Below are 288,358 nucleotides of genomic sequence, written 5' to 3'. Positions count from 1 at the left end.
TGTGTGTGTGTGTGTGTGTGGTTACATGCAGTCTTTTCTCCCAATTTACTCCCTCTGGAATGTGAACCTCTTAAGAGAATTGTTCTTTATTGCATATGCTATTGTTAAAAATCTGCATGTTTCCAGGGATGGCGGAGCACACCTGTGATCCCAGAGGCTCTAGAGGCTGAGACAGGAGGATCACAAGTTCAAAGCCAGCCTCAGCAACTTAGCAAGGCCTAAGCAATTTAGTGAGACCCTGTCTCAAAATAAAAAAGAAATAAGAAAGGTTTGGGGATGTGTCAGTGGTTGAGTGGCCCTGGGTTCAATCCCAGTACAAAATTTAAAAAAAAATCTGCATATTGGTAAAAATCCTAGAGGACAAGTTGTCACTAATATGGGTGTTGGCAATTTCTGTCACAAGGAAAAAAAATGTCACTGTTGATTTCAGCATCCTCTGACAATGGTGGGTTGGCATGGCCCTCTGCATTCACACCAGTCTTGGAGCAGTTTGATGCACACCATCAGAGAAGCCGTGTAAGTGCTGAGCGCCGACAAGAGTTGGTTGGGTGTGGCCAATGGCAGGAATGATCCTAAGGAAAATGGGATGGGGAAAGAACACTGTGTCTCTTGGAGCAAAAGAACCAGCATTCAGAATATAAATGAGACAATCCCTAGGGAAGCCCAGAATCTTTCTCCAAGTGATGAGGCCCCCAGAGTAGGATTCATGACTGTTTTACTCACAGCTATGACTCATAGGTATGAGTAGCTCAACAGAGGCTTGTTGAATCTATATGAAAAGTTTGAGAATGACTAAAAGTTTAAAAGAAGGAAAAAGTAGAGACCCAGGAATATTAACTTAGGATTATTGAAATCCTGTTTTTATCCTTCAACAGATTTGGCTAGGGCCTTGTCTTCATCCATTTTCTGTGGCTTTAGCAAAATAGCTGAGACTGAGTAGCTTATAAAGAAAAAGAGATTTACCTTGGCTCATGGTGCTGGAGGCTGGGAAGTCCAACAGCACGAATGCAGCATCTTTTTAACGTCCAGCAGGGCCTTGTATTGCTTTATATCATGGAAGAAGTTGAAAGGATAGGTGGGTGCATTCAGAAGGGGCTAAAGGAGCTGTGGGCTTGCTTTGTGAGAGCCTGTTCTTATAGTAATAATCCAGTCCCATGAAAGGGAGAAGTGTTTCACTATCGTCAGCATCCACAGATTCCTACAAGAAAGGCATGCATCCAAACTCTTCCCAAGCCCCACCTCCCAACACTGCCACACGGAGGAACTGAGGTTCCAACACAGGAACTTTGGGGGAACACTCTCACACCAAAGCAGGCATATAGGTACACAAGGAGTATACCTACACAACATCCTATGTAACGTCTCTCCCCTAGTGAAACTATGAATTGTGCGACTCACAACCTGGTGCTACCGTTTGTGGATCTGCCTTCACAACTCAGATTTAGGGGTCCTCGCCCATGAAACCAAGAGTTCTTGAAATCATGTTTTTCTTCCTTTTTCTGCTATTGCCATCCCTGGGTTTTGCTGGCAGTGAAATGGGAATACCCAACCCCCTTTCTTTAAACACAGAAATATTCTGGTGTTCACTGGGTTAGTAGCTGATTCATACCACAGGAAATCTGGGAATCGTAGATAGGACCAGATGGTTAATTCTCAACTCTCTCAAATTAACTCCTTTCCCTTTTCTACTATTCCATCTTCTACTATTTATTGTCAACTCTGTGCCAAGCACTGTGTCCCATATTGGGACTATGATGATGAAAGATATGTCATTTGTTTTAAATTTTTTTTTTTTTGCTAAGCAAAAGCAAAACACTAAACCAGGATGCTTGGGGAAAAAAAAAACAAATTATTGTTTAGCTTAGATTCTGAAATTTCTATCTTCTGTTAGCCTGTGTGTGTCTGCAGCTGGAGACTGGTATGTGAATAAGAGTTGTGAATGTAAAGGGAATAAGATCCCCTAAAGAGGGTCCCCTCTAGAAGCTGGATCAAAAAGACTATGATTCATTCAATCGAGAAGCTGGACTTCTGAAGAGCTATGAAAGTGCTTTTGAGATTTGTCTATTACCATTCAAAACTTGGTATGTGTTATGCCACATAAGTGTTATGCAATGAGTTGAAAATGAATACCACATTGAAATATGTCATAACAGTGCCTTGTACCACTGAGCTCTACCTCTGTGAGTAGAGGTTACCCAAAAGACCACATTGCGTGGTCGAGAGCCCACAGACTAGACTGTACGTACAACTAGGTTGAGTTTTTCTGCTATTTTCACAACTTGCTATTCAAAGCACTGCTTGTGTCGGCTGGGGCTGCCATACTTCCTTGATTTATTTCCCATGTTTGCTTTTTATGTTTTTTTTTTTTTTTACTATTTATAGCATGCTATTTTTTAAAATGGTAATTTGCGTTCAAGGTGGCACCTCCATTGGGGTATTTTGGAGGACACGATATTTTTAATTCTAAATTACAGTAACCATGATGTTGATCCAGCATGCTTTTGACAGCTTTCCAGAGCTATGGAATCCTGGGCCAGTTTTTACCATTTTGTCTTAGAGATGGCTGAATCAACCATTTTCCAAACCAAAATTAAGCTGAGCATCTATAAGATACGAGATGAAGTTAAAGCCCTGGAAGTATATGAGAAAATCCAGAGGGTGTCATTGTTCAAGATTTAGTTCAAAAGATACCCACCTGCAGGCCTTGGAAATGGCTGCTGTTTCAAGTTTCATTTTCTTCTGAGAGACTCAGAGCCTCACGTTGGGCCTGCGCCATATGAAACAGGTCCAGAGCTCCTGCATTCCACTGTCTTCATCAGTGTAACAAAACTATTTCTAGAGGATCCGCTTATTGGAGCATGGCTATAAGTCTCCAGCTACACAGACCCTGAGTAGGCAGCGGTGAAGCCTTCAAAGACACTTGAGACTATTTTTTTCGTAAATAGTTTAGAGTTAAATAACCATGATTTACAGTTAGTTACATAGAAACATTTAGGCAATAATGTTCATTTATGTTTTCATCCTATAATATTCGATATGTGTTCAATGAATTATAGAAAAGTCTAACTTACCAGAACCACTCTCTTAATACTGTCTCTGTGTTTGCAGTATCATTTCCATATAATTTCCATGCTATGAGTATTTGAAATTTCCTGGAGCGTGTGGGGTGGAGGTCATTGTACATGGTTTCCTGAGTCCCATTTAATATTGTACAATGACCTCAATCTAACATGTTCTCAAGGAATTGCTGAACTTTCTGCTTATGATATCCTCAATCTGCTTACAAATATTTTCCTAAGTGCTGGACTGATTGGAGATACATGTGCAGTGGCACAAAAGAGTTGAGAATATGCAGAATTTAGGATTCTTTCTATTGTAAAACCCTATTACTGCTGCATTCAAAAGACAGATATGTCAACCTAGAGGTAAAGCCATATCAGTTGGCAAACCTTGGGTCAAAAATATACGCCTTTGAATAGCATGATTTTCTCACTCAAAACATAATGCAGGGGCAGGGGCTATAGCTCAGTGGGAGAGTGCCTGCCTAGCAGGTGTGAGGCTCTGGGTTTGATCCTCAGCACCACATAAAAATAAATAAAGGTATTGTGTCCCATCTACCAACTAAAAAAAATATTTTAAAAAAACATAATGTAGCTTCACTTTGTATCCTTTTCAATGATTTACATAGCTTTCCATTATAGGTATGTACCATAATTTATTTCAACGAGTCCAATTAATTGACTTTTGGGTTGTTTCCCTTTTTGTAATTTGTAAATATGAAATAATTAATATCCATGGAAACATTCTTATTTGAACAAACATTTCTATAGAATAAATTCCTAGAAGATGAATTTTTCTTCCAGAGAAATGTGCATTTAAGCTATGATAGGTGTTGCTAAAAATTACTTGTTTCTACATTCTTGCCAACTCTCACAGCATTTTTAATATTTGCCCATTTAATGTGCCAAAAATCATCTTTTTGTTTTAGTTTTTTTTCATTTGGTCATTAAAAAGTTGAATTTTTTAATACATTTACTAGTCACTTTTATTTCTTCATTCAAAAACTATCTTTCATGCCAGATATAGTGGCGCATGCCTGTAATCCCAGCGGCTCTGGAGGCTGAGGCAGGAGGTTCGCAAGTTCAAAGCCAGCCTCAGCAAAAGTGAGGTGCTAAGCAACTCAGTGAGACCCTATCTCTAAATAAAATACAAAACAGGGCTGGGGATGGGGCTCACTGTTTGAGTGCCCCTGAGTTCAATCTCTGGAATCCCCTCTCACCCCTAAAAAAATAAAAGAAAAAAAAAACTATTCATGAATTTGTTTCATAATTCTATTGGATTGCTTTAATCTCATTGTTGGACATGTCATAGAAAAATCTTATCACGTATGCTGTAATAATTTTTATGCTGATCAAATATTGATTACAATGAAGCCTTTTTCTGTTATACTCTATTATTAAAGTCACCTGCATTAAGAGACACAAATATCTTCTGTAGAGGAACAGGATTCATGAGATATCTATATGTCTCTCTATATGTACTATAATTTCTTTTAACCAGTCCCATTAATTGACACTTGGAGATTATATAAGTAAATATATATCCATCATGGGTTTATTAGATTATTTTATAGGATCAGAAACTACATAGTTCCACAGTGGCTGTCTCTGTCTGCAAGCTAAATTGCTGGAGGAACCTGTAGCTGCTCAATCTAAAAAGCCGGAGCCTCAGAAGGATTGAGACCGATGTCGCAGCCCCGGTCTGGGACTGAAGGCCTGGAAACTGCATGGAGAATTTCTGACTAGAGTTTGCTTAGGAACAATGAAGGTGCTGGAGTCTGATGTCCTCAGGCGACTGCAGCCCACAATCCAAGCACCTGCTCAGGAATAATGGAGCTTGCATTTGCTACAGCTTCCTCCTCCTCCTTCTCCTTTTATCCATTCCAGCCGTCAGACTATAGGACTGTGCCACCCACGTTCAGCCACCTTCAGGGCACTCAGTTTGCTGTCCCACATGCCCATCATTTCTGGAAACACCCCACTGACACACCCAGAGGTCTCTTAATCATAGCCATCTCTTAATCCAATCAAGCTGACAATCCAGATTAACCATCACAAATCTACCCTTTATCAATTTGGTACTCAAACATATCTCTTTAGATCATAGTTACTCGCCAAATAAACACAATAACAAGGTCATAATTAGACATTACATGATATGACTATCTTTCGTACAGCCCAAACCATACTAATTCCTTCCCTAGAATGGGAGACAAAGTTTTTTGAGGGATGCTTAGTCTTCTGAACTCCCACAACTTAAATGTAGATTTAACATCACTTTAAGTACTGACGTTAAGTCAATCAATATTTTGCTACACGATAAAGGAGAGAGAGAGAAAAGTAAGCAAACATATGTACTTATTACATGTGCATATATGCATAAACATATTCCTAATGTATTCCTACTAAACATATCCTAATACTCATGGCAATTAAAACCCTCATTTCAAAATAGACATTATTATTGCTGTATGTATATATGTGACTGCATGACCAATGTGATTCTGCAACCTGTTCACTCAGAAAAATGAGAAATTATACCCCATCTGATTCAAATGTATGATATGTCAAGATCATTGTACTGCCATGTGTATCTAATTAAAACAAATAAAAAATTTAAAAAATTTAAAAAATCCTCATTTCAATAACTAGTCATGTGCCCATGGTCATTATTTATGACTACCTGCTTGCACGACCCATTCTATATTCCTCCTGCCTTCACCAAACACTTCAGCAGGTCTTGGTTCTTTACCTGGAGGAGAGATCCAGACCCTCATTCCTAAAGGGTCTGAGACATTTGTCAACATGCCTGGATGGGGTTGTTGTCGTTTCCCATTGACCTTAATAACAGGACATGGTAATACCAAGAGACACCCCAAGGGATCTCCTACGCTGCAGGTGTATCCTTCCTTACCTCCATTGTGGAGTAATAGTCCAAGCTCCCCTTGGTAATCTGCATCCCACATTAACTCCATCCTTAGCCTATTGACTCAGAGGCATGAGGACCTAAGGAGCCCAATGTGGCCAGAGAGAGTCTTAAATTTCAATCCAATAGAAATCATTGATGTGCCTCCTGGTAGAAGCTTTCCCCACTCTGGAGCTAAGACTTCTAAGCCAGCAGAACATAAGGTGGTGGAAACAGGAAGCAAACATTTTGCTACTGGGTCACTAGAGGTAATGGTGAGTGTTACCATTCCTGTTTCCACCCCTTGATTCTCAGGCTCATGAACCCTACCTGTAGAAGAAATGATAGAGCAGATGCTAACTCAGTTCCTCTGGAGATGGTGGCTAAGGCAGGCATTCTCCAAGTCCACTGGTGGTAGTGTGGGCAGAAGCATTACAGGCAGGCAAGGCAAATCCATACCCAGAATAACGTTTATTCCAGTTAAGGACAAACTGCTGCCCCTCTCACAGTGCAAATGGTCCAATATAGACAACCTGCCACCAGGAGTTGCTGGCTAGTCTCCCAGGGAATGACGCCATATCGGGGAAAATTTATCAAATATATTTATTTTAACATCATTATCAAAAAGAAGCAACATATATCGCCTAAATAAAGAGCAACAAATGTAAAGAACATTTTTGTTAAGTGTGCAAGACTGTACAAAGCTACGGAAATATCCATAAAGATAAAACATTCAATTTTTCCAGAAGATTCTTTTTATTCTTTTTAGTTATACAAGACAATAGAATCCATTTTGACATAATTATAAAAACATGGATATATCTTGTTCTAATTTAGTTCCCAATACTTCTCCTTCCCCTCCCCTCCCCCATCCCCTGTTTCCTTCCCTCTACTGATCTTTCTGCCTTTTTCCCATAGTTTTTTATTATTATTATTTTTTGTGGATGTGCACGATGGTGAGATTCACTGTGGTATATCCATATAGGTACATAGTAAAGTTAAGTCAGATTCATTCCACTGTCTGCTTTTCCCTTCTCCCCTCCCTTACCTCCATTCTCCTTTGTCTACTCGATTGAACTTCTATTCTTTTTTTAAATCCACCCTCTCCCATATTGTGGGTTTGCATACACATATTAGGGAAAACATTTGACGTTTGGTCTTTGAGATGGCTTATTTCACTTAGCATGACAGTCTCCACATCCATCCATTTACCAGCAAATGTCATAAAGTCATTCTTCTTTCTGGCTGAGTAATAATACCTTGTGTATATATACCACATTTTCTTTATCCATTCATCTGTTGAAGATTCTTGAAGACTAGATATTCTTGGAGGCCAAAAAAGTCTTGTACCACTAAAGAAGACACTTTGGTCATGATAGAAAGACCTGTATATAGTGGCTTAAAGCACAGCATTGTAAACCCCAGCAATGGTGGCACAAGTTGCAGATGGGACATGGGTCTTTCAGACAATCATCATTCATCAGGCATGTGACCCACTCTCGCAGACCATCCACTTTCTCATCTGTAAAACTCACATAATTATATCTAACCTCTGGCATTACTGTGATTATTAAATGATAGTTGATATACATACATGACATATGTTCAACAAACACTCCCGTTCCCAACTCTACAAGTTATCTCATTAGAAAATCCCACCTGGACCTACTCCATTATGATATGAACATTTAAAATGTAAAATCCAAAGTCAAACGATATAAAGATTCAGCTTTTTCCGGGAAACACTCTATTGCTGAAATTTCTCACTCACAGGTAAATCAAGATTTCTATAAGGAAGCGGAAACTATGTTCTCACAGTCTCTGTGCATTTTGGATATTTAACATTATTGTTGAAAATGATGTTTACCAGGGAAAGGGCATGCTACATCACAAGTATTCAAGCAAAATCAGGGTTCTGGCCAAGGCCCAGAAAATGGATCAGGAAGCTTTTGTGGACTTGACCTCCTTACAGGTCTCCCTGTGCAAAGAGGATCTCAAATATTTGGAGGTAGTAATTTCTCAGGGGTTAAAAAAGGGACCTGTGATTAAACGTGTTCATAGTTTGTATTCTTGGTATCATGTGATGAAAATGCACTTGAGCTTTGCTGTCTGTCTCCCCAAACACCACAACTTCTGTTCAATCAGGAGGAAAGCACTGGGCTTTTTAATGTTTTTCATCCCAATTGAGAGACTCTACACAGTAACTGACCCATTTTTCTCAAAAGTTGAGGATCAATTGTACACTAAGAAAAATCTAATGAACTGTCACAACCCACAGGAGCTCCGAAACATAAAATGGCTGGGTTTGGCCGCCCACACTTGAAATTCCAGCAGCTGAGGAGGCGGAGGCAGGAGGATCCCAAGTTCAAAGCTAGACTCGGCCACTTAGCAAGGCCCTAAACAACTTAGTGAGACCCTGTGTCAAAATAAAAAATAAAAAGGGCTGGGCATGTGGCTCAGTGGTTAAGTGCCCCTGGGTTCAATCTCTAGTACCAAAAACAACAACAACAAAATGCACAATGACAACATGTGATGTGGCTTCCTGTATGGGATCCAGGAGCAGAAACAAGGCAGTGAACACAAACGAGGAATCTGCACAAGTGTGGGCTGTAGCTAATGTTGGTGTCCACTGTTGACTCATTTATTGGAATAAATGAAGTAGATCAATGTTTGGTGTCAAGAACTGGAAAAATGGGGTATATGGGAAAACTCTTTGTGATGCTTTCACAATTTTTCTTCAAACATAAAACTATTCTAAAATTTAAAGTTGTTTTTTAAAAAAATAAAAACAAAAGCGACTCCTTCACTCACAGTCTATTGTATTTCCACTTCCTACCCCAGAAAAACGAAAAAAAAAAAAAATTAAAACTTCTCCAACGTGCCTAGGAAAATAATATGCTTTCAAGAAGGTGAAAAGCCCCACCTCGAAGCTGACATTCAATTTTCTCAGGATGTGTCTCAGATCTCTTCTCCCCATCTGGGTTGTCCGCTGCTTGTTGGGCTGTTGTCAATTCAAGTTACTAGGAAATGTTCAAAAAATACTTACTGATGGGTGGACGGGTGTGATGATTAGGTCTTTGCTAAGCGAATTCTCAATTCGGGCCCTATTAGAGTCCTTGTCATAAAGTGACCTTATTCTACAAGAAGCCAGTCTGCAGACAAAGCTCTGGGGACAGTGCAGGGGGGCAGCCTGCTCCTGCCCACACAGCCAGCCTTGTGTTGAGAGTACCATGGCAGCCCCGGCTCTGCTGGCTCACAGACTCTGGTTGGGTATTACATGGTCTTAAGCAGAACCAACGCAGGCAGAAACCACAGATCCAACATTTAAAAACAAACAAACAAAACCCCCTTAGCCAGATAACATGCTGGGAGCCTGCCGCATTTTATTTAAATTAATGAACCAAAGTATTTATCCGACTGAATAATTGGCTAATGTAAATTTTATATTCAAATGAATGCACATTCCAAGCCAATTTGGCTTGCATTCCATCTAAAGACCCCAGGGTACTGTGTTATTTGTACAGTATGTGAAATAGAGATATATCCCGTTCATATCTCGTGTGTGAGTGTGTGTGCATGTGTGTGTGTGTGTGTGTGTGTGAGACATAGAGAGCACATACTGTAGGATGTGTATGTGTGTACACGTGTTTTGGTATGATATTGGTTACTAACACGGTTGAGCTAGAGGAAGAAAAAGGTGAAATATCTTATATTTAGTGATTTTTTTAAAAACACTTTTAAATGAAATTGTTGCTTAAGGTTTTTCTTTTATGTTGATAATGAAAAATGGTGGGGGTGACAAATGAGTCCTGACTTTTCAGGTCCCCAGGATGGTAACAGAAGGAGCCCAGCAGGTCTGCCCACTCCTGTTGTTAATTAAAGTATTTTCACGTTCTCCAGGGTGTAATGCACCCCGGGCGCTGAGCCCCAGAGAGACTTGTGCAGTCTAATGATCACACATTTAAATAAACTCAGTTGGGGACCATTGGGGAAAAGAATAGATCCCTTCCCCACCTCATTAGGGCTGCCATGCTCTGCAGATGTCTGCCATGCACTGGCTCCATTTCTTATGAATAATGAACACTCTCAGGCTCCCAGTTGCTGGTGGCTGTAGGTAAGGTGGACAGCTCCTCGCCCAGCTGAGACCTGCATTGAGCAGGGAGTGCCATTCACAGTTCAGAGTTGGCTTTCTTGCATTCACCAAGTAGGTCTTGCCAAAACAGATTTCCTCGGATTAGTTACACCCCTTTGTCTGGACTACACTGAGATTCTCATTTGTCAGCACTGTTAACAAATTTGTCTGTGTAGGAAAGGTGGAGGGATTTCCAGAGCTGAATTTGAGATGTCAGAGATTGAATGTGCCTGTACCAACATCAGCGAGAGCATGAAACACACAGCATATATTTTAAATAGTCAACATCCTTCCAAACCGTGCATCTAAATTGTATAAATCTCCTGAATACTTGGAATTTCACTTGAGAGAAAGCAGGGGAAATTTTACTACAGAAGTATATAGAAGTATACAGTTTTTTTAAAAAGGTGGGAATTAAGAGGACATAAACATAAATAATACCAAGATTTTGACATTTGGAGATGTTGGTAGAAGATTTGGTATCCTATTTCAGTTATGAGAACACAATACAATATACATCAGCAAGACTGAACAACCTACATTTTATTGCACATTGTATTTCCCAAAGTGATATGGTATATGCCAACCACAATTGATCCTTCCAACAGCCTATATGAAAGATAAAGTCACTTGTTTTTCTAGATGTGTCACTTGGAGCATGTTCCATAACCTGCCTGGACTTCCATTTCCCCATCTGAAAAGTTGGGGTAAGACAGGCAGGGGCAGTGTTGTTGTTGTTGTTGTTGTTGTTGTTGTTTTGGAAGTTTCAATGGGCTTAAGAAGGGCTTAGAATAGTGTACCCAGGAATAAGGTATATGTGTATCTGTCAATTGAATCCAAGATATTCAGAAACATGAATGTACACATTATATATATGTTACATATGTAAATAGATATAGACTTTATACATGCAATAGTCTCTCTCATTACACTAGGTCATGGGTTTCAAGTATATATATATATATATATATATATATATATATATATATGTACACATATATATATATATATATACACACATATGTAATGTCTAGTATGTATAATATGTACATTAAAGTATATATTTTTAATATAATTACATTAAACAAAATACATTAATTGAAATATATTTTCCATACTAACTGATCTGTCTTATATTGCATTAAACAATATACTACATTTAGACACTCATAAGGGTCTGTTTTTAAGTGACATCCAGAAGCCAGGGTAAGAGGGGAGAGTCCTGCATCCTTCAGGTCTTTGGGCTCCCTAACTGCCCCCACGAAGACGCACTTCTAAGCCCAGGAGGCAGGGCAGAGAGGAGGAAAGCAGCTTCAGAGCCACTGTCCTTTCCTGCAGCTCAGGGCAGGTGCACCTGCTCCAGCCAGCGCGGCCGCCTCCTCCCAGGCTAGCTGGCCCTGGTGGGACTTGGGATGCCTGCTCCGGGTGCACGCAGGCTGTCCTCCTCTCTGGGTAAAGGAGCGGGTTCCACAGCCCCGACGAGGGCTCTGCTCCTGCCCAGGTGCAGGGACCCCTTCATCACTGAAAAGCCCAGCCTGCCCCCACCTCTTGCCAGACATGAGTTCACGCTGCAGTTCACGTGTGAGAAAGAGGTGTCCACAGATTCTCCCTGCTGCCAGGGCTTACTGTGCCTGGGAGGGGTGTGTGTGTGTTCGTGTGTGGTGGAGGGACCTGTGTGCGATGCATGGTGTGGTGTGTGTAGCGGCCGTGGTGTGTGGGGCACACGTGTGGTATGTGAGGGTGGCATATGTGCATGGCAAGTCCAGTGTAAAACGGGCATATGTGGGGCGTATGTGTGTTTCCTTTGTAGGAATTCCGGTGCTTTTCTTATTTGCCTGCACTTGGCCTTGCCTGATGAGGTTTGAGTTTTTAAAGGCACCTCCCACGTTCCTCTTAAGCACCAGGTGGGATCTGGAGGACATTGCCCCATTGTCTCCTGTTGGGAAGTTCCCCGCCCCCACCCCAGCAGACTTTGGAGTGTTTGTCTGCGTCTGTCCTAATGCTGGCTCTGCACAGTGGCCCAGGGGTGGGTTAGAACAGCAGTCAGGACTCTCTCAAAGCAAATAGGACCCACAGTCAAGAGCTCTGCTGGGAGCTATCAGAGCAATTGCAAGGCCCTGAGTGTCCTGCACGTTGTAGCAGCAGAACTGAACCCCTGCCTCCCCACAGAAGGCCTCAGCAGCTGGGGTTGTCCTAAATGGAAGGAAATGGCTTCCTCTGCAACCTGGAGAAAAGCTCCTCCTGTCAATCAGTGACAGCAGAAGCAAGGTGAGCTCTTCCTTCTTAAAGGCAGGAAAAGCTTGCTCCAGGAGAGCTGGTGAGGACAGTTCTGAGCCTGTCATTTAAGTGCCGAGCATTGACTGATTTAAATTGAAACACGATCTGAGGATTGGAGTGGGCTCTCAGCTGCAGCCTCGTGTGACGGACGCTGCCAACTCACGGGTACATCCACACAGACGTGGAGCATTCTCAGGTGGCCCACCCTCTGCCCTCTGGAGGTCCCCAAGTCTCCCTGCTCCCTGCCACCTCCCTGGAAGTTGAGCCAGAACCATTCCTCCCTGTCCCCTTCTTTCACAAGTGGGTGGCGTCACCCCCATCTGACGTGGGGACCTTGCACCCCTTCCTCTTGTGAGCACCACTTCAGGGATTCTCTTTGTAGGGTTCTCACTTCTTGTCAGGGACTTGATCGGGTTGAAAACACACGCTGACAGCATTTGGGAAAATCCCCTGGGCTACAGCCACCTCTGCACCCGTTTCCTTAGGACAGATGGTATTTTGTGACAGCTGCCAGATTTACCAAGACCTTCAGAGTCTCAGGAAAGCTTCAAGGAACAGCACAAAGCTTACCAGAAGAGGGGCCGTGTCACAAGTTTCAGTTCTCTTTTCATTTAACTGCAGATCCTTCAATTGGGTGCTGCGTGTCCCTCCTGTGCCCCGTCGATTTCTATCCACATGCTCTTAGAGGAAGGGTTTTGAAAAATTTCAAGAACGTTGTCTTACTGGGAGTCATTTCCCTTGTCATGTTGACTGTACATTTCCACTTTGGCTACTTGATATGCTGTGCTCAAAATGCATGCTAGTAGGTTTTTATTATTTATCATTTTTTTTATTTCTGGCATGAATGCATCTCTTTTTCTCCGTTTTTTTCCTCCAAATAAAAATCATTCCAAAGCATCCTCCAGTTTGCCTCTTGCCTGTGTCACATACTGTTAGAAATGACCATCTTTTCTTACTCTGTCCATTGATTCTTCCTGAACAGACTCCAACTTAGAACCTTGGTAGACCATGTGTCCGTCTTGGTATTGCGTTGCTATAACAAAATATGTGGAAACTGGGAACTTCATGAAGGTAAGATGATTGTTCAGCTCACAGTTCTGAAAGATGGCAGCATTTACTTCTGGTGGAGACCTCATAGTGAAGAGCTTGTGTGAGAGAGAAGTCATTTGTTGGAGATGAAGAACAAGACTGGGGAGGGGCCAGTAAGCCTCTGACATTGTCTCTTTTCCCTTAAGCTACATACGATAAGGTCAGCTGTGGACAACGGCCCTCAGGCTCTACTTCGTGTGTCATCATGGCCAAGTGGAGTCTTTTCACAAGTGTCTGAGTGGGGCCCACCCTGTGTGAGCCGAGATCTCACAAGCACTGGCAGTTGATAGTAAAAACTCCACCTCCAGTGTCATTTTGACTTGAGAATTGGGGAAGCCATTTGGAATCACATGTGAGGCTAGTAGGTAGAGGAAACCATTAACGGTGAGATAAATGAAGGTAGAGGTGAAGGAGGTTATGTGGCTCCTGAGAGTCAGAATGAGGGGTATCAATCCCAGATGTTTCTATTCTAGTCCAAGTGAGTCCAGGGTGTTTTGTTCTCATTTATGTGTTGATCCACAGTATCCTCAATATAGGTTTTCCTCTTAGGTGTGGTTCTTATGCTTTTACAACAAAGTTTTCAAGAACATGTCATACTTGTATTTTAGTATCTATTCTTCCCCTCATCTAAAAAGCCCTAATTTTTAACCAGTCCACTATCCAGCTCACAGATTGAATTTAGTATTTTTTTTCCCCTGTAGCTGCCAGTGGTCAGCGGACTGTACTAGTTTAACAAAGACTTTCTTTTATATGACCACATTACAAATATTAAAGTCAGGCCATTGACGTGGAGACAATTCTAATCTGCGGACCTTATTCCTGTTTTGACAACGGTCCCCGAAGAGTTCTTTATAATGAAAGTCCCAAATGCTACATGATTGCACTCAGTTTTCTTTCTTTTTAGTCTCTTCTGAAGGCTGAAATGATTCCATCTTTGCTTGATTTTTATGACCTTGACATTTTTGAAGGACAGGCTAGATATTCTGCAGAACGTCCTTCCCTTTGGGTTTTTTCATGTTTCCCCACAATAAGAACCAGGCTGTGCCCTTGGGGCAGCGATGTGAGAGCAATGTCATGTTTTGTGCAGTGCCACGGGGGCCAGCTCGGGTTGGTTTGCCCCCGTTTGCCAGACTTGCCCAGTTAAGGAACTAAATGCCAGTTTTTCCTGCCGCATGGCTACTTTTTCCCCAGTTTCATTCTTTTAGAACGACTGTTATTGGGGGCTTCTCTGGGCGGCTGTTCCTTACTGAGACGGACGGCTAATAAAGAAAGGATGGTGCAGATTTCGCTGGCTCTCTGAGGTTTTCCTGGTTCATCGTGATGGAGCTGCGGCTCTCATTTAAAGACCTTGATGACTTCAATAGTCCCTTTCAATGTTGTGACGGCGGAAAAAAGGAATCAAGGGGCAGACAGACCCTTGCCACAAAGCTGCTTATTTTTACATAAAACACCCTGAACTGGGTACTAAGTTAAAGCCACACAGATGCATAGAAATAGAAGAGGATACGTCCATAGCCAGATGATCCAAATTAGGAACCTAGACTGTCTTCACTTCTTTAGTGTCTTTGACTATCAAGGAGGCTCTTGATGCAAGATTAGCTGGTGGGTGCAGAAAGAGTTGAGGGTTAATACGATGCTCAGTAATGACATAAGGTTCTTAAAACTCTATTCCAGCTCTCTGGAAGCTCTGGGTCTTTTAAAACCTAAATCCCTTGAAGGTAAAAGAACTTTATTAAATCTCTCTACTCCTAAATAAATAAATAAATAAAATGGGTGACTCTTGTGATGAGAATGGACAGATCCCACACAGGCAGTTGTTTTCGTTTTTCAAGTTGTCATCAAAGTCGGAGTGGAGAAGGAGGCAAATACACGGCTCCATTTCTAATCCATCAGGTCTGCCGCCTGTGGTTAGGCCTGGGCTCCAATGATGAAATACTTAGGGCCGTTCTGTTCCGCAGACCTGTTCCAGGTCCACACTGGGTACAGCCTTTTGTAGCTTTTTTTCAGCATTTTCAGGCTGCCCAATTGTCGGAAGATGATGAGAGGTTAAGAAGTTCAGTAAACATGCCAATTCAGGCAATTTCATAAGCCTAACCGAGGCCAGTACAAAGAGTCCATTGTCAGAAACAATAGGCTGTTGTAATCCATGTGGAGCAAGAACCAGGCAAGAACACTGATTATTAAACTACCACCGTGTCACCGTGAGGGGAGTTTTGAATCATTTTTGAGAATGCATCTACTCACCAATGTCAAAATTATTTCCCTGAAATGTTCTTGCAAAATTTATATAGACTTTTGATCGGCGTCTTTCAAAAAAGCGTGTTAAGTTGCCCAACATTAAAATCATCTCTTTATCGTCTTTTCAACATCAAAACCATTTTTAAAAAGGATGATTGGATACCACTCACATGGACTGCAGAAGCAAGCAGGGGTTTGCATCCTCGTATCAAAGAAAGTAGACTTCAAGCCAAAGTTAATCAAAAGGGATACAGATGGACATTGCTTACTGATTAAGGGAACCATACACCAGCAAGACATAACAACCATAAGTATATATGCCCCAAACAATGGTGCAGCTATGTTCATCCAACAAACTCTTCTCAAGTTCAAATTGACCACAACACAATAATCTTGGGTGACTTTAACACCTCTCTCACCACTAGATAGATCTTCTGAACAAAAGTTGAATAAAGAAACTATATGTCAATCAATAACTTAGAATTAACTGACATATATAGAATATTTCAACCTGTATCAAGCGGATACACTTTCTTCTCAGCAGCACATGGATCCTTCTCTAAAATAGACCATATAATATGCCACAAAGCAACTCATATGCTGCTGGTGGGACTGCAAGTTGGTGCAGCCAATATGGAAAGCAGTATGGAGATTCCTTGGAAATCTGGGAATGGAACCACCATTTGACCCAATTATCCCTCTCCTCAGTCTACACCCAAAGGACTTTAAAACAGCATACTACAAGGACACACCCACATCGATGTTTATAGGAGAACAATTCACAATAGCTAAACCTGGATGCCCTTCAGTAGATGAATGGATTTAAAAAAGTGTCATATTTACACAATGGAATATTACTCAGCAATAAAAGAGAATAAAATCATGGCATTTGTAGGTAAATAGATGGTGTTGGAGAAGATAATGCTAAGTGAAGTTAGCCAATACCCGCCCCCAAAACAAATGCTGAATGTTTCTCTAATATAAGGAGCCTGATTCGTAGTGGGGTAGGGAGGGGAAACGTGGGAGAAATAGATGAATTCTAGATAGGGAAGAGGGGTGGGAGGGAAAGGGAGGGGGAAGGGGGTTAGCCAGGATGGTGGAATGTGATAGACATCATTATCCAAAGTACATGTATAGAGACACGAATTGGTGTCAACATAACTTTATATACAGCCAGAGATATGAAAAATTGTGCTGTAAGGGTGTAATAAAAATTGTAATGCATTCTGCTGTTCTTTATTTTTTAAAAAAATCAATAAAAAAGAAAATCTAGAGATATAAGAAAGTAAATAATAAATGTAAAATATAGGGGAAAAAATCAACTGAATAATTATCTGAATAAAAAAACTTGAAATGATCACTTATAAGAAGTGTCCAGAAATCAGCCTACATTGTGTAACTAATAACCAATCCAGCTTGTAAAGAGAAATGAAAATTTATGACAAGAATATACGCTATGAAATCCTGATGAATAAACCTAATAATAAATCATTCTCAAAAAGTATAAAACTAGCCAGGCATAGTGGCATACGTCTCAGACGCCAGCTACTCAGGAGGCTGAGGCAGGAGGACTGCAAGTTTGAGGCCAGCTTCAGCAACTTAGCTAGACCCTATCTCAAAATTAGAAGGGGCAGTTGGGAGGGGCTGCAGATGGAGCTCAGTGAGAAATAAGTTTTTCTCTCTGATCCTGCACTTTCAGTATCTATCCCGGTCAGGTCAGGGGATACCTTATGATGCAACTTTAAACACCCAACTCATAATGGATACTCAACAAGTACTGGTTATGTAGAGGTATTAATTTCACTTTAGAAGTGTGTATCCAAAAATTTATTAAAAAAATCTCTAATACTGAACTCATGAGCCCCAGTTTTTATGGATGAGAGGGGAGAAACCCCAACCAATTCAATTTGGGCTGCAGAGATCCAAATTAAACTCCATATATTTTGAGTGGATTTTCAGTGGATTTGCAGTTTCACCCTCTCCCTTCATCTTCCTCTCTTCCCAAGGATGAGGCTTATTCATCCTCTGGGTTTCAGAGAATTCCCTCCTCTGTGATCATGGGGCCATTTTGCAGGCCTCCCTGACTTGTGTGATCCCCGTGGGTCTCTGGTCATTGGTACCATCTCTCAGCTGCATCCCATAGGACACTCGTTCTGCTTAAGTCTGCATTTTTCTGTCCTCTCCTCTCCTCTTCTCTCCATCTCCATGTGGTTGATGGGGGGCCACCATGCTGAGTGAGTCTTTATTTTAAGTGGGGCCCAGGAAAAGAGAATGAGAAAGGGCATCTGACCTCTAGTCTCGGGAGGAAGGGCTTGTTCTCCACCTCTGGTCTGGCCTCTTCTGCACACTTGTTTCTCCTATCACAGGAGTGACACTCTTTAAAGGACAATCCCAGGGTGTGGTCCTAGGGAACAAGCCATAGGTCACTCACTCTGCTTCCAATCTCAGCCTCAGGACAATGATGTCAAAGTAAGTTTTTAAGGTTGATCTCTTAACCAGCTTTGGTTCCCCAGGATAGAAAATCCAACCCAAGCTTTCGCCGTGCAGGTGTATGTTTTCATAGATTGTTCTTGGTTTTCTGAGTGACAAAAGGCTCTGGAAATTTCCATCCTGACCATTTCTGCACTGGCATGTGAAAGACAACCCACAAGCCCACAGGGTCCATGTTGTGACAGAGGATTCCTTGTTTAGTTAGATACGGAAGCAGAGATCTGTTTTGAACCTCAGTTTCTAGGTACAGAAATCTAGGGTCCTCTTTCTGTGATGTATAAACTTTCTTTGGTTCTAAATATCGCAATCCGATTTTGGCATGAAATGGAGCAATGACTAGATGATAATATTCTAGATCATCTTCTACAACCGTCAAGTTCAGCAGTTTTAATTTTACCAGTTCCTAGTGTAGTGATTCCTGGAGGAGTAAATTCTTCACCTTGGAGATGCTGCATGCTTCCTTCCACTGATGAACAGAACTTCAGAAAGAAGCCAAACCACCAAACTTCCAGCAAAATTAAGGGCAGTTTTTAATTAGAATTCTTGAATATTGTTTGTCAGCCAGTGACTTGTGAATTGTGAGCAGATATTGTCTATTGGGACATTCTCGCTTGTTGTAACTGGAAACTGGAGACAAACCGGTCATGACTTCTAATTGTGGTCATCTTTTGGAGAACTGCGGAATACTGCTTTATCTTGAGTCATGCTTGTCATCTTTAAAATATGTTACTCCAGACTTTTAGGTACAACGAATGATGAAAACTTCAGAATCCTATTTCCCAATTGTCCTTTCTCTTGTAAAATTACTTCATCCTGAAATCTCCCATCAGGGAACCAGGGCAAATGTGTGAAGAACTAGCAAGAGTTGGTCACGTCTATGCTGGTCTGATCATATATTTCATTTTGTAAAAAAAAAAAAAAAAAAACATGCTGGATCTACTACTTATGATCCTCCACTCCATGTTACAAAGAACAATTTTCTTGAAAGCTGTGCATTTTTGTGATATATGAAGTAATGAATAATGTAGTTTCAGTAACTGGAGATTTTTCTTGAAGGTCCAATTTGGTTTGGCTGAGAAGTACAACTTATCTAAGTACTTTGTCATCCAAAATCCAGCAATTGATGATCTTGTTTACAGAGTTTAAGTACCTACCCAATAATTGAGAAAGTGGTGGACGTTATCCATTATTTATTATCCAACCAATTTCCCAACTCTACTTTAGAAAAAGAAAGATCGGTCAGAAACTAGTATTATTGTTATGGTTTGGATATGAAGTGTCCCCCAAAAGCTCCTGTGTTCATGCAGAAATAGTTGGAGGTGAAATGATTGGATGATGAGAGCCGGAACCTAATCGGCCCATCCTAGTTTGCATGGACTAACTGGGTGTTGATTGTAGCAGGTTGGACATGGTTGAAGGAGGTGGTCAGTGGAGATGGTGCCTCTGAAAGGGGGCATCTTCCCGGAAGCCCCTTCCCTGGTCCCTCTTTGGGACCATGAGCAGAGCAACTTCCCTTCACCATGACCTTGGAGCATGATGCTGCTCCTCACTTCAGGCCCAGAGCAATGGAACCTGCTGGCCATGGGTCGAACCTCTGAAACCGTGAACCTAAAATAAACTTTTCTTCCTCTAAGTTGTTCTTGTAAGATATTTGGTTCACAGTGAAAAAAAGCAGATTCACAATTATGATAATTATCGTCATCATCATCATCATCATCATCCTTATTTGAGGAAGGAATCTCAATGAACCAAAGATCCTTGTAAACTTCAATTTTGGCCCCTCTAATCAGTTTGCTTTTAAGATGCAATATATTCTTTCAGCTTTCTAATTCAGAAGAAGTGGCTGACTAATATCAGGATCTTCACGTGCTTCTAAGAAGCCATTTAAAAGAGAGTTTAGGAATTTCTTGTAATAGAGGAGGAGATCCCGTGAGAGGATAACAAATGATAAAATAACAATGGCCTGATTTCCTTGGAGAACAGCTAAAAGCAGCAACTGGAAAAGAGTCGGTCCTTAGAAGAAGGAAATGACAAGAGGTGAGTTTGCTGGTTTTGACAGCTTCTCACCAAAGGGCAGACGGATCCCAGCCAGGGACCTACAGGACATCGGCACCCAGATAGGAACAAGCCATGGTGTTACTGAAGACCCAGAAGACAGAGTTTAGGACTACCACAGCCACTGGAAAATAAGAGGGAAATGTTGCACAGATTCTAAAATTCTGCAAATAAAATCTGCCCAAATTTTTGTCTGATCTTGAAAGTGTGTATGCATGACGTAAACTGCAAAACTCCAAAGATAACAAAAATTCTAACTCATGCTATGCAATTAGTTTAGTCTGCAGAAAAGACCTAATTGAGTCTTTGAGGGTGAACTGACTGTTCAACAAATCAACGTATTTGAAGGAACAATAACAGAATCCGTGGTCTCTATGTTTTACTCAGCTTTTTCGCTGCTATGACTAAAGGATCTGATGAGAACAATTTTAGAGGGAAAGTATATTTGAAGGCTCACAGTTTCGGAAGTCTTAGTCCATAGAAGGCTGGCTCCATTTCTCGGGATTCTTGGTGATGAGGATGAACTTCCTGGCGAAGTGTGTGGCTGAGGGAAGCAGCTCACACCATGGTGATCAAGAAGCAGAGAGAGAGACTCCACTCTCCAGATACAAATATATACATCAAAGCCACGCCCTACTTCCCACCTCCAGCCACACCCCACCACTTCAGTTACCACTCAGTTAATCCCTACCAAGGAATTAATTCCATCACTAGGTTAAGACTCTTACAACCCAATCATTTCTCCTCTGAACCTTCTTACATTGTCTCACAGGTGAGCTTTTGGGGGACATCTCACATCCAAACGATAACACTCTACAGGTCATCATCCATCATATCCAATAAATAATGTAGTATGACTCTACCTATAAAGACACAGGCAAACATGAGCCATAATCAAGGGAGAACAAATAAATGGAGATGAGCTCTGAAATGATTTGGTTATTAAACTTACCCAGTCAAGTATTTAAAAGCATTTAGTACCTCCATGCTCATGAATACAGAACAGTCATTGCGAATGAACATGCAGGAAATCTCACCTGGGAGAAACAGGGTATAAAAAGGAAACCAATGGGAATTCCATAACAAGAATTTAAATAAGTAAATGAATAAAATCTCTGAAATAATAAATTCACTATGGGTTTAAGAGAGAACTGGAGATGAGTGGAAACAGGTCAACAGAAGTTATTCAGTCTTAAGAATAGAGTCAAAAATGATCTGGATAAAAATTAACTATGCCTTGCTGGAAAAATATCCACAATCTTAGCATGAAAGGAAAGAGAGGGTGGGCAGAGAAAATATTTGAAAAAATAAAGAGACCAAATATGTCCCAAATTTGGTAAAAAAAACATTAAGTGTGCAACTATGTTCCATACTGAACCATATTTTGTCCCTACCTATGAAAATTAAAATGTGGATCAGAACTCCAATTTGACAAACTAGGTTTCTTTCTTTCTTTTTTTTTTTTTAAAAAAAGATGCTATTTTGATTACCAGATGTTGTTTTATTTGGGTAACCAGGCAAAATATCAGCAATTCTTAAAAACTCAATATATAAAATTCAAAACAGATGTTAGTAAACAATTAGCAGAATCTAAAAAAAAAAAAAGCAAAAGAGACAAAAGCAGTTAACAGCAAGAAGAAACTGGTGTGCTGGTGTTATTGAACCATGCTGGTTTGTAGGATGTGTCACAATTTATCAGCTTACCTTTCAATTTATTCTCAAAGAACCACATTATAGCAAAATTAAGTCAACTGGAGAGGTTATTTTAATAGTGAACTTCCACAGTACCTAAAATATATTCAGAATTTGAAAGATAGAAAGGACTTTTAGAGGTCAATGATATTGATAAGGACATTCAGCCTAATGAAAGTTTCCTCATTGTATTAAACCTTTTTTATTACTATAATAAGGCAGGTTACTTTATAAAGAAAAGATTTATTTTGGTTTGTGATTTTAGAGATACAAAGGCAGGGGCCACATCCAGTGATAGCTTTGCTGGGAGAGTCCCAAGATGATTCAGGATATCACATGACAAAAGAGAGTGTGCGTGTGTTTGGGGGTGTGTTTTCTGCTCTCTGTCTCTCTTCTTGTAAATCCATCAGGATTCAGTCTTGGGGTCTCCACCCTGATGACCTCATCCAATCCTAATCAGCTCCATGTCTTACACCATCATCAGAATAAGCTTCTGACCTTCAACACACGCAAGCCTCATCCAAGCCACATCAGAAGCCAAAAGCCAAAAACATCCCAATTCTGTTTCCTATCAACTGGCCTCAGGAATATCAATTAATCTAATCTTTCCTTGCCGCACCACGGCTGGCTGGGCAGAAGAGCAGGAGGGTGACGAACAACTTGTGTACATTGATACAGCAGGAGTGGGAGCCGTTTATTGTAGGACAGGAGGGGTATATGTACATTCCACACAGCTTATCCTAATTAACATAAACTAGATACAGCAGTCAACCAATAAGGAATCTCCACACTTAATGGCTCGCTGGCGCCACCTCACAAACCACTCCCCCTGGCAAAATGCCAGGCGCCATCCTGACTTGTTTACAGACTCTAACATTTCCTCACCTGGGAAACAGTTTTTGTAGTTGTTGTTCTTTTTGTTTTGATAACAGGGATTGAACACAGGGGCACTTAACCTCTGAGCAACACCCTCAGCCCATTTTTATTTTATTTTTTTTTGAGACAGGGTCTCACTAGGTTGCTCAGCACCTAACTAAGTTGCTGAGGCTGACCTTGAATTTGCAGTCCTCCTGCCTCAGCCTCCTGAATTGCTGGGATCACAGGCACGTGCCACCATTCCTGGCTTGGGAAATAGTTTTGTAGGAGAACTAAATGTGGAATTTGGGACCTGCCACAGCATTGGACCCACGGCACAGGTCCGTGCCCATCCCTAGTGATCTGAGCAAGGCCACAGTGCTCTTTAGATGTGGGTCTACCCCCACTGGGCATGCGTCTTGTCGTTTAGTGTTCTTTTCAATATTCCTCAGCCTCAAGAGCTTCCTGCCTTACTTTGTTCCCAGAGAACTCAAATTGGGTACACTCCTTTTTCTTTGGAATCCCGAAGTAATCCCCGAAGAAATTGCCAAATCCAACCCGAGGCTACATTTTAATTATAATATGAAAGCATTATGGTACCCATCCTCCTTACCTCCCCTAATGATCAGAAAAGGAAGTTGTGAGCTCAACAGTGCCTTCAGTGGGAATTACATCAAGAAGTGGTGAAAAAGAACCAGAACTTCTACGCTCTCCCTTACCAGCCTCATGACTCGGCAGAGGCCTTCATCTGGCTGAGCCCAGGTTTTCTCAGCTAAAAAGATGGAGAGGAGATCCGGCCCTAAGTCGCTCACAAAATCGTTTTTTTGACAAATGAAATCATACATGCAAAGGGGTCTGTAGATGACAAAAGGAAAAGGAAATGTGATATTCTCTCTCTCTCTCTCCCCTCACCTCCCTCCTACCCTCTGTGCTGGGGATGGGACTCAAGCTCCACACAGGCCAGGCCAGCGTTCGACCACTGACCTGCATCCCCAGCCCTCAGTTTTTGAAAGTTTTTTGAAGAGTTCGCCGCACAAATCAAATAGTGATTACTCTTGAAACTCAATTGGTCTGCGGTGTGCTTCTTTAATGTGGGCCACCTCGGCATCTTTGATTTATCTGATAATAGACCCTAAGTGTGATGCCAGGTGTTCCTTTGTCCCCACATCCTGGGAAGCATGTTGGAAAATGTCAGAGGTGACCACTGGACAGACACCTGATCTAACAAAGCTCCTGGTAGCTAAGACTTAGAAAGCAGATGGTTTTAACTATTTAGCTATTCATTTGTAAGTCAGTTGGTGAAAACCCAATGTGTTCAATTGCAAAAGTCTGTGTTAATACACAATACTTTCTAAATTAATATTTACACATTCTTAATAACCATCTAAACTCATAACTATAAAAATAAAGTGATATTTAATTCAATTAAGATTTGCTATGGAATATCTTCCTCTCTTAAATAAAATGTGTGCTTGAGCAAGTTAATTTCCTTATTTGTTTGCAAAGTACAGATAAGTGTCCATCTTATTATGTTTTTTATAAGTGATTTAATTCCCAAAGTAAAAACAAAATGAAGGTGGAAGTCAAAGGACAGATTTATGACATCACATCCATCCAAATTGATATCCATTCTCTCTCTAGATTAATTTTGTTTTTATATGTCCTCTTTATTTAGCCATCTCCAGGTGAAATTCAAATCTGTCACCTTCCTTGGGAAAACCCACATCAAATAAGACGTATTTACTCTTTCCACCTGTTGGGGTGGAGAGTTTGCTATAAGTTCCCATGTCTGGTCTCAGCTCTCTTGTTGTTATAAGAAGATAAGAAAAGACCTGGCCCAGCTTGTACCCATGGCATAGAATCTTATGGTGATGATCAAGCAGTTTATTGGTGGATTTTTAGAGAATGTGGTTAGAATATGCTTTCATATGCTATAAATAGAAGCACAAGTGTACGCTAACACTCAGTCCACTGCTCTGTCTGCATTGGGCAAGCACCTCGGGCTTGGGTCTTATCCTATTTGGAGTTAGACTCTCTCTGTCTCCATAAAAATGCACAAATATACAAGATTTTTTTTATCATATTCATGGATCCACCAGAAAGCAATTGACATCAGAATAAGAAACCCTGAAGAGTAAAGAAGTCAATAACTTCTCCTATTTTTTTAAAAGGCCCTTTGTGTTCTCTTAAGGCACACATGCAGTGCATGAAAGAGTGATGTACATTCACAGCAGATGGGTGGGTGCTTGTCCAAGACCCGGGGTCCCCAGTGGATCCCCAGTGGGTTCAGGGCAGGTATGTTATCATTCATTATTCTGTGGAGGACAGAAGCAGGACCAAGGCTCTGTGTGTGTGTGTAGGGTAGCATCTATAATCCCTCTCACCTTTTTCTTTCCTCATTTAATCTTGGGAAAGGACAGATTTCTTGAGGCATTTTGGATAAGATCAAAGAGGGGTGACCTTGTTTGGTTTATCTGTCTTGTAGATGCTCCACTCTGAGGAATCTGAAAGGCCTGAGACCTCCTCCTTCTTAGCAGGTTGAGGACGTGCCTTGCTAGTCTTGGAGGAAGCCCTGGAGAGAGTCCTGGAGGGAATCCTGGAGGGAGCCCGGAACATCACCCAGGACCTGCTGGTGCTCACCTGGGATGGAGCTGGGCTGTGGGAGGTAGCCAGAGGACAGGAAAGACCGAAGGGTGTGTGGGGAAACCGGCAGAGGGGTGAAGAGGAAGCCCAAAGTGGCTTCTTCATGGACTACATGGTAACTTGAAAGGAATGGCAAGAAAAAACAAATCTTTTGCAACATGAACTTTGTAAATAGGTGATAATCATTATAGTAAAAAAGTTTTCTTTCAAGTAATGAACTGAAGTAGCATACTACTCCAACACGGCAATGATTGGTGAAAGCTTGGCCACTCTGGTTTCTTTCACCTCCTGTTCCTTCCTCTTTCTTGAGGAAGACTGGCCTTCCTTGGGATGAATGTGGGCTTCCTCCATGAGGAAGGTCTAGTTGGGAAAAGAAGTTCGGCTGAACTCCTTTGCAGACCTGTAACCAGTCTCTGGGTCACATTTTCAGTTGCACCGGACTAGAAAACACTAAATTAGTTAAACTAAACACTGAGAATTTGGGATGTGCAGACAAGTCTAGATGGGAATCTAGGATCTGACGCTTTGCTGGTGGAGAGCTCCTAGGGAAATGGCTTCATTTTTCAGTTCATATAACCAGTGGAGATGACTGTGGTAGCATCTCTTCTGGTGGAGAAGATTTAAAAAATTCCCACAGTGTTCTTTAGCAAGTAGTAAGCACTCAATAAATGTTAATTGACAATGTTTCTTCTTATTTATTTATTGCATATTATTCAATGTCTACTCTTTTTATCTTGGGTGATTACTTTTTACTAGGCCCTGTGATAATTGTTGGAGATATGAAGAGGAGTGAAATGCGTTTCCTGTACATAATGACCTCTTAGCTGAAACTTTTTTCCACTTTAGAGATTCTAGATGAAGTGGACACATTGAGGTCAATCGCTCTTATGACTTCCTCCTCAGCATGCAGAGCCAGTGCAGACAGAAGATTAACATGCATGAATACTTCAAGTACAATGAAATGGAAATTTAAATGGCTTTCGCTGGAGGAACCAGGAAACACCAAATCCAACTGCCTGCAGCAATGGGAAATGTACCGGTTCATGTAACTGGAAGTCCAGAGCAGGGTGGGCCTCAGCACTGAGGCTGAGGGATCCATTGGCTTTATCTCCGGAGGGTTGGGGAGATCATGATAACATTTCTGATTTCACGTTTTATACTTAACCCGGTCCAGAGAGATAAATCAGCGTTGCTTCCAGAAGTTTTCAGACTAAAACAAGAATGAACCCTCCCAGACCCCTTGATTTTGGGATCCCTCTTTCTCTTTCTTTCTTTCTTTCTTTCTTTCTTTCTTTCTTTCTTTCTTTCTTTCTTTCTTTCTTTCTTTCTTTCTTTCTTTCTCTTTTTTCTTTTTTTTTAAATTTTGTACCAGGGTTTGAACCACTGAGCCACATCTTTGTAGTATCTTATTTAGAGACAGGGTCCTGCTGAGTTCCTGAGGGCCTCACTAAGTTGCCGAGGCTGACTTTGAACTTGCAATCCTCTTGCCTCAGCCTCCTGAGCCACTGGGATTACGAACATGAGCCACCGCACCTGGCTAGTGTCCCTGCCTTAAGTCACATGCTCACTTCTGAACCAACAACCTGCAAAGCAGATGGATGACCCTCCCTGCTCTCTGGGATCCTCAAGGGAAGGATCCTGAATGAGAAAATGATCTTGTTCCCAACAGACGTTATGAGAAAACGACAACAAGACCCTTCAGGAGTTCCTGGAGGAAAGAATTGCCATACTAAATGTCAGACTTTGCAAAACTCTTACAGAGGGCCCATTCCTGTGGCTTAGTTTATAGAAAAGAAATTGAAGGCAAAAAAAAAAAAATAATAATGGAGTTTCCCCAGGTTGCAGAGCTGAATGTGGCAGAGTTGTAACCCTGGCTTAGATATCAGTATCTCAAATCTATTGTGCTCTCCATACCAGTCTCTTTTGTTTTCCATCCTAACTAATAAAAAGCAAAAACAAACCATATAATTCTGATAGTTTTCCCATCATTTGGGGACTGCAGCAGCTGGCGGGTACCAAACTCCTACTGAGGAGAAAGGTAAGTGCACTTTATTTGATATAACTTGTTTACAAGACCCCTCGGTTGCTTCTGAGGATATAGATTGCATTTCAGCATTCTGCTCCTGAGTAGTCATTGCAGTTGTTCTGTCCTTTATCAATAAAATTTTTAAAAGGGCATCCAACGGTTGGAAAAACAACTCTAGCACTTGGGGAGCAAAACTGTATTAATGTGCGGTGACTGTTGTCTTGTATCATAACCTTTCTAGATTTATTGCAAATGGATTCTTTGGATTTTTATGGTTTATTTGTAGAATATAATTATTAGGAAGAAGTTTGTATGTGTGTGTGTGTGTGTGTGTGTGTGTGTGTGTGTGTGTTGTGTGTGTGAAACTTTCGCTTAATGCAACATTTCGTGTTTGAAATGGAACTCAGGATCTTTTTTATTTTTATTTTTTTTTGGTACCAGGGATTGAACCCAGGAATGCTTAACCACTGAGCCACATCCCCAGCCCTTTTTATTTTTTATTTAGAGACAGGGTCTCACTAAGTTGCTTAGGGCCTTGTTCAGTTGCTAAGCCTGACTCTCAAGCTGCTGGGATTATAGGCATGGGCCACCATCCTCAGAGGACAACTCTTAATCTGGTGATTAATACAGAAGTCTTTATGCTTAATTATTCTAAAAATAGCCAGTAGCAGGAAAAAAAATCATATACATTTAGTGAAGTTTTTTTTTTTGTGTGTGTGTGTGTGTGGGCATGGGGGTCCAAATACCTGAAACATTTTCTGGAATGAAAAGATCCCTGTGGGAAGTCTCAGTGACATTCTGTCACAGGCCAGCAACTTGATCTTTGATGTCAAATCTTTGACGTATGAAGACAGTCACCGGGTCAGTAAGCCAAGCATTTTCAGCTGGCCTGTCACCACCAGGTCCCTTTCATTCTATAATATGTTCAAGTGGGATTCTAGTGTTCCATGAGAAGACACAGGGAAACCCAAAAAAACCTTTAGGATGCACAATCCCGTTCACTCTGTTTCTCAAATGCCCACTAAGAGACTTCAGTCGCCATTGAGAAATAATTCTGATGTTTAAATAATGCTTTGAGCTGGTGCTTGTTTATGCCACAGCACCTAAACTTCCCTTTCTTATCCACTGAGTCTTTTCCAGTGGGTATTGTACCATTTCTAAATATTTGATGAAAGCACCTAAGTGGATTATCCCTCCACACTCCAGTGGCTTGTGGACTGACTCCCAGCTGGAGGTGTCTCTGTCCTAAGAATATCAAAACCCGTGACCTTTGGGATGTCAACTTGTTTCTCCATCTGTGGCCAATGTGGATGTGAGAAGCTGGGCTGGTGCTAGCTGGCCGCGCATCCCCTCCTTTGGAGTGTTGATAAGTTGATTCTTGTATAGGGAGTTTCTGTGGCTATTTTTCATACATATCCCTCTCTGAAGCCAGCTCAGAATTTAGGGTGACGTTATAAAACTGAAGATCTGTGCTTTGTTCCCATCTCCTCTTTTTATCATATGGCTTCTCTTAGTATCCTCTAATATTCTAATCCTTTAACTCCTGTCCCAAATGAAATGATCTACATTTTTCCAGCTAAGGAATATTAATTTGAGTACAATGCTACACCTTGAAAAAAAACAGCATTAAGGAAAATGTGTTTTAATTTGTTGCAATTTTGTCACTTTGGGCATACGAAAGACTGGATCATTGTGACCTATTTTAACAACAATCTATGAAATAATGTTGCACTCTTGCCTTCGAAGATTGATTTACATAATTATTTCTGAGCCTTTTATTATTGAATGACTAGATGGGAAGTTTGTAGAATATAGTCCTTATTGTCTCCATATTATTATTTCTTATAATTATGATTATTCCCTGGTTGGGGTATATAACACCCACAACAACAGTTTTATTTTGTTTCATTTAAAATCTTTTAAAATTCTGCTTCTTTCCCGGGTTACTTCTTGTCATACATGCAAAGATGGATGCTTGCCGGTGAAGCCCCAGTGTTCTTGGTCCCAACCATGTGTGCATGTAGTTCCTTTGTCTTTGAATCTGGATTTTGGTTTCTGATCCGAGTCTTTCCCTTCACCTCCATGCCTAATGCCAAGCTTGAAGGTAACCACCCAGATTGCAACCCCAATCTTAGTGAAGCATGTCAGGCTCTGAAAGTCACACACAGGTAGAAATTGTGTTGACCCATCTTGTTTTCCCCTTAATTATAAACTACTTGAGGCCTGAGATTGGGTTTTGCCCAAAGAACAGAATCTACTCCAGTTTAATACAAATGTGGATCAAAACTTGCCAGCAGTGTGAATTGATGGCCCAGGCATAAGAGCCCCTCACAGATGTGTTTTATTTGGCTAGAAGTCTGTTTTAGAAAACTCTGAGTGTGTTCAGACAGGGCATGCAGACTCTGGGTATGAATTTCTGCCACGCCAGTTGCATTAAATTACCTGTTGGGCTTACATGTATTTCAAATTGAGATTCTGAAGCTTGTTTTTGGCCATCCACCATCCAGTCATGTTAGCTTTACCCCATTCCATCTTTCTTAGAAAAGTTATCTTTCCATTTTCTTTCTTTTTCTGTGTGTCTGTGTGCATGTGTACGCACATGTGCATATGTACGTATGTATTTTGATTCAAGCCATTAAGCACCTTGCAAATGTCAGGCATGCACTCTGCAATTTTTCCATTCTTCCTGACCCGAAGTGTTTTGGGTGCTATGATGTCATCCCTTCTTATGTACTTGACCTTATTTTATTCTTGGCAACACCACAAAGGCCAACACCCTTGACCGAATACAATGACCTCTGTACCATCCCGCACATTGTGAGCAGTTCTAACTCCCTAAACGTTGCAAGCATGATGAGTTTCTATTTAAGGCCCCAGTGAATGTGATTCCAGGAGGATTTAGAGTGACCAACTGCAGCCCTGTGTGGCATACATGTTCTTCCCAGGCTTTTAAAGAACAGTGCAAGATTTACTTCTTGCACGTGGATTATTTTGAGGTTTTAATAGAAGTAAGTTTGGTTACAGATGGTTAAAAAGACAAGATGTTTTAAACTGGACACGTGGGTATTGCATTCTCACCTAAAAGGCTGAGATAGTCCGGAGCTGGAATGGGAACTCCAACTCATTCTGATTTGCTTCTTCATTCGATGCCCATAAGATTATGCTTTTGTGATCCACATGATTGTTGAGCTGCAGTCATCATGTTTACATTTCAGCCTGCAGGAAGGAAAATAGGGCAAGAAAAAACACATCCACAGCCTTTCAGGACTCACACCAGAAACTTCACATATACACATCTCCATGTATACCCTTCCCCCACAGTTCAGACAGCTGGCCACAAGTAACTGCAAGAGAACTTAGAAAATAAGATTCTCCTTGCAGACAAGTACTAAGCTAAAAACTGGAAGTTAAAATTGTAGAAAAAAAAGGGAGATTGGATTTGAGGAAAAGCTAACAATCTCTAATGTCAAGGTAAACAGAAGAATTATTTCAACAACCTAATCTTTTAATCTTTTGTGCTAAAAATATAAATGCCTATGCCCAAACAGAACCCAACACATTGGAAACCAAAGATGAAAAAGTCCTGGTTCCCAGATGTATTATTTACACCGATAATATCTATTGAAAATAATATAAACACTTGCTTTAGACTTTTAATACTAAAATATGTTCCACTGAGTGCTTACGGTCATCTTAGGTTAGTGAACTCATCTAATGTGTGATGGATTTACTTGTTGAATCTTTCCATGAGAAATGAATATAGGTATGGAAAATAAATAATTCCCCAAAAAACAGTTGAGAAGGGATGTCCCAGCATGTGACCTTCGCTTAAGGGATGGAAGTAAGTGCTCAGGGCTCACAGGGCCTCTGGGAAGCCACACCAAGAAGATTTTCAGAGAGTGAGAGAAGCTGGGATAAAGGTGCAGCCCTGAAAGGTTACGTGCCATCATGAGCTTGTCAGGAATCCTGAAGGAAGGACAGCTCTGATCCAGATGCGAGTTGGCAGCCCAATTCCATGACCGGAGCAGCTGAAGACAGATGGCAAGAAGAAGGGGCAGCACTGCAAAGCCTGCCTGTGCTGCCTGGGGAGAGCCGCAGGGAGGCCTTCCTCAGCACTTGCCAGGGCAGAGGTGACCTCTCTCAGTGGCTTGGGAGCTGCAGGCCTTTAGGATGGAAGTTTGGCAAAAAGAACCTCATCGGCAGAGCCTCACTTTCCCTAAACCAGCAGATGAACAGATGCCTGCCACTGCATCCATCCAACAGGAACCCGTGGGGCTTGGAGGCCTTGGCAGAGAGGACCCGATTGTCCTTCCAGAGGAGGTCAAGGAGAGGCCCGTGACTCTTAGTCCTTGATGCCTCCCAAGGAGACCTGGTGTCTCCATACAAGCCCTGGCTTTCACCCTAAAAGCAGCAAAGCAGTTCCAGGAGCAGGCTTTACTCAGGGGCAAATTGACCCACATCTCCTCCAGAAGAAGTTTGCTCATCATTGATTTGAGAGTGACAGAGTCAGAGAAAAATATAGATGGGCTCCTGAGAACACAAGAAAAATCCAAAGATGGGTACTCAAACATCATCAGTTAAGTGGACTGAGGCTACAAGCCCACATATCCAGAAAACAACAACAACAAAAAACTAAACAAAAAAAAAAATAAATGAAGGCAGGATGACATCAAGACAAACCCTCCAAATCTAGAAATGAGAGAAAAGCTGATATGTTGTCCTTGCCCCTTATTCTCAGTTATGCTTTCCACATTTTTTTTGGTTATCTGGGGTTAACCATAATCCAAAAACGCTAAATGGAAAATTCTACAAATAAACAATCCCTAAGTCTTAAGTGAGTGTTCTTCTGAGTAGCACAAAGAAATCTCCCAATGTCCTGCTCCATCTTGCCTGGGACATGAGTCATCCCTTTGCCCAGTGTATCCACGTTGTATACGCTACCTTCTCATTAGTCTCTTACTATCTGCCTTAGTGCAAGTAATCTTTATTTTACTTAACAATGGTCCCACAATGCAATGCTGTGATCTTTTCAGAGTATGTGGTTATAATTATACTATTTTATTACTAGTTATTGTTGTTAAGTCTCTTACTATACCTAAGTGATAAAGTAAACCTTATCATAGGTACGTCTGTAAAGGAAAAACATAATATATAAGGTTCAGTATTATTCTTAATTTCAGACATTCTTGGGAAGCTTTAGAGCACATTTCCCTCATATAAGGTTAGACTATTATATATAAATGGACATAGCTAGATCATATATAAAAACAGAACTCTGGCCCACAATCAACAACAACCTGCCCACAGATCAAACCTATTACCTATGTAGCCATCCAGGAAGCCAGAATGTAATCTTTAGGTCAAAGTTTTGAGGATTCAGACTGTTATGGGTCTTAACAACCCAGGAAACCAAACAAAAACTATGTAATAATTAGTCTAAAATGGCTAAGATTACTTAATAACTAACAACTTCCTCAAATTGTATCTCTACTTCTAATTTAGGATCAACCAGAGAAAAATGAACACACCCTTCATCAGTCCCAGTAGATGCCCTTCTCCTAATTAGCTGTCTCTAGCTTCCTGGTAGCAACAGTCTCCAATCCCAGCATATCTACCACCAGCCAGCCTTTTTATCCACCATAAAGATTCCCCTCTGCCTGCCTGGGAGTCTCTGCCAAAATGCTAGCAACAGTGGCTGACTCTCTTGCCATAGCAAGCTCTGAATAAATACATTGCTTGTTCTCATTTGATTGGTCTTCATTTATTCTGCAGAAGCTATGTTCCTGGTAAAAGTAATCCCAAAGCTCTAAGTGCAAACTCTCCATTATTTATCACCTTTATTCTCTTTTTCCAGAAAGCCTCTTCCTTTTTCCCTCCACTACTCCACATCATGTCCTTTTTCCCAAATCCTGCCACTTCCAAAACCCTATACCAGAGAGTAGTAACTAATCTGGTATATTCAGTTCACTGTGCCCCCATCATCTGCAGAACACTGTTGGAATTTGATATCCCTAGAGTGCTGAAATATTTTGTCTTGTAATACTGGTTGTCTTGTTCCCTAATCTGAATGTGTTTCAGTGTCTTCCCACAAAATCCTGGAAATTTCTTTAGCAGCGTCTCACAGCATCGCTACTCAAAGTGGGTTCGTGGACCCAGCATCAGTATCCCCTTGAGAATTTTTAGAAATGCAAATTAATTGGGTCCTGGCTCAGACCTCTCTGAGCAGATCTCCAGTGATCTCCATGCACACACACTGCAGTCTGGGAGCCACCACCCTCTAGCCTCTGGCACCGCTTCTGAGTCCTAGGAAGTATTCAATGAGTATTTGCAGACTAGAATTGATTGCTTCCCTTTGAATGAACCAAAGCTTCAAATAGCAGCACTGCCTTTCGTCTTCAAGGACTGAGCAAACAAAACTGAATGAACATTTCTTTGGCCTGAGAATATAGAGTGGGAAACACATTGAAAAGTCGCTCCTCCCTACCCATTCAGTCTTCACACACTTAAGAGCCTTCGAGGAACATTCTTATGGTCTGGGAAGAGTGAGTTACATACTAGCAAGTTCACAGACTTCATGACTCTGTGGAAGATGCCTACTAGATGAGAAGTCTTGCAGAATGAAATAAGCTAATGACTATGGAAGGGGCTGATTCTGAGCCAGGAGCTGCATCAAAAGCCAGGCACTCGTGTGACTGAAGAAGTCCCCGGTATCTTAGAGCCAAAGGAGTATCTCCAACACAAATCCAAGGTAATGTATGTTCTCATGTGAACCAGTCAGAAAAACAAAATACTGCCTGAACCAGTCTTTTCCTTTCTCCCCCCAAAAAAGCAATATATGCAAAACACGGACTCTGTTGACAGTTGGGACCAATTGGAGGAGTCAAGAATATACAGTTGTATTTGGGGGGGATTCTTGCATATGATCTGTGCAGAGTCTGTAGTTGCAATCGCTATTGAAGGAAATCAGCTGCACTATGCAGATTGTTCAAACCACAGTGAATTCACTTTAAGGAAGTAAGGCCAGATGCCAGATGACTGAATTTTTTTTCTTCTTCTTCTTCTTATTTTTCTGAAAACATGTGAAGTTGGCAAGGAAAAGGACATCTGAAATTGGTAAAAGAGATGGCAGCACTGGCCTTCCACGAATGGAAAATCCCAGCAATCAGCAACTCTGCAAGCCCCATTACAGTAATTTCTGCATAGTCCATGGGGCCCATCAATAATAGAGGCTGCAAAGAGGGTTCTGGAAAAGAGAGTGAGAGGCACTCACTGGCTTCCCTAAAGTATCCAGAACCAATCTGAATCCAAATCCAGGCTGCAGTTACTGAGTAAGTGAGGCAACACTCCTTTGGCCAGCAGGCCTCATTTCATACATAACCTTTTAAAAAGCACATTTCATACAAACAGCAGGCTTCATTTCCAACAGGCCTAGCTTCTGCTGCACAGATTCCAAACACTCCCTAAAAAAATCAAACTAAAATTAGAAGAAGAACCTAAGATTTGTTATTGGCAGTGCTCTGAATGTAATGCCCCTGATGTGAAATACAGTTCATAAAACATAAAGAAAAGCAAATATATTTAGTCCAATAATACCTCCATCTCCCTTCTAAAGGAAAAACATGATTAAAATTCTGCGCCAAGATGTGAGCCTGCCTGCAGACGGCAAGGCTGGTAAATACATTAATGCCACCTTAAAATGTGAGTCTTATCAGGGAACCATCTCAGCAATTAGACACGACAGTGCAGAATAAAGAACTAAAAGCCAATTATGGGTCCCCTGGGCCCTAGAGAAATTTCATAAAAAATTAATGCTGAGTGAAATAGAAACCATCTGAACCACAGCTGGCGGACACGTGGGATGCACTTTGATCGCCAAGGCCCAGCAACAAAGAGCATTTTCCGTTATCGTCTGTTGGGCTGGAAAGTTCTTCTGCCTTATTTCCTGCTTGTGCTGAAAGGCATTTTTAGATTAAAGAAGTGGTTGGAAAGCGAGGGCTGCCATGAAGAGGACAGTTAGCTGTCGTACATAGAATGAATGAGCGGTTCTAATGTGCTCTGGGTGACTAAGGTGGTCCAGGGGACATGAGCAAATTTCCATGAGGCCAAGCCATCAGAAAGCACTGTTGATGGCAGAAATATCGAGGATGGGAAGTCCAGGGTGCATGGTACATGGTACTCTTCCCCTTTACTGCTAAGCTTAGGAGCTGAATGTAAACCAGAAAGCACAACCTCTCTCTTCCTCCCCACTGAATCCCCCAAAGCTTCTAACAGAGTTCCTGACCCCCTTCAAAGATCCAATAATAATTATTCTACCAACAGATGAGAGAGTATCAACAGCAGGGCTGGCCTCCACCAGGTCCAGGCTGGCCGTCTCAGTTCATGGCTCCCATTCACTACATTTAAGAAGAACTCACGGCTGAGAGGATGTGGATAAATCCAATACTCTAGGAGCAACATGAGGCCATCTCCAGAGAGACCTACAAAAGTGTAGATTTGAAGGGAAATTTGCATTAAAATCGGGATGGTGGCTTAGTGAAGTTATATTTTAGCTGAGGCATTGGACTTTATTTGATTTAAAAACAAAACTTTATTTTCAATCCCACAACTGCTGTGTGATTATAAGCAAGTCCTTTTACCTCTCCAATCCTCATGCATTAGTCAGCTTTTCATCACTGTGACAAAATATCTAAGATGAGCAATTTAAAAAGAGGAAAGATTTACTTTGGTTTATAGCTTCAGAGGCTTCAGTACATGGCCAGTTTGTCCTATTGCTTTGAGTCTGATGTATGTAAGGCAGCACATCATGGCAAGAAGCTCATGGTGGAAGAAAGCTATTCACCTTGTGGCAGCCAGAAAACAGAGAGAGGAGGGGCTGGGTCCCAATACTCCCTTCAAGGGCACGCCCCCATGACCTAACTTCCTCCCATTAGGCCACGCCTCCTAAAGATTCTACCAGCTCCCTGTGGCACCACAGACTAGAGACCAAGCCTTTAGCATATGGACCTTGGGAGATACTCAAGACCCAAACCATAATACTTCAGTTTCCTCATTTGTGTAGTAGAGATACTGTAGAGGGTTGTTGTAAGGATTAAAGAGCAGTCATGAAAGTACTTTGTACAGCAAAAGTACTGTGCAATTATAACGAATTAATGTTATACAATAGATCACAACTGGGTTTTTGGAACTAATTCCAAGTTGAAGAATAAAAGAAAGTACAGTTTTATAAGTGAAAATACTAGTAAAACAAAGGCTAAAAATCAAACTAAAATACTTCTTATTTCTGTACCTTCATCTAGGCTGTTCAAGTCTATGATACCCATTGTACATACAGGTAGCGCTTGGTATCTGTAGGTGAAATCCACATCTGCTGATTTCACCAAATATTTTCAGTATTTGGAAAAACATTGTGTCTGTACTTTTTATTTTTTTCTTTTTGTTATTCCCCAAACAATACAGAATAAAAGTTATTTACATAACATTTGCATGGTATTACCAGTAATCTAGAGTTAAAGGATTTAGGAGAATGTACAAAAGTTTCATATAAATAAATACTAGATCATTTTGTACAAGAGATTTGAGCACCCATGGATCTTGGTATGGAGGGTGCTGGAATCAATCCTCCACTGATATCAAGATCTCTCTCTCTCTATATATATATATATATATATGTGTGTGTGTGTGTGTGTGTGTGTGTGTGTGTGTGTACATATATATATATATATTTCTGACTTATGTACCTTTCTGTACATATATATGTTGTATTTACTTATAAACACATAAAATATATACACTTCATATGCATGTAAATATATATCTTATAGAGTTTGTGATACAAGAATTGTTATCTAAATGAAAATTAAAACATACGCTCTAATACTGTAAATCGATACAGACTTTTAAAATTTAGTGCTATATAAAGTTATATAAACTAGCGCTGAAAAGGCTCTGAAAGAAATCATGCCAAGTTGACTCCCAAGTTGATTTAATTTTCTGGGTTTGGCTAATCTATGACATATTTATTTTTCTTTTCCTGCAGTGCTTCTCTCTCTCCAGTTCAGATTTTGCCTTAAGATTACAGGTTTACGAAGTTGAAACAATGCAAGTGGAGACAGGAGAGTTTGATGAAAGTGACTCCAGGTACTGAACAGATTCACACAATTCAAGGATACCAGTTCTGCACCCGTATCTGCACTGTAGCTCAAGCTCTGAAGAACGCTTTTGCAGAAATGTCTCCATAAATGTCCCCAAATCAGGGAGGACATTGGTTAGCAAGAAATGTCTCCATAAATGTCCCCAAATCAGGGAGGACATTGATTAGTTATAATGGGTTCCCAGGTCTGGTTGAACCTGACTTTGACCTACTCCGGGCTTAAAACGTGGTTGATCTGATGGACCAAAATCAACAACATAAGCAACCCAAAGAAGGATGGAGAAGAGAAACTCGAGAATTGGGACTGCAGGGGCAAATGATCAGTATTTAGGCAGGTGGGCAAGATGGGGCACACCTCACTTAACTAAAGATGACTATGTATGACTAAATCATTTTTCAGAGAATAAATCATGATTTATGCTTGTAATTATGTGATGCTCCCTTTTATGTGGTTTCCATTCTGTGAAACCCAAGTTTAAAGTGAGTGACTGACTTTGCAAGGTAAAAGATGAAACAAAAAGCAACACTCCATCCCTAACTCATGAAAGCCCTTACTTCGTGTTTTCGGTCAGCAACTCATCTTGCTTTTACTGATGCGAGACATTGCCCTGGCTTTAATTTACCTATTAACAAAATATATTTCTGCACATGTGTTATATGCAAGATGATGTCTCTATAAAAGGTATTTGTTATGGGAGCAAAACATAAAACATCTTGGAATGTATGAAATCATATAAACAGACTTGTTGACTAAATTCCAAAGGATTGGCTTTTCATATATTTTACCCTTCTGGATTCTAGGCCTGAAGGATAAATAGCATTTCTTACTCACCACACCATCCACCAGCAGTAGGTATTAGCTAGCAATTTATTTATTTATTTATTTAATTTTCATGTCTCAGTTATCTATTGCTGTGTAACAAAAGACCTCAAAGCTTAGTGGATTCAGGTAACAGACATTTGATTCTATTGCTCACAGTTTTATGATTTTGGTAGGGCTCACCCTGGCAGTTTGCATCTGCTCCATGTACTATCAGCTGTAGACCCTTGACTGGGGCCAGGGTGTCCAAGATGGAGTAAATACAACTTACCCGCCCTGCAAGTCTGAGGCAACGGCTGACCTTGAGTCAGGAAGGAAGTTGGGACAATGGAGCTCCTCTTTCTCTGCCTGTTTTATTGGAGTCTCTACCTCTCCACGTGCACTCTATACACAGTCCCTCCACATGTCACTGGATCCACAAGTGCAGAGAGACTTCTTCATGTTGACTTAAATGCAGTAAATGGAAACAGAGAAGAGCTCATGCAGCTTAGGGTGAGACCTGGCATAATGTCACTTCCATTGCTCTTCATCGCTGCCAGAGGGGACCACATAAGGGTGAGAACATGGGAGGCAGGCATGCATAGTTGAGTAATATTTAGAGACCAGCTAAAATGTAGAGTGAACGCATGACCAACATCATTGAAGAATCCTTCAGGTTCAAAGGAGAGTGTTTCAGGACAAGTGAAAGAAATTACTGCATAAGCCATGCAGTTATATAGAGAGAATGTTTGGCTCTAGGAGTTTGCAAACATGGTGAAAATAGAGAAAGACCTGGGCTCAGATCAATTTCACTTCCCTAAAGCAGGATGTCACTTAGCTAAGCTTATAAAACATTGTTGTTTCAGATCCCCAAACAAGAAGTTTAATGAATTTTATGACCAAAAGAGAATTTGAATAATCAAGGACAATGGATTATAACACACCATGATTGTTAGAGGATTCCTTTTTGGAATTGGTGCCAGACCCCATAGAATACAAGAGAAGGATGGGCCACTTAATATCATATCTTATATTCTTGGGCACCTGTGCTGTTTGTTTTTTAAATTGACATAGTAGACTCTTCTAGGAAAGTCACTAAACTTGAACTTACTAATATATGTATAATAACTATTTTATAAAAGTAAAAAATGTATTGTGGGAAACATTTCAGTGGATCATGATATACATCCCTAGTGTTATAGCTCAGATTAGGGGTCCCCCAAAAGCTCATGGGTGAGACTACGCAAGAAAGTCTAGAGGGGAAGTGATTGGATTAGGAGAGTCTTAACCTAACCAGTACATTAACCCTCTGTTAGGGTTAACTGGGTGGTAACTGTAGGCAGGTAGGGTGTGGCTGGAGGAGGTGGGTCCCTGGGGGCATGCCTTTGGGGTTTATATTTTGAACTTGTTGAGCAAAGCTCTTTCTCTTCTTCCTGGGTGCAGCTGCTTTCTTCCACCATGATGTTCTGTCTCACTTTGAGCCCTGAGTAATGGAGTCGGCCATCAATGGACTGAGAGCTATAAAATCGTGAGCCCCCAAATAAAGTTTTTCTCCTCTATTCATTCGTCAGGTCTTTTGATCACAGCAATGGAAGGCAGACTAACATATACCGTATAGTCAGATGCGAGGGGAGAGATCACTAATAAGAAACCTTCACAGAGGAGCTCTGGACAGTTATCAGAAACTTCACTGCAGAACTTGCCAGTTGAGCATCCAAGAATAGAGAACTGGCCTCATCCTTTGGCTGTGTCTTAGTGCCCACATGTGATTATGCAATCGCCTGTGGCACGCTTTGGAAATTCATAGATCATCATCCAGAAGTTGTGCTGTCAGAACATCAAGTCCCTTTAATTTCCGGACCAGCCTTATGACAAGCCTCCTCTTCCAGTTTCTACATTTCATTGTTTGTCTCTGCTCTTGCTCCCTCAAGAAAAGGCCCACAGAGCTGGCGCTGGTGCCTCCCTTCCACAGCAAGAGGGTGGAGTTGTGGGGCCACAACCCAGAGCCCCAGGGCCCTTGGGCAAGGGCCTGTCATAAACTGGGGTATCCTCCACCTGTTTCCATAGGTCTCGGAAGAGTTTAGTGAGATGCCCAGGCAAGTTGCCCAGGAAGCCTACCTGGATGGGGACTTCCAAGGAAAACTGCAGCCATGCAAAAACTGCTCCAGTCTCTTGGCAGCTTATTTACGATCTTTCTTGGGCCTGCTCCCCTGACAACTTCACTATGAAGCTTCAAAATGGAAGATTTCGCATTTGTTTCCATTAGAAATGCCCCCATGTGCACCTGTACATATACAACTGCAACCTGCCAGTTATAAATCTAACCCCCCACAGAGAAGCTTGAATTGCAAATGAAAATTCCAAAGGACTCTGGGCTGAATAGTACTATGATAGGTGATGATTATGATATCCTCACCTCCCCCCAAATACTATCTGAAACGATCAAAAGTTAAATAGCCACTCCTCTAATAATGAGAAAATACAGACGATAATAATTATTAGAAGTGATAACATTTGTCATGAAAGAGTTGAAGCTGTTCAGTGCACAGCCACTACCACTGATGGTGATTAGTTAGAGTTGCTTCACGCCAGGGGTCACGTGTGTGGTTTTTTAGCTGCTTTCTTCTTTGATCTTCATAAGTCTGTGCACTAGATGCTATTGCAATCATCATTTCACAGGTGAGGTCAGGTAATGTGCTCCAGGGCAAATGGGTAGCACGTGAGGAAGCTTGGTTTCTAACTTCACCTGTCATATTACCCTTGGGGCCACTGCAAAACTGCTATTGCTCTTGTGCACACACAGGCGTGCACACAAAGCCTGTTAGCACACCGATCATTAGAGTGAAGCAAGCATTGCTTGTAGAGCAACCCCATTATCTGATGTCAGTTGTGTTTTGCAATTGCACTACTTTTTTTTTTTTTTTTGTACCTGGGGTTGAACCCAGGGGCTCTTAACAACTAAGCTACATCCTCGTATCCTCAGCCCTTTTTATTGTACTTTGAGACAGGTTCTCACTAAATTACTAAGGTCGTTGCTAAGTTGCTGGCTGGCCTGGAACTTGTGATCCACCTGCCTCAGCCTCCTGGGTCTCTGGGATTACAGGTGTACACCACCACACCCGTCCTCAATTGCACTGCTCTTAATTAATACATTTATTATAAATTTGTGTAATTATTGTCAGGTTTTATTTTTATTGATCATTTTGTTCATACATGTTGTTGTGTTATCCTTTTAATTGATTTTTTTTTTTCCGTAACGTTTGGTTACCACTCATGCTTTTTCCACTGCAAGGTGAGAAACTCTTGCTTCATTTCAGCGGTCAAGAGAGAATGCAGAAGAAGAAATGGAATTGAATAAAATCCATCAGCCTTTGACCATGGGACTGTCATATGCTGATGAGGCTGGTTATGACCTCCTAAGGCAATCTTTAACATTTGGCGTAGAGATCACTTCCCTTCAACTTTGGAAGGTCTTTATCTGTAAAAGGTCCAGTTTTTATTGGCCTTGGTCATGTTTTGTAAAGTCTTTCCAGGCTTAAGAATCTCTTCGAGTCTTGTTAAATTCCACCAGGATTCTGGAGGAGAGAGGAACCTACAGGGAAGGTGTTCTAGAGCCGGACCTGCGTAGAACTGAGCTCCCACGGCTAAGACACTACCCTGGTGCTCTTCAGTCCTCCCCTTGCCACTGCACACTCCTCATACGCATTACACACCCACTCATATGTGAACACACAGACACATGCAGGTAATATATGGAAGCACACACCCAACACCCTTACACAAAAATCCTTAGCCACATACATAGTCACTCATGCAGATGTACACACCTCACACACAGACTTACAGACCCATGGACACAGCTGGGTGCACACACACTCACATGTTATTTGATGGGTACAGTTTCATTTTTGTGAGATGAAAACATTATGGAGATCCATTGCACCATCATGTGAATATCCTTCATGCTACTGAATTACACACTTCTAAACATGGCTAAATGGTAAATCCTATATGCATTTTATCACAATTAAAAATAATTTGTAAAATACAGAGATATTCACGATAGTGTGAGTGCATTGATGAAACCTTTGATCCTGAAGGAGGGGATCCTGCATCCTTAAGGAGGGGATCCTGCATCTGTCCTGTTGGATGGCCCTGCCCTAGGACAGGCAGCCCTGCAGCCTCTGCTCCAAGGAAAGGTAGGTTAAGGCTGATTTTCAATCACTGGCACAAAAGAGACATGCCTAGGGTAGCTGAAGTAATGACAAAACATCTGCCCTCAGGAACTGTTGCGAATGTGGATTTACATCTGTACTAGGAGAAGAAGAAGGAAAAGATAATGGAGGAAGCAGAAAATATGACAAGAATTATCCTCTTTCAGACCCAAGCCGTATTTCAGTGGCAGGTTCAACGGTACTTTATAAATTCTTTTGTGGGGCTTTAAATGTCATCGTCAGCCTTTGTCTGAACTCTCCTGTGGCCTCTAGAGAGGTGAGAGGACACAGAGGGCCCCTCACCTGCACTGACAGCTCACTGCTCTGCTGTGGCTAGAACATGGTGATAAACTCTTCACCCAACCTTGTTCCCGGCCTCTCCCCATGACATCTCCTCCTCAAGTGGAAACTTTCCCTCCAACTCCTCCAGTGTCAAGAGCAGTGGAGGAGAAAGGCCCTCCCAAGAGATGGATGTGATCATTCATGGTGGAGGGTCGGGCCTCTTTAGACAAGACCAGTGATTATTTATACCCACTCACCTCCCTCTGAAACGACATTTATAACCAACAAAGTCCTGTTCAGCAGGAAAAAAAAAAAAAAACACAGTAGCATCCAGACATGACTGGGTTCTTTGTTTGTTTGTTCGAGATGTGAAATTTTGCATGGAAATCAAATAGACTTTGCTGGAACATTCATTGCCTGAGCAAATACAGTCTGCTTCCTGGGTATTGCCAAGTGGGAGAAAGACGATGGTTTATCTAGACAGAAGAGTCTCAGTACCATAGAAATGAAAACGTGGAATTAAAGGGTGGCTTTAAGGGAGCCTGGCTTATCTCCCTTGCTCTTCTCTTGCATCTTCTGTTAGTGTCCGATGCCCAGAGCTTGCTACCTGTGTCTGATGGGAGCCAGGATCCCTCGGTGATGTGTTTGGGCCTTCTTGTCCCTGGGGCAGGTGATGAGATGGAAATTGCAGCTGTCTTCAAGTTTCAGCCCATAGGCCATTGGGGTTGTGAACCCTTCTATTGCAGAGGAATGAGAAGGTGTGACAGGGCTCTTGCTGGCTGAGCAGAGCAAATGGCCTCGGAAGTCCCATGGCAGCTGGCAAGGCTGGGAAACTGGGGGCAGAGCTGAATCACCCCACTGACCTTACTGGAGTTTCCTCTTGCTCCAGGCCATCATTGAGGTCTTGACAGCAATGTCCTTAAGGGACGGCGAAGGGTGGCCCTATCCGGATGAAAGCCCACTGTCCTTTGTGCAGGCCAGAAACTCAAGGACATAACCGTCCCTTAAGGACATTGCTGTTTGCTTGAGAGCTCGGCTCTGTATTAGAGGGAGGGGTGCAGAAGAGTTGCCATAGCAAACCAGAAATGGACCCCCCGAGAGAGGCCTGCTGGCAAGGTGGGTTGGCCTTTGCCTGGCATCTAGAACTTGGATTTCAGGAATCTTCCTTCCATTTCCTAATTGACAAGTGTGACTCCCTGTGCCCATATTCTGCAAAAACAAAAAAAGCAAACAAACAAAAAACACTAGGGTTGTTCATCCCAAATGCCTGCTTCACTTTGGGGAGCCTGGAATTTGGATATGAGCGAGGTGGAAGGTGTCCATGTGAAGAGCATCCAAGAAAACCCTGGATATGGAGTCTCTTTGGAGCTCCCCTGGTCGACAGCATCACACATGGGTGGTCACATGTCATTAACGGGAGTGAAGTGTATCCTGTGGGGCTGGCCTGGGAGAACACCCTTGTTCAAGCTTCTGCTTCCTGTCTGCCTTGCCCATTGCTGGGTTTGATTTGTGTTTTTGTTATAATAAATCATAGTTACGAAGATGACGGAGGCTGGTGTGTCCTACTAGCAAATCACAGGGTCATCTTGGGGACTCCCAACAGGGAAGGGTTGTGCTACCTTTGAAGACTGTTTCCTAGACCCTGTCAACTGATTTCAACCAAGTTCAGCAAGTGGGAGCCCATGGAGGGACAGTGGAAGAAAAGGATCACATTAAGACAGAGTTTCCCTCCCTCTTGATCTCAGACTGTGTTTCTGGTAATAACTGAATCTCAGGCTCCCACCAGACAGGTCCCCAGGGATCCAGCTCCAGCCACGGAACCTCAGCCCTTGCACCACGGTGCCAATTCCTCTCTGCTGTTGCTAACTGCTGAGTTGACTCGACATCTTCTGTCTGGCTTTTTGTCTCTCCTATCATCTGGGTAACCAATTCTGTTTTTAAATAGAAAATATTTGATGAAGGTTTGGATTTGAGGATTTGAGAGACCATTAAATTGTCTCTTTTAAAAAAATACCCAACGTGGTTTTTGTTTTCCTGACCTGACCACACCTGCTGAATTTCTTAAAAACCTTCACTATGCCACTCCCACGCCAAGCAAGGGGCATTCAGAGGTGGAAAACATTGTTCCATACATGGGAACCTCGGAGTCGTGAACACAGACTGCTTCTGAAGAAGTCACAAACTTCAAGTTTCATCAGAAACCTCTGGTATGACTTCTAAGCCACGGGACCATGAGGCAATGCTCTGTAAGAGCATGCTAACACCATGTGCGAGGACTTGGAGCCTCTGACACTCTTTCATTAACTCTGTCTATCAAGCACAAGGAAGTACATTGCATTCAGAGCACTACTGGCTTGGTGGCTTGAAGGTGTGAGAAAGCTAACCAATGTGTGAACATGCTCACCCAATCATCATTAAGTGACAAGCCTGTCCTGAATGCACAGCTCTACCAGGGTTGGAATCAGTATAACTTCACCTGAAAGGTACGAGTATGGCCATTCTCCCCCAAACTCCACCTGGTCAGGGTGCCTAGAATCCTGGACTCCTAGGCTTAATGTTTGGCAAGAGAACTATCAGAGATGACGAGGGTCCTTCTAAGCATATAGAAAGGATGGGCTTTGGGTAGTTAGGTGGTCAGCAGCCTCTCTCTGGGAACTCTGATTGGAGTACCCACCCTCTTGTCATCTAGTAGGGGTACACTTAAGAAAACCGAAAATGACCCTATAGCATGAGGAGAACTACAATGAGACAAGCTCCTTACAGGACATCTGAGCAATTTAGGCCATGATCTGGGAGGGTAAATAAGAAATGATCGTGCAGCAAGAGGGGAAGAGGTAAGAGGAGCATTTCTGGCAGGATGCACGACTTAAGAAGCTCAATGTGGCTGGAGCAGGGTGCAGGTGGGGCCAAGGAATGTTAGCCAACTTTTCCTCCCAGTACCCAAAATACCTGAATAGAACAACTCAGAGGGGAAAAAAAACAACTTTATTTGGGGATCATGCTTTCAGAGGTCTCAGTCTATGGTCAGGGACACCATTGTTCTGGGCCCAAGTTGAGGCCAAACATCATGGCGGAAGGGCATGGTAGACAAGCACTGCTCTGCTCATGGCAGCCAGGAAGCAGAGAAAGATAGGTGCCAGGGACAAAATATAAACCCCAAAGTCACACCCCCCAATGGCCTTCTTCCTCCAGCCACACGCTACCTGCCTACAGTCACCAACCAATTAGTGCATTGGAATTACCAAGCCATCAAATGGACCAATCCACTGATCAGGCCACAGCTCTCATGATCTAATCATTGCCCTTCCTGCACCAACACAGGGACTTTTGGGGAACAGGCATGTCTAAACTATAACGGGGAGTGGGGTAGAACAGCAAGACAGTGTGAAGAAGACAGAGCTGGAAAGCAAAGCAGGGTCTAGCTTGCACAGAGCCTTGTCAGTCGATGTTTGGAATTCATCTCCAAAGCAAAGTTAGGTAGCCACGGAAGAGCTTTAGGCAAAGAACTTGATTTTAGATTTGAGTCCTGCAAAGCTCATTCTGATTGCTTTCTGACTGCATTGTGGAGAATGGACTAGAAAGGGGTAAACGGATCAATTCAAGAGGTATTCAAGAGGTAGAATAGAAAATATTTGATGAAGGATTGGATGTAAGGCTTGAGGAGGAGAAGAAAGAAGTGTCAAGAATGAACCACGCGACTAACTTGGCAACTGTATGCAAAGGACATTCGTTGAGGTAGGGAACTCCTGAGGTGGACCAGGTCTTTAGGGAAGACAGCCCATCTTATTTTAGAGGTGATGAGTATGAGCTGTCACTTGGATATGCCAAGTGAAGGTGACCAGAAGGCAGGGAGGGAGGGGAGACTGTGGCTCTGGCTAGAGATCTGGATTTGAAAAATGTTGTGAGATTGATGGGAATTGAAAACCATCGGTTATGGAGATGAGTAAAGGAAATGAGTTATACTAGAAGAAACAGCAGGGTGCGATGTTCTAGTGGCCAAGGGGGTGGCTCTTCAAGGACAGAATGGATGCTATAGTTCAGTGCTTCCAGAAGATTAAGTGAATAGGAACCAAATCCTGCTCTTTGGTTGGAGAATAGACGGTTGGAGACTGCCGTGATTGGAATGTGGTTTGATCCCTCCAAAATGTGTGTTGACATCTGGTCCTCCATGTTAAGGTGCCAACAGGTGGGGGATCTTTAAGAGGTGATTGGGTTATTAAGGGGATTCATGCAGCTCCAGGGGAATGCTCACTTATATAGTGAGGCCACTCCCCATGTTTCCTCTTTTTTGACCATGTCCATTTTTCCTTCTGCTTTTCTGCACATGAAGACACATGCTCAAGCTGCTCACTGGATGCTGAGAAGATGCAAGTGACGTGTTTTTGGATGTTTAGAACCATAAGCAGAATGAACCTCCTTTCTTTACCAATTATCCAGTCTCTGGGATTTCGTTATAGGAACAAAATGGACTAAAACTGTTTCAGATAGAAGCCAGATGGCAGAAGCTCAGTGATAGAGGGGAGAAAAGGAAATGAAGGATTGGTGGGGGATCATGAGTTGAGCAAAGGGTTTTAAACATATTGAAGAGATTTGAATTGAAATTTTGTCAATGCTGATGAGCAGCAGCTGTGAGAGAACAGAAGGAAGGACGGGTAAGAAGTGCAGCAAAGTCCTGTCAAGAAGGTAAAATGGAACCGAGTGAAGGGGACCCAGAGCACTTACTTTGGACAACAAGGGTGGAGGAGGGACCTTTCCCAGTTTAGCAACAGGAAGAAAAAGAAAAAGGAGGAAACTTTACATAAATTCACTGACAAGTTCATAGATTTGGTAGAAAAGAAAGTGGGAGCATTTCTAACCAAAGACATCTATATTTTTTTTCTATGGCAGGTTCAGATATTTGAGGATAGCAAAGAAGATGGAATTAGCCACAGCTGACATAAGAGTATTTAGAAATAACAAAGGCTGGGGGGGGGGAGGAAAAAAATGGAAATTTTAGGAGAAAATTTTTCTTTTTAATTTTTTTCTTTTTTTATTTAAATATGACAGCAGAATGCATCACAGTTCTTATTACATATATAGAGCACATTTTTTCATATCTCTGGGTGTACACATAGAATATTCACACCAATTTCTCTCTGATTTTTGAAGATACATCAGTATGGCTTTCAGGGAGAAAACAAAGTGTCACTTTCTAATTTGTGGGGCGCTCTCCAAGGCAATTTACTCATCCTGGGGCTGGGCATCGCTGTCCTGCAGGAAGTCTTGTGGTTAGGCGGTGGCTGTGGCTCCCCAGATGATTCAAGAACGCAGCCTTATTTGCACAAGAGGGACACATTGCTTTGCTTCATGCATGGTCACAGCTGCCTGTGTGACCTGTCTGTGAGAGGGCAGACCCTCCCTCCTGCCAAGCCACATCAGCCAAAGTGGCCTTGCAAAAACATTCCTTTGTGAAAGACCCTTCCAGCCCATCTGACCAAAGAGGAGGGGAGGGGACCGCCTGTCACTCCAGCAGCCAAGGGAAGAGGGGGGGGGGAGGACGGGGGGGGGCGGGGGGGGAGCAGCAGAACTGGGGATGGGGATGGTGAGGGATGGGAGCAAGAGGGGTGCTCGGGGCTGGGGGCGGGGGGGAAAGGGGGCGCATGCCAGATGAACAGGGCAGGATTGCAGAAGTAAAGGGGAAGTCCTCTAAGCTCCTCTGCTAGCTCCAGCTTTCAAGAAGGGGGAGGAGAAAACCGGAGGAGGGTGGGAGCTGTTGGAAAGTTATTTAAGAGCCAACTTTCTGGTCCTTTTGCCTCCGTCCTTTTGAGGAAGTCCCCAAGAGGCACAGAGCAAGCCTACGCTAGGGCACTTCCTTGGGGAGCTCACACGCAGGTAAGCCGCAGCCCTGCACCCTGGGACCCTGAGTCAGCTGTCCCCTGTGCCTGGCTCTCTGGTGAGGGGGCTGCAGAGGCAGCTCCATTCCTCCAGCCCCAGCTCTTGGCCCCTTAGCTTCGCAAGACCCAGCTTGGCTCTAGAGTGGGACACCTCTTAGGGACTCCACGAAGCCATCCTGAAAGCACTGCTTGCTGAGGCCCATGAATAGGGGAGTTGGGGGTGGTCCCCAAGGGACAGGCACCTCTCCTCAGGGAGGCGAAGTATGCAGTAGGGGACAGGAAAGCTAGCACCAGGTAGGAATGTCTACTTGCCTGCAAAGGAGCAGGTTCTCCCATTCCAACTCCTGCCCATCAGCTTCCCAGTACCAATGCAAGGGTTGAACTTGAACCACCCCCTTCCCCAGACCCACCCAGAATGGCCTTGGGGTATCCCAATTCTCTGCTTTTTTGGTTTTGGAATGTGGGTTGAATCCTGGGTGCTTAACCACAGAGTCACATCCTCAGCACTTTTTTTAAAATATTCATTTTTGGTGTAGATAGACATAACACCATGCCTTTATTTTTATGTGGTGCTGAGGATCGAACCCGGGTCCCACCTGTGCGAGGTGAGCGCTCTACCGCTGAGCCACAATCCCAGCCCCCCCAGCACTTTTTATATTTTATTTTGAGATAGCATCTTACTGAGTTGCTTAGGGCCTCGATAAGTTGCTGAGGCTGGCTTTGAACTTGCGAGTCCTCCTGCCTCAGCCTCCCCAGTTGCTGGGATTACAGGTGTGTGCCACCCGCCCGGCCAGTTCTCTGCTTTAACTGCTCCCTCTCCTGATATTCTGTGGCACTGCAGCATCCTGTCCTACTCCAAACCTGCCTCCAAACCTGCCCCTGGAGTGGTCCAGCCCTTATCTTTGCTATTTTTCAGCAGGGGACTGCTTTGTCCTGCTTTCTTTCCATCATTAAACCTGTTTGTCTCTCCCGGCTCCCTCCCTCCCCTCAGCCCCTCAGGGACTGTGCGTAAATCTGTTTAGAGACATTATGGATACCTATTTGGACCTTATCCTTCCAAACACTCCTGTCTCCTTCCAAGACCAAATACCTTGGCAAACGGCTCGGTCCTCAGCCTCTTGCTCTATTGCTCCACGTTTCCCAGACTAATCTAATTGACTCTGTCATGGCAGGGCCTCATCTCTTGAGGGTGTGCCTGGTTTGTGAAAACAGCCAAGTTGCCAGGAGTGATGACAGGGTGATCCAGGTGATTAAGGTCCAGAAACAAAGTCCCCTTCATTTGGTCAGTTGGTCAACAAGTGCTTATTGGTGGCTGAGCTAAGGTGTGTGGTGTTTAGGTTGGCTGTTTGCCTGCACAGAGTCCAAATTGCCTGTGGGCCTCCTTCCCACCACCGAACCTCTCCATCTCCTCACTTGTTTCCAAAGCACTTCCACCCACCCTAACACACCAACTGATTGATTTAAAATTCTGGGTGCGGCCTCTCCCTAATCCTACTGCCCTATAATCTCCCAGGGCAGAAATTCTGTTCTGTTCTCTGACATGTCTATCCCAAGTACCGAGAACACAGTCTGGCTCCTAGCAGGCCCTCAATCAACATTGATGATTGAATTAAACTGCAAATGGGAATGCTTTGGGAGAAAACACTTACCTGGAAACAGTTGTATGAATTTATTTTTAAAAGTGACTTAGGGGACTGGGGTTGTGGCTCAGTGGTAGAGGACTTGCCTGGCATTTGTGAGGCCCTGGGTTCGATCCTCAGCACCACATAAAAATAAAACAAAGATACTGTGTCCATCTACAACCAAAAATCAAAACGTGTCTTAGGTCTTATAAATACATATGAAGTGGGCATAGGTACATGCTTAGGTCAGTCCATGTTTCTTACAAAGATGTTGCCTTCCGGGATTTGGGGGAAGAGAAAACCCTGCTCTCTAAGATGTTTAAAATTTTTCATTCCCTCCCATCAACCCACTTTCCCCAGTTTTCCATATGTTTTGATGAACAAATCTCCCCCCAAAATCCTTGGGGACTGCACTCCATCATTAGGTTAATCCTCACTGCCACTTGTGAGTTTTTATTTATGTGAAACTCAGAATGTGTTGCTCGGGTGCTGTCACACGCCGATATGTCTGTTTCTCTATTTTGGAATCCTTTTGGAATCCTTGTCTCAGGTGGAACTCATTTCACACTCCCTTTCCCGTGCTCTCCTCCTCTTCTCCCAAGGATCTTGCAAATCTGAGAATGTCAGACACTTCCAGAACCACCTTTGGGGGCAGGAGAGCAATCCCACCCAACAACTCCAATGCAGCAGAAGACGACCTCCCCACAGAGGAGCTGCAGGGCCTGGTGCCCCGGGGTGTCAACCTGCAAGGTAGGAATAAGCCATTGCATCCAGGCAGAGCCTCGGCTGGCCTCTCTGCCCCCGTGGATGCTACATAAGCATCCTCTGTCTCGGCTGAGCTCCAAGAAAGGATGCCCCTGCCGGTATCTGCAAGAAAGGACTCCCAAATCCTCTTCCGAGTGGGAAAAGCACCAGAGACCCAGCTCCTATACCCAGTTCTGCCACTTATTGACCTTGTAATCCCAGGGAAGACTCTTTGTCTTTCCACTTTCCAAATACATTTCCTCCACAAAACAAAGGTGCTGAATGAATGCACCTTTGAGCAACCTCTACACTTTTGAGAATGCTCTCTAGCTGGAAGATTCCACTTCCAAAATATTGTGTCTGTTTTTTGATTGTCTGGCTTGCACCTCCTTCCATCTCCCTCCTCCCTCCTCCATCCATTGCTGTGAATTTCAGAGCTGGCGAGAGGTGCCAGATTCTGACAGTAATAGAGATGGAAGCCCTCTATTTGTCTCTAGATCAGCCAGGGGAGCAGGCAAGGCAAGCTGTTTCCCCTGCCTCTTGCCTCCCCCTGATCCCATGGGAGCTGCTCTGGGTATGGCAGCCACCAGCTGACCTTCTCTCAGCCCTGTCAACTGTGACGGGCCCAGGTGCCAGAGCTGGCTTGGTGATGGGGGTGCCATTCCCTTGGGCCACTGCAGGGATGTTCAGACTCATGTCCCTGAATGGCATCTAGCTGAGAGCTCTTTTTACAGAAGCATTTATGCACCCAAATCCAATTTTTCTCTTTAGGGTTCTCTGTGTTGCATCTCGTTGGGGGAGAAACACCTTCTTGCTGGGGTTGGTGAGCACAGTCACTCTGTGGCTGTTTGTGTGAAAACCCAGGTGGAGGCAGAGCTCTGGGTAGCAGAGAGAAAGGATGGCATTGGTTACTTACAAATCTACCATGTCAGAGAAATTTTCAGACCTTGCAGACAGGTTGGGTTCTGCCACTATTACGTTTAGACAATTTGATATCAAACTGTGTAAACAGAGAGGTATTCAGCAGGTACCTTCCAGATTTGGGGTAGAGGCTCACAAAACACAAGGACATCTTCAATTGAACACAGAGGACAGTTTTGGAAGGAGCAAGATGAACTCATTTGAAACTAACTCTCCAAACTAGGGCCACACTCTAAAACCTCACTAATAGAACCACAGAGCTGAGTTGGGAAAGGACATGTTAATCAGTTTATCTCAACCCCTGTGACAGAGGTAGTTTGGAAACAGATCCAAAGCAAGCAGTTCACGCCTTCACTGCCCAGACCAGAAGTCTTTTTTTTCTTTTTAAGAACTGAAACAAAATTGGAAAGCAGACATCCAACTATCAAGGAGGTCACCTTGGAGAATTCCATTCTCTAGCAAAATTCCGCTCTGGCAGAAAAGACACTGGGCACCTAGACTCTAGAAGAAGTGGGTAGTAGGAGCAGAAAGAGCAAGGGGCACCATCATCCTTACAAGAATGGGTGAGGAGAAATGGAATCCTCCCACAGAAAGTGCAGGGGAGCAAAGAGCTCTGTTGTGCAGGGGGCAGAGCACCGAGATTCCAGTCCCAGGACCCAGGGCAAGTCATCTTGTGCTGTGGTCTCAGTTTACCCATCAGCAAAACAAAAGTAACACCTTATAGACTGTCCTGAGGATCAGATGGATAGTGTCTGTAGTAGGTCTAACCTATAGCACATGATTAATAAATATCTATTGATTTGGAGCATGTAAATAATCATACCCCTACAAGATCAGAATAACAAGTATCCAGTGATCCTACAGGAAATATACAACACTTTGTAAATCTGAAGTCAGAACAAAATGTTGCCAATAAGGCATCAAAACTGTCAGAGAACATGTTCAGGTCAGGTAATTAAAAAAAAATCAGACATAACTGGTTTTGTTTGTTTGTGTTGGGAGGTAGGGGTAACAGAGAGGTTGACTCAATTATTTTGAAAAAAATATATATATTTGGCATTATTTACTTGGCAGTCATATGCCCGCAACCCAAGTGACACCCTGGGATAGTTATAGAGATCCTGACACAAGGACATGAAAGTCCAGTGACTGCAGAATGATTTGAATGAATGAACAGTCACTTGCAAATCGAATGACCCATCACCCCTACCATCATAATAATCTTATTTTTAATGACAAGTTCCAGACTTCAAAAACATGCATTCATTTAATATTTTTACACAGGTGAGCTAGTCACTGATGCTGTGGAGGACATGCAGTTGATTCCTCTGAGCCTAGGATTCATAGCTGTCAAGTCCCAAATGAGGAGGACAGAAAACAATATCAGTATACAAAAAATCTGAACAAGGAGGTGACTCTGTACGTTTCAGATTTATGTTTGATTGTCCAAAAAGCAGATTTCTGACACTAAATATATCAAGTTATCTCCAAGTTATACCTGTTAAGAGACTAATGCTAGGAAGGCAAAATCATTTCTTCTGTTTTGTTTGTTTGATGCCATCTTATTGCAGTTCACCCAGTAGCCACTAGTGGCCTCCAAGAGCACTCTTCACTCCCTGGTCACCTATCAGGATGTCTTTGGCTCTGGAACACAAAGCCCTAAACCAAACACTACCTTCTCCTTCTCCTTCCCTTCCCCCTCTAGCCCTCCCCTCCCCCCTCCTCCTCCTCCCCCTCCTCCTGCTCCTTTTCTCCTCCCCCTCCTCCTCCTCCTCCTCCTCCTCCTCCTCCTCCTCCTCCTCCTCCTCCTCCTCCTCCTCCTCCTCCTCCTTTTAATTTTAATGATGGCTCTTCCCTTTCCTAAGCTGCTATGGAGGAACTGAAGCTCAGAGAGGAAAAAAGAGGAAAATGTCAACTTTGTCCTTTGGATGAATCCTGTAACAATATATCCTGACCATCACTGCATATGATGTATGTAATATACACCGATGTGTACAATGCCCTTCTCTCATGGCTGTGAATATTTGGTTAGAAATTATTGTTTTAGAGTGGCAAAAACCGTAGTTTTAGCTACTTGGGAAGTTGAGGCAAGAGGATTACTTAAGACCAGGAGTTCAAGGTTGACCTGGGCAAAATGGCAATATCCTACTCCTAAAAGGTGTGGGGAGGATTTTAGTAAAGCAAAATCTTTATCAAAATGTTTGGACTCACATAAACTTCCTCCCATACACATCATAACATCTAGGAAAAACTGAAATATTTGAAGTAAAGATGGGATCTCAGAGGTGGGACTAGCCAGTCAGTGGATATCTGATCTGACATCCTCAAATTGTTTTAGGGATTCTTTTTTGTTGTTGTTTGGTATTGGGGGTTGAACCTAGGGGTGCTTTATCACAGAGTCATATCTGTTCCTTTTTATTTATTTATTTTGAGACATGGTCTCACTAAGTTGCTTAGGACCTCACTAAGTTGCTGAGGTTTGCCTTGAACTTGTGATCCTCCTGCCTCAACCTCCAGAGTCATTGGGCAGGAAAAGTACTGTGAGAATCTCCTCAGATTGTTTGGATTTACATTAATTTTTACTAGACTATTCTGTGTAGTCAGTTGGTGTTGAGATATATATATCTGTAAAGCCTTTTTGGTGTCAAATTATGTGTGGCTGGAAATGTGTTCCAGGAGATCACCTTATTCTTGGGCTCGTTCGACTCTGTGTTATTAGCAACAGGTGATCATTTGCAGCAGTAATTCACATATTTATTTGCATTGAAATCAAATAAGAAAGCGAACCTAGTTTTGCAAAAAAAATGTAGGTCTAGTAATTTTCAGGCCAATGGACCTTTTGTTTTTCTGAGAATCTTCTCCCTCCCATCACTGTCAGAACCAAATCAACCAACTAACCAGTTAACAATCAACCTCTACTTGATGGGAGTAAACTCTGGATTCAAGGTTACTGAAGGAATAAAAGAAGCATTCTATATGTGATTAAGAAATTAGTGCAGTTCAGCCTTTCACTCAGTTTGTCAAAAACATTCACTGGTTGTCACATATGTGCCAGGAGCAGCTCCAGGCTCTCTCCAGGGACACAAAAATGACTAAGTCAGTCCCAAGCCTCCAGTCTAATAGATGGAGAGCTCTCAGTCTAATAGATGAAATAAACAAGAAAAGATCGTTGCCATCCAGTGCAATAACTAAGTGAGATTTATGAAAATACCTGTGAAATAATCAAAAGGGATGTCGTGTGGTGTGGCAGAGCAAGGGAGAGGGTGAGAAAGGCTGCGTATGACAGATCTCTGAACTGGGTCTTAGAAGATGAATCAGAATGTTCCAGATAGACAGGTGCATGGAAGGGCCTCTTCAGCAGAGGGAATAGCATAGGCCAAGTAGTGAGGAGTGACTAGGGGAGTAAGAGAGAAGCCTGAGAAATGGCAGGGATCTCACTAAACAAGGCATTGAAGACCCTTCCTTTGATCCTTGCAGATTCTGAATAGCAAGATTACATTTTATAAAGGTAACTGTAATGCTGGGGAGAAAATAGGGAGAAAGAGGTACTCCAGGCTACAGGAGAGGGATTCTAGCCCCTTGAGAAGGTGTGAGCCCCATTTCTCTTGATCTATCTCCTTCTAAGAAGTTGATCATTTCTTCAACATTTTAAGGTACTGGGGATTAAACCCAAGGGTGCTTTATCACAGAGTCACATCCCCATTCCTTTTTATTTATTTATTTATTTATTTTTATTTTGAGACATGGTCACACTAAGTTGCTTGGTCTATCTCCTTCTAGGAAGTTGAAGGGCCTCTTAATAGCAACTGTTTTAAAAATTAATTGCTGAAGAAGAAAATGTCTAAAATGACTCTAAATAGGATAGTCTAAAATTTCACACATCCCAAAGAAATGCAAGAGACCTTTTTCCTATTGTTCTCTCCACCACCGACAGACCTACTTCGTGAAGAGCGTTTATGCCTACGGGTTAGTAACAACATTACCAAAGATTGCATGGAGAATTCTGCTCACCAGGGAATTCCTAGAATATGAACCTAAACATTTTACTTATTTCAAGATTCCATCTGTGACAGGTACAATCATTCTCAGAAGGATATTTTTACAACCCAGGGAGAATATAATCCATTTTTTTTCATATTAGAGAAAGAGTAGGACAGAGAGGCAACTGGTTCTTGAGGAGAAATTTTTTTTTTTCCTTCCACAGCCCATTTTCTGATGTGTTTGGAATTAGGCTAAATTGTGTTAGGTAGACTTTTTGAAAGCTGTCACTTTGAGAGAACAAGCTGCCAACTTTCCAGCAGTAATATCTCTTAAAAAAAAATGGGACTTAGCACTAAGCTGATCCATTTTGTCAGGAACTGGGCTTGGACAGGGAGATGCAAAATCATTTCCTGTTTGTGGGGAATGAGCCTGAAGGACAAGAAAGCTCTTTCAATCTAAGTTATGTCTTGTTCAGCCAATAAACAAAGCGAAAATCAACAGGCCCTTAACAAATGTCCACTGAATACCCATGACCTAGGAAGGGGCCCAAGTAGACCAAAGAGAAAACAGAATGCACTGTGACATCTTTATATCTATGGTCATATTTTATGACAACTATTGGGAGAGTCCTTGTTATGGTCAGGTAATTAAAAGAACCAAATACTGTTCTTGGCTTGTTCTATGGGTGGCTATTCATGAGCAATGCAAGAGATGTTCTTTAATCAGTGATATTGGGGCCCTCAACCTCTTACTCTCATACTTGGAAGAAGCCCTAGTATTATGGTTTGGTGTGTTTTGTCCACCAAGAGTTCTTGTATTGGAGGCTTCATCCACAGTGTGGTGATGTGGGAGGTGGTGGGACCTTTAAAAGGTGGGGCCTAGTGGGAGGCCTTTAGGTCATTGGGAACACTGCCCTCATAAGCCATTAAGGTAGTTCTTGGTGACCCCGAAGTCAGTTCTCAGGGAAGGAAATTTTATAAAAGCTTGAGCCTGACCTCTGAATCACTCTCTGGCTTCCTTTCCTGCCTGATGATGTGACTCTCCCTCTTCCACTCATCCCACCATTTTGATGCCATTTGCCATGAGGTGATACAGCCATGGGGCCCTCACCCCTGACAGCACCACATGGTCTGGGCTTTTATCCTCCCAAACTGTGAGCTTAATTTCCTTTTTTTTTTTTTAAATAAGCACTTCTTTTGTTTATATGTGCCCTGTTTTAAGTATTTCTTCATAAGCTAAAATTATAAGACAATTCTCTTCTTATTTTAAGACATCATTTAAGGAAAAAACATAATCATGAATTATTCTTGGGTGAGCCTATTTAAGTGATGAGAAATAATCTCTAAATATTTTGAATATTCATCCCTATCAACAAAATTTTTAGTGTATTCCAGTAATGAAAAACAGACTAATACAACTAACAGACCCATTGACTTATTAGTACATTACACTGAAGTGAGGTCAATGCAGCTGCCATTTCCTTCTCTACAGTATACACCATCCTGTGAGCCTTCCATATATTCTATACATTTGCAGACTAGAACATTATTTCTTTAAACCTCTGACCTCTTAGCATAGCTTTTAGTCTTCCATATCTCAGCCAAGTTTTACTTTAAGTCTTTTTTCCCCCAAGTTTCAATCTTTAAATGACTTATTGGAATAATATTGCAATAGAAAATGAAAATATCACTTAGAAAATACATTTTGGAAAATTCCATTCCTAGACAAAAGCATAACAATACAGACTACAATATTTTTAAAATAAACTCTCTAAATGTTTTTCATTATGAAAAACACTGTAACCCCATAGATTTTCTTTTAGCTTAGGCTTTATGTACTCATAGGAATTCATTAGCATTTTTTTTTACTTACCCTTTGTTATAATCAGTATGAAGACACAGGCATTTTTATTCCAACATGTAACAAAGTTTCTTATCTGGAGGCCTTGTGTTACAAAGTCTCCTATAACTGTCTCCAATGATATGCATGGATATCCCAGAAACTTGCAAATTTTGAGGATGAAATTGTCTGAGAAATGATATGTAAAGAACTATTATGACTAAGCCTACGGTGAATGGAATAATCCATTTTAAAGTGAATAATCAGTTCTAAGCTCCAAATTTTCAGGTCCTACATTGGCTTAAGTGAAAGGAACCATATTTGCTGTGGGCTTTTTGCACATTTCCCCAGGCATGCTGACTAGACGACTGAGACATGGTCCAGCCTCAAAGGGCTTACAGCCCCATGAGTGATACCATTTGTATAAAGGTGATACCAAGTTGTTAATGGTAATGTGTATATTATTTTTCTTATACCAGTGATACTTAACCACTGAGCCACATCTCCAGCCCTTTTTTTCTATTTTATTTAGAGATAAAGTTTCTTTAAGTTTCTAAGTGTCTCACTAAGTTGCTGAAGCTGGCTTTGAACTCCTGATCCTCCTGTCTCAGTCTCCAGAGCCACTGGTATCATAGGCAAGTGCCACCATGTCCAGCTAATTTGTACGTTTTTTTTTTTTAAAGAGAAATGTATCAGGAGGAATATATTCTAAGAATGGAGAGGAGAAAAGGATTTTATCCATCAGCAGAAATTCAGGAAAGGAAAAAAATGCAAGTGTGTCTTCTCAGAAGACAGGGAAAAGGTCATGGGTTTGGTAAGGCTGAAAGAAAGTTTCTAGAAAGCTTTCCAGTGTGCATTTTTTACTGGAGTGACTTTGCATTGCTCAGATCCAGACTTTTCACCAGTCCTCTGAGAGACCTGCCTTCTTAACTCATAGACTCCAAGAATCTGCCCAAATGCTCAGGGCTATTATCATTCTTCATTATTATCAGTTGCTGAGCGTTTACCATCTGCTAGAGTTAGAGATACGGAACTCAACACATTTTCTTATTTAATCCCTATACCAAGTCTATTTTGCCAAAGAGGAAACTAAGGCTCAGGAAGTTTGTATGACTTGTCCAAGGTCATAAAGACTAAAGTAAGTAGCAGAGCTGGGATTTGAGTCCAGATATTCTGGGTCCAAATCACAGGCTCCTATCCATTGTGCTATTATAACTTTCATAATAATAACAATAATAACAACAATGACAGTAATAAGAAACATTTATGGAGAATTTACTAGGTAGCATGCACTCCAGGAGGTAGGTACTTCATTCTTATATTAAAAGTAGGAAAACGGTAGCTCAGAGAGAATAAATAACTTTCCTGAGGTTGTATAATTAGTAAGTAGAGAAGCATCTCCCAAAGCATATTCTGCACAACACTGATCTTCAAAGGAAAAATTGTCCATGGGTCATTTAAGTATGGAAACCATTGCTCTTTGGCAGCTTTGCAGAGCACATCAGCATATTCAAGTCTCCTGTGACTGCTGTGGCAAAGAGTCCTGATTAACTTTGGGTAGGCCAGCATTTTCCAAATCAGTTTAATCAGGGAAACTGAGCCTTCCAATACCAACCGATATCCCACAGAACTAGCACATCACTCTACAAGGATAGATTGACTTTAACTAGACTCACCAGCCATTAACCAGGTTCAGCAGCCTGGGAGAGAAAACTGAAAAGCCATGTTTTCTTTTGCAATGGAAATTAGGCTGATGAGCACTAGATACTAAAGAAATACTTAAATCTTCCACTTCAACTTAATTTTTTTCTATTGGCAGAGCTGCTTGGGAGGATAAGGCATCTGCTAATATGCTCCTTTTCAGGGACACTTGATGATGGGGGGGAGGGTAGGAATCCAGGAGGCAAGTCCTGTGAATGCTCTAGGATCACGTCATTCATTGCCAGCAGGTGGACCAAACTCACCGCCCTCCTAGCTAGCCTCTAGCACTGACACCATCCAAACCCTGGGGACTTCCAGAAGCGGTTTAAATTTATATTTGTAAACATAAATGTTTGCAAAGTCCAAACCCCTTGACGTGGCCTACAAGCCTGGCAGGAGCTGGCTCCTGGATGCTGTTCCACTACAGCCCCTCCTACTACACCCACCAACCAATCTTCTTTCAGTTTCTTCAGGATCCACACCTTGGTCTTTGCACATGCTCTTTTCTCTGCTTGAAGCATTGTTCTAGGTTTTCCTTTCCACGTGGATTGTTTACTCCTCTTTTGACCACTGTTTATCTTATTTCCTCCAGAAAATCCCCTAGTCTGGTTAAGGGCTCCTACCAAAAAAAAAAAAAAAAACCCACCCAGTATTCTATACATCCTTTAAAAGGCATAGTTATCCCACTGTATCGTAATCATCTGATCATGTTTTAGTATCTGCCACTATGTGTGTGCTTAGCTTGTAGTTATTAAGCAATGGCCTTGTCAATATTTATATCCACCACTTGGATGGCATCATAAAATGGCACATTGTAGAAATCCTGGAGGGCAGGAAGATAGAATCTTAAATGTATTGAATGCACAGTTAGGGTATAAAACTACTTTAAGAGCAATAAGCCAATTCAATAAAAAGGAATTTACTATGAATCTACATAAGACCTCAAAATTGAGCTTAAAAGAAGAAAACAATTGCATAAACAAATATGGCCCAAAGCAACACATATTAGTGGTGTGTAGGGATCTGAATTGGCATTTAACTCAATATTCAGGGAAAGGATATTAGAAAACATTTTCAAGGGTCTTGCTTCATCAGATCCTTGATATAGATCTACAGTAAGGTGTGTCTAAGATACTAATGATACCTCGAACTGAATTAATAGAAATACACTATTCATTTATTTATTTGGTACTGAAGATTGAACCCAGGGACACTTAACCACTGTGCCACATCCTCAGCCTTTCTTATTTTTTCATTTTGAGTTAGGGTCTTGCTAAGTTGCTTAGAACCTCACTAGGTTGCTGAGGCTGCTCTTGAACTTTCCAATTCTCCTGCTTCGGACTCCAGAGTCGCTGGGATTATAGGGGTGCACCACTGCACTTGGCAAACTGCACTATTTATTTTGAAAGATGTAGTGATTCTCATTGTAGTTTATTTAAAAAAAAAAAAAACCACAGCCAGACTAATGTGCTCAGTTCCAGGGAAAAAACCTCCAGAGAGGAATCGACAAAGTGAAATATATTACAAAACAGAATGATAGGTAGAAGTTCTGAAAATAATTTCATACAGAACAGCTGAAGAAATGGAGACTCAGAGGAGGCCTAAGAGAAGTCTCTAAATACCTGACAAGTGCCAGATGAAATGAATAGGGGACTTCCTCTATATTTATCCCAAAATCAGAACCAGGATCAACAACCAGAAAAATTATAGGGAGGCAGATGTCCATTTATCTCAAAAGAATTTTTAGAATCATTAGACTTGTTCAAAAATTAACTGTTTGGCCTGTGAGAGAGTTTTCTGCTCACTCAGAGGCTGGGAGCTCAGGTTCTAGGACTTTCATGAAGATGGTTCATGCAGTGTGCAGTAGGTTGACCAGATGGTCCAGAAGGTGCCTCTGTGAAGTTGTGATACTCATAGACCTCTTCCGTGGGTAAAGATGAGTGAGGAATTTATTAAATCTATTCCTGAGGACTTAGATTTGGAGGTATTTTTAAAAAAAAGTATTTAAAAGCACTGTGCTAAAAAAAGAAGACCAGAGGAGTTGGTCACTGAACTCATTTTCACCTGGGACATCCATGTTCCTCCAGCTCCTTCTTAAGGCTGGTTGAACTCTGGGGATTGTGACCTTAATAAAGTCAGAAAACTTAGGAGAAGGCAGATTGGATAATAAAGGTCTAGAAAATTAAACATAACAGAAAGAAAGTTCCCTTCCGGGGACCATATACTATAACAGCTTCTGAGATGAGGCAAAAATAAAACAGCATTCTGCATTTTCTGCTGTAATGCGCTACCCAGAGTAACCCATGGAGCACCACGCCACCTGAATGGCTCTGTCAGAGCTCATGTTCCACAAGCAACTGTACACCTAGGAGCCCACCATGTGCCAGACATAGTGCCAGGCCCATGTGTCACGTATCACTACATCTTCATAGAAGTTCTCAAAGGTTTAGTATGCTAATTTTAAAAAGGTGATTGGCTTATGGCTGCCAGGAGGCAGGGAGGTTGGGAGGGAAAGTTTGAAGAGCCAGGGACATAATATAGTCCCCCAGGACATGCCTCTAGCCACCTGCTTCCTCCAGTCATGCCCCATCTACCTACAGTTTACCACCCATCATTTCTTTCAGCCATCAGTGGCTTAATTCATCAAATGGATTAATCCATTTTTGATTTCAGAACCTTAATCATTGGCTATAAGCCCACCTCTGCACCTTGCTGCATTGGGGATCATGCTTTCAACGTATGAGCTTTTCAGGGGACATTTCAAATGCAACCTATAACAAACAGAGCCCAGCTTCCTAGTTTTAACTATGAGGGAAAAAAAGGGACCCAAGGGGACCAGGAATTCTGCACAAGATAAAATATAAAAGCAAAGATGCCTTTGGAGCACTGCAGAGAGATGCCTTAGCATGTGTATAAGCTCAGAAGCTGTGCTCTCAGAGAGTAGCATGTTTACAGCCACAAGGGAGAATTGTGTAGCAGGCAGAATTAGGGACAGAGGTGGGGGCAGAAAGCCAGGGGAAGCCCACCAACCTTGTCCCCCCAGTGACCCTGTAGAATGTCAAGTGCACATACAGAAGTCAGCCTCCAGAGTCAGTCTTCTAAACGACGGCATAGACAAGTAGTTAGCATTACTTTCCCATGAAGCGATCATTTGCAGAAGAGAATGGTAAAGGACAAGAGGGGAGCAAACCTCTATTCACGATTATTATGTGTTAGACTCTGCTAACTCCTTTCATGTGTCATTTCATGTCATCTCATGTCACTTTCACAGAGATGTCAGCTCCTGTATCATGCTTCTGAAAAGAATGTTGGTATCCTCATTTTATGATGAGGAAACGAGTTTAAGTGATGGAGAGAAAATTAGATGACTAGTAAACATGGAACTGACATATATACTACTGATTCCCAAAGACAGGAGCATCCTGGAAGTTTTGACATCAAACAGACCGGGGTTTGACTTCCAGATGGGTCATGAGGCAATGAAAGGCTGGTTCTTGCTGTGTAAATGGAAGCAATCACACTTACCACATGGAGATGTCATTTTCCTGTCTCCAGACCTGTTCCCTCTCTTCCCTGCCTTTGAGGGACCAGGTCTACTTTTAGAATTACACAAGGATGGGGCTTTTGACCTTTCCTGTGGGAAGAGGAGAATTTTGGATTAATGGCCAACTTTGTCCTTAGAAGGTCCCTTTGAGGCTTTGTCAGATTCAATTCTCCCCTTTTGAAAGATAGGAAAATTGAAGTGGCTGTGTCACATAGCGAGGCACAGTCATGACGGGAAGAGGCTAACATAACACAAACCAGCATGAGACTGAGAATCTGAAGACTTGAACTCTGGCCCTCGCCTCTCTGTGTCTAGATCTATTAGAGAAGCATCCTTCTCTCCCAAAGTGAGTGTCCTGTGATCTCAAATGAGACCAGGGATAGAAAAAGCTTTAACAGATTCTCTTCCAAAGCAAGAATATCATGAGAGGCTGACTCTCAAATTGGCTCCACGTCCCCTCCCTGTGCAGAGTTTCATTCAACAGAACTGCTTTCCTTCTTTATTGGGGGGAAAAAAAAATCTTGGTTTTTTGAGATTGTATTGCAACCACAGTTACTTAACGGTGTCCTCTGCTTGTTTTCTCTGTAGAATTCCTGAATGTCACAGCCGTTCACCTGTTCAAGGAGAGATGGGATTCCAACAAGATCGATCACCACACTGACAAGTACGACAATGACAAGTTGATTGTCCGTCGAGGACAGTCTTTCTATGTCCAGATTGACTTCAATCGTCCCTACGATCCCAGGAGGGATTTATTCAGGGTGGAATATGTCATTGGTGAGTACTATGTGCAAGACCTACTCATGATACCATGATTGAATTGCAGAGAAAGGTGGATATTGCATGATTTCCTTGCATCCTATTTAACAATGGTTGGTACTGAGATTACATCCAGCCTCTGGATGGGTCATTTCTAAGATGGGTCTACATCATGCCTTACATCCACAATTTGAGCCTACACTGGTAAAAAATCTAGTATAAATAAAAGTAAAATTGGTTGGCATAAAATGTTAATTAACTAAAATATTTTTCTCCAAACAAATAGGTTTTGGCATCGTATAGTCATGATGTTTTATTGACCACCATGTTGGATCTTGTGTGCTGAAACTATTTGACAATCTTAGCACATGATCTCCACATATGCATTTCCCAAAGTGTGTTCTGAGCTAATCTCATGGGTTGGTCCATGAAAATAGATGATCCAGCAAAGTTCACTAAACACTCCGTGTTCAGAATCTCCTCTTGAAAGATTGACAATGCACATTAGCATCAAAGGTTCTGGGAAGTAAGGTTTAACTTTGTTTGGTCCAGTGACTTTCAAATTAATTTGATCATGGCGTCCTTTTATTAAGTTATACCTACTAACATTTGACACATTTTGGTAAACATTTCTCTAGGAATTTACAAAACAATCATAGAAACATGTGCACAGAAAAGTAAGGGTGGCTTAGTAGAAGGAAATCTGTCAATCATCCCTCATGTGAATTAAGGGACAAACTTAGGCAATCAATCAATAGTGCCTGAAAGACACATGGTAAAATTCAGCAGGCATTTGTACACAAAGCTTAAGAAAAGTAAAAGTAGAAGTTCTTCAATCATAATAAAGATTGTTTACCTCCAAACAAAATTTAAGTGGAAAAATTTTAACAAATTTAATTCTAATCACAAATTAGAAAACCCTATCGCTACCCTTTTTGATTAAAGCCTTGCTTCAAAAATTTTAGAAAATGAAAAATATAGAAGTATCTGCTATAAACACTGAAAAATAAGAGGAAAAAGTTCACATTTTGCTAAAATTATGATTATGTAAGTGGAAAACCCAAAATATTCAAGGCAGAAAAGTGCAGTATTTATAAAACCTGGCAAATGGCTAGACAGAAGATAAATGCATAGAAATCAACAGCTTTTACCTTTGTCTTAATTTCTGATAGAAACAAATTTTTTATTTCTAAATGTCTAATAGAAATTAGAAAAACATATTTCATACATGATAGTGACCAAAAGTTTAAAAAGTCAACCAAATTTTATAAAGCAAGATTCAAAATGTATATACAGCATCTATTAAATTTTAATGAAAGACATAAGAAATCAATGAAAAGTCAAACATGTTCTTGGATGGGAAGTTTCACAATATATTTTTTAAAACTCTCCCAAGGTGTTAGGCAAAGGGTATAAAATTTCAGTTCAGAGAACAAGTTTTATGATCTATATTACACAGAATGGTGGACTAGTTAAAAATAATGTATTATATATTTCAGAACTGCTAAAAAAGTAGTCTTTAGACAGGTGAGTGGCACACACCTGTAACCCAGTGGCTCGGGAGACTAAGGCAAGAGGATCTCGTTCAAAGCCAGCCTTAGCAAAAGTGAGATGCTAAGCAACTCAGTGAGACCCTGTCTCTAAATAAAATACAAAATAGGGCTGGGGATGTAGCTCAGTGGTCAAGTGTCTCTGAGTTCAATTCCAAATACCAATAAAAAAGAGTAGACTTTAAATGCTCATACCGTAAATGGTAAGTAGGTAAGGTGATGGATATGCTGAATAGCTTGATTTAGTAATTGCATGATGTACATAATATCACATTGTACTTCATATATATATGTATATATAATTATTATTTATTAATTTGTTAAAGTCTTCCAGTTAGAATCCCAATGGAGTTTTAAGGGCCTTCTGTTTTTTTATTTTGCTTTTCTTTTGGACTTCAATAAGACAGTCTTAAAGTTTATTTAAAAGAATAATTACCTGACAAATTCCAACAACAAACTACACAAAAATTAAGAAGATACTCTATTACTTATATCAGAAGCAGATATTGAGTCATACTATTGGTTCATACTAGGAAATCCACAAGTATATTTTAGTATATATGAGAAGTTAGAGATTTCATGGAGTAAGAGATGTATATGGGGTTTTTTATTTGTTTTCTGTTTGTTTGTTTTTTTAATAAAAGAAACCAGAAACTCTGGCTCTCTAATTAAAAAAAATGAAAAATTGATTCTCATGCCATATGCAGTAATAAATATCATATTGCATAAATATTGGTGTAAAACAAAAAAAATTACAAGAAGATTTGTAAGAAAATTGCACAGATTAAACTAAGTTTGTGAACACTGAAAATTTAGAAAACAAAAATTGTGTAAACATATCAAACTATCACAAATGGCCATGTATATGACCAAATGACCCAAAACAAAATTATTATCAAAAATATCCCAAATGGAATAAATAGACAGGAAAGACCTTGAAAATCATTCAAAGCATAGATTACAGATAAATGGTTAACATAGTAAAAAAATAAGCTCTTACAGATTGACAATGTACAAATCAACAATAGAGATGTATACAAAGAATGTAATCAACAAAAGAGAAACCCCCCAATAGCCTGTTATCATAGGAAAACACACTCAAATACACTAATAGACTGAAGAAGCAGATATCTCCCAGACTGGCAAAAATTTGGAAAAATGTTAATATCTTTTTTTTTTTCCTTAGCACTTTTTGTATTTTATTTAGAGACAGGCTCTCACCAAGTTGCTTAGGGCCTTGCTGAGTTGCTGAGGATGGCCTTGAATTGTGATTCTCTTGCCTCAACTCCCTAGCTGCTGGGATTACAGGCATGAGTCAGTGTACCCAGCGGGAAAGTGTTCATATCTTTTGCTGATATGCATGCAGAGAAAAACATGCATTGCTGATATAAATGTGCAATTTTGTAATGTTTTCTGAAAGCAATTTAGCAATGTCTACTAATAGTAAAAATACATATAGCCTTTGACCTAGCAATTCCAATCTTAGGCATTAATACTAAAGATACTTAAAATCCAGTTTATAAAGTTAGGTATTACCAACTATAACATTGTTTATAGTGACAAAAAAATTAGTATTTCAATCATGGAATGGCTGAATATATTGTGATATGTTCACATAACGGATAGCTAGTTTTAAAAAAGATCTAATGAAATCTATGCCGATGACTTCAAGAAAGGTAATGAGTTAGAAAAATGTATAGAGGAGTATATGAATATTTTCTATGATTTTAACTGTACAGTTAGTCATCCATAATATGTGCAGGATATGCTCCAAGAGCTTCAGCAAGATACCCTAAACCACAGATAGAACTGAAACCTATACATATTATATTTTGCTACACATATGTACTTACAATAAAGTCTTACTTATAAATTATGCACAATAAGAGATAAACAACATAATTATAATAAAACAGAATAATTATAGCAATAGAGTATAACCAATGTTATGTAAATATGGTCCTTTCTTTCTCACTCTCAAAAAATATCTTCCTCTGCTCTTTACCTTTCTTGTGATGACATGAGATGATAACAAAGCCGCCATGATGCGATGGGGTGAGGTGGATGGCGTAGACCTTGGTTCCTAGCACCAGGCAGCTGCCTTAGGCTTGCTGGAATGCGACCACTGTGGCACCATGACAGGCATGTGATCACTGAGATGGTGACTAGTGACTGAGGGCCAGGTAATGTCTATATTGTGAGTTTTTGCTGGACAAAATGTTGATTCACTTCCTTCATGGGAAGGAGAAGAAAGACACCAGATTCATCGCACTATGGAGAATGGTGCATGTTATAAATTACTTATGACAATTTTTAAATTGTTTATTCCCCAAATTTTTCATTTAATATTTTTAAACTGTGATTGAAATTGTGTAAAATGAAACTGCAGATAAGAGGGGACTACTGTATTGAGCACAGATCTGTCCACTATTGTGAGTATAAAAGAGAACCAGAAAGACCCAGTTAGGTGCTGACTGGGCTTCTTGTGGGGGTACATCCAAAATAAGGGGGAAAAAGCAAAGCAGGGGTAGGAACTAGCAATAAAAAGAGGAATAAAGCAAACATGAGATGATCACATGTGTGAAAACATATTGATGTACATGAGAATATATATGAATATGTGTTTAGGTATATATGTGTATGTGTGTGTGTGTGTATAAATTAAACTAAAAATAAACAAATGATCTCAGACCCCCAATTACTTGAGAAACACAGTTTGTACTTAGCATTTACAAGTGCAAAATGGTGTATAAATGTGGGAAAAGCCATTGGTTGAAACCAGAATAGAAGTGGAAAGGGGAGAAAGATACAGATAAACAACATCCACATGGTGATTGGGGTCCTGAATAGAATTGTCTGTTACGCTCATTGTGGGATGAGAGGAGGGAGAGCTGCATTATGATGCCCCGTATGTTAAGTGAACTAAAATAACCACAAATTTAATCGTATTTGGGGCATAGACTATTATGGTTCATATACATTTTAAGGAAGGACGATTGAGTTGAGTTCCTAGGAGAGGAAGATGGAGGAGGGGATTGGTGTGCAGAAAGCTCACTGGAGCACGCTCTCAGAATCGACCTCTGTGAGGCAGGAGGGATCAGGGCTGGACCAGAGAGAGCTGGAGAACCAGGCGACCAGGGCCTCCATGGGCGGGATCCAGGTGCACTCTAGAGCTGGGTGGGGTCTTCAGGGTTGTCCCATCCAGGCAGAAGCGCGGGTCCCATCTACCAAGGCACAGGTGGTGGTGAGTTTCTAGTCAACCCGCAGGAGGGCACTGGAACCTCAGTGCGGGTGGTTCCCTGCCACTCAGGGCAGACCGTTAAGAGCTCCTCAGTGAATGGGCACCGTCTCGGGAAACAACAGGAGAGGTCTGAGACCCATACCACAGCATCCCCACAGTGAACATTTGAAGTCCCTTATTTAAGAGAAAAAAAAAAAAGTGGTATTGCTTTCATTACTTCAGCAAAAAAGGAGAGAAAGCATGGGTAATCTTACTTGTAAAATGAACATGTACGTATCTTTTTTAAACCGACTTGCATTTAAAACCCTTCTCAGAGCCTTTAACATCTGCTCTCAGAGTTAATCTGTACTCCAGGATACATGGCCATTAAAGGTATTGTTACATTGTGTGTGTGTGTGGGGGGGTTCTATTTCCAAATTTATTGTAGACACAAGAAAAGGAAAGTGGCAGAATTCCACATTGTGCTACTTAGTGTTTGAGAAATCAAGCGCACTTTTAGAAGGAATTAAAAGACGGGTGATGGGGATTTGTCTTGGCGGGTGTCTTTCTGCACATCTTGTCATCAGGAAGCTACAGAAGGGTCTCAGCTTCTCTGTTGCACTAGTGCTAAGACGGGGGACAGGGGATGAGCATTCTTGAGCCCTCGGTGGGGCTAAGAAACAATTCTCCTAACATGCTGTACTTGTATAAATAGGAGAGAATAAAGCTCTGGAAATTAGATTTTAAGCATAATGCTGCACTGAGAACAGACAAGTATTGAATGTGAACTGGAAATGAATTTAAATGCAAAAGTTTTTATATATCCAGGTGCACCCACAGCATTGGGAAATCTAGAATGTGAACAGACTGCTTTAAAAAACACACACACACACAACAGAAAAGACATTACTTTTGTTTAGTTTAAAAAAAAGTATATATATTCATCATACATACATACTTACATATAAATTATGCATTTTCATATGTATATTCATATATAATGAATAGGCAAATCTTTTTAACTATTTCTTATAGAGTGTTTAACACAATTGGATGTCATCAATAAAGATCCAGCCATTATTATATAAACATACACCTAAGTTCTAAATACTTGCACTGAATTACTTCCACTTTGAATTGCTAATGTTGCATTGTTTCCCTGTGACTTTATATAAGGTCAACTGGGATGTGTTGATACTTGGGGTTGCTATCCTCACAACCTAGGTCACAGGATATATTCATAAGTGACTCTGCCTTCTATGCTCCTTCCTTTCTTCCTTAATATTTAAGTAAATAAAATTTTAATATAAAAGTATTCTTTGTGGTACCAAGGATTGATTCCAAGTAATTTATTACATTAAGGAAGATGGCCCCAGATTACTCCAGGTGTGCTGGGTTCTCCAAGTAGAGAAAGTGAGCAGGAGAGTTAGGGCATTCGTTCCACTAGGGATTTATGATCTCGTTATTCATCAGCACAGCTCTCTCCTAGAATTAGGTGAGAAGTGTTAATGAATTCAAAGAGGTGGGTGTGGCTGGAATATGTGCTCCTAGCCTTTTCTCTCTTCCCACCTCTGAGCCTGCAGCCCCGACAAATCATGAAAGGCTTGGAGAGAGTGTTAATTATAGGTTTGCTAACCTGGCGCTGGAGCTGTGAAAGGTAGGAACAGCTTGTGGTGTTAATTTGCTGTGACTTCAACATGGACCCCCTACTTCTCTAATACCCAACTGTGGAAGAAAGCAGGAAAGAATTCTTTGCCGTTTCCTTCTCAGCTCTCCCAAGGCCAGAGAGGTTGCTTGACCTAGTCAGCCCTCCCAGGTAACCACACGGTCTGTGAGCAAGTTTCCTTCTTCCTGGTGCCTGTCAATCACAGAAGCCGCGAAGGTGTCAAAGTCAGGATTTCAGAGGTTCCTTTGACTTTTTCCTCGGTTCCGCAATGGCCCCCCATAGCTGCATGCTTCATATTTCTACTTATAGCAGAAAGAAAAGGGGAAGGATGGCAACCGTCAGACCTGCCCCCACTATCAGGAAAATAAAAGCCTTTCCAGAAGTTTCCGGGAAGCCGTACACAGTTCATTGGCCACACTTATCTGTAAGGGAAGCTGTGAAAGTATTTCCTGTGCCCAGGCTCTTCAGAGGAGAGGGTCTAGGGAGGATGGATGGTGGTAGACACCAAGAAGACACGCTGGACATCCCACCCATGTCTGCCACCCAGGTGCAGCCTTCTTGAGGGGGTGGCTCATGGTCCAGGCGTCACAGGCCCAAGCACATCTAGGGCCAGGCCAACCGCACCAACCCTGCATCATTCACACCATCGATCATCCAAATATCATCACCGACGCTTCGTTAATTTCATGCAATTCTCTTTTTTGCATTATAATTCTTAATACAACATATATACCACAAATTTTCATGTCTCTGTTTGTCTATAAGGTAGGTTGGCCCCAAATTCAAATCTTCACTCATGTATTTAGTATAATGATGTCCATCCCCTTCCACCATCCTTGCTGGTCCCCTTCCCCCTCCCTTTCCCTCCCACCCCTCTTCCCTATCTAGAATTCATCCAACCTTCTCAATTCTTGAGTAGCATTTATCAAAAACAAGCTGCCATGTCAGAGTCAGTTGTAAGGATGGGGAGGACATAAAGGATTCTTAATCAAGAGGGCCTGTTCCAGCCCACGTTATGGGTTAGGAATAAAAACTAGAGGAGAGATGCTCAGAGAAAGGGGGAGAGCCTGGGTCAGGGCTGTGCTTGTAGGAATGGAGAAGAGTGATGGGATTTGAGAATTAATTAAGAGGCAGAACCAATGGAAACTTGTAATTGTATGAGAGGTGAAAGGGACGAAATAGTCACTCCCAGGTCCCAGGTCGGTGGCTGATTGGGCTCTGAGGACAGATTCCAAATGAGATAAAGAATGCAGGCTGTTTGGGAGTAAAAAGGTGCCTGTGGGAGGTGATCATAGTGATAATGTCTCCCACTGATAATGTGCAAAGGCGTTTCCCACCTAATTCTTCCAGCGGCTTTTTTGGGTATTTGGGTGATTGTCATCATTTTTCAGATGACATTAAAGTTGGAATGAATAAATAACTGACCCCCAGATCCTAACCTGCAAAGTTCTGGGATTGCTATTCAAACTCACATCTGTGAGTGAGCCTCTCCTGAACACAGCGCATGGGTTCTCCAAGGCAGCACTAGGGATCGGAATGCGAGTCAACGGATGCGATTCTACTTGAACCTGGTGCATTTGAGGCACGGAGGGCATTCAACATGCCCAAGAGACAGTATGAGTCTGGAGTGCAGAGCAGTAGTTGGTGTTGGGTAGATGGAGATGGAGAAATTATATACATATAATGGGCACGCTCACTCGGAAATCGAGAAGGAAGCGGATTAAGACTCAAATTCTAGGGAAAAACAAGGAGTCAGCCCAGGAACTGGAGTCCCTGAGGGAGCCAAAGACCAAATGATTAAATAAGGAGAAGGCAGACAGGCAAAACCAGTGGACTAAATCTAAGAGAGCTTGGCAATTTGCAGAGGAAAGAGATAGGGACCTTACAGAGACTTCAGCAGTTAGGGGACTTGGGTTACCTGGTGAGAAGCTAAATTTCAATGATCTGAAAGTCAATGAGATGTGAAAAGTAGATGCAGCCGATGTGGACTGATCTTCAGGAAATTTGAAGGAAAAAGAAAACATTGGCTGGTAGCTAGAGAATAATGCAGGTTGGAAGAGGGGTGTTTTCATTCAGGCATTTGTTTTAGGATTGCAGGGACTTGAATGTATATATAGGCAGAGGAGAAGGAACCAGTCAAAAAAAGAATCATAGAGACTCAGGAGAAACATTGGATGATTGAAGGAGAGTGTTGGAGGAGGTAGAAGCATAGAGTGCTCTAGCATGGGTGAGGTCTGCACCAGATAAAAGAACCCCTTCCCCTCTCAGGGTATTGACAAAGAGGTGAGATTGTGAATGTTTTAGGTAGAGAGATACAGGACAGCATCATGCCTGTTGACTTTAAGTTATTTAAAGCTGTAAGAGGTAAGCAGTTGTTTCAGGAGCCAAGGGGGAGTAAAGACATTCTTATATCAGTGTATTTGTCTGTTTTCTGTTGCTATAACAAAATACCTGAGGCTTGGTAATTTATAAGGAAAATAAGTTTATTTAGCTCACTGTTTTGAAGGCTGTGAAAGTCCAAGATCCATTAATCTCATTGGTTCAGCCTCCCAGGGAAGAACTCATTGATTACATCACCACATGGCAGATGACATCACAGTGGGAGCATATACAAGAGGGAGAGATACAGGAAGCCAGAAACATCAAGCTTTTTCTTTTTGTCATAACCCTTTCTCACAGGAACTAACTCACTCTGCAAGACCAGCATTAATGCCTACTGAGGGAGATGCCCCTAAGGACCTCAAAACTTCTCAGAGGGCCACAGCTCTTAACCAATTCTGCAACCTCCCCATACTGCCATACTGGGGACCAAGCTTTGGGGACACACCCAAATTCTAGCAGCCTGAAAGCCAAATATTTGAAGATGATGTCTCCCCATGGATTTTTGTTTCAAAAAGTCCAGATAAAATTATCATACTGATGTGTGATTTTCACATACATGTAACATAGCTTCTCTGTTGAGAAATTTCTTGCCCCCAAATCACACAGCTGGTATCCTGGAGAGAAACCTGTCTTAAACTGCTCTCTCTACCATTTTATGCTGTCTTTTGCTGAAAGAACAACACATCGCTGTTCATCCTTTTGAAGGAAGGCTTCTGTAGAGTATCGTTCCAAATTTTCGCTCCTGCATCGACGACCCCGTTCATTTTTAAGCATTACTGTGAAGTTGCTAATAATGGCATCTAAGAAACGAGGACAGGGTTTCCCAGAGTGCTTTCCTTGTGGGCACCCGGCATGGCAGAGGCTCCGTGGGAAAAGGAGGACTTTCATGGTCAAACACGTCTGGCTCATGCTGTGTTTTGTGTCTCTCCTCAGAGTCCCAACACGTGTACTCACGGCTCTGAGCAGGTACACAGTCAAAATGGATCGTGGGCAGCCCAACACTTACCAAAATTGTTGTAGTACAAATGGTCTCTTACCACATTTTCATTTAAATAAGGCCCTTCAATTAAATGCAGAACCCACCCCAGGGATTGCTGGAGTACCTGTCATTTACCTTTATATTATAAATACCAAAGATGCGGGTGGTGAACTTGGAGTGGATTTACACTCTGTGTGTTATGGTAACTTGATATAATGTCCATGGTTGGTTGTTTTTTTTTTTCTTTTTGACAATTTATATTTCCTGCCCACATGACAATAAGTCTATCGATAATTTGGCATTCGTATTCTGTAACTTTTCAAAAGTGATTTTTTAAAGATTCGTTCTAAATAGTTACACGTGGCAGTAGGATGCATTTTGACACATCGTGCATAAATGGAGTAGAACTTTTCATTCTGGTTGTACATGATGTAGAGTTACACTGGGTGTATAATCATATATGTGCACAGGGTAATAAAGCCCCATTCACATTCCCCCTCCCCACCCTTCACTCCCCTCTGCCTGATCCAAAGTGCCTCTCTTCTTCCAAGCCGTCCCCCTCATTGTGACTTAGCATCTGCATATCAAGAGACATCACTGGGCCTTTGGTTCTTCGGGATTGGCTTATTTTGCTTAGCATGATATTCTCCAGCTCCGTCCATTTACTAGCAAACATTATGATTTCATTCTTCACAAAAGTGATATTTTAAGTCTCCCTTTTGATGCTTGAAAATTTGTTTTCCATATTTTTATTTGACTTTTTTTTAAACTATAAAGTCCTTTGCCTTTCCTTTTGAGTGTGCTTATTGATCTCATCGAGTGCCTGCCCGTGCAGGGCCCCCGTGTTGGGATTAGAGTGGGGGTCAGACGTGTTTGGTCCCCTGCTGCAGGGGGCACGTGTGGAGGGGGTGGCAAGTGGCGGAGAGTGGGTTCCTCGCCAGCTTCTTGGGCAACGTGCCTGGGGGCACGCTGGAGAGAGTGGCTGACTGGAGGGATTCCCCAGGAAGCACTGTGTGAGTTGGGTTTCAAAAGACCAGGAGACCCTCAGGGTTATACAAAACTACATACAAGAGGAAGTGAGGGGAAAGGGGAAAATAATACAAGGGGGAGGAATGAATTACAGTAGAGGGGGTAGAGAGAGAAGAGGGGAGGGGAGGGGAGGGGAGGGGGGATAGTAGAGGATAGGAAAGGCAGCAGAATACAACAGACACGAGCATGGCAATATGTAAATCAATGGAAGGGTAACTGATGTGATTCTGCAATCTGTATACGGGGTAAAAATGGGAGTTCATAACCCACTTGAATCAAAGTGTGAAATATGATATATCAAGAACTGTGTAATGTTTTGAACAACCAACAATAAAAAAAATAAAAATAAATTTAAAAAAAAAGACAAGGAGGAGCCGACCAAACACATATACTCCAGGAGAAAAAAAAAATAAAAGAGAAAGAAAAGTTCCGTGGAGAATGAAAACCTGGAAACACCTAGATGGCTTTGACTTGATTGGAAGTCCAGCTGTTCCTCCATAAATCACCTCTACAGAGGAGCTGGGAGAGGAGTGTCAGGAAGGTTGGGTTTCCCCCCTTCTGGATAGCTGGGGTAAATGCAGTGAAGGTAAATCAGAAGGCTGAGACTGTTGTCAAGGCCATTAGTAGGAGACTTGGGGAAAACCCCCCTAATAGGATACACACGGCTGTCTAACTTTTTTCTTTTTTTTTTCCCCTCAAAGGAATCTCTATTCATGCTATAACGAGAAGTAGTGAAATAGGGGTCTTTTTCCCCCTTCACATAACACAGTAAGACTCACCTGAATAAAGTAATTTGCTGTGTTTCAAGGAATAAGCGTGTTTCCCGGGCCTGGCCCTCTCCCATCTGAGGCTGCTTTCAGGGACAACTCTCATTGGCCAGTCAGGCTGAGAGCAGCAGAGCAGCAGAGAGAGATTCAGACTCAGGCAGATGCGGGTCAGAATCCAGGCTCCATCCTTGAGAGTCACAAGAGAATTTGTTCCACCCTCTAAGTCACTGTTTCCTTGTCTAAAGATAGAATTGTGATACTTAGTTCCAGCAGCCATGCCATGGTTCAGATGAGTGTCCCCTAAGGTCCAGCTGTTGAAGGTGCAATGACCGAGATGGTGCTACTGGGAGGTGGTGGAACCTTTGGGGGGGGGGGCTCATGGGAGTTCTTTAGGTCATTGGTAGTGTGACCTTCAAGGGGATTATGGGACCCCAGTCTCTTCTTCTTTTTCTCTCCTCCCCCCTCTCCTCCTCCCCCTTCCCTCCTTCTCCCTCCTCCTTTCCTTCCCCTCTTTGATTTGCCTTCACTTTGGCTCCTCCTCTGTCTCCAGGCCTCTGTCTCAGGATGACCTCTCTGGCTTGTGAGGTTGCATGAGCCTGGCTCCTTAGCACCTACGTAATTGAAACGAATCTACCAGAAAGTCTGGAGCTGAACTCAGGCCTGGCGCAAGGTGGGCCCTCGGAGACGTTCCACAGAAATTCTGAGAAATCCCAGGCCTGTGACAGGTGGGGGGGAGACACTTAATGAAAACTCATGTGCAGCCTTGCTCTTCAGTCTCCAGTTGGAAAAGAGACCCTGTGAAAGTGGAATTAAAATACACTCGAGTCAGAATGAAGGCGGACTCCTTACTCAGCGTCTGTGCCCTCTGGTTTCTCCTTGAGCCCTGGCCAGGACTGATGAGGGAACAACCGCAGCTCTTTGAACTGCGTAGTGATGGTTGCTTGCTAATAAGATGACCCAATTACCAGCCTTATTTTAAAGAGTGCAACTGTATAGGAGAGCTAAATCTTGACCGTATTCCTCAAGGAAGTATAACCTACATAAAGTGCGACGGCCACTGCGGCCAGACAGGTAGTAGATGACCACAGGTGACTATAAACAGCTGGATCTCTCTTCTCTGCCTCTCAGCCCCTGTTAAAATCTTGTCTCTTCTCAGAATTTCTGATCCTCTCCATCTCTGTCTCTGATTCTCTCTTGGTCTCTTTCTCTCTTTCATGCAAACATCCAAACTATCCCAAGCTTGTGTATGGTTAGAGGAGTAACAAGAGTCACCCTAGGGAGGTGGGCATAACTGGTCTTGGCCAGTGCTTCTTCAGCCTCCAGGAGGCTGGGGAGGGACCCCTAGAGGTTGCCCTTCTCCGGCTGAACCCTGGATGGGCCATTTGGATGCTTTCTTGGGCATGGTGGGGAGTCTGGCTATGCTTTCCTCGGTTTCTCAGTTGCATTTCTTTCCTGTTGAGGAACCTTTATAGCATCTCATCCAGTTCAACGAATTCCTGATGCAGAAATCAGCTACCCACAGGGAGCTCCAAAGGATGTCCATCCACAAGACACTAATTTTAAAAAGTAACTAAGTAAACATGAGAAAGATCCATAGAATAGAGGGAAGGGAACTGGGGAGGGAGGAGGAGAGGGAAAGGGAAAGTGCTGGGAATTAGAGCAGATTATATTCTATGCTTTTATAATTATATCAAAACAAATCCTAAGGTTATGTATAACTAAAAAGATCCAATAAAAAATCATGGGAGGTATTATTAATTTTTCTCCTGCTCAATAGAAGAAAAAAGAGGAATTTAAGACTCCATCTCTGTCCTACTTTGATTTAAATTTAATTATTTATTTTTAATTGACAGACACTGATTGCTAATGTTTAGGGTGCTGAGATAGTTCAGTGCATGGATGCATTGTGCATCTCAAACACATATCATTTCTTGGTGATGAGAACATTTAAAGTCCTCTCTTCTGACTCTTCTGAATGACACAGTACAGTACTGTTAACTATGAGCCTTCCATGCAATGGGACACCAGAAGTGTCTCTCCTGCCTAGCTGCATCTTTGTACTCACTAGCCAATATCCCTGTCCCTTCCCCCACATCGCCAGTCTCTGGTAAACCCCCTTCTAGAATTCGATGGGCTTAGCTTTCTTAGATTCCACATATAAGTGAAATCACACATGCTTTGACTTTCTATGCCTGGCTTATTTCACCTAAATTTATGATCTCCAACTCCACCCATGTTTCCATAAACGACAGGATGTCATTTTTATAGCTGAATAGTCATCTGTTGTATCTGGGTACCATTTTCTTTCTCCATTCATCTGCTCCCTTGGTTACTGTGAATAGTGGTGAAACGAACACACAGGTACCGATGACTTTTTGACAAACTGATTTCACACTTTCTGAGTGTATACCCAGGAGTCCATCCCTGTCTTTAAAGAGTTTACTACAAATGATATAAATAAGAGGAATTCTCTAAATCATCAACAAATGCAACCACTGACATTATGAACGCTACACGGATATAATTCTCTACCAGAAATGTATGATGCAGGCAGGCAGGAATTACTCCAGAGACTCAGGAGGGAGGGGACAGTCCCAGACAGGTAGGTCCTGGGATGAAACTTAAAGAGTTGAGAGCTTTCCAAGGGGGAATAGGAAGTGTGTACCCTCCAGGCTTGGAGGAGGGTATTCTTGGAAGTCCAAGAACCTATCATTTTGCTGCAGCACACAAGCTTCTAATGAAAAAGAAATCCTTTGTTGAATTAAGTTTTCTGGCTGTATTGGGGGCTCCGGCACTACTCACTTTTGAGGCAATAAGAGTTGTAAAGAGTTTGCAGTGATGAGGGAGGCCCATCGGGGCAAGTTTATGATGAATGTGCTCCTTTATGAAATCAGTCTGTAGTAGTTGCTTGATTAGTGAATCTTCTCACCATGGTGTCGAAATGTCTGGGGCTCATGTTTCCTGCTTAGGTAAAACAGGAGGTGTGCTATCTGCATTCTCCATACAATAGATCGTTATCCTTCCCAACAGTCCATTCCATCATGCCAGACTCAGATGCAAGCCCTGAAAAATCTATCTGTTATCAAGATCAGAATCTCATTAACATAATCAAATGCAATTAAGTGGCCACTGGTTTCCAAGAACAGTTTAAAAGCAGCTCAAAACTTTAAATAAGTCTCTGCAAATGTGGGAGCCCAAGAGAGACTTGAATGATCTCCACCCCTCTGTATTTGTTCACTGAATACACCAGCAGGGGAGGATCCCGAAGGGGAGGATCCAGAAGGGAGAGGCTGATAGTCCATGCTGTCCTGCTAATTTAGAGTTGATCAGAATCTCACACTTTGAATTGTGAAACCAAATATCCTTTAAAAAGATAAAGGGTTCTGGGGATGAATGTATAGAATGATAATAAGACAGATCTTCATAAAAACAAACTCATTCATTTTGAACATCATGGTCATCAATCATAGGTTGAACACCTGTTGCCACTTCTCAATCTACAGTCAGGCAGTGAGGCAGCTCTCTGCAAGATGAGACATAAAAGGTTGCTCGGGAACCGCCTGTTAAGTTCCTCCATTGTAGTTATAGCTTTGAATGGAGGCATAACATTGGAGGTTTCTTAATAAAATGAAAATGCTCCATGCAGACAGGTGATATTTTCCAACCTACTCCAAGGGTAAGTTTTGGAGCATGGATGGAAAGCACAGGGAGCCAGCCATGGAGAGAGGGAAGAGAGATGGTCCTGTGAGTCAATGGTGGTGGAATGAAGTTGTTGAGCATTAAGTTGTAATCAAGGCAAAAAGGAGAAGCTGAAGAAGGAGGAGAAGTGCCTGGGAGTAACTGCCCACCAGGTAGTCAGGACTGGCTGCTCCAACAAACATGTGCTTTTAAATGCTTTGCTATGTGCATCTGCTCATTGGTTATCAAAGCATGGTGCATTTCCTGAAAACACATAATCATACCTGTTAGGACTGAAAGGAAAATACCTGTCACTTTGCCTGACCCACTTACAAGTCAGAAAGCTATCGGCATCCAAGAGGGGATTTGATAAATTCTTGCACAAGTTCAGCCCAAGGCCTGATGGAGCTCAGTGGATCCCAAGTAGAAACTAATTGGAAGGAACATGGGAAATCAGGCATAGGGTGGGACTGCCTATAGTAAACCATGGATATATGGTCATCAAATCAAAGCTGAGGCAAGATGAAGGAGCTAGAGGAATGTGGTGGGGCGGGAGAAATCTCATGGTGTTAAACAGGTTGGGATACATGTTCAAAGATGGCATCAAAAGTTGATGAGGCAAGGCATCAGGAGCCAAGAGCATGATTGTTTTGGGTGAGCACTGATAAGGTTGTGGAAGTACAGACAGAATGGTGGGACATTCAACATAGGTCCAGTCTAGCAGAGGTAAAACTATTCAAGGTGAGGCAAAGTGAGGGGAAGTAGACTCAGCTGCAGGAAATGGACCAAACAGGCTCAGAGCTGGAAGGTAGCTTCAGCGAGCTATCTGGGGCAGAGTGGGGGTGAGGGTCCTTATCACCTCCTCACTGCCAGGGCCAGGGATCCTGAGCTTCCTGGGGACTAAGCAGAGGCAGCTCCCTCTGCAGTGAAGAGCTGAGTCTCCCTTCAAGTCCGTTTGGATCCATCCAGGGTTTTGCTCCAGTACATCATAACCACTCAGGGTTCTGGGTGGACTAGCTGGATACTCGATCAGATCACCTGGGGGAAAATAAGGACTCACCAATGTGGGCACTAGCAGAACTTAGAGCAAGGAGGGAATCCATAGGCCAAAGACACAACTGTGGCTCAGCCAGTAGAAAACCCAGGTCTTGACCTCTTCTAGTTACAGGAAATACTTATAACTTCACTTGAGTATCAGGAAACAGAGGTGCTGATCTTGCAAGTATACCAAGAATCTCATGCTGCCTGCTAAGTGGCTCATAAACCACTTCACCTGGACCAGCCTTCCTTAGCAGCACCTTGTCACTAAATGTCTCCACGCCTCACCCTATAAAAACAGTCTTTTGACAACTCATTCCAAGAGACCTGGTCTCAGCTGACAGCCAATGGCACAAGTCTACACATTCTTTCTTGCTAAAAGTTGTTGTAATATCCAAGAAGGCTAATTGCACTAGCTTTCACTTCCGTGCTTACACTTTGTAGGAGACAATGCCTTAACATCCTAAAGGAATTAACTGCCATAGTAGAATCCTGTTCATGGAGTAACATTTGAAAAAACACTGGGCTCCTTCCTTCATTTCACAGTCCATGGACCAGCCTTCTTCCAAGACCTTTCTAGAACCCAGGTCCCATATCCAGCCGGGAATACTAGAACCAAGCAGTAATCAGGATCTGAATTCCTCTGATCCCTTATCAAGTAAAGAGGTGAGATTTGAGAAATTCACTTAAAATCTAGTTCAGGCAGAGAAATCTGAACTTTCCACCTCATTCCTTAAAGAGAAGAGAGATGAGACGTTGTTATGGACTAAATGTTGACACACCCTCTGAACTCCTCTATTTGCACCCTCACCCCTGCTATGATGGTATTTGGAGGTGGGGCCTCTAGGATTTACGTATGTCATGAGGTGGAGCCCTCATGAATGGGGTTAGTGCACTTCTAGAAAGAGGAAGGGACCAGAGCTCTATGGATCTCTCCCTGCCATGTGAGGACCTAGAGAGAAGGCACCATCCATACACCAGAAAGCAGATCCCTACCAGCAACCAAATCCTCCAGCACCTTGATCTTGGACATGCCAGCTTCCAGAACTGTGAGAAAGGAATGTCTTTAGTTTAAACCACCCAGTCTTTAGTATTTCGTTATAGTAGCCCAAGCTGACTAAGGCAGGTATCAAGGAACGAAAATCTTTGGAACATAACATTTCCTGCAGTCTGGTAGCTAAATGGAGCATGTTCAACGCTTACACATGTGGGTCTGCGGAGAAACACATGGGCTGAATTTCTGGGGTGAGAGGACATTCATCTTCATAATGCTATCAACTCTTCCAAAAAGGGAATTGCACTTTCTGTTTGCATTTACAAGAACGAATGCTATTCCAAGTCTTGCTTCCTTGTCTGGGGAAAATACAAAGGCAAAACACGGTTCTCTCTCAACCTCATAACTTAATTTTGAGATACTCCACATCTCAAAATTAAGATGACAGGTTACCTATAGGTTCAGAAAATTGGGCTTGGGGTAGACCAGAGCCTTTAGTAATCTGAAGCAATTAATTTCACAAAAAGAGACTAAAAGATGTTTCAATAACAAAAGCAACAGACATAAAGGAGTGGGGACAGCTAGGATGGCATTTCCATCAAACAACTTTTTATTTGTGCAACATACTTCTAAGTGATAGGGAATGACATACTGGCTCCATTATTTCTTTTCCATCATTTCCATCTTTTCTAACTTTCATATTTGTGAAACAAATTGCTTTAAACATGTCAAAGACACTTGAGTGGAGTGTTAGCCAAATTTTAAAAATAAAGATGATTCATAAAGACAGCACTGGTGTTTATAGCCATCAAGATAAAATTTCAGGCGGAAAAAAAAAATCACAGTCCTGATTATTTAGGGTGCGAGTATAAGGTCATCATCTCTGGAAGTTAGAAAGAAATATCTTTTTTTTTTGCTCTCTGCCTTATTTCCCCTAGATTTATTGAAGATCCTGGCCTTGGGGGAACTCATTCATACCCGTTTGAATGATTTACTAAGTAACCGACCACTTGAGTATTGATTTCTGCATCCTCTGGGCTGTTTGCATTATCATGCCACAGGTTGAGCACCTCAGCGACATCCGGGTCCCCACCAGATAGTCTCTGATCTCATCAAGTCGATGCTGCTGCTGATTCTTTTTTGTTTTGTTTTGTTTTGGTAGCAGGGATTGAACCCAGGGGTGCTGACCACGGAGCCACATGCCCAGCTCTTTTTTTTTTTTCTATTTTTATTTAGGGACAGGGACTCAGTGAGTTGCTTAAGTCCTCAGTAAGTTGCTGAGGCTGGCAAACCGATGCTTCTTGTAGGAAGGGCTACCTCATGCTCCTGTTTGGAGCTGCATGTTGCCTAGCACAGGGCAACTGAGAGGGCATCCCTTCAACATATTCTTGTGAAGAATTGAGATTGATGCTCCAAATAGAGTTCGAAAACTGTTAATCATCTTTTTTTTTTTATTGGTGCATTTTAATTACACAGAATAACCACTTCCATTGTGGCATATTCACACTCATCTTAAGAAAATTAAAGACCTATATCAATGATGGTTGGGGAAATGAGGACATGAATATGCAGGATAATTGTGGAGGACACACTCACACACACACACACACACACGCTCTTAATTGTTTGCTTAGAGCACTTATATATTTACTTAAAATTTTTGTTTCTAATTTTGAAATATACTTTAAGTAAACTTACAAGAACAATACAAAGAACTTCTACTTCTATTCCAGAGCCATTAGAGTCTTCAACCTTATGTCGCATCACCCCTGAATTCTTCAGTGTGCATTTCCTATAAGCAAAGACATTCTCCTTTATAGCTATGAAAATTAGGGCATTAACATTGATACTTTACGACCATGTCATCTTCAGAACCCATTCAAGTTTCACCAATTGTTTCAATAATGTCTTTTATAGCCACAGAGTCAAGTCCAGGATCACATATTCCATTTAGTCCTCGTGTCTGGCGTCTCGTCTCTTCAGTTCCCTTCAGTTCAGAACCGTTTTATTGTCTTTCTTTGACTTTCATGATTCCACTCCTCTGAAGTTGCAAAGGAGGAATTTTGTAGAATGCCCCTCAATTGGGGCTTTACCCTCATGGTTCACATTTCCTCATGATAAAAATCAGATCGCATCTTTCACAGGAATATCACAGAAGTCTTTGCAAGGCATCTGTCTTCATCCATTTTCTGTTGCTATAAACAAATACCTGAAGCTGGGAAATTTATGAGAAAATAAGTTTTTTTTTTTTTTTTTGGCTTGCAGTTCTGAAGGCTGGGAGGTTTAAGATTGGGCAGTTGTGTCTGGTGAGACCCTTTCTGCTGGTGAAATCTCGGCAGATTCCTGAGTCAGTACAAAGTGTCACATAGCAAGAGGGCAGGTGTACAGGAGATAGAGAAAACGGGCTTTTATACAGACTCTCCCTTGAGATAATCCATTAAACAACTAATTCATGACCGGATCAATTTATTCATGAGGGCAAAGTCCCTCACATCCTCTAATCACACCTTAAAGATCTCATTTTGTCCCACCTCATAACATCTCCCAGGGAGGGTTACATTTCAACATGGGTTTTGTTAGGGTCATTCAAACCATAGCAGCATGCTACTGGGTGGTACATATTTTTTTTATCCTATTATTGATGGTGTAAACTTTGATCATTGGGTTATTGTGACACCACAGTTTGGGCACCATTGGAGATTTTTAAATTAGCATGGAAGATGTTGATTGGGGAACATCAGCCCCAGGGGAAGGAAGCAGAACAGGGTGAGAGACAAGTCAGATCACAATGCAGTCACAATGGAACCTGAGCTGACCCCATCTGGACCTGTGTACCTATGTGGCTCTTTAGAGATCTCCTGTGGTGGGGACAAGGGGACTGGGCTTTGTATGCCAGTATTGGTCAGGTATTCTAGGGGACCTGAACTAGACTGAGCTGTGACCCTGGATGAGGTCATTTTCTTCAGCTAAAGAAAAATTGGCCCACCAAGGACCCTTTTCTGTCACCACCCCCAACTACTGGGGATAAGTCCCTGACATTCCTGAAGCAGGGTCTGGGAATCACATCACAGATTATTCTGTTAGGATTATTCACTGCTAAGTTTGTAGCTAATAAATACTTTACAGGAAGATCCTCGGGAGTAGGAAGCTATTCCATTCATCATTGAAGTCCGTATTGATAGAATGTTTGATTGATTAGTGTCAGTAGGAACTCCTGATTTTCTCTTTTTACTTAAAAGGGCTACTTAAATCTGTTATTATCATTAATTAAGTGGATGTTCAAACAGTCCTAGATTCTGCCAGTTAGAAATTCTTCCAACTGGCTTGATTTCCTTACTTCTTTACTTCCTGGCACATGAAGAGGGTTCAGGCTCATTTTTTTATTTTCCCTGCTTCAATCCTGGGCACAACCATTTCTCCAAGGGGCTCTGCTTCCTGTCAATCGAACACAAGATTTAGAAACCAGGATCTGGGGCCCAGGTGGACTCCTGGCTGTTTTTGTAGTATCTCCCATTGAAGCCAGGCCACCATTTTATTTTTACCCCTATGTCATACCTAGGGCAACCTCTGACCTCTGACCCCCCGACCTCCCTAATGGTTTCCATTCCCAAGGCTTCTTCTAATGCACACCTGAGAAGACTTGAGTGAACACGAATATAGGGACAATAATATCAGATAACATTTACTGGGTTTCCACAAAGGGTCCTGAGTGTGATTTTGTGTTTGTGTTAGTTTTTTTATTTGCTGCTGTAACAAATCATCACAATCTTAGGGACTCAAAGAACAAAACTATATTATTTTGACGTAAGGTGGAGTGATATGTAAAGGTACAAGTCAGTGGAATTTTCATGCTGATTCCTGGGTAGTCCTGGTATTCCTGACCTGGCACTGGACCTGGCATATGGAAGAGTCTTAGAAGGAGTCAGGGCCCAGATAATGTGAAGCGAAGGGCAGACTTCTTCTCTACATTTTAGGCGATGAATAGAATTCCACTACGGCAGTTTATTACTTGATGACATTAAGGCATTATTTCCTACAAAGTATAAACCTGGAGGTGAGGATAAATACAACTCGTCTTCTCAGATATTAACATTTTTAGCAAGAATGAATTATTAGACTCTTGTCATTAGCTGTTAGCTCGGCATTCATGAGTTGCCAAGTGACTGTTTTATGGGGAAAAATATGGAGATGTTTGTGATCAGGAACTTCCAGAGAGGGCTGGCCCGAATGAGTCCCAAAGGCAGGATCCTTCAGGCACCCAGAGGACAGTGTGAAACTCTAGGACACGTTCAAAGCGCTTTAGAGTTTAAGAGCAGTGTGGATCAAAAATAAAAATAAAGCAAGGAAAGAAAAAAAAACGATTCATCAAAGAACGTTTACTAGAGTTTCATTTATAAATGTGAAAATCTGGATCGATCTCAGTCGGTCACAATAGTATTTTGGACAAATTTCCCTCCCTGGACACTTTACCAAAGGAGTGGGACTTGAGTGTCATTCTTGGAAGGCCAGATTGCTCCCTTCCACGGACATGCAAATAGGTACTCGGCAGTGACCTTTGTTAAAGAAGACCTTGGGCAAAACCAAAGGGAACAAGTGACCAGAGAAAATGAGGGGGGTTGGAGAACAACCCACGGCCCTGAGAGACAATGAGGGGGACGGTGGGCTCCCTCAGGGCATCCTTAGGCAAGGCTCCACTGGTCCAGCAGCTTGGGATGCTGTCCCTGTACATCCTGGTGTTCAGCTTCCTTCATGGTCTCTTGCTTATGTCCCCTCCACTTCCCCTCCCCCTCCCCTCCACTTCCCCTCCCCCTCCCCTCCCCCTCCCCCTCCCTTCCACTTCCCCTCCCCCTCCCCCTCCCTTCCACTTCCCCTCCCCCTCCCCCTCCTCCTCCCCCTCCCCCTCCCCTCCACTTCCCCTCCCCCTCCCCCTCCCCTTCCCTCCACTTCCCCTCCCCTCCCCTCCCCTCCCCCTTCCCTTCCCTCCCCTCCCCCTTCCTTTCCCTCCCCCTTCCCTTCCCTCCCCTCCCCTCCCCTCCCCTCCCCCTCCCCCTCCCCTCCCCCTCCCCTCCCCCTCCCCTCCCCCTCCCCCTCTCCCTCCCCTCCCCCTCCCCCTCCCCCTCCCCTCCCCCTCCCCCTCTCCCTCCCCTCCCCCTCCCCCTCTCCCTCCCCTCCCCCTTCCCTTCCCTCCCCTCCTCTTCCCTTCCCTTCCCTCCCCCTCCCCTCCCCCTCCCCCTCCCCTCCCCCTCTCCTCCCCTCCCCCTCCCCCTCCCCTCCCCTTCCCTCAGGGCTGGCTGTGGTTACCATAAAGAGGACTCCCCCTCCTCCCCGCAGTGCAGTCTGCAGCCCTCTGACCCTGTCCTTGGCCCCCTCTCTGCCCCTCCATTTCCTTCCTGCAGACCCGGTGCAATCTCATTGGGCCGCTGAAGGCTTCTCAATGCTCTGAGGGGCCCCATTTCCAGGTCTCCCAAGGACACAGCCCAAACCCCTTTGTAGGGGGTCAAGGTCCCTGTGGCTCTTACCTGCCCCCGGGGGCCACTTCTCCTGCCACAGCTACCCCAGTTGCTCGGTATTACCTTTATGACCACGATGTCACCTTGTCCCCACCTTGTCCCCACCTTCTCCTCCTCTAGGATGATATCCCAAAATAGTTTCTCTGATGCGGTTTCTCAGCCTCCCACAGACACCAGCGCCCTCTTCCTTTTCTGGGTCTCCGTGGTGTTCCCTGAGGCTCGCAGTCCCAGCCAAAGCCTGGCGCGGTGTGCACGCATTTTAACGTGTGTTTAGTTGACGGAGCGCCACGGTCTAACTTCACAGGGAGGAGAGGTTCTCAGGAAGACCTTCTCCTCTGGATTCCATCTCATGCCCTTTCCTTCCCCTCCTGGGCCAGGGTTTTCCCATATCCAGGTCATTGCCTTGGTCAGCTGGCTGGATTGTGTTTAAAGCTGGGCATCAAATGATCAGCATCAAGAGGAAGCTCTATCATGCTTTTTTTTTTTTTTCTGTGCTGGCTCCACACATATTTTACAAAATTACACGTTACTTAAAAAAAAAAAAAAAGGTTTTGACTGACTTAGGAAACATTGAAAGAAAAGCAAAATAAATTAAACTAAGCAAAACACGTTAAACAGTATTTGGCTTCTAAGATATGGAATTAGTGTAGGTGCCCATCAACGGATAAATAGACACAGGAAAAAACAGAACATGAAAGCAACGAAGTATTATTCAGCCATAAAAAAGAATAAAATGTTGTCAGGTATAGTAAAATGGATGGAGTTGGAGGACATAATGTTAAGCAAAACTGCTGGGCACAGAAAAACAAGTTCTGCTTGTTCTCTTTCATATTTGGAATTTAAAAAAATCAGCCTGAAATTAGCATAGTGATTACTAGAGAATGGGAAGGGGACTAGGGGTAGCTGGTGGGGGCAGGCAAGGATGAAGGAAGGGTGGATGGATGTTGTCCACACATGTTGAGTGCATGTATGGAAATACCACATAGAATCCCATTTATATGCATAATTAATACATGCTAACCAAATAGGAGTTCTTAGCTTCAACTTACCAAACATTTATTGAACACCTACTATGTTCTAAGCATCATCCAAGCCACTGGGTGTGCAAAATGAAACAAAACCCGGTCCCTCTCCTCAAGAAACTGCCCCATCCTTCTCCAGTTTTCTGGAGCCAGAATAAACAGCCAGGAAGGCTTCTCCCTTTAGGAAACATCAGGAAACATATATGCACAGTTTCCCCATAGGATGGTGTGGAATGGGAGGGGCGGGTTCCTGAGCCTTCATGAGATGACTTGTTTGGGGACATTTGCGTTTCTGTTAGTTGTTATCATCAATGACTTCTGGGTATTTCTAGTAGCTTCTTTTTCTAGGGGTGTTGTTTTGTTTTTATAGTTGGCAATCTGGTGTCTCTAAAAGCTACCCAGAGACATATTCAGTCCTGGTCCCCGCACACCCCATCCCCTCCTAAGAATTTTTGCTACTACATAGCCCACTTGCCTTTACGAGGCTACTGTGCTCACGCTTCCAGCCCTGTGGCATGCATCACACTGTCACCGAGGTACTGGAAGGGCCCGTTTGGAAATAGATTGATTATTTTGAACACGCTAGGTGCATCTTGGGAAAAACAAACGCATCAAGCGGAAAAATGAATTAACATCGTGAAATTTACCTTCCCACCTGGAGACATGATTTATCCCTGTGTTCCTTGGAGACGATGCACTTACGAGGATGCTCTATTAAAGGGCATCTGCCATTAGGATCAGAGCTCAGCTCAGAACATGTTTACGTACAAATGGAAAACAAGCCCTGGAGAAAAAAGTTGAGAGTGAGGAATTTTTGTTTCTGGCGAAGGGTTTGGAACGGACCATTGGTTTGCTGTGCAAGCATCTCAACCCAGAGGTGGTAAGGTCTCTGTGATGTTCTTAATGGGGCTTGACATTTACAGAGCTCAGCTGATATTTATTGGGCATCTACTCAGTGCAAAGAAACATGACGTTCTATGAGATCTGTGCAGATATATAAGAATAGGTATTTAGATCAGTTTAATAGGGAAATTATTGGAGGAATAACTAAGGAGAAAAGTTTTTGCTTGGCCTTTTCTGTTAATTAATTAAGACTTACAAGGCCAAAATTTTACTATTATCAAGTGTAACAGAACAGACTTACAGCTGACATGCCCGAGAGATGGGACAAATGTGTGTGTCCTGAGTTACCAATTTCTTTCTTGCAGGAACAGGTGATTGCCAGGTGAGTCTTCCCTGTTGCTGGTACCTACCCCTCCTTGATACTGAGTGGAACATCCTCCATGTTCTTCCAGGTTCTGGTAACAAGCAAGCTGTTGGGAGCAGTGCTATTCACAGCAATCTCCAGCCGCTCTGACCATACCATGTGCTAATCAGTGACCTTCCCAAGACTGCCTGCCTGGGTACTAATCCTCACCTAGGACATTGTGTTTTTAACATAAGCTAGTCCAAGGTGACAAAATAATTCATTTAAAAAAATAATAAATTCCTCCAGTGGGTTCTACCTACACAGAACTTCCCAGGTAGGGGGTCTCTAGACTGTGAAGTAAATGGTTGAAAGTAAATATCCCAAGGTTTATATAGGTATTTGGGCTGTAGATAGGTCTCTCTTATCTACCCCCTGAATGACCCTAATATGAAGAAGTCTCCATAAAGATCAAGCCCAGCTAGCCACAATTGGAAAAGAACTACATCTTATAAAATGAAATATTCTTATCCCCTTCCTCCAGTACCAGGTTGGGGGATTAAGGTGGACGCCCTCTCTATTCTGATTTAAATGCCAGTAGAGTGAATCTCTCACTAAAGGGACAAAAGAGGCATCCAAATACAGGGTATGGTTCAAGCAAAATTTGCCTTCAAAAGGTAGTCTTACAAATTCAATCCAGCGCTTGCACTAAGAGCATATGTTGACCTGTAGATCACTTGAGGAGAGGGCAGCAATTGTAAATAAGTGTGAAATAACGCAGTCGGTAATTACCATCTCTTTTCATGTGTAGGAGCCCAGTTGCAAAGACGATATCTTTAGAAAAAGAGTGAGAATCCTTTCTGGGACATTATATTTTCTGCTTCTCTTTTTCTTGCTCTGATTTTTCTTTTAATACCAAAGTTGTGCAATTTGAAGGGGGGGGGAGGTTTCTCCAGGCATTATTTACTTTTAGCCAACACATACACTAGGTGGCCTGTGGAGGGCCCGTGCTCCCCATTCCGATGGGCCCAGATTAGCTGATGGGCAGCCAGGGATGTTGACGGATGAGAGTTCCAAGTGAGGCCTGGTCGTGATCTCGAAAACACGCTAGCTCCTGGGGGTGAGAAGGGCTGTTTAGTGAAATGAAATACTACTCTGTCACAACTTTCTCGCGCACAACTCAATCATGGAAAATTCTTTCCCAGTGCCTGGCGGCCCTGAAATCATTACACTCAGAATTAAACACGGTGTGATGGATCCCCCAACAAGACCCCGAGGTGCTATTGACGTGTCGGATCTCACATTAATAATCAGCTTTTCCAAGCAGGGAATATAAGAAGTCCTGCAAATACAGGTTCTTTTTTTTTTTTCTTTCCTTTTGGATTTCATAGAGATATTCTGGATTTGCTTCCATATGCTGATCATGGCCCTGTGGTCCCACCATCGTGACAGGGCGGCTCAACCTTCCCCCTCTGTCCTCCTTCAGTGACTGACATTAGAAATTTCCAATTCGCATCTGCCTTGGCCTGGAGACCCTCACACAAGTTGTCCTCTGCAGATCCATTTTCTCATCGTCCAAACACTTACCACTGCCGTACTTCTGACTCCATTCACCCCACTGAGAATCTTCACACTGTCCTTTGTCTTATACTTCTTATACTTATACTTCTTCAGATTTATAGTTTGTTTTTTTCTGGTGCCTTCCTTTGTCTTTGTTTCCTTTCCCATATCCTCCACCTGACCCCGTGAAGGCAGACTGTGTTTCAATCCCTGTCTCCACCTTTGCCCAATTATGTGACACCGTGCACGTGACACCCTTGCTGAGCCTCGGTTTTCCATCTATAAAATTGCCCCCACTGAGTTTGTATAGGGACCTCAAGAAGGGACCCTCCATTCTCATCAATCTCAGCACTAACAAGAATTTTTAGGGTCTCGGGGTTGAGCATTTTAGCTGTGAATAGTAAAATCAATAAGGATTGCTCCTTAGAAGTCTCTGAGATGGTGAGGAATTTAACCAGCAGACTGGAAGAACCCTAAATGCTGTCTTAATAATGGTGCAGGTCTTTGTTATTAGCTTGGTAATATATTCTCTTTAGAAAGAAAAAAAATAGATTTTGGTATTTTCTCTTTAGGCCCAAGTTTTAGACAGTGGGTATCTATAATAAATCATCCTTTAAATAAATAAAATATAATATCCTCTAAGGCAGAGGTGGAAAAACTTTCACTGTAAGGTTCAGATAGTAAATATTTTAGGTGTTGCGGACCATATGTCCTCTGTCACAATTACTTGACTCTGCTATTGTAGCACAACACTGTGTTCTAATAAAACTGTATTTGTTACACCCATACAGCACAATTTTTCATATGTCTGATTGTATATAAAGTATGTTGACACCAATTCGTGTCTTCATACATGTACTTTGGATAATGATGTCTATCACATTCCACCATCCTTGCTAATAAGAATTGTAATACATTCTGCGGTCATTTATTTAAAAAAAAACAATAAAAAAAAGAAATTCACAAAAAAACTCTTTATTAACTTGGATAAAAATAATAAAAGGAAATTTATTGGGAAAAAAACACTTTATTTGTACAAATAGGTAGCAAGCTAGAAAATGGTCTCTGGGTCATAGTTTGCTGAGCTGTCCTCCAAGGAATGACTGATGATTAAGGTGATCATGGATGACTCAAAAAATAGAAATTACAAATGGATGGCAGGTTCCAGGTGACTCTTCCATGGTGGTTCTGGAATAACTAAGCCTTATTTAGAAAATAGTAAAATACATTACCTTATTAAATTCTCTTTCTCTCTTTTCTTTCTTTCATTCATTCTTTTTGTTGTTGTTGTTCTTTTCTTTTTTCTCTCCTATAAAAGTTCTTCTAACGTAGAAACCAGTAACTCAAGATTTTATGTATTTATTTATGTATTTATCTATGTATTCATTCATTTATTTATTGGGGGAGAGCCTTGGGGATTTAACCCAGGGACTCTTTCTCACTGAGCCACATGCCTAACCCTTTTTCTTTCTTTTTTATTTTGAGACAGGGTATCACTAAGTTGCTTAGGGCCTCACTGAGTTGCTGAGGCTGGCCTTGAACTTGCAATCCTCCCACCTCAGCTTCCTGAGTTGCTGGATTTACAGGCATGTGTGACCACGCCCAGCTCAACTCAAGATTTTTAAATCTGTGATAAACTGGGCTTTTAAAGTAGATTTTGTTCTCCAGTCTATTGATAGTCAACGCACCCATTCTGGCTTCCCACTTCTGCTGCAGAGAAAGGATGAGTGAGAGGAATCAGAAAGTCTAAAAGAAATGGGGAAGGAGCAATAATGTCCCTGTATTAGGTGCCTCCCATCACAATTATCACCATTTCCATCTTACAGAATGGATGAAGTTTTAGTTGACAGAGGAAGGATGCTTTGACCAATGTCACATCTAGTGTTAGAGGGTTGAAAATTGCTTTCCTACTGGTCACAATCCTTGTCTCAACAAGAGGGACCAGTTTTCCCAGAGACACACATTTCTTCAGTCTCAGAGCCAGAGTGGAAAACATGACTTTTCCTCCTCCTGCCTGTGCTTTCCAGTACCTGCTGAATTTAAAACACAAACACTCGATGTTCCTGGTCAGCACCTACTGTAGACCAGACATAAAGCTTTCATCATGAAATTTATTTTGTCTTTCCTTTTCCAGAAGTAAACTGCAATCCATCAAGGAATAAGAAGTTCAGACAATTAGGTGATTTGCCCCAAATTGCACTCAGAGTTAACTGTGGAACCAGAATTTGACATGGTTCTCACCAACTCCAAAGCATTTTCAACACAAATGACTTTCATAGAGCTTAGTATTTAAACTCCCAGACCCTCAAGCCAGACAGTCTGTGTTCCAATGTGAGCTCCACTGTATACCAACTGCATCATCTGGAACAACTTTTTTTTTTTTTAATAATTCCTTGTTTTGGTTTCCTGATTTGTCAAATTAGGATGGTGATAATTGAATCCTTCTCATAGTTTGTTATAAGGAATACAGAGGAGACAGGGACATAATAAACACCACAAGCATTGTTTTCTTCTCTCTCTCTCTCTGTGGACTATAAGTTCTCATGGGACTGTTGGTCTGTTTTGCTTGTGTTATATCCTTAGAACTTAGAATGATGTCTAGCACATAATAGAAAATATTGCTGCATAAATGAAAAATGTTCAAGCTAGTCTTTTAGTGGTGTTATAACTGGATTCAATGCCAGTAAGAGTAGACACGACTCTGTTTTTATTTTCCTGTGTTTTGGGTTCTTTTTAAAAATGTTTTGGCATAATTTGGATTTTATAGGTGAAATTTAGTGTGTCTTTTAAGTCATACTTCAACATGTAATCTAGGCTGAGCATCTTTTTTATATTTTTTAACTTGTTCTTATTAGTTTTACATGATAGTAGGATGTATTTTAACATATTATACATATATGGAGTTCAACTTTAACATAAAATTCCAAAATCCAAAGTGCTCCAAAATCCAAAATTCTCCAAACCTATTTAAGATCTCTCATGACACCACACGTAGAAAATTTTACACCACAAAACTTTGTTGTATGCAAAAAAAATCTTTTAAATATTGTGCAGAATTGCCTTCAGTCTATATGTACGCAGTAGGTAGAAAACATACATGAGTTTCATGCTAGACTTGGTCCTATCTCTGACATATCTTAGTGTATATGCAAAATTAACAACAACAATTAAAAAAAACCTGGTCAGAAGCATTAAAGATAAAGGATAATCAAACTGCACAGGAAACCAGTGACTGTATCAGTTCTTTCAATATTCTTACCCAACGTGAATGTTAGGATGGAGAAGCAGCTCAGGTTTGGGCACATCTCAAGTACAAAGAGTATTTTCAGATACAGTCTTCTAGTTCTTTGCTATTCTCAAAGGTAGTTTTACACCTCCTTTCATTTTGTTGTTTTTTTTTTATAAAAATCTGTGATTACTAGATTTTATATTTTAAAGTTGATTTTCACTCAACTTGTGTCATTTTTTTTTTAATACGGTACACTCCAAATCCAAACCAGTATGTAGTGGCATCAGCTGCTGGGAGCACTGCAGTAATTGAATTATGGGTCCCATTGATCTGACCAGATTGCCTGGACTGTCTGCACTTCAACGGGGAGCGGTGGGGGGGGGCGGGAGGGGGGCTCCAGGGAGCTGCAAGCTCTCTGGGGAAAAGATCAACCACATCCCTGAGTCTGAGCAAACACAAAGAGAAAGGCTCAACAGGAAAAGGGTGGACACAGTTGCCCTTGGAATAAACATGCTCTGGCCCGTGGGTTTCTGCAGGGACTTCTAGAGGCTGAGTCCTATTTATCCCCAAGAGCCCTACTTGGCCCCTGTGGCACCGTAGCAAAAAATCATGATTAAGTCTCATCAGATTTATGATGGGTATATATGATATTCATTCTGAATGGATGGTGATTAACTGCTACCCCTAACACCTAGCAAAGCACTGGGGTTATCATGTTTCTCCCTGGTTTGTACTGTATAAATCATTATTGTCATTAAAATGAAGCAGGCTTATAGAATTGCACTGTAGTAACTTATAGGCCCACCTCCTCCTAAGAATGCTTTTCCTGTGACAATATGCCACCAAAGGATCTTTTAAAGACCTCCATAGTGGAAGAGACTAAAATGAAGCATTATTTATTTGAGGAGTGCTTTGTAGGTTTTATGTAACACTATTGAAGTGCGTAAGTTTTGCTCTTGAAGTTTCTGCTTACAACCAAAATAATTTGCAGACTTATCTTATTTGTATCTCTTTTCAAGGGGAATGAATCTATTACATTTTGAAAAGGTGTATTAATGAAAGCCTTGTTGCAGTTTAAAATAGCAATGGATTTGATCATTCCTGCAAATTAGACTGTAAATGAAACTATAAATTAACGAGACAAAGAATGCTGTTAGGTTGACTTTGTAGACACAGTTCAGAAAACCACTGATAAAATTTAGCTTTAAGATTAAGACCACAAGGGCCGGGTTGCAGCACAGTCATAGGGCGCTTGCCTAGTACTCTCAGCACCATGTAAAAATAAATAAAATAGAGGTCCATCGACAACTAAAAATAATGTTCTTAAAAACCTTTCTTTAAAAAACAAAGATTAAGACCATGAAATAAGACCATGATAATAAAGAAAAATAACACTTACCTTGAGATAGCTTATATATGAAACATGATGAGCCTGGAAATATGGTGAAATGACCTGATGCTTAATCTTTTATTGAAATAACAAGTGCTTGTTGTGTTTGAGAAATTAATTATGTGCAAAGCATTCACATTGTTCTATTATTTTGCCTTTCTAGGGGATGGGTACTATTATTGTCCTTATTTACTGGTGAACATGAATAGAAGAAAGTGGGGGTTTATAATGGTCAATTAATTTTCCAGAAGTTGCAAGGGTAAGATGTAGTCAAGCCAAGATTGAAACCCAGGACACTTACCAGAAGTCTGAAATCTTAACCATTGCCTATGATGTCAGCCTAAATTATTAATGGGATTGGAAACCAATATATAAAAATAAATATAAAAATGGTTACATATGGGCACCCTACCAGCATATTCCTATGATAGGAAATATCATAACAAAGAAATCGTACTCAGAATCAACAAAAGTAATTTGCTTTAAGAGTCCCCCAAAATAGAATTGTGTATTAACAGTACTTCTATCTAATAGACAATTGCAACGTTTTAGAGGGTAGAATTTTAGGGAACTGATAATACCGAAGTCCCCTATCACTTTTGATTTTGCATCCAAATTGGTGTTTCTACAACTAGTTTGAATTCACTCTCTGACCACTGTGATAGTTGGAGTAGAACTTGACCCCTTCCCCGCCAAAACTCAGGTAAAATTTCATCCCCACTGTGAGATATTAAAGGGTGGAAACCTAATCTGACTATGTTCTTAGAGGGGGGCCTCTGGGCAGCAATTAGGATTAGAGAAGATCATGGAGGTTGAGGTCCCCATGATGGAATACTGGTGACTTTATAAGAAGGGAAAGAGAGACCAGGACACATGTAGGGTTTGTGTCTCGCTACATGGTTTCTGAGCTGTCTCAGGTCTCTGCCAGTCAGAAGGGCCTTGACCTTAAACCAGAATAGCCACTAGCCACACTAAACCTCTTTTCTTTATAAGTCAGCTAGTCGGTGGTATTGTATTATTAAGCAACAGAAAATTGACTAAGATACCAAAAAGAGTCTTTTTAAGTCTTTCTGTCCTTTTTTTTTAAATAAAATAAATATGAACTTCAAAGAAATTAAGAAAACTATTATTGTTAGAGGTCAGACAGATGAGGACGGGGGAGAATATAAGGTTAAGAGAAGAATTCTATAAAATGGGCTCACGGGGCTGACCCCCACATGCTTTCTTTTTCAAGAAGCAATTTACCTGCAGCCCTGCCTAAGTGGACAGGACAGGTCGCATTCCTCAGCAAACTCCCTGTTAACTTCAGGAGAAATCCAGGTCCAAGATAATGTCGAGGGGAGGAACACAGGAGACTTTCATGACCAGACCCTGAAACTCTGAGAGGTCAGGATAATTCCTCCAATCAGAAAATCAATAAGAATGCATGGTTAAGAATCCAAATAGAACTGGCCGGCATGGGCCAAGGGGACACAGAATCACCATGGCAGTGGGACTTGAAAGTCTGATGTCATCTTGCTGTCAGTCGAAAGTCAAGAGGTGGACTTGGGCAAGACTCTCTGGAAACTTCTTTGGGATCCCCAATAAAACTCGAGTGCCAGAGAGGCACATGGTCCCTCTCCTCTCCAAGAGGACCCAGTCTCTCCCTTGGGGAGGTCCATTTCCCTTTGCCTTCCATAGACTCATTCCTCTGACTCTGAGCAACTTGTCTGAAATCTTTCTGACTGGATCACAGGAATCAGGGTTTGAAGGGAGCCTCAGTTCCTTGTAGGTCCCCAGCTCCAAGCTTGTTGATAGAAAACATGAAATTTAAACCCGAGCTTTAGGATTTCAAGTCCTAATGGAGTATTTCCCCCTTTGGGCCCCTGAGTGAGAACAAAATGGTTTGTGAACTCTGCTCACACTCACAGGTCCTTCTGCTCCTTCTCACAGGTCGCTACCCTCAGGAGAACAAGGGGACGTACATCCCAGTGCCGGTCGTGCCCGAGCTGCAGAAGGGAAAGTGGGGGGCCAAGGTCATCATGAACGAGGACAGGTCTGTCCGGCTGTCCATCCAGTCCTCCCCCGAGTGCATCGTGGGTAAATTCCGCATGTACGTGGCCATCTGGACCCCCTATGGCATACTCCGAACCCGCCGAAACCCGGAGACAGACACGTATATTCTCTTCAATCCTTGGTGTGAAGGTAAGGGGCAAAGGTTTTTTTTTTTTTTTCTCATTAAAAAAAAGAAAAAAGTCACATGTTTCCAATCATCGTCTTTGGAGACTTAGCAGGATTATTCTACATACACTGTTGTTGTTCATGATTGAAAGAGAAAGATACTAAATTTGTTCTCCGTGTTTGTGAGAATGAAAGCTGTCTATGGAAAGGTATTGCTGCTAACACATTTATTCTAAGAATTAACTGAAGATTGCTTAATGTTGCGAGTTTGCTGTGGAACAATATGTTGATGATACAACCTACATGGCTGCTGTATGCTATTTCTGTAAACTCAATGGCTTATTCAGCTTGACTTTCAAAAGCAGAAGAATCCATGACTTTGTCTTCAAAACACAGAATGAAAGTCAACCATGTCCATAGTGCCATTAACTTCTTCATCTCCCTAATTCAACCACAGAAAGCCTCGAGGATCCCACAGACTTGTTTAGATGCCTGGTGGGTGCACATTTTGCAAATCTGTACCTCGTAGGTACAAACATGTGGTTGTATTTGAATACACTTCTACTCAGTCTCTAATGCTATTTTGATTCTTCCTTTCTATCTACTGCAGAAACTTAACCTAGTTACATTCAAATAAATTCAGTCAAATTCAGCAAGTTCTCTGTCAATTCAATTTAAAAACCATGTCACACCCAGGATACTCTCCCCTACCCCATCTCTGCCCTCCCATGCCTCCCCGCTGTTCCCACACTTCCTGTGGAGCTGACAGAGGCAAATGCCACATGAAGGGGAGGGTCAACTTTTAAATCTTCAGCAACAAGGAAATGAAGCATAAAAACTGAGAGCAGGAGTCATTTTATATCATCCTGCATTGGGCTCCAATACTTTCCAAAAAGAAGGGATATTATTGTTGATTTTTTTAAAAAATCAATTTTATTTGTTCCTTTAAGATATGAATGACAGTAGAATGTATTTTGGCAATTGTACACACACATGGAGCATAACTTATTCTAATTAGGATCCCATTCTTGTGGTTCTACATAATGTGGAGTAACCCTGGTTGTGCATTCAAATACAAGGCTGGGAAAGTTATGTCCGATTAATTCTACTGTCCGTCCTATTCCCCTCCCACCTCTCTTCCCTTAGTTCCCCTCTGTCTAATCCAATGGACTTCTTCTATTCTCCCCCTCCACAACTTCCCTTGTTGTGGGTTTAGCTTCCACATATCAGAACATTCAGCCTTTGGTTTGGGGGATTGGCTTATTTCACTTAGCATGATATTCTCCTTGTTTAAGAAAGCTTCATTTGTATCAGGGTTGAACTGAATTTGGTATAGATTAGTGGACAAAAATGTTTTCTGCTCATGTAGAACATAAATCCAATCCTACTGCCCTTTGAATGAGCTGGTCTGGTAGTGTTGGAAGATGGCATTGAGCTAATCCTATTCCCCCTGTTCCCACCCTCCTCATCTCCTACCCAGCACTCCAGACTGATATTCAAAGTTGATGCTAACTACATATATTAACTGGGCCATGTGACGTTCAAAGGTGAATGCTGCAGTCCGGCTGCAGCAAAATAACCGGAGGGGGCGGTGTGGTGACGAATAACTTGTGAACGTTGATACAGCAGGAGTGGAAGCCATTTATTGTAGGACAACAGAGCTATTTATACATTTTGCACAGCTTATCTTAATTATCATAAACTAGATACATCAGTCAACCAATAAGGAATCTCCACACTTAATGGCTCGCTTTTGTTACTTCTCAAACCACTCCCTCTGGCATTTTGCCAGGCACCATCCAGACTTGTTTATGAACTCTAACATTCCCCTGGCAAAATACCAGGTGTTATTTTGACTTGTTTACAGACCTTAACAGGTGAACTTCTATTTTTATTAATGACAGGAACCAGGTACAAAGCATTTTGCAAATGATTGGTGCTAATGACACAGATGGGAAGTCAAATTATGTGAATCTGGGGAGAAGAACCAGACAGTGTATTGGGGAGTGATCTGTATCTAGCAAGGAAACATAGATAAAGGAAGAACTGAGAAATGGTATCAAGCCCTTGGAAAGACCAGCATTCAGGAGTCCAGGAGAGGAATTGGCAAAGACGGGAAGAGACTGAGGTGGAGGAATATGTAAGAAGCAACCTTTCCAAGAAAATTATATTTTCCCTAGGTTCAATCCCTGATCAAAAACAAACAAACAAACAAACAAAAACAAACAAACAAAAAACATTTACCTTGACCTTGACCTTCAGTCATCTCCATGGTCAGCAGCTTCCAGAAATTTTCTGCTCAGAAAGTTGCATAGACCCAGAAGTAAAGATGCGTATACCATGGAAGGACCTCCCTTGATATGTCTGTGCAGAGAAAGAATTGGAGGAAGGTGAGACTTCTACCAAAGAGACCAATTTGGAAGCTGTGGTCCAAGACCAATGTGGCCTATTGATAGACAGGACTACAGTGGTGGCTGTGGAGGTGAGAAGTCCCGTTTGGACTTAGAACAGAAATTACAGAGGAATTAAAGATGAAAGGTAAAGACAGATGAGTTGATAATAACTTTAGGTGTCTGGTTTGGCCAACTGATTTGACGAGAGTGCCATTTTCAGAGCCAGAAAGACTGGAGGAAACGGAGGGAATAATGGCTGAGCTAGTCGTGTCAACATGGACACCCTCAAGATCAAGTATAACCCCACACCAACTCAGTATCATAGACAATTAGAGTCAAGGCAGAGAAGTCAGAAAAGGAGGTTGAGAAGGAGCAGTCGGTGGGATAGAAGAACGTCCAAAGACCACAGAACAGATACGTGGACTGATTGAAGAAGACGGTGATTAACTGTCAAATGAGGCTGTTGGGTTGAATTGCATAAGAAAAGAAAGTGGTCATATTGTGTGGAAATATGGGCATACTGGCAATCTTGAAAGGGCCATTTTACTGAAGCCAGGGGACAGACACCAGGGAGATGGGCATGGATTGCAGCATAAATGGAAGTGAGAAAGAAGTGATGGCAGGCATCACCAACTCCTTCCAGAGGCCTTCTGCAGAGCCTCGGTGTTGAGGTGAAGGTCAAAGAAGAGTGTTGTAGACAGGAGAGAGAGAGTGTGACTTTATGGTGGTGGAGTTTGCTGCCCAGAGGGGGACAGTGGCTCACAGCCTGCAAGTTGGGATCACCTGGAGAGCTTTAAGACCTCCTTCTGCCTCAGTCCTCCTGCCCCAGGCTGACATAAGGGCATGACTGGTCTGGAGCACAGCCTGGGCTTCTGCGATTTTCAAAAAACTCTTCCAGGGATGGTTGAGGTCAAGGTTGAAAAGCCAGGCTTTCAGAAGTGAGCTCCTGGCATGCATGGCATTCAGGAACAGGTGAAGAGGTGGCCCCTCCACCCTTCCTGAAGGAAGGGTCACAGGAGGAGACGGTAAAGATTCTCTAGATTCAGTGGAGGGAGACTGAGATAGTTGCCATTTTGTGATTCTCTTTCTCTCAGTGATGGGTAGAGCAAAGTCATTTGTTGAGAACAAGCAGCAAAGAGGAGCTCAGGAGGCTTGATGGAGAAGACAGAGTAGAAGATGAGCTTATGACAGAAGCACAGCAGGTGGCCTCCCTGCTCTCCAGAACACAGGGAAAAGAGACACAATCCCCTTCATTCCTTGGCCTGTGGAAGTCTAAATATTTCTGCAAATTCCTGGGTTATATCTGTCTCTGGAGCTATCTCTGTCTCTAGGAATTCTTTCACCCCACTGCTGACCCCAAATAAGATACTCAACCCTTCTTCAATATCAATGTCATTGGCAACAATCAAACCATCACACAAAAGACCCATGAATGTCTAGACCTTAACTGCAGTTGGACATAATTGTAAGAACTGGAAGGATTTTTTTCAGTGATTCTCAAAGCCAGAGGACATCCGAATTACCTGTAGGATTTGCTAAGACAGATTCCCTTGCAGCACCCTTAGATTGAATAGGTCTGGGGACAGGCCTGAGAATTTGCCTTTCCAACCAGTTTCCTCAGGCTACTAGAACCCCACTTAGAGAACTGTTGATTTACATAATAATCACAAAATAATCATGACAAAACACAGGAGAGTACAATTTACTCTCCTTAAAATCCAATACCTCTTCTTCAACCTAATCCTGATCTCTCTCAACCTTACCACCTCTTCTCTCTCCCACTATTGATGATGTTCCTTATTCTCCAAACTCCTCTCTGATTCTCTCTCAGGAGTGATGCAAAAGGGCTCATTTTTAAATATTATTAATTTTGTATTCCATCAATAATCATGCTTTTGGGAACTTCACACTTTTAGACAATTCCCTCCAGAAAAAGTCTGGTGCCCAGCTTTTAAGGAGGAATCTTTTAATCTCCTTATCTTAATATACGCTGATATCTCTCAAGGAATATTTATGAAGTGAGAGAAAGAATTCATCTTTTTTTCACTGTCTGTGTGAATTTCCAGCCTAGCACCCAAGGCATAACCCAAAAGAGAAGGACTATATATATGATGATCCCCACTAACACAGCCAAACACACAACTGCCCAGGAATCACCATGTTTTCTACTTGTGTAGATTAATGCATAACAAGGGCCCCATTGAGTAGCTGGAAAGTAGTTTGAAGGAGGAGTGGGGCCTTTGCCCAAGTGGAACATATAAAGAAGAAAGGGGAGCAGTGCTCAGAAGTTTTCAACAGAGAGTCAGGAGGAGCAAGATGCTGGTGAGGTCCAAGTGGCAGCGGACCCTGGGTTGAAAGTCACACCAGCACGGACAGCACTTAGAGAATGTTCAGCCCATTCCTGGGGGCCCTTCAGCCTGCTTTGCATTCATAGGCAATTTGTCCTCCTTAATCACCAAATCATTAGTGGAGATCAATAGCAATACCACCCTGGTGAGGACAGAGCGGATGCAGGGACAATTATCGCTTAGTCTTTAAGTTAATAGTGCTAACCAGGCTTGGGGTACGCTCCATGAGGGGGCCACAAAGGCAGCAGGAGTGAGTTGGGGTGTTTATTGTGAATTCATCTTGTTCTTCTGAGCAAGTGGGAACTCTGAATTATTGAATGTGTTTCACCCTTTCAATGTCAAGTGTTTCCGTTTGCTAGTCTGGAATTACTGCTGGAGTGAGTTCTGCAGGGTGTGGATTTCTGGTGGCTTTGCCTGGCTCTCTAGAGGGGTCCTGGGTTATGTTTGGTTGGGTATCAGTTATCTTTGTGGGGTCTTCCTTCTCTTGCAACTTGATCCCTCCACTTCCTTCCCCATCATTTACCTCCTTCGACGTTTTATTCCTAGTATTTAACACAGTCCCTGGCACACACTAGATGTTCAACAAATACGTGCTGCATTGATTCAGTAGTTCCAAGTTCATACATTTCGTGTTCCCCCTACCCCATCCCTCACACATCAGTGGTTAATCTCAGTCCTCGCCATCTTGAAAAAGAGTCAAAAACCTATGGCGTGTTTAGGGAAGTATATTTGTAGGTGACGTGTAGGTGGATTTCTCTGTTAGCATCTAACACCCAGTTAGCATCTAGTGTTTCTAACTGGTTGATTCAGGGTCATTTCTGCATTTTCTTTTAAACAAAGAAATCAATTTTGTCCAATGTGATAAAATGTAAATAAGTTTCCAATATCTTGAAAGCTTTTAATAGACAGTAAAGAAATATGGCCAGCTTGCATTTTGTTATCAAATTCATCCTTAGGCTCTTTGATTTGTAATTATATAGGGTCTATTAGACTCCAGGACAGAATAATTTGCCAGGACTTGTATTCTCAGAGGAAGAATGACCTCTGATGGCGACCCTTGAGTCCAGACCAGAATTCATACCCTCAAACTGGGGTCACTGATCCATCAATCCAAATATTGATGGTGTGTCTCCCCCAGGGCCCGGACAGCACAATTACCCATGCAAAGTACAACAGTATTCCTTATTCATTCACAAATATTAAGAGTCAAGACTTCATATAGCACTAGGGATATGGCAGTGAAAAAGACAGGCACAATTTTTACCCTAACGGAGCTGCTAACAAGGATTTTACAAGTGAGCTACATAAAAATCTAATTACAATTGTAAAAGGTACTAAAATAAGTCGGGACATAACAAGAACATAAAACAGGGGCCTCTGACCTAGTTGGGGAGCAGGGAAAAAACAATTGGTGTACCTTCCTCAGCCTCTAGAACAAAGCATGTGAACAATAATAATCAAATAGTTATTTTACTGAACTTTAATGAATTTTCAAAAAAGCTTATGTAAAACTTTTAATCCTTTATTTACTCAAGAATTCTGTTTAATAAAACGATTTAAACAGTAGTCTCCTCTTATCCATAGTTTTGAATGCTGAGGTTTCAGTTTCTCAAGGTTAGCTGTGGTCCACAAGTATTAAATGGAATATTTCAGAAATAAACAATTCCATAAGTTTTAAGTTTCGTGCCATTATGAGCAGTGTGATGAAATTCCACACTAACCAGTTCCATGCTGCCCTGGACATGAATCATTACTCTGTGCAGAGTATCCACGCTATATATGTTACCCACCTTTGGTTACTTAATAGTACCTCAGTTATCAATAGAGTGTCATTGTATTGTAGTGCTTGTGTTAAAGTCACCTTTATTTTATATAATAATGGTCCTAAAGTACAAAGAGTAATGATGCAAAGGAGGTACCAGGGCATAAAGCATGGACAGACAGGCTAACTCTGGTACTATGTGGTAATGCTGCAGGACACACAGGAGAAAGAAAACATAGTATGGGGATAGGGGTTGGGTGCTATCCAAGGTTTCAGGCCTCCACTGAGGGTCTTGAAACATATCATCCGCTATGGAAAAGAGAGGAATGCTGAGTCACTTAGAGGCTCATTCATCCTCTTTCTACCAGGTGAGTGTCATCCAGTGTGGCACTGTAATCACCTCAAGGGACCCCAGAGAGCTCACAGTAAATGTTCTTGACAGAGGCATAAACGTGACCCCCAGAATCAAAGTACAAAGCTATTGACAAGATGCTTCTGGAAGGAGGAGGATTGGAAGGGTCTAATGCAGAATCACCTTCATCTACTAATTCATGTGGCTTACCATTCTTTCAATGTGGGAGTTTTTATTCTCTTCAAAGCATGCTCATAGTTGGTCTTCTTAGCTTGTGTGTTTTGGAAAACACAACCCTTAACTCATTCAGCCTTGTACATGGATAGCATGGAGTTGGTGCATAATAAATGTTTGCAGAACTGGATTGATAACCACCCACTACAAGAGGCCAGGAGTGGATCGGTGGGCTCATATTTCAAGAAAGAAAACAGGCTCAGTAATGTCACATAAACTTCTCAAGGTCATACAGAAAAGTAGGAAACAAACTGGTACATAAACTTGGGTATCCCGACTTCATCAGAGCAAGCTCTTTTGGTTTTTAAACAAAAGTCATTGATATCTGGCCTTGTGCAGGAAAAAGAAATAAGAAGCATAGGGCTCGTTGAGCAAATTCTCTGAGGATCTGTCCGTGTTAGAAAGTCCTGCCCTTAAATAAATAAATAAATAAAAACAAATGAAAACCAGGTTGATAGCTATAAGATCAAAAAATAATTTCCTCTGAAAAAAAAAAAAGAAAAGAAATTAAAGCATGCCAGCAAGGGCACAGGCTCCCTTAGAGAGTATGTGCTAAGTAAAGAAGTTCTGACATTTTCTTTGTAAAATTGCTTCATGAATAATAGTCTGCCTTCTGAAGATATCTAAACTAAAAAGTCCTTAACCAGCAAAACTGCCAAATGAGCACCCCTCGAAGAAACTTCTCCATTGGGCACACTCTATCACATCACGCCACATGCTTGCAAGGCATGCAGGGGTGCTCAGCTGCTGGGGAACTGCTTGCTTGTGATTTGTGGACTCATCACACCCTGGAGCTGATTGGGGACAAAGGCAAGGGCTCTGGAGTATCCCCATGTCAGGAAAGTGGTGGCTTTGGAAACTTCTAGAACAAAACGCAATTAGACTCTGGAAATGCCATTCCTCCTTAATGGGCCCCAGTGTTTCCCAGCCCCGGGCAGACAGGAAGTTATTCCTGATGTGCCTGAAACACTCACAGCCTGCTGGAAGTTGCCACCCCTTCCGATTTACATGGAGATGGTGACACCAACCTGGAGTCACATTTGCTCTGCAGATGAAACCACTCCCTCCAGGAGTGATTCCAGGCTCCCAGCATAGGTCTCCCTCCCCTCTTCCTTTGATGTCACCTGGCGTTTACACAAGGGGGAGGCAAGTCCTAGAGATGCCCCATCCCCTCCCCACTTCACTAGAAGACACCACCGTAGGCCTTCAAAGAGGCCAAACCATTATTCCTGGTGAAAGATTGGAGACAGAACCCAGCGCTGACGGAAGCTGCCAGTCTCTCAGAAATGCCCTGCGTGATGGCCTCCCTGGCACCACAGGTTGATCCCAGAGCTCCTGTTTGACAGGGGTGAGCCTAACGATGTCAGAAACAGGGCTTGCTTTAACTTTCAAAGAGCTTGTAAATAGCAAAAGGAATTTCTCAGCCCAGGCCATGATGAACGGCCCCGCCTTCTCCCAAAGAGGCCCTGCAGATACTAAAATCAATAGGCTCCACCTTCATCTTTACGTGTTTGTTACAAATTCTTATTTCTCTAGGTGGGGAAGCCGCTGGTCATTTCCAAGGGTGCCTGAAATCAGCCTTAGCAGTGAGTCCTAAAATTTTGCAGCTCACAATTTTCTTTCTTTCTTTCTCTCTCTCTCTCTCTCTCTCTTTTTTTCTTTTAACTACCCCACTATTCCCACCAGAGGAGCAGTAAAATAAATGAGATCATCATTCTTTTACTACTTGCCTCGCGCAAATTGTTGGTCACCCTGGAACGGGGTTATTTACAAGGCACTTTGAAGGTCTGCTCTGGTGGAAGTGTCGCTCTGGGGAAGTAGATGGAGATGCTGTGTCTCCTTTGATGGAGCCATGTGTCACCTGTTTTCCTCTTGAATTTTGTTGTGGTGATGATGGTCCTTTGCCAAATGTTAACTTAGAAACCAAAATTTGTCATGATCCATGGTGATTCCACTTCCATTCTGTGATTATCTAATCTAAAATTCTCCACTCAAGTGTTTGAGAAGTGAAGTTCCCAGACCCCACACTTGTGCACAAGCAAACACACACACACACACACACACACACGCACGCACGCATGCACGCACGCTCCTACACACACCTACCATGAGTAGACCAAACTGTTGGGTTTCTAGAACCAACAGTTTTCCTGTTAGTGGAATCCTCCACTTTACTAAGTGGGAAACCAGTTGTCCTTGGAGCAACGACCTAACCTGAAACCAACCCAGAATTTTAAAACAAACAAAAACAACACCAAAAAAGCCAACACCAAAATCTCCAGAGGCAAACGTTTTTCTATTTTTATTAGCCTTTCAAACTCAGGGACTTTTTTATTTTTTGGAGTTTCCATAGTGATGTACAAAAAAAAAAATTTTTTTTTTCACCTGGCTCTGGACAGCTATATTTTAAAGTGACAGATCTGAATAAAAACAGGGGAAGGAAAGCACTGCTTTCCACCTTCAATCTTATTTTAAAACCATACATAAATTTAAAATTAAAATTGAGGCTTCCCATTTGGCTTCCTTGCCTCGTTGAGGATTCATGATTATGCCTGCTCGGTTTGAGCTAAGATTTAATTCAGCTGCTGGAAGGAAAGGGGTGGCTGAGCATGGAACCACACACCTCTTCCTATTCATACTTTGCAAATTTATGACTTCCCATCAATAATAACCCAAAGCCCAAAAGTAAATCCTTCATTTTCTTGGACTTCTCTCTCAGTCTCTAAGCACCTGACACCATCTCCATCTCTCAATCTGGTAGCAAACATTTGCTGGTTTCCTACCATGCACCTGATACTGTTGCTACCGTTGTGCTGGGTGCTAGGGACACAGTAAACTGGTTCCAGCTAACCATCAAATCCTGGCTTCACCTCTCACTAGCAGTATGGCCTTAAGAAAATCTCTCAACTCATCTCTGCCTCTCCCCTCATCTATAAAGTGGGGATGAAATAATACTCTTCTCATAGGAACATCACATCACAAGTGAGGTCATTTATTTTCAGACAGCATGTCAGAAGTTCTAGCACATAGTGAAGACCAGCTACAGGCTTGTTTGATAAATAATGATAAAACAACCATCTCCATGCAGTAGGATGAGAATTACCCTCAACATCCTTCTGATGCTAAGAGAACAAGGCTTAATTTGGCCTGTGCTGAAGAAAGTCCAGAGAGACTTAAGGAAGGAGGAAAAGTTATGATGATACGATGATATTTATAAGCAAATTCGTAAAAAAAAGAGCATAGCCCTAGTGCTTTTCAAGAAAAATGAATCCATAAGAGTTGGACTTGTTTACCTCTTATTAAAAGACTGATTCACTTAAATGCAAACGCATTTATAAAATAACTTTCTAAAATAACACTTTCTAATAATAAAAGAGTAATTAGAAACAATGAAAGCATAAAAAGAACTCGGAGGCACCGACTGTTTCAGTCAGCTTTCAATTACTATTTAAAAAATACCTAAGATCATCACTTTAAAAAGAAAAAAGGTCTATTTGGATCAATTTCAGAGATTTTAATCCATGATCCCTGGGCCCTGTTGCTTTGGACCTGTGGTGGCACCGTAAATCATGGTGGGAGCCCATGGTAGAGAAAACTGTTCACGTGGTGGTGGCCAGGAAGCAGAGAGACAGGAAGAGGCTGAGGACCCAATGTCCCCTTCAAGGGCACACCCCTGTGACCTAACTTCCTTCCACCAGGCCCCATATCTTAAAGGTCCCACCCTTTTCCCCATAGCACCATGCTGGGGACCAACTCTTTAACATGTGGGCTTTAGGGGGACATGTAAGGTCCCAAGTATAGCACCAACTATAAGCATTTTGGTGTATTTCCATCTATTGAGTGTATTCTTGAATGGTTTTCATTTTAAATGGACAATTAAATACATTGTCCTTTTTAAATATATACACATTGGGCTGGGGATATGGCTCAAACGGTAGCTCACTCGCCTGGCGTGCGTGCGGCCCGGGTTCGATCCTCAGCACCACATACCAACAAAGATGTTGTGTCTGCTGAGAACTGAAAAATAAATATTAAAAAAAATTCTCTCTCTCTCTCTCTCTCTCTCCTCTCTCACTCTCTCTTTAAAAAAAAAAAATATATATATATATATATATATATATATATATATATATATACACATGTAGACAGATATATGGTAAAAAGCTAAATTCCCACTTTTACCAACCTTCCAATCCTAGAGAATTCCAAGGAAAAGCCAACTTTGTACACATGTTCCAGATACCTTGCTACAATGTCACATATCTGTGTTCATGTATACACCTGTAATGTTTGGATTTTTAACTGCTGACAGGATTTGGTTATTCTTGTTGCCCCGTGATTTCTCATACAATATGTCTTGGAAAGTTTTCTTTTTTAATACATATATATTCTTTTGAATGACTGCTCAGGATGGTTGTATAATAACTGATTTAGCCTTGTATTGAAAACAAGATTTTCAGTGGTTGAGACTTTATTTACCACCATTTATTTACAGCCATTTCACCATAGCATGCCCTGCTCTATTGAGTATTATAGGCATTTCCTACAAATGTGCTTTCAATAAAGTAGATAGTTAGAAATACCATTGCTTGGTCAAAGGGAATTCACATTTTAAATTTGCATAGATACTGCCAAGTTGCCCTTTTAAAAGTCTTTACTACTTTAGAATACGATCACAATATATAAAGTATCCATTGCTTCACACACTCATTGGTATTAGGTGTTACCATTTGTTTTGATATTTGCCAACAGGGTGAGAAATCATGGTTATTTTGTAGCAATTTTAGTTTGTAGATCCATAATTATTAGTGTAGTGAATATCTTTTCATATATTTATTGAGGCTGTGTTTCTGTACCTCTTCTTCTCTGGTACATGTCACCATAATACCCAATTTGAAAAAAAAGCAGAAAATCAGTGTACAGTGATAAGCATTATATTTGGGGGAACCTCGAGTTGAGCTACTCAGGACAGCTTGACTGTCGACTCTGCTTCATTCAGATGAGAGACTCTACCTCTTCTCTCTGCACACCTACAGAGGTGACCACCATCCTTGGACCACGGGCTTGCCAGGGTATGTTTTTCTCATGGTGACAGTAGATTGTAAAAACACCTGCTCAGCTAGCAAGTACATGCAATCCCTGCACTTATCACTTCTACTAATGCCACATTAGCCATCGTAAGCCCAAACCAAGGGGGGCAGAACTGCTAGTTATATGGCAAAGGCCATCAACATAGAAATGTATAATTCAGGGCCAAAAGCCCAATTTACCACTGGGAAAGTCCCCAGATTTTCTTCATTTTTTACCATTTTACTTTTTAAATATTTTTCCACATTGTTTCCTTCAGATAAACTTTTGAATTAAAATGCAGAGTTCTAAAACAGTCAGAGTGCCAATGTAAAGTGGGTTTACATTGACCATGTAGACTAATCTGGGTAGAATTTATATGTTTGTAATATTGAATCTTCACCCAATTAGAAACTTTTTGGATGTTTTCATTTACACTGATTATGCTCTTTGGCAAAATTCGTATTTATTACAAAAAAAAAAAAATTCCAAACAAACTCAAAAGTAGAAAAACAGTAGAATGTGTACTCATTTATAAATCTCCCAGAATCAGCAATTATTAGGATTTTGCCACATTTGCTTTGTCTATCCTTTTTCCTTTAACTTTGTTTTAGTATTTTCAAGCAAATCCAAGTCCTCATGTTATTTTACCCCTAAGTATTTTATCACATATCTTTTTGAAAATATGCATTTGTGTATGTATGTAGTTATGTGTATGTTTGTATGACCATGAGTATTATATAAGTGTGTATATTACACATGTACATGCATTCATGATATGTCTGTACACACATACATACACTGTCAGGCACACACTATAGCATTTTGATCAATGACAAATCCATGTACAACAGTGATCACTCAAGATTGTACTATAGACTGACATCTTGGCCATCTTAGTTTGTGTACATACACTTTATGATGCTTGCACATAATGAAATTGGCTAATGAGGCATCTCTTAGAATGCATCCCCTGCATTAAGGGATGTGCTGCCGTATAATTATTACAGCCAATAAAATCAACAAGCGTCCTTTAGTTTTATTTAATGACCAGTTCTTAATCAGATTTCTCCCGTGTGTAATGAATTACTTTTTACAGTTTCTTCGTTCAAATCAAGGCCTATAAATTAAACCTGGTTGCTATGTCTCTTAAATCCTTTCTTCTAGAGCAACCTTCTTCATCAGCCCACCCCAACCCCCCACCACATACACCATGAACTCCCTGGAACTGGGCCATGTCTCATGTACAACTGCACCTATTCTGAATTTTGCTGATTCTGTCTGCTGGCATCATGAACTATGTCTGTCTAACCCTTGTGACATTTTTGGCTAAGCAGTTAGATCTAGAGACCAGATCAGATTCAGCACCAAATATTTGGGAGGTGGGGAGAGCAAAACTTCTTCATAAGTGACACTTACCAGGGCACTTACCCAATCAAGAGACACATATGTCCAGATTTATCCACAGGGTCAGGTTTGATTAGTCTCATTTTACCATGGTGAAGTTCTCTTTTTGACAGATGGTTTCAGTTTGTTATTTTATTAGAAATTGTGAAATGGTGACATTCTAACTACCATTCCTTCTGCGAATTTATTAGCATCCATTCTTGGTCACCTTGGGTAAAATTCATATGCCCTCTCTGATTTTCAGTTTTCTAATGAAGAGTTGATTCCTAGCACTCTGCAAAGGTGACCAATGCATTTTTATTTATTTTTTCTTTTCTTTTTTTTAATTAGATGACAATACAATGACAATACAATGATCTTGACATATCATACATTTGAATCAAATGGGGTATAATTCCTCATTTTTCTGAGTGTACAGGTTGCAGAATCCCATTGGTTATACAGACATGTATATAATACAGCAAGACTAGGGTCTATTTTATTCTTCTGCCCTTCCTATCCCCCCTTCCCCTCCCGTCCCCTCCCATCACTTGCCAATGCATTTTTAAATGATTACAAATATTAAAATGGTGAAATGCTTAACATGTCCTAATCCTTTGCAATGACTATTATTTTGGGTATGTGAATTTTTCCATCCCTTGCAAGTAAGAGCTTCTTTAAGTTGGGTTCTGACTCCTTTATCACGACCCTAGAATCCCTTGCTTATGTCAGAAAGAAAGGTTTCGGGAGAGGCTCCCATACTTCCTGACCCAGGCCTGTCAACCTATAGTGAGTGATTCTCTTAAGGAGCCCAGGTACCTATGAGTTGAGAGATGTCCCCAGCCTGTGGCACTGCTGGGAGGCCATGAACTTTAGGAGGTGAGGCCTAGTGGAGGGGGGGGGTGTCCTTGAAAGAGATATTGGGATCCCAGCCCTTTCTTGCATTTCTTTTTTTTCTGCTTCCTGCTATCAGGTGAGCAGCTTCTTCTCCCTATGTGCCCCCACCATGATGTAAGGCGCTTCCACAGACCCCAAAACAATGGAGCCAGCCGACCATGGACCAGAACCTCCATGAGCCCAAATAAACTTTTTCTCCTCAGGAGCTATCATCTCAGCCATTCTGTCCAGTTAACAGAAAGCTGGCTAGCACACACCTCCAGACTGCGGCGATGATGGAGAGAGAGTCATGCATCTGTTATTTTGACCAAATGATCTCTAGGGGTTTTTCTTATTCTTTTTTTTTTTTTACATAATTGAACATATGTAATTTGTGTTTGTCATGTAACTTCCTCTTTGTTACATACGCCTTGAAGCATTATTTAATGTTCTTCCACAGTATATTTTAAGGGCTTTACTGTTATTCCATTGTGTGGAAAAATTTGTAGTCTTTTCAGAAGTTTTCCTCATTTTCTTCACTTTAAGTACTACTTTGGCAAACAAACTCAATATCTGTTCGATGCATCTCCGACTTATTTCCATTTGATCGACAGATTCAAACTCTAGACCAAAGACGATGGTAATTTCAAACCAGTGACATGATTTCTGAGTTGCTTTTTCAAGTATTGTGCCAATGACAATGCTGACAAACTAATAATACTCAACACTAGATAAAGTGTGTCAATTCAACACACTTCATCTGGTATTGAGTATTATTAGTTTAAATCCTTCCCTCTTTATATACATATATTTAGACACATTATAAAAATATATACCTATACATAAAATATTTATTTTATTGTTTTATTAGCTTGCAGTTCTTGTGTTTGTACTTAGTTGAACTTTTTTTGTATGTTTATTTCCCTCTCACATTTCCTCTTCTGTGAATGGGCTGTCCTTTATATACATTCTTTTATACAGTGTATGATTATCTTATCAATTTGAAATTCTTTACACTTAAGGAAAATTTACTAACATGTGCTAGAACTGCAAATAGTTCCCTATTTTGTGATATTCTTTACATTTTACTTAATCTGAAATTCATAAGTTTTACATTTACACTAAATAAAATGCATTGATCGTTTCCTTTGTGATTTTTTTTTTCATTACTTTCGTTTGGGTAAAACTTTCTCATCTCAATGGTCAAATATTCACATTTATTTTATTTTAGGTTTCCTATGCTTTCACTTTTCAAATTCATATTTGCAGTTTATTTTAATGCACATAAAATGTGCTATTCTCTAACAGCCAATTTTCCCAAGTGAATTTAATGAATACTCTAGCCATTCTCTTTGATATTTCCTTTATTGCATATTAGAGTCATGCAAAGATATGTGTGTATAGTCATATCTATTTCTGGGATATTTATTTTGATCTATTTATCCACTTTATATGAATTGGTTAAAGTATAGTAGCTTTATTGTACATTCCAACATAGGACAAGCCCTTGAACATCTCATTGTAAGGGAAACCTAACATCATCCTTCAAAACATTTCAAAATGGCACTTGCAGACCTCATGGGACCTAAGAGGGATTCTGTTGCCACAACAAGCATTTTAAACCCATTTGGCTAAGTTGACTATTTTGTGATAGTCACAAAAGTTAAACCACTACAGTGAAAGAATAAAAATACTAAAAAAAAAATACATAAGGAATCTTTCTTTCTCTGGGTGTTCAATTCCATCTGGTAAGTAACTATGTGCATATAAAAGTTCAATGCCCTTAGATATACTCTCATGCTATTTTCTTTTAAAAATAAAAGTGTTCTTTCATGCATGTACTTAGAGATATTGACCTCAGACTCTGTGTCAGTAGTCACTTCTGTACGTGTGTCTCTGGCCAGATGTATTTGGAAGTGAAGCTATAGTTTCAGGTTTGGGGTCCTCAGCCTAGACAGAGATTGCCATTAGTGGCTTTCTGCCTCTGGATCACCACCAGGCCAGCTATTTCTAGGCAGCATATTTCACCCTTTAAAAAACTGAGTGGTGGATGGGACACTCTTGTTATATAACTCTGGAATCTTCTGGAAAGTTAAAACAGCTTTGGGAGGAATGAACTATCAATATACACAAAAACACAGTTGGATCTCAAAGTAATGAAAAAGTGGGGGGAAAAGTCCATACTGTGTGATTCTATTTATATAAAATCTAGGAAGTTTACAGAGACAGAAATATAATTAATGATTCCCTAGTGCTGGGATGAGGGTAGGGAGAGGCAAGAGGAAACTTTGGGGGTGATGGATGTGTTTATTAACTTGATTGTGAAATTGTATGCCTTAAATGTGTGCAGTTTATTGGACAGTAAAATGCACAGTTATCTCTGGGATCTGCAGGGGATGAGTTGCAGGAAACTTCCCCAGGAAAACAAAATTCATGAATACACAAGTCCTTCTATTAAATGGTGTAGTATTTGCATAGATCCTAAGCACACCCCTCCCAGCATACTTTAAATCATCTCTAGATTACTCATAGTGCCTCATACAAAATAAATGCTCTGTAAATAGTTGTATTGTTTAAGGAATCATGATAAGAAAAAAAGTATGCATGTTCAGTACAGACACAATTTCTTCCCAGATATTTTCAATCCATGATTGGTTGAATCTGCAGATTCAGAAACCAAGGAGATGAAGGGTCCACTGTATGTGGTGTGTGTATGTGTGCACACTTGCAAAAAAAAAAAAGAAAGAAAGAAAAAACAGGCAAAGGTAGCAAAAGACAGGAGAGGAAGAAGTTACAAGAAGGTGCAGGAGAGTAGAAAAGACAAGGAAATACCCAAGGATATGGTGTTAGCCTCAGTATAGCCCAGAATGGGAGTCAAAGTCTATTGGACTTAGCAGAGCTTCTCAGACCTCACTGTGCACAAGGTGCTAGGGAACTTGCTCACAGGCAGATTCTGCCTCAGTGGGGCTGTGAGAGGCCTGAGATTCTGCATTTCTCACAAGCTCCAGACAATGCTGCTTCTGGTCTTTTGACCATTCCTTGAACCTTGGGGATCTAGAGCATTCTGTTCAATTTGGCCTCATGAAAATCACTGGGGGGTTAAAAAACAAAATGATAAAATCCTCATGCCCTCAATCTCATCCCACTTCAGACATTCTGATCTGTTTAATCATCTAAAGTTCAGTCTGGGGAATCAAGACTATTTAAATATCTCCAGATGGTTCTAATGTGCAGCCCAAGGTGTGTGAACCACTATATTTTATATGTATATAGCAAACCAGGAGGACAGAACCCCCAAAAGGTAATAGAGCTAGCAGATGAGCTAAGTCAGTTCAGTATAACAAATCACTCCTGCAGTCAGAGCCAAGGTGGACTCTTTCCAAATATGCAAATGTACCTGAGTATGATTTATACCCACACAGTCATACCGTTGTTAAAGACGCTCGTCTGTATACACACCAGGCCTGGGAATAAGTACCACACTAATGACTAAGTAGGTAGGTGGGGACCAAGGCCTTCCTGTGACCATACCCACCAGGAAGCAAAGGCCATGACCTGAACTAAGCTGACCAGGGCACACACACCTACCAACACATCCACAAGGATTTTTTATGATAAGGAGACCACTTATGGCCTCCCTCCTCCACCAACCCGATGGACCACAAACCAGGCGTGACAATCAAGACTGCTGTCTTCTGATGTGTCCCATATATATTTTTTTTAAATCTCCTTCCATTCAGCTAGTTTTCTATTGATGCTAATAGGTTGGAAATTCTTTTCTGATCTGCCTTACAGATTGGTATCTGCATAATAGAATTCTGCTTCTGAAACTACTGATGCACCAGAATCCTAAAATATTTAATGAGACTTGTCAATTTAATTGTGCTGCTTGGAACCTACCGAGAGAGAGAGAGAGAGACAGAAAGAGAGTTTGTTAGCATTTTGCTGACAAATGTCATCATCTCCAGACTGATTTCTGCTACTGATTATTTTCACTATGGTTAAAAATATTGGGAAATGAGATGTGCTTAGTGAAACAATGGGCATTTTTTCTTCATTAGGTATTACATTGCAGTTTGGTAACAAAATCAACTTGGAAGTATTTGAAAGCAGTATGGTTTGGTAATGGTCCTTGTGTTCAATTTCTGATGCAGAGGATGCTGTCTATCTGGACAATGAGAAAGAAAGAGAAGAATACGTCCTGAATGACATCGGGGTCATTTTTTACGGAGACTTCAATGACATCAAGAGTAGAAGCTGGAGCTATGGTCAGGTGAGCCGCTTAAAATTTGTCATTGTCAAGGGCGTTTTTAGTTAATATATTTTTTTGTCACATACATTACTGCAGGGTGCCATACATCGATATTAGACAGGTACAATTTCCTGCTTTTCAGGATCTAAGACTCCAAGACAGAAGGCATTGGAGTAGAGACTTATAAAGACAACTGCATAATTTATCAGCTGAAACCACATATCTTCCTCTGATGACAAATGTTACAGAGATCAGAGATTCTGTGGATGTCATGGCTCCAATTGAGAAATACTTTGGCATCTTAGTATAATGAAATCTCATTAAGTCAACCTAGAATGGATTGAAAACCTCATTTTCTTATTTTTTTTAAAAAAAGGTGTTTTGATAACAATGCAAAGAACACCGCAAGGTGTGTGTCTGACTAAAAGAAAAACTTTAAAAAATTATTAGTCTGAGATGCCACTAATTAAAAAAGAGTCTTAGCATTTTTATCAAGGAAGGGCCACTGGACTTTTACATAGACACATGTTATCAGCTGCAACCTCAAGTTACTGTCTAGATATAAAATAGCAAATGGTATTTCCTTAAGATATTCAAGAATTCAAACTTTCAATTTGGTGTCTTTAACAATGGTGCAGATGAATAATATTTTCCACATTTCCATACATGAATGCCCCGTCTATGATTCAAAATGCTTTTTTTTTTTTTGTTAGCACTACAAGGAAAGGTGAATGTATAATTTCTCAGAGATTCCTGGCTGAGATGACTGTAACTGTGCATTATTTTTCTGAGTATCCAGAAAACCTTGGAATCTCAGAGATTCCACAGAACCTGACTTCAACAAGTCACATGACACATTCATAACTTCTGGTGCCTCACTTTGACCTCCAAATGGGATTTCCATATGTCTTTCACCCTCAGCCCCAGGCTGACCATTGGGACTCATGTCATGAACTCTTATTGCCACCAGCCAGCTTTGTGACAAGCTTCACCCTAACTCCTGAGAATGCTCTATCTAGTGTTCAGGCTTGCCCACCTATGTTTCTGATATCCTGCCGAGCTATGATTTATGTTTGCTTGCCTTGTTTTTAGATTCTTTCCTGGCTCCCCAGTTAAAAGCCCTCTCCTTCCTCAGAGACATCGCCTTTGACTACTGTCTGTTGTCCAGTGCCTTTATGTTAGATCCCCATTTTCTAGCCGTAAGGTGATGTCTTAGTCTGTTTTCTGTTGCTATAACAGAATACCTGAGGCTGAGACTTTATAAAGGAAAAAAAAAATCTATTTAGCTCATGGTTTTGGAACCTGAGAGTCCCAGGTTGGAAAGCTCCATCTGTTCAGCCTCTGGAAGGTCCCCCTAGGCTGTATCACAAGATGATGGAGAAACAAAAAGAACTAGCCATGTACAGAAGGGTCCAAGCACATGGCGTGGGCTTGCTTTATAACCTGTTCTCACAAAAACTAACTCACTTGTGAGGCCGTTTATGGCCCTAACTTGATTCTCTTCAGATAGCTAATGGGGGGAAAGTTATCAAGGTAAGTAGAAAGGAAAATAAGGAGTCAGGGTCAGGGTGCTCCGAGCCAGCATGCCTTCAGGTAGGCACCCTTGATCTCAGGCCCTATGGCTACCATCATTCAAAAGAGACCATTAGTTTAAGTCTTTCAGCCAAAATAATCAGCCATACCCGTTGCTTGCAGAGACCCAGGGAATAGTGAACTCTGTAAATAGTTCTTTAACTCAAGAGCCGCTAGCATGTTCACAAACACAACGGAGATGTGTGGCTTACGAGAACCAGAATAATGAGTTATTTATTTATTTATATATCTGAAAAACTGGTGGAAATACAGATTACTGCACCCAGTGCATCAGTTTGAGGTACCCCCCAGAGTTGACATTCTAACCAGATTTAGTACAGAAGGAGTTGGTAATGAGCCCGAAAGATGGTGGTCTCTGTCACCAGTACTCAGGTCGGTGACATGCAAGGTTCCCGTATTTAAAGTCGTCTCCTCTCGCTGTGTCCTACAGTGTAGGCAGAGACTCCCCATCTGGCCAGCTTATTATTATTTGGCCTTTATTCCTCTCAAAGACAATGCTGGTGTCCCTGTGGCCAGCATTCCTTCTAAGGAAGCTGAATTGGCTCGTGGGCTCTGCCCACGATAATGCTGTCTACCTGCTCTGAGCCTAGGATATTATCTAAGTGAAACTCCCTTGGCCCTGAGGTCATCAAAGGGGTACCGCAGAGGACAATTGCTGTGTGCAGCCTCCTTCTATTGGGGGTGCAAGCTAAGTGGGCCTGAGGACCTTTCTGTGACACACCCTAGAGCCACTTATTTTCAAGACACACAAGAACTCGTGCTACTTCCCAGGTCGAAAGACTTCCGAGTGACTCTGCCAATCAGTCCTTCCCTCACCTGCAGTCATATCTTGGATAGATCTTTTAAATTAACTTGTACAATTTTTTCAAAGAATTTCGAGTCAGCTCACGACCCTTGGACACATCTGCTCTCTAGCAGTTCTTTTGTATTCCTAGCATCCTTTGATGTTCCTCTGTACGTCACTGAAGAAATTTTTTATACAGAACTTCTTTCTTCCACTTTAGCAGTTCATACTAAACATTCTGGGAGATCACTGTGTAGAAAATACACATTTTTTTAGGCACTAAGTTGTGATTTTATTTATTTTTATTTTCTCGTAGAGACTTTTTTTTTAATCTCAGAGATTGAACCTGGGGGTGCTTAACCACTGAGTCACATTCATTCCTAGCCCTTTTTTATTTTTTTATTTTTAAGACAAGGTCTTGCTAAGTTACTTAGAGCCTCACTACATACGTAGCTGAGGCTGGCCTCAAACTTGCAATCCTCCTGCCTTAGCCTCCGGAGTCTCCAGAATACAGAAACTATCTTGTTTTAAGAGTGGTTATTAAGTAGCTTCTCATTTCCCCCCCCCAAAAAATAGTTTGAAGATGGCATCCTTGATGCTTGTTTGTACGTGATGGACAGAGCACAAATGGACCTCTCTGGTAGAGGGAATCCCATCAAAGTCAGCCGCGTTGGATCTGCAATGGTAAGCAACGTCTATTGATGGCTGAAAACTACCACGTGCACCACTTGCCTCAGCATCGTTGTTGGTTCATTAAAAGCTGTTGAAATAGCAACTCACACTTAATAGACTTTTATTTGTGACACTCTGACTGACGACACCCTGCATAGCTCTTGACTTCTCTGAGCTTGTCATGTGCTGTAAAACAAAAATTTTATCTCAATACTGTATGTTTCTTGGGCTTCAGTCAAATGCTGATGGATATCATCCTATTGCACAGTTATCCTTAAGAACCTCTTGCCTGGCAACTAAGAACTGACTTAAAAAAATACATCAATGACTAATCAAAGGGTCGATCAATCAAGGAGAACAAAGATGTACAAGACCCAGATTTTCTCCACATTTACACTGGTGTGAAGAATAAACAATAAATAGCTCTATGGAATTCTAGCCTCTATAGCTGTGATATCTCACCAGAGAGCTTTATTGCTTATGAAGTGGGTATCAATTCTGCCCAGTCATCTAATAAGGTAGGTGCAATAGGTATTCCCATGCCATTTTAAGGAAGCAGGGTGATGTCAGTTTGTTAAAAACAAAGCTTCCACTGGAATCCAGGTTTATTAACTCCAAAGCTAGACAGGTTCTACATTTCATGCTACTCTTTGTAGGATATCGTGAGATGTCTTTGAGGATGCAGAGATCCTGCAGTGGGATGGCTGAAAAGGATAAAGAATACCCATGAGTGGGAAGCTTGGAGCCAGGGTTAGAAGCAGATTAAATGGGACCCTGGGTACTCATATGCCAGCATTCAGCTCTTGGTGGAAAAAACATATGTATCACATTTGGTTCAGGAGCATAATATTCCTGAAAAAAAATCTTAAAACAGGCTCTATTTCATACAAAGACGGAGAATTTGATTTTAGCAATGTCCTTAAGTTTTATAAAACATTCTCCCTGAAGAATTTTATCTTTGAGTTGAGTTTATATATTCTTTTTTTTTTTTGAGGGAGAGGGGGTTACTGGAGATTGAACTCAGGGGCACTCAACCACTGAGCCACATCCCCAGTCTTATTTTTATTTTATTTAGACACAGGGTCTCACTGAGTTGCTTAGAGCCTCGCTTTTGCTGAGGCTGGCTTTGAACTTGCAATCCTTCTGCTTCAGCCTCCCCTGAGCCACTGGGATTAGAAGCATCTGCCCCTGTACCCAGCTATCTATTCTTTTGACTTAAACAAAATCAGTATTGCTGACATACAAATATTAGTCCAAGGATGATATGGCATGTAATTTCTTGTGGTGGTTTCTATTTTTTCAGAACTAAGTTACTTGTAAATTTAGGACATGTGAGGACGTAAAAAGTGGAGGTGGTTTTAGGATGAGGTTACAGCTCAGTGGTAGAGTGTGTGTTTTAACATGGGTCAGGCCCCAAGTTCAATTCCAGCACTGAAATAAATTAAAAGGTGGCTTTGTTTTCTGTTGTTAGTTATACTACATAATGAAAATACAATGAGTTCTAAAGATTTTGGAAATATTATACTAACCATGGATAGCAATATATATTAGACCTGCAATATATATTAAATAACTATTTTTCCTACTTTAAAAGAAATTTTTTCACTTTTTTCTCTTCTTAGAAGTTACCACAACAAGTTTGCAGTGGGAAGGGAAGAGCTAGGAGTTATTAAATACAAATTAATTCCTTCCTAAGCAATATTTAATGGCATGGCTCTCATCCTAAGCTTACTCACACATTGGGTGTATTTTTACAAATCCAGAAATCCCTGAAACACAAGTCAACACAGGAGGAAAGCGGAAAGGGAACATCTAACATAATGCTGTCTCTAGTGGCCTCTGGCCAAGCAGAAGTTGTTAGGTATGGAATTAAGCCCGAAATGCTATTGCAAATTGCCTTGAAATATTTTTTTTTAATTACAAACAGCCTATGAAGTTCTAATTTGGAAAATGTATATCCCCAGTTACAAGGTTTGGAATTAGAGAGTCTGTCTGGGCAATGGTTTGGCTCTGGTTGGATTTGGCTTTTGGAAGGGGAGACCATGTATGTTAAGGGGTAGAGCATCTCTACTCTTACCTGACCAATTTTAAGCCACATCTCTAGTTCCTTATCCTTGTTCACACACAGAGAAATTGTGATGGTTTACAAAACCCTTTCACATCTGTGATCTCCTTCAATCCTTGCAACAGTTCTGTGAGTCGTTCTAACATCTATTCGGTTGTGGTGATTTTTAAAAACTAAAATATTGAGCCTCCAAAAAGAGAAAACAACCCTAAGAAAAAAAGTATCAACTAGTTTTTAATCCTTCGGGCCGTTGGGCTCCTGTTTGCAAATCCTTGAAATTCAAAATTTTGGAAGTGAGATTTCATGAAATTTGATATTTCTTAAAATCATGAAAATTCTGAGTGCAGTTAAACAAAGATCTTGGGGAGGGGAAAACCCTTCAAATTTCTCAAAGGTTTGCCTTAAAATATGAAAAGTTGTATTTAGAAAACCCAGCGAGAGCTCTGAGTTAGAGAGTCTAGCAGGAATCCAGATCCACAGGAGGACGGGCCTCTGGATGCTCTCCAGGAATAGAACTTGATGCACCAAGTGTTTTGCTTTTATCCTGAGTCCCTCTCAAATGCCTCACAGCCTGTGGCAGAGTCTGGAATTCCTCTCATAGAAAAACCAACTCTCAGAAAGAGATGCATGTGACACACCAATCCTCTCGAAGGTGGGACACAGTGACTTCAGTGCATGCCAAGACCAGGGCAATGGCAGGCCGACTTTCCTAAGAGCAGCCGATGCCAGGAAGGAATGGGCACAAACAGCCCTGCCCTCGTTGGGTACCTGAAGAAAATGGAGCTGAGTAGGGGCAAGAAGCACATGACCTGGGACCCTCGGACACATTGACTTAATGTGGTCATGGCTGATTCTGGCATCCGTGAAGTTTATCATGAAGTTTTCTTTAAAAGCAAAGTAACAGTAACCCAAAATAACAGAGGCAAGGAAACACTGTGCATGGTGCTAAGAAAGCACAGAGAATGACGGAAACTGTGCAGACTTTCTAATAACGATCATATGCACTTGGATTTTAGGTGCACCGTCCCCAGCTAAAAACCTTTATGGTCCAGTGTACATGACCTTGACTAATCGTTGTGAGGCCTCCAATGTCAGTAGCTCCTTCTCCCATCCACACCAGCTGTGACACCCCAAGATGTCTTTGGATATTGTAAATTGCTCCCTTGGGGTAAAAGGTCATTCCTAGTGAGAACCACAGCATTCAGCCCCTCTTCATCTCAGTTGTCCTGGCTGTGAAACAGAAATAACATTTTCTCCTGGCCTGCATAGAGGATTAATTTGTTCAAAACCTGCTGGTTTTATTCTGCCAAGGAAGAGACAGTGGAGACAGCATTGCATACAAAGGACCAGGCCCCATGTCAGGAGATAGGACCTTGGACCTTGGATCTGTTTCTGCTGCTAACATAATATATGAGCTGGGGCCAATAACTCAACTACAGGGTTCACTTCTTCTTGAAAATCAAACTTTGTCTCTGTACTCAAATCACGTTTGTAATTTCCATTGACAGCAAGAATTTTGTTTTTTTCTTTAATTCTTCAAAACAAAGTTCTCCTTTCTTCCGTTTTTCTCCCTTATACATTCAGTATACCCCTCTTATTGTGGGTTGCTGTTACTTTGCTTTCAAATAGAAGTAAGAAAACTTCATGATAATCTGGACACCCTTGAACTACTGGACTTTCCCAAGAGAAAAAAAAAATCCTGTAATCCCCTTGTCTGGGGATTGGGCCTGAGATTCTTATAGCCTCACTTAAGCCAATTTTATTTAGACTTTTCTAAATACCGATTTGTGCATTTTATAAAATCTATACTAAAGATTTGTTTAAGAGAGAAAAGGGGAAAAAAAGAGGAAATTAGGGGAAAAAAAAGAAGAAGCTTGTCCAACATTGTGCTTCTTCTCTTAAATTGCACCCCTTGATTGCTGTTTCCTTTCCACCTCATTTCTAATGTGACGGTCTCCACCCAAGAAAATTGCCAGGAAATGTGCCAGGAGAAGTTAAGGAGGATGCTTTAGTGCCATTTGAAAATCCACTTCACTCACTTGCCATTAGTAAAGCATACCAGCCCTAAATTGCTATGAAGCCACCAGACGTGGATTCTGAGCTCCCCGTCATACTATCAAAACGCTTATGCCCTGACAGGTGACAAGAACAGCCTGGTCCTGGGCAGAGGGGGTGGCAGTGATAATACCCCATCATTACTGCTGCTGGTTACCTGTCCGTGCCGGCTTTGCCCGGTGACTAATTGGATTTGGCAGGAACCGTAGGCAGAACTCTTTCCCCAGAGAGACGCAGTTGCTGCTGCAGGGGCCTCTGCTACTGCAGGGAACGGCTTGCTTCGTCACCGTGAACCCTCTGAGCCTCTCACCTTCATGCCCACTTGTTCCTCTGTATGGTGAGATTTTATCCATAAAAGAAGAGCTGTGTTGAAAGGAGCACACGAGATCTGGAAGATTCTCCAGGGGACTTTTTGATGAGGAAAGGAGAGGCCTTGGGAAGGGATGTCATTCACTCAAGGTCACACCACTAAAAAAAAAAATGGCTGAGCTGGAACTAGATATTGCCCTTGCTCTCAGGTCGTATCGCTTTAGAAGGCTCCTCCCAACACATGATGACAAATAACACAGCTCTCTATCGAACTGAGCAGCTGTCTCCTAGAAAAGAAAAAGCCCCCAAGCAACTGAGCTCAGAACAGGTAGGTGAATTTCAACAAACAGGAATAAACGAGGAAAGGTGTGAATCAGAAGATTCCAGACAGAAGAAGTCAATGGGTGCCTTGGAAAGAGGTCCCAAAAGGATTAGGTACCACAGGTGGTATAATGGTGCTAGTGATGAAGATAGCAGTGGTGGTGGTGGTGGTGGTGATGGTAGGTGATGGATGGTAGGTTTTTTCTTTCCATCACCATGGTGGTGACGATATGGTTATGATGGTGGCGAGCGTGGTGGTAATGGTAAGGATTAATGGTGGTGGCGGTGGCAATGGTAATGGTGGTGGTAGCAATAGTGGGGTGATGGTAATAATGATGGTAGTGGTGGTGGTGATGTTGGTAGTGGTGGTGATGATTGTGATGGTAGGAAAACACTCACCCACTCGGTCATTCATTCAACAAGTATTTATTGAGCCTCAGCACTACCCATCTGGGCACAAGAGCCCAGTCATGAACAAAAAACATTGTTTCTACGTCGACAGAGCTTACAGTTTAATAGAATAGACAGACTAGTAAATAGAAAACTTCAACGTGATTTAGCAAATTCTCCTGTGGAATTAAACATAAGATTGTTTAGGAAAACAAATCTCTCAAATTTAGCTCAAAGTTTCCCCAGGACTAAACCCCTGGCCTAATGAGTGTTGAGATATTGAATCAGAAGATAGAGGAATGGTGTAACAAAGACCCATAGCAATAATAAGCCACACTATTGTTCAGAGAAGCCCTCTCTCCACAGTGGAAATTATATCCACATTGTCAGTCACTAAAGCGCAGTAAGGGGATATATCGATTTGCTCCTCTTGGGACTTGTGTGTTTTGCAATTCAGGAAACACAAGGTTGCCACAACTCAAGCTTGTCCCATGGGGTCCCAACACCCACACTTGCTTGATTCCTTGAAACTCTATTTTTATTCAATTATAGTGATTTAAAAAAAAAGGTGATATTAATGGGGGGGGAATTTGAAGGTGGTAGGGAAGAAAATGTCAATATAATTACATATTTTTAAAATTCCAGGGCTTTCCACTGTTGCCAGCCAGGACTTTGCAGCTTCTCTTGAGGTGTGCACGTTTATTTTTAACCCTAGTCTTTTGCTAACATCGAACCATGGTGCCATCATTAATCCCCATTAATACCTTGTTCTGACTGTGCCTTTGGGGAATTAACTCAAGATTGAACTTTTTTTAACCAATCGATGTTCTGCGTACTCTTTAGTGTTACTAAAAAGAAGTTGGACTCCAGCTAGTAAATCAAACTGAACACAACTGGAGGCAGGTCCTGAGTTCTTCCAGAGCACAGCACAAGCTGCATAGCTACACACCTTTGAGACCAAATGGGTTTCATGGCTTCTGATTCTCAAGCACCAGTGATCCCACAGATAAACTGAAAGTAAGGCTAGTTTCCCTTTGTCCATCTTTTCTACCTCTTCCCCTGAACCAGTATTTAGAAATGTTTTTTTCTTTCCACACATGAAAAAGACAGTCATGCCCACACTGCTTTGAGTTGTTGCCATGCAACTCCACAGGGAATTTACTACAAAACCATGTTTTGAACATTTTTTCCTCTAGTTGTTTACTTGCCCATCTTGAATGGAAAGCTGAACATTCAGAAGACTTCTTCATGCAACAAACCTTCATTTAAAATATTCAGGTTGCATTTAAAATTTTGCTTGAGTTAGAAATTCCACATCCTGAGTCATTCTGAATGAACTTCCGAGTCAGAAATAAATACATAAACTCTCCTCGCCGATCATACAATTCACCGCAGTATGATTCCCTAACAGTTTTCATTTTGAAAATACTTTTAAATGTATGAAGCAATGTCTAACTGCTCCTTTGGTTCAGAAGACAACCAACCCCTGCCTCCTTTCTTGGAATGAACTGTCAAAGAAATCTGAGGACTCAGGTGGTCGGTGGCCATTGTCCCCAATCTTTTACCACCAAGGGCCTTTTTCTCCATTTCACGGAATGAATCTTGTGTCTATCAAGAAAAGCATGATTACGTAATAGTAATTTGTTTTCCCATTTCATTCTGTGCCTGGTTTATATAATTGCCAACCAGAACTTCCAGTGGTAATGGCGGTGGTAATGATCAGTGCCACCTCATCAGTGTCACCACACTGATGTAATTCAGTGCCACCTTTGGGAGAATAAACATACAACCTCTGCTTGGTGTTTTGTAAGAGTGATGACGGATCACCAACTTACTAACTTGCTGGATCCTAGAAACCAAAATTCCCAGGTTGATGGCCATTGTCATATGGAGGCTCCATGGTAGAGTCAAGGCTCCTGCCCAGAGTTTCTGTGTCTCAGATCTATTGACTTTTATTTGAGGTTATTATCGTCTGTCTCCATGATTCATGCCTGGGTGTCAGGGAAGACATTCCTCAGTTTGGAATGGCAGAAAAAGGAGAGGCCTCTGGTGGTGTGTGTAACCATTCAAATGGCAACACAACTCAATCTGTAGGAGCTCCCATGGTGGCCACCTTTGGAGAATCTTCTGATTAGTAGAAAGGTTATGGCAGTCCAATAGAGTAAAATACTAAATTACCACTTATGAAATGATTTTTTTAAAAAAATCCTAACTTAGAGTCAAAGTACTCCTAAAAATCGAAGATATTTCTGTAATTCCTGAATGACCATGGAAATCCAATGATGAAGGGGAAGTCAGAACAACTCTCCTACATTTTTTTTAAATTGAACCCATAGGTGCTTTACCACTGAGCTACATCCCCAGCCCTTTTTAGTTTTTTTTTTTTAATTTGCAGACAAGATCTTGCTAAGTTCCTCAGGGCCTCCCCAAACTGCGGATGCTGGTCTCAAAATTGTGATCCTCTTGCCTCAGCCTCCTGAGTTGTTGGGATTACAGGCATGAGTCACACTACACCCTGCATTTCATACATTTCTAACAAAACATGACACCATAAGGTCACCGTATTCACCGGGGATTCTCATTTCTGTTTATTAAAGATTTTCAACAATTTCATTGGAAGCCAATGGAAAAAGAGAATTTCCCTAACAGAAATGATCTTTACAGACACTATTGAGAAATCACATCCGTCCATAAATAACCACTGTGCAGATGAAGAGACTGAGGTATCAGGAAGTTGAGTAACTTTATCCAAGGTCACAGGTGGCACTGGAGATGATATCTGTCTGCCTGATCCCTCTGTTCTACCCTCAATGTTACATTTCCCCTGGATTTGCCCTATTCCTGTCCTCTCTCCGTATCACATGAGCTCCTTGGCTACAAATATAATGCCTTTTATGTACTCTGTCTGGTTCAATCACGCTCCTCTAGGTGGGGGGAAATGAGGGACAGTGAGCCGTTTAGACCTCATTTTTTTCCCCCTCTGGTAAAAGCCAGAAATGTAATGAAGTTTCCATTATGTGGGCAAACAGCTTGGTTTCTCCATTATTAAGGTTACATTTCTTATGCCTGTTCTTCCCATATTTTTTTGGAGAAAAACAGACATTTATTACAAGCCATCTCTCGAATGTGATAATCGTAGTCAATCTAAATGTCTTGCTTTCCCTGAATTGCTTCCTGGAATGAGGTTTCAATGCAGCATCTATTTTGTAATCACACAGGCTATTTCTGAAACACGGGGGTGCTTGCTTTTCAGCACTCCCTCCAAGCTGTGCAGCCGAAGCTGCGCTGGTCTCCTGGGACAAATGTCCCCAGGATAGATGGAGAGTCGGCAATAAAGCCAGAGAGGTCCAGAGGATATGCCCTTCATGCACTTGGGGTTTCTGTCTCATCCTTCTCTTTCCTACCTCCTTCCTCTCTTGCTCCATATTTTCCGCTCTCCCTTCCACCCACACCTGTCATTCAAATATCATTGGAGACCGGTCCTGGACCAACCAGCCCTACACCATGCGGCAGTGATACGGCAACGAAAGAAAGAAGACAGCACTTGGAGAGCTTGTCAACTCTCAGTTTCTCTCTTGGGCCACTTTTGGCTATTTCTGTCATGATTGTCAATTAGTAAAATATACTGAGGCCAAATGAGAATCCTCGGTTACTGAGAGAGACACAAGTTAATCGTCTCTTGTTGCAATGATTATCATGAAAAAAATGAATGACTCATGGACACGTACCAAAGGATAGTTGATAGGAGTAGTTATATGTATCACAATGCAGATTAAGGTTAGTTCACGTGGTTTTTTTAAATTAAAGTTAAATTTACATGTACTAAAAAGCATGGATGCCAAATGCACAAATCAATGGGTTTGGGTGGGGAAAATCACCACTCCAATCAAAATATAAACATTTCCATCTGTTGGAAATTTCCCTTGTGCTTCTGCTAGTCAATCTGCATCCCCACAGACAACCACTGGTCCGATTTCTTGCAATAGATTAGATTTGTCTGTTCTTAAACTTCACATAAATTGATTCATACAATATGTATGGGGCTGGTCTTTTTACTCAATCAATGGCTGCACATTTTTAAAAATTTTATCCTATTACAGATAGTATTTTATTGTATCAAGTGTCATGATCTGTCCATCCACTCACCTACTGATGGACATTTGAGATATTTCCACTTTGGAGCTATTACAAATAAAGCTACTATGAACATTGTCGAGCGATATTTTTGTGTGTATATGTTTTCATACGTCGGGAGTACTAGCTAAAGATGGCATGTCTAGATCACAGCATATGTGTATGTTTCATTTTATAAATATATGATAGTTTTCCGAAAAGTTTCCATCATTTGATATTCCTGTCAGCAAAGTATGAGAATTTTGGTTATTTCCACAGCTTCATCTGTTCTGGGTGATTTCAGCCTGCGTAATTTTAACCAATCCAATGGGCACAGAATGGAATCCAGTTGTTATTTTAATTTTCTTTACTCTGATGAGTAGTGACATGGAGCACTTTTGCATACATGTATGGCCCTTTGTGGATCTTTATCTTTTCCAGTCTTTTTTCCCATTCTGATTGGGTTATTTGTATTTTTATTGGTGAGTTGTACCTGCTCTGTGTACATTTTGAATGTGTGTCCTCTGTCAGATATATTTAGAGGATATTTCTCCCCAGACTCTGGCTTGCAGGTACATTTTCTAAATGACATATTTTAAGATCTAGTTTAAAAATTTTATGAAGTCAATTTTTAAATTGCTTTTTCAATTTTTTTAGGTTTTTTTTTTTGGTTGTAGGTGGACCCAATAACTTTATTTTATTTTTTTGTGGTACTGAGGATTGAACCCAGTGCCTCATGCATGCTAGGCAAGTGCTCTACCACTGAGCCACAACCCCAGCCCCTCGGTGGTTTTATGTTTGTTTGTGCTAGGGATCGAACTCAGGACCTTGTAGGGGTTGGACAGGTGCTCTACCACTGAGTCACACACCCTGCCAATTGCTTTTCAAAAATAGTTCGTGCTAGAAAATGTTATTTTAACAAGTCCTGTGCTTTCTTTTCAAAGCTTTCTAATGGAGTTTTTTACATTTTGACCCATCTTGAGTTATATATCTGTGTGGTATGAAGTAGGGGGTTCAAGGTTTACCTTTTTCCCAATGTTTCTATTTATTCTGGCACCATTTGTTAAAAACACTATTGGAAAGGTTTTCATTTGTTGGGAAAAAAAATTATTTGCGCCACTGAATTGCTTTGGTGACTTTGTTGAAAATCAGATAACAAATATAAGTGTGACTGTTCTTCTGGACTCTCGTGTTCCCTTGGGTTTTTGTCGATTCTTATACCAATTCAACCCAGTATATCAATTACTGGGTTGTTATAGTAAATCTCCAAATCAGGTAGTTTTTCAACTTTTGTTCTTTTTCAGTATTGCTTGGGTTACTCGAGGTTCTTTTCATTTCTATACAATTTCAAGAACTTGCCAATTTCAGCATGTCGGTTGGCGTCCAAACTAACCCACTGAGGTGACCTCGTAAAGAAATATTAAAAGATGACCTCTACCCATCCTCCAGTGATATCAAGTTCATTCATTCAGCAGAATTTATTGAGTGCTATTCCTGGGAATACAAAGACAAAAGAGCATGGGAACTTCCTTCCTTCCTTCTCTCCTTTCAGGAACGTAGGATCTGGTAATGGAAACAAAGACGGCCACACCAATGACATAATATGACCCTCCTCTGCCACACCCTAATTGCCTACAGTAACAGCCATTTAATCCACATCAGTGGATTGATCCACTGACTAGGATCTGGTCCACCTCTCAGGATCTCATCATTTCGCCTCTGAAAATCCTTGCGTTGTCTCACACGTGCGCTTTTGGGGAACATCTCATATCGAAACCATAGCCAGTGCCATATGAGCCCAGAGTCAGGACATCAAAGAAATAGAAATTTCCAGAGTGAAACCAGCCGAGTGTTAAACAGTCAATAGGCTCCTGACCAGGAGAAGAAGGGGTTTGCAGGTGGAAGGGCATTCATTCAGGAGAGAGCACGACATTTCCAATAATAATACCAAGGGGAGAGCAGCTTGCTGAACCCACCACTATGAAAAGTGCAGGAGCAGGTGGATGGCTTTCTTTTTCTTGGGATCACGTGTGTGACCCTGTCTATTGTTAAGTGTCATGAAAGCCCTGAAAGAATCAAGGTTGAGGAGCCGGGCAAGGGAGAAAATAGGATGACTGCCTCCCTATTTCTTTTCTCTTATGTGAATTTGCTGGGATGCCTGTCCATGGAGTTACCCAATAGAGCACCTCACCTGCAGGCCTCTCCCCTCCTATCCCTGCTGCAGGACTTGGTCCATCGCAGGGCAGCACAAGAAACAGACAGCTGCCTCCCAGGACTAATGGGTTTCCAAGTTTTATTTTCTAGAATTGTTTTCTAAAATATCGATGGAACCCAAGTACACAGAAGAGAAAGGTTGGAGCAGCTTTTCTTGTAGCAAAGTGGTGACTACAGCTGCCCCCACCAAACTCAGTCCTCTCCTGCTTCACCCTCCAACATGGTAACCACCGAGGTTCATTACAAAACCCCAGAGTGTCATGGAGCACAATTGAACATCGCTTCTCCCACTTCCACCTGCAATTAAGATTGATCCCCACCAGACTGTAGCTGGGGACTTGTGGTTCACAGAACCATGGAAGGATTTTTACAAGTAATAATTCTCATTTCCAAACCTAAGTTTATGCTTTGGAAGCTAACGCATGCTACCCCAAATTTATATCCAATGGTCTTTGAGAAACTATTGCAGATAAGATTAGGTATAAAATTGTTTTCTTATAGAATTTTTTCTTATAGAGAAATCCTAGTCTTTATGAGAAAATCACATTAAAATTTAACAAGATATAATAGATTTATAACAGAGAAAAGTCATTTCATCACAGCCATGTAAGATGGCACACAAAAGAAAAAAAGTACATTAACATATTTAAAAATCACTGTACAAAATGTAAGTGTCTGTACTACAGGAAATCAGAAAAAATAAGAAATGCCACTTTTTTATTTGCCAGTATCAACTTAAAATCTACTTAAGCCCCCATGACCAAAACTGGAGAGAAGTCCACTGTGGGTCATGCTTTAGGGTTCTTCCTATTCCTTTAGATTTTACTGAAATCCATGCCTTATTCTTACTCTAGGGTGGAGGTCTACCCAGCATGAATGCAGAACCAGCTCAGAAGTTCAGGGCAGGCCAAGCATGACCAGTTCTCCTAACTCCGTCCCATTCACCAAGGGCCTCGTACCCACAAGGCACTGTGTTTCTACATTTCCCACATTTCCCCAGTGCCTGATGGTCCACCTCCTCCATGACTGAGCCTCCCTTTTTAACCCTCAAGCCATTGTCTCTGCCTCTCCCCATATTTGAACAAGCCCAATTTCATCCCTCCAGGTAGACCTAAGCCTGGAAAGCAAACCAGCAGCCCACACCACTGGGCACTTTCTCTGATGCAGAAAGGATATTTGGGGGGTCTGGCTTATTTCACTTAGCACAATGTTCTCCAGTTCCATCCATGTACCAGCAGATGTCATGATTTCATTTAGTGTGCCAGAGTAAAACTCCCCTGTGTCTAGGTACTACGTTTCTGTTATCTAGATGGACACCTGGGCTGGTTCCATAAGTTGGCTATGGTGAATTGCACTGCTACAAACATGCACGTGACACCATGGTGTACTGATTTCAGTCCTTTTGGAGTGGGACAGCTGGGTCATATGGTGGCTCTAGTCCTAGTCTTTTGAGGAATCTTCATACTGATTTTGAGTGTGGTTGTACTAATTTGCAATTTTACCAACAATGTAAGTGCACTTTTTTTCCCTACATCCTTGCTGGCATGTTATTATTATTTGCATTCTTGAGGATTTCCATTGGCTGGAAGAAGACGAAAATCTCAGTGTGGTTTCAATTTGTATTCTTTAATTGCTAGAGATGTTGAATTTTGTTTCATCTATTTGTTGACCATTTGTATTTCTTCTTTTGCGAATGTCTATAAATGTATGTTTGTTTAGTTCTTTGAAATTTATTTATTGTGTTATTTGGTTGTTTATTTTTTCCTTGGTTTTTGATTTTGTGTTGTGTGTGTGTGTGTGTGTGTGTGTGTGTGTGTGTATGTGTTAAGTTTTTTGCGTTCTTTATATATTCTAGGTATTAATGCCTGGTCAGAGGAATAGCTGGCAAATATTTCTCTCCCATTCTGTAGGCTTTCTCTTCATGCTCTTATTTCCTTTGCTGTGCAGAGGTTTTTAAATTGACATCACTCCACTATGGATTCCTTGAGCTTTAGGGTTCTTGTTAAGGAAGTCAGTGCCTATACTGATATATTGAAGTGTTGACCCTATATGTTTTTTTCTAGCAGTTTCTTATATGAAATGAAGTCTCAGGGTAAAATGGAGTTTGTCTGATCAAGGCACATATAGTTTGGCTCATAACACTATAATAATTATAAATGGCTGTACTAATTTACACCCGCAACAACGGTGTGCAAGAGCTCTCTTTTCTCTACATCTTTGCCAACACTTTTTGTTCATCTTTTAGATTTCAGACATTCTAACAGGAATAAGATTACATCTTGTTGCGTTTTTAATTTGCATTACCCTGATGATTAGAGATAACAAGCATTGTTTAATATATCTGTTGGTCATTCTTCTTTTGAGAAATGTCTGATCACATCATTACTCATTTATTAATAGGGTTATTTGTTTTCCCTATATAGATTTCCTTATTCATTTTGGGTATTGGTCCATTTTCAGATGTATGGTTTGCAAATGTTCACCCAGTGCATGGGTGATAATTAATAATAATATTAATTATCTCTTTACTCTGATTTGTTTCGTTTGCTGTGCAGAAGCTTTTTAGGTGAACACATCCATTTGTCCATCTTTGTTCTTGTTGCCTGTGCTATGGGGGAGTCCTAAAATCCAAGAAAGATAACATTGCCCAAAGAGATGCTGTGAAGCCTTCTCCTTATGTTTTCTTCTCCTAGTAGTTTTATACTTTTAGGTCTTATGTTTAAGTCTTTTACTCATTTTGAGTTGATTTTTATATGTTGTGTGACACAAAAAGGATATTATGATAAATAAGCCAGGCTCAGAAAGACAACCGCTGTATGATCTTATTTACATAACGAATCTAGAAAAGTCAGTCTTATAGAGACAGGGTAGGAAAAAAGGAAAAGATCATTACAAAAGACTAGGGAGGGAGTTGGGGAATGGGGAAAGGGAAGATATTGATAAAATGAGGCAATCTTTATAGAATGATCAATTACATTGCACAGTGACCACAGTTATTGGTCCCCATGTCTGGTATATTTTAAAATTACTAACTGAATACATTTTTAACATTCTCACTATAAAAAAAGATCAGTTATTGAAGTGATGGATGTATTAATGAGTTTGATGAAATCTTTGCATAATGCAAACATAAATCAACACTTCATATTGTACTCATTAACATACATAATTATTATTTGTCAGCTAAAAATAAGTGAAAGGAAAAAATTCCTCAAAAGAATCAGCCCAAATTTTGTCAGCAAGAAGAAGCCATTGCTAATATTTTATTGACTCATTCCAACTAAATATATAGATATGTAAACAGATAAATATAGCTTTTAAATCATATAAAAGTATAAAAGCTTAAAGAGTCCTAAGTGTTTCCACATCCTTCCCAGTACTTGATATAATCAATCTTTTTCATTTTAGACTTTCTAATTAGTGTGTATTGTTATTGCTGTGGGGGTTTAATTTGCATTTTCCTAATGACTAATGGTGTAAAAGACATTTTGTTATATTTAATTGTCACCTAAATATCTTCTTTAATGTACTTATTTATTCAAATATTTTGCTTTTGTTTTAAAATTGTATTTGCTTTCTTCTTATTATTGAGTTTTAAAGGCTCTTTACAGATTCTGGATGATGACCTTTATCAGATATATGATTTATAATTTTTTTTCCATTCTTATCTTTTCACTTTCTTCAAGGTGCCTTCCAAAGAGCAAATTCCGCCTGTCCCCCCCACCTGCCCCCAGTAACTTGAACCCAGGGGCACTTAACTATAGAGCCACATCCTCAGCCTTTTACATTTTTTTTTATTTTGAGACAGAATCTCTCTAAATTGCTTAGGATCTTGCTAATTGCTGAGGCTGGTTTTGAACTTGTGATCCTCCTGCCTCAGCTTCATGAGTTGCTGAGATTACAGGCATGCACCACCGCACCAAGCCAAAGGGCAAATATTCAAATATTCTTAATTCTTTAAAATTATCCGTTTATTCTAATTGGTTATACATGATGGCAGAATGCAATTCATTTCACATTACACTATAGAGCACAATTTTTCAAGTCACGGATTGTACACAAATATTCTTAATTTTGATTAAGTCTAGGATATGTGCTTTGATTATGAATCATGTTTTTACTTTTATATCTAAGAAATCTTTGCCCATACCCCAGGACACATACATATTTCCTGTTTTCTTCTAGAAGCTTTCTAGCTTTAGGTTTCATATTTAGATCTATGATCTATTTTTGAGATAATTTTTATGTTTGGTACAAGGTATGAGTCAAAACTCATTTTTTTTTCATGCGACTCTCCAATTACTCCAGTCCCTTTTTGTTTAAAAGAGTATCCTTTGTCTATGAGATTCTCTTGCAACTTTGTCAAAACTTAGTTGATTGTACTTGTGTGGATTTACTTCTGGGTTCTCTATTGTGTTCCATTGATCCCTTTGTTTGTATTTATGCCAAATGGTGTCATGTTAATTAATTTAAAAGTATTACATTTAATTGTACTCCAATTCTATTTAACCTTATTAAATTTTACTTTTAATAGAAGAAAAAAAACTGAGTCGCAACAGAAGAAATTGTTAAACTTCAAATAAACATTTCTTTGCTACAGGAGACGTTATTTCCTAGCAGATCCTCCTAAAGTTATTTACAAATTAAGAAAACCATTAAAAGAATAGAGTAATTATGTATTTGAAAATTACATTTTAATTTTAGATGGTGCAAATTAACTATGAGCGACCAACACATTAAAACATTAGCATTTTAATTCTTCTTCTCTTCTTCCCTCCCTGGTGTCTAATTTTTCCTATGGTGATTATTGTTTTTACATTATCAAGATTTCAGATTCATTCTGCAACTGTAATTGCCAGAGATGTTTAACTTTACGTGGATTTTTCTCACCACCCAATCTTCTGTCACAGTGTCTTTCTTTAATCCAATCCTTAATTGCGTCAATGTTACATTTCAAGCACTTTATGAGAGCTATCCTCTTCCCCATGATCCTGCGTGTTTGACAGTGTGTGCTGGTCATCTTCACCCACCCACGGCATCTGAGCTGTGCCAGGTGTCCTTGGGTTAACCCTTCTTGCTCTTAGGATGATGGAAGTACTAATTGGCAGGATTTTGTCACTGGGTGGTACTGTGGAGGAGTCTGCAGGCAGGCGGATTGCTTCACTTGTGCTCATTTCCTCTTTTGTCTAGGTAACTGAATGACTTATTTTGTCCTAAAGTCCAAATTGATTCACATTTCTAGGCAGTGAGCAAAAATAACTATGGAGCACAATATTGCACTAAAATGTATATATTCAGTTGTCCCCTCTATCAAGTGAAATGTCCTCCTATAATGGAAATCCCTTCTGTTTTATCTGTTGTATGTTTCAAGGACACAAATCCTTATGTCACATCATCTCTGTCTTCAATAACTGTTAGCTTCTCTCTAGCATCATCTGCTTGCATTTTTCATTAGAATTTTTTTTTAATTATGTCAAATTTGTCTTTTCTGTCATTAGTTTTATTTTTAGCAGTGCTTTTATTCCTGTTTCTTGTAGTTAATTACGTATTATTAGGCTTCCAATGATACGACTTGATCCTTAATTTGTTCCTTTAGAGCTGTGACCTCTTAAGAGATTGTGAGAAAATTCTTTGTGTCTCTTAATTGCTTTCCCTTTCTGTGTATAATTTTTTTTTCATTCTGTCTCTGTCTCTTCTCTACTTTATCCTTACCCCCTTACTGTATTTTTTCCTTTGGTTTGTGTTAATATTTGCCTAAACCTTCTCCAGGGATCCTATTTGCTCTGAGAGATGGAATCTTTTGTTGTTGTTGTTGTTTACTTGTTTGTTTTGATACTACTATGCATCTTTATTTTTTATTAATTTTTTAATTTATATATGACAGCAGAATGCATTACAATTCTTATTCACACATAGAGCCCAATTTTTCATATCTCTGGTTGTATACGTAGTATATTCACACCAATTCATGTCTTTATGCATGTATTTTGGGTAATAATGTTCATCACACTCCACCATCATTTCTAACCCCGTGTCCCCTCCCTTCCCCTCCCACCCTGCCCTACCTAGATGACATTTGCAGGTAAATGGATGGAGTTAGAGAAGATAATGTTAAGCGAAGTTAACCAATCCCCAAAAAACAAATGCCAAATGTTTTCTCTGATATAAGGAGGCTGATTCATAGTGGGGTAGGGAGGGGGAGCATGGGAGGAATAGAAGAACTCTAGATTAAAGAGATGAAATCTTGACTCTCTTTTCAATCTGAGGTTGGTTGGATTTCTCCTCTGAACTACAGTTTGAGGCCAGTGTGCTACATTCTCCCTACTCTTTAATACCCACAGAGAGACTGGAGAGAGAAAGGGAGATTATCTGAGAGGAAGGCAATCTTCATTAGAATTCTTGGACTCTGCTCTTTCTTTTAAGATTCTGTTGAATCCTCTCTCCAGAACTCACCCTCCTCAGTGGAGGTGTAGCCATTCCCATGGGGGATGGATTCTCTTGGGCTTCTTATCATTTTCCCATCATAGCCCCAGAGTTTCCACCTCTTTTGAGGTGCAAACCCGTTTCCTATTCTCAACAAGCATTATTTCCACGATTCTGGTTGGAACAAGAAAAGGATTGGCATTTTTTAATTCAGCTTGTTTCTTTCCAGATTTTGAAAGATAAATTTTAAGCCTCAAGATTCTGTTGACTCACCAGTAAGGAATTGATGGATCTGAGCTCTGCTGCCTGTCTGCTTCACTCCAAAATTCTTATTTTCTCTTGGCTCCAGGTTTTGAAGTTGATTGCATTGTGTTTGTTATGCCACTGAGGTTCCTGGTAGTAATGGGGAGGAGGCTGTTTTTTCAAATTTCGAATTCTGTAGGCACGATGTGGGGGTCAATACCAGTGCAACCTCAATGAAATTAAATAATGCTTCTTCACATGGTCTGCTTGACCACTGGTAACCCAAGTCCAAGACATTTCATTCTGCCATTGGTCAAAGGCTGATATGACAATATAATGTCACAGCAGCCAACTGTGACATATCCTTGAAGTACCAGCATGCCCTTGAAGTGTCCCTCACATATATTCTGTTGTTTGGGGAAGGAGAGATTACTTTAACCCTTTCCATCTGTCACTTAAGATTTATCTCATTCAGTATCTGAGCTCCTTAGAAATCAATGTTCTAATTAGAAAACAGTAGCTAATCTGGGCAAATGCTAATAAATGAGAGTTGTGATTTGTCTAGCAACAGGAGAAGCACTCAGCATTAACAATTAAAATATCTATAGAGAAGAGAGCTTTTTTTTTTTCTTACTCTTCCCCTTAGCTGATCGAGTTCAGCCTTATGCTATAAATAGCTCTTATAATTTATGGCTATCTATTTGAAAACCAGTCCACAGTTTAGGAACTTTTACCTCTGGGATGCATAGATCCTATTCTGTTTCTCAATGATAAGGGAAAAGTATTGTGAGTTCAAATCTGGAGCTGCCTGCCCACAAAGACCAGACCACATTATAGTCTACCAACACTCTCCTGGGCTTCACTATCATACCTACAGATATTTTAGTAATTGGTTCGTCTGCAAGAAGAATGACTGTTGGTGAATAAAGACAAAATGATGGGCTAAAAACCCTTCTGAACCTCAGTCATTTCAGGGATCCACAGGCTAATGTCAAAGTTCACATCAAAGGCATGAATTTAGAACTGGCTGAACAGGTCTTTCAAAAACCACTGAAGTATATTTTTTTCTACATTGAATACATTAACTGAGTAGTTACCAAAACACTGGTTCACCCAATTGACGCCTGACCTGTCTGGATGGAGGGCAAAATAGTATGTTTAGATGGAATGGAATAGGGTTTTTCTAGATTGCACTCTGCAAAAAGACCCTCCTTGGGAAAAGTCACTTGAAAAGTGCTAGAGTAAACCTCACATTTTAATGGAGGGTGTGTTCCTCACAGAAGAAGATGCTTGCTCATCTAAGTGTTTTCTGTTAGTGTTTTCTATGCCATCCTATATTGTTTCCTTACAAGATACCCATACAGGGGTCCCTGAATCTGACATATGGTTTTAGGACTCCAAGTGCTATCTGAACTCTTCCCACTATGTTATGTGGATGGCCTTTTCTGATCAGCTAACAATATCATCTCCTCTACTGAACCCCTAACATCCTCACCCTTCCAACCAACTGATTACTCCCTCCTTTGGGTTCCACTCTACCTATATGTTTTTCAATCTAAATACCAGTAATCTTTACTTCCTTTCTTTTGGAGGGGAGTGAGGAGGTAGCCAGAGATTGAACTCAGAGGCACTTGACCACTGAGCCACATCCCCAGCCCTATTTTGTATATTATTTAGGGACAGGGTCTCACTGAGTTGCTTAGCACCTCTCTTTTGCTGAGGTTGGTTTGGAACTCATGATCCTCTTGTCTCAGCCTTCCAAGCCGCTGGGATTACAGGTGTGCACCACTGCACCCAGCAGTAATCTTTACTTTCATTTGATTGGTTTCTTGTGCATCTCTTCCAGGGACTTGGTTTTATTATTTTCAATGTACAATGCCTATATGCTTGTTGAATATACAAGAGATTACTGAACTACTTTGAAGCACTAATTCTTTGCTAATATTTGTTGGAATTCAGAAGGATGTAGATTTTATCTTTGTTCTCCGTAAACTCAGGAGCCAGTGAGGAAGACAGATTCCTCTCCCACTAAATGCATCAAGGCAAGGAGAAAGGTCTGGGTAGGTGCTGAGGCTGTGCTCTTAGTTGGTGAGGCAGCAAATACATAAAAACTCACCATATTTCAATATTTCATGTATGACTTTCATAATCCAAATGCACAATATTCAAATCATATTTTGCATTATTTGCTAAAATATTTTCAGCATAATCCAGACCTATGCTTCTCAAACTGCTGTACACACAAACCCCCAGTGGATCCTGTTAAAATACAGATTCTTTCTTGTTCAATAGGTTTGTTCAGGGAGAATTTACGGATTCTACTGACTCCAATAGAATGCCCAAACTGCTGGTTCCCAGACCACACTTTGAGTAGCCAGGCTTTAAACAACATGTCAATTATAAAAATTATTGTCAATTATAAAAATTGTTGAAGTAGCACTCATTTTTAGAAAAAAATCCCTCTGTTCCACCTAGACTCTTCTGACTATAATCAAATGTGATGAAAGTTACATCAAAAGAGGTAGATTCAGCAGAGCTCGGAGATACTGGCAGGTTGTCTCACAACTGATACTTCCCGGCTTTCTTTAGTTTTATTGGATAAACACAAAAGGACTTTGCTCATGCACTTGAGGTCTGCTGTTCCTAAAGGATTACTGTCGGTGTGGCAGAAATTTCTGTAATATTCCATCTTGCCACTCTCTGCCTAAATGTCCTCCATATCAAAAACATAGCATCCCAGAAATTCCTTTTAACAAAACTATAAAGCTTAAACCACTTTAAATAATCATTAGGAAAATGTTTTTTTAATAAATAAAAAATCTCTATAAGTCACTCCTGGGAATCTATTTTCCTATTAACCCACCATGGTTCTTGTGGAAACATCTGCTAGCTTGTTCAATTCTTTACTGCTCATCATAGAAGTAGAAGCCCATTAGAACACTGATTTCTCTTTCATCAGTTTTGAGTTCTTCTTCCCACCCACACAATATCCCTTTGAGCATTTTTCTTTTGCAGTTCTTCCTCTGGTCAATCTCAGCACTCTTCTAGAACAAATCACGTTCCCTAGGTATAAATTCTCCAAATCATAGGTAGAGAACTCTTCCTACCTGCCCTTCAGCCTTACTCTGCTTTAATATTGTGCTATTTAAGAGAAGAGTCTTGGTTATTTGGCCTCCTCTTTGCATACTTAGTTCTCCCTGGCAACATAATGGTGAACTGAAGAAAAGTGGAACTGTTTGCATCACACAGGACCTACGGAAGGCACCAGAAACTTTAGATTGCCCAGTGCCGTAGCGTGGAGGGGACTCATCAAAATGACCTTTCTTTCTTTTTGTCTCTCCTTGCCTCATTTAGATTAATGCCAAAGATGATGAAGGTGTCCTCGTTGGATCATGGGACAATATCTATGCCTACGGCGTCCCCCCATCAGCCTGGACTGGAAGCGTTGACATTCTGCTGGAATACAGGAGCTCTGAGAGCCCAGTCCGGTATGGCCAGTGCTGGGTTTTTGCTGGTGTCTTTAACACGTGTAAGTATCCAGTGGAGTCATATTTTTTAATGCAAAGGAAATTTTACTTCAAGACATTTTATCTATAACCTGGCAAAGGGACTGAGCAGTCCCCGTTGGCGCTATAGAATTTATGGGCGACTATTCTGGGATGTAGTCAATGCATAATTAAATCGTACTGGGCTAAATATGCTCCTAGCTCTCTGACTGCAGAATCTTTATGGAAAGAACGATGGACTGTATCCTGCATAATCCATCATAACACCCAAGGCCGTGGAGGGTCACAGGGGCCAAGTGAGGCTGTAGGGGGAAGTAGGAGCCATTTTCTTCCCAGAAACCAGACCTTTAAAAGGTTAAAAAAAAATTTAAAAAAAAACTAATTATGATATACATGCACATATGTATATTACTTATTTGTTATTGAGAAGTTGTGTAAATCTGTTTATTTGCTTGCTTGCATATCATTGAGAAGTTTTGAAAGTCTGTCCACTTAATTTTAATCCCAATTATGAAAAGGATTGTGGCAGGTGGTCTCATCTTCATCTTTACACGTAAGTCTCAGGGCCGCTGAGCAATTAGATATCAGAAAGTAATGAACAATCTTTACCTTCTCGGTTGCCTCTCCAGTGTTTAATCCACCCAACATCCAATCTGTAGAGCCAAATAGATAGAAGCAGAATTATCCTCTTTAGTCTTGTGAATCATTTTTCAAGATGGCATTTGCCTCCCTTGGCCCAGAAAATGTTACAGTTAATTCAGTGAATATTTTTAAAAATACATTTATTTCAGTATGTTTTCATCATTGGTAATGATTTTTATTCGCATGCCACTTCCACAGCCTTGGAGAAACATTATGCTCAAGTCGGAATGTCCTTCTGCCTGCTCATTAATAAAGAATGCTTTACGTACTTTTCATTTTTAAATGAAATAGAAGAGAAGCTGGAGGCCAAGGCAAGGCCATTTTAAAAAATGATTGTTAAAATCCACCTATCTTAGTTCAAAGTTGTGACAGTCTGGCACTCACTCGGTCAATGATCTAAGACCGTTAAGTTTTGTTTTGTCTGTTCTGTTTCCGGGTGGCATTCAACGGAATAAAAATATTTTCTTAACCTTTTGATGATAGCCAAGGGCTAAAGGAATATGTATTTCTTGGGAGCAATAATAGACAAAAGTCTCAGGCTCTTAGACGTGGTTGGTCTTTCAAATTTTAGATGGAAACTTGAACTTCATGATGGTCTAAAGATTGGAAGGAGACCCTCCCTCTCCTACAGATCACAGGCCAAGATGATGAGAAGGTGCCCAACACAGGCAGCCACTCTTGTGAAATGATTCTTGAAAAAATAAAATGGACCCAAGTCCTCCCCATGCCTACTATCACGATACTAGTTCGATTTGGGGGAGCTTAGAGCCAGATAAAATAGTGAGCCTTTCACCATATCCACTCATGCCTTCTGTATAAAAAGGCTGTCCCATTGTGCAGAAAACAGGCCTTGGTCGTCTATGAAGAAGATGCAGAAACTTACAGTAGAAATGAAGTCATAGAAGGAGTAGACTTGAAGAGGGAACTTGCAGGGAAGGGGTAGCAGGCTTTCTAGAACAAGCCTCGGCCTGTGATAATACGAATTAGCGGCCAGCAACTCACATGAGAATCCACCAGAAACAGAATGAGAGGGAACGATCATCTCATTGGTAAGACCTTGGGTGCACAAGGACTGCCAATCAATCGAGGCAGGTGGGTGTCAAAAGCCAAGGGTGAGTGCCACTGACGTTTGGGGTGTTAAGATGGAGTCTTTTAAGGAAGGGGACCCTTGAGTCTCTACCAGGCTCAGGTTTGGATTCCCGAGGTTGTTCTGTTGAAGGAGGCGCATAGCCTTTGTTTAAAAATGCTAAACTATTCTGAAGGAGGGGGGAAAAAAAAAAAACGACAAGTCATTAATCTTAAAATTGTCAGCGGAATTATTTTCAATGAGTCCTGATGTCTGGCGTCCTGGGAACCAGGGAGGGCATTTGGATTAAGTTTAATCAATAGGTACATATGGCAAGAGCTGCATCCAGGCAATTTATTATCCCACAATTAAAATGAATCTGTGGTGTCACCCTCCAATGAGTGTCACTAGAGTGAACTCCAGCCAGGAAGAGCAACCCCACTGAAGAATCCTTTTGTAAATTCCCAACTTCCCATTGGCTGTGGTTTTCTTAAATTATTATATTATTTCCAGAAACAAGGAACCATTAACTAAGTAAATATGAACTATCAGAACCTTGTTGTTGGAATTGCATGCTAGTGGGCTTCATTTAATAACCCACTAAAATTCTAAAGCATCACACAATGAGATGTCTCTCTGGGGTCCCCAGGAGGGTTGGACACATCACTTTTCTTCAGTGTGGAACATTTGAGAACGTGTCCAAAGAAGTTTTATTTTGAGAAAGTCTCAGGTGCAGAAGGACCTTCTGCTATGCATTCTTTAAAGACTGGTGATCTGTCTGGCTACGGCTCTTTCCTTGTAGTTTTGCGATGTCTTGGAATTCCAGCAAGAGTCATCACCAACTATTTCTCGGCCCACGATAATGATGCCAATTTGCAGATGGACATCTTCCTGGAAGAAGACGGGAGCGTCAGTAACAAACTCACCAAGGATTCAGTGTGGTGAGTTCGATTTACAAGGACTTTGTCTGTTATCAAATTAGAGTGACATTACACGCTTACCACAAGACAGACTCTAACGTTTCTTTCTCTTCTATTTTAAGAATTATTCAATACCCTAGGCAGAAATGTCTGATTGTCGAATTTTTTTTGTAGCTTATAAATTAGAAAAGTGACTGAACAGACAGTTTGAGTTGGTTCCTAGCAATAAATTAATCATGCATTATCATGGCGCCCAACTAAAAAGGCCACAGCTTTAGCTCCTACATGTGCCTGAGCTGATTCCTCTCCATATTAGAACATGAATATGGTGGATGATAATGAGGGGTTGGAGTAGAGAGTTCTCTTCTGGAGCGTCCCAAGAGTAATATAGCAAACATTTACTAAGCCCTTACTGCATACCAGTGTTGGTGGGTGTATGATCTTTTCTAATTCTTTTTGTGTTGCTGCTGTTGTTGTTGTTTTTAGATATGCATGACAGTAGAGTATATTTGGACATATTGTACATACATGGAGTATAACTTCTTCTAATTAGAATCCCATTCTTGTGGTTTTAGGTGGATTTTGTTAATATCCCTATTTACAGATGAGGAAAGTGAGGCCCAGAGCCGTGGCTCAGGGTCACACCCCTGACAAGCAGGGAATAAACTCCAAGTGCGTGCCTCCGACCTTTAACCACAACCTAATTTTTACCTCTGCAAACTAGGGTCATTCTTTGATGATAAAGATGAGGTTCACCTTGATTGTATTCTCACCTTTCTTTCACCTAGAGATAGAAATGGCTGCAAAGCTAACCACAGGGCCCCTTTACTACCCTGAATGGCTGCCTTAACTGCTGGTTCTACCAGAAGCAGTGAAAAATCCCAAAGAAATCTCATTTTTCTTTGGGACCCCCTCCGTCCAAATCAGTACACTGGAAGGACGAGAAACATCCTGAGAATCCAAATTGTCAGGATATTTAGGAAAGTCTCTATGGCAGGAAATTGAGACACAACTTCAGCTGTTGCCAGGCATGGAGCTACGTGGAATTTCCAGCCAAAAATGTGTCTCCTGCAGTTGTTCTTTATAAGTAATAAAGTTAAGACACTGTCAGTTGTAAAAAAAAAAAAAAAAAAAAAAAAAAAAAAGCATCCAAATGGGGATGGTAGGAAGCTAAAAGCTCATTTTAAGAGAAATTAAAAGTTAGGAGAGCCCATGCTGCAGGAATGGATCACAGTTCCAGGAGCTGTATTAACTCGCCAAGACCCATAAATGCTCATTGGAGAATGTTGAAAGAAGGAAATCGCTGAACTAGTAGCAAAGACGCTACTAGGAATGAAAAAAAAATAGCTCAGTTCATTTGAAGGGAATGAGCTGAGCCGTGGTAAGCTGGAGAGTGCGGGCAAGACAAAGGGCCACCTCTGCAAATGGAAAAGCAATTTAAAGAACCACTGAAGCCGTGGAATTATGGTACAGCGGCCCTGTGTGGATTTGGAACGACAGAAACAGACCAAAATAGCTGCTCCCAAAGCCCACTGTGACACTTGAAAATGGCAAAATGAGAATTATTGGGCCTGCTCTGTTCTGTATCTCTTACACACACACACACACACACACACACACACTGCCTTTGCAGGCAACTTCAATTCCAAGCTATTTCTTTTTTGCTCCTTGATCCAAACACCTTCATTATAAGTCCCCAGGGGGCCCCCCACCAAATAACCCAGGTCGCCCCTGAACAGAACAGATACGGAATTTAAAACCAAGAGATTTGGTCTTAGTAACTCTTTTCTCTTTCAATTGCCTGCTCCAAATTCTATTCTCTGTCCCTAACATCCTTCCCTTTGCTTCTCCAGTGCTGCCCTCAAGTAGCCCAGCCCTTGGGTCTGTGCCCCCTGACCTGGGACTCTGGGCCGCCCTCGGCTGCACACCCTGGGGTCCTCATCCTTACCCGCCTCGCTTGGCTCATGGTGAGGTTTTGCCCAATGATGACGGAGCATCTTACCACCGATGGTTTATGCTAAGACAGCTCAGGACACACCCAGGGATTAGAGGGCTTAGTCAGTGGCCTGGCTCTGCCACTGAGCAGCTGTGTGACCTTGAGAAAAGAATGACCTCTCTGTCTCTTTCCTCCTCTAAAGTGAAGATGAGAAAATTCCCAGTATCACTCAGCACAGGACGAGTATAACAGGTGCCTAATGAATGTTCGCTGTTATGATTGCCTCCTTTATTAGTGGCACAGCTGGGATTTCTTGAAGGCAATATGTTGCCATCACCCCAAGTACCTTGTAGTCCAAAGAAGAGGGGTGGCCCAGTGTCCTGAAATGACACTTTGGGGATAGTTTTTTTTTTTTTTTTAAAGGAGCAGAGCCAGGCACAGGGGCACATACCTGAAATCCCAGTAGCTTGGGAGGCTGAGGCAGGAGGATCATGAGTTCAAAGTCAGCCTCAGCAACTTAGCAAGGCCCTGTCTCTAAATAAAATATAAAAAAGGGTAGGGGATGTGGCTAATTGATTAAGTACCCCTGGGTTCGATCCTGGTACCAAAAATAAACAACAAACATCGAAATGTGTATCTTCCCCTTACAAACACTGGTGCATGTTAGGAGCTATAAGCATTCCAGGAAGCCAAGAGTATGACCATGGAGGAGGCTAGTAGGGGCTCTCCCTGGACATACCAACCAGGGCATAGTCATCACAGCCACATCCGCAGGGCAAGCTCTAGTCAAACACTGTTAATAGATCAAGAACTGTTACCTGCTGTGTGGCTTTGAGAAAATAATTTCACCTCTCTGAACTTCCATTTTCTTGTCAGTAGAAGGAGGATAATATTAGCAGTTACTGATTCCTAATGGGGTGGCTAAAACAATTATTTGAGGTTATCCTGATGAAATACATGGATCACTAATCCCAAAATTGGAAATATTCCCAAACCCAAAACTTTTTGAGCACAACCTGATACTTGAGTGGAAAAGCCCGAATTTGGTTTTCCGAAAGGGGGTCATAGTCAAAGCCCAGGTGCACTAAAAACATGTCATAAAATTACCTTCACATTATATGTCTTAAGCGGTGCATGAAACATAAATTAATTCTGTGTTTAGACCCGGGTCCCGGCTCCAAGATATCTCACTATGTGTGTGCAGATCCTCCAGCATCTGACAGCATCCCAAAGCACTTCTGGTTCCAACCACTTGAGACACAGTCAACTCAACCTGTAGCTGCCACAGTGGCAGATTAGTGTCAGCCACTGGTGAGGAGGGGTTTCCTGAGCCACAGGGCTGGCAGATGACAGAGGAGGCAAAGCTTTGGGGCCATGCTGCAGGTGGGGGTGATTTGCTGGGCGTCAGCTGACCACCTGGAGATCAGCGTCATGTCGATGGGCGACATGCAGCTCCGTGAATTTCCCAGCAAGGGTGGAGGGGCAGTTGGCCTCCCCCAAGGTGCCTGGACTTCCCTCCTTCAACAGGCCACACTGCAGCAACCCTCCTAGTTTGTGTGTGGCCCTGCTCTCCGGCCTGCCCCTCTTCTCTCTGTGTAAAAGAAACCATGGGAATGATCTCTCTGTCCCTCTCTCTGTGTCCCCCTCATGCTTCAAGAGCTCTTCCGCCGTTGCCCCCCGCCATGGTCCACAGTTTGTGATGAATTAATTTATCCACTTGGGTCTGGGTGACCCAAGTGGTCCTCTTCCCAGAACTCAGCCAAGCCTTAGGGTGCCCCAAATAGAAATAAGCCAGCAGGAAGTTTCAGAGAGACAGAGAGAGAGAGAGAGAGAGAGCGCCCTCAGGAATATGAGAGGGCATGTTATCGCTCTACACTCCAAAGTCAAGGGACAAAGTTTGGATTCCATCCCCAGCTCTGACTTATGATCGCAGGCTGTCTGAAGAGGACAGACAGCTGATTGTCCTACTTCCTGGCTTTCCACCTCAGGTCCCTGTGGGTGGGAATGCCCTCATCCCACAGGGACTACAATTCTGCCGAGTGGAGATTCTGTCACTGACAATAGAGGGAACAGCTCCGTCGCTGTTCAGGGCAGGCTGGGGGGCTGAAGAACCTTGCAAGGGCACAGCTGGGCAGTGTAACTGGCCCCCAGGGTGGCCCATGAATTTTCAAGTGGGCAAACGCCCAGGAACATATCCTGCAAGGAGCAATCTAAGCTGCCTGTCCCCACACGCTGATGGGTTCTGAATTATGTGTGACCTCTGGGGGAGGCGTCTGTGAATCACCGCGGACAGTTTAATGAAGATGCTCGCCTAATGCTTCTCTGCAGTCCAAACGGTGAACAGGGAGAAGAGAGAGTCAGGGCTCATGCAGATGGACACGAGGACAGTGACATTGTCACTTCACCTTGGAAGAGCTCAGTTTGATCAGCTCATCCTAGGAAGGTCACAGTGGAAATGGAAACAGTTTTTAAAAGACAGGGATGGTGGCATTTATTAGGGTCACGGAAGGTGTTGCAGTGCAAAGCTATGTTCCTTCTCAGCGAGAGCATTGCCCTGTGGCCTTTGGCTGAGGTGAGCGTGGCCTGATTTGATGATTCAGGGTGGAAAATCGTGCCCTCGTCATGGCTTCTCCCCACCGGAATGCAACCCACATCAGGGGAGCATTATCTGAGCTGTCTCAGGTTGGTTGATTTTGCCAGCATGTAACAGTGCACAGGGCATAGAGCACACCCTGAATGAATGGTATTGGTCGGGAGGTTTTGTAATGCCCACTAAACTGAATGGATATCATTTCATCACCCAACGAACCCTGATTGGGCATTCCCGATCCAAGCCCCGGATGCCAAGAATTCAGAGAGAAGTTAATCAGGGTCATTGCCCTGGAGAAGCTCTATCCGGGGTTCATGGGGAGACAACCACATAGAGAACACTCTATTAAAAATATAAGGAGGGTTATTTTGTGAATTGGCAATCAGGGAGACCTGGGAAAAGATTTCCATCCTAAGGCCTGGAGAAATAAGGCTGTCCCCATGGGAAAAGGACCTGGAGTCAAAGCCATTATCCCCCTGCCACCTTCTGGCTATGCTTTTCAAAGACGGAACATGCTGGAAGCACCCTTGGCCCACAGATGAAACCCAGGGTGCATCAGTAAAAGTCTAAGGGTAAAATGGAACAAGCAAACACCAATCTGCTCAAGGACCCGGCAGGCAGAAACCAGATTTCGTCCAGCGTCATCCTGTGTGCCGGCTGTGGTTGGGAGTGCAGAACTCATTCTCCCTCCACGATCCGGCCTCTGCAGCTTTGTCTTCAAAAACAGCAAGAAGCCCTCTCTCTTTACTTCACCTGGAGAGGCAAAGGCCCCCGGGCTGTGCACCCAGAAGGAGCAGATGCAGTTATAACTGTCTGGGGCTGGAGATGGGTTGCTGCTCTCTTCCTTCCCACCAGTTTGGGTTCTCACCTCCTTAAGGCAAACCCAGGCCTCTTTCTCTTAGGTTCAGAGGGTCCAACAATCAACAGGTTTCCAGAGTCCCTCTTGGAATCGACAGCTTCCCTTCCCACTGACCTTCTGGCTCCTACCTGCCCAGATTGGAAGCCCCGCCCCCCTGTGCCCCTTTCATGCGGATCACATGACCAGCGTACAGTAGGTCTCCAATGTAGATGGCTCCACTGGGGGTCTTCAACATTACGATGGTGTGAGCGTCCTATGCATTCAATGGAAACCACACTTCAGATTATGAATCTGGATCTTTTGCAGAACTCGTGACATATGGTCTGATCCTCTCTAGAGCTGCCGGCCAATAGCAGCGAGTCACAGCTCCCCATCAGCCCCACGGTCCGTAGGGGAACCCACAATGCTCTACAGTGTGCTGTGTTATTAACTTAGTAAGCTCCGTAGGTTCGGTGGATTCACTGTATTTTCCCCTTAGGATATTTTCAACTCCCAGTGGGTTTATCTAGACATGATCCCGCTGTAAGTCCAGGAGCCTCTGTAGGACTCTCAGGAACATAGAATTCCACATGAGGTGGCTGGAAGCAGCTCTGTCCTTGCCAAGCGACAAGAAGAACGATGCTGAGCACATGTGTGGACCCTAAGGCCCACCAGCTGACCCCATCTGCTTCTCAAAGTCCAGCTACCTGGCCGATTGGCAGATGGCCAGGACAGCTCAAGTTAGAGGGTTGCACATCTTATGTTGTATTAAATAACCCTGCAAAAAGCTGGGCGTGGTGTGCACACCCATAACCCCAGTGGCTCCGGAGGCTGAGGCAGGAGGATTGCAAGTTCAAAGCTGGCCTCAGCAACTTAGCAAGGCCCTAAGCAGTTTTGCAGGACCCTGTCTCAAAATTAAAAATAAAAAGGGCTCTGGATGTGGCTCAGTGGTTAAGCACCCCTGGGTTCAATCCTGGTACTTAACCCCCACAAAAAATCATTGTGAGTGTTTAAAGAATTAAGATGTCTTTATTTCCTGCATTGTTTTCTTCATTTGTAATTAAGTAGATCTGGTTAAAGTGTCCTTTGGATTTAATTTTTTAAATAATCATGAAATAGCTAATTTGTATTTATCAGTTTCAGCTCAAAATTGCAACAATCTAAGAATGAGTCAGTGATCCAAACAGAAAGGAATCAAACATTTTATTTTGTATTTCCTCAGGCTTTCGTGGAAAAATGATAAAGTTAAACAACTCTTTTAAGTTTTTTCATCTCTCTCTCTCTCTCTCTCTCTCTCTCTCTCTCTCTCTCTCTCTCTCTCTCTCTCATTTTTCAAGGCTGCACCTAATTAGCTTAGTGATCTTAGGCTAGTTGCTCAACTTCTCTGGGTTTTAATTTTCTCATATACAAATGTAAGACTTTGGTCTTAATAAGCTATAGGCTCCTTCTCAGCCCCCTCCCCCACAAATTTTAAAAATAAATTTCACTGTCCTTCCAGCCAGACCTTTCCTCCAGTTTCTGCCATTTGCCTTGAATGAACACCTGCTCATGAGACCAGGCTCACTCACATGTAGGTGTTGCTTTGCAGCCTGGCTTCACATCAGCTCCCCTCGAAGAAAAGAAGCAAGAATTAAAGGCAACACAGTAGATTTTTATAATTTGTTTGTTGACTAGCCTCAGTACATCTGATTCTAAAATAAAAAGAGGAGAGAAAACCTCCTTCAATAATTGTTGGAAAGATTACCACTGTTATCGTTTTGTTTTTAGTTCCAAATGTACAAACCCGTGCTGCAATGGTTAGTATTAATCTTTAAGCAAAGCACTTCCAAAGCAAGTGACAGGGCAGAAATTAACCAGCGTTCACACCTGGGAGCTAGCTCTCCTGCAGTTCTGATGTGCAAGGCAATGCCAACCACGGTCTATACAGGGTAGGTACATTTTTAAAATTTAGACTGTTCCATGTTGATTTTAGTCGAGATACTCTGCATATTTCAACTAGTTGGACTTTTAATATTGTTAAATTAGCTTGTTTTAATCACTCTCTGTGAAAAGTAGAATGATCTGAAAACTAATTCCAAATGAAATAGTATAGAAGAAAAATGTTAAGTACATCCCTAACTGCTCAAAGATGCTTGAGGATTTGTAAAATCATCCAACAACCCATCAGAGCTACTAATTCTGAATGGCAATCAAAGATGTTTGTTTCCAAACATTATCTTGCTAAAATATTTTTGATCAACTCATTTTCTTAAGAAAATCAACCAGGAGCTAGACCATGAGATCTATCACTTGAGAACTAGGAATATACACTGGATGCACACCAGTATCTTAAAAAAGAATTTTAAAAGTTATTTGCCATCTTCAAAGCGTAAAAATAGCTCGTGCATGTGGATTTCTTTCTCTGCATCAGGCCCTGATATCAGTGGTGTCATTCCCAATTCATTTATTCTTTTTAACAGGCTTTTCAGGTAATTTCTATTTATTGTTCTCATTTGTAGAAGAGGCAACCGAGACACTGAACTTAACCAAAGTCCCAGCCAGGAAGGGACAGAAACTGCATTACAAACCCAAGGGCTGATCCTGAGCCCATTCTTTTTTTTTTTTAATACATATCCTTATTGAAAAGCAACTCATATACTGCAAAACTGACCCTTTTGAAGTGCCAGATTCAGGAGTTTTTAATATCTTTACAGTGATGTGCAGCCCTCATATCTAATTCCAAAATATTTAATCACCCCCAAAAGTAACTTCATAACTATGAGCAGTAGTCCCCATCGTCACAACCCAGGACAATCACTGTCCTACTTTCTTTCTCCATGGATTTGCGGGTCATGAACATTCCATATGGATGGACTCATACACCTGTGACCTGTGTGTCCAGCTTCTTTCACTTAGCACGTTTATGTGGCTCATTCGCGTTATACGATGTGTCAGTACTTCACTCCCTTTTATTGGTGGATGATATTTCATTATAAGAATAAGCCGCATTCTGTTTATGCCTTTTTCTGTGATACTTTTGGATTGTTTCTGCCTCTTGCCTCTTACGAATGACGCTGCTACGAACAGTCAGGCAAAAGTTTTTATGTGAACATATGTTTTCGGTTCTCTGGGATGCACATCGAGGTAGAACTGCTTGGTCGTATGGTAACTCTGTGTTTAACTTTTGGAAGAACTAAGAATTTGGTGTCCAAAACAGCTACACTATTTTACATCCTCAAAAAGTACATTTCCAACTTTACATTCTTGATAACACTTTTATTTCCCCTCATCTTAGCCTGGAGATGAGGTGAAATTTCATTGTGGGTTTAATTTGCATCTCCCTAATGACTAATGATATGGGATGTCTTTTTCTGTTTTTGTTGTTAGCCATTTGTATAACCTCTTTGGCAAAATGGCTATTCAAGTCTATGTCCCATTATAAAATTGGGTTATATATGTCTTGCTGTATTTTAACTGTTCTTTACATATTCTGGATACAAGTCTGTATGTGATGTATAAATATTTTCTCTTATTTGTGGACTCTCTTTCCACTTTCTTTGGTGTCTTCTAAAGCACTGAAGATTTTACTTTTTTGTCAAATCCAATTTTTCTACTTTTTCTTCGGTTGCTTATACTTTGGGTGTTATAGATAAGAAACTATCACCTACTCCAAGGTTGAAAAGATTTGTTCCTCTGTTTTCTTCTAAGAGTTTTCCAGTTTTAGATCTTACATCTTGGCCTTGGATCAATTCTGAGTCCACTTTCATATACATAGTGTGAAGTAAAAAGAGAAGTAAAGAAAGAGGAGAATAAGAGAGACTGAAGTCATCTTATTGATGATGCGGCAGGAGTGGGACACTTCCCACGTGCTCTCCACCCTTCAGCATTTTGGCTCCGCTGTGTCTAGGTGAAAAATCTGAGTTTATCCTACTTAGAGTTTCTGAACTCCTTTGAGGTATATAATAATGCCTTACATTGAATTTAGAAAGTTCCTACCAATTATTTTTTTTAAATGTTCCTCTTTCTGCGCCTTGATGTTCTCTCTTTCTGGGACTCTCACTATGAGTATATGGGTACACTCACTATATCTCATGTATCTCTGGGGATTGGTTCATTTATCTTCATTTTTCCTTCTGGTTTTCAGACTAGATTATTTCAGTTGACTTCCCTTAAAGTTCACTGACTCTTCTTCCTTTCTGCCTGCTCAAGTTTATTGAAACCCTCGAGTGATTTTTTTTATTATTTCAGATATTGTACATTTCAGCTCCATAATTTCTGGTTAGGTTCTTTTGAGAATATCTATTTTTCACCAATATTCTGTGTTTGGTGTGGCATCATTCTGGTGGCTTCCTGTTTTATTCAGTTTTTGTGCTGCTGTGACTAAAAGACCCAACAAGAACAATTGTAAAGGAGGTAGGGTTTATTTGAGGGCTTGTGGTTTCAGAGGTCTCGGTCCTTGGACAGCCTGCTCATTCCTCAGGGCTTGAATAAGGCAGAACATCATGGCAGAAAAGTGTGGCAGAGGGAAGCAGCTCACATGATGATCAGGAAGCAGAGAGAGAGATAGATCTCTATTTGTCAGACACAAATATGTACCCCAAGCCCATGCCCCAATTCCTATCAACTCCAGCCACACCCCACCTGCCTTCAGTTACCACCCAATTAATCCCATCACGTGATTAACTCACTGATTGGGTTAAGGATCTTGTAACCTTCTTGCATTGTCTCATATGTGAGCTTTGGGGAACACCTCACATACAAGCCATAACTCTTCCCTTAGTTCTTTGGACATGTATATCATAGTTGGTTTAAAATCTTTGTCTAGTACCACCAACATTTTGGCTTCCTTAGTCACAATTTATCTTGACTGCTTTTTCTTTTCTGTATATGGGATATACTTTCCCAGTGTGTGGTATGTGTGTGTGTGTGTGTGTGTGTGTGTGTGTACGCGCGCACGTGCACACGCGCGCACACACGCCCTAGCATGCCTTATAATTTTTGTTGAAAACTGGACATTTTAGATTATATAATGTGGCAAACCTTAAAATAAGATTTCCTGCCCCCAGTTTGTTATTGATATTTGTTGTTTGGGATGCTGCTGCTATAGGTTTACTTGGTGACCTTCCTGAACTAATTCTATAAAGTCTGTATTTTTTGTCATTTATGGCCATTAAAGTCTAGGCTGAGTAACCTGTGTGGTCAGATAACAATTGCACAGAAATTTCCTTAGGTAACTTCAGCCCCAATCTTAGCGGTGGAGCTCCTATATGTGTGGTAGGAAAAGCAATGCCCCAGCCGGCAGTTTGTGATTCTGCAGTACCCTTCACTTCCTGTTGGAACTGAGTCTCAAGGTCAACCAGAGATAAAAGATGGGGACCTTCTTGGGTCTTCCTGGGTATGCTTATCACCCTGAACATGTGTGTGGTCATCTAGACTCTCAGGAATATGCTAGAGTTTTCAAAGTTCCCCTTGGACACCTTACTCCCTCACTTTTCCAAATTTGACCTATTGTTTATAAGTAGAAATACAGTCTAAAATAATGATCAAACGTATAGTACTATATAGTGAATACATGAATTAGCAACATTGTTGCTTATTATCAAGTATTATGTCCTGTACATAATTATATGTGCTATACTGTAAGACTGGCAGCACCACAAGTCTGTTTGTGCCAGCATTACACAAACACATGAGAAATGCATTACCCTGAGGTACTAGGATAGTGTTACCATCACTAAGCGATAGGAATTTTTCTGTCTCATTACAATCTTATGTCATCACCATGATACATAAAGCCCATCATTGACCAGAACAGCAATATATAGCACATGACCACACACATACTTTTATTTCTCTGTTTTTCCTATATATCATGGGATATTATATTGATCCTTTAGGAATTATGTGTGGATTATCAAAGCTTTCATTTTGTAAAATATAGGGATATTACAATTTAAAAAACAAAATCCAAAAAGGAGCATCATTCTTTGAAGGTTGAAACTTTCGACACAAGACATTTCTCCTGTTTCCATTGTCCACCTACCTTCCTTTACCTGCCAGAATGTCTTCAGAGTGTCTGTGACCCTTATTCTGCTCAAGTCCACTTGAGAGTGGACAAGGAGGGAGTTCAGGTGAGAAGAAGTTAGAGGTCAGTACAAGCACTTCTTAGGAAATTAGGCAGAAAGGAAAGAAACTGAGAATCATCTAGTAAGTCACACAGAAAATACTGATATTTTCATAGTTAAAAAAAGTCATTTCTAGTTAATCATAAATTCTGCCAAAGGAGAACCATCATCATATATATCATTTGAAGGTTACTAAAACAATTAGAAACTAATAAAATATGCACCACCTAGGCTAATTTGTTTTGCTAATAAGACATCTTAAAATCTTCATAAAAATAAGAGTCATCAGCTTTAGATTATTATATTCATAAACACATTTATAATGCAAAACAGTGAGTTTTATACCTATTGAATCTGTTAGCTGAATTTAAAAAAAAAAGAACACTCTCTCTCCTTTCTGAAGGAAAACCTCCATCAGAATTTGTTGGGTAAAGTGCTTCATACCTTAGAGTTATACGAATGCCCTCGAAATCCAATCTTGTCTTCATTTTCAGTCAGAGTATCAATTCCTGGCTTGTTATACCAGAGGAAAGTGGTAACATGAATGGGGGGTCTCGTTTTCAAAGTGAGGCCAGCAAAGGGGACCCACCTGGGCTCAGACAGGGCCTTCTGCTCACCAACCATGACAAACATGGCTCATGTGAATGGGTAGCATTTACGTTCTTGAGCATTTCTGAGGGGTTTTGTTTGTTTGTTAGTTTTTCTTTTGTTTGTGGGTTTTGTTGTTGTTGTTTCTCTGTATGTTTATGCAAAATTTCAATTTTTCTGGTACCAGAGAGTTGAGCAGCTGTACTCTCAGGACTGAGGAAAGACTCTCCCAGGGGAATACTGCATGGAAACTGTTAGGTACTATTTTAGGGTACATGTGATTGAGCACACCATGGCTGTCACCCCACCAGTATGCCCTGACTATACTAAACCAGCGTTTGGAAGTCGGCATCCTTTCTGATTGGCTGCAGCATCCAAGTGGTGATTCATGCTGGTTATTAATGACCTTGACTATCACCCCTACAGTGTTGGAATTACAGAGCACCCCCAAGTCCACACCCATCTGCAGGTCCCTCCATTGATGTCTCCTGCCCTGCACCACAGCAGATGGTGGGTAGGCGGAAGGCCATAGTCTGTAACCTAGCTACTTGGGAGGCCGAGGCAGGAGAATCTCAAGTTCAAGGCCAGCCCAGACAACTTAATGGGATCCTGTCTGAAAATAAAAATAAAATGGGCCGAGTATGTAGCCCTACCTAGCATGTGCACGGCCATGGATTTGATCCCCACACAGGGCTGGGGGAGAAGAGGGGGACTTGTAATGAATTCTGAACGAACTCTGTAGCAGCGCTTGCTTTTGTAGGATGAGCAGGAATACACCCCTTCCTCGCTTCTCTTTTTTCTTGGTGGGCAACTATTTCCTACAACAGCATCCTCATCCTCCCCTCACCTCTGTCACCAGCAGCACCACACTAAGGCGGCTGTTCATACCGATTACCCAGGACCTGCTCAGGTGGTTCCCAGCGAGAGGCATCAGAAGCTGCTGAGCCTCAAGGGGTGGGGCCACCAGCCTAGTGTCCACCTGATTGGACCTCTGACTTTGACTGACATGATCCCAGGGGGCTTCCACGTGCCCCTTTCTGGTTTCAGATGGATTTGGAAGGAGTGTTGCACTCCAGCCTGCGTCTCTCCTCTTAAGAACTCCTTTCTGTCATCCAGCTTCATTTTATTTCCTGACAAGTTTTTCTTTGATCTTAGATTTCATGCCCACTTTGAAGTGGCCTAATGATGGTTGGCTAGCCTCAGATTCCACCGAACTGTTCCCATTTCCTTCCACCAACTCTTACCCAGCCCTCTCCACTGCCATTGGGATGGCCAGAGTTTAACAATCCCAAGGTGTGAAGTCCTTGTTACCAATATCCTTTCCTGTATGAGGAGTATCCAGCAGAACCAGAGAGTCAGTCAGTCCACCCCATACACAAATAATTTGCAAGATATCCAAGTGCCTGTCTTCTCGCCCTTTCCATTTTTGCAATTAAAGAATTCAAAGACTTGGCTTACACTTGACATTGGTCCAAGATATCTCCTACAGGGCTTTCCCCCTTCTTATTTGTGCTCTCCCTTGAGCCCTTATAAAGCGACACAAATAAAATTACAAGCCCACATTTCTTTCTTTTTAAAGACTCTTTTTCTCTGAAACCTTCCTGGACAGATTGTAAATGAGATGACCCAGAGGATTGTTTAAACAGTGAGCCAAGTTAGAGGCAGAACAGAACTTCTTCCTTAACTTAACCATTTAATTTGCTTTGAACACATAACACAAGAGCCCCAAAGCCTATGTTGGTCTCAGCTTGGGTCCAGCTCTCCTGCATCTCATGGGCTCATGCACCTCTGAATAGGGCCTAACCTCAGTCAGGAAGAGGGAAGACTCTGAACCCTACTTCTCCTGATAAAAATAATCCTCATAATGTTTTAAGATGAATACTAATATATGTTTATTATAAAGTTTTCAAACACTGCAAAAAAAGTAAGAATCATCCACTTTCTAACTACTCAGACATTTGTAACATTTTGTTAAATGTTTATATGTCTCTTTGTATGCTATATGTATTTTTTTATTGCTCCATAGCAAAGTACCACATATTTAGCAACTTAAATCAGCACAAATTATTATCAGTTTCTGTGGGTCAGAGGTTTGGGTACAGGTTGGATGGGTCTTTTGTTCATGGGATGATAATAGTGTTCTCTGGGACTGCTCTCCTGTCTGATGCTCAGGGTCCTCTTCCAACCTCATTCCGAATTTTGGAAAAGTCAGCTATTTGCAGCTATTGAACTCATAGAAGTTTCCATCTTCTTTTATCCAATAGGGGAGTATCTTTGCTATTTCCATCCCTGACCTGCTGTGTCTTTGACCTGTAGAACCAGATTTAAAGGGATCATCTGATTAGGCAAGGCTCACCCTGATAATCTCACCCTTTTAAGTAACTCAACAGATCAGTAACCTTAATTACAAATCCTACGTGGCATGTAAGGTAGCAGTCACAGGAATGATTTTCCATCCTGTTCATAGATTTTGCTTGCTCTCAAGAGAATCATACAAGGGCAAGGGTAATCAGAGTCACTTAAGTCTCACTTTCCACACGTAAGTGCATACAAGGGACACACTGTATATGGAGTTCTCTGGTGTGATTTTGATAAATGATCATGCCATGGACATCTTTCCTGGCTAACAAACATAGATCTGCCTGTGTATGGACAAACAGCATTCTATTTGGGGTTTCAAAATACTGAATCATGTATTGGATAATCAGGTGGTTCCCAACTCTTCTTTCTTATGAATTATGCTAGGATAAACACTTTTAGGGACTTGTCTTTGCATTTGTGTGATGGATTCCCATGTGAAAATTCAAAGCAACTGGGTTTATCAAATCAAAGGATAACCCAAAGCAAAGCTGCAATACCCCATGTGGAGTCCACTAGCAGTGCCTGATGCTGTCTTTCTAATGAAGCCTTTGGTGAAAGTTCTTGGATCCTTTGTACCAATGCTACTGATTTATTAGCATCCTTGGAAGGAGTTTTAAAGTTACTAGCTGTCACAGCACAAAACATGGGAAGTAACAAAAAGCAGAGATGTCTTCACTTGTCATCTCTATCATTCACTTCACAAAAAAAAAATGTTTTCATTTTAATCAGACAGCACTCCATGAGATGGGACCTTTATTTTAATTTCTACACACCTTGCTTCAAACGAGTTAATAAGAAAACTAGATCAGTATAGAGGCTTATAATTTCTTTAACATTAAAGGAATATTGCATATTTGACTCTCAAATAGAAACTTGGGTTTCAAATGAAGGCTCTAAGAAAATACAAAACTTGGAATCTTAAAAACAAGAAAACAAAGATTTAATAACACCTACCTTGTCAAGAGATGTCCTCACAATTCTTTTAACCAATACAATCATCCCCACTTATCAGTGTTTTCACTTTGAATGGTTTCAATTACATGTGGTCAACCATAGTTTGAAAACATTAAATGGAAAATTCCAGAAATAAACAATTTGTAGTTTTTAAGCTACATGTTAAATTACATAATTTAAATTGCATAATGTTTAAATTGTGAGTAATAAGATGAAACTTCACACCATTCTGCTTTGTCACACTCAAGGCATGAACCGTCCCTTTGTCCAGAGTGTCCGCATTGTATATGCTACCTGCCTGTTAGTCACTTAGTAGTCATCTTGGCTCACATGTCAACTGTGGTGGTATCACAGTACTTGTATTTAAGTAACCCCCTTGGACAAGAGGGTAAGAAAAAGCATAACCACATTCTTTATCACAAATTTCATTATAGTATATCTTTATAATTGTTCTCTTCTACTGTTCATCATTGTAGTTAATCTCTTACAGTGCCCAATTTATAAATGAAACCCTATCATTGGTATGTGTGTGCAAGAATAAACCAAGTATATAGATAGGGTAAACTATCCTGGGTTTGAGGCATCTACTGGGGTCTTGGTTAAGGAGGATGACTCTATTTAGCACCTCCTTTGAGAAGGTCCATTTCCAGTGCTGAGGATAAGGGAGTGAATAAGACGAACCAGCCTCAAAAGTGGAAATTGCAAGATGAAAACAGAAAGACTACTATGGAGCTAGGAAACGAAATTTTAAAATAAAAGAGAGCATTTCAGGAACCAGCACATATTTCCTAACCTGGAATAAATTAAATCAAGAAATATCTGTACAGGAGGAGTAAGTATTTTAGGTCTATTGCACAGCAAGGAGACTATAGTTAATAAAAACAAATTATATATTTCAAAATTTGTGATAAATTATAAATTTATTATAATTTTGAGAGTATATTCAAATATTCTCACCACAAAAAAAATGGTAAGTGAGGTGCTGGATACATTAATTAGCTTGGTGTAATCCTGCCACAGAGTGTGCATGCATCAAAACGTCAGTGTCCCACAAATACATACATATGAATTTTTTATGATGTATTATTTTTATCATTGTCAATTCAACTTTTTAATGCTAAAAGAATTTAGCATGAAAATTTAGCAAGCCAAAGGGGACTGACACTAAATGGAATCTCAGCTCCCCAGAAACGTGTTCACACATTTGCATCAAAAATGATAACTATCTGATAATAAGAGATAATTTTTCCCTTTCCAACCAGTGTCTCTATAAATCATGTCAATGTTCTAAAACAAACAAAAACAAAATTTTAAATGTCTGTAAATGATAGCTTCTTTCATGGGAGAACTTGGGATCTAGACAAGCATGTGTACACACAGAGTTAGATCTGCCAAAAGTAAATCCTTGTGGCATTTCCCCGAGCCATCCCCAAGCACAGAATATCGCACAATGCAAGATGCACTCACAGCTGTGCAGGAAGCCCCCTCTGCCCTGCTCATGACCAGCCTGGAAGCTGAGCCACTGGCTTGGCCCCGGTTGGTCAAGTCCAGCCCCAGCAGGAGATGTTACTTCTCTTCCACCCCACCCCATGCCTGCAAGTTCCTGATCCTACTATAAAACTCTCCGATCCTCAACACAGATAACGTTCTCAGTCACAACCGAAACTGGAAAGGAAATATCGTGTCACCAATTCAATGTCATAATGAGCAAAAAGAAACTTTTCTCCAGCTCTGGTCATTTGAAAAGAAATATCTTCAATGAAAGTCTTTACTTGAGATCTCTGAAGTGCAAAGCATATTTATCTTATTTCGGGCTATCCTTGCCAAGGAGACTTGAATTTAAATAAGGACACCCTGGAGCCTGTTAATCTGATGTGATGGGGTACAGAGAAAGCCTGGGTATCCAAACACCCAAGATTGTAGAGGAGGCAGGATGGTGTCCACTCGGGATTGCAAATGTCTTACTGCTGTTTTCCCCTGGATCCCTCTGTGGGCTGGGGTACTCTTTGCTGTCCTGGAGGGAGGTTAGCACACACATTATTTAACATGCACAACTTCCCTCCCACTTCAGAGCAGGGATAGAGTGGCTCTCAGGTGGCAACCAACCTCCTGCTCCTGCTAAGGGATCCACACTGACCCCATTCCCACCTGTGCCTCTCTCCTGGCCCAACAGACCCTGCCTTGCTTCCTACACCTGCCCAGCAGAACGTTCCTGGCTCATCCTCTTGCACTCTTGGAATCTGAGCCTCTTTATTCCCACAGCCTCTCTCCCAGTTCTCCCCTCCACAAGAGGTCTCTCCTCATCTAAATAATCAAAGCTGTCTTCTTGCATTGTGTCATGTGCCGGCCGCCACCCCTTCTTTCCACGTCCTTCACCATCCATAAGGACCCCAAGTGACTTCCTCCGTGTTCAATCCGGTGCCACAAGTATATGCACAAGTGCCTCTTGGGTCACATCTCCTGGATTTCCCACTGGCAGGCAACGTCCAGTGTGTCCACCATTGAGCTGGCCACCCACCCTCGCCCACCACCCCCAGCACAAACCTTCTGCTCTTCCTTCTTTATTCAGGATCTTAGTCTGACAAAGCCTTCGCACTCCCTGGAGCCCTGCCAGTCTTCAGATGGCTCTCTCCCACTCCATGGTGACAGCCATCCCTGTACTGAAAGCTTTGGTCCACGGCAGACCACTGCAGCACTTCAGGGTGGGAGGGCCTTGGGTGGAAGGAGTCAGCTCATCTCCGCTCTGGCCTCTCCATCCACTTCCACAAGCACAGATTTGCAAAGTTCACTCTCCTTCTTGAATGATCCCAATGGCTTCTTATTACCTAAATCTAAAGCACCACTGTTAACTTGACAGAAGAGTATCTCACAATCGTATCCTCACCTACTGGATTACTCAGAGATTGAGAGCGTAGACCCGGAAGCTCTACTCTTAACTTGCTGCGTGACCTAAGACAAGGTTCTTCACCTCTCTGTGCTTCAGCTTCTTTTCCTGGTAAACTGGGGGTAATTATAATAGAACTCACACGGTGCAGGGACCATGGGATGTGCTAATAGACACAAAGGTTTTGGAGCCGCGCCTGGAACATAGGATTGTTGGGTGTACTACTTGCGGGGACTGCCTGCCCACCCTAATTATGGTCACTTTTCTGTGCCACCACACAGCACACTCCAACCACCAGCACACAGTGCCCCCCACACACCACAGTTGCAGTGTCATGCTTCCACGACTTTGCTTTACTCCCTGTACCTGTCTACTCCATTCCCCTTTAGGTTCTGGGACTCAGACAATTCTCACTTTGGAAGGTCTTCCCTAAGGCCCCAAGACAGTCCCTCCCTGAGACCAGTGGCACCCTTGAGTGAGTGTCCGTCTTGGCATGCGTCACTTCAACAATTGTTTCTTTTTTTTTTTTAATTTGAGTTACCCTCCCTGGGCACGGGTCACCCCCAGCTCTGCTCTAAGTACATAGATACTCTGCTCTACGCCTCCCGGCAGACCTACAATGCACCCCCAAGTAGGGTGCACCTTTGTCATTCCTCCATTCTTTATGGGCAGGAATCTATGTCCTGATCATCTCTGACTCTCCAGCACCCAGCAAGCTGCTCAGTGCACAGTGGGTGCAGAGTTAAATTAGTATCTCTTAACTGAGTCGATCAGAAATGAGCTACACTTGCCAAGTACAGTGGCACACCCCTCTGATCCCAGCAGTTCAGGAGGCTGAGGCAGGAGGATTGCAGGTTCAAGGCAGCCTCAGCAATTTAGCGAGGCTTTAAGCAACTCAGTGAGACCGTGTCTCAAAATAAAAACTGAAAATGGAGGGGTATGTGGCTCAGTGGTTTAAGCACCCTTGTGTTCAGTTCCTGGTTCCAAAAAAAGAAAGAATTGAGCTACACTCTCAGGAGAGATGGTACCATGTGCAAGGACAGTTAGGGACAGAATGGTGGCTGTTGGATCTGAAATTCATCAGTGCCATAAACAAAGACGGCTGTAAGTCCCTCTCGCCATCATTAAATCGTTATTACTATATGAACATTTTCCGAAGTGCCCAGAGGTTAATGTGCTCTCGTTTGATTCTGAGCGATCATATAATTTCAGGTCTTTCCAAGGACATAATAATACAATTCACAATGACATTTTATTCCATGTTCTTGCTTCAAGGGTCATATGCAAAGTTCTGAGGAATTTTGCCTGGCCCTTACCTCCTGGGTTGCCCACCTTTGATAAAGGGTAGAGACACTCACCCTGACAACCTGTTCTTCCCGTTGAGCACCAGATGGGAATGGCCACGAATGGTCGAGAATTAGCATCAGGAGCTGATGTTATAGTTTCTATGGCAATGACCTAAGACCGCAAATACAAGTATGTATTGCTTATTAATTGCTACAAAGGAATATGCTTTTTATAGTTGAAGCTATGTACAAGAAATTCAAATGATAAGTGTTTCTGTTTCAGTGTGTATCCCCTTTCCCTAGAGCATAGAGCAAGAACTGTTCTGTTAGGCAGAAGAAAATGGTTGAGATCAAAACTGTTAAACACACTGATTGAAATATCTCTGGGTGACCTTGAAGCTGGTCTTAGTGGAGGGAGAGCCACAGCCAGCCCTGGAAGTCCCTGCATGGGGTGCCAACAGGAGCAGATCTGCCCAGCAGATTTAACGTAGTCCATTCCAATTATGTGAAGCCGGCAAATGTGTGGGGTCACTTTGGGATTATTATTATTATTATTATTATTATCATTATTATTTGCAGGGAGAGGTGGGTGGGGGAGTAGATTTTGGGAATTGAACTCAGGGGCACTCCACCACTGAGCCACACCCCAGCCCTATTTTGTATTTTATTTAGAGACAAAGTCTCACTGAGTTGCTTAGCACCTCGCTTTTGCTGAGGCTGGCTCTGAACTTGAGATCCTCCTGCCTCAGCCTCTTGAGCAGCTGGGATTATAGCATGTGCCACCACACCTAAGGCTTTTGGATTTCTTGAAGCACTAAACCTGGTGTGAAGTTTAACCTCTTCCGATTGTGTTTTCTAAGGAACTACCACTGCTGGAACGAAGCGTGGATGACCAGGCCTGATCTTCCTGTGGGATTTGGAGGCTGGCAAGCTGTGGACAGCACCCCCCAGGAAAACAGCGACGGTAAGGCTGCATCATCCTCTGGGAAATGTTCCCCTGATGACATTTATTTCCATTTTTACGTTGGCATTTGGGGTCTGGGCGGTCTGGGCAGGTGTAGGGTAGGTACTACCTGTCAATCAGATTCGGTTTCATTTCAATAGTCAGCTTTACCCTGATGAGTTTACAACTTTCAGAAAAAGAATATAAAACTTCACATATATAATTCATCTACTCTTGCTTTGATAAGCAGTTTTGAAGACAAGAGGAAAAAAAAATAACTATGTAAGCATTTTTAGTAGGCTATAAAATACAGTTCAGCCTTCCCTGGTCCACGGTGATCGGATATAAAGTGGGACAAGAAATAAAGAACTTGACAAATAATTATAGATCAGTCTTTAAATTGTTCTTCCAGAACCTGTTTTTTTTTTTTCATGTCACTTGATTCCTTTCAAAACTTAGGTGTGTGGATGTTGGTCTTCTAATTTGCCAACGCTATGAAGCGGTGGCAGCCGTGTCTGACCCTCTATTTTCATAAGTTCCTCAGCCCCCATTTCTCTTTAATAAGTTCATACAAAAAAAAAAGTTAGTGAACTGGGGATGGTTGATAATCTAAGTCTACTTCCTCAGGTGTTGATAGGAGATAGCAAAATGCATACATATGCATTTATGCAGAAACAGTACCTATTCATAGTGGCACTGTATTCTAAGACTTGGCTGAAAGGAAGAAAGTTTAACACTTTCCGCTGTGCTGGGTTGTAAATCATGAGACTTCCAAGAAGAATGGCAGCTGATCTCTTAGTAACTATGGTTAAAATTTAAAGAGTGTTAGAAAAGTAAACATAAACCCCGAGGGCTTTCTGAATGCAGCTTGGGCATTGGCCAGGGTGTGTGGTTAAAGTCCAAATTCTATAGTTAAACTTGACATAGGTCCAGGCTGCCCAAAAACACAAAACAAACAAACAGCACAACTGCCAAAGACAATCAACATTCCCAGCATACCAGGAAGTAGTTTAAAAAAAAAATCAAGGGAGAGAAATGAATTACAGTAGATGGGGTAGAGAGAGAAGATGGGAGGGGAGGGGAGGGGAGGGGGGATAGTAGAGGATAGGAAAGGCAGCAGAATACAACAGTCACTAGTATGGCAATATGTAAAAACGTAGATGTGTAACCGATGTGATTCTGCAATCCAATTAAAAAAAAAAAAAAGGGATAAGCCCTGGGAGGCCAACAGCTTCATACAAAGGTACCTGCATCTGTGTTTGTAGGTAGCAAAATAGATGCAGAAATAATGCTGCCAGGTTCTTTCCCTGGCTTCCAATTTCTGGTTGAGTTCCTCTCTCTTTTTTTTAAAATATGTTTTTAATTGTCAGTGGACCTTTATTTCATTTATTTCTATGTAGTCCTGAGAATCGAACCCTATGAAGCTCTTTTGATGACACACAGTGGTCATCTGCCCTCTCTTGCCAGGGAAAGTATGTGGGGAAAATCAGTGATAAAACCCAGGTCTGGTCTCTTTAGTGCCACGCTCAGTGCTATGGCCTGTCCAGTATGTGGGCAGGATTAGAGACAAAAAAAAACTCATGCCACCTTCCCCTGTGTGACCCAGGCATGTACCGGTGTGGCCCCGCCTCGGTTCAAGCCGTCAAGCACGGCCACGTCTGCTTCCAGTTTGACGCACCCTTCGTGTTTGCAGAGGTGAGTGGAAAGCCGGAGGAAAGCACCGTTTCCCTCCCCGACCTCTTAACACTCAAAAGGATAAGACGCAAGGTTGTGACGTCCCCATTTCCCAGGTACAGGGTGTATGCTTTGTGTTTACAAAGCTAGTTAGACAGCTTTCCGACCTTCAGGATCCTAATGTTAAATGAAATTCTTATTTAAGGGTTTTCTTTCCTTGATGTTTCTCAGTTGTTTTTCTACCAAAAGCAAATAATCTCCTAACCTTAGCTGAGTTCTCTGTGCCCACAAACTCACTGGTATCAGCGGCTCCAGAGAAATCAAAGGACTAACTGGATCACTCAAGGGAGATTGGTAGAGACAGTCCATGAATGGAAGTTTCAGGGTATTTGTCTCCCGTCTCAGGCCAGCCCAGCAATCTGTGTAACACAAAACACATACACACACACACACACACACACACACACACACACACACACACACACACACCAAGTGTAGTCTTTGGGCACTGCAATCCACATCCTGCTACTCCAGGCTTGTTATAAGGAGGACAGAGAGGGAGGTACAAAGGGGGCTGCTCCAGTCGAGAAATGCAACCCAATTAATGGGTTCATGGGACCCTTGGGTCAAGAGTCTGAAATTGCAGAACAGAGTAGGGGCCAGAAGAAGAGGGAGCCATTGAAGGGTGCTCCAAGGAGAGCACCCACGATCAAGTGAAATGTAAAGAGGTGTCAGGTAAAGAAGGCTCAGCTAGGAGGCTGCCCAGGGGGTGAGGGGATGTTTGAAAGGCTGAGAGGCAGAACTTCCCTGGAATATATTTGCACCAATAAACACACTGAACACTCTCTCCTGTGCATTGAGTTCTTACTAGGTAGTCACTTTGCCTACCCTTTGATGCTCTTAGCAATCCTTTAAAATGGGCATTAAGATTATCCCCCTTCTCCAGAAAGGAAAATTGAAGGAAAGAGTCTTTAAATGACCTTTCCACCCTCATCTAGCTAATAAATAGTAATGCTAAGATTTCTGCTCAAGCTGGTAAGTGCTACAGGCAGCGTACGCTAAAAGGAGTAAATGGTCATTAGTAGTGTGTGCCAGGCCCTGTGCTGTGGAACTCAGAGGCTCCTGTCCTTGGGAAGCATGATTCCGGTTGGGAGGGGCAGTGTACCAACACCCATGAGTGGTACGAGGGCACCCTGAAACTAATCAGGTGAGCAGTACAGTCAGCATAGGACCTGCATTTATGCCTAGAGGTGCATTAGCTGGGAAACTGCACCCAGGAAATGAAGCAGAACATCAAAGAGCACAAGGCACTGTCTGAGGAAAGGGGACCCAGGTACAGACAAGGATGATACCCCATGAAAGTGCACATGGTCCCCCACTTACAATCGCTCCATCTGTGATTTTTCAACTTTGCGTTGGTGCAAAAGCCATGCACATTCAGTAAAACCCAAGCTTCAGAGTTTGAATTTGGACCTTTTCCTGGCAGGATCCTCTTGGGTGATGCTAGGAAGCAGCCACCAGCTGCAGCTCCTGATTAGCCCCCATCAGGGAGAAATAAAACCAACCCGAAAAGGCCGTGATGCTCAGCTGAGGCTCTTGACAGGTCAGGTGTAGTAAATCCATTTTCAACTTTGGATCTCTCCAACTTACAATGCACTTATTGGGGCACAACCCTATCGTAAGTCAAAGGACATCTGTGTAGCCCTAGAAATAGGAGCAGAGCAACATGGGGTTGCGTGGGAGAGATTATTAGTACTTATTTAGGCAAAGGTGTTAGAAAGAGGAAGGAAGGAATTTTAGAAAGAGGGGGATGACTGGAGCATCCTAATGCCATGTAGGGAAAATTAAACGCTCTGCAGACCAGGGTACCAGTGAGGCACCAGGCTGTCACACCATGAAGACTGAAGGAAGCCCACTTGGGAAGCCTGATGTCCTGAGAGATTTGTCCTTCATCTTGGAAGCCAGGGAGAGACCTCACTGAGGAGGAGTGAGAACCAGGGCACTGGTGGCCTTGTGGCACATGGATGGGATGGAACTGTCATTGGAGGTAGGGGACCAGCCAAGGGGGTGGGGTTACCCCCTCCCTGCCAGAGATGACAGTGGCCTGCACTAGACACAGGACAAGAGCAGGGGAAGGAGGAGGCAGCATGGAGCATGGGGAATGAAGCAGGTGGTAAAATAAGTGTCAATATTCAGACAGCAAAATCGCGGATCTGAAATCCATGAAAGGAGTTGCTTTCCCGGCACTGTACCTGCCACCATTGCAGCTTCTAGAAGTCTCCAGAGACCAGGCTGACTGTACTTGGAATTTTATCTGTTTGATTTCACTTTGGGATTTGAAGATTTGTACAAACCTCCCCAGCTGCCATCCGATAGTTTACAATGCTCCGAGAAGCTCTTAATGGGAAATCTCTCTAAAATCCACAAAACCCTCTTTTTATATTTTTTTATTATGCTTTATGGCTGCGACGAAGGAGAGAGGGGAAGGCCCTCCCTGCACAGGCGAACGGACTAATGGCTGCTAATGCAAGCACTTTGGGCTGTTATTAAATATAAATCAGGGTGTTAGGAATGTCATAGGGATTTGCAGGTTATAATCACTTCCCTCTCACCCACCGTGGAGTTGTGCTTTGGCAGGGGGAGGGGAAAGCTCTGGGGCTGAAGTGGGGGTGAACAGAGCTGGAGGACCCCATGCAGGGCAGGGCGCAGGGCAGGGCGCAGGGCAGGGCGCAGGGCAGGGCGCAGGGCAGGGCGCAGGGCAGGGCGCAGGGCAGGGCGCAGGGTGTGCCTCAGGTCGGTGGCGCTGGCTCCTGCCTCCCCCTCCTCCTTGCTACATCACCCTCCTCTTGCTGCCCCAGGATTTGCCTGTTCTTTCCTCTCATGGTGACCACGGTCTCCATCATCCCTCCCTCATTCCTGGACCAGGTCAAGCATCATGTTCACTGACTTGTCTTAGAGGAGTGCGCATGGAGAGAATCCTCCCTTCCTTTCTTCCGTGGAGGAAAGTGATCCTTCACGTTTCTAGATTTCTGCCGGCCCTTGAAGCCTGGTTTCTGACCCCTGCCCGCCTCATGCCCTCTTTACCATGGTGAGTCCCTCCAGCTCGGAAGGTCCTCCTGCCTCTTCTCTCCCCAACCCAGGGTGGCCCAGGGCTTCTAAAGAGATGAGAAGAGAGCAGAGGGGCTCTGTCACTGGGGTCATCCGAGTCCCCAGGCTCAGCAGGCACTTGGGTTCTTGGCGAAGAATTCGCAACTCCTGTTAGCAAGACATTTTGCAGATTGTCTTTGAAGATGTTGCTCTTCCATCTTGACTTCTGATTGGCTCGCTGCCTGCTTTATGCATCTCAGCCCAGACCCACACACGCATGCGCACATGCACGTGGGAACACTCTTCGCCTGCACTCCGGGCTCTGAGACGACTTTTGCAGCAGCTCCGGAGGCTGCTCCTTCCCTACTTCCGGGCCTGTCAGTCTCCGTAGGCAACTTGTGCAGCTGATTCTTAGTAGACACTTTGCTCTCAATTCAAACTTGTCAACGTTTGAAAGCTTGCAGCTCATCTTCTAAACATCTTCCATTCAGATCTAAAATAATTCATTCAACTAAGAGATAAAACTTAAGAATCTTTTTTTTTTTAAGTTTTCTTCTTATCCTTCTTCATGCGTCTTGTTGGAAATATCTTTAAAAATAGCCCGGATCCAACCATTTCCCTGATCACCGTCCTTACCCTCTGAGCTCTGCACACTGCACTGAGCTCTCTGAAGTTGCCTTCTAATTCACCTCCCTATCCCTGCTCTTATTCTTCTCCTATCTATTCTCCAAAAAAAATAGTCAGAATTATCCTTTAAAATGTAAATTCAAAGTTGTCCCTCTCCTGCCCTGAATCTTCCAGTGGAAGACTCCTAGCAGCCTTACAATTAAATTGAATACGAAGCTTCCAGAGTTTCTGGGTGATCCGGTCCTTTGCTTTCCGGACACCCCACCCCTTGCTGATTTCCCTCCAGCCCTCTTGATCTTCTTTCTCTTCTGGAAGCATCCAGACGTGCTCTTGAGTTTTTACTCACACTGTCCTTTTGCCTAGGAGAGGGACACTCTCCGTTTGTCCTCTCCTCCTATGGGGGTGGAGGACAAATTTGCATGTCCTGTTCCCTCACTGCATTCAGGTATCTGCTTCGGTCACCTCTTCAAAGAGGTCTTCAGTCTCCCCGATCCCACTTGAAAGATCGCTACCTGCCCTGATTTTCTCCACCTGCCCTGTCTTGGTGTTTATTTTCACCTTTCTAAAACAGAAGCATCAGGAAGGTAGAATCTGTTGTATTCTCACTGCTGAGAGCGTATTCGGTGTCTAGCAAATTGTTGTTCTTTCGTTGTTGAACGATAGGATCAAGCAAACGAGCTGCTAGAATCGCATTGAAGAGAAGTGCTCCAGTGCTGGCAGTTCTGCTGGGGGGAAAGGCATGTGTACAAAACACAAGAGAGCACACACAGAGGCCTGGCACAGTCCCCAGCCGAGGACAGGGCCAGCACTGGGATGCTTAATTGGTGATTGTGCCAGGAAGGTCCCCTGGCCCAGCTGGGCACCCATTGCCTCCATATGCTCCTGACCAAGCAGCATGCTCTCCGCGGATCATTCAGTGAGGTTATCTCCACTTGGGAAAAAATGGACAAACCAAAGTCAACTCTGTCTTTGGTCCTGAAACTAAAAAAGCAAGTCCATCCTTGGCAGAGGTCTCAGCTTCTGCCAGCTGTGCAGATGCGTTTATATTCTGTGGGTGGAAGTTTGCAGAGAGAACCCTCGAGCCTCTGAGGCCTCAGCCCACCTTTGCTGAGCTCCTGGGCCTCTGAGAAATGACAGAAGCTACATGGGAAGTGCTTGTGTCTGACGGAGAGGCAAGGGTGTTGCATCGGGAAAGAATATCAGATTTTGTGTGAAGATGCTCAGTTTGACATGAGCATTACCCCTTCCATCTGTAGAGGTAGAACTACATGATCACTAAGACCCTTCTCCATTTAAAACAGGGAGAATAAATAACCCTGAAACATGAAGAGTTTCCATAAGTAACTCTACCGACCAGCCCTGTGAAGAAAGTATTATGTAAACTAGGTTCAGAGAGACCGAGTAACTCAACCAGAGTCACACAGCTCAAGTGCAATATTCCTTGCAGTACACCCTTGAGCTTAACCATGGTCCTACTATATAGAGTCATTTGGTCTTGGTGGAGCCTATCAGTGGTTTTTGTTTGTTTCTTTGTTTGTTTTTCTTTCTTAAAAGCCCCTCAGTGATTCTTCTATAAAGAACCATTACACTAGTGGCCAAAACTGAAAAGAAAGCTTGCCAGTGTCACTTGGAAAGAGGACTTTCCCTCCACCTCCCGCCCCCAATATATATATACACAAAATCCATCCCATCTATGTGTTTCCCATTTTCTCTCTACAAGGGACAGGGTTGTTGGGCTGGACTGGGATTTTAGCCTCAATTAACTTCTTAACCCCTGCTCAAGGGGAGCCCAGGATTTGCCACCTTGATATTTAACCTTGTCTCTCTAGAAAGCCATGAGCTGCTGTGAGGGCTGTTATTAAAAGGCTATTTGTTTCGACAGCGGCAGGTGGAGGAGGAGCCCCCTGGGCATGCATGGCCCCCTCCAAAGGGAATGCCAAAGTTCTCAGGCAACTCACTTAAAGTTTCCTTAACTTATGTCTGAAAATGACAAATGTTCCTTAGATAGGTTCTCTGTCCCTTCCTGTCCTGATGCTTGATTTGAGACTTTTATTTCATATGGCTAGCACCATTGAGTTCTGCTGAGGACTGGGGTCACCATCAATTACCTCAGAAATCTGAGTCTCAAGTGTGGAAACACCAAAGCCCCAAGCCTGGTAGTGTTCATGGCTCTATGGGGTCATATGGAGGAGGAAGTCGACTATGAAGCCCAGGTACATCGGCCCAAGGGGATGGGCTGTGGGCCGGCCTGGGATAAAGGTCAAGAGGACAAACTAGGAGTTGGCTGAGGACTTAATACTTCTCCACTCCCTCCAAGCCACAATCACTGTGCCTGAGCCTTCTGAGTTTTGGTAATCTCCCATCTAAAGTACGGATAATGATGTAGACCTCACAGAATTGTTGTGTTTCAAGATATCCTTGAAACATTGTGGATATTCAGGAAATGTTGGGTACCTCCTTCCCTAATAGAGACCAGACTTCATGAAAATTCACAACATTTTGTGGGAACATGGAGAAAATTTGATTTCTGTAACCTCAATTTTAAAAGTTAGGAATACAACATCTTGTTTCCCCGATACCTAATAATGGCCATTCCATTTCTACTCAATTTTGAGATTTTTCAAGTCATATTCACATAGATCTGATCTCAGTCTGGCCTCAGAGCTTCTATAAGGTTGGCAGAACAAGTGTAGTTAATTTTCATGTTATAGAAGCAGGAACTGAAGTTCCTAGAGGTTAATATGACTTTCTCAAATGAATGCCCCAGGATCAGAGCTTCTGGTAGCTAACCCAGTGTCTCTCTCAAGACCTTCCTCCCAGGTGCTGCACCTGCCAATCCCTCTGACTATCTCAGTCTTCCTTCCCTCCATTCTTTACTTCTCAAACTCCTAAGCATCCTACATGTTTCAATTTGGTTGCTACTTTCTAGCCAACCCCCTTTCTCTGCCACCATCCCAGGTACTCCCAAGCATCTTATCTTCCTAAGGTACTTTTTATACTGAAATGCAGGAGTTCATTAAAGTTGCCCAATACATCTTTTAAAAATATAATAGACTTAGAGTCCCACCCAAGACCTTAACAAAGCATTTCCTAATTTTTTTTAAAGTTATCCAGGGGATCTTCATGCATGGAATCTCCCTTACTACTGTGTAAGCCTTATTTGGAGGGACCAAATCTATTCTGTTCATTATGAGAACTCTGGCACTTTTAACAACATCTGAGAATACTATTAAATAATGCATACTTATCAATAACATGTGCTGAGTGTGAGCTCTATGTCAGGCACCATGATAAATAGTTTACATGCATTTATTTCCGTTAATACTGCTGGCCATCAAGAAGGAACTATTATTACCCTACTTAAAGAGAAGGGAAATGAGGCTGAGAAAGGGACTTGGAAAATATATAGAAAATACATCATGAATATGTATTTTCATGTTTCCTACCTGCTACTATGCTAATCAAGGAAACACCCAAGAAAAGTATTATAAAAAATGCAATAACAGTCTCTGGGAGAATCAATTTTCAAGCTCAGATTTAGAACCTTGGAGGAGTTTGGGGATCATGTATTATGGTCCCAAGATACTATTTCCAAGTAGCACATTTTGCTTGCTGAACCACCAAAAAAATTCCTTGAACTTCTCTTGGATGATCTAGTCTTATCCTTCTACTAAAATACTTTTGGCTGCAAGTTACAAAATTAATATGGCCCAAACAGTTGGAGATTTGCTTTTCTCATTTAAGAGACCCTGCAGCAGGCAGTTCCAAGGGTGGTTTAGCCACTGAATGGCATCACCAAGCCTGCAGACCCTCTCCTCGTTCTACTCTGCCAGCTTCTGATTGGCAGTGGTACTTCTCTTTACTGTCCTGAGGTGGTTGTGGCAGCTTCAAACATCACTTTGCATGGAAATATCTGAAAGCAGAAAGACAGACTCTCCCACGCACCTCTCTCTCCTTTTGCAAAGGAGGAATTCTTTCTGGGAAGACACCTGGCAGACCTCTTCTCCTACAAGGAGGTCACATCCTCTACCAGCTTAAAAGAGGTGCAAGAAGGCAAGAAATGGACATAAAATCCTTCTGGCTGTCTCAAAAGTGGCTGCATTTACCAGTATGAAAACGGGAAAAGAAGATGATTGCTGCTGATAGCCCCAGCCCCAGATAGCCTTCATTTAAATTACTCATGAGTACTCAGATGCATATTCTTACTTCAAAATGATCTTACAATGAGCATGGTCCTAGGAATCCAGTGCTGTTGAAGAAAGGGACGATGCAACTCTAGGGATCTCTAGATGTCCACCCTCATGGAAAGTTAAAGATTTTGGTGACACGAACATTTTGATTTTGCCTTTTAAAAAAATACAGACATAATATTTGTACATCTTTATGTATACATGTGGTAATTTGATACATGTATACAACGTGTAATAAATCAGGGTCATAATTTCCATCTCTTCAACCATTAATTATTTTTGTGTTGGGAATGTTTTACTCTTCTACTCATCTTAACATATTTTCTAAATTGTTTTAATCAATAATTACCCGACTGTGATAGACAGATGGACAGAGAGAACAAATTCCTCATCTCTTTTTTTTTTTTTTTTGGTGTTCTGTATTGAAATACTTTCCATTCCTTCCCAATCTTTAGTAACCACTCTTTCACTCCTTTCTTCCACAAGATTGACTTTTTAGTTTCCACAAAGGAAAACATGTAGGATTTTTCTTTCTGCATCTGGTTTATTTCAACTAAAATAATGACCTCCAATCCCATCTGTGTTGCTGCAAATGATAGGTTTTTGATTGTTGCAATGTCTGAATACTATGGCATTGTCTATACACCACATTTTCTTTATCCATTCATCCACTCATGGGCACCTAGGTTGATTCCATATTTCAGCTATTGTGAGCAGCGCTTTGATTGGCAACGAGGTCCTGTGATGATGACGAATGTTCTCCTCTCCTGTTTCCAGGTCAACAGTGATCTTATTTACATCACAGCTAAAAAAGACGGCACTCACGTGGTAGAAACCTTGGATACCACCCACATTGGAAAACTAATTGTAACCAAACAACTTGAAGGAGACGGCATACAGGATATTACTGATACCTACAAATTCCAAGAAGGTAATTTACCACAATTGAATGATTTTTTTTTTAAAGTTTTGCTCCAATCCCTAAAACATACAGTCACTGTCACCCTGAAATTTGTTTTAGAAAATGTACTGGCATTTGAAGCATTTGGAAGTCAAAATTCTCATGAGTGAAAGACACATCACAGCTTCAGTTCTCCACTGTAGTTTTATTTGGTTGCTTGCTTTGGGCAGAATTCTCCTTCTCTTGGCTTGTGAAATGAGTTGGTTCAAAGTTGTATGTATTTAAACAGAATATAGAATATGTTCTTGTTGACAAGGACCTTCATTTTAAATAATCCTTTTAGAACACACAGTATAACTAATATAATCTTGTCTTTAGTCCAATAATAGAAATTTAAATAACTGCTTCACATTTGTTTAGTACTTTACAAATTATTTTTAATACATTGTTCCACTGAATTGTCATAGAAACCTCACGATGGAGGTAATGTAATATTAATAGGTTAGTAATGTCTCACTAATTCAGGTCAATTATGTTGAAGGCCAGTTTCAGTTATAAAATAATGTTATAGTGGGGGGTTTTTTGTTAACTTTTATTGTACAGAATACTCCAAATGACACTATTGAGTTCAATTTCATCTCAATCAATACTGAGTGTCTCCACAATTGGTTTGGTGTGAGGCCTCCTAGCAGAGAGCAGGACGTAGTTTCTGTCCCCAGGCAAGAGATAGGATTATTATTCAGAGAACAAAGAAGATGGCTACTTGATCCAACCAGGAGATGCAGAAAAAAGTGAAGCTCAGGAAGAGAGGTCACAGACCTCAGCTAAAGAAAGCTAGACAGAGCTTCCAGGCTGTAGGAACATAGTCCAGTATGTTTGGGGTCCTGCAGGCCTTAACAATGCATCATGTTCAGATGCCCAGTGACCAAAGACAAAGCTTCCCAAGGTCAATCAGGGCCAGGAGGTGAGGATATTGGGTGTCTTAATGGGAAACGTGGAATATATTTTGCAAATGATTCACCTCCAGATATTCTTGAGTGCGGCATTTATTTTGGTGAATGGATAAAAATGATAAGTAATTAGCATATACCTAAATATTTATCGGTATTCCTGAAGTGCTAAGGAGTGAAGGAATTGTTTAAAATATTTTAGACAGTCTCCTTGCTCTTATTTACAAAAGCAATTTGCACTATAAAGAAAAAGCTTGCTGAATTAAAAATGAGGGTGCCTCATGTTAGAAATTCAGAATTTTTGTCATTTGAACTAGTGAATTTTTACTGCATTTCTGAAAAGGTTGCTTCTCTCCTTCATTTGGTTGTTATCATCCATGGCATGACATAGATAAAAAAAGGGTTCTTTTTCCTTTTCCCTGAAAGAAACGTTAAAAAAAAAGCACAATAAAAGAAAACAAACAAGCAATGCCCTCTTATTATACAATTACAAACAAAAAGATTTAGAAAGGGAAAAATAAAAAGAAATTCCGTAGAAAATGTGAAAGAAACTAGCTGCAATGTTCTCTCATTAGATGTTCCTGCATTCATCTGTTCAACAGCTTGCACTTAACCATCTGCTGCGTTGCAAGTACTGTCTGGGGTGGGGGCTTGCAGGGACCTGCCTTCCTCTCCAGCTGCAGAAAAAAACAAAATCAAGCACTGGCCAGGCTGGGTGAGAATTGCTTGGCACAGGCAGACAGATGCTGCCCCCAACCCAGACTCGGGTCAGGGAGGGCCTTGTGGTCCTCAGCATACATATTACTTCTGCTGTACTTACAGGGGCTGTCATCGTTTTCCAAGTAGATTTGAAGGAGCAATTCATTTATTCCCACCTTGGAGTCCTCCCAGAAGGGGTGCTGTGATTTATCCACCTGTTTAATACATTGAATTAGCACCTCCTGTGTGCTAGCGCACTGGGCACAGAGCAGTGATCACAACACTGATGCTGAAGAATAGATGGGAAATGTTGGGGAGCACTGGGGTGCAAGTTCTCCAGGAAAAGTCAGAGAGACAGAGAATACAGTGTGGACTTTCTTACTCCGGGAGAATGAAAGGTGAGCTCCTGAGCTCAGAGCAGTCAGCAAGCCACACAACCAGATGTCTTCTCCAAAACAGGCAGCAGAACGCAAGTGCCATTAACTGCCTGGCTCATCGGTGACAGGTGACAGTGAAGGCCAAATCAGGAAGGGGACAGCATCCGATGCCAGGAGAGGAAAGATCAAAAGTATTCCATGAAAGAGAATTTGGGGGATTGGTTAGACAAAGACCAAAATAAATAAAATGCACCAAATGTTTGTAGGGAAGACTTCCGAGGTCCTGGCCTCCAGAATTGGACAAGAAAACCAGGATCAGGGCGAGGTCAGTGTGTGTTCTGATCCAACTGGAAGACCTCCTACATCCACATACACAGTTGTAAGAAACCACCCCCCCCCCATGCTGCTTCTGGGCTGGAGTTTGATTCCAGGTGAATAATTAGTCTCTTAATCAAGGCTGGCATCTCCATTTCAAACTCTAATTTTGGAAAGGATGGCGTGGAGTGCTATTTGGAGAAGGATGCTGAGAATCCCTCTGAACGGTGAGGAGGGTGATGGATTGTTGATGTCTGCCACGGGCAGACAGTAAAGGGCTGGCTGTGTGCGCGCCACTCTGATCCTCATAGCGAATCCCTCATATAATTTCTCTGCGTCCACAAGCACTGAGTGTGGATACTAAAGCATGGAGCCGAGTAAAAACATAGAAAAGAACTTCTGACCAGACTTGGGGATCAATCATTTTAATTAATTAAATTGCAAGAAGATCATTTTTTCCACTTTGACAAATGAAAGTTTAATATCAATTTTATGACTTTTTTTTCAAAATATAAGACTCAGCAACTATAAAGCATTGAAAACCAGAATTCGGAAAGCTTACACTGTAGTGATCTGTCTTCTTTTATGATGGTGTCTCCACCCCAGTCCTTCTTTACTCCATTAATTATGACCCCTCTGTCACATATTTTCATCTCCCCTGCTCTAATTTTTCCTTTCAATTAGCATTGCAGTGTTTGCTACATTAATTAAAAAAAAAATTAGCGGGACGTGATGGCGCACACCTGTAATCCCAGTGGCTTGGGAGGCTGAGGCAGGAGGACTTTGAGTTCCAAGCCAGCCTCAGCAATTTAGTGACACCCTAAGCAACTTAGTGAGACCCTGTCTCTAAATATTAAAAAATGGCTGGGGATGTGGCTCAGTGGTTAAGTGCCCCTGGGTTCAATCCCTGGTACCAAAAAAAAAAAAAAAAAAATCACAAAATCCTTTTCAACACGGTATTCCACACCAAATGTGCCTCTTTGTGTCTTTGCAATGTGTTTTCATCTTGAAAGAGCTGCCTGAATGTACATCTGTCTTCTTCCTTTCCCATTCCTTCTTTGCCCACTGGCACCCTGATTTATGCTCCTGGCATACTCTGGAAGCTCTTCTTCCCAAGTTTGGGCCATGATAATTTCTTCCAAGAAAAATAATAACTCTAGCTTCCCCACCTCATCCTCCCCTTCCCTCAGTCTAACTCCTGCCTTGCTGCCCAAGGGATAAAACCTGACATTTAAGCCAGAGCCTGTTATAGCACTGCTCAAAAGCCCTCGCTGTCTTCCCGTGGCATTCAGAGCTTTGCAATCACAAGGTCTCTCTTTGGTTGATTCTTTGACACTCCCCTCTCACTTCACCTCCTGGCAATGCCCCACAGACATCAGACACAGCACCAGGCACACTGCTGCCAGTTCCTCCAGCAACCCAAGCTCCTGCTCACCCCCATGCCTCTGCTTACTGTGTTGAAAGACCCCCACTCCCAGAAGGCTCCCTGCCCCCAGGCAGGTCGAGGGTCTCTCCTTCATGTCCCCAGACACTCCACCAACATCTGCCCCAGCATCTGGGATGTGCGTGTCTACACTGCGACTGTTCTCCACTTGTCCCTTTGGTGCCCATGAGGGCTGTGTTTCCATCATGCCTCACACTTTGCCTGAGACATCACGGAGGTTATCACAGCACCAAATGAGCACCTGAATGGTCACCAAAACAGCACTTTCCAGATGGGATTAATTGCATGTAAAGTGATTTAAACTGGACTATTTAAACTTATTATGAAGATAATAATTTTAAATAGTCCAGTTTAAATCTCTGGCTGAAAGCAGCTTGTGTCTGCAAACCTAGATCCTTCACCCAGGAGGCCCCAGGTCCCGGGGTCTCAGAGGCACATAAGACAGACCCTGTCCCTGGAGCTAGGACTCAGCAGGGGAGCCGATGTCATGCAGAGGCAAGTGCTCTGATGAGGAAAAGGAAAAAAAATACATGTGTTTTAGAGAGAGATGAGAGGACTAGGGTTTGGGCACACATTGCACAGAGCGGGGAGAGGCTCAAGCAGCTGACATTGGAGCTAAGATCAGGACATGAGAAGAGGCTTCTTCCAACATAAAAAGATGGTATTACTTCCTCGTTAACAGGGAGATATTTTGACCTTGCTCCTGAAGGCTACAGAGGCATCTCAGAAAATACAATCTCTCTTTAAATCACCTCTCGTATCACTACAGGATTGCCCGTGGCCCTGAATTTTGTAAGACACCAGAGCACAGAGGGTAACTGCCGAGAAGCAGGCATTACTCTGGCAGGCTCTGGGAAACCTCAAAATTCTCTCCTGCTGGGCCCGTCCTTCCTGTAATAGCCCAGTCGGCCTCTGCCTGGCAGTGCCCTGCTCTCAGGGGCAGGTGCTTCCCCAGAAGGAGGCCCAAGGGTCCACCAGCCAGGACATGTCTCTGGTTGCTCCCAGCTCCACACAAGCTTTTTCTCCTCCCCTTCCCCTCCCATAGCCAGCTCAGCTTCTGTCCCCAAAGGCAGCACCTCTCTCCTCTCCTTCCCGATGCTGGAATTTGCCTCCTGCCTTTTACCTAAATGCATATTTGGCCCCCATCCAAAGTGCTGATCATTACTGCCCTCTCTCTCGCTCACGGACCCGTCTGCCAGAGGATGTCCGCTAAAATATCTCACAGCACTTTCTGCGGCCCTGGCCCCACAGCCTGCTTCCCTTCATTATCTTCCTCCTATTGATCCGTCAACGTGTGCTGCAGCCAGTGCTTGTCCTAGACCAACCGTTTCTGGCACATTCTTGCAGTCTTGACAATCGGGGAAATTGTCCACACATAGACACACACATCCACGTTTGCACACAACACCTGCTGGCGTTTCCTCTGTCCTTCCAGACGGTCTTCCATTCGTTATGCATCTACTCCCTGTGATCCACCTAACCACTCCACGATGAAGCTGTCCTGGTTTTGCAGATGTGGCAATGGATGACATCACAGTGCCTCGCTGGTGGAGTTGTTGGATGAGGTGGTGCACAGGCATCTATCCCAACACCCGACACATAATTAGCACTTAATAGGAGTCATGATTAATTGGCCTCCTCACCATCACTGCATTCAATTATTCACTAAAGTAGAAGATAATATCTTAACATTAACATAATTATAAAAACCAGCATTCTTTATTTAAAGTGTCTTTTCTTTTTCTACTAGCCATTGTGGTGAGTGGTTTTTACAAGTCCAGGAATTTGCCTTCATCTCTTCATCTCTGTCCTCCATGATGCATGAGGATATCAGAAGCACCAAGCTCATTTCTGAAGCCAAACTTCATGTAAAACTCTGTGGGGACAGTTAGCCTCTTCCAAAGAAAACCCTTTCTCCATCTCCCCCTGCCCTCATCTCCAACCCAACCACCTCAATAACCCTGCAAGACACTCCCTCAAAACAGCATCCGCATCTCAAACTGCACTAGAACTTTGGTGCACCCCCACAAGTCAATGGACAGACCTTTAAAAACAGATCAGAACACAAGATATATTTGTGTTCAGGAAAATTGAACAGGTCTCCTTTCTGGAATGTTTTTCTTAATTTTTTTTTTCATTTTTTAATTGGTGCATTATAGTTGTACACAGTGGTGGGGTTTGTTGTTACATATTTGGACATGCACACAGTATAGCAGTATGATTTGGCCCATGTTGTTCCCCATTATTTCTTCTTTCCTTCCCCTCCTCCTACCTCCTGGTCTCTTTACTCTACCGATCTCCCTTTGTTGTTTATGTGATCTCCTCGCCTTTTCTTTTCCTGTTTCCTCTCTAATTTGACCTTCTGAATTTGGCTTATTTCGCTTAACATAATGGTCTCTAGCTCCATCCATTTTCCTGCAAATGACACAATTTCATTTTTCTTTATGGATGAATAAAACTCCACTGTGTGTGTGTCTACCACACTTTCTGTATCCATTCGTCTGTTGGACACCTAGCCTGGTTCCAGTTTGTCTATTGTGAATGGTGCTGCTGTAAACTTGGGTGTGCATGGGGATTCAAGCAGTGGCATTGCTGCTTCTCAGCAAAGTGGGTGAGACAGGGACTTCTGTAGGGCTTTTTATCTCAGAGCCCCTGATAGGCCTCGGAAGGCTGTGAACCTTTAGCTATCTCTAGATGACTCAGGGTTATTCCAGCAGATCTAACCCAGAAACAGGGAAGACTAGTTAGCATCTTGCCAGATCCCTATGTCCTGGGGTGGCCACGATTTGGGAAAACTCTCTGCATTCTGGCAACAGCCAACTGACCACCTTGGAAGGTGGAGAAGGGTGGGGCAGGAGCCCTCCAGAGTCAACACAGAAAGGAACAATTGGAAAAGGCCAGATTGGGAAGAGAAAAAAGAGGGGCTTATATGTGGGAGAAGGAACATCCAGGAGCCAGAGAAAGCTTATATTGCAGGAGGCAGGACAGAAAGAGACAAATATTTCCAAAATCCTTGCTTAGTGCACTCCAGATTCCAGCTCTATGGCTAGGACTCAGGGCAGGAAAGAAATTGACACCATAGTTTGAGAAGAGTTCGATTTTTATTTAATTTTACCTGCTGCACCCTGGACTAATGGCCCTGGAGAAACAACCCTAAGAGCAACACCTTTCGTAACCTTCTTTCCAGACAGACCATGGCATGGCCACCTACTCAACCAGCAGCCCGGGCAGGTCACTCCAAGAACCTCATTTTGCAGTATTTATAACAAAAATAATCACCGGGGAAGTGGTGAACCTTCCCAGGCAGCCAACCAGGGCAGCACGGTGTGTTTATGCAGATAACTTTCTTTTTGGTGGATTGTATTTTTTTTTCCTCCATCATTATCTCTGGGTCTTTTCTAGGTCAAGAGGAAGAGCGGCTGGCCCTGGAGACAGCACTCATGTATGGAGCTAAGAAGGCCCTCAACACAGAGGGCGTGGTCAAATCGAGATCAGACGTGGACATGGACTTCGAGGTGGAAAATGCCGTGCTGGGAAAGGACTTCAAGATCACCATCACCTTCCGGAACAGCAGCTCCAACCGTTACAGCATCTCTGCCTATCTCTCGGGCAACATCACCTTCTACACTGGGGTCTCCAAGACGGAGTTCAAGAAGGAGACATTCGACGTGGTGCTGGAGCCCTTATCCTGTAAGCAAACCAGGGTGTGCTTCTCTCAGAACCTGGTATCTGGCTCTCTGTCCCAGTGACTGACAACGCCCACTCCTAGCTGTCTGTCAAATGCAAGTTCTCCCCAGAGCTCAGGAACGTGAATCACACAGGCAGAATTCTCCTATCCTAGAAATCCTCAGTTTTCATCTTTCTATTTCACACATAGAAGTGAACACTGAAATGTTCAAAGCCAAGAACCCCGTGAGTCAGGAGAATTAAAAGTCACCTCACTTCTGGCTACTCAAAGTGTGGTCCCCGCACCAGCAGACCAGCCGTGTCAGCATGCCCAGGAGCCCCTTAGCCATGCAGAATCTCAGGACCCACCCAGGACTCCTGAATCAGAATTTGCATTATACTCAGATCCCATTCCAAGGGGATTGCACAACAAGAAACTGGGAAATGTGTCCAAATGACCCATCTCTGGAAATGGGGCACTTATTGGTATCTCTCTCCTGAGATAGGAAAGGCTTTTGGTGTGTTTTGCTTTACTTACCAAGAAGGTAGAGAGATATAACCTCTGCATAGAGGCTGTTTCTTAAAACTGATTAGCGAGACGTCTAGGGAGAGACCCCATCCTGAGAGGAAGCTGGAGGCAGAACGTGCCATCCAGGAGCCATGCAGGGCTTCCGGCTCTCTGCTGTCTCTCACGGGGCTTCCTACTCAGCCTTTGCAGCCTCCCTTGCACACACATTTTTATCACTATAAATATTCAGAATATTTTAAGCAGAGTGGGATCAACATGCGTTCGTTAGCTTGCATCCGGGATTATAGTTACGGCTGCTCTCATTTTTCCTGGGGTTGCTGGTATCAGTGGCCACACAACTGGCAAAATGACTCAGCCCGAAGGAACTGGTCTCCGGGCAGAGCATGTGAAGTTGGAGGAGACTGGGAAGGACCTAAGAGGTTAGGGTACCTGACATGTGGCATTGAAAGAAAAATGAAAAAAAGGGAATACAAGGTATGCACATAAGTCTTATAAAGCAGAGGCGAGCAAGATTGATGTGCAGCCCCCCCCCCCCGGGTGAAACACATGTCTTAATTGTTCTCAAAGTTTCTAGATCTGATGACTCTCCCAGCCCACAGTATCTCTCAGAAAGACATTCCAAGAAAAATGAGGAAGTATCTCTAAAGATTCTAATTCCAAAAAACCTCCTAGAACTTGAAGGAAGTGAATAGGCCTAGACTCGGTAATGTGGCTAACGGTTAAGAAGCACCATGGTATTTTCTTTGAAAACTAGAAGATTTAAGACTTTTTTTTATTATTATTTTTCCAAGAGGGAGGAACAGATTCTCATAGAAAGGAATGGTATGAATGAATGAGCATAGAGCGGTGGCCCACCCCTGTAATTCCAGTGACATTGGAGACCAAGGCAAAGGATTGCAATTTTGAGGCCAGCCTCAGCAACTGAGCAAGACCCTAAGCAATTTAGTGACACTGAGTCTCAAAACTAAAGGAGGGGGCAGTGCTGGGGATGTGACTCAGTGGTTAAGTACTTCTGGGTTCAATCCCCAGTACTTATATCTATATCTGTATTTATATATCTATGTATCTATACCTGGATATCTAGATATATAGATATGGATATAGACACACACACACACACACACACACACACACAGAGAACTGAGGAGGAGAGCAGTCCTCGTAATTGTTTAGAATGGGAGTCTACCCCACAAACTTGGCCTCTTCTGTACACAGCCAGTTCCCTTTTTGCTTATCCACCATGGTATGACATAGCTAGCATGCCAACACCACACCACTTGGAACCTCCAGTCACTGGAATTGTGAGCCAAGTAAACTCTTTTCTTTATAAAGTACCCAAGCTCAAGTATTTTGTTAGAGCAACAGAAAATAGATTAAATCAGGAGTAAAAAAATGGTGGATACAGGACATGCAAGAACTCTGTTTCCAGTGAGCTGAGGAGCCAGTGGAGGGTTTCTGAGATGCTCTAACAGGTTTTAAAAGCTCGTTGTGTTGAGAGACTACAGGGAGAGCAGGGCCCAAGCCTAGAGACCAGTTAGGATGCTGCTGCAAGTTTTCACCTAAGAGATGGGGTGACAATAACAGAGTAGTGAGAACTAGTCAGATCTGGGCGTGTCCTGAAGGTAGAGGCCACCTGATTGGCCCATGCATTGGCCATGTGGTGTGAGACAAGGAGACTGTGGAGGAAACTGCATGTGGCAATACTATGGTCAGATCTCAGTAAAGATGAACTTCCAACATTGTGGGAACCTGAGCTGGGAGGATGAGTTGATGTGTTCAAGACCCCAAAGAGCAGCCAGAGGCAAAGCAGGTGACAGAGTCTAGGTCCCATTCAGGCAATGACGGGAAGCCCAAGGCTACAAACTTGGCTGATTCCCCTATTCCCTGTGGTCCAGCACATATCTCTGGACAGGAAACCAAACAGCTGCCCTTTCCCACTTCACAAGGGTTCTGTCTGTCAGTGCCTTTCCTGGTTCTCCTTAATCCAATTAAAGAATGAGCTTACTTGAGTTATGGACTAGAAGGCACAATAATTATTTTTATAATAATAAAAATGATCCCTCTGAGTCAGGGATGTAGAGACAGCTCACCAAACCTAAGCCTGAGTCAATATTGACATAGCCCCGCCCACTCAGCCCACCCCAGGGCTGATCTTCAATAACCAGAAGGGAGTCGGCAACTCTTCCTTTACTCCACAGATAGGAGGCATGAATTACCTGCAACAAATTGCATATTGCCATCTGAAATAAACTGCCGTCCACGGCAGAAAGCCACGTCCTTGTAGACCTCACTCAAACACTCTGGGGTGCCTCTGTTGCAAAGAAAGTTTTCCAAGTGGGATGGGAGACATACTTTCCAGCCTGATGATTAAAGGGCGTGTGTGGGCCAGAATCAGCTTGGGAGATCTGAATAACTTAAACCTCCCAGTACCTTCAAAGGTGCTATCATTTCCACTTGGCTATATTTAGTTTTCTTTGCTTTTTGGAAAAGAGTGGAGGCTGCTCCAGTCTGTGTCTCCCTTGGTTTTCCCCAGACACCGTAAATGATATTGGCCTCATCCCAGCTCTGCAGCTCACAGAGTGAAAATCTATTCCTCCTTCTCTTGCCACGTTTAATAAACTTTATCTAGAACAATTTCTTGTGCAGTGGCAAAACACAGCGCTTACATAACGGACTATTTCAGGAGCACTGTTCTCTTGGGCTCCGAAACACAGCCTGATTTCTTTAGTGCTGTGTGTTTCAGGGAATGTGCTCCCTCTGAGAAGAAAGGAGCCCTGAAGCCGAGATGATAAGGGTAGCAAGAGCGTGTCCCACTAGCCTGAGAAACCTTGTGGTCAAACACGGCCCCTATAGAAATATGCACGGGGGGAGTTCATTTTTTATCACACTTACTGAGGCAGCTGTAGGCAAAGCAGTGTCCTCTTAGACCTGACGCTTTTCCACTCCGTCCATCCAGACCTGGGGATGACGAACAGGTCATAAGCTCATTCGGGGTCATACTTAATGGAGAGAGGGCTGGAGTCTCACTCACTGGATGGCAGGAGGGCGTGGGGTCCAGACTCAGGCCCAGTGAAGACTGCATGAGTGGATCATTCAAGAAGCAGCATTCAGGGATCAAAGTCAAGGTAAGAGCCTAACTTCAAAGAATAGGCTCCCAATAGAATAGCACTCTCCTGGGAACCAAGCCAACCCAGCCATTGTTGAGTCCTCATCTCCAATGGACTAATATATTCCAGCCATCTCCAGAGCTGAGGGCAGGATTGCTCAGCCCTGCTTCTATCGACATCTGGATACCTCTCTCTCGGGGCTGTCCTGTGCCTTGTAGGATGTTTAGCAGCATCTTAGACCTCTACCCACCAGGTGCCAGCAGCAACCCACCCCCAGCCTTTTTGGGACAACCCAAAAAAGTCTCTGGACATGGCTATATGTCTCCTGGAGGGGACAATACAGTCTGCCATTGACAACCCCCAGTCTAAGATGGCCCATCTTTTTGGTTTTCCAGGAATCCATGCTTGATGTTCTTTGGATGCAGAACTTTCCATTTTACAATCCAAACTGTCCTAAATTTGCCCTAATCCTGCCAAATCTCCACCCCTTCTCGTGTCTGAGCCTTCTGTCCTGAGAGCTTTTGGCTTACACAGGCATCGCCTGACGTCTGATCCAAATCCTGACTCAGACGCATGACGGAGTCAGAAAACTGGCTCCCGGTGATGGTGCTGCTGCTGGTGGGCAGCCACATCTGGAGTGGCAAGAGCCTGGGTGAGAAGGCTGTTCCCTTCCTTACAGCCAAGGCTTTCCACGGGGCTGGTCCTTCAGGGCTGCCCCTGGCGGTTGGAGCCATGCTGCCCAACGCAGGCTGCACATCAGAGTCAGCTGAAGAACTTGAAAAGAAATGACGGATGCCCAGCCCCCAATCTCCAACACTCTGACTCCATTGGTCGGTGTTGGGATCCGGAATGGCAGGTTTTTTGAAGACTCCAGGTGACACTGGTGCTTCCTCGGCCACAGGCAGCATTCAGCCTCCTTAGGGGACTTCTTCTGTGGAGTCGGGTGGGCTAAAACGAGCTGCTCTCAACACTTAAACCACCAGCCACGGGAGCTGTTCCCTCAACAGCTTCTTCAGAAAGAACGCATTTGGGGCCAGACCTTGGGCAGGAAGGTAGAGGAGACGTTCAGTCTGTGACTGTTTATGGAGCATGTGGCCTGTGGGTGGTGGGGATGGAGGCATGAGTCACCCACTCACCTGCTGGGTCTGCCAGCTGATGTGGGGCACAGACACCTGGCTCTGGCCAGGTGACAGCAGATGCCAATGTGCTCTGGGCCTGCAGAAGAACTGCCCTTTGCTGTCTAGCATCCTGGGCTGTGGGAAATGAGAGGGAGGGCCAGAGTCACAAGACAGAACTCACCATAGGAGGACGATCAGAGGGGAGCCAGGGCCACCCCCATCTTCTTGGTGTCACCCTTTGTGGCTTGTCTCCAAGTTTCTAAAAACTAACAGCAGTGACTTGAGGAAATAAGCATTTGGTCTTCTACATGACAAGTAGGGGAGGGAGGGAGAGAGAGTCCTAGGGTGGGAACCGGGTGCACCAACTTCCATCTCTTAAATAGAAAAATCATGATATCAGATTGGTACAGAAAAAGCTGGAGAGAAAATATAAAGTGCTATAAGGACAAGGTTTTGGTAGTTGACAGTTTTGCCCAAGGGTGGTCGATGCCCTGCAGGAGATGTTGCTTATTCTACAAGGGGATGATTCTTGGAACTAGGACTTTGGACTTCACTGTTCCCCAGCCGCCATCTTGGATTGACCCTACCCAAATCAAAACAGCCAATTAAAACACTCCTTGATCCTCCATTTTAAACATCTTTGTTATTGCTTTCCATTTTACAACAACAAAAAAAGCCATGTTTGGAGAGCTTGACACATTTTCTCTAGTAAGATTTCACTGAATATAAAATTTTCCAGCATATTCTTTCTTCACCCAAGAGACAGGAGGGCTTGTCCTGGATTGACTCTTTGTTCCATTTACCCCCAACCTTGGCTACGTTCCTGGTGACTTATGTGCTAATGTGGGAAGGATGAGAGACCAAGGGGAAAAGAAAAGCAGATCTGGTCTCAGGTCTTGCTGACAGCCTGTTTGTTTTTCCTCCCGACAGTCAAAAAAGAGGAGGTGCTGGTCAGAGCTAGGGAGTACATGAGCCAGCTACTGGAACAAGGATTTCTGCACTTCTTCGTCACAGCTCGCATCAATGAGACCAAAGACGTTCTGGCCAAGCAGAAGTCCACTGTGCTGACCATCCCCAAGGTCATCATCAAGGTCAGTTTTAGCATCTCAGAGAAGAGAAAAAGGCAAGGTTGTTCATTAGATGTGTGTGTGTGTGTGTGTGTGTGTCCTGCTCCAAAAAAGTAATAATAATAATAGAGTTAGGATCCTCCTGTTCTTTGAAAGAACTAATCTGCCCTATATATAGTCACGCACATATAACACTCCTCGTCTCTCCAGATTTAAATATATAGATGTGACTGCAGATATAAATATAACCTGTGGATATAAACACACTTGTGGAGGAAGATCAAGATGCGTAATGCATCACAGAGACTCAGAACTTTCCGTGTCTTTGGACTAAAGTGGGTCAGGCATGCCATATGATATGTGAGCCGCCTGCGTCACCTCCATCTGCGTCCTGGACAGTGGGATTGTTCACAGAGGTATAATTTTATACAGTAGGATCATAAGCTGAAATGTACAGTTCCGTGACAATGACTTTCGCAATCAGTAGCAGATTGGAAGCAGGAAGTTCCTTTCTGCTTTTCCCTCCCAGTAACCCCCTCTCCTGCTTCCCGGGGGCACCACTGCAGCTTTCAACGGTGTCTGTCATCAGCCACCCCCTTGAGACCCCTTTGCACCCTCAAATCAGGAATCTGAGCAGCTGGCAGGGAGCTGGGGGAGTGACACTCCCTGCCACTTACCCAGGGCTGAGAGATCTTCCCTAGGATCTGGAGAACATTCTTCTTGAAGTGGTTACATGATAAGCAGGGATCCCCAGCAGCTGCATTCCCCTAAAGTGGTGATGAATCAAAGCTCCATGATAAGCCTATGATATCTTAATGGCCCTGGAGGTGGGGGGCAGTGGGCCCAAGTGGGGAGTAGGCCTTCTTTCCTGTGAATCATTAGTGAAGCTGGTAACCATTGTGTGGCATTCAACGTGGCGGCTTTCTTTGGGGACATTTTTCTTTTTCCTTTCAGTGACTGGGTTCTGAATGCCATTATCAAAGTTGCACATGTATCCATGGGAGGTAGGAAGTAGCACATTTCCACTCCACCCACGAGAAAACTGAAGGTCAGATAGGCTGTGTAACGTGTCCAAGGTCACGCAGCCAGCAGGTAGGAGAGCTGGGCCTCCAAGCCTCGCAGTCTGGCTTATAGAGGCACGGCTGGGAAGGTTTGTTCCTGTGCGGAAGGCACCTGAGCCACCCTAAGGTGAGATCCACCTGACCCTGAATACAATGGTACTGCCCACTGAGGAACGTGGGCTACTCCAAGCCCCCTTTAGCTCTTTCACCCCAGTTACCACCTGTAGACCCACCATGGACCTAAGAGGCCTTAAGGGCCTGGATTAAAATGAGGATGTGAAGGTTGCAGGCAAAATCAGAAACACATGCAAAACAGAGGAGTGCGTCCTGGGGCCGCCCCAGGGGTGCTTCACGCGGGGAGAACCGGAATTCAGCAGCTTGAGGCACAGAGGGCCACATCAGGGAGGTCTGCCCTGCTCCCTGCCCAGGAAGGCTGCCCCTTCATGGCTGACTGTCCTTGGAGCAGGGTGCCAGGCCCACCCCAGCTGCAGAGTGGAGACATCTTTGGCTGTTTTCTTGGGGACGTTGAACAGGGCCTGTCTATGGATCCTTTCCCACCAGGGGCGAGGCCTGCATACTCACCTAATTACAAAGCAGTGGCTCGTCCCCAAGAGTGTCTCCAGAGAAAGCTTTTCACGCCATGGAGGCGCACATCGCAGCACAACACAGAATCTAATTGCACCCCTGATAATAATCTGGATGTATGAAGGAAACGGAGACCTTTGATCTTTTAGGCATTATTAATTTGACGGAGTATCTGTTCTCTTCTGGGTTTACGGAAAGAGTAGTTTCATTCCCCAGGAGCAGAATCAGAAACACCTTACTCCACCAGTGAGCGGACCTGGGCCAGGAGGGTATACTTTACAAAGAGTTGTTTCCGTTTGGTTTGGTTTCCACCAAGGAATCAGGAAGGCTGTGCCCAGTGGAAACTAATTTAGAGGCAGGACATTTGACTGAGACTGGAGTGTGAGGGAGATTTGAAATCTGGCTTTTGTCCAATGCCACATTTGTTCAGGAAAGAGGTGAGGGTGTGGCAGCGCACAGGAGCCGTAACCACCAGCCTCCTGAACCCCAAGGGTAAACCAAATCCAAATGGGGCAGGAGGTGTTCCTAGGAAGTGTCTCACACCCTCAAAAACCGCAGAGGCATCTCCAACCTGTGAGAGGACCTTCCTCATTCTGGAAACTCTGGCTACAAGATGGGGCGCCTGGGACCCAGCTTAGCGGACTGGTGATAGGAAATCCAGAGCCATGGTCTGCAGATGACACTCTTACACTGCAAGAGATGGGGGACGGGAAAGAAGACCCGAGGAAGACCAGGGAGGAGAGGGATGAGAACAGTAGGAAAACTTGGAATTGAATTGTCGCACAGGAGACCTCAGCGAGATGAGTTAGATGCAGATGTGTGGTATAAAACAGGAGCTGGAGAGGGAGTCAAATGCAAGCCAGAGTGCAAAATCTACAATGGCTTGGAGGTCCAGCATTATCTAGGACATGCGTACCCAAATGCTAGGAAAAGGCTAGAATCCTTCCTCTTTCTTTTTGAGCCTGAATTGGACTCCCCACGGACTGAATCTCTCAAGGTCACCATGGATCAAAGTGCCAGGCACGGGGTGGAAAAACAGGAGAGATGTTAAGTTATGGGGACATGGCCCTCGGATCCGTAGCTCATGGACAAGAGGAGGGATAAGGCCAGCACACGGTGCTAACAGTGATAGCAGCTGTGATCTATTAAGCACAAAATTACTAGGCACTTCTCTCTCGTATTATCTTTTTGAATCCTCCTTGTCACCCTACAAGGTAGGGAGGTATTAGTAGAATCTTCACTTTGCAGATGTCCAGAGAAGATAGTACCTTGCAGCATAGGGCTCTGGGGCCAATTATAAGAGTTCAAAACCTGTTTTCTCAACATAATACCTGTGTGACTCTGCGCAGATCATTGCACCTCTCTTAGATTCTGTTTTCTCGGCTGTGTCATAAAGGTGATGGCAATGCTGGCTTCCTGGGGTTCTTGTGAGTTTTTAATGAGCCAGTGGATGTCTGCTGCCTGAGTCACAATAAACACCTGGTATACGTTGGTTGCTGCTATTATTGCAATTTCATCTGTTTGCAAGTGACTTGCCCGTGATGGCGCACCTGGTGACGGAAGGCGAGGAGCTTCTAATCTGGGTCCTTCTGATTCAGAAGGATATGCAGGTAACCACTAGGCTGCCTTGCTCTCACCCTGGGACTCTCCCAGGAAGCAGGGTTGAGGACTGCTTTGAGACTAAGAGGTCTAGGTGTTTCGAGAGAGGAGAGATCACTCAAAGTTGAATGCTCATGACTTAAGACTGTAGAAGGGTAGCTGATCCTCAATAAATGGATGGCATTTAACCAATACAGATGGATGGAGAGAGCATTCTAGATACTAGAAGAAAACATGAGCAAGGGCAGGCAGGAGGCAGATGGCAGGTGTGGAGAGCACCAAAGAGCCAGCCTTGGTTGGGGTGGAGGTTGGAAGCCAGGCCTGAGTAGGGATGACCCAAGAAAGGCAGCTTAGGGCCGTTTGGAGGTGAGTGGCACATTTATGGACGAGAGCTTTGCAATTGACTCTGTGGACAAGAGGCTTCCATCCCCAGAGCATGGCTAGAACCTGGTCATCAACTCTGTCCTCCCCAGAGCCCTCCTTTCTTTCTCTTCGAGGTCTTGGACAAAGCATTTTCTGGTAACTTCAAGCTCAGCTGATACTGGAGTCACCTGGCAGCTAGACTCCAGCTGCTCTTACCCAGCTTCCTTTTTAGAAGTTCCTGGATGGTATTGGGCCCCACCTACCTGCATCTAAGTCATTATCCACCAAAGCCATTAGACCAATGGTCACACGTTCTTATATCCCAACGGATTCCATCTTGGATTTGATTGGTCCTCGTGGCAATAAAGATTGGGTTTGGGTTAAATTTGTTTCCAATTAACAATTCCCAGCACCCACCGTGTGTGAGTCATGGTGTGTGATCCTCATATGGAAAATGGCAGGGAGAGACAGTCATTAAACTTTAATGAGCACACATATCTTTCCTCATGCTATCAAAATATTTTGATGAGAAAGTGTATTTTATTAAAAGCAGACATAGAATTTTTCTCTGCCTTCCCATGTGCTGATTGTTGTAAGCTGACTTAAGTTAGGAAAAAGCTCTTCAGCATTTTAATTCATGATGAACAGCTGGGTTTTTGAAGAGGATGGGGCCACAGCAGGGAATCCAGCTGGTGTCCAGGCTACAGAGTGGCTTGTCTGGGGCCTGTGGCCCATAACATGGGAACAGCAACCAGTGCCTTTCTCCCATTCTGCGGGCAGGTTTTATGGTTTTCAGTCCTCATGGAAACCAACTGTAACAAGACAACCAGGAGGGTCAGCAGCAACCTCTGATGTAGAGAAAGAGAATCGCAGTGGCTAAGACATGGGCGGGGGTCAGTCTTCCTGGTTCATAATCCTATCTGGGCTGTTTGGGGCTAATATCCACTTCATATGTAAAATGGGGACAATAATAATAGGTCTTACAAGAAGTGTCTCTTTCAACACCCCCAGAGAGTGTTCAGGGACTTCTTCTGGGCAGGCTTCTCTTAAGGGCAACACCTGGACAGGCTGTGTCCATATGGGATGGGAACGAAACAGGGGACAAAGTCCAACCCACGCATCATTTTCCAAGCCCTACAGCCTCGTGGGGAGCTGCATTCACCACAAGAAAGGGTTCCCTACTCAGGCACCATGGTGGTCCCCTGCAATCCCAGCAATTCAAGAGGCTGAGGCAGGAGGATTGCAAGTTCAAGGCCAGCCTCAGCAACTCAGCAAGACACTGTCTCAAATCACGATTTTTTTTTAATATTTATTTTTTAGTTGGACATAATAGCTTTATTTTATTTATTTATTTTAAGGTGCTGAGGATCGAACCCAGGCCTTGCATGGGTTAGGCAAAGCGCTCTACCACTGAGCCACAGCCCCAGCCCTCAAAATTTTTAAAAAGGGAAAGGGGATGTTGCTCAGTGATAGAGTGCCTCTGGGTTAAATCTCCAGGACCAAGAAAAAAAATTACAAAGAAAGAAAAGAAGGGCTCCCCCCGCTACCTGGCCCAGGGGCACTGCAGCTCAGCCTCACATCCACATCTCTTCTGACTGCCCACACTAGCGGGGTTGGTCTCAGCCAGAGTCCTGACAGTCTGTTCCAGCTTGAGCCTTTCATTAAATGTCCACAATTCTTACTGACATTAACCTTGGAATCCTCAGATTCCCTGCTGCCCATGTCCTTGAGTGAGGCAGGCGGGCTGCTGAGATGAGTGCTGGGGTCCTGCTCCTCCAGCATCACGATTCATACGCCTTCATCCCAAGGACAAATTAAACTTGGGGGAACCACCGAGAGTCCCAGAGTCCCAAACAGCCACTAGTTGAGATGAGAGCTTCATATTTTTTCTCAGTCGGAACCCAAATATCAATGTCATCAAACCATAATAAGGAAACAGAGCCTGTGTTCTGATCATCCTGAGCCCTGATCATTTTCCTCTGTGTGTCAGTCACCGCGCTGTGATAAACGCCTGAGGTAAAGCAACTTAAAGGAGGAAAGGTTTATTTTGACCCAGGGTTTCAGAGGTGTCAGTCCATGGTGCCTGGACCCTATTGTTTTGGGCCTGCAGTGGCTCAGTACTCATGGCAGGAGTGTGTGGCAGAGGAGGCTGCTCACCTCACAGCAGCCAGGAAGTAAGAAGAGCAAGGAGAAGAGGCTGGAGGACCAGGATCCCTTCAAGGACACGCCCCCCAATGACCTGACTTCCTCCCATGAGGCCCCACCTCTTAAAGGTCCCACCACCTCCCAGTGGCACCACAGGCTGATGATGAAACCTTTAACACATGGGCTTTTGAGGCCTGTTCCAGATCCAGGCCATAATACTCTCCGTGCCTCTGACCAAGCCCATTCTCTCTCCAGCTTTCCTGTGCTCTCAGAGACTCCCTCCCCTTCTCTAAAAGTCAGCCCACCCCACCCTTGAAGAGGGAAGTCAGGGGCCGGGAGCCAGCAGGGAAGTGGATTAATCCATTTCTCTATGGTTCTCCTCTCTGTGCCTCATCCTTCCCCTAGGGGGATGTACCAGTGGAAACTGGCTCACCATCAACCAGGAAATTTTTGTTTCTCCCTTAAAAGCTCAGATTTCATACATGCTAGTATGTTTCAGATGCTGTGCCATCTGAATATTACATGGAATTGTTCCAGTAACTGCATTTAAAAAACTCAAGACCAGAGATTTCAAGTGACCTGCCCAAAGGACACACAGTGGCAACCCCCCTCAAGGTCTTCAGACCTTGAGTTCAACTAACTTTCTCCTTAGCCTCCCTTGGAAGATCATCACACACACACACACACACACACACACACACACACACACACACACACACACACCTATACTCTTCCCATCCTATTTACCCCAGGGGACCCCAGGTGAGGCACCTCCAGCCACACCTTTAACAAGCTTAGGAAGCTGACTACCCATTCCTGGCTGTTGGTCATGGAGAATGATGGCCACAGAATCAGACAGTATGTGAGCTGGGACAGATAGGAGGGCACGTGCTAGCTCCATCCTGGGTGAGTCCTGCTACCCCTAAGTGTGATTGCCATCCCGCCCCCCAGCACTGCTCTGCATTTGAGATAGAAAATGAGGCATCACTGTCTGCCACAACACCTAAATCATACTGCGGTCTATGCATTTCTCCATACTCTATGTTTGTATAAATATGTCAAGATATTCTCTACTGTCATGTAGATCTAAAAAGAACAAATAAAAAAAGACACACACACAAAGAAAATATTCTAGAGTAAAACCAGTCCCACCTACCTGTCTTGTAATTCCACTATATTGGGGCTACTGGATATTCTTTTAAAAATGATATCTCTACCTTTACCCTAAATAGAAAATCCTGTTATCATCAGGTAATGTATATCAAGGTCCCAAGGCCACCTTGTCACATTTCACTCGGGCGTAGGAATCTAATTCTTTCCCCACGAAGTCAAAAAGAAAGGTAGGTGGTAGATGTGTTTTCAAATTTAGTTCAGGGTCAACTTATAATCATTGTCCTCGACGGAGGTTTTAGTGATAACATAAAAAGCTAACACTGCAAATGATTCTTCAGTGGATTTCAGAAAATAAAGAAGCTATTCTCACCAAAAAAAAAGTTACTATTTTTATCTCTCATCTGTCAGAGATCACAGTGTAGGTAGTGTTTAAAGATGAATGTTTTAGAATCAGAAAGACCTAGATTTATATCCGGGTTGGTTCTGCCAACTTACTGTCTCGGCAAGCATTTTTATTTATCTTCTAAGTTTTACTTTTCTACTAATAGAATAGAGGTACTAATAATAAGGTCTACCTCCAAGTCAGACCTATAGGGATTAAATAATGTAAGTAAATTATCATGTAAGTAAAATGATGAAAATAATAATTGTATTATGAACACTAAATAAAGGTAAGGTATTGTCCTCATTGTTGTTGTTATGAAGCAGTCACTATAGGGTGTCATTAAAGGAGGATGTGGTGCTAGTCTATCTCTGTTCAAGTCTCATCACTTACTCTGTGAACTTAAAATAGTTGCTTAACGGTTCTGTGTCTCAATTTCTTCATTGTAAAATGAAGACTCACAGAATCTACTGCATGGGGAGGGGATTAAATAATCCTCATGTGAGGATTAAATGAAGTTGATAAAGCTTTCAATGATGATGGGAATATTCTAAATCTATACTGTCCAATATGGTATCCATTAGCCACATGAGGGTCTTGAGCCCTTGAAATATGGCTAGTGCCCCTAAGGAGATGAATTTTTAAATTTCAGTTAGCTTTAATTAAGTGAATCAGCTGCATGTGACTAGTGGCTACCATATTGACTAGCATAGGCTGACATCACAACCTGACCATGCTAACCTTTAGCGTTATTCACTAAATGCCAGCCCAGGTCTTAGCTAGGAGCAAGGCAGGTGCTGAAGCCAGTGAGCAGAGTTTTCAAACAAGCATTTGCTTCTTACCAGTAGTGACCATAAGATGAGGAAGAAGGAAAGAATTCAATTTCAATAATACATGGAAGTCGTGATTGAAAGCACTTGAAATAAGAACTGTTAGGTGAATCTCATAAATTGTGTGAATCAAATTGCCAACTTAATTCATTCTCACTCGTTTTCAAACTTTTTTTCTTCATTTCAGTTTCAATTTTGAAAACGGTTATACATTTTGTAGAGTCTGGAAGATTACTTGTGGTCTCCTAAAAAGTAATTCCTTCCTAAAGAGTTTACATAAATATCACTCCATCGCCCCTCTTTTGGTGTGTGTGTGTGTGTGTGTGTGTGTGTGTGTGTGTGACTTTTCTGTTTAAAAGAATGGGAATAGATGCTCATAATCATGAAGTAGTATAAAGAACAAGAACTCAGGCCGGATGCGATGGCGAATACCTGTTATCCCAGTGGTTTGCGAGGCTGAGGCAAGAAGATCAGAGTTCAAAGCCAGCCTCAGCAAAAGCGAGGTGCTAAGCAACTCAGTGAGACCCTGTCTCTAAATAAAATACAAAATAGGGCTGGGGATGTGGCTTAGTGGTCAAGTACCCCTGAGTTTAATTCCTGGTACCAAAAAAACCCAAAAAACCCCAGTATGTCAATATTGGTGAGTGGCATTTAACTTGGGAATGCATCATATTAACAGATTGGTTTTTAAAGAACAGAGATATTTTAAAACAGTATATTGAAAGATAAATCATAGCCATCAAATAGTTGGAAAAGCAATTGATATCACCAAGTAAGACTTACACTTTTTTTTTCTCAAGTCCATGTATTAGATATGCTTCTGTAAAGTTGATACACATGAAAGTTCCTGCTTGATCTAACCTTCTCTGGGTTGCCTAAAGTGTCTCTTTACTTAAGGTTTTATAAGAGCAAGAACATCAGAAATGCAGCTATACCGATATGGAATTGTTTTTTATAGCATTAAAGAAAAGAGAGTTGTGAAAATTCATGGAAGAATTCAATAAGAACAGACCTTGTCTCCCAAAATAGTCATTGATCTCAGCATTTCATAGACACCGTAGCATGACACAGCACCTGATCAACACATAACATGAAAATACTATGTGTAGGCTCCATTTTCCCCAGAGGAAATGGGAGGGAATACCTCCACCTACATTTCCCAGACAAGGAAGGGTGATATTGACCACTGGGCAGATTTTTATATTGGGGTTGATCTGAGTTTTTAAGATTCAGTATCATCTCAGTAGTCAGGGCCAGGAAATTTAAATTCTGAGGGCAAGAAACAAACAACAGAAAGGGGACATCAAGTCTTTGTTAACTGCAAAAGAAACACACTCCAATCAGAGAAAAGTCCCTCCTTCCACCTCACCATCTCCCCCAAGTCTTTGTCCATCAGGGACATTCAGGCATTATTGATATACATGTGTCAGCAGCTAATCACAGAGATAATTGATGAGGCATGGCTCCTGAAATTTTCCAGAAAGCCCAATCTTCTGAGCATATTCCAATCTGAAGTTTACCCGCAAGGCCCAACCACATATGATACATTCCCAAGTTAAATGCCACTTACCAATACTGACATACTGGGGGTTTTGTCTGTTTGTTTGTTTTTGTTTTGGGTAACAGTCTTCCAAATTTCGGGTTGAGCATTCCTAATCCAAAGCTGAAACTTTATCAATGAAATCATGATGTTCACAACATTTTGGATTTTGGAGTATTTCATATTGAGGATGTTTAACCAGAAAGTCCATGCCAATATCCTAAAATCTGGAAAACACCCAAGTTTTTCAGGTAAAGGCACTTCAAGACAAGGGATTTCAGAGAAGGGACATTTGACCTGCACTATCACATTTGTAAGGGTATACTTTGTTTTCCACAGCTCAGGAATCTTCTTGTAGAGCCAGCCCACCACATGGGAAAGGTTCTTAGTTGGGAACCTGGGAAACACTTTATGAGTCCATAGTGAATCCCCTAAGATATTTAATCCACAGTGTATGTATCTTGCACTTGTTGCTGTGTATGTCTATGGGGAGGAAGGGTTAGGAGCAGCTATCAGATTCATCTTTTAATGTTTTTATTAGGACATTATAATTATATATAATTGTGGGGTTTATTTTGAAATAATCATACCTGCATGGGACAGAAGTTGCTCCCTTTCAATCCCCAGTACTTACCTCTTTTCCTCCCTCCTCCCTCCCTCGTTGTCCTTCCTCAACTCTGCCGGTCTCCCTTCTATGTATTTATTGGTTTTTAATGGGTGCTTCATAAATAGACATAAAGGTGAAACTCGCTGTGGTGTGTCCATGTTTGTGCATAATGCATAATTGCTCATAGATGGACTTAACACATAATTTGGTCAACTTCATTCCACAGTCCCTTCCTTTTCCCGTCCCTCCTTCTCTCTCCCTCAAACCCTTTCCTCTACTTCCCTGATCTCCCTTGAATTCTCCTGGGATCACCCCCCCACACTCCACTTTCCCCCCTTATTTTGTTCTGGCTTCAGCGTGTGAGAGAAAACATTCAACCCTTGACTTTCTGAGCCTGGCTTATTTCACTCAGCGTGATGTTCTCATTTCCATTCATTCACGAGCAAATGCTGATTGATTTTTGAGGGCTCAGGCCCATACCTGTAACGGCGTGCCATGGAGAAGGCAGATGGCCCCCAAATGTTTTTCTCAGAGACAATTAAAATCATCATAAGCAAACACTTTGACCAGTAATGTCTCTGAAGCATCCCCACCTTCTCTAATTTAGAGAGTTTTTTTAAAAAATAAATATTAATCTTTATTTTGTATTTTAAAAAACCTAGAGGATTTTTAAATTCCTTAAATGTAGGGGAAAAAATGTCCTGGACACACCAGAGGATTAAACCAAGGGGACCATGTAACTAACATATTTCAATGTACTTCAGTGTTTACATTGACTACATCTGGGAAGAAAGTAACAAATTCAGAATGACTTCCACATGTTTTGTCTGTACCAATGGTTTTTAACTGGGCCGGGGGCGGGATTTTGCTACCCAGGAAATATTTGACCGTTTCCGGAGCTGCTTTTGGTGGTCATGAGAGGTGTAGGGGTGCAATTGGCATCCAGTAGATAGACCCAGAGATGCTGCAGAATGTCCTACAGCCCAGTCAAAAAGATGTCAATCATGTTGAGGTTGACTCTGGGCTAGACCTTGACTCTTGGCTATTCCACAGCCTTCAAACCAAGCTAATCCACTCGCACTCTGTCCCCAGCAGCCACAAAATTAATGTCTGGTTCACATTCCAGTGTGTTCCTTATTTAATTGACCCCTCTCCCATTGAGCCTGATTTATTCACAGTCTTGTCACCGTGGCTCCAAATTCAACATTGCTCCCCACCCAATTTGGAAAACTCCCTTGCTCCTGGCTGGTGTCTGGACCTCAGGACAAAACGGTTTGGGTTGTCTTGTGAAGGCCTAATTGTTGCCTTTGCTGGCCGCCTCTGGTCATGGAGTCCTAGGCTCTAAGTGCAGCCTCCCTAGTTAGAAAGACTTCACCTTGAGTCCCTTTCCAGTCTATAGCTTCAAATTCTCATGCAAGATGCTTACTTCTCTGAACCACAGTTTCCTCTCTCATAAAATGGAACTCCAGCACCAATGATCCTTCCGAGAAAACCTTATTCTTCTTAGAGGAACAACTATTATTATGTTATCATCTCCTTTCTGGGTTCCTTGGAGCTGATACAAATTCAGCTCTCGTGCCGTGGGGCTTATGTGAGAACCATAAATTCTCAACTGGGGTTGGTCCTTGGTAGTCAACAAAGATGCTGAAAATAGATGAATTAAAACCTCCACTACTTGAGATTCTAACTTAATCGTTTGGCGTAGGTTAAGATCTCCATAGTTGTAAAGCACTAACTACTAGTAGATAAGGCACACAAACCAAGTGTAACTGCTGCTGTTTCCATCTTGACCATGTCTGCTCCACTCCTGATCCCCCTGAACCCATCTCTCCACCCACCTGCTGCCCAGGACAGAGGGTTACGAATGTAACAAACATGAGGAAGTTGCTGAAGGTTTTGTTTTCTTACAGATTTTAAAAACAAAAAAAATTCCATAGTCATAAACTGAATCTTAAACCAAGACTTAAAAAGTAAAGCCATAAGATTTGATTCTTAGCTACAGAGTCAGTAAGCAAGGGTCCTTTTCTCTGGGTAACATCCTTCCTTTTTAGCTCCACACAAAAGAAACTTTTCTAGGTTATACACTTGCAAAAGAAATAAGGTCTAACAATGACTAGGTTGTTACCTAGAAAACTCAAGCAACCAGCAAATTCCATTTCTAAACAGTTTATCTAACTTAACAAATATTTACTGGACACTGGGTTGCTATTGGAGTTAAAAGTGTACTAAAATAAAAGGTAAATAGAGCTACCTAGAGCATCGCTACTCCAAAAAAGCACGAGCTATAATGTATTGCACCTTTGCCATGAACCTTGCAAACAGCTTTCTGTGCATTATCTCATCCCACCCCTTTCTTATGAGGGAGGAATAATTTTATTATTTTTTTTATCTTGTTCTCAAGTGATTTAGGTCTTGTACAGATCTGCCCATTTGGCATACACACGCCCTAAGCAAAAGAAATCCTATAGTCCCCTGGCCATTTTCCAGCACATTAAGTTTGTGCTGGGAAAGTGTGCAGTTACAAGTGCCTGGTGCATAGCAAACACGGTGTAATGGATAATAATAATAATAATAACAATAGCCTTCTACAAACATCACCCCGTATGAACATCAGGCCAGTTTTACAGAAAAGAAAAATGAGTCTTGGAGAGTATTAGTGAGTCACCTGGGTCCCCACTGTCAGCAAGGGTCAAAGCTGGCATTGAACTCTGGTTGTCTCTGCTTGACAAATACCTGATACTTGGGGGAGTTGTTATGGACAAATTCACCCACAAATAGCTGTATCTCGTCCTAGACTTCTACCCTCCTGGGATCCTCTATTGCAGCTGTAGCTGAAAAATTCTTTCCCCTGTTTCAGTGTCCAGAGTCCTCCTCTTCAAGTGCAACAACAAGGACTCTCTCCTTAGACATTTAAAGCAAGAAGGCACGAGCCCCACGGAGCATTCTCTCTCTCTCTCTTGAGCTCAGGAATCCCTCACGTCCTGGTAGGAGGTGTGAGTCCTTTCCAGAAGTCAGTTCACTCAGCTGCCCTGTTGGAGGAGGCTGCTGCTACACCAAATGCACTCCCACGCTGCCTGTGGACACGAAGCAGCCAGTGGCCACGGCTATTAACCCGAACTCTAATTAGGATGGTTTTTATAATGAGGGAAAGAGTGTGATTCTAATTAGTAATTTCCCATCTTTTTCTCCATAGGTATCCTCAAGTCAGAGCAATAGGCTGTCCTCCTCCTCGGGCTGGTTGCACATACTATAAAAACTTCAGCAAAAGTGAAAATGGTGAAGGAAACAGAGAAGCAGGAGAGAGGTCTTACAGGCTACTGATGAGCTGTGTTCTCCCTTGACGCAGGTCCGAGGCGCTGCGGTCGTGGGTTCGGACATGGTTGTCACTGTTGAGTTTACCAACCCTTTAAAAGAGACGCTTCAAAATGTCTGGATGTACCTGGAAGGTCCTGGAGTCATAAGACCCAAGAGGAAGACGTTCCGGTACGTGCTGGGAGAAAGCGGGAAGGCAGTGTGGGGCCGTGGGACGCTGTCTCTGTCCCTCTGTGTCTTTTCTGATCACATCTACTCTCTAGTGAAAGTGTCGAAGATGCAACTCCTTGATGGATCCGGTCTGTGGGGCATGGGGTAAAAACAGGGTTGGATTGACCATCATGTCCATCATTGAATCCTTAAAGCCACCCCAGAAGGGAGATACAGTTACCAAGTCTCTTCTTTTGTTGGGGAATTTGGAGCCTCAACAGGTCAGTGGGCTGCCTCCATGACACACAGCTCATAAGCAGAGAGCCGAATTTCAAATTCAAGGTGGCTGATTGCAGAACTCATTCCCGTCATTTTGACACATGACTCCTCATGTGTCACCCACTAATATTCACTGAGCACCTGCATATGCCAAGTAGGACGTTGAAAGATGCCCTTTCTATGGATCCTTTCTCTCCAACTCCACCTCTTAGATTTAGCAACCCAATCACTGTGGTTCCATTGGGGCCAAAAGGCTGCCCCAGGCTCTGTAATACTATGAATGGAACTCAGCCTCTTCCACACTCAGCACCATCAGACTGAGCCCTGCTGGTTTGCTTCTATGGCACCTATTGACTGTGACTGTCATCCAATAGGACAGCCCATTCCACAGTCAGGTAGCTCAGAAAACACACCTTTTCTACCTTGAGATCCTACCAATACAATTTTGTTATCTGGCCTGACACAAAATAAGCTCCACGACTCTTCCACCGGATGACTCGTGAATGTGCACAAGCAGGTGTCTCGTCTTCCTTGAGTCTTCTCTACTTGGGACCAAATACCCACCCGACTTCATCTCTCCGGCCACGAATGTGGTTTTAGCTCCCTCCCTCTCCGGCACTGTGCAATTTGTCTGTTGCTCCTCTTAAAGTGTGACACTCAGAATGGGTCCCAATCTTTGAAGTTTATTACTTTCATTTCTCCCACAAATAAGTCCCTGTCAGCATCCATCAATCCAGCACATTTCCTACGGGGTGACCTTCTAAGGCAAAGAAAGGGAAGTGAGAGGTTTGGAAACCACCTCATGACCATCTATGTCAGGAATCTTCCCAACACCTCTTACGGAAGCCACCCCACTCTGTAAGCTGCAAGGCCTCACTCATCCTTTCTGGGACACCGCCATTACCCACCAAAGATTCTCTGCATTTCTTGTCAAATTACAGGTCCCACAGCTTTCTGCATCCTATCTTAAGAGATGCCTTATTACCAATGCAGTACACAACACAGAAAATAATTCGAGTGCTTTTTTTAAAAATGGCAAGCACAAGATATCACAACCTGCCTGTATTAATAGGACAGTCATAGGGGGGAAAAAAAAGAATTAAATTAGAAATCAACCCCAGCGAGAGGGAGAGGTCAGCCGCCATAGCCCTGCTTTTGTCAGAAACGACAGTCTTGCTCACCCATTCTCGCACCTTCCCACTCAAAATCAGATGCAAGAATCGCTCAGGCAAAGTGAAACACGTTTCCTCTTCCAAACGGCCCCCTGCTGTATCCAATTTTTCCTTCTCGAACAATAGCCACACGATCTGTATCTGAGGGTACTGGAAACTTCTGCTAGCTTCACACCTTGGCTGTCCCAAGAATCCTGCATTGCTCAAGGTGAACACGTCTATGCTGTGGCTTACCTGGGTGTTCCTCAAAGGTGCAGATGTAAAAGTGTGGTTTCCCCCCCCCCCCGGGTGGCAGTGTTGGGAAACTCTGGGGACCTTGAAGACATGTGGCCCAAGATGGTTTCACGTTCCACCCTTCCCAGGCCCCCCTCCCATCTCAGATGCTGGGAGGTTCCGTTTCCGTAGATTCTTTTCTTTTTTTAAGTTTCTGCACTTCAGACCATCCAATAATTCATCCGCCAGATTCATTTTTTTCTCTTTTTAAAAAATGATCAGGTTCAGTGAGTTATTTCAAGGGAAAACTTCCCCAATTTTGTGACTTGAGTTGAAGCTTTGTTTCCCAAGTAGGAGAAAAGCTCAGCCTCCACACACAGAGGACAAACCGTAGGTAGCTGCAGTTTGTTGTTATAATAATCCCATTTGCCTGTGTGCATTCAAGATGATAAATGGCCAGAGTATCCTGATAGCTCAGCACATTACTGAGAATCATTTATCACAACATCCATCCCCTGGAAATGAGATTATTCCGACATTACTCCACTTACCAAAATGAGCAAATGATTTTTTTTCTCACTTTCTGTTATGCATTTATCTGTAGGTAAAATGACATGCATGTGCACCTTAACATTGGGATATTTTCATATGCACCCATTGTTATATGACCAAGAGCAAATAATGAGGTGAAGCTCAAGATCTGGTGACTATTTGAGGTGGTTACCTACATTGCACGGTCCCAGGTCAGATCCTTAAGCAGGACAGTTGTTTCACAAGGTGCTTCTGATTGATCACGTGAGAAACCAGGGTCAAGAGAACCTATGGATCTGGGTAAAAATAGCTTCTGTTGACAAATACGTATCTTTAATTCATATTGAATTGATCACTGTAAATTAAGGACAGAGAGTTGCTTCTCTGTACACAGACTCAAAGAGCTTTTGTAAATTGTTCTGCAAAGAGTCCAGGCAAAGCAAACAATAACCACAAAGGTAGAGGTGATAGGAATAATAACCGTAATACATTTCTGACATTTCTTGACGCTCACCGTGTCTTGCCGCAATTCCAAGTGCAGTGCAAATATTAACCCACCTACCCTCTCTCGCTCTGTTCAGCGTCCAACGGCGTCCACCTTTTATAGGGGAGGAAAACAATGTCGAGGTCAATGTGTTTCAAACCTTGAAACATAAAATCAACTCACTGGGTTTGAAAAACTACACAGGTTATGTATATATGCAATATTCCCATCATTTGTTTTTTTAAGTCACTTATTAAAATAATGTAGAGAGCCACACTTATAAAGAACCAAACTTAAGGAAAGCATTAACAAATATTAAATTAATACAGACATTTTAGATGATCAGTGTCAAAGTCAATGCCTGGAGCCGCACCGTAGAGAGAGCTCCCGAGGGCTCAGATGCCTTCTCCAATTCACAGGGAAAGAGGTGAGAGGAAACAGGATTTCTAACACAGTGCCTGGATTTCTGAGATGTCAGGCCTTTAGCCTTTTGACCCTAGAGGAGGTGAACCCAGAGTCGGCTGAAATACACGTTGTTTCATTGATGTGAGAGGAAATCTTGGCATTCTGACTTCACACAGAAGAGGTCAGGTCTGTAGGTATGTGGCCCTCGGTTTCTCCCTTCCCTTTATCTCTGTCAAGTGACAGTGTATGGTCCCAGGCCCCTGAGGGCAAATGGAGGCCCATCTGATTGAGGTCCTTGGGCCACACCCGACTTTCCTCACAGTTCTCTTTCCCACTGACCCCCACCCGCAGCCTCCCAGGGCAAAGCTGAGCACTGTCCCTAGCCCCTTTGCCTGCCCTGCAGGTCCCTCCAGGAGGGAGGGTCTTACTCCAGCTTGTCAGCCTCCTCCCCACGGGGATCTGTGGATCTAGCCAGAGAATTCCTTTACTGAGTACAAGCACTCTCTTAGGTGCCCCGGCAGGTCTCTGTTCCTGAGAGATGCCCCATCTCAGCCAGACGCTGAGATTCTTGTCTGGCTCAGCCATGTAGCTATTGGCAATGGTGGAGAGGCCACTGGCTGTCTTTGAAGTGGACTCCTCCTTACCTATCAACTGGGGGATAAGAATGCCTTCGTTGCTGGGTGGATAAAAAAATGCAGCCCAGGGGCTGGAGCTGTGGCTCAGAGGTGGCTCATTTGCCCAGCATGAGTGAGGCACTGGCCTCGATTCTCAGCACTACATGTAAATAAATTTAAAAAAAAATAAAGGTCTATGAACAACTAAAAAAAAGAAAAGAAATGCAGCTCAGTTTCCTTGTCCGGTTAATTCCACTTTTCTCCTGAATCCTCATCCCCTACCTTCCCATTCTTCTGAATCGAGGCCTGCCTTCAGATAGAGTAACCTTGGTCTCCTGTGTGCTCAGAAAAGTATTCCTTTAAACTCATCCCTCCCTGCCTGGTGCAGACCCCAGCCATCTTCCAGGTCCATGCACCACTGGGAAAGAGCAACTAAACCACCACTAACTACCAACTAAACCACCACTAACTACTGACTATAGATGGTCAAGTTCCTTTCAGTTTCTGTTCAGCCCAAAAGTCCAAAATGACCCAAGGCTTGTCCTTGCCTGAATGTTGCCATGACCTAATGATTTGATAAAACTTCCTCACATGGCTAATTTATCTAGTGAGGATTATAGATGGAGGAGCAGTTCTATCACTCTATCGTTATCTCGTAAACAAAGACCTTGGTATAACTGAAATGACAGCAACAAACATTTTCTGAATTTTTAAAATATTTTCTGACTATTTCACTACATACTAGATCCTTTTTGGCCTCTCTGCTCGGATGATTTCCTTTAATTCCCACATGGGTGCTGTGGGATGATCCACATCTTCATTTTGCAGATGAGGAAACTGAGGCTTAGGGAAGGTCCATCAATTCCCCATGTTTTTACACTTAATAAGCAGGAGTATCAGAGTTAAGCCCGGGTATCCTGAATCCAGAGTCTATGGAGCTTGTAACCACTAGAAAATATTTCATCATACAGACACCAGGCATTACACGTTAGTCCAATAGAATGTGGGTTTTGTCCAAAATAGATAGATCCATTCAAATTTGCTTTTTCTCTCTGTGGTCCCATCTATCAGGCACCTATCCCCACGGCATAGGCCCCATGCATAATCGTGTTCATTATGGAACCATACCACGGCACGGACAAAAATTATTTTTCCTCACAATCTCCATTTTCAAAACTTCTAAGCTCAAAACTGCTGAGTATTTTCAGAAGGTCTCCAAACCCACAGGAATTCAAATTCAGAATGTATCATTTCCAGTGACCACAAAGGAACTTTGAGAATCAGTAGGTCAACATTGAATGAGTCCTATCTGGAGTGAGTTCCACCTTGCATGGAGGCCTGGAGAAGCCGGACTGGTCTGTGTCATTTCCAGGTGGAAGCAGTTGGTTGTTTTGCTTTGGGGCAGACCTTTTTAGCAGCCTTCATTTGTCTTGCTGATATTCAGACTTTTGTGAAATTCAAAACAGTCAAAACTCCATTTGGCAGGAATGTAGAAAGAATAGACAGTTGACTATAATTTCGGCTCTTCCATTATCTTGCCCATGAGACTCTGTGACCTTGGAGATTCTCTTATCTGTAAAATGACACAGTTGGACTAAGTCATTTTTAAAGCCCTTGCCCACTCCAACATGCTTGCCTCAATAAACCCATGGAATAGATTCCTTTTTATCTTTCCAAGATGCTCATAATGGTCTTGATTCATCTCCCTTCCACTCCCCCAGAATAAGGCTGACCCCGGTTCCAGGCCAGGTCATCCAGCACTTGCCCTCCCTGAGAGTCAGTAAGCAGAGACCAGGAATCCTCCACCCACAACACTTGCAGGAAGTCTTAAATATTGAACGAAAGCATAAGTCTTGCTTGAAAAATAAAACCTGTGGAAAAAAGTAAGCACAATGGTCAGAAAAGGAGTCGCATGTAAAATAAAGTGTAAAATACAATATACATAGAAAGAGCAGGCACTCAGAAACCCCTGGGGTCAAATCCCGTCTCCGCCCATAGACCACGTGATCTTGGAAAACTGACTTCACTGCTTGATTATCTCTATGTCAAAGCATGTCTATCTACTTTGAGGCACTGTCACACATACAAAATCTGCATATTGTTTCCTCCCAGGATTACATAGGAGAATGTGTGAGAAGGATCCCATGGAAATCTATATTTCCCCAACCCTGATGGACCTCAGTCACCCCCGGAAGTAGGCTTGTCCTCAAGACTTGGGGAGATGGTAGAGCATGCACTGAAGAAGAAGAGGAGAACTCTAGGACCATAAAAGATTACCCTAAAGTTACCAGGATAGACATTGGCAAGTAACAGAAAGCTGAACTGATCGAAGGAATACAATATGGTGGTTGAGAGGATTAGCAATGAGCATAGAGATACTCAAAGGCAGATGGCAGCAAACAGGGTCCTAGTCCAGATGTTCAGCCTGGGAACAAGGTCTCTCCCCTGGGGATTGGCAAGACCTAAGTAGAGGGTCAGAGCCTCAGCAATGGCAGTTGAGGATTCAGATAGCATCTAATCCCGGAGGAAAGTAGAGTTGGTTGGTCTTCCCAGCTTTCTGTTGTGAAGCAGAGGACGTATACAGGTGGAAGGAACCATGCCCCAATGGGGCTGTTGGTGAATGGCTCTGCAAAGCCTCAGTAGGGACCTCATTTGGGTTCCTATGTGCTGAGTCAGCCAGCCAAGTCCTTCAGCCCTCTGGCCACCATCAGCTGAGAGGAGGAGGTCAGGTGGCTCAGGTAAGGATTGTCTGCTTCTTGATCCGGTGGGAAACTGAATCCACCAACCTCTCGTCTCTTCTCCATCCTTCCAGTGAAATCCGGCCCAACGCCACTGTACAGTGGGAAGAAGTGTGTCAGCCTTGGGTTCCTGGCCGTCGGAAGTTGATAGCCAGCCTGACCAGTGACTCCCTGAGACACGTGTATGGCGAGCTGGACCTGCAGATTCAAAGACGACCTTCCGTGTAAACGCACAGGAGGCTGAGATGGGCCCAGGCTTGGCTTCTTGTAGTGTTGGCTAAGGATATTCTAATGCACAAAGAGCTCTTGCTTTAACTTAGGCGTGAAGTCTCAGACAGGACTGGAGGGAGCCTGAGAGTGGGGACACTATATACAGCAAAGACACTCTTTTCCAAACCTAAGCTGTCCAGCATGAAAGTTAGTTTTGAATCACTCTCCCTTCCAGAGGATTCTGAGCATTAGCTTTAATTAAGCTCTAATTAAGCTCTCATAGTGCATAAGAGCAATAGTTATCATTTATCATCACAAATGGCTACAGCGCCAAATATCGGAGGGCTTCACTTAATGGGGAGATTTGCTCAATACCTGCCCTCATTTAAAACTTCTGATTTCACACTCAGCCTTCTGGGTGCAACGTACTCCCCCAAAGGGAGAGAAACACATGACCCCGCTCTTAGAATTCTCTTCTCCTTTCCTGGAATCAGGTTCCACCCTCCGTGTTAGAATCCTTTTCCCAGGAATCTGAACACAGCATCATTTTTCTTCTTGGCAAAGCCAGGAAAAGGTCTTTCGTCTTGCACCTGCAGCCAAGAGAATGCCTGCCAAATTTCACAGATTTACCTTTCGAGAAGATGTGGCCCCACATTAACAAATTGCATTTGTGCAAAACTTAATCACCTAGGAGGAGATAAGAAAGCAGGTGCAATGCTCTGATCTATTGAATAATGTAGTTTTATGGTGCATTTTAATAGGTGTCACACTGTGGCCTGATCAGTGGGAACCAATATCCCTTACTTTAACCTTTCTTGGGGTATATAACTAGAAAGTAATGAGGCTGGTTTGGGACTGGAGGAATAAATATAATTCTCCTTAATTAGTGATTATAGTTCACCTGTCTCCCTGGGATCATCTCCTTCACACAATGACACAGGTTCAGGTCTTTTGTCAGAGATAGAATGAGCCCAGCAAGTTGGAGAAACTGGTAGATTGAGTGAGTAGACACGTAGAAGAACAGGCAGCCACTGAGTCTCTCTTTCCTTCGTATTGCCTATGTTGAGATCTCACCTCGACACCCAGGTGCTGAAAGGTAACAGGAACACAGCCCTGCAAACACCCAGTGCCAGTTCTGGCCCAGTGACAGGATGCCAATATCATTTATATTCTGCACCAAGGCTCCAACAGACAAGGTTACTGGTATTTATTTACAAGGCAGATTTATGGTCAGAATTTCCCATTAAAGTGCTTCGGGTATGATTTAGGTGAGTCGATTGTCATTTTTAGAAAAAAAAACATACATAGACAGAATAGCATGCTATGTTCTATAAAACTACATTTCTCAGCCTTTGAAACTGATTTTGCACCTTCAGTGCTAAGTCACGAAGGTTACTGGGTCCCCTCTATAAGTATATCCCACATAATTCCATTAAGTCATCTCCCAGCATGTGCCAAGCCTTCCAATATCCAATTTTTTTAATGAAATGCATTTTGCTAGACTGTTAAATGGGCTTAACTTAGTATATTGTTATTAATGCAAATGTGATAGATGCTTAAAATAAAGTTAATCTGATTATATTTGCATCTGCACGGAAGTGAATGTTGTTCATTTTTACTCCAACGTATAACTAGCCTCAACTGCTTGAGAAACCATTCTGTCTCTGCAGTGGACAACCCACCCCTGGATAAGACAACAAACACTTGTCCTTTGGAGAAAATGACTCTAGTAGATACAGACGTCAAAGTTAGCTTTTCTCTCCTCTTTACTAGCCACATTCACTGAAGGAGGATGTTTGCATATTCAATTTAAAAACGAGCTTCCAAAAGCTGAAAATGCTTCATAACTATTTTCCCATGAACAATCTCATGAACAAACGATGATGAATTAATATATGGTCAGCATGGAGATTCATCAAAAAAAAAAAAACAACAACACCTGCTATGGTCTTAGGATGGAAGACACATGGCCAGTGTGTAGAAGACATCCCACACTCATGCCAAACCTGGTTGAAGAATTGCACCTCAGATGTAGCCTCATACTTCTTCCCAACACAAGGCAGAAACTAATAATTGATTTGAATTTAGTACTCAAGATGAAATCTGCTGGTCATGACTACCTTCAGCCAGCGCACCCCTGTTGGCCAGTGGGACTCCACGTTGTGTAACAATGCTGCTATGGTTTGAATCTTGGGTGTCCCTCCAAGAGACATGTGTTAAAGCCTTGGTCTCCAGCATGACACCTCTAGGAGATGGTGTGGTCTCCAAGAAGGGGAATCTACTGGCAGGTCTTCACGTATGGGGGTGTGCCCTAGAAGGAGAGAGTAGGACCCCAGCCCCTTCCTCTTTGTTTCTTTCACTTCCTGACCTTAAGGTTGACAGCTTGGCTCTGCCACACACCCTGTCCTGATGTGCTGCCTCTTCCCAGGCCCAAAAGCCATGGTGCCAATGAGCCATGCCCTGAAACCTCCAATAAGTGAGCCAAGCTAATTCTTTTCTCTACAAGTTGGTTCTGTCGGGTATTTTTCATAGTAATGAAAAGCTGATGAACATGGGTTTAAAAATCATATTTTAGGGCTGGGGATGTGGCTCCAGTGGTAATGCGCTTGCCTGGCATGTGCGGGGCGCTGGGTTCGATCCTCAGCACCACATAAAAATAAAATAAAGATGTTGTGTCCACCGAAAACTGAAAAATAAATATTAAAAATATTCTGTCTCTCTCTTTCTCTTCTCTCTCTCTCTCTCTCTTTAAAAAAAAATCATTTTAGCTATGGTAGCAAGCCATGCACGTCCGTTAGAAACAGACACTGTGAATTTTAGTTTCCACTTGTGTAAGTCCTTGATGCTTTTGAACAATTCCTTACTTGTGTTTTGAGCTTCAAGGCAAAAGAGGGGTAACAATATTTATGTTTCCACAAGGTTCTTCTGGGATTTATAGCACACAAACCTTAACAACAACACACACAAAGCAGATAGACGAGGTAGATGGATGATAGACAGATGTTGCGTGTATTTTTTCAAATAACTTCACCTCACCAATCTTATAAAAGAAGTAAATATAGCTATTTCCAGTCTACTAATGAAGAACGTTGATTTGTATTATGGAGAATCAAGCTGGGGGGCAGGGTGAAAACTGAGAACAAACTCTGCTTTCAGATAAGCATTTTCTGTACACTCTGATCTCAGAATTTCTAAAATGCTGACTTAAGACCAACTTTAAGGGTCTCTGCAGAGCTGCAGAATAACAAATAAAAGTATCTATAAATTTGTAATAGGAATGTGGGGAGACATGGAGTTTGTGGTAGACTCATTGGCAATCAAAAATCACAGAATTCCACATGGAAGGTCACCACGTATGAATATCCATCCACGTGATTATGAAGTTAATCATCAATCAACCCAACCATACAGCCATGTTCATTTACCACCATTAGCCAACCATCAGCCTTCCAACCCTCTATCCACCCTTTTCTCCAATCGCCTATCTATGTATCCATCAGGCATTGTTCTAAAGCCAAGGGATTCCAAGATGAAAAACCCATGCTTCCTGCCAGAAAGAATGCAGAAGTCAGGAGAGAATCAAGATAGAGAAACAGATAAAGGACAACAGGGTAGGTAGGATAATAAGGTGTGCCCAGAATGCCATAGGAACAGAGAGAAAAAGGTCCCTGGAGAAGATTACCCCCATCTCTCTAGGAGCAAAAAAATGAAAGGGTTAAATTGGACCAGGAACAAAGAGTAGGAAATAAGTTAGAGACTGATAGAGAGGATGTCATGTAACAAGCTAGTGGGAGGAGTACACCGTGGCCCCAATCAGCTTGGTGTGACAAGATGGTGAGTATCCAGCCAGCAGAGGCAGGATCAGGAACAAAGGCATCGGTCAGAGTTGGAGCGCTTCCTAGAATGACAACATATTCTACTGTGGAGCAGAGCTAAGAGAGGCTGCTAGCAACTAAATGGATGTAGAACTAAAAATTGTGGGTAGCTCAAGGAGGAACAAGGCCAAGAGAGTATGGCATGGAAGACCTAACTCTCAGGTCAGTGACAATGGTATGAGATGGGAGGTGTGGCCATGGTTGAGTTCAGGAATGGGAAATGAGACCAACCAAGGCCCAGATGAATGCAATGAGAGAGGTAGCCCATGGAAATCCATCCATGCCAAACACTGATAAGAGTGTGTGACGCACAAGCTCCCAGGAGCTCAAATCTGGGCAACCAAGTAATCACCAGGGACAGGACCATTGCACACCCACAATCTTGCCTCTGGGGTCATGGTCAGTTCTGTCTCCAAGCAAAGGTCTCTGAGTCAGTACCCAAGTACTCCCGGTCAGTACTGCCTCCAGAGACAAGTCTGTTCTGTTCTCAGCACACGAACTCACTCACAGTTTTACCTTCCTAAGCACCTACTTTTTAGAACAAAAACAAACCAAAAAAAAAAAAAAAGAAGCTTTTTGGTGCATCTGTTAGAAATCACTTTATAAGAACAAATAAATTTTTTAAAAGGCACCTCAGTTGCATCAGGAAAAGGAACGAGGAAATGGTGTTCACCTCACTTGCCAAGAATTACACTAAGCATTTTCTGTCTCTCCAGACAGTGGACATTTTTAGAAAATACCCAGTAAATCTTCTGCTGATATAATTTATGAGCTCCCATAAATCTTCACACTAATTATTGTTCTAGAACTTGAGTAATTATCTAAGCAATTAGATAATTGGGGTTTCCTCAACCCCAAAACTAACATAAGGTGTCCTAATGAGTAACTCCTGTTAGTGAAACCCATGGGCCTGAAACAGGACTCTTCTCTCGGGTTTGAGCAAGTTTAAACAGTAGGAAAGCAGAGCATGAAAATCAAAACTACAATCAGACTTACCATTTGTTATTTCCACAAGCAAATTATAAATGACCATAAAATTACAGATACTCTTCGCACCCAGAGGTAAGGTCCATATTCTCTTTCCTTCCTTGAGTCTAAGCAGCTCTGTGACTGCTTTGACCAATGGAAAATATGCTACCTATTCTAAGCTCTCACCTAGGGAAAAGGGAAGCTTCTACTTCTTGTCTCTTGAAATCCTCTCCCAGAAGGCCTGAGCTTCTGTGCAAAAGCTTAGCTACTCGGAGACAGCCTTTCTGGAAAAACCACACATAGACACTCCAATTTGCTGGATCCAAATTCAGCCTTCTAGCTCCTACTCTCAAGGCAAAAGACTAAGTGACGACTTTGGGGGCACATTGGGCCAGCCCACCCACCAGCTGCAAACCACTAAGTGACCTCATTCAATGACACAGAGATCAGAAGAATCATCCTGTCAAGATCTGCCAAAGTTCCTGTCCCATCAAGTTCTATGAAATAATAAAACTTAGTCACTGGGTTTGGGGCAATTTGTAATGTTGTACGATATCACCAAGACACTTCGCCTAACAAGCTCAAGGAAAAGAGTAATTCACAGATTAATGCTATTCTTTGCTTTAAATCAACGGTGGTTTTGAGCCTTGTCTTTTCTTTCTGGATAGAAAGAGAGATTAAAAAAAAAAACCTATATATACATTTTTGGTTTTTCCTCAGCCGTCTCCACATATTTCAGGAGACCTAACTGGTTCTCCCAACTGAAGTGGTAGAAATATTGCCAGTTCCTTTAAGTTTTCCTGTGACACTGTGGTTTTCTGGCCCTTTCACTATCCTCATGTCCACCAGAATCTGGATGCTACAGGGACAATTTGAAGATGAGGGAGGGGCACAGTCATGAAGAAGACAGTCCTCTTTCACAAAAACTTAGGAGGTGTGCCTTCCCACGGAGAACCTCAAAGAGAAGCCAGGTCATCTATCACCCGCATAATCACAAATTCTCTGAAAGGTGAAGTTCTTAAGAATGGCCAAGTGGCCTGGTCATGAACCCATTTTATATATATATTTTTTCTCTTTGGACATTCAAAAATACCTTGACATATACACAGGTTATACCAGCCCAGCTCTACCTATATAAAGCAAAATAGAATAAAATCTTTTTTTTTTTTGGAGGTGGGTACCAGGGATTGACCCCAGGGACATTCAATCACTGTGCCACATCTTCAGCCCTTTCCATATCTTATTTAGAGACAGGGTCTCACTTAGTTGCTTAGGGCGTCGCTAAATTACTGAGACTGGCTTTGAACTTGAAATCCTCCTGCCTCAGCCTCCCAAGCCTCTAGTATTATAGGTGTACACCCCTGAGCCCAAGAAAATCATTTATTTGTATTTTAGTTATACAAGATGATTATCCCTTATCTAAAATGCTTGGAACTTCTGTACAAGTGTTTCAAATTCCAGATTTTTTTTTCAGATTTTGGGTTATTTCCACAATCATAATGAGATCTCTTAGGAATAGGACTCAAATCTAAACATGAGATTCATTTATGTTTCACGTACCCCTTATACACACGGTCTGGAGGTAATTTTATACAATATTTTAAACAATTTCATGCATAAAACAGAGTGGCTTTGTTTGTCTGGTTTTGTTTTTGCTGCTGGGAATCAAATCCAGGGCTTTGTGCATGCAGGGCACATACTCTATTGACCTACATCCCCAGTCCCATGAAGCAAAGTTTCCATGAGGTGGAATTTTCCACTTGTAGCGCCATGTTGGCAAACTGCTTCAGATTTTGGATCATTTCAGATTTTGAATTTTGGGGCTTAGAGATGTTTAACCCCAAATGTACAGCCATTTAGAATAAGGAAGGTCAATGAGGGCTTGAAACCAGGAGTTTCATGTAAGGACGACTCAGAAACTGCCCATGGATGTGGGAAGGGACGCCAGTGACCCTAGAATTAGCCCTGAACCTAAGAACATGTAATTTCATGCTGTGATTTCAGAAGTAAGTTAAATAAACGATGCTTTGATCATGTGTGGGTGTGGTCGGGGGCGGGGGCTGTCCTCAGCACCCACTAGTGGTGACAATGAGTCAGCCATTCTTCTACCCAACTTCTATCTACTGGGGACACAGGGCCACTTCAGAGGCCCAACGTGTTTGTGCAGGACTCTTCCATCAGAGCACTGTCCCAGACCACAGACGGCCCCTGTCTGGTGCTCCTCCCTCCTCCTGAGGTCCTACAGAAGGCACTGGGAGTTCGTCTCTCTGGCCTGTCCTCCATGTTCTTTCCTGCGTTTCTGACCTGCCCTTCCACACCTCTGTCCTCAAAGGAGAGGGTCTTAAGTTAGATGGAGGCTGACCTTATGTTCTGAACCCCAGGTTTAATGTGGATTTGAATGTTTTCTGTATCACAATGACATCTTTATTCTCTTGCTTTTCCTGATCCTTTATCATTCACTTATCTTTGGCTGTTTCTGGTCTAGTCCCCTTTGGCTGGTATTTACCTGCATTTTACATTTGATAACTATATCTCCCAGGGACATTCAGATGGCAAGTGCACAACCCCACCAGGTATTCTCTACCCAAACCAAACCCACTGAGGCTGAAGGGCTCAGAGTGGTGATTTGCTACCACCACACTTGCCTCTTGGTCCATGACTTTTATTGTAGACATGAAGCTGAGCTCATGAATGTTATTATTTTTGTCTTGACTATAACCATGAAAACAAAACTTATGGCTCCAATAAAGGATTCTGCCTCTTTATGCTGATCATTACAAAGAAACGCTGGGCATCTTCAGTAATACCCCAATTAGCTTTATTGAGTGCATAATGTTAAAACCCATATAGATCAACAAAATGTTATGATGACATGAAATTAAATAACAGGTATAATACAATAAAACATCCCCTCTATGATGAAAAGCAATAGGCTTCAGTGATATCTTTGCTGGCAACGCTAGCCAGAAAATGAAGGTCATTATGCAGGAAATTTAAGCTTTAAAAAAATCCCATGCTCACTGAAATAACCTCAATTTGGAAACATAATATAAAACCATTAGAATTCAACCATATTTTTCTTTAATCTTGGAATCTAATTTAAGGACACCCTGGTATCCATGCATTCTAACTAGTGCTTAATGTTCCACTCAGTTAGTGCTCAACACGCATAAAATAATAACATTTAATGAAGTACTGACTATATCTTGCTTTTTGAAAATTAATACTTCAGATAACTAGATATCCAAACAATTACCTTATCTTTCTTATTATTAGTAGCATTATTACCCGTAAAGTATGCCACTAAATTACCCCTGGTTACTTGGTCCTCTGCAGAATTCAGAAGCAACAAAGAATCCTGCTGAAATAGTGACAGAAAAGATTATCCCTGGGCCCTGCTGGTAAAGTGGAAATTGGCACAACCCTTTTGAAAAAAAACTCTTTGGCATTATCTATTAAATCTAAACATGCACAGTGAGCCAGTAATCACAATCCTAGCTATATTATTAAAAATATGCTATAGCAGAACTAACAAATAAGCTGACACATTTGTACAATTAAATCATAGGTAGCAGTGATAATAAATATATAATAAATATCTCCAAAAAATGCAATATGATATAAAATATTAAAATACAAAAGAAAGAAGTGCCGCCTAAATATAGAGAAAAAGAAGCCAAACAACTAAAAAGTGTACACTGTAACATGATCCTATTCTTTTAAATATCAAAAATAGGCAAAACTAATCTATAGGGTCAGAAGTCAGGATGGTGGTTACCTAGAGGAGGGATAATGACTAAACAGGGACACAAGGGCTCCTAGAATACTGGCATTATTCTGTTTCTTGATCAGGGTATTGTAAAACTTCATTGAAATATACATTTGTGGTCGTTTTCATTATTCATTGCTGTTTTCATTATTCATTGGTGAAAACTTACTCCCAAAACTTAGATGCTGAAAACAACAACCAACCCTATCTCACAACTTTTGGTTTCAGGAATCCAGTGATGGCTGAGCTGAGTCCCGTGGCACAAGGTTTCTCACAAGACTGCCATCGGAGTGAGCCAGGGCTGTGGCCTCATCCGAAGACTGGACTGGGAGATGATCTGCTCTCAAGCTAATTCACGGGTTCCTCACCGACTGGTGGACCCAGGTCTTCAGTTCCTTGCTGGCCATTTCTTAGTGGCCTCTCTCAGTTCCTTGTCATACAGGTGTCTCTATAGATCAGCTCACAATTTGACAGCTGGCTTCCATCGCAGGGAGAGAGTGAGAGAGCAAGATAAGTCTAGCAAAACAGAAGTCAAACATCTTTCTGTGACCTAATCTCAAAAGTGATATTCCATTACTTTTGTCATGTTCAAACTCTTAAAAGTGAGTCACATGGTCTATCTCAAAGTCAAAGGGAAGGGATTATATAGGAGAAGGAGAATTAAAAGACAGGGATTATTGGGGACTATCTTGGTTATACTTTAATTAAATACTCACCAGGCATGGTGGCACACGCCTATAATCCCAGCAGCTCAGGAGGCTGAGGCAGAAAGATCACCAGCTCAAAGCCAGCCTCAGAAACTTAGCAAGGTCCTAGCAACTTAATGAGAGCCTGTCTCAAATGTTTTTAAAATATATATATTTTAAGGGCTGTGGATATGACTCAGTGGTTAAGCACCCTTGGGTTCCAATCAAAAAGAAAAAAAAATCTTAGAATTGCCACAAGGTCTGTCTACACGAGTCGTTTGGTCATGACATCATCCTTCCGTGGCTTAAGAAGTCATCCAGGAAAACTTCCTGAGCCCTGATTCCATTTCTTGAGGGGCTTTTCTCCTAACCCAAAGACATCAAACAGCAGAATTTACCTTCTTGGTAGAGAACCAAATGAGCCTTTTGACCTGCGAGTCAAAGGCTCAAATTCTCTAGCTAAAAAGACAGTGCCAAGAAGGGAAGGGTTGAGATTCTCACGTTGCAGACACAGCCCAGAGAAAGACCTGGAAAACCAACACTATTCACTGTTAATGTTCGGACCACCTCAGTGGGGACTCACATCATTGTACATAAAAGCAAGTAAAGACACAGAGATTGTGGAGTGGACCATGTGTTAACACACAGGAACAGAAGGCCCTGTCTGCTTGAGGGTCATCATCTCTTCCATCTCCCTTGCACCTTGGCTTCCCTGATTTCTACCAAATGTGGAAAGAACTTGTGGTTTCTGACTGACCCAGCATAATGATTTCCTTTGCCAAAAATGACTAGCAGCCCCAGATGCTTGACTAAATAAAGCCCATTTAGTCAAGCATCTACTTTCCAACATGTAAGAGAAGCACTGTGTTTGGAGTCCATATTGCTATGTATCTGGTGCATTTGATGAATTAATGAACCGTTCTCACACCCACCCAATGCAGTGGAAAAGAAATGTCATTCTCCCTGGTATTCCTTAATTCAAGCCGTCATCTTAGTTACTCTCATTCAATCACTTTCCATGTCACCCAAATACCAAGGTTCTTTGTCTCCAGACAGTTTTCTTTTGGCCATTCTACCTTCCAAAGTTGACTGAGCATCAAATCCCAAATACTATCAAAAGGAATCAGGATCAAGATAAGGTGAGAATAAGAACTTCACTGCTAACATAACCTGTTCAAACATATCCCATTTTCTATCTGCTCCCCGTGGAGCAAATATCCTGAATCATTCTAACCTGGGTTATCCCAACCAAGTTTTCCCAACATCTTACCTATTTTCCCATGCATGAGACAATCATCAGAAAATCAGAAATGATCACTTTCCTCATGTAAGTGTTAAAGTAGCCTTAAACAACTCTACAGAAAATATGCAGTGACTCGGTGCTCCTTCCTGGCTTTTGGGATTGAGGTTCAGGTTAGATTATTTCAGGGAATTTAGAAATAAAGATATAAAGAAGGGAGAAGCTGGACTCTCACCTCAAAACCAGGCTCCATGCACTAAACTTGCCATGAATGCAATTTCCAGCCTTAGACCAAGTTACCAAAGTAGTGAGTTTTCCAACTCTGGACATGCCAGAGCAGAGCCTGGGTACCCAGCCCACCCGTCTGTTGGGAATGGCTTCACGGGATTCCTAAACTAGGTGAAGGAATAGAAGATGTGATTTCTGAAGTCACTTCCAAATCTATGAACCTATTATTATAAATTTCTGTATTCAATATGACACCTAATACTTCCCCATCCACACTTTGAACTGAAACATCCTCTGTGCTGTTCAGTCTTTCCTATGACCAAGTTGACTATTATGGATTGTGTTTGCCGTGCCTGCCCATAAATAATAATTTTCCTACCTTACCCAGGTGAGAACTTCATTCATAACTTGAGCCTCATCCATGCAGCCTTTTAGACCCTACTGTTTTTATCAGATAAAGACAATATGTCTTGGAGTGCCAAACGTGAAGGATAGAAGGCAAAGCAAAAAAGAGACAGAGTTCCCAATTTACTGGCTGGATTCTCAGACTTTTCCCACAGCACCTGGGGCCTAATTTTTAATGACAATCACTTTCCAATTAACCACCCACCATGGGATGTTGGTAAAATCAGGGAAAATAAAGATCTGGAAGCAAAGAGATATTGAAGAGTAGACAACTCATAAGAATTCAGTCTCCAAAAATGACGGTTAATTATATCAGTTGGAAGACATTGAGTTTTCAAGAAACACTGCTGATGTTGAGAGGCATCAATCCATGGGAGGATATGTGACACTCTGACAGAGACCCACTCCTGGCTCACTACCACCCAGAATGCAGACAAGTTTTGAGGTAGCTATGAAAAGATGGCAGGGCTGAGGGGAACTGCTACTAGGGAAGACAGCTGACCAGCGTCCAAGGAGATGGACACTCCTCCTACACCAGAGCTGAGCGAAGATCTCCTTCTTCAAATAGGACATGATGAGAAGCCCTGGGTACAAAGGATGGGCCAGCATGGGACAGCAATGAAGTACCTAGGTCCAACCAGAGACACTGTAAAGGGAGAGAGCATCTGAAGAAGGGAGGTACCCAATTGTCCTCTACAGCTCAACACCCACTTCCCATGACTCCACATTTTTCTCCTGTCCAGAAGAATTACTGAACCCTTGCACATGCGCAGTGTCCTTGGTCTTTGTGGAACATGTTTCTCACTTCATCCACCAGGGGGAGGTGGAGAGTCTTCGGTGGTGCAGAACCGAGCTGGTTCTGTCCAGTCTACAACCCTATTAAAGGTCATAGAAAAATCGAGACTGTTGTCCTGTAAAGAGTAAGGCATGAAGGGCTGATGATATAATTACCACTGTCCGTGAGTGTCCTTCATCTTCACAGAGCACAGGAAATACCAGCCCTGCACTGAATAAGTGCATGTTCAGATTTCATTCTTGCATCTGTCTTTTTGCTCCTCCTGAAGTAGCTGTCTGGGAAAGAGAAAGTCTTTAATTCCAGATAAACACATGTCTCGTTTCGCATGAAATATTGATACCTATGATTTCCAAATTCAGGAGGCCATAAACTATGGTATCCGAGAAATCTGAATGAAAAGACACGATGCTCTGTAGGTCCCAAAGGATGAGAACTGACATCGCATCTCTTGCTACTCAATGCACTGGCGCTGTGTGTGGAGGGCGGGAGAACAGCCTGGAACTGAATTGGTGGCCCTGACATGCCCTGCGGGTGCTGTTTCTTTTCCTAGAATCCAGCCTTCGCCTGCTTGGAGGAGTGCTCAGCATCTTGCCTCCCCTGCACATCTCCTCTCTACTTGGCTTATTTGTATATTCACTTAAAAGAAAAAAAAACAACTATTAGGTTTTGGAATTCAAGGAACGCGAGATGAAAACACATGTGCATCTGGCTATGGCTGATCCTTAAATGGACCCAGATTAAAACCTGGGCAGTTCTCAGCACAAAAGCAATAGCAACTATGAAAGTCATCAAAAGAATCCTAGATTTGGCTACATTTTAATATTGAGTGTGTAACAACAAATCCCATCATTATGTACAACTATAATGCACCCATAAAAATGTGGAGAAAAAGAATTCTAGATTTGGATGTTAAGAAAATCCAAGATGAGGACAAGGGTCTTTCCACTGAAGATGCAGTCATTTTTAGCAAGAGTTCACTTTACTGATTTTCATAATGATTCCCGTTTAATTCTTTTTTGTTTTGTTTTGGTTGGTTGGTTGTTTTTGTTTTGTTTGTTTGTTTTGGGGGGTGTTAGTGCTGGGGATTGAACTCAGGGGTACTAAACCACTGAGCAACACCCCCAGCTCTTTCTTTTATTTTTTTTTTTTAATTTTGAGACAGGTTCTCACTAAATTGCTTAGGGCCTCGCTAAGTTGCTGAGGCTGGCTTCGAACTTGCCATCCTCCTGCCTCAGCCTCCTGAGCTGCTGTTGGGATTACAGGCGTGTGCCACCGCACCTGACTCCCTTTTAATTCTATTACATTTAATTCTGTTTACTTTATATAAAGAGAATTGAAAGAGAAAAGATGAATGAAAAGCTATTTCTAAGTTCAATGAAAATAATATGCAAACTATATTCTGCTTTTTGATAATCCCTGATCTTTTGATGCTCTCCATAGTCTATAACCCCACAATTATCTATTCATTCCCTCCCCCATTCTTGTTGTGTGTTAGCATCCACATATCAGAAAGAACATTCAACCTTAGTTCTGTGGGATAGGCCTTATTTAATTTAATATGATAGTCTCCAGATCCATCCATTTACTGGCAAATGTCATAAAGTCATTTTATGAGTAATATTCCATTGTGTATGTATGTGTGTGTGTGTGTGTGTGTGTATGTATATATATATATATATATATATATATATATATATATATATATATATATATATATACCACAGTGTCAAACCATACTCTATTGTCATGTAAATCTAAAAAGAACAAAATAAACAAATAAATAAATGATTGGTCTGCAGTCTTAAAAATTGTTTCAAGTTATTGAAGTAATTTTTCTTACAGAAATTTTAATACTAAAAATTGAAAATATAAACTAAAAAATAAGAATTATGAGTTTATCACCTGTTAGTTGTGGAAATGCAGTATCATTTCATCTTAAATGCCAATTTACAATCTACTTTTTGGTTAGTATTCATCTCCAGAAGATAGACAGTCAGCAGATACGAAGGCTTACAAATTCAAAGTTATACTTCCCAATTGGTAAGAGAATTATTTTTCTTCTTGAATAACCAAAATGAGGGCTCAGTTAACTATTTTGTAAGTGATCTGGGTAAGATCAGTAAATCCATGTGATCTAAAATCAGCATTTTTTCACATCACCTATATAATGCTTTATATATATAGTGAGTTCTCAATTAAAACTAGGTTGAATTGAGTGACACTTCATTTACGAGACAGACCCACAATCCAGAGGAAACGTCTGCTGGAACTCTTGCTCTTTACACTAAACTGATAGCATGCCTTTTTAGTTCTATTTCTTTGCCCTATGCCCAAAGGCCATCTTATGGTCCTTGAACTCTGCATTGTGCCCAGGGGATTTATTGACAATTAAAACTTATTTAAGGTCAGATCTCATGGGGCCACAAAGGGACAGAGCCAAGGAAACAGGCGATGCATGTCAAAGGCCCTCAAAGGTCCCCTGGTGCGGGCAGCCACAGAGACCCCACTCAGATGCCTTCTGGGAAGGTGAACCCTGCAGCTGCCAAGTTCATGCTCCGGGACCCTCACTACACACTCCCCCTTAAAACCCTGGGTGGGAGGCTGGCATTGTGGCACATGGTCCTAAGGGCTCATAAAATTTTCAAAAAGAAGATATTTTCACCACAGTCAGTGATCAGTTCCCCTCCCCACTTGCCCGCATGTAAGATGGCATTAGACACTCCACAGGCATTTTAGGGATGCACAAGGGACAGATGAATTGAAAATGGATTTGCTTTGCATTGAGAGGAGTCTATGAATGTGGTTCATTGTTCTTTGTGTGGTATAAAGAAGCCTAGGAATGACTTCCAAGAAAACCACCATCTCTGCTTGCAAGGGGGCAGGGTCAAAGGTCTACGGCAGGATGACTGACCTAAGGAGCCATGCACTGGAAACACACGGGAGAGCAAGTCTTAAACCAGAGAGCGTGGGAAGCTGGCCAGTGTGAACCTGTAAACTAAGGACTCAGTTCTAACCAATACCAAGTCAAAATGAAAGAACTTTTTCTGTCAGATGTGTCCTAAGATACCACTATACTATAAAACACATCATGAGGCTGTTTTAATGAGAATAATGTAAAACACAGTTATGAAAATTCTTGAGTAATCATTTCAGCATTTGAGCTCACATGTTTTATGCATCCATCCCAAAGCACTGGATGGCAAATTAGCAGTTTGATGCATCTCATCATAATAGAGTCTAGGGGTTCCAGATGAAATGTCATGAAAATTTCCATTGATGCAGTGAAATGGACTAAAACAACAAGTACATCAACAATAAATTCCTGTATGTATTTATCAGAAAGTACAATGTACCCAGTAATAGCCATTTGGTTGCACAATTATACAATTAAGTAATATCGTAGGAGCCCTGCACTGGAAGCACATGGGAGAGTCTGAGGCAGGAGGATCATGAGTTCAAAGCTAGCCTCAGCAACAGCAAGGCACTAAGCATCTCAGTGAGACCCTGACTCTAAATAAAATACAAAATAGGACTGGGGGTGTGGCTCAGTGGGCCAGTGTCCCTGAGTTTAATCCCTGGTACCAAAACAAAACAAAAAAGAGTTATACATGAATCTCAATTCAAAATGCATTTGAATTGCTCTTGACCCTGCCCCCAAATACAAGATAAAGCCTGCCATATTTCCAAAATTCTAGATCATACTAAAATTTAAATGTAACCAAAAGAAAGAATCCTAGTAGGAGCCAAAAATGGAATCTGAAAGACTGAATTACCAAAGTCTCAAAATGTAAAACCTGTAAGTACTTCATCCTGCCTTGCTATTTACCTTTTAATTCAAATTGTCTTTTCTTCTGGCACAATTCAGGGAAGATAACTATTAAGAGGGGTAGAGAGGTGGAGGGAGTTGGGGACAGCTGCATGGGGCATTGAGCCCAGGAGGGATAAAGGGATGGAGGTAACAGAATGGGGGCTGTCAGAGCCTGAACAGGATGATGGCAGGCTGGGATAATTGTAGCAGCTCTAGAAAAGAGTATCTGAGCCCAAGGAGGATGAAGAAGAGTCTTTCCATGGGGGCAGCAATGGCCCAGAACAGATTGTCGGAGTCAGAACAAGATGTCAATGGAATGAAAAGACAGTGATATCAACAGGATGGGCACAGACCAGTGGAGCTCATGCCAGGAGAGAAGGTGACATCATGTGGCTTTGAAAGCAGCCATAGGACAGGTAAAAAAGGGGTCCCCATGGCACCGTGGTGGTGAAAATCTGGGGCAAGGTACTAGAACCAAAGACAAATAAGAAAGGGACATTGGGAACCAATGCTGATGATGAGAAACAGGTGAAGAAATAGTAATTTAAAAGGGGGAACATGACATCTGGGATATTGAATTGGAATTGGAAGTATTAGTGAGAACTCATAGCTTTCCATAGGGAGATAAATGCAGAAATAAACATAAATACATGCATCTATGTACTGTACACACACCTATATTCACTCCCTGGGTCCACTGTTATTGAAACCCAGTAGCCATGAGCATAACCTGCACTCACATTGTAGTTTCTAAACACCAAGAAAGAAACCAGGGACTTTGGAGAAGAGGCTAATTCCAAGGCTGGGGCAGGTAAAATGCAAGATGAGCCAAGATTGTTTTATGGCAGAAAGTGAGGAAGTGCTCAAAGAATGATAAGGATATGTCCAAAGGATCCGAAGTCTGCTTGAAGGTATAACTCCCACCTAAACCTAGCAAGTTTCAGCATTTTTATCAAAATAAACAATGATAATATATCATAATCCATTGCTACATCTAATAAGCTCTAATTTGGTAAAGCCCTAATTTGAAATGTGGAGAATGAATTATGACAGGCTGGTCACATATCCAACAATATAAAAATAAAAATGGATTAAACTCTCCAGTTACAAGGCATTCTCGGGATGAATTAAAAAAGAAGTCCCAGTTACATGCCATTTACAAGAGATATACTTCAATATAAAGATAGGTACGATTAAAGTAAAAAGATTCAAAAATATAAATCCCAGAAACCATACTCGTCAGAAAGCTCAAGTAACTATGCTAATATAAGACAGAGCAAATAGAAGACAAACAGTGTTATCAGAGATTAAAAGATCAATAAGTTAAAATGATAAAATAGTCAATCCTTCGAGGAAGCAATAATCTCAACTACGTGGACATTTAATTTCTTGATCGAAAAATATGAAGCAAAAGTGAAAAGAACTTGAAAGGAGAAATAGACAAATCCTCAATTATGTTTGGAGATTTTAATACAAATCCTACATAAGCTTTTTAGAAAATAGAAGGGAAAGCTTGTCGACTTATTTTATGAGGCCAGCAATATGCTGCTACCCAAACCAGACAAAGACATTTTAGGGAAGTAAAATTGTAAATTAATCTCTCTCATAAATACAGATGCAAAACCTCTTAAGGAAATATTAGTAAATCAAATCCAGGAATATACAAAAAGTATGATGTATCATAATCAAATGGGGATTATCCAAGGCATGAGAAGTTGGTTTAATATCTGAAAACCAATCAAAGTGGAAACCTAATACACAACCAAATTAAGAAAAAAAACACTATAATCTCAATAGAGGCAGAAAAAGAAATTGAGAAAACTAAACACCTATTAATGATTTTTTTAAAAAATAGAAGGAACTTCTTCAACCTTCTAAAGCACACATTGAATGAAGTATCTATGGAGAATGATTGGAACTCTTTCCTATTAGAATTGGAACAGGGTGTGTGTTCTCTCACTGCTTCTATTCAATATTTTAAACAGAGGTTTTAATAAGTAATGATCATAATTGTTGAGAGCCACAGCCAAAGGGGCCCCAGCAAACTTCCAGCTGCCAGCAAACTTCCAGCTGCCGGCTGATGATTGGCTTACAGTGGCCCCAGCAATATCTAGCTGATTGGCTCCTCTGCAGAGATGTTCATTGGGCTGTTTCCCTGCCCTTCAGACTGCCAGCTGATGATTGGCTCACAGTGGCCCCAGCAACATCTAGCTGATTGGCTCCTCTGCAGAGATGTTCATTGGGCTTTTTCCCTGCCCTTTCAGACCATGGAGCTGCTCATTGGGGGACTTCTTTGGCTCCGCCCACGCGACCCAGCCAATTGGCCTCAAGAGCAGGAGGATTGTGGGAGGTGGTGAGGTTTGTGTGGGTGAGAGGCTTGTGGAAGCCGGTGGTGGCAGTTGGGCTCTGAGGGTTTTTCCTGAGGAGCTATTTTGTTTGGCGTTTGTAGTTCTAAAAATAAAGTTAGTTTCTTTTGACAAGTGGCTCCTGAATTGTGCCCAGCCAGACTGCGGCATTTGGTGGCCCGTACATTGAGTGACTGAGGGGAGTGACTGAGGGTAAGTAAACTGCTCGCCCCTGAGGGCAGGGCGAGAGGATGGGTAGCCATTCTAAGTTTCCTCTTTTGTTTTGCTTCACTTTTGTTTTAAGTTGCCTGTCCCTGGAGATGAGTGAGAGGGAAGAAAAACCGCTCACATCTGAGGAAAATCTATTTGCATCTGAGGAACAGATAGGGAGAAAGGACGGATGCACATGTCAGGAGGATAGAAAGGCTGATATAATGATTTTTTGTTGTTCCATTTTTATTTCATTCTATCTCGGTTTTGTTTGGTGTTATCTTGTTGGGTTGTATTATAGTAGAAATATGGGATCAGAAATTAGTAAAAAACAAACCGAAAGAGTGTTAAGTAAATTGTTAGAGGAAGGAGGCATCTCAGTAAAATCAAGAGCAGTCAGGGCATATGTTGATACAATACAAAAATATAGCCCATGGCTTTTTAAGGAGGAGTTGTTAGATATATCACAATGGAACCATCATGGTGAAGATTTAAAAAGAATAGAAAAGAACAACCCAGGGTCTCTGCCAGTTGGCACATTGCCATTGTGGACGTTCATATCTTGTTTGCTTAGTCCAAAGCCTTCAGTTCAGACAATGGTAGAGGAAGGAGAAGACATAAAGATTCAAGTAAAAGAGAAGGTCTCTCGAACTAGTCAGACAGAGGAAGGAAGTTTAGAGGAGAAAAAGCCATCAGGGGGAAAGTTACAAAAGGAGACTGCTACTAACACCTTTCTATCACTAGATGGTGTAACGGTCCAACCAATAGTGCCACCTCTACAGGAGACTGCTACTAACACCTTTCTATCACCAGAGGATGTAAATGTCCAACTAACAAGGCCACCTCCATATGCTGGGAGGCCCCCAACCCCCGCAGTTGATAGTTGGGATCCTGAGACAGGATCTCAAGTATTAACATGCCCTGTATTTGAGGTAGGAGGGCAGCGAATTTACCATGCTTTAAATCTCAAAACAGTGAAGCAGCTAAAAGAGGCTGTAACAACCTATGGTCCTCAAGCATCCTTCACTGTAAGCTTGGTCGAATCCATTACCAACTTAAACATGACGCCAGCAGATTGGGCTAATATGTGTAAAGCTGTGCTAAATGGAGGACAATACCTGTTATGGAAGGTTGCCAATGAGGAATTTTGCAAAGAGTCGGCTAGGCGAAATGCAGAAGCTGGTTATCCTCAGAGAAATCTAGATATGTTGTTAGGAAAGGGACCTTATGAGGATCAGCAGCAACAAATTGCATATGATCCTGGTGTATATTTACAAATTGCTGTAGATGCAGTTAAGGCATGAAAGACTTTACAAGGACATGGAGGTTTACAAGGTCAATTATCTAAGATAATACAAAGAGCTAATGAACCTTATGCTGAATTTGTAGATAGGCTTATTCAAACAGCTACCAGAGTTTTTGGGAATACAGAACAAGCAATGCCATTAATAAAACAACTGGCTTATGACCAAGCGAATCGTTGGTGCAGAGATATCATTAGACCATGGAAACATGAAGATTTAAACACATATATTAAATTATGTAGAGACATTAATGAACAAGAGCAAGTTGTGGCAGCTCCAGTAAAACAGGCTTTAGATGCCAGGCCAAGAACATGCTACAATTGTGAACAAACAGGACATTTTAAAAGGAATTGTCCCATAGGAGGAGGGTTTAACAAAACTAGGTATCAAAGGAGTAGAATACCAGGTATTTGCCCACGATGCCGTAGAGGGAGACATTGGGCTAATGAATGCCGTTCTCAAACCACCATAGAGGGTACTCCATTATCAAAAAACGAAGAAGGACAAGGTGTTTATCCACAATATCGTGGAGAAAGGCATCGGGCTCCGTTGCCAAAAAATGGACAGGGGGGCCCAATGCTCCAGGGCCCCAAACTACAAATATACGGAGCACTGGAGGAACCCAGCAACCCCATCAAGGTAGTGCACAGGACACATTGTCCATCAGATTCCTCATCAGACAAACCAGAGGGAGCGCAGGGTTGGACATCTGTGCCTCCGCCAGATCAGTACTAACTCCAGAGATGGGAGTTCAAATCATTCCCACAGGAGTAAAAGGACCTCTTCCCAAAGGAACAGTAGGCTTATTATTGGGACGCAGCTCTTCTACTCTAAAAGGACTTATGATAAGTCCTGGGGTAATTGATCCTGATTATAAAGGTGAAATAAAAATTATACCCAGTTCTCCAAAGGGTATATCAGTAATTTCACCAGGAGATAGAATAGCACAGTTACTAATAATACCAAGCCTACATGATAAATTTTCCAGTCGTGCTGTAGAAAGAGGTTCCAAGGGATTAGGCTCCACAGGTGTAGATTGGGCTATGCTTTCTTTAAATTTAGATTCTCGCTCAATGCTAAAACTAAATATTCAAGGACATGAATTTAATGGGCTACTGGATACAGGTGCAGACCTTAGCATCATCTCTCGTCAAGAATGGCCAAAACATTGACCATTACAACAAGCCACTCAAACACTTCGAGGCCTAGGAGTGGTGACTAATCCCCATAGAAGTGCAATGGTATTAGATTGGAAGGATCCTGAAGGATGTGAAGGAACTATACAGCCACATGTATTGGATCATCTTCCCGTAAATTTATGGGGACGAGATGTCCTAGATCAATTAGGTTTGACGTTAACAAATAACATCAATCAAAATGCACCCACTATTATGGCTAGACAAGGTTTTAGGAAAGGAAAAGGATTAGAAAAACAAGAACAAGGTATAGCAGCACCAATACAAATAGATCAAGGAACAGACAGACATGGGTTGGATTTTCACAAAGGTCCACTGAGACAATAAAAATTACATGGAAATCAGAAAGACCAGTATGGGTTCCTCAGTGGCCCCTGACTAAAGAAAAGATACAAGCAGCCCATGATCTGGTCAAACAACAATTAGTGGAAGGACATATACAACCTTCTGTCTCTCCCCATAATACTCCCATTTTTGTCATCAAAAAGAAATCTGGTAAATGGAGATTATTGCAAGATTTAAGAACCATTAATAATGAGATGGTTATTATGGGACCTGCTCAATCGGGGATTCCTCAATTGTCTGCTTTGCCAAAAACTTGGTATGTTTTAATTATAGATATTAAAGATTGTTTTTTTTCAGTTCCAATTCATCCTGAGGATAGTCCACGTTTTGCATTTACTATCATCCCTGCACTGAATCATGAAGGTCCTGATCAGAGATATGAATGGAAAGTATTCCCTCAAGGAATGGCTAACAACCCAACTATGTGTCAAATTTATGTTAACAAAGTAATCCAGCCACTTAGAAATCAATATCCTGAACTACAAATATTTCACTATATGGATGATGTATTATTAGCACATTGCTAGAAAGTTATGCCATACTAACAAACTTATTAAAAAATTATAATCTAGAGATGGCAATAGATAAAGTACAATTAAATTTTCCAATTAATTATTTAGGAGTTCTATTATCCTCAACCATGGTCTGTCCACCAAAAATTCAAATATGAGTAGATCAACTCAAATCACTTAATGACTTTCAAAAGTTATTAGGAGACATAAATTGGATAAGGCCTTATCTAGATATACCAACAGGTGTGTGTTCTCTCACTGCTTCTATTCAATATTATAAACAGAGGTTTTAATAAGTAATGATCATAATTAAGGCATATATGTTAGAAAAGAAGTAAAAATGTCTTTATTGAGAGATGACATGGCTTCTGCTTACAAAATCCCAAGGAATCTAAAAAAATAAATAAATAACTAGATCTAATGAGCAAATTTAATAAGATTATAGGCTACAAGATTATAATATGAAAATCAAACATATTTCTATATACTAACCAAATTTTAAAAATAAAATCTCTTAAAATCCTACTTACAATCATTTCTAAAGCATAAGCTAGTTGAAGATAAATGTAGTCGGGCATCGTGGTGCACACCTATAATCCTAGTGATTCCTGAGCCTGAGGCAGGAGGATTGCAAATTGGAGGCCAGCCTCAGCAACTTGGCAAAGCCCTAATCAACTTAGTGAAACCCTATCTCAAGACAAAAAACAGAACAGGCTGGGCATGTAGTTCAGTGGTAAGTTATCTCTAGATTATATTACTAGTATAAAAAAGTTTAACAAAATATTTTAAAAACCTCCATGCTGAAAACTATAAAACATTACTGAGTAAAAATAAATAAGCAAATAAATGATGGAGAGATATACAATGTTCATTGTTTAGAAGTCTCAGTATTGTTAAATATCACTTTTTCTCAAAATGATCTAGATGTGCAATCCAATTCCAATAAAAATTCCAGAAGGAATCATTGTAAAAGTTAACAAGCTGACTCCAAAGTTTTGTGGCAGTAAAAAGAACTCAAAATAATGTTGAAAGAATGAGCAAAGTTGGAATGTATGCCCATGTAACTTGATTTTAAGACTTACTACATAGATACAGTAGATAAGATATTGGTGTAAGGATAATCCTATAGACCCAAGGAATGAAATCACAACCCAGATAGAGACCCAAACTTACAGGGTTAAATTGAATTTCTGCAAAGATACCAAAGGAATTCAATGGAGAAAGCATTTTCAACAAATGGTGGTGGAACCATTAGACATCAAAGAGGAGATTAAGATAAGCTTGCCTTATAACTCAGATTTAATTGTAAAACGAAGCTGGTAATATGATTCAGTGGCAGAGTGTTTGTCTAGCAAAGGAAGACTTGTCTTCAATCTTCATCACTGCTTCCCCAAAACAGATTTAAATGTAAAGCCTAAAAGTGTAAAGCTTCTAGGGAAAACAAACAAACAAATAAAAAACAGTATTTAGAAGTTTCTCTTCATATTTGGCATGCATATATCTTATGAACAAGTGATTTGACTTCTGGATATTTACACAAGAGAAATGAAAAATAAATGTACACGAAAAAGTTACACGTGGCCAGGTGCAGTGATGCACACCTGTAATTCTGGCGGCTCAGGAGGCTGAGGCAAGGAGGATTGTGAGTTCAAAGCCAGCCTCAGCAACATCAAGGCGCTAAGCAACTCAGTGAGACCCTGTCTCTAAATAAAATACAAAATAGGGCTGGGAATGTGGCTCAGTGGGCCAGTGTCCTTGAGTTCAATCCCTGGTACCAAAACAAAACAAAAAAAGTTATACATGAATCTCAATAGCAACTTTCCTCATAAGAGGAAAGAGAGAGAGAGAGAGAGAGAGAGAGAGAGAGAGAGAGAGAGAGAGAGAGAGAGAGAGAATGTTCCCAACAAGAAAAATGATAAACAAATTGTGGTTACATTGTGTAAGAAATATTTCAGACTCTCAGGTCAAAAGGGTAACTGGACACCTCATGCCTCTCTCTAATGTACTTAAAGCTACTCTTTATTTCTGGCCAAACCCTATAATCCATTTACAATAGAGTTTCTGCCATTGGTGCAAATTCCCTAACTCAAGCACCAGTCCAGATAGATATGTATTCTACAGGTTTTAAAAGCATACAGGGTTTCAGGACCACCTTACCAGATCCTTAAGGAGCAGTCACCATGCCAGTTGTAGGGAATTTCACGATGGCTTCTTGGCTGTAAAGACACTATCCTCTCTATAGGTATTTATTGCCTGCAATGAATGGACTTTTCCTCCTCATTGTGTGGAATCATAGTGATGAAGCTAGGAGGGTGTCCTCTTGGGCTCTATTCTTCCTCCTTCAAGACCCAATCATGAAGGGACCCTCACAGTAACGATGCTGCGTCACATCTTTCAGGCATTTTTATGTCTTTCCATGCTTGGAGCTCATCTTTCAGGGTCATCTTTTTGTGAGATCAAGTCATGGGGTCTCCATCTAACTTCTGCCTCCCTCAAGGACTGTCTCTCTCACCTTATAACTCACCTTTCCCAACTTCCTTTGGTCCTTCTTAGGAAATCACTCTTTTACATCCATCGACCCATAGAAGGCCAGCAGTAATCCCAAGTCCCCCAAAACATTTCCTCACCTCAAACATCAAGGATGCCTGAAGACAGAGAAAGAATGGCAAAAGAAAATGATTCCTGATATTTTCTTTCTCTAAATTTTATCCTCAAGATTTTCTATGGCTTGTTTATCAAGAAGAGAGAGACATATGTTTTGGTAATCACATGGGTTGGATTGAGGTGGTTAGAGAGGAGAGAGGGAGGGAGACTCACTCAGCCTTTCCTCCATGCCTCCCAGATACTATACGCACCTGCCATGTACTTTAAGGTCATCTCTAGATGATGTACAGTACCTAACATTATGCAAATACTAGGTCAATTGATATACTCTATTGTGTAGAGAATAAGGTTCCTTGGTTGGTTTAATCCGTGGATACGAAACCTGTGGGTACAAGGGCCAGATTGATAAGAAGACTACATTTCAAGATCTCTATTATATAACAATGTGACTAAAGTTAATAATTAAAACATTGTAGTCTTGGAAAATGTAAAGAGAGTGGATATTATGTGCCCTCACCACATGAAAGAATAAATACTGGTGAATGAGATTGGTCAAGTTATATTGTTGTATTGTATGCACATACAAATATGTATCAAGGAATCCCACTGCTCCATAGAACTGTAATGCACCAATAAAAATATGGAAAAAAAATAATAAAAGAAACTGTAGGTAACACATTTGTCAATTAACCAGATTTAATCATTCCATAATGTATATATACTTTAGAACATTGTGCTGTATGTGATTTTTAAAAAAACATGCATCATTTGTCAATTAAAAAATGAATTTGAAAGACAAGGTAGGCTCATTTTGAGTTGCTTTACTCTTTTCTTCCCCCTGATAACACCGTATCTTGCAAACTTCATTGCATTTAATGTGGACTTCACGCTCTCCCTCCTTCTGCCCTTTCTTCTTGAGTCTTTGTCAATAAAGCCATGTGACTCCTCTACTTAAAAGCTCTCCTGTGGCTTCCTGCTTCAGTGCAAAATCAAGACCTTGGCATGGCTCGAAGGCCCCGTGTGGTCAGGTGTCCAGTTACCTTTCTGACCTCAGCTTCCAGACTTGTTACTCGACCTCAGTCACCTGGCTGGAGTGTGCTGGACCCTCACCTGCCTAGAGGCTTGCTCTTGCTGTTCCCTCAGTGTGGAAAGAGTTTACCTGGGAGATGCCCATGGTTCACATACTGTCCCTCTTCAGGTCACCTCTTCATGGAAGCCTTCCTGGTCTTGTCCACCTAAACTGCAGAAACCACCTGTCCCACTCAGCTTTTTCACTGCTGTGACTGAAAGATCTGACCAGAACAATAAAGAAAAGTTGATTTGAAGGCTCACAGTTTCAGAGGTCTTAGTCTTTAGAAGGCCGTCTCTATTCCTCAGGGTTCGAGGTGAGGCTGGACATCAGGGTGGAAAATTGTGGCACTGAGAAGCAGCTCACATGATGGTCAGGAAGCAGAGAGAGAAAGAGAGGTCTCCACTTCCCAGGTACAAATATATACCCCAAAGCCACACACCCCTAATTTCCACCTCCTCCAACCACAACTTACCACCTCCTACCAGTTAATCCCTATCAGGAGATTAATTAAGGGTTAAGACTCTCACAACCCCCAATGATTTCTCCTCTGAACCTTCTAGCATAGTCTCACATGTGAGCTTTTGGGGGACACATCACATCTAAACCACACCACCACCCTACTAGGGCCTCCCAACTCCAGTCTCCTGCTTCTTTGGTAAACTTTCTCCTTAGCACTCAGCTCTAAGCATACGGTGTATTTTATTTAACTAAATTACAGTTAGTTTTCATGGGGGATTGGTTTCAGGATACCCCAGAGATATCAAAATTCACAAACGCTCAAGTTTGTATCATAAAATGAAAATAGTATTTGCATAGGACCTACATCAATCCTCCAATAGACTTTAAATCATCTCTAGATCACGTATAATACCTAAGATAGTATAAATGCTTTGTTAATTGTTGTTACATTTTGTGGTTTAGGGAATAGAACAAGAAAAAATGGTGTATATATATTCAGATGAAAAAAAGTTTTCCCGTTTTTGTTTTGTTTTGTTTTGTTTTTGTCTGAGCCACATTCCCAGCCCTTTTTTTGTATTTTATTTAGAGACCCCTATCTCTAAACAAAAAAACTCTCCCTGAGTTGCTTAGTACCTCCTTGCTTTTGCTGAAGCTGACTTTGAACTTGAAGTCCTCTCGCCTCAGCCTCCCGATCCCCTGGTTTTACAGGTGTGCACCACCATATCCAGCTTCCCCAGTATTTTTGATCCTAGGTTGGTTTAATCCCAGGATGCAGAACTCGTGTGTCTGAGGATCCACTGTGTTTATTACCCATCTCCCTCAATTAGAATATATGCTTCATGAGGGCAGAAATGTTGTGTGATTTGACTGCTGCCCTGTGCCCAGCACTCTGGCACATAGAAGGTGCTGATGCCACGTGCTGAGTGAGTGGGTGAATCACATCTGCCCACTGAAGGGGGCAAGTCAAGCCAAACATGGGGATACATGAACTGCTCCCTCAACAGTGCTCTGCTTTGACAGATGCTCTGTGGCTATGACAATGATATTGGTGAAAGTTGACCTCGATGGCTTGTGCATGAAACTTTTTGTCACTAAAAGGACCGAAAGTCCTGGATGGGCAATAAAATGGTACAGAGGAGAGAACGGCAACCAAAGCACCTTGAGAACTGTCACTAAGCAGGAGTACTGTGGAAGTAACTCCTTGGCTCATAGGAAATAAAGTATAGGATCGTGAGCCTGAACACCCTGTGTTAAATTCTCCATCACTGAGAAGTTGTCTTTCTGGGTGTATTTTAAATATCCCCATCTGGTACATAATTGATTCTGATTATAGATTCTTTTACCTGATTAGGGAGAAATACTGAATTAAGAGCAGACTTGTCTATTTTTTTTAAATATTTATTTCTTTTACTTGTACACCTTTGTTTTTCTGTATTTACTTTTACGTGGTGCTGAGGATTGAACCCAGGGCCTCGCACGTGCTAGGTGAGCACTCTACCACGGAGCCACAACCCCAGGCCAGACTTGTCTATTCTTACAGAGCATCATTCTCTCAGCAAGTATGGAATAAATAAACAGTATAATCCAAGAGGCTTGTTTGTTTGATTTTTTGATAGGGCAGCACATGGAATGGTCAAATCAGCCATGCAAACTTGTCTTATTCTTAGGCCCTTGGCAGAGAATTGGCTTGTGCCTGCTGCCTGAGATGGAGCCACTTGGGTCTGCCTGACCCAGGTCCCTCTCAAGATATAGAATGATATCCCTGAAAACTCTGCTGTCCCCTTTGAAGTCAACCCTTGCCCATATCTGGACCCACAAGAGGAATCACATTTTATTATTTATATCAGCACAGATTCGTTTTGCCTGTTCTCGAATTTAATTTAAATGGAACCATACAATGTTCCTGGCTTCTTTGTTTCAGCAAAATGGCTGTGGGATTCATCCATGCTACCGCTCACATGTGTGGAGTTTGTTCCTTTTCATTACAGGTATTTTTGTCTTGCTTCATGGTTTCACCCAGGATAATGGGGACTTCAGGGGGAAATGCTCAGACTGGAAGTAAAGAAGTATTTCTTTTCCTGGACTCCATCCAACTGGAGGGGTGCAGCAGTCATTTTAAGTGCCCCCCTCAACAGTTCAACCTGGCAAAGTTGAAGCCCCCTTCTGAGTATCTCCATCATAGCGGGACAGTCCTTTGGTGCCATAAACATTACACGTTGTTGGGAATTGTTTTGCAGAGCCAAAGTCCTTTGACTCACAAAACGCCTCCAAATGCTGCTCTGGGGCTCTCCAAATATTCCCAGCACTTCAAATCCAGAGTCATTAATATTGATTTTCAAAGTTAGATGCTTACTACCGTGACTGCAGGGCCTTATGCAACCCTTGAGGTCTGTTTCTTTGGAAGAACATTATTTCATGGCAAAGGAGAAAGATAGCTGTATTTTGAGAGCTCTCCCTCTGTCTGTTAACTTCTCCCATTTCTCTTTAAAGTATTCATTGATGTGTTTGAGGGTAACGAATGGCCTGTACATTCTAACGTAGAAAAGACGGGCAGCTTCTATCTTTCATGGTCTCATCTGTCTTGCCCCTCAAGAAGTGGCTAACTCTTCCTCTCCCCACCTGCACACTCACACACTATAGTGAATTCCTATGACTTTATGCTGCCTCAACATCCATTCTGAGTAGGGGGCTAACTTTCACACTAGGAACAGGGCTCACAGCCTGGACCTTCCCAGGTCTCCACCTCCTCCCAGTTCCTCAAGATGTTTGATTCAGATGGCTGCTGCCTTGATCAACCACCTCTTAGTGAATACCTCCTATAATACAACCTACTTGACTTACCCCACTGACTGTAACACCCCACGTGGACTGCTCAGATACGCCACAGCGACCACCTCTCAGTCACAGTGTGACTTGGTGGACCTTGTGCCTATCTGCTCAGTAATACCCTGGACTAGACCCCAATAAAGCCTTTGGCCATGAGTCTTTCTCCTTCTCTCTCTTTCTTCCTATCCCCACCTGCTGGTTAAGCAGGCATGTTCTGGATGGCTCCCCTTTCCCCTCAGCCTCGAGAAGCACCTGCTCTCTTCTGTGGGATCTGAGTAATAAACTCCTTCTGGTATTTCCCATGTTCTGCTATGCTTCCTCCTTCGTGTCTGACCCCAGCAGCACACCTGCACCTGACTTTTTCCTTGTTTAGTACTTAGTACTAACTACTCCCTAGGCAGGGAGTAGCTATCTTGGTAGGAATAAAGTAGACACAAGTCAAAAACAGCCACCAGGATATCTCCGAGCATAAACAGATTTCCTGTGACAAGGACACCTGGTCATGGTCAGAGAGTTAGGAATTAGGTTGTCTGTCAGCATAAACAAGCACTCCAACCCCCTGATTAAACCCATCAGGACAAAGAAGAGAGACCTTAAGACCTTAAGACCATATACACCCCTCCTTACCTCTCTCTTTCCAAGAAAGGATACCAAGGTGTTAAGTCTCTCTGATGGATGGCCATGGTCATCAGCTATGATGGTCATAGTCGCACTGCTGTTGAAGGGACTCGGAGAATTGTACTCCATTAGTGATTAGATGTACTACTCCATGATCACTTCTCTCAGAAACTGTAAAAATTGATATGATTGAGCTATTTTCATAGTTTCTAAAACTTGGAAAGCTGTCACTCAACACAATCTCCGGCCATTGATTCAATGAACTGTCAAACATGAGATACAATTTCTCCCTTGATATCAGCAAGTGATAAGGGGCTGAGAATGTAAACTCTTTTCAGTTAGCCCAGAAATTTCATAAAGGCTGTTGTCTTGCCCACTTGGACAAGGGTCAGAAGAATGCACTAGTGGTAGTAATTCAAGTAACCATATGACCTAGAGTAGCCCTGACCAAGAGAAAAATAATTCAAGTCATATGGATGATTTGGAATGTCCTAGGAATCATATTGAAAAGCAAATTGAAAAGAAATCAGTAGAGATCATTTCACTAAATTATCTTATTTAACCTTTATCCAAATATTACTATTTTAATAGGTAAAAAAACATTTAGGGTTTGTTATGTCTGCTATAAGAAATTATCAAATTCTGGAGACTAGAAGATGGACTTATGGGGGGAGCATTATTCAGTCAATGTGACTATTATCGATGAGATGTTGGACTTTTTTTTCATACTGACTTCAACATTTTCAAAATTCAGTGTGTGGTTTGCACTTAGAGCACATCTTAGTTCTGACTGGCCACCTTTCAACTGCTCAGTAACCCCATTGTAGCTAGTGGCTACCAAACTGGAAAAGAAGTCTAAAGCAAGGGTTTGCCACTTGGATGCACTTTGGAATCTTCTGGAGAGAATTTTTAAATCCTGATTTTTAGCCTACATGGCATTCTGAAGAACTCAGAGCCTTGGCATCGGGATTTCTTTAAAACTCCTCAGATGATTCAAATGCGTAGTCTCAAGACTGAGAACTCTGATGTAGGGCAAGAATAAATCTTATTCCTCTATTCTATTGAAAAATTACCCCCTTAAGAACCAGAGCTATTTCCCTGATGTCAAAGATTTAGAATTAGTGGTTGTGCTAACTTAAGCATTTAAATACCAAGTGTGTATTGTGTGTGTGTGTGTGTGTGTGTGTGTGTGCATACAAATGTGCAAGCACTTAGCTTTCAGCATCTGAAAACATAGCACTCAATTTGACTTATGAAACCTCTGATTGGCTCTGAGACCATTCACACGTGTTCATTTGTTCACCAGATATTCACTGAAAGCCTGCTGTGTACCAGGAAGTATGTCATTTCATCCCGGCACCTTCTACATATAGTTGGTGAGAGAAGCTGCTATGAAAGAATTATAAGGTCAAATTTTTCAGTGGGGTGCCTCCTGACTCTTCTGGGAACCCAGACTGCACACACATGCATACACACACACACACACACACACACACACACACACACACACGAGTTTGACAACACAGCAGAAGTATTCCTGGAGTTAGATCCAGGCAAATCCACTGTATTCCTGGAAAAACAACTCAGGATGGGCTCAAAGAGAAACTATGAAACCTTAACAGGGACTCTGCAGCTACATCCAAATGGTAAAATGGCCCCTGACCCCAAAACATCACACTCCCTTGAAGCTGCCTGAAAACTTTCTCTAATCTCTGTTTGCTTTCTTCTCTGCCTCTCCTTTGCTCTCCTCTGTATTTCGGGGTCTCCCCTCTTTCTTAGGAGATGGTGTCCTATGGCCTGCAATGCCTGCCTTCTGCTCTCCAACTTTCTTAGGTAACTATGATGATTGTTTTCCACACTCTCTGACTCGCTGTCAATTGTCTTCTCTTCCCATTCAGTACAAATTTCAACAGATGATACCAGGATGCTCTTTACAAATAGAAAATTCCTCCCCCATTTATTACATGTTCCTGATGTCCCACAGTTTGTACCTATCTTCTTGCCTTCCCCAACCATGTCCCGTCCTTTGGACAATGAGGCTACTATTTCCTGATGTGACTCTGTGCCCTGCTCAGCTTGAATTCCTCCCCTTCACACCAGAAGTAGATATTCTACTCACACTTCATGGTTTTTCTCCAAAGTGTTCCATAATCCTCCCTGTCTTCCCTGAGGACAGGATAGGTGTGGTGTCTTTGTCTGTGTGCTGACCTCAGTATTAGTCAGGTTTCTCAAAAAAAAAAAAAAAAAAAAAAGAACCAATCACCTTGCTATTAGGGGACTTGCTTTAGGACCCCCTACAATTCCCCAAATCTGAGAATTCTCAAGTATCTTATGTAAAACAGCATCGTATTTACATATAATCCTCATATGCACATACCCCTGATAAACTTTAAATCATCTCTGTATTACTTATCTAATACAAAGTAATAGCTATGTAAATAGTTCTTATACTGCATTGTTTAGGGGGAAATACCAAAGGGAAAAAGTCTCTTATGTTCATTACAAGTGCAATATTTTTCTAATATTTTCCATCGAAGGTTGGCTAAATTTTTACATGTAGAACCCAGAGCTATGAAAGGCCTGCTGTCTATAGAAAGGGATTTATTTCAAGGAATTGGCTCACAGAATTACAGAGGTTGGCAAGTCAAAAAAATCTACAGAAGAGACAAGAAGCTGGAAACTCAGCAAAGAGCCACTGTTGGAGTTCAAGCCTGGAGTCTGTCTGCTGGCAGAATCTGCGTTTCTTCCTGAGAAGCCAGTCTTTTGTCCTCTGGAGACCTTCAGCTGATTGGATGAGATTTACAGAATGGAGGGCAATCGGCTTTGCTCAAAGTCTACTGATTCTAGAGTGAGTCTCATCCACGGGGTAGGGAGAGACGTCTTCACAGAACGTTCTTAACGTTTGAGCACACATCTGGGAACCAGGGCCCAGTCAGGATGACACATAATAAAGACTGTGACCCATCATCACTCCAGGCCCCTCCCGCATCCTACACATGCGGTGTCATGATGGCTTGTCCAAGGAAGACCTCAGTGAATGGGGACTGAGTCCTGTCCAAACGAAGTATTCACAGAGGCCAGGACTGGCAAAGCCATAGAGCAATACTGTCCCCAGGCTAGATTCCTGCTGCAGTGTCCGACAGAGCTTCTCTTGTCTTTGAGGTCTCCCCGGGTCCTCACTATGTTTTCCTATTAAAAAAAAAAAAAAAGAAAAAACTTCAAATAAGGGCTGAGGTTGTGGCTCAGCGGTAGAGTGCTTGCCTAGCACATGCGAGGCCCTGGGTTCGATCCTCAGCACCACATAAAAATATATTGAGTCCAACTACAACTAAAAAAAAAATAAATATTATAAAACAAAATTTCAAATAAAAGTAATCATCTCTATTCCAGATGGGGGCAGTGGGGGCACGCCTGTAATACCTCAGGCTCAGGAGACTGAGGCAGGAAGATTGAGAGTTCAAAGCCAGCCTCAGCAACTTAGGGAGACCCTAAGCAATTCAGGGAAACTCTGTCTCTAAATAAAATAAATAAAAAGGGCTGGGGATGTGGCTCAGTGGTTAAGTGCCCCTGGGTTCAATCCCCAGTACCAATAATAATAATCTTCTTAAAATTAGGGAAAATCTCAAACCACAACTTACAGGCATCAGAATGGGCAAATATGCTCTTGCTCATGCAAGACCATGAAGACTAACAGGGAACCACAAATCTGCAGCTGGTTTCCCAACCTGGGAACTTCTCCAGGGCTGAGTAGCCCCTCTTGACTTCCCATGGAGCAGACCTAAGGCCAGGGCAGTACCTATGAGCAGACTCAAGGATGCAGGGCTCACGAGGAGAAGGGAACAAGGAGCGAAGGGAGCCCACCCCCACCACATTCCGATACTTCTGATCTGCTGGGCAGAGCTAAATAGGCAGTTGGCCTACTGTCTAGAAAGCTCTAGGGGACTGTGTGAAGGACAGGCAGAACGGCAAACCCTGCCAGACCTCCCCATGGCTGAATGCCTCCTTACTGGAACACGCAGGAGTTCAGAGAGGTCCATTTCCTCTTTTCTTTTCCACTAAGACCCGTATGGTTTCATAATGGCATTTTAAGCTAGCTGTTAATGTGGGTAATGTAGTTTGGGAAAAAGCAAAAAGGTCCAGTTATAAGAATCAATATATTGTGTGAAGGGAGAAACAAAAGCCTCTATTAAATATGAAGCAGGGCTTCCATTCCAACCCAGCAAGGCCAAACAAGGAAACCGAAATCATGGCGTGAGACGGATGCGGGTGGAAGAGAGGCGAGTGTTCTCTGAGTTCATTCATCCCTCTTTCCTGTTGAAAATGTTGCCTTGCCTCTGGGAAAATGATATTAGCTGAGCAATCCCAAGCCCAGCCGGCACAGAGCATAGGATGGGTCCTTAGTAATTATTTATTGAGTTATTGAAAAAATGAATGATTTGTTGATGCTGTTTTTTGAACCAAGACTTTCAAAATATAGCCCCTGACCAGCAGCATCAACAACACCTAGAAACTTCTTCATATGGAAAATTTCCCCAAACCTCTCAGGGTAGGACCCAGAAATCTCCGTTCTGATTCTGATTTATGCCAAATTTTGAGAACCTCTTCGTCAGGCCAAGCCTAGATTTTAGCAGGCAGCCTATCACCCAACAACCACACATTCCTAGTACTGCAGAGATAAAAATGTGATGTGACACATGCCCTGCTCTCAGCCTTTTGTGAACACGTCTCTGAACTAGTGGCCCCTACAGGGTACAATCAGAAAACTTCATTCTACCCTAAACAGTCCCTTTAATGATAGACCCAGCTGTGGGATAAGGTCTCCCTAGCTCCTGGATGAAATCCCCTCAAGACTCATCACTGACTCAGGCCCTCCATGGTAATGAAAATATTTTGATCTATTTTCGTTATAGGGACAGTTGCCATCCAGGAATTCAAAGAGCTAGCTGTGTATCACAATGACTTACCACTGGATCTGCCTTGCTTCAAACAAGTCAATGAGGAAGGGTGGGCATAATCCCCTTGTTCTTGGTCGCCAGCCAAGCTCCTCTGTTCCCCTCCATCTCATCCCCGCCATCTTGTTTATCCAAGGTAAGAAGGTGGGCGGGAAAGAGGGAGTGAGAAGGAAAGAGTATGAGAAGAGTTAGAGAGGTCTTACTTGACTGGGGTACATATGAGGGGCACTCCCATGGGATCCTCCAAGTTCAGCCTCCTCTGTATGGGTTATGCTTGACCATTCATTATGTTTTCCCCAGCACCTAGTAACTGTCAGCACTTTGGGTCTTTTTCCCTTCCTTTTGGTCCATCTCACCCCTGAAGGTCATTCTCTTGACTCTACTCAAAGAATCACCCTTAGACTAGTACCATGAACTCTGAGTCCCTGGGGAAAGCATGCACTTTGGGCCACCATCTCTGAGAGTGAAGTTCACATCCAAACTAGCCACCTTCCCTTATTCCAAAGCCTGGCAGGTGGCACTCAGCAGTCTTTCACCATCTGGAAGTGGAAATAAATACCAACCTCTGTCTGGGTCCCATGTACCTCAGGAGACAAACATCAGCTCCCCTGTTTTCTTCAACAACTTTCTCTGAAGGAATCCTCTTGCTAGTTCTAACCTCCTTCCCTAAATTCCTAGATTTCATCTGTTCAGCCTGGAAGGTGAGTGGTGGATGAATACTGACAAAACTTACTTTCGGAATCTGGGGTTGCTATAACGAAACACCATCACCAGGGTGGCTTAAACAACACAAATTTATTTCTCATAGTCCGGAGATCAGAAAAGCCAAGATCCAGGTAGTAGCATATTCAGAGTTTGAAGGACTCACTTCCTGGTTCAGATACAGTTGTCTTCTTGGTGCCTCCTCCATTGGCTGAGATAAGAAGCAAGCTCTCTAAGGACTCTTATCAGGCCCCTAATCACACTCCTGAGGAATCCACCTTCATGACCTTATCTCATTCTAATCACTTCCTGTGATGGTTAATCTCAAGTGTCAACTTGAAAAGATGGAGTTGTTTAGAAAGTTGGTGAAGCATTTATTCTGGGTGTTATCTATGGGGTTGTTTTCACAAAAGAGAAATGTGTGAGTTGGCAAACTAAGTGGGCAGGCTCTGTCTAATCAGCTGGTGGCTGAATGGAAACAGAAAACAGAAGGGGAATGAATGCTCTCTCTTTTCTGTGGCTCTTCTTTCTTAAGCAGGTAAGAAGCTTCCCTTGGACTTTAGCCTTCAGATTCTGGACTTACACCCACAACCCACTTACAGATCTCAGACCTCTAACCTCAAGCTGGGGGCTACACCATTGACCTCTGGCTTCTTGGATGGAGCCACACTACTGACAATTCTGACTCTCCAGCTCGCAGAAAACCACCATGGACTGTCCAGCCTCTGTGGTCATGTTAGTCAGCTCTCTGTTACTATAACAAAATACCTGAGATACTCAACTTGAAAGGGGAAAAGGTTTATTTTGGCTTATAGTCTCAGAAATTTTAGTCCATGGTTGAGTGGTCCTGTGATAAGTAGGACTGTGGTAAAGTGATACATTATGGTGGAAGTATACGATAGAGTAATGCTGCTTACCTCGTGGAAGCCTGGAAGAGAGAGGAAGAGGGGGTGATCCCCAAATCCCTTTCAAGGGCACACCCCCAATGACCTAACTTCCTCCCACTAGGTCCCACCTCTTAAAAGTTCCACCACGTGCCAATAGCACCACAAGCTGGTGACCAAGTCTTTAACATATAGAACTTTGGAAGATACTTACTCAAATCATAGCAGTGATCATTGAAGCCAAATATACTCATTCATATATATTTTCTACTTATTTTGTTTCTCTGGAGAATCCTAATATTCTTCCCAAAGTGTCTACCTTCCAGTGCCATCACATTAGGGAAATTCAATATGGGGATTTTGAGGGAATGCAAGCATTCATTCCACTACAGACATTCTCATGCCTCACTTTAAAATGTGCAGTTGGTTGGCATCCAGGCCTGTGGGATCTCAGAAATGGAGACCGTTCTATTTTAGCATCCTTGTATATTATACACATAAATAACTAATATTTATTTGGTGCTTCCCAGTTTAACAAAGTACCCCCTGAAGTGATAAGATATGTAATGGCTTTAGAAGAAATCGATAAGATCCATAGGAAACAAAGAGAAATGTTTCAAGTTTAGAATTTTAAAGAGAGAAGGATCGCTTTCATCTGGGGGGATCGGGTTGCCACTAATAGCTATTTGTAGCACTACAAGATTTTATTCAAACTCACCAGGAAACACCCTCTCCCCAAAACTTCAACAAATGATCTTCCAGGACAGCTCAGCTACTCTGACCACTGCTCCTCCTCCTCCTCCTCCAGCCTCTCTCTCTCACTCTCTCTCTCCCATATTCCTGCCCCCTCCTTCCATCTTGCCTTTAATAGGTCCCCAAATTTGGAACTTACCCAAGGTCCTATTTGAAACCCTCTTAAAACACCTGCTACCAAACCATAGCTTTGGGGAATCCATACTGAGTTAAATAGGGGTCTCTCTTGAGTTCCTGCTTCAGAAAATAGAGAGATACAGAAGCAATGAAGCCATATCACAGTCCCCAACTGGGAACTGACCACACATGGCCAGGGGGCACACCATTACCTCTGGCCTCCATGGCCCTGAACAAACCTCAGACCCAGTAAGGTCCACACTCCAGCGGAACAGAAAATACTAGTGCTAAGGTTTGAATCCGTGCGTCTTCTCCAAACTTCATGTTGAAATGTAATGGCCAGTGTAACAGCATTAAGATGGGACCTTCAGGCAATAGTTAAGTCATGATGTGGTGTCCTTGTGAATGGAAAGAGATGCTCTTATTCAAGGCTTGATGAAGGGACTTTGTTCCTTTGCCCTTCCACCTTCCGCCATGTGAGGACACAGTGCTCTTGAGACCAGAATAGACAACAAACTTCCTGGTGCCTTAATCTTGAACTTCCCATCTTCCAGAACTTTGAGAAATAAGGTCCAGTTCTTTATAAATTTCCCAGCCTGTGGTCTTTTGTCACAGCAGCACTAATAAACTAAGACACCTGGGGATGTAAAATCTGTTCCCAAGACCTCACCTCTTCTCTGTCCCATCCAGAGAGCACTGCTAATTGCTTCATTAATTACATTCAGATAAAATTTACGACTCTGCCAGAATTCAGAAGACCCTGGTTATGTGGACCCTGAAGAAATTGATCTGCCCTTCTGCACTGCAGGTGTCTCGGTGGCAAACCCATCTCCAACGTGCCAGGATTCTGTGATCTACCATTCAGCATACCTCTGCAGAAACGAAGGCCGAACTTCTATACTTAACCAAAGATTTCAAATATTGATAAAGGTTGCCCCTTGCTGCCCAGACCCTGGCAAGAAAGCATTAAGCATTCAGGAAAATGCATAAAGCTAATTGCTAAACAGCACTCCAGAGCTGGACTCTCCTTAAGGGGCCAGTAAATGGAGCATGTGAATAATTTTACAGCACAAATAAAATCGCCTCCAATTGTACAGCATATATTTTCTGTAATGCTTATAAAGGGGTTGACGGCACCTACTGCAGCTCCTCCTTCCACGCCCCCTCACTCCCTCCCTGTAACTCTTTGAATGTTCACCTTGACCTCTTAATGCCAAAGAGTTGGATGTTTTCCCAGGTTTCCAGGCTCCCCCGAATTCCTGGCCTCACTCCTCTTCATGGAAGCCCACTCTTCTCTTGACACCTTGTCTGATGCTCATTCATTGAGCCCTTCAGCCACATGAGCATCGTTTCCCACGACTTTCCATTCTCAGCCCCTCTTCTCCCTTCCTAACCCTCTACTTAGGGAACATCCCTTTCCAGGACATCTCACCACCCCCCACCCCTCGCCTGAGCTCCCATCCAACCCTGCTCAAACCCTAGTAGATACCTGGGTGCTCTTCTGGGTGCCTGGCGTTGGACTCCTTTCCTATTGGGGGAGAATTCCAAGATCTGATGAGTCTTGGTGGGAGACAGAGTCAGCACACTAGTAAATGTCAGCTTAAAAAGCCGGAGACAGTTGCCACCCCATCCTCCAGGAATATATTCCAACTCCCCAGGGGGTGCCTGAAGCCACTGATAGTAATAAACCCTGTAGACACTGTTTTTTCTATACATTCACTTCTATGATAAGGTTCATTTATTAATTCAGTACAATAAGAGATAAAGAGGCATCATAATAGAACAATTATAATGATTAAAATAAAATTCATTCCCTTTCTGTCACTTTATTATATATATATATATATATATATTAAAGTATTAGGCATATATAATAATAATAATATTATTATATATACATATTTACACTTTATTATTAGAAAGTATTAACTGAATACACCAATGGGGTTTATAATATTCCTACATGTGCATATAGCATTCATCAATTAAGTCCATACACCCTTTTCCCATCATCCTCACCCCCTGAACCCTTGCCAATTCCTAGCTATCATTGTTCTACTTTTGGATTCCGGGTGGGCTGTGTCTTGTGTGTGTGTGTGTGTGTGTGTGTGTGTATGTGTGTGTGTGTGTATGTGTGTGTGTGTATTTAGCTTCCACATATGAGAAAACACTCCATACTGTCTTTCTGTGTCTGATATTTCACTTAACACAATGTCCTTGAGTTCTATTCATTTTGCTGCTAATGACAAGGATTTCATTCATTATGGCTGAATAATACTCCACTGGGTGTATACCCAGTTGTCTTCATCCATTCTTCTGTTGATGGGTGCTCAGGCTGATTCCATATCTTAGCTATTATGAATAGTGCTGCAGTAAACAGAAAGTCCTTTGGATGTATACCCAGCAGTGGGATAACTGGATCCCAAGGTAGACCTATTTTTAGTTTGTTGAGGAATCTGCATCTGCTCTCCATAATCCACCTTTCATTTTAAGTGCACATGCCTTGAAATGCCATAGCACTGTTTTTTGTTGTATTAACTCCTGCTCAAAATCTTAACCAGGGCTCCTTAATTATACAGAGTAAATTCCAAGTACTTTAGGATCACCCAGAGGTCAACCAACCCTCTCTCCTGGATATTCCCTTCCTCAGGCTGTCTCTGTTTGCCCAGTATCAGTATAGATAAAGAGCTTGATATCTCCTTGTTTTCCCCCCAAACACCAAACATTCCCACGTGTCAAACAACTCAGACCTTGAGAACGCCGTGGGAGATGTGGACCAGGGGTTCACTTTGCACCTGTTGGAAGTCGATACCAGATGGCTGGCTCCTGAGTCCTTTTAGCCATGGATCCATCAACGTTTGGGTTTCTCCCCCTGCTACCTGTCCCTTTCCCCACCCAACCCTCAATCCACCAGGCCTGTGTCCCCTCCCTGATGCGTCATACTCTGTGGAAGCAGCGAGTAGTTATCAACGTGAACTCATGAGCCCACTAGAAGGGACTTAAATTCCAGTTCAGCCACTTGCTGTCCAGGTTCACTTATTGTTGCTTATTTATTGTTGCTATTGCTACTTGGTTTATGTCTGTGTGTGTGTGATACCTCTCTGATCAGCAAGAAGAGAGTAACAAAATCCACTTCCGTCGGCTCATTGTGAGAAATCAATGGATAAATGGATGGACATGAAGAACTTGAGGTGCCTGGTGCTGTGAACACTATTATTACCATGGTCTGCTCCTGTACCTTCCAGGCCCATCAATAAATTTGCTTAAGCAAATTGGAACTGGGCTCCCGTCTCCTTACCATAAAAGGCCTGAGCACTGAAAGCATGAAGTCCGTAAGAGACACAAAGACCAGACAAAACCATATGGAGTAGCTTGCATTTTCCTCCTTTGGAACAAGTGAGTGAAGCTTAGTAAGAGTCTTTAGTGATCAGTTACTTTTTTGGCCTTCGGTGTCATCTTTAGCATGGGAAGTTGAAAAATATCAATTTCATGATTCCCTAAAATATTTCATTGCTTAGATTTTTTTTCTGAAACTGCTCCCCCAAAATAATATGATGCCCCAAAGCATCTGGTTCACTGACTTTTTTAAAAAAATAATTTTTAACTATGAAATATTTTTAAATATAGAAAAGTACTGAAACATAAGCAGACAACCTGGGTTTATGTCTAAAATGCTTATAGTTGGTCTTTTGGGACAGGTTTTTAACCCACTGGGAATTGTTTTTGTGGGTAATAAGAGGTTGGAATCTAAATGCACATTTTTCCATATACAATGCCAATTGTGGCTACATCATTTGTTAAATAATCCCGCTTTCCCTCAGTAATTTGCAATGCCCTCGTTGCTCTTAAATTCCCAGATATTTGGGGATTTCCCAGATATTTGGGCCAGTTTATAAATTCTTTATTCTCCCACATGATTTGCCCAAGTCTGTGTCATTTTTACCAGATGGCTCATTTTCATCATTAGAAGCATACATTCGCCCATTGCTTAGTGACCACTGCTATCTATCCTCAGAAACGTGTTGTTGGCCAGTTTTATCTTTGCATGAACACCTTAGAATGTACTGACACAAAGGTAGATGGTATGTTCTACTACACACTGAGGCCATGTGTATACCATATGACCTCAGTATATATATATGGATGTGGTCAGTCTATGGCTTCTAAGGCCTCGGTGAACAAACAGCACAAGATTAAATCGAGCACAAGAGAAAAGGATTCCATCAAGAGACGCAGTAAACACAAGACCAAGTGCAAAGTGTAAATGCTAAACTTTTAAATGGCAGGCAGCATAGTAGGACTGTTGACACCAGCATCATCACAAATTATGAGTTATTTGTTGTATTACTGGCAATAGATGTATGATCCATTGCATCTCTATGATCTTAGCATAGAATGATGGGAATTTTCAGCTAACTCATAATTTTAGGGGACAACCAGGGTATGCACAGTCTGTCACTGATCCAATCGCTGTTGTGAAGCATCTTCATCTCTCAAACTTCCCTTCTTCAGTTTCTGCTGCTTCTGCTTTTGCTTTAGCTGCTACACTACCATTTCCTTTTTTAAAATTGTTTTTGGTCCTTTACTGTTTTCTATAAATTTTTTGATAAGTATATAGAGTTCCATGAAAATTTTTATTAGAATATTTTTGATGATAAGTATGATTCTTATTGGAATTATTGATTTTTATAAGTTGGAGGACAGCTGGGTATGGTGGCCCACAGCTGTAATCCCAGTGGCTGTGGAGGCTGAGGCAGGAGGATTGCCACTTCAAAGTCAGCCTCAGCAACTTAGCTAGACCCTAAGCAACTTGGCAAAACCCTGTCTCAAAGGAAAGAGGGTTGGGGATGTGGCTCAGTGGTTAAGTGCCCCTGCATTTGATCCTTGGTACAAAAAAAACAAACTATAAATTGGAGGAAAATTAGAATCATGGCAATCTCTTCTCATCTTGGGAATATGGTATGATTCAACATTTATTTGCATCATCCTTACAGGTCTTACAGTAAAGAGATTTGATTTTCTCTATAATGGTGTCACTTTTGTAGTTGTATTCCTGATATACTTACAGTTTGGGATAGTATCAGTACATATTATCCTTTTTAGTACAATATAGTCAACCATTGTGGTATTACTATTTAAGAATATTCACAATTTATGTATGCTGATCTGTATCCAACAATTGTTCAATATAATCAGTTCCAATGGATCACATATAGAACTTCTTGAATTTTCTACATGGACGTTCATATCATCTAAAAATAATAATAATAATTCTCTTCTCCCTTTCCATCACTTCTCTGCTGATATGCTGTGTCTGACTCATTGCTTTGTCAAAGGCCTTCAGTATGATGTCCAGTAGAAGCAGTGACCACAGATACCTACATTTTTTTTTAATGGAGTCCAACAGCTGAATTTTAGTCAATGCTTTCCCTACCCCTTTAAAGATGATCAGATCATTTCATCTCTAAGCTGGTCATAAGGTTGATTGCATTAGTAGATGTGTTATGTTAGACAACTAATGTTAGCTCATTGGTCTATCCTTGATTTGGAGTGCTATTATTTTATGTAGAATTTTCCCCTCTACATTGATCAGTAAGAACTGCATATAATTTTCCTTGTTCATACTGCTCTTGACCAATTTTTGCAACAATATTATATCAGCCTCATAAAAGGAATTGGAGAGATTGCCTTCTATTTTATGCCCTGAAACGACATTATATAAGACAAGAATTATTAGTTCCTTAGCATTTTATGGGAATATCTAATGAAATAATTTAGGTCAGAGTTTTTAAGGGATAATCTTTTTATTATCCATTCAACTTTTTTCATGTAATAGACCGATAAGATTTAAGATTTTCTATATCTCTTTGAGTAGGTTTGGAGATTTCTATTTTCTAGAAAACCATCTATTCCACCAAGTTTTCAAATTTATTGGATAGATTATCTTGTGATTTTTTAAAAAATCTTTGTATTTAGAGCTTTTTAGTTTTAGCCACTTTTGGTGACTTTACTAATTTTACAGCTGAATTTCTTATATTAAGATTTTTTTTCTTCAAAGAAATAATTTTGGGGAGAGTTGGTCTTCTTTGGGGTTAATTTTCTGTTTCTTTAATTTCTGCTCTCTTTGTTATTTTATTCTTTGAACTTACACTGTTCTTTTTTTTCTAACTCCTTGAATTTTATGTTTAACTTGTAGTGTTTTGGCCCTTTATTTAACTATATACGTTTTAGGATATGATTTTTCTCTACATATAATTTATAACCTCAAAGTTTTGATATATAGGGATTGTATTGTCATTAATTTCTAAACATTCTCTGGTTTCCATGGTGACTTCTATTGACTCGAATCATTTAAGGGTGTGTTTTTTATTGTCTATATGTAAATTTCTAGTTCTATTGCATTCAGATGACAGAATGTTGATATCAACAGAGAATCTGCATATCAATTTCTTAGAATTTTTGAAACTTTCTTTATGGCTTATTAAATACCCAGATTTATTGTAAATATTTTATGTAAATGCTTAAAATAATGTGAATTTTCTAAATGTTGGATATATGATTCTGTGTATGTAATTCAAATCTTTCATGCATTTATCATTTATAAAATGACCTGACAGTTTCTAAAGAAAGGCATTGGAATTTTCCACAAATATGTGGATTTGTATAGATATTCCTATAACTATATTAATGTTTCCTTTATACATTTTAGTGGTATTTGTTAATTGCATATAAGTTCAGGTGAATTATTCCTTTTGGCTTTGAATAATGGCTTTGTCTTATATAATGCTTTTTTCTTTAAAATCCACTTTGTCTGAGATAATATTTCTGAACCAACTTTCTTTGAGTTAATATTTATCTGAGATAGTTTCCACACTTTATTTTTCAATATTTCTCTCATATGGTTTTATGTACATGTATCTTATGAACAACACGTGATTGGATATAGTAGGATTTATTTAATCTATTCTAAGAGTATTTCATTGAAATAGATTTTATTTAGTTCTACATTTTTGTAGTTCTTACTTAATTTTACCTACTCCTATTATTTTATTTTGTGTTTTTCTACTTAACCATGTTTTTAAAATTTTTTGCTCATTATTCTCTTCTACTCTTCCTATTTTCCCTCTGCTAAGTTGGAAGTTATGTCTTCTGTTTTATTATTTTAGTGTTTTCATATTAAATATGTAATTGTTTTAAAACAGGGGGCTGGAGTTACTATTTCCACCTTCTTCCTGAACAATCCAAGGAACCTAGAACATTTTTAATCTGGTTGTGGTTAACCCCTCCCTTCCATCTTTCCTATTATTGTTTTCATTTTTAGTTTCATGTTCTTTTTATTCCCCTACATACTCATCTTACTATTATGACTACCTTTATTGCCAGTGTGGTGGAGATAGTCTTTATCTAACCTTACGCACTCCAATTTCTCAACTCACCATTGATTTTATATGCCACTCCTTACTATTGAATTCAGCTTTGTTCCTCTAAATCAGTTCATTTTGTGGAGATCCATGTTTGTAAATATCTCATTTTGAGTCTGAAAATGTCTTTTTTTTAAATCCACACACTTCAGTGGTTGTTTTTCTTGTAGACAGAACTCTGAGTTGATTAAATATTTCTTTCCCTTTGGCCTTTATAACATACTATTCCATTGGCTTGAAACTTCTATTTTCCTGTTGAAAAGTCTGTTGAAAGTCTCCTATTTTTCTCTTGTAGTTAATTTTCTCTGATGTTTTAAGATTTTTCTCCTTGATCTTAATACTACTACAAAATTTCACTACAGTGTTCCTATGATGGACTCATTTTTATTTAGCCTGCATGTGATTCTGAATTTCTTCAATGTGAGGCTCATCATTCTTGAATTCTGATAAAATCTTCTACCTAATTACAATGTATGCCTTATTCTATTTATTCTTCTAGAATCCCAACCAGATACACTGTATCTTTTCTTTTATTCTTCATACTATTAATTTTGTCTTCATGTCTTCCAGCTTTTCATTTTTTTTTTTTTTTGCTTCATCCTGGGTAATTTTTAGCAATATCACCCATGTTATTAGAACTATATCTTTTCAATCTTATGTCTTGAATAAGTACCTTTTCAAATATTTTTGTTCTTTTCTTAGGACATCAATTGCTTTTCAGGTCTTTTATTACTTACCACACATTTAATTTTTATTCTTTTCAGGTGATCTTAAATTCTTGGGGAATCTAACCCTTCTCTCATTGTCTTCTGATTATGGCTTGTTACTTCCTCGTCAATTGTGTGTTTTTATGTGGGTCAATTTTAATTTAAGCTTCTATTGTTTGTTCATTTGTTTTATGTGAGAATGTTCTGTGACCTGGGTTATGGCTGCACCTATCCAGAGTGAACATGGGTTTGGTCACATTACTCTAGGCGTATCAGCATCCCAGGGTGAATGTTATATTAATATTTCTCGATTTGTCTTGAGGTTCTGACTGCAGTTGTGATGAAATTGGAACCCCAAACTTCTGTGATGTTCAAGTTTGGGTTTTGGACACCTCAGAAGAGACCTGTCTTTTCTATTCAAAACCTAGAGATAAGGACCAACTTTATTTTCCCATTCTGATTCACTTTTTCACTGAGTTTTCAGCCCTTCAAAAGTTCTACCATTATCTCAGGGCTGTGCAGTTGCAAATGTCTATCTCATACAGAATCCAGGCTTCAAGCTCTGTTCCTATATGGACAATAACACTCAAACTTCTAAATTAACAAAACCAACATAGGATCCCCCTCTCCAGGACATCACAGAACCTGTTCACACCCATATCACTCTGAGCTGTCAATGTCTTCTCTATTCTGTCACTGAAGATTTCTTTATCCTTTTGGAGATATTCTCTCTAATTTACAAGGTCATTTATTTGTTACTTTTTCATCTACTTATCACCACTTGTATCAGAAAGGCTTCAGACTGCCTTGGCTCACCAGACCACCAAATACAGACTTTGTTCAATGGTGCCTTCTTAGGCTTAACCATCTGTAAAAACTGTGTCATGGTAAAATTAAGAATTACCACAGAACCACTATTATCATGTATTTAAAAATAAATTTTAAAAAAAAGAATGACACAGAGAAACTTTTTCACTCATAGTTTCTTACCAATCATTGATTGTTTTCAATAAAACCACACAGACTTGTGGGGAAGCAACAGGTACATCTCTCATTGACAACTGATTCCAAATTAGTGTCCTTTAGGACTAATATCAGGAGTGGTCATTTGAGTCAAACTTCTGATATAAAGTTCCTAAGGAGGTATTAACATAATAAAAACATTTGGAGGAAAATGATGTCCTCAATATCAGATGTGAATTAGCAGTAAACATTTAGAAGTATGTTGTTATAATTCTGGTAACTGAAAGTTAGAAAAGAAAAAGTAGAAACGTCACTGTGACAGGGAGGTGTAAGAGATGATGCCTAGGGATTTGGAAAGATGCACGTTTACATTTCCATGTTAAAATGTGGCAGATGGGACCACATCTTTCTTTAAAACTCCCTTACCATATTCAGTCATGCACTGTATAAGGATATTTGGGTCCACAATGAGCTACATACATTGTGGTGGTACCATATGTTTATAATGGAGCTGAAAATTTCTTATAGTCATCATTTTACAGCAAAAAAAAAAAGTTTACTGTGTCATACTGACAGTTCATACATCTCCTGTTCATTGTATCTCCTATTTGCTTTAAGAGGTCATGTCAAGTAATTTCCCTAGACCACCTAGGTCTGTGTAATTATGTAATGTTCACATAACAACTAATTTTCAGTGTCACTTTTCACAGAACACTGTCCTATCAAGTAATTCACGACTATACTAGGTATTAGGTACTGTGTATAGTTGTCCTCCATGACAATCACATTCTTGTCTGCATACATTTTCAAACCTAATTAAAATAAATCCCAGGTACCATTAAAACAACAGCTTTAAACACCATATGTAGACACATATTTTTACAAGTATGTTTTTGTCCAATTTTTGGTTATTTGATTAGAAAAGACTCCTAGAAGTACAATTTTTGGATAAGGTACAAACATACAACTAACACATTTTATTTCATTGCCTAGTTGCCCTATGGAAATTTGTGTTACGTTAAACTTTCACAGTAATGACGGATGGTGTCATTCCTCCATGATCATGCCCTTTCACTGAGAAACAAGAACATATGCAACTGAAGTGCCATGAGAAAACAGAGTTTGATAGCCAGGACTCATTACTTATGTTTAAAAAATATGTTTTCCCTACATAAAAATCAATGCATTCAGAATGCATTGAAAATATTGAAAGATGAAATCATTTATAATTTAACAACCCAGGTATACCTGCTGTTAATGTTTGGGTTTCTGTCTTTCAGATGAATGTTTTATCCCTTGCTTATATTTATACAAAAATGCTGACATTCTATTAAAAAACACAAATGCACAAAATTATAAATAAGTAAATGTAAAGCCCAGGTATGGAGGACATTAAAAATTATGATAGAGCAAATGTATAATATCATGTTTAATACATTAAATTTGCAACAAGATTGCCCCGTCTATGCAAAAATAAAAGCTTCCAAAGTCGCTCATGAGATTGCAGCTGGCATAGATTAATAAATTTAGGAAAATATGAGAAAAAGAAGTATCTCCCCCAAAGGACTCTGGGTTTAGAATGTTTTACAAGTAAGCTCCTCAAACCTTTAGGAAATAGAATTCCCAACCAATACAAATAGTCTCAGAAGCCAGCAAAGGAAGGAGGAGAAAAGACAAATGGTTTCAGAAGCAGAAGACTCAGAAGCAACAGAGTGAAATTGGAATGTAGACTGTCCCACTCTTACCCTCCTGTGTGATGTCACTAATATTCTGTATAGTAAAGATGCCATAGATTTGGTCTCTCAAAACTCTATTTTATTTAGTTAGGAGGGTTTAAAAAAAAAACTTTTTAATAGCCTGACCCTCAGTCTTGAAGTGTGACCAGTAGTCAGATATAAACTTGCCCTAGGACTGAGCATGTGTAGCTTAGTGTAGTAGGTGCTTAGTGTTCAATTCCCTGCACCTGCCCAACAAAATATCTTTGTCTTTCAAACAATGATGTCATTGGTCCAACACAATGAGAAAGTATTGTTACCAATGTGGCTTTCATTGAAAGATAATTTGTTACAAATTTACATTTATGCCCAAAATTTTCTATGACCTCTCTCCCATGATTATAGAAATCCAGTGACTTTTTCTTTTCCTTCTTATTTTTGAGAAGTTCTGGATATCAAGTTAAAAGAGTTTATTCTATTCAAGGATGATTAATCATGATTATGGAGATTTTTGTATTACTCTTTTTAAAATCAAATTGTTTTATAAAATTTCTGCAGCATTATGTTGAGTTAAATGACAGTTGCTTGAGAACAGATTGTTTGTCTCCTCCTCTGATGTCATTTGTCTAACTCAAATGTCATTTCCCCCTAGTAGGTGAAACATGGCTTCAGAGCTTCACTGTACTAATAACCTTAAAATGTCTATCATAAGTAATAACTCCAGTCTACTGCCTTAAAAGTCATGCTCAATGCTAGGCAGAATTAAAGTCTTTTCTAAAAAGTACTTTTTCTCTGAGTTTTAGAAGAGAAAATATCACAATGGATAAAATTATCTGCCCCTCAAAAAGCCCTAAAAGACTAAATTGCTTTTACTTCAAAAGCTCTTTATGAAATTAATGTCTTACCTTGAAATTCTAAAATAATCTTATCTTTTATACATATAATAAATGCTTAGTCTATTAATGCTTCAGTGTTATGATAATATATGCTCTTTGAAATCTAGAGATGAAAGGCATTCAACAGAGCAAAATTTCATTATTATATCTTATTACTTTTTTGAATATAATGCTGCCATTACCACTTCTGCCAGAATGTTTTGAGACACTAAAAATAAAATTTAAAAATAAGAAGGTACACTGAAAAACTAAGAAGTCCTTTCTTCTTTGCTTCTTTCCACCGACCTATAAATCTTGGTGCTCACCCTAATGCCAGTACGTGTAGCTACACTCATTCTTTTTAATGACTGCTCAGCATTACTCCATAGCATGGAGTGGTAATTAATGAACACTCTTAATTTTTCACTGTGACAAATAACTCTGCAGTGAACAAAAAGGTACACTTACATTTTTGCACATATGGAAGTACTGTTTACCAAAGAAGATTCTAGAAGTAGACTTGCCAATTCAAATAAAGTGAATTTTTGTTTGGCTAGATACTGACAAATGATTTAGAATAAGATCACTTACAGGTAAATAATATGAAAATGCAGTAGCATACAAGAAACATCATATTAAATTCATTGCTAAGCCAGATCCCTCCAAATAAGGAATTTTTGAAGGGGAAGAAAAGTAAAAGTGAGAACTTTAAAAAAACATCTGAACTGGTTTTTGCTCTAACAATGACCCCCAAGCTCTTGTAACCTTAACCCCTGTTTTTAAAGCTTCACAGATCATGGAAAACAGGCAGTAAAATCCAAAATCACACCAAAGTAGGATTAAAATAGAAAATACCTACATAATGCTGGGACTTCAAAGGCCTTCGGGTTCCTGGAAATATGAACAAGAGCTAAAACCTTCAGCTGGAAACTTTCTCCCCATGATTCTTATAGTTGATATAGAGTGGAGAAAATCACATTCCATGCATGTATGATTATGTCAAAATGAACTCCAATATTAAGTATAATTGTGTTGCATTACATTAAGTATTTTTTTAAAAAAGAAAGCAAAATAAATTACCCTGAGAATTTATAACAACAAACTGGATTTCACATAGTTTTGGAGCCCAAGTTCACATTACCTCTGTAATAAAAAAAAATCTCAAATGCATAATCTAATTTATTATATTCTAGGTTAATGAGCATCCTCAGGGAACTAAAAGGAATAAATGCAAATCCTATATAAAGGAATGTAACTTCAATGCAAGGCTCCAAACACTTCCAAATATAGAATTCCAAGGAAATAGGTTCAAAGTCACTCATCAAAAACATACATGGAGAATAAACACTATGAGTGAAAGCCAGTGAGGAAAATACTTGGAACCACAAATGGATCTTTATACAAAATTCTTAGGCTTGAGCGGGGCGTAGTGGCACATGCCTGTAATCCCAGCAGCTCAGGAGGCTGAGGCAGGAGCATCGCGAGTTCAAAGCCAGCCTCAGCAAAAGCGAGGTGCTAAGCAACTCAGTGAGATCCTGTCTCTAAATAAAATACAAAATAGGGCTGGGGATGTGGTTCAGTGACCCTTGAATTCAATCTCTGATAACAACAACTGCAAAAAATTCTTATGCTTAACACATGCTAATAAATGAAACTGAGGCTTCAAAAAGAATGCAATAGAAACCATTATAAATATAAAACTCAAGGATGACTTAAACAGAAAAATTAAAATTGAATTATTGAATGGGCAATGGAATTAGACTATACTTTAGAGTAACTATGAGATGAAAAATATAATATAGAGATAAATAGATGTGGAGGATAAAAATAAGACCTATCTTACATTCAGTTGAAATTCCAGAAGAGATAACAAATTGATATTACTTAGAAAACCGGTTGCCACAGAGATTATGACAGAATTTTCCAGAATTGTTGAAAGACTGTCAGTCTCATTAACAGAAGGATGAAAGAATCTTAAGCAGGATAAATAAAAAGGAATGGACAGCTAAGTACATTATTGTGAAACTATAGAACATCAAAGACAAAAATAAGATCTTAGAAGCAACCAGAGAGAAAAGACATGTACCTAAAAAGAAAGTCAGGTTTAGAATAATGGGTAACAGAACACAGTGAAATAATCTCTCTTTGGAGTTAACCTGAAATTCAGTATGAATCCTTAGATTTATATACCAGGTCAAACTCTCTTTTGAGAATAAGAGTTTTATAAAGACATCTTTCTAAAATAAAGTTGGGCATAGTGGCAGGTACCTGTAGTCCTGGGTATCAGGGAGACAGAGGTAGGAGGATTGATTACTTGAGACCAGTTTGAGACCAGCCTGAGCAACACAGTGAAACCCCATATAAAAAGAAAAAAAATTGAAATAGTTTACCACCAACAGATCTTCACCAAGGGAAAGCCTATTATTTGTGAGGAAAACTCCATATTTTAAAAAATAACATCATATTGTCTTAAAAAAACTACATGCAATAAATTATTTTAGGTCTAGCACGGATAATTTGAAAACCCTTAGATTTTAACCCCAAAACAAAAATATTTCAGAAAAGTTTACTATACTTTGGCTTTTGGTTCTTTTGAAGCTATAAATTCAAATTTATAGTTGGATTATTCAAAACCTCATTAATTTAGAAGTACTTTCAATGTGTATGATTCCCATTAAGTTAGTGCATAACTTTCAATATTTCACAAATATTGTTTGTCCCATATAGTAAAAATTCTAAGGTTTTTTAAAGATGCAATATGACTAAGATGGTTTTATTTGCTATCCCCAAAACTATATTTTTGTTCTGATAGTTTCACCTCATAAACTTGTGCTACAATTTGGATTCGTATCCCTGAAAGGCCAAGGTGTTAAAAGGTTGGTCCAGCCCAGCCCATGGTGCTATTGGTAGATAGTGGAACCTTTAAAAGATGAGACCTATTGGTTGGTCTTAGGTCATACTGGGAATGTACCATCAAAGGGGGACAGTGGGAACCCAGTCTCTTCCTCTTTCTCTTTTGTCTCTCACTCCTAAAGTGAATGATTTGGGCTGATGCTATGATGTGCTGTCCCACCACAAGTCCAGAATCAACACAGCCAACCAATCATGCACTGAAACCTTCAAAACTGTGAGCCAAAATAAATCTTTTCCTCTTATAACCTGATTATCTCAGGTATCTCTTATTACAGTAATGGGAAGCTGACTAAGACAACTTGGTATTAAAACTTCTATCATCAAGGAAACTTGTGAAACCTAAATTCTTTCTAAGAATCTCTACAGCATTAGACACATGGACACAGGCAACCAGATACATAAATATATCTTTCTTTTGTTATTTTCTTTCAATGCATTGTCTCCTCACCCAGACAAGGATCATCCTTGGTTGCCTTTCATATCCTCACTTAATATTTAATGAATGTTTATTGCAATGGGGATCATGAAGATAATGATAATTTTTAACTCTTCCTGTCCAAACCTGCCCAAAACCCAAAATAATTCCCTCCTCATTCACTGGTAATTTATAAAAATATTGTATATCCTTTTTTCCTTGATCCCTACTGGACCAAACTCTGTCAAATCAAATCCACTTGTCTCACCAGCCCAATATATAAAGAGCCTGGATGTCACTTCTAACCTCACGACAAGGGGGAAAAAAAAACTGAACAAACCAAAGAATCAAGAACTCTTCTTAGATCCACCAGAGAATGGAGGTCCCAGAGCAAACTGCTGTCCTGAAAACTGGAAAAAAATCACAGCTTATGGATAAGGGAAAGAATTATAACAGACTTCTTTTCAGAAACCAGAAGCAAGAGTGGAGTGTTGAAAGAAAGACCAACAACGTATAGTTCTCTCTCTAGTGAAATTATCCTTCAAAAGTGAAAGAGAAATAAAGACTTTCTCAGACCAGCAAACACAGTGGCCTCCCCAGCATCCCAGACTTGGCCTCACTGCTCCCTGGACTGCCCCACGGGAATCTGGGCCATGCTTCCGACACTGACATCCAGGTCTTCTAGGTGCTAGAAACGTGCAGCCTCCAGTTGAACAAGCCAGAAGACAGACTCTCCTGTGCTTAATTGAGCAGAGTGGGAGAGAAAGAGGGCGTCCCACACTGGGTCTGAAAGTCCCTAAGGACCTATGTAATGGATGGACCTTGTTCAAATCCTGACTACCTGCCCCCCGATTAAACTTTTAATTAAAAAATGGACATAAATAATGCCAAGAAAATATAATTTTGTTAGGTGTGAACAATGGCACTGTGGACATAGAAATCTTTAAAGCTTTTAGAGATTCACATCAATGTTAAGGATCAGGTGGATGATACATGAGATGGAAGCAAAATATTTCAGCAAAGCAAATGAAGGAACGGAAGCAAATGTTGGAAAATTCTGGTGTAAGTTAAGCCTGGATAACAGGTATACAAAGGCTTACTCTATTACTCTATTTTTGTGTGTTTGAAATTTTTCATAGTAATTTTCTTTGCTTCCAGTCCCACTGATCCTTTAGGAAGCATTTCAGTTTCCATTTTATCACAGTCAAACAGGTGCTGGGATGGGATGGGGCTGGCTTACCTGGTCTAAGTTCCATTCATTTCTAACCTAGATCTAGCCCAGTCAAACCCATTACAAAAATAGGACTTCATTGATAAGCACACTGCTACCTAAACACTGGCTTGCTTTCTTACCATAAACGTTTACTGAAGACTAATTCCTGAGTTGTACAGATTGCTTTTCAGAAAGGTAAAACCAGGTCTATTCTAACCAGTGCAAGTTGCCCCATCAGCACATGGGGCGGCCATTTGTTTAAAAACTTGTATAAGTACAAAGCAAGAAAGATAGAACATAACTTGATTAGGTCGTGGGAAAACCAGGTCAAAGGCAGTAGAAATAGCCTTACCAGAGGTGCAGATGTGGGAAAAACAGCTAGTTTCTTTACTTCCATTATCAGAATTCACTCACTTAGCAAATATGTATTTGCCCAGCGCCTCTATCTTTAAATGGATGTCAATGGTGTTAATAGCTACGGATATTACTAGCAAATTTAGCCTTTCTTTCTTATAAAGTAAGAAGAAACGAAGTGGAGCCACTTTAAAAAAACAAAAACAAAAAGGACTTTCAGTAGTGTGAAAATTATCCTTCTGTGAACCTTCCGGAATCTCTTAGAGGCCAGCCTTCATTTTTCCCTCCTCCTAGACTTTCCCACTACACTCTGACCAATGAAATTTTAACGATATCAAGAGCAATGACTTCCAACATTTTCCTTTATCCTGTTACGCTTTCAGAAAGTGTCACCGTTTAAATCCCTCTTTTCCAGCAGTATCCTCTAATGGGAATTAATAAGCCCTTCCGGAAGAATTTTTTTTTTAAAGCAAGCTCCCCTTTAATAAAGACAGAGCAAGCCACATTCACTTGAAGGTGGGCTGAAATTCCAAAGATTTCAATAGTTACAATTCCATGCTCCCTAAGTCCCAGGGTTTACCACGAGGGCGACGCCTGTTCCAGGTTAGTTGGAGAGAAAGGCGGTTCCCCCTCCGCACTCGCTGCAGCTCAATTACCCCTGCACTGCAAAGCCTCCTTGCTCCGCCTTAGGTAGAAGAGGCGCTTTTATCAGCTCTAAGGAACTGCTTTGCTGTGTTTAATATTCGGGTTGTTCCACCTTGCTTGGTGCACTTGGACGTGAAGGATTGGAAAGGAGGGACATGGAGCAACCGTCTGCAAGACATAGAGCGCGAGCAAAGGCAGGAAGGGTTCTTCCCTTTGCTTAGTCTTAGGAGGATGTTTTCCAGGGGGCCTCTTGAAATAAACGCCATGCGTGGGGAAGCTCTGCAGAACCTGGGCGAGCAGGGCAGGTTTTCTGCACTGAGCACCGGCAGGCGCCTGGGGAGGCGAACGCTCAGCTTGGAACACAGAGAACTCCCCGCCCAGGCGCCGCCTGCTCTCCTTCCCAGGCTACTCCAGCTGGGGGCTTTGAGGGCAGGCACAGCAGAAAAGCAGCCTAAAATCAGAATCCTTTATTCTGGTGTTTGAGCTATCAAAGTCATTTCCAAGAAATTTTATACTCTCCCGGGGTGGGGGGGGGTGCATAAATGCAGTAATCCATATCCTTAAAAGCTAGAATTAGGAAAAAAAAATGTTGCTTTTAAAAAACAAATCCCTCTGGTTCTTACTTGACACGTGTTTTTATATGGGTGGTCAAATATTCAACAGTGTGCCATTGTTTCACTTGCAAATGCTCTACCACGTGTGTTGCCTAGGCAAGCCATGTTTTCACACATAAACTTATCTCTCATCCTTTGGGAAGAAGAAAAGGCGAACTTTCAGAGGATTATTAAATATGCAAATCACTATATTTCCTTATAGTAATAGTGTTGTTATATAGGACATATTTAATAATATATAATATACTGATAAATATATGCATAAGGACAGAGATACAGTGCCCTCTACTGGATCAAATTGAATGTAATTAACCTCTTCCTTGAAATAGTTAATTTAACTTTCCTTCAAAGTGGCTAACAAGGCTAGAATACAAGCCTTAATGTCAGGTGATTCTTCACATTGGGTGATTCTTCTCTGGCTTATATTAGCAGCAAGCAAAACATCCTTTTACACATAATTTGTCTTCATGCTGCCTGTTCACTGGACTTGTTTTCTGATCATTCATGTTCCAAGAGATTATTAAAATTTACTCCATAGGTGCCCTAGTATTGCTATCTGTGATATTTAGAGAACACTGCACAACATAAAGTAAAGGGAAAATTGACTAATTTATTTGTTCCCTATAAGCCATAGTCCAGATTCTGCAGTGCTCAAACTAAACACCAATTTCCTTTATTGTGTGCTGTTTGGACTAATCAGATGTAATTTTTAAAAACAGACAATATCCATGTTCAAAAAGTTGGACGATTCAACACATTATGAAAGTTGCAAAGCACTGGTTCAAAGGCAACAATATAGAGATGAAATCATCTCTATATAAAATGCATAAGTCATCACCCTGAATAATTTGTTCTAAGTATTTGCAACAACTCCATAGAAATGCACATTTACTTCCAAATGAGCTAGCAATAAAAGTTCTTATGTAGGTTCTTACTATTTTGGAATAGAAATGAACTCAAATGTCCTGTGATATAGAAAATTATTTACAATGAGAGAAAAGTCAAATGTTTACATAAGAATAGTTTCCCAGACTCCACACACTACAATATAATGTGCGTCTGACATTGAAGGAGAGCTGGACTCCTGGAAAATTTTGGGTCTTCCATTACATGGTAAGCGCCTTCTCTGCAGTGAAAATGTCAGCATTTCCTGTACCTGAAGAGACTCTGTCTTTCCTTTGTCCTGACTTGCATTTCATCTCCAGGCCACTGAGTGCAAAGACCTGCTAAGTTAACCTTCCACAAATTTTCAAAAGCTGGGCAGAACTTGCTATGGAAGTTCACAGCACAGCCAAAATAAAGCCAACGAGGAAATTGATGCTTGTCTCCTTGATGCTTTCATGCATCTTTGAATTTCATTTCAAAGAGAAAGTGTTGGGCTGATTGCAATCCCATCCCAACCTCTGCTGCAAAGAAACTCTAAAGAGATGAACTTATTAGAGTCTGTCAACCTTTCTTGTCGGTAACAAGAAGCCTCCTGGTCCATTCCTGACAGAAGAATCAAGGCTGGAAGGGAGGCTCACTTTCCTGCCCAGGTTTCCTCCAGAGGCTCAGGCTGCAGCCTGGGATATTTGGGCTTTACAAAGCTCACTCCTGTGCAAGGTAGAAGACAGTAGGGAAAGGCTGTGGCGAGGTGCTGCCTAACCTATCGCTCTCACACTGAGTGAAAATAGAAAACCCCTGTGGCTGTGCAGAATCCAGAGTTCAGTGGGTCTGGGGAAAGGCCCAAGAATCTGTTAAAAAAAAAAAAAAACAAGCCAACCAGGTGACTTGGGTCCAGGTGGTCTCTGGACCATTCATCAGAAAAACTGCCTGAGTAAGTGAAGATCCATCTATTTAGCCAAATTCCCTGACATCTTAAAAACCTTCTCTTTAGGAGCATCCATGTTTTAATGAGATCCTCATGGAATAAAAACTCCTTTGTACTGATTTCTGTCCTCACGTAAATAGTATTATAATAAATGTAGCTATGTCTTTGAAATTCAACCAGATGGTGGGATGCAGGACTTCCTGCCAGGATAGACACTCTCAGGACATCTTATGGTCCCAGGCGGGCCCCCTGCCATATTTTTTAAAATTTTATTTATCAGCTCCAGGAACAGGATTTTCTGTTTCTTTCTTAAAATGGTCTTCACCTCTTCTTTCTGACCAGTCTTCTCCCTGCAGCACTGCAGAATAAACAATCTCATTACTCTTGCCCACCTCTTCTGTCTCCCAAAATGCGCAAGACATTTTAGGTTTTTCCTTGAGGCTTTATTGCAAGCAATGAAGAAAAGACAAGAGGAAAACAAATATGGACACAGAACTAAAAAGAAATCTCATCATCTCATATAAAAGTTACTCCCCAAATCCAGTTTTCCTCTTAGTAGCTATTGACCCTGCCACAACAAGACCTATTTTATTTCTTCCCTCCTTATTTCTTTCCTCCCTTCTCTTCCCCTTTTCTTTTTTCTTCCTTCCTCTGTAACTCTAAATAATGTTTTGATTCTGGGTTATGGTCTCAGGCTTGACAGTGGAAGCCATACACACTCAAAAGTACCTGTATGAGCTATGAAGCACCAAAGAACAGAGGTTGTTACCTGGAACTTCACTCAGGGAGAAGAGCTGACTGGGCAGGTTATGGAGAAAATGGGTTTTTTTCCGTATGTCGGTGATGAGCTGAAGTTTCAGCTACTCAGGAGGCTGAGGTGGGAGGACCACTTGAGCCCAGGAGTTGGAGGCCAGCCTGAGTAACCCAGAAAGACCCATGTTATGGCTTAGATACATGGTATCCTCCAAAAGCTCATGTATGAGACAATGCAAGAAGGTTCAGAGGTGAAATGATGGGGTTGTGAGAGCCTTAACCTAACTCACTTGAATGGATGGATTAGCTTGGTGGTAACTGAGAACAGGTAGGGTGTGGCTGGAGGAGGGGGGTCACAGTGGGTGTGCTTTGGGGTTCACCTTTTGCAGCTGGTGAGCAGAGCTTGCTCTCTGCTTCCTGATGGTCATGTCCCCAACTGTTTTCCTCCAGGGAGCCCTTCTGCCTTGAGATCTGCTTCACCTCATGCACCGAGCAATGGAGTCGCCATCTGTAGTCTGACACCTCTGAAACCATGAGATCCAGATAAACTTTTCCTCCTCTAAAATGGTTCTTGTCAGGTCTTTTGGTCACAGCAGTGAAAAAAAAACTGACTAGAACAACCAGTATCAAAAATTAATATATTAACAGCCCCCATCCAAAGCCACAGAGAAGTCAAACAATATCTCATAATCTGGGAACCCTGTAGTTCAGTAGAGTTGGAATCCAGAAGACACTGGAGAATGCTGGAAACTAGGTTGGAATGGTAGACAGGCTCAACTCATTAAGGGCCTCATGGACCACAGCAGTAGTTGCGTACAATGATTTAAAATTTCTTCTATTTTTATTTTTGAATTTTTTATTTTTTAAAATTTTTTAAAGATTTATTCTGCTCTGTTATACATGACAGCAGAATGAATTTCAATTCATATTACACATACAGAGCACAACTTTTTATATCTCTGTGTGCAATGTAGAGACACACCATTTGTATCTTCATACATGTACTTAGAATAATGGTGTCCATCTCATTCCACTACCTTTCCTACCCCCATGCCCCTTCCCTTCCCCACCCTCCCCTCTGCCCTTTCTAAAGTTCATCTATTCCTCCCATGCTCCCCCTCCCATCCCCATTATGAATCAGCCTCCTTATATCAGAGAAAACATTCGGCATTTGGTTTGGGGGATTGGCTAACTTCACTTAACATTATATTCTCTAACTTCATCCATTTACCTGCAAATGCCATAATTCTATTATCTTTCAATGCTGAGTAACATTCCATTGTGTATATATGCCACATTTTTTTAATCCATTCATCTACGAAGGGCATCTAAGTTGCATCCAGTTTAGCTATTGTGAATTGTGCTGCTATAAACATTGATGTGGCCATGTCCCTGTAGTATGCTGTTTATAAGTCCTTTGGGTATAGACTGAGGAGAATGGCTGGGTCAAACGGTGGTTCCATTTCCAGTTTTCCAAGGAATCTCCATGCTGCTTTCCATATTGGTTGCACCAATTTGCAGACCCACCAGCAGTGTATGAATGTGCCTTTTTCCCCACATCCTCACCAACACTTATTGTTGTTTGTCTTCATAATAGCTGCCATTCTGACTGGATTGAGATTTTTTTTTTAATTTTTGCAGTACTGGATATGGAACTCAGGGTCTCTCACATGCTAGGCAAGTACTGTACCACCGAGCCACACCCCAGCCCCTGTAATGGCATTTTATAAACTACAAAGGGGGCAATTTTGTAACCTTAATAATTTAAGTGGGGAGAGGCAGCGAGAGAAAGAGCTAACAATAATTGTACCAGGATAGGAGCTGGCTGGAGCCACCCAATGACCACTCTACGGTAGGGTGTACAGACTGAGGTGACCAAGTCCCTGGCTCAAGTTGTCTTCCTCTTGATGAGATAGTCTTCATCTTTCCCACCCCCCACCTACTTTAATGACTCAACGCTGTTTATAGACACTTCAGGACAAAACTCAGATACTGTACCGTCTTTAGGTTCTTTTTTCCCTCTCAAAGAAAAGCTTGATACCGAGGAAGGACTCCCTGCCCAAGCATGTAGAAATGAAAATGATGGCAACAACTTTTACAGAAGAAGAAAAAAGAGCTTTATTGTAGGTTTAACAAGTAGAAGACAGGAGGCACCTTCAAATCTGTGTTCCCTTCTGCTGGGTATCCAAGAATGTAGGCAGCCAGGGTAAGGAAAAATGGAGGAGTGGTGGTAATAACCAGGAGTCTTGGTGCAATCGTGTGTACCGGACACTCCCATCTAGGTGGAACTTGTGGCTACTTTATTGGGGTGTTTCCAGACACTCATTCATTCTGGTCTGTCCTGCAGCTACTGATGGCATCTATCTTCTCATCTAAATCTGCAAGTCCCTGTTCTAATTCCCCAGGTTCAACTGATTCATCAAAAACTTTTGTTTCCACCAGGCTCTCAAGGTCAATTTAGATCATGTACTAGGGTTCTGCACCTGAACCCTGAAAAACAACGAGACCATTTTTTAAGCACAGGAAAGTTGCTGTTTTATGGTTTGGTTTCAAGCTTTAAGCATTTCTTTGATTTAAAAAAAATAGTACTTTGTAAAAGGAAGGACAGCATCTTGCAAATACGCAATGATAACTGACCTCAATGCCACTGATTTAATTCGTTCTATTATTTTTAATTCTTCAATAATAAACAATAAGGAGGATTGAGCTCCTTTCTGATCTTATAGACACAAGGTATGTGGTTTCCTGATTACAAAGAATGTCTTGAATATTTTTGTACATTATCTACCAAAGCTTAGCAATATATATTATCTTGGATATCTGATTATTTTTAGGAGCCCGAGACAGGAATGGGTCAATCCCTAGATCTGTTTCTCTTGGCTGGTGAGGCTGAGGAGCTGAGTACATCATTTGGGGACTGGAAGAGTGCATATGACCTTCCAGCTGCCACATGGGCTCAATTACTTTTCTGCTCATGAAAAAAAAAATCACAAATTAAACAAGTGTTTGGTATTGCTCCAGGGTTTAGAATAAAATATCTTTATCCAAGGACTAAAGAGTCTCAGTAGCACACATATTGTGATGTTGTTTCTCTTTCGAAGCTCTTAATCCTTTTTACCAGTGAGGCCAGATGTACACTAAATGAACATTAGCCGGATCCCACTCAGGGCCACGTCAAGGAAGAGTTCAGCTCCAGAGATGAGAAAATGCAGCCCTCCTCAGGATTTCTCTACAAGGTCACTTTGTCCTGCTCTGACACATCATTTTTGTACAGCCAATTATAAGAGGTAGTCTAGAACTATAATTCACAAACGGGAGACCTTGTTAATTTGCATCTATCAGCTCTTGGGTGGGACCTGAAATTCTATATTTCTGACACGTTTCCAGGTGATGCTAATGCTGCAAAATCACAGACCACATTTGGAGTCTCAAAGGTCTAGAATATATCCAGAAAGTAAAACATCTGTGTTTCTGAGATATTTCAATGTAACAGAGACCTCAAGCCAGAAAAATTAAGATGTTGAATCAGAATATCTGAGACGTGTGGTTCTCGCTCTTTGTACTTAGTGTCTTTTAGGACCACACGAAGTTTACAAGATACCACAATTTCTCATAGGATCATTTAGGTGCACTTTATTTTGGCTCCTCACCAAGGCTACTCATAAGCTCCCCCTGGTATAAAAAGGTGGTTGGTCTCTAGTGATGTCCTTGCTCATAGTCTGTACATTTTCTCCAAAGCAGGGTGCTCTTCCTCCTTTCTCCCTGCTATCCCATCTACTCAACCCCATTTCCTGCTTCCATCCAAATCAAGTGCTTCTTAGTTCCCCCATCTCCCTACACATAGACACATCCTTTCAGAAGGATTTTTCTCTCGTGAATAGCCATGGCCCAGTGAAGTGTCAGCTTACACTAGTGGGATGACTGTCCCCAACACCAGCCAGGGCAAGAAAACAACATTTGGGAATTTGAAGATCTTTCCAGAAATGTTCTGGATATATCCCAGAGTGCTTGAGTCTACTTCTAGAGCCTCCTGTGGCCTTGGAGACCTCAGATCTACCCTAGAAGAAGCATCTATAGCCAGAGTGGTCCTAGAACCTGATATAAAGCCACCAGACCCCAAACAGGCCCCCAGCCAATACCTCAGACTTGGTCTTATTTAGGCATCTGAAATCCTGTTGGGTGTTATAGTCCTGGGTTTTTAACTCAAATTATCTAAATTGGAATTTCTAATCTCAAATGTATTTACTTACATGTACATAGGTAAGGGTTGGTGCTAGAAAGATCCCCTAAGTGAAATCTTCTAACCAATCCAGAGCATCAGATTTTGCTATTGCCAAGGGCAGGAATAAACCCTGTTTATTCCTCATCTGTGGGTGCATTAATTCTGCCCAATATCAGTGAGTTGGCAGAAGCAGGAACAAATGGGACACCCCCGTCTCACCCTCTGCTCCCCTCTCTGTGTCCCTAAGAGTCTTTGTATGTCTTAAGTCAGTGGAAAAATACAATGATTTTTGCATTTTGTGGACTAGATTTCTGGGGTTCAACCACTGGGGCTGAGCCACAGGGTCCACACTAAAAAGCACTTGCGTCCATAGGTGACGCAATCTGTCCATCATGTCATTTATGCTGTAAAGAAAATGTTGAATTAGGATACAAGAGGACGAAGAATCCAGATGCCCAGCCTTTAGAAAGACTGGTAATGAGAAAACAGAGCTGACCTCTTCCAGCAAAGCTAGGAAATGGCAGGGGACCGTGTGAAGCAGCTGCTCACTTTTGGCAGCTGCCGTGAAGGCGGTGTTATGGAATGTCAAAAAAAAAAGCATATTTCTTCGCAGCTCCTCACTGGCCTTTAATGATTCAAGAGCAGAGCCATCTTCAGCGACACTTGGCATGCTGTCTGGCTTAAAAGCAAATAAAATGTCCTTTCCAGACAAGGAGAATTTTTTTAAAAACTGGAAAGAAAAGATAATGGTCAAAATATGTCCTTTTTAGGCACCACTCGAGTATCTGCCTGTCACCTGGGAGTTCCACAAGCACACTGCTCTCTTCCATCTCTGCTTAGGAAATAATTTCCCACTTTGCTTTGAGAACATCTACCGAGATATTTTTAGATATCTCATTCCTGCCGTGGTATCTAAATATGCAAAATAATATGGATCATAATTTGAGGCTATAACACGAAGTCCAAACTAAAAGAAAATTTCTATTCAAGAGCTTTTATCTGGGACCTTCCTAATTCAACAGTGGCCAAATTTGATTATCGTCAAGTGTGACAACATAAATGAGCTCTTCCTGGAAAGTGTCCTCAACAGAAAGGTCAAGGAATGAGGTGTGTGAAAATGTTTCCTTATAGCTCAGCTTCATGTGCATCGTACAAATGTAGAGAATATGATGATATGTTCAAAGTAAATCAATTAATTGCTGAAGTTATTGCTTTGTTAAATAAGCCAACAAACACATCCCAACTCGTAACTTTTACTTACTGTTCACAGACCCAGTTCCAACAGAAGAATCTCAAAAAGCGTTTTAGTTGATAGCATTTCTGTCACGATGATGCACTTCAAAAAAAATTTTTTTTAGTTGTAGATGGACACAGTATCTTTATTAATTTTTATTTATCTTTATTTATCTATATTTATTTTTTATGTGATGTTGAGGATCAAACCCAGTGCCTCATACTTGCAAGGCAAGCACTCTTAACACTGAGCTATAGCCCCAGCCCACCATGATGCTTAATATAAAATATATAATGTGCAATATGAAATTATTGATTTTCAACCAAGGTGCTGCAATTTTTGAGATACCTGGTTTGTCAATACCAATTCTAAGGGGCATCACCAACAATTTGTCACAACTAATTTTTAAAGTACTTGAATTATAAATAATTTGTTTTTAACATACTGGTCACATAAATTGCCATGTATGAGGGGCAGGTTCGAGATGATTGAAGATTATCCTTAATATACCATTACTCTCACATTTTGAATTGCTTTCTTGAGAGAGAAAGAGAGAAGTGAGAGGTGATAGTGGAGAAATAACTATTGAGTCAAACATAAGCAATGATTAATAATTATTGTAAATGCCTCAATAATTGTAATTCAATGAAATCTTTTGATTTCCCATTCCATTCCCCAGGGGGTCTCCACGGTGTTCCCAGCTGGTTTGCCTCTAAGGAAAGCCAGCTGCAGAGCTGTTCTTACAGCCCACTACATCTCAGAGAAGGACAGACCATGGCGTTGGAAACCTGTGTCACAGCTGAGCAGATGGAAGGGTGAGAAGCCCACCAGGAAGCCAGAGAGCGGTCCATGAAATTATTGTCAGAGACTATGCTGTCTTCCAAAAACCAAACAACCTACAATTTAATTTTATGTATATGAACACAAAATAAAATATCTGAGTAATCTAAATAATTGGCTTCCAGCAAAACTGAATTAAAACATAAAAGGACAGAGCTTCTAAAATATATTCCACTTGGAATCCTCAATGAGGTTGGAGAATGAATAAGACCAGCAAAGGAACACTATGAGAACAGGAGAGAATGCTTGGGAATAAAAAATAAAAGAGACAGATGATATAATTTTTCCACTTAGAAAACTCCAAAAGGATTAGCTGAATTTTTTTTAAACATTTGATAAGTTGCTACACAACTGTACACATTTTATACATTTTGGTAAATTGTTAAAAGAGACAATTTTTTAAATTTAAGAGTGTTTTTAATTTAAGAGTTTTTTAATCTTTATGAATTCTCCTGAAAAGACAGAAAGTGGAATCTATAAAAAAAAAAAAAAGATAACATCATCTACAACAAAATGAGATGAGATGATATTTCTAAGGTCATCAAACAGGAAAAGGTGAGTATAAATACAAACATCACAAGATCCATTGAATTAGGAACCTGCAGGTGGAAATAAAGGAAGATAGTAGGGCCATAGTTGTTGGCCTTGAAACTAGAACAGCCCCATAATCACCAAGGTCTCCACCTTCAGCCAAACTGACCTGTAAACGTATCGTCTGCAGAGACGCCATCATCGACATGCAAGAACTCAGGGAATATGGCACGGGTCCTTCCTGGAAATCCACAGGAGCATGAACTACCGTCACCCAAGCTGACGAGAGAGGACTTGGAAAGATTGGAAGGCAAACAGGCAACAGAGGAATGTGTTAAATGACACCATGGGGCTTCAAGCAGGAAAAAAAAAATCAGAAGGTAGGGAACAATAGAGTGAAAGAACTGAATTCTTCAACAACAAGTAAAAATCAGGGAAGGGAGGAATCTATAGAAGATATTTATAAGGCATCAAATAATTATCATGTATGGAATTTTTTTATATTGAGATTCAAAAGAACTTTTTAAAATTCTTTAAACTATGAACCCGGGATGTATTTAGTGTCATTAGAGATTGTTTTTACTGTTAGACATGATAATGGCATGGTAGTTATGCTTCTTTGAGAAAGAGTCCATTGGATCTTTTAGAAATGCATAACAAAATATGATATCTGGAAATGGTTTCAAAATAACGCAGGGTTGGCAGAGAATATGCACAGGGTATGGAAGTGTGGGATTGGATATGAGGTGATGTCTGTTTGGCTGATCAAGAGAATAGAGAATTATATTTGTTTTCATTCTGTTGACATTTGGAAATTTCTACAATAAAAGCTAAAGCAAACAAAAGCAGGTGAATTTATAAAAACTACTTATAATAAACTATTCCACAAATAACCAGCAAGGTGACATAAGGAAGAAAGAAAGATACATCATTAATGAAAACAAAAATGCATAAGGTATAACTAGAAATTAACTTAATCAATGCAAAAGCCTATGGGAAGAAAATGAAATTACAAAATTTGACTGGAAGACATAGAAGAACTTAATCAACAAAGAGACAGTTTATGCTCCAAATGGAAAGCCAACATTAGACTAAGTCATCTCTCCTCAAGTTTAATCCATGAATTTAAGGCAACTCCCACATCTTCATGAAAGATTTCTGAACTTGACTAATGAATTATAAAGTTCACTCATAAAATAATAGATAATAGTGATGAAATTTTGAAAATAATAAAGAAGAAAGGGTATTTTTCTTACCCACTAGGAAAACACAACACTGGAGAAATTAAGCTATTACAGTGCTCTTCTGGCCAGACGAATCAATCAGTGAAATAGGATGGAGATTTCCTCTTTGAAACAGACACGAATGTTTATAAGAATTTATTATTGAGTAACATGGCATTTCAAATAAATGAGAAAAAGATGGATTATTCTATAAACACTGTTGGGACAACTGGCTCTCCACTTAAATATTTTTAAAAAGTTAGAGTCGAGTCTCAGGAAAACACTTCACAGACTGATTAAATTTATCAGTGTAAAACTTAAAACTATCAAAATATAAGAAATATGAGAAATAATTTTTGTGATTTTGAAAGGCGAAAAGCTTTCTTATCAAGACCTTCCAGAGCTCTAAAGAGAATACTAAAGCCCAACAAGCTCTGGTATAGAAAATCACCACAATATACCATTAAATAAAGAAGAAGGTGCAGAAATAGAGCATATGTATAATTTCCTATGTTTATGTATATAAAAGGGGGAAAGAAACATCATATTTGCTTCTATACACACAAATAAACTCTAGAAAAATACACTAGGCACTAAAAAATTAGTTGTATCTGTCATGGCTGGTTGGGAGTTAGAGCAATTAAAATTTTTCACTCTACAACTTTGTTTCATCTTTTTGTTTTTTGATTATGTGACTATATTAGGCATCTTTAAACTTGGAGAAATTTTATTTGACAATGAAAATATTTTTATTGTAACATATGCACACAGATTGAACTGAACAGACAAATGAGAGTAGAAGGAAACTGCATGACTATAATGTACACAAAGCTCTAAACTAAAGAAAGGACAAAATAAGTAACTGAGTAGAAAAATATATAAACAAACAATTCACAACCACTGCTCCAGTTTGAATGGGGGCCCCAGAGATCCATGTGTCGAAGGCTTAGTTCCCAGTTTGACACTCTTAGGAGAGGGTGAAACCTTTAAGTGGGAAATTGTTAAGTCATTGGGGATGTGCCCTTAAAGGGAACTGTGGGACTCCACCCTCTTTCTCTTCCTCTCTTTTTCCCATGAGGTGAGCAGCTTTGCTTCATCACATACACCTTGCCATGATTTACTGCGTCAACCCAGGCCCAAAAGCAATGAGGCCAGCTGACCATTGACTGAAATCTCCAAAACTGTGAGCTCAAATAAATCTTCCCACTCTATAAGTTGATATCTCAGGTATTTTGTTACAGGAATGGAAAACTGACTGATACATCCCCCACAAATAAATCACCCCCCCCCCGAAAAATACTCAAAGACTTAGATAAATTCAAATATTAGATCTTTGTGCCTTTTAAATCCGGGAGATCGACAGTACCTAATGTTGGTGAGTGAAACAGTACTTAACACAGTTGTTGGTCATGGTATAAATTGGCACAATCCACTCCAACTTACTTTTAACCTCATCTTTTGGACTAAGCTGCTCCTGCTAAAATTACTACATGTCTAAATCCAGGACCGTTTTTCAGTATGTGTCCTTGTCACAGCTTTCTTGCTTTGGCTTACATGATTCCATAGTTCCATTCATTTATTCATTAAAAATATTTATGTCTTCTAATCTGGGTATGGTGGCATGCCACTATAGTCACATAGTCATGTAGAGGCTGAGGCAGGGGGATTGCTTGAGCCCAGGAGTTGGAAGCCAGCCTGTGCAACATAGTGAGACCTGGTCTCAAAAACAGGTAAAAAAGGAAGGAAGGAAGAGTAGAAGGAAGAAAAGAGAGAAGGAAGGAGGAAGGAAGCTCACGTATTCCAAGAATCATGTTGAGTCTTAGAGATGAAACAGTGAAACAAACCTGGGCACTTGCAGCCCACAGACTCTGCCTCTCTGGCGTCTGCTCCAGCCTTGAAGTCCTGGGGTCCCTCCAGACCCAAGACTCCTCCTCTCTCGTGCAGTGTCTCTGCCAGAGGACCCACGTCCTCGCCTGTTACCAGTGGACATGGAGTGCACCACTCATCTGTGCTCCAGGGAGCCGGTGATCACTTGGGTGTTCCACAGCTGCTGCAAATCCAGCTCAGTCAATATGAACCATGATGTTACCACCTCCTTCAGTCTTCCCCACGGGGCAGTAGCCCCCCGCCCTCAGCCAACCTTGACGCCAGAGACCCCTGACCAGTGAGCCACACCTTTCTTTTCCTCAAGCTTCCTGTGCGCACGACCCGTCAGCAGACAGGTTGTCTCTGCTCTGCCTTTTGACCACAGCCTGACGTCACCACCTCTCTCCCCCTGGACCACCACGCCCTGGTCTGGGTCACCATCATGTCTGTGATGGCAATGACCACAGGCCCATGTTGTTCCCCCAATTTGTTCTCACCCTCTTCCCATCCATTCCTCACCCTGGAGCCACACAGGGGCCTTTTCCAATGACAGTTTGACCATGTCACTCCTCTGGTGAAAGTCCTCCAGGGGCTTCCCCGTGCTCTTAGGATGAAGTCCAGGCCCATTAGCAGGCCCCACACGAGTTGGCTCCTGCCTGCCCTGGTGGCCTCCTTACTGTCACTCCTGGGCTGACAGTGCTGAAAGGGGGCAGTGACCCACGGCAGGTCTGCGTGTACTGACATGAGAGGGATCCACGCTGTATTGGCACGTTTTAAAGTAGGTTTCAGGATGTTCCCGTTTTCTAAACAGTAAATAAATAAAAATAAATGTCCGCAACTGCGGTTTGATTTACATGTTTCTCAACTCTGTCGTGTTGTGAAAATGCTATGCATTGAGTAGAATTTTGTGCTTTTGTTCTTTTCCTGGGCTAGTGACATGGGGTTCCACCCTCCCAGAGACTGGACAAAGGCAGTGAGCTATGTCTCCCAGAGAGCCACCTGATTACCAGGGAAAACACAGATACTCTGGTGTGCTGTGCTGCCAAGCTAGGATGTGCAATAGATATGTGGATGAAATGCATTTTTGACTTACAATATTTTTAACTGATGATGGGTTTATTAGTACGTAACCCCACTGCAAACTGAGGAGCATCTATTTAAATGTACACATATATAAAATTTTATATGTAAATATAAAATTTGTATACAAATTTTTATATGTATCTATACATAGGTATGGAATAGATTTGGAATGAGCACCTCCAAAATGTTAATTATGTTTTATATGTAGGGTGTGATTATGTAGGGGGAAGCCAACTTTCTATATAGAATCCTTCTGCTTTAGATTATATGATATGTATGTACTATTTTTTATAATAAAAACAACAAAAACATTTAATTCCATTTAAAGTTTTTCTTTGAAAATTGTGTATGTTTGTTTCTGAGTTATGGTTTTATGGTTAATTCCATTTAATCTTTTGGTTCACCAATAAGTCAGTAAACATGGCTGATAGGTGCATTTATATCTTCAGGGATCACAAGAAGGGTACTACAAATGTACTGGTTGGTCACATCTCAACTTCCATTTCAAAATCAAAGCTAGACAAAATGATGTGCACATGAAATCAACAATATTACTCATATTAATAAGAGTATGTTGAAAATCAATAAATCTGCATATTATAATTTTGACAGGAAGTAATTCTTATTTGTGCTTATTCCTTAATGGCACATGCTTTAAAACATATTAATATGACTTATGGGGTGACAGTCTAGAAGCATCAAGTCTATTTTTATGCGTTCAATCATTTTTCCAAAATTGGATAGGCTGTATTTTCTTTGTTAAAGGACAAGTTTTGAGATCTCTAAAAGGTTGATTCATTATTAACATGCTCATAAAATATATTTATCAATGGCATAAAGATTGCAATGTTATTTGCTTTACTTCCCTGCAAGATTTTGTGGAGATTCATAAAAATTCAGAAATAGGCCTGGTAATACATGAATATTACCATGAGTGTCAACCATCATGTGTACAGAAACAGAAGGGAGGGGAGGGGTGGAAACAGCTGGTGCTCTAACACAAAGAGGCCAGAGCCATAAGATTGACATCGCAACCTCAGTACCCATTCTATGGCTGAGCTCTGTAACACTGAAATTCTCCAGGTCCTTTCCGTCCATCAGAATCTAATGTCAACATTGCAAGATCAAAGATGGTACTTCAAAGTCCTCAAACAGAAGATGACACAATTTGTCACTCCATAGATAGGAGGGTCTAGCTTTGGACCTGACCTTAGTCAGGAATCTGGTGATGGAGCGCTCCCTACCTGTCTTCTGCAAAAGGCACCACAGATATTTCAAGGTCCAAATTAATACCAGCTGTCACCTGTCTGGATGCCTACCCTGATGTTGTGATCCTGGTTCATAATTACTACAAATAATCAGCAACGCAACTCCAGAGTTTAGGAGGAACACAGAGACATTTTTTTTAAAAAAATTGCTGGCTGCTAAAATTAAAAGTAAGTTTATAAGGTAAATGTGAAGTGTTGGGCATTGTGTTTTCTCACAGCTAGCATTGTTCAGCCAATATTCCATTCCTTCTGGAAATATCACGGACAATCATTTTGTTACCAACACAATCTCTTTTCCATCTCCTCCAGCTGCTTACAACTCAGAGGAAATGGCATAGGGAGACCATATTTTTGTCTTGTTTTTATTTCTGTTTATGAATTTTAAAAATGAGGCCATTTGAGTCGGGCATGAGTGCATGCCCCCCAGAGATCTAGAGGCTGACGCAGGAGGGTCACTAGTTCAAGGCCAAACTCAGCAACTCAGTGAGACCCTAAGCAATTTGGCAAAAACTTGTCTCAAAAAATAAAAAGGGTTAGGGATGTGGCTCAGTGGTTGAGCACCCAAGTTTAATATCCAGTACCACACCAAAAAAATGGGGGCCATTTCAAGTGATGACGGTGGGGGAATTGGGGAATTTGAACACATCTATTTATATGTTCCTTTGACCCCGTCTCTAGGATCCCTTTCCTCGCACAAGTTTTGCTGGTTCTGAACAGCTCACCTCTGTGCTTAGCTCAGCTCTACTGTTCTCTGGGCTTGGTCAGTAGAACCCTCACCACAAGCACAAACAGGAGACCTCCAGATTTAGGAGTCTGCCTACACGCTGACCCCCTGGGAACTCATTCTCCTCGCCCTTACGCCACTCTCCTGCCTGGCTCTACCTACTCTCTTTTAATAGTCTCTAAACACTCCAAGATATCTTAGTCATAGTTATGGATTGAGAGTAAACAGGCCCCAGGTGGCACTTTGTAGCCACAGAATGAGCCACGCTGCATGCTCCAGCCTCCTGCGTGCTCTGGACCCACCCAGGTCATATGAATCCCAGCCAACTCCAGTCCCCATGTCCTTCAGCCAGTCTATCTGGGCATCCACCCAGAGTCACTTTCAGATATCCATTCTTGTGGATGGACCCATCACAAGCCAGACTCTGAAGTGCTTTCGTGAGCCCTGATGTCTAAAATACATCAGGCTCCCCCAGGATTGGAAAGGAGAAAAATCTAACAGCAACACAGCACCCCACCCCCCAACCACCACCTCACAGGTGTTCCTGGCAGATCCCAACACGTGCACCACTTTCCAACTATGTTTAGTGTCGATCGGCCACATGGACTCCTATCAGCTCCAGGGTTGGTGTAGATGATCCTAGGATTTCTAGAACCAGCCCAAGGTATAGCAGATCAAGTCACCAGGTGCTTCCAGCTCTTCCCTGGGGCCATGACATTACAGAACAATTGCTCCCTTCAACTATGGAGAGCAGAGAACACGCATCCTTCCCACACCTCCCACCTGTGCTATGACACTGGCTTATTACCCTGACCAAAGCAGGAGGGCCTGACAAGAGCCAGTGGGAGCCTCTCCATCTCAAGGACACAGTGAAAGGAGCTATTACACATTTTTAAAAAATTACAGCTTGATTCACTCTCTCTCCCAGTCCTCAGTTTCCCCACCTGGGAATTCAAACAGAGGAAGTAGAGAAAATGGTCTCTATTTTCATTTCCATCACGGGCCACACAGATGGGACCTGGGTGATGGATCTGGGTGTGATGTTCTGGGCGGTGACAGGATCCACTTCTGGAAACCCACCAGCCGTTGTGCAAATTGACCAGCTCAACTGAATTCATGCACTGACTTCCACTGTCTTCGTCACAACTCTCTGTCACAAGTGAACAACCTCTAATGTTAGAAAAACCTTTGCTACATAGCTCTAATGTTTACAGATGTTCGTTATTTCCTACTTAAAGCACTGCAAAATGTCGATATGATGGGAGCAAAATAACACATTCAGTTTAGTTTTGACAGACTTTAATGGAGTCTTTGGAAGATCGGTTATGTTCTCTCTCTCTTCTTATATTCTAACCATTCTGAAGAACAGTTTACCACAAATAAGTTCACCTGGGCTCTGTCCTTGACACAATTAGAACATTCTGGCACTCTGGCCTTATGGTTTTTAAGACTACATTTTGTTAATATTCTTTTCCTCAGTTAAATGTCAAGAATTATCAAATATTCATAAGAAACTGATTTTGATCCCTTGCTATAAAGTGTTAAGTCTACATAAGTCCAATAACCTTCAAATCCGAAATACTAAAATATGACCTGTTCTTTCCAAATGTGAACAAAGTACAAAAAGAGGGGAAAACTGCCAAATTTACAATGGGTTTGAAAACTCAGGTCAAATGGAGCCTTCATATGGCCGATAGAAAAGCCTCAATTTTGTGCCCTATGTGTATGGTGACTAGAGACTGAGCCACATAGTCCCCTTGCTGACACCTCTTGATGAACCAGATCCACAATACTATCAGTCTGATCTGGTTTTAGTGTTAGTATGGGCCCAGAATAGCTGGGTTTTCGTACTCTTGAATCAGTCAGCAATTGGCCGCCTGTCACTGGGGGGTTCCCTGGCAGAGAGGGTGGGTATAATCTCCCAACGCCTGTGGACAAGAGGCTCCTGTTAGCAGAGGGGACATTTCCAAAACTCAGCAGCAATGACCTTCTAACTAATCAACACTCGGCAGGTCGTACCACCCAGGCAAGGTGAAGTGGGCCAGAAGCCAACAGCCTCTCCTCCACAGCTATGGACCACCTCTGGTGCCAGGGTAGAGAGACAGCTGTCCCCAAATCCAAATCAAGCATTATTACTCAGGTCCACGGGAGACCCTGAACGTTTCGTAATCTAGAATTTTTAGAGAGTACTTTTTGAGTGTAGGAAGAGGAAATAACTATAAATCATCACCCTTGGAAACTGCCAGATTTACCTATTGATTTATTGATTCAGAAAATAGGAATTGGGTGCCTCATACTTGCTAAGTCCTACTTCGGAGCTAAGGGAGATAAACCTTGACCCTGCCCTTAAGTTGCTCATCTAGAGATGAGGACAGGCACTTGAACAGGTGAAGATGGCTGCACTGTGGGTTGTCTGATGGTAGAAATATGGAAATATCTACAAAGGAGAATTGCTGCCTTAATTTGAGTTACTCCACTCTGGGTGCCAGATAGATAAATAGATTGATAGACAGACAAGTAAAAGTGAAGGATAAACAAAATCTCATTTTAGTGCCACAAAGACTTATTCAGGTAAGGTCTATTATCCCTACAAAGCATAGTAGGCAAATGAGGCCCAGAAAGATTAGGTAACTTGTCTGAGGTCACAGAGATGGTAAGGGACAGGTCCTATTTTCCTCCTCATGACTGACTCCCAAGAAGATGTTTTTGACTACCCCTGCTATTGCATAGGAAGCTGATTAGTGGAAAAAAGAATAGAAAAAGAATATGTTAATTATTGAACCTGTAAATCCCAAGTGTGGGGTTAACCGGAAAAAGAAAATAGGATTTTTACGGGGATCCAGGGCAGCAAACATTACATTTTGTCTGTGTCTGTGTGTGTGCGAGCGTGAGTGCGCGCACCCGTGCATGCACCCTAAACAACCAGCAGATTTGGTGAGTGGTCTTATGAACTGCTATACTGTAGTTTTTTAAAAAAGGAAGAAAAATAAGGTCATGTGCCAAACTGCTATGTGTTATCTGTTAATGCAAGGTAAAGCTCTTATATACAGTTTTTTTCTCTAAAATAAGGACTATATTTTATCAATGTGGGTATCAATGTGTCTGTGAGTGCAGAATGGTTCGTTATTTATACAGGAACATAAATGCACTTGGCAATTTACCCTGTGGAACAAACAACTCCCCCAAAGATCTGAGAAGAACAGAATATAGAACAATATAATACAGGGGGAAAAACATAATTTAGGCAAATAGAAGGTAGTTTGTGGTCTTTATGGCTGGAAAGTTTCATACTATAGATATCATTCTCTCTTTAAAGTATTCAAAGCTGAGACTTTATACACCGTATTCAAAAAATACAGACTCATCTAATCTGATCTATCATTTTTATGTCTTTAGGAAACCAATGAAATGGTGTTTCAAAATCATCTCTTTGGAATCCAAGTTGAAGAAAGGGCAGCAGTTTAGAAAATGCACTGAGAAGTGTTTGGAAAAGACAAAATGGGACACAGAAATGAATATAGATCTGGTCATGGTTTCAAAAGATTTTTGCATGAAAAGTTTTAATCTTTAGGGATTCTAATCTTAAAGAGTTGTTTACCTTAGAGAAATGTTAATAGTCAATACAGTGGACCTGAGATGGTCAACAAGATCTTTACTCTTAACAGTAGCCATAGATTCCATCTCCGTGGCCTACATAAGCAAGTCAGAAATGTTCCTTGTGGATCACAAGACGTGGCCCAACATGTAGCTTGAATGAAAGAAATTATCTCTGTTTGGGACAAGTTATGCAAATGTGCTTTTGTGATGATGGTCAAGTGGCTACCACTGGTGGGGTAGGTGCTTTGATTTTTGTTTTAGTTTGGGTTTTTGTGGTGCTAGAGATTGAACCCAGGGCCTTGCACATTGGAATGAGCTACATTCCCATCCCTGAGAAGCTGTTTTTAGCTGGTATCACTTACATTACAGCTATTCTTTAAACCTGTATAAATGTATCATCAATACACCTCTGGGCTGACCAACAGTAGGGTAGCCATATAATCTGTCTATTCAAGGACACTTTTAGTGGTAAAAGGAGGCACTACTATTAGTCATCCCAACACAATATGGGCCAACCATGACAGTCACAGGCAAACCTGGACATGGGGCCACCCTAATTATTCATGTGTTGCAAACAAAATGAGGAAGTCAGCCAGGTTATGGGGAGAACAATGTGTGAAACCTGAATCCTCCTGATGCATCCTCAGCCTTCAAGGATGTCAGTTACCTTCCAGGGAGTAGGATGAGTACAGGACTGCACTCCACAGAGGCTCCTGGCCAGCAGCCAGAATGAGGTTTCAAACCTCATGGAGAGGGTGAGTGTGTCTGGATTTCCTACTGCATTTCTTCACCAGTTTTACTAACTTCAAAGAAGCTTTGAAGAAAAAAGGAGGATCTTTAAGGTGTGTGAAAACCACAATGTAAAGGCAGATTCGGCAGAATTTCTGGCTTTTAGCTTAGGAAAACACTACGAGGTGAATGTGAGTCGACATTTATCCATCCAGTGGCTCTTTTCACTCCCCCATAGAAGACGACAATGGACTTTAGACCAGCATTTCTTAACCTCGCCACTATCAACGGATGGGGCTGGCTAACCCTTTGCTGGGGGTGGGGGTGGGGCTGTCCTTGCAGTGTAGGATACTTAGCAGATCCTTGACTTCTACTCACCAGATGCCAACAGCACTTTCTCCCAAGTTGTAACAACCAAAAAAATGTCCCCAGACATTGTCAAGTATTCCCTGAGGAGCAAAAATACCCTCAGTTGAGAGTCTGGAATACACCATGATTCTCTTTTGACATTCCAATCACTATCCACTACCCAAACACATGGCCTGAAGTTTTCCAAGTCCTGCCATCTTTCAATTAGAAGGTTATCTCAAAAAAATGAATTCTGTCTTCCATGTATTTATTAAAGCGTAATCTGTAACATCCCTAGCAGGTGATCATCCAGATTCTGCTGGGTTCTCCCAACACAAGGGAGCGAATTTTCATGAGAGAATCTGCTTCTCATTTTGAATATGAGAAGGTTTGTTAATTCTGAGCTGCAGTCAGCTTCCCTGTGATCCCCTCTCTCATCCTAACTTCCCAGGCGAGCTCTTTAGTAGGTGTCCCCTCCCTCTTCTACCGCACAGCCCTTCTAACATTTGCAGTCTCCTTTCTTCCCAACAGAGCTTCTCTATGTCTTTCCATAATACTTTCCTTAAATAAGCTACCAGTTTATCTATCTGTCTCAGGACTTCCCCAGGATGAAAATGATACTGGTGATGGTGGACGGTGGTGATAGTGGTGCTGATGGTGGTGCTGATGATGGTGATGGTGGATGGTGGTGATAGTGGTGCTGATGGTGCTGCTGATGATGGTAATGGTGATGGTGATGGTGATGGTGGAGGGTGGTGATGGTTGAGGGTGGTGATGGTGGTGCAGATGGTGGTACTGCTGATGATGATGGTGATGGTAGAGGGTGGTAATGGTGGTGCTGACAGTGGTGCTGATGATGGTGATGGTGATGGTGATGGTGGAGGGTGGTAATGGTGGTGCTTACAGTGGTGCTGATGATGGTGATGGTGATGGTGATGGTGGAGGGTGGTGATGGTGGTGCTGATAAAGGTGATGGTGATGGTGATGGTGATGATGGTGCTGATGATGGTAATGGTGGAAGGTGGTGATGAGGTGCTGATGGTGATGATCATGGTGGTGCTGATGATGGTGATGGTGATGGTGATGATCATGGTGGTGTTGATGATGGTGATGGTGATGGTGATGATCATGGTGGTGCTGATGATGGTGATGGTGATGGTGGAGGATGATGATGGTGGTGCTGATGATGGTGATGGTGATGATGGAGGGTGGTGATGGTGGTGCTGATGATGGCAATGGTGATGGTTGAGGGTGGTGATGGTGGTAATGATGGTGATGACAATGGTGGTAGTGGTGGTGGTAGCAGAGGTGGTAGTGGCAGTGATGTTAGCCACCATTTATGGAGTTGTGATAGGTTCTCATCCATCACAAGGTTATTCAATGTATCAATTAACTGTCCCAAAGTTAGCCAATTAATCTATCTAAAAATACTCTTCTGCCACTTCATGAGGCTACCCTGACTCTCTACTAGACTCCCTCTTTAAGGTTTTCAGAGCTCTTCTGGAGTGGACTCCACTTTCAGAAGCCAACAAATGACCTCTACCCTTAGGCCACTATTAAGTGGAGAATATATTCTCCACATTTCCCCACCAAGAGTTTCCAGTTGCCATGTCCCCAGTCCCTTTCCATCCTCCACCCTCATCCCCCTTCTACTTGTAATGGTTTGGATTCATATCCAAACCGTGGTGTCCCCCCAAAGCACATGTAAGACAATGCAAGAAAGTTTAGAGGTGAAATGATTGGGTTATGAGAGTCTTGACCTAATCTATGCATTAATCCCCTCGTAGGGATACCTGTGTGGTAATGGTAGACAGGGAGGGTGTGGCTGGAGGACATGGGTCACTGGGGGCATGCCTTTGAGGTTTATACTTTGTCCCTGGTGAATGGTGCTCTTTCTGCTTCCTGGTGGCCATGTCCAGCTGCTCCCCTCGACCATGCCCTCCTGCCTTGATGTTCTACTTCATCTTGGGGCCAGAGCTATAGAGTGGGCTCTCTCTGAAACCATGAGCCAAAATAAACTTTCCCTCCTCTAACTGTTCTTGTGAGGTCTTTTGGTCACAGCAAAGAAAAGCTGACTCAAACACCATCACAGACAAACAAGCCTTCAACTACACACACCTTGATCCTTCTTTCCCAGGAGTGCCCTCCGACCACCCCTACACATTCACATCTTGCTCCTCCTTGAAAGCCAGGTCCAAGTCCTCCTTACTTCACTTCCATTCATTCACCTTTCTAGTCTCTGCCAAGCACCATGCTGCACACTGAGATACAGACACTCAGCTGAGTCCCCAGGTGACAGAGAGTTCCCCAGCCACTTGGAACCGTTTTGTCTGGCCAATTAAGATGATTTTCTTCCCTCACCCTCTGGATCCAGGCTGGTTTGTAAAGCAGAGTTAAGAGAATGTCTAGAGGAAAGAGGAGTCACATAGACACAGAGGACTTAAGAGAAGCAAATGAGACAAAAGATGTGGGTTGGGTGTCAGGAAAGAGGGGTGTCATGTTCGAAAGTCTTTCCAACAGCCATAGTTCTCAGAGACACTTGGGGAAAAAGAAGAATAGACTTCAGAAAAGCATCATTGTAGATTATACATTAGATCACCTTTAGTGTTCTTGTTGAGCCGTGAAAATCACCCCTAATTACTTTTGGTCACTAGATTGCACTTATTTACGTGCAACAGCATAGGAAACCTGGGCTCTCTGGTCCTCTGTTTATGCTTGTTTTATATTTATCATTTCTACTGGGACATTTTTGAGAGTCAAGGGGAAAGCCATTCGTAATGATCCTGGGATAACAATTATAAACCAAACCTGTGATAGGCGAACCAAGATGCCTGGTCATAATCACAATAAAATGCAGCAAGTAAAGAAATGAGCTGTGCCCAGAACATCACTACAGCCCAGAGAATAAGCAGGTGGAAAAAGAGAGAGGGGGAAAAAAAATTCTTTCCAACCACATGGGCCTATGGTGAACTTTCTCTTTTCCAGATTAAACAAAGTATATCCCCTTTAAAAAAATAATAAATTACCGGGAGGCTGAGGTAGGAGGATTGCAAGTTCAAGGACAGCCTGAGCAACGTAGTAAGACCCTGTTTCAGAATAAAAAATAAAAAAAAAAAGTGTTGGGGATGTAGGTCAGTGGTTGAACACCCTGGCTTCATTCCTTGTTATATCAAGATGTGACCTAGATCCTCTCCCATTTATTTGCTAATTTTTTTTCAGAGTGTTGACAAAAATCAAAACAGTGGAAAATATCAATACTTTATATCATCAAAGGAAAAGAGCATCAGTCTTTTATAGTCTCTCAATACTGGACTGTGTGGGAGATACAAAAAAAAAAAAGAAAAAGAAGAAAAAAAGCACAATAGATACACATTGTTTGAGCAATCTGGTTCCCTAGACCAGGAGCACCCATTTTCCAATTATTTCATAATGGCCTTTGAGTCATGCTCAATAGTGGGGCCATGGTACGATGTGAGTACTTTCGGGGAAGCAGGCAAAGCATTTCTATTTTTGATTAATGGAGAAGAAAATGAACTAGAGACTCATTTGCCAGGCATTCCCAACATCCCCAAACATCAGTTAACAATCCAACACATTCACACACCTACGTTGCCAAGTGGAGGTAAATGCTATTTGTCTTCAGCTGTGAAAAAGAAAAATGCTCATTTCACTCTCCATCACTTTCCTCCCTCCTCCCCAATCCGCTGTTCCGACGTTACCTAGTTGGCGTGGTGAGTAAAGAATTTCCAACTCTATTCTCTAACCAGCGGGGAGGGTCCCAGAGAAAATCAATGATATTTCTTGTTCAGTTAAGTTCATGGTGATGCAGAATCCCAGACAGAAGGAAATCTATCCTTTGATCCAGGACTCAGCAGCTCACTTGGGCAGAGAAATTTTTGGTGGGGAGGAGAATTTTGCTGCAAATCAGTTCCTTGGGCCCTGGGGCGGGGGGGGGGGGGGGGCGAGCACAGAGGAAGTGGTGCAAATTGGGAAATACCAACAAAATGTGCTGAGAAGAAGTCTAAACTTCAGACAGGAATACCACCAGCCCCTAGGGAAGGGAACCTGCCATGATGATCCCAAGTGGGTCTCTTGATTTAGATGTCAGGCTGACCCTGGCTCCTTGCCCATGAAGATGTCCTGAGGTGCAGCCTTCCCTGATTCGTTGCCCCATGATACAATCGATCCTTGAGCACTCAATGTTATGACAGATGAATGACCCCACCCAAACTCCTGGTGACATTGTATCCCCATGCAGGAGTCTGGAGAAGTAGGATCTGGTGGGAGCTTCCTGGGACATTTGGGTTATGAGGGCTCTGCCTTATGAATGGAGAGATCCACTCATGGACTAATGGATTATCTTGAGAGTGGGTTTGCTGCAAAAGCCAGTCTGGCTCTGTCTCCGGTATGCACCTCTTTAGCCAAGTGGTGCCCTGGGCTGCCTCAGGACTGTGCAGAGTCTCCAGCAGCAATAATGTCCCTCCCCAGATGTAGCTCTTTGACCTTGGACTTCCCAGCCTCCAAAACCTTGAGCTAAATAAACCTTTATCCTTGATAAATCGCCTAGTGTGTGGTGTTCAGTTATAGCCACAGAAAGCGGAATAAGACACTGTTCAAGACATATTTCTGGGTTGTAAACAGTTTTCCTGATGGCTGATATGTTTATTTATTTATGTATATATATTTACTTAGTATAATTAAGATTTTTTTGTGTGTGTGGGGCTGGGGACTGAATCTAGGGCCTTGTACACGTGATGCAAGCACTCTACCAACTGAGCTATATCCCCAGCCCATTATATTTACTTAGTATAAAAAGACTTGAGCATTCCATTAAAGGAAGGAAGAAAGGAAAGCTGTTTCATTGTGACCAAGGTCAGGCTGAAAGACCGTTGGCAACAGTTTATTGGATTCCACAGAATGACAGAAGCTTGGATAAACCAGCAGTCAAATCATATCATCACCACATTCTCTCCAGCACCAAGAGTCTTGAGTTCTACTTCAAAAGAAAAGTGAATCTTATGCACAAATAAAGCTACCTTCGTGCTTTTCCATCCGAGTGCCATTGTCACCACCATAGAAGGGAACCATAAATGTCACCCCAACGTTGGGCTTAATTTGAGGACACAAATTACAACCAGGAACAACCTGCCACAAGTTTGCCGTACACTTTATCCTGTTTTGTGGCTTAACACCAAATGATTAGGTTCAAGGGTACAGGGAGTAAACCCAGTGAGGTTCTGGGAGTCCAGAAGTAATCCGTCCTTTTATTTTGCTCCACTAAATATTTTATTTTTGTTTAGAAGATGCATAAGTGAAAATAGCAATTTCCTTCCTGTGACTAGCCTGAGTACTTTTTCAGGAGCAAAAACAGAGTTTTCTTTTAGCTGCAGGTCAGTAAATAAAAACTCACTTAGATATGCAACAGTGTGGTTGTATAAAGCCAGGTTGGAGATTATTTCACTTAGTTATTTCACTTTGTCATATATCTAAAGAAATAAGGATTAGACTTCAGATGGTCTTTACCTAGGAGACTTTTATTCCCATAGCTGAGCAGATTTTTTTGTTTTTGTTTTTTGTTTTGGGGTTAGTTTTTTTGGGGGGGAGGTTGGTTTTGCAATTTGCATTCTTCATGGTTTCATAATTTAGGGATCAGTTCATAGAGAAAAGATCCAAATCAATTTTTAAGGCACTTACAATTACTGAAAGGCCTCACCTTTCCAACAACACTAGGAAATGCCTAGTTTTTTACAAAGATTCAAACTCCCTGAACACTGGACTTTAATACAGCTTTATTTGGGGGGATGTCATCATGGTTT

At 41.8% G+C, this 288,358-nt stretch overlaps 1 protein-coding gene across 2 annotated transcripts; it reads left to right on the top strand.

Annotated features, from left to right (window-relative positions):
- Window positions 1-48,697: 48,697 nt before the first annotated feature.
- On the top strand, window positions 48,698-209,397 carry F13a1 (coagulation factor XIII A chain). Of its 2 annotated transcripts, XM_005327491.5 has the most exons (15): window positions 48,698-48,777; window positions 51,004-51,151; window positions 63,720-63,908; window positions 97,023-97,274; window positions 115,823-115,941; window positions 118,874-118,981; window positions 140,457-140,631; window positions 143,119-143,257; window positions 163,638-163,741; window positions 165,327-165,415; window positions 174,076-174,229; window positions 181,387-181,674; window positions 187,335-187,495; window positions 201,043-201,179; window positions 207,669-209,397. In XM_005327491.5, exons 2-15 carry the CDS (start codon window positions 51,022-51,024, stop codon window positions 207,820-207,822), a joined length of 2,199 nt encoding a protein of 732 aa, XP_005327548.2. In that variant the 5' UTR covers window positions 48,698-48,777; window positions 51,004-51,021; the 3' UTR covers window positions 207,823-209,397. The 2 variants fall into 2 exon arrangements, with proteins under 2 accessions (XP_005327548.2, XP_077876627.1); XM_078020501.1 differs by lacking the exon at window positions 118,874-118,981.
- Window positions 209,398-288,358: the final 78,961 nt, after the last annotated feature.

This window comes from Ictidomys tridecemlineatus, chromosome 8, assembly GCF_052094955.1.
Source record: "Ictidomys tridecemlineatus isolate mIctTri1 chromosome 8, mIctTri1.hap1, whole genome shotgun sequence".
Classification (NCBI taxonomy): Eukaryota; Metazoa; Chordata; class Mammalia; order Rodentia; family Sciuridae; genus Ictidomys; species Ictidomys tridecemlineatus.
Note: the sequence above shows the minus strand (reverse complement) of the source record. Positions and strands in the feature narration are given on the sequence as shown.

Bases quoted from the DNA above. Each gene is read 5' to 3' on its own strand.
- F13a1 (XM_005327491.5), top strand. From the start codon at position 51,022: ATGTCAGACACTTCCAGAACCACCTTTGGGGGCAGGAGAGCAATCCCA. The intron at 181,675-187,334 runs GTAAGCAAACCA...TCCTCCCGACAG, and splicing joins GGTGCTGGAGCCCTTATCCT to TCAAAAAAGAGGAGGTGCTG. The intron at 201,180-207,668 runs GTACGTGCTGGG...CCATCCTTCCAG, and splicing joins CCCAAGAGGAAGACGTTCCG to TGAAATCCGGCCCAACGCCA.